This window comes from Schistosoma haematobium, chromosome 4 (assembly GCF_000699445.3).
Source record: "Schistosoma haematobium chromosome 4, whole genome shotgun sequence".
NCBI classification, from domain to species: Eukaryota; Metazoa; Platyhelminthes; class Trematoda; order Strigeidida; family Schistosomatidae; genus Schistosoma; species Schistosoma haematobium.
In genome coordinates, this window is record NC_067199.1 from 35,478,348 (window position 1) to 35,759,962 (window position 281,615).

The 281,615-nt window shown below is 34.1% G+C and overlaps 6 protein-coding genes across 13 annotated transcripts; 3 read left to right on the forward strand and 3 right to left on the reverse strand.

Annotated features, from left to right (window-relative positions):
• Positions 1-6,130: 6,130 nt before the first annotated feature.
• Positions 6,131-35,576, reverse strand: ABCB1_5 (Multidrug resistance protein 1; the record flags this gene model as incomplete). 4 transcript variants are annotated; one of them, XM_051216289.1, is made up of 20 exons in its annotated part: positions 35,401-35,576; positions 35,080-35,355; positions 33,191-33,623; positions 31,923-32,029; positions 30,789-30,902; positions 29,705-29,812; positions 28,838-28,963; positions 27,655-27,858; positions 27,225-27,557; positions 26,487-26,618; positions 25,859-25,936; positions 20,643-20,789; positions 19,156-19,263; positions 15,356-15,433; positions 15,019-15,246; positions 14,017-14,171; positions 12,215-12,355; positions 9,380-9,611; positions 8,243-8,581; positions 7,754-8,092 (listed from the first exon to the last, which is right to left on the reverse strand). In XM_051216289.1, the coding sequence occupies exons 1-20, from the start codon at positions 35,428-35,430 to the stop codon at positions 7,754-7,756; spliced, it is 3,708 nt and encodes a 1,235-aa protein (XP_051066866.1). In that variant the 5' UTR covers positions 35,431-35,576. The 4 variants fall into 4 exon arrangements, with proteins under 4 accessions (XP_051066864.1, XP_035590144.2, XP_051066865.1 ...); XM_035733936.2 differs by lacking the exon at positions 28,838-28,963 and having other exon boundaries at positions 7,678-8,092; XM_051216290.1 differs by having other exon boundaries at positions 7,678-8,092; positions 33,191-35,355.
• A 25,093-nt stretch (positions 35,577-60,669) lies between these two features.
• SCNN1G_3 (sodium channel, non-voltage-gated 1, gamma) lies at positions 60,670-154,774 on the forward strand. 3 transcript variants are annotated; one of them, XM_035733938.2, is made up of 5 exons: positions 60,670-61,269; positions 95,254-95,706; positions 143,539-143,865; positions 145,669-145,956; positions 149,207-154,774. In XM_035733938.2, exons 1-5 carry the CDS (start codon positions 60,733-60,735, stop codon positions 149,612-149,614), a joined length of 2,013 nt encoding a protein of 670 aa, XP_035590146.2. In that variant the 5' UTR covers positions 60,670-60,732; the 3' UTR covers positions 149,615-154,774. The 3 variants fall into 3 exon arrangements, with proteins under 3 accessions (XP_035590146.2, XP_051066867.1, XP_051066868.1); XM_051216292.1 differs by lacking the exons at positions 60,670-61,269; positions 95,254-95,706 and adding an exon at positions 115,013-115,256; XM_051216291.1 differs by lacking the exons at positions 60,670-61,269; positions 95,254-95,706 and having other exon boundaries at positions 143,317-143,865; positions 145,669-154,774.
• USP7 (Ubiquitin carboxyl-terminal hydrolase 7) lies at positions 143,981-181,168 on the reverse strand. The gene is made up of 12 exons (XM_012940436.3): positions 181,059-181,168; positions 174,580-174,786; positions 167,920-168,078; positions 166,183-166,209; positions 163,728-164,957; positions 160,949-161,194; positions 160,683-160,828; positions 158,142-158,547; positions 156,467-156,895; positions 154,853-155,234; positions 150,995-153,522; positions 143,981-144,632 (listed from the first exon to the last, which is right to left on the reverse strand). The coding sequence occupies exons 2-11, from the start codon at positions 174,742-174,744 to the stop codon at positions 152,477-152,479; spliced, it is 4,236 nt and encodes a 1,411-aa protein (XP_012795890.1). The 5' UTR covers positions 174,745-174,786; positions 181,059-181,168; the 3' UTR covers positions 143,981-144,632; positions 150,995-152,476.
• Positions 181,169-189,518: 8,350 nt separating this feature from the next.
• On the forward strand, positions 189,519-210,112 carry CARS1_1 (Cysteine--tRNA ligase, cytoplasmic). 3 transcript variants are annotated; one of them, XM_051216294.1, is made up of 13 exons: positions 189,528-189,653; positions 189,691-190,053; positions 190,093-190,191; positions 192,875-193,138; positions 193,976-194,064; positions 195,399-195,753; positions 196,511-196,744; positions 198,062-198,203; positions 200,865-201,263; positions 202,738-202,830; positions 205,212-205,573; positions 208,756-208,866; positions 209,581-210,112. In XM_051216294.1, exons 4-13 carry the CDS (start codon positions 193,004-193,006, stop codon positions 209,698-209,700), a joined length of 2,040 nt encoding a protein of 679 aa, XP_051066870.1. In that variant the 5' UTR covers positions 189,528-189,653; positions 189,691-190,053; positions 190,093-190,191; positions 192,875-193,003; the 3' UTR covers positions 209,701-210,112. The 3 variants fall into 3 exon arrangements, with proteins under 3 accessions (XP_051066869.1, XP_051066870.1, XP_051066871.1); XM_051216295.1 differs by having other exon boundaries at positions 189,691-189,797; positions 189,831-190,191; XM_051216293.1 differs by lacking the exons at positions 208,756-208,866; positions 209,581-210,112 and having other exon boundaries at positions 189,519-189,653; positions 196,511-201,263; positions 205,212-207,218.
• Positions 210,113-228,092: 17,980 nt separating this feature from the next.
• MS3_00007953 (uncharacterized protein) lies at positions 228,093-247,498 on the forward strand. The gene is made up of 4 exons (XM_051216296.1): positions 228,093-228,848; positions 241,496-242,045; positions 243,199-243,409; positions 246,728-247,498. Exons 1-4 carry the CDS (start codon positions 228,311-228,313, stop codon positions 246,824-246,826), a joined length of 1,398 nt encoding a protein of 465 aa, XP_051066872.1. The 5' UTR covers positions 228,093-228,310; the 3' UTR covers positions 246,827-247,498.
• Positions 247,499-265,720: 18,222 nt separating this feature from the next.
• MS3_00007954 (uncharacterized protein) lies at positions 265,721-267,272 on the reverse strand (the record flags this gene model as incomplete). The annotated part of the gene is made up of 2 exons (XM_012940433.2): positions 265,721-265,752; positions 266,333-267,272. 2 exons carry the CDS (start codon positions 267,270-267,272, stop codon positions 265,721-265,723), a joined length of 972 nt encoding a protein of 323 aa, XP_012795887.2.
• Positions 267,273-281,615: the final 14,343 nt, after the last annotated feature.

Below are 281,615 nucleotides of genomic sequence, written 5' to 3' on the forward strand. Positions count from 1 at the left end.
AACATGAAACTAGTCACCACTCGAGGATCAATCAATTGTTAATGAAAAACTTGCTGTCTGAATATTTTAGAATAGTTTGAAACTAAATGCTAAATGTTGTCAACATAGTGAGTAGTATTTTGTTAAAGATTGTCATTCTGTAAAACAGAATTTATTATAAATGTAGTATACAAGATTATATTCAAGCATTCTGCAGAAACGAAGTTAAAAACTACCACAGTATTAGAAAGTTCAAAGTCATTAATTTGCATAGACCAAGGACAGGACTGTTATATCCCGCTATTATTTTTGCTAATGCAAGAGTTGATGTTTATATTAAATAGAAATGTGTTACACATTATCTGTGAGGCTACAGGTAGGCATATCCTCTTATATAACAGTAATTTCATAGGAAGCATGATCGACCATTGATAAACCTAAGATCAACCTTATTTTACATAATTATAAAATGGTATAGTACATGGATATTTTTCTATTATTGAAGTAGTCTAAATTTATAAATTTATGAGAGATGTAAATACATCTTTGATAAATCATATGCCAAGAAAACCAAAACACTAGCCTCCTGGGTGCAGACTAAATAGAAAATGTTAACTTTCTAAATTTCCCTCTTGGTGAATCACTGTGTCATTGATTAATACGTACCTGTTAGAAATGAGCAAGCAGATGAAACCTCAAAAACTCTTCGACGATTTAGTATAATTTTTTAATGTGTATTTAATAAATTGTTAGTTTAAGATAGTTCTATACCATCCTAACCGTAATCCTTCATTTAGCTTATTCACTATTCAGATATCTTTTAAGGTTAATAAATACTGCTAATTAATTAGATATTTGTTACTCAGAAAAGTATTCCAAATGACAGTTATATACTGATTGATACATTTTCATTTCTGATGCGTTGTGATCTTGTATTTTATGCATATAATCAAGTGAGATTTTGAGCCTGAAATACATTGAAGAACTTTTTTCTTGTTCTGATGGTAGAGACTTACGTAGTCCAATCAGCGCTAGCATAGCTGAGATGTTTGGATCAGTGTTAATGATACAAGTTGAAAACATAACAATATTACAGTCTGTGTCTTCATGAGATGAATCCTAAATGTTATCGTTTTTCGCTGAATCGTCTCACAAATTTCGAAAGTGCATTCAAAAACGAATAGGTCTCATATGTTATTTGGAACTTTATTAGAGATAATTAAGTCCTTTTCTCTATATTCTTACGTGAAACATCTAACGTGATGAATATTTAGACAATACCTAAACAGCATTTCTACCCAACAAAAGCATTCCAAATGAGTAGTAAACTTGTGTAAGATTTAGTAGTCACATATTTAAACATCATTTCACATTATTTAGACACAGAAAGCACAGAAAACGATTCTTAAATATTTTCAGTAGCTGTTTATCGGCAAATTCGACGAACAATATTGGGTTTATGAATGATGAATTTAAAATATTTTGTACAGCAAGTTTAGGAATTCAGCAGATAAAACACTTAAGTCCTCAATTCTCATGATATGAACAGATTAACCTAATCACAAAATAATACTGTTTAAACCATAACTTACGATTATATGCGATTTCGTAAGAATTCTACAGATAACATTTCCAAAATCAATCTGTCACACTATATATCAAGTAGTCATGTTCTTATCTTTCAGTAAAGATTTCATATATTTATACCTTAGATCCTTCAAAACAGTTTCTGTTTGTTTGTTTGTTTCGCTTTACGGTTAACAACCTTGAAAATATCGCGTCAATTGTCGGGTTTTTTTTTCCGCGTTATAGTGACGATATTCGTTGGTTTTAAGGTTCGAAAATAATACCATGTTTGTCGATATACTGATAGTACCTTAATGAAAAAAATAGTTATGAAAATCAAAGCAAAACATAGCATTTTAACTGCACACAAAACTTCACCTTAATACCTTGAATGAAAAGCACATCTGTTAATGAATACCCTGGAAGGCTGTTTTTAAAAAAGCAGAAAAAATAATTCAGTAACAATAACCTATTTTTAAGACAAGGAAAGGAATATATCGTATGAAGAGCCAATCAGAGGTAGCCCAATGAGGTCAATCAACGGCAATCAAAGTAACCTAAAGGACAAATGCATTTCATTAGCTAAGAAACGGATCAATTTCTTAAGAATTAGAGTGGCATGAATGAGTGTTTCTACATTTTATTCGGTAGCCCAACATACTTTCTCGCTCAAGTAGTCAGTTTTTTGTGGGGGGGGGAGCTAACGTATAGCATGTCGTGCATCAGTATTAGATTTCGCATACCGCCTGTCACGACAACATGTATTGTTAAAAGTTTTAACACTCAATGGATATGAATAGTAAACTTTTAAACCAACTTACCAATTATTCAGAAGTTCACTTGATATCAACCAGTCAAAAAAATCTCTTACAAGTCTCATAAATATATCATTGTCATAAAATTCTTTGATAAAGGAATAAGTTAATTGACCATAAAATTAGTTGTCATCGAAATAATAAATGGATTAAATACGATGTTCCAGTCTATGATCGACTAAAAACGATTTTCTGATATTCTTTTAGAATTAAGCAGAAACTGTCGGAGATTTTCTACAAGATTGATTTTAAGTTAATTAAAATAATAAAATACTTCAATTAACTTATGAGAAAAGAATTTATCAGAATTAATGTCTGATAAAAGTTATCGGTAAAACTATACCTCGAGAAACCAATCAAAATCAATATATCCAGTGTTAAATATAGGTATGAATTTAAAACGTCATCATGGATCGTTGCTGGATATCCTGATTTTGGCCACACCTTGTATTTTGTAAAGGTTAAATGATTATTTTCTTGTGTAGTAATTTTTAATGGTCAGGATATTAGAGTTAGGAGTGTTAAATCTATGAGCTAAAGGTTAAGTTTGTTGTTAGGAGTTAAAGTTTAGTTGGGTCACGGTACTATGATTGTCCGCTTAATGTATCAAGATATAACTCTTAATCCACTGTTATCTTATCATGCTTTTTAAGTTTAGAACTCCATAAAATCTGGGTACTACTTCATTACTTCCTGACTTTTAAGATCGCTGAAAGCCATGAATATGGAATAAATTACTGAATCATTTAGCAAATTTTCATATCAATTCAAATAAACAAAGATAAATATTTCTTTAAAGTGAATGGAACATTTCGTAGAGTAATAAGAACTGATTAGCAGAATGTCATTTATTCTACAATGTTAGTGTGATCATTGTTTGAGCATGTATTGATGAGTATTTAGTAGATTGATACCGGAAGACACTTTTAGACAAAATAATTTGATAACGAAACATATATTTCATGAATACAATAAACCATAGAGATAAACAATGTACTTTCTGAATATATAATTTCTTCTATTCTAAAATGTAAACATTTTCAAGTTCTTTCTCAACCATACAAAATTCAATTTGTTTATCGTTTTTTTTCAAACAAATAACAGTATATTCTTTGTTCAATTATAGTTATTGAGGATGTTGAAATCACAAACCAATCTAAATTAGATAACCATTGAAAATTTGGAAGTGTTAGACCCTTGATAAGATAGTGATTTAGTATTTTTAGATAGTTTTATACTACAATAAAACAATTCATTAATGCATGATCAAGTTTTTCAGAATTATCTTATTAGATTAGTTCATAATCTCTATAAATAAGTTTTCAATTATTAAATGAAGATCAAAGTATAATTTCTATAGGTTATTCCATATATATTTTATACAAATTGACGAGTTAATAAGAACATATTGGTTGATTACAAGGCAAACATACATAATCATATACCAAACAATTTGTCCTGAATTTCATGTATACAGTAAACAAAACTATATTGTGAATGCATTATTTTTTTTCTAAATATTTTAATGAATACAAAATTAATTATAATAATCAGTGAAATAATGAAAAATCTAAGAAAAGAAAGAAAGAAAGAAAAAAAACACAACACAACTGTTTATGCAAATGATTCAATGTGAGTGACGTGAATCGGTATGGAAAAAAAAAGAAAATAAATAAATAACCATTATCCTTTCTTTTTTTTCTGTATTTTTAAATGAAATCAATCGTATACTATTTTGATTGATAAATTAAATAAAGATTATCCTTATTTTCAATGGATGATAATAACTTATCCAATGTAAAACGACCATAATAAACAAATATATATATACTTGTTTATATATATATATATATATATTTCATTATCATTGATAAACATCCTTTAGGGATAAACTTTTTTTCTGTTGAATATTCACAAATAAATAAATCTATTAACAACTAATTCATTGGTGTATTAACTCCTATTAATTTACTGTCATTAATTTATTCATATAACATTGAGTTAAATTGTGATTAACATGATTCAAGTAATATATTTTATAATGATGAATAGAAAAAAATGTTTGGAAAAGTGATTATAATAGTTTAAATACAATGAAACATATCAAATTTATATTGTCAATACAAAAGTGTATCATTTATGATAATAATAATAATAATAATAATAATAATAATAATAATAATGATAATAATGGGTTATATAATGTAATTAAATCAATAAGGAAACAAAAAGCCGAATCATAATAAATTAATAGAATTAAAAAAGCAAGTTAGTTAATAGTTATCATTTTCTAAATTGAAATTGTAATGAATATTGAAGTAAATTAAATAATAAATAAAAAGTATATACCGAGTTAATTAATTTGAATTTTTATTTTAACTAATAAGTTTATTTAAAATAGCCTTTCTCTTAGGTGCAGAGTTCGAATCCCGTGGGGAACAGGATTGTGGATGCGCACTGCTGAAAAATCCCATACTAGGATGAAACGGCCGTACAGTGCTTCCATGTTTTCTATGGTGGTCTAGCTTCAATTGACTCATGATTTCAATCAGTGAAATTTCTAAAGAAAAATCTCCACAAAACCCATTCTGATAATAATCAACTGCTTACTAATGACTGACTTCAGGAGATACTCCTGGAGTTCTAGTGAGAAGCCGTTACCATTGGAGTTGTGAGATATCAGCTCACTAAAGACAATGGTGTACGGTGGCGCAACTTCGTTATTTAATTATTATAAAAATATTTCATTAGTTTTTATTGTATATTGTATATATATATATACTTATTTATTTATTTATAAATGGAATTGTATTATATTAAATATGAATTGTTATTAAGTTCACTTGGTATTATTTGGCTTGTATCTTCCCATTGAGATTTAAGACTACAATTGATCAGTCTGTTATCGGCATATGTGCATACTGTGCGTATTACCTCCATATTGCCTTAATTCACAAACTTTTGTAAGCAATAATGGATAGTGGCTAGCAGTGGAATATAGGACGCGCGTTTCGTCCTATTTGGGACTCGTCAGCTGGATGTACCTGCATCTCAGACAGTTGATGTTCACTCTGGGACTCGAACTTAGTACCATGTGCTTCAAACGCCACCGCCTCATCCACTTAGCTACTGAGTCCTGATAGCCACTTGTTTGTACAATGGGGTGAATTTCAATTCGCTTGGTATTATTTGGCTTGTATCTTCCGATTGAGGTTTAAGACTGCGATTGATCAGTCTGTTATTGGCATATGTGCATACTGCGTGTATGCCTCGATATTGCCTTAATTCACAAGCTTTTGTAAGCAAGGATTCGCTCTGAGACTCGAGTCCTAGAGTGAGCATCAACTATGAGATGCAGGTACATCCAACTGACGAGTCCCAAATAGGACGAAACGCGCTTCAAACTGTATTCCACTGCTAGCCACTATCCATCATTGAATTGTTATTAGTTACAATGTATATATTCTTGTATTTTTATATTAACAAAACTCAATGTATAGTAATTATATTCGTTATGTATTTGTGATTGAACAGTTTAAATTTGATCTAATTATTTTATCAGTCAACTAGTTCATATCATTAAATTGAGCTATAGATACTAGAATAAATCATTCATGGTAACTTTCATTTATATATAAATATTCTAAATGAAATAGTGAGAAATGATCAAAATAAAATATGATTAGCAAATATTTTAAGTTTTATGATCTAAAAAGCTAAATTTCAATGAGAATTATAGGCTATTTTCCTAAATTTTTCTATTTAACTATGGAAAACAGTTGTTTATGAGTAAGTATTTATACTTTTGGGCGTCGGTATTTGTTGCTGATAAACAATTGTAGTAAGTCAACATAAATGAGATTGTGTGTTAGTAGAAATTGACTAAAAATTCTGTTCAGCTTTCTCTGTTTGTTTGAGGCTTTAAAATAATTATTTCATCAGCACACTAGTTTTACGATATACTCATTCAATTTACCCCATAACAGTAGCTGTACCCTATGGATTTCATTACATCTTGTAATTCTGTTGAGGTAAGACAAGTCGGTTCACGTTTTTAAAAGCAATAAAACACCTACATGGGAAAACTTACATTTACGTTGGACATTTAAGATACAATTCAAAAACAGGCCATCTTTAGAGACGATTTGTGATGTAAATTAACTTACCCATCATAAAAATAAAGTTAGGATGTAAAAGTTTATGGTTGGTAAGCAAGGTATACTTTACTTAGAAAAAACATTTGGGTCGCAAACATTTCCGCTTACACTTCTGATTTTATTTATGTCCCTATGTTGTGAATGTTATCAAAGCTATTACCTTCTCTTTGCCATCTGTAAAAAACAATGAGACACCACAACATAATTACCAAAGTCGGAAGCGTAGTTTCATTATGACAAGAAAGTCGAGTACTATCCTGACTATAAGCTAAGACGTCAAATGTTCAGTGAAATTTCACAGGTGTAGCATACAAACACCGACAAAAAACACTATGCATCAATATTTGAAAATAATTCACAATGAATTCCTCCTATTCATAACCTGAACAGAAGTCGACAGTGAGCGTGTCCCAACAGATGTGTAGTTCAGACTTATTTCTGACCTTATTTATTTCAGATAGTTTTGATAATCTCACTGAGGCTTTGGTCCCACTGACCAGCAAAACGTTACAAGCACTTAACTTCAACTCCAGAGATTCTATAAATATCTAATAGCTATAATCTATTTGTCATTGGTATGTTTAACATTAACTATGAAGTAAGGGTTGTAGAGAATGCATGGTACACAACTTGTATATTCAAAAGCACCTGTACAGTTTGATATACTGTGTTAAGACTAAACTGATAAATGTTTATTTTTTGTCATAAAATTGCTCCTGATAATTAAAAATATATGAGTTTAAATTGCAAAATGTCCTTTATTAGACAATTGTTGAAAACCTGGAAGTATTGAACAGCCATGCCGTTCTAATATTTGTCTATTATAAGTATATGCAAATATAAATAGTAAACAGAACTTAGATCTCGGAGACCGAATTGTTAATGAGCACTAATGAAGAGTCCCATATTAGGACAAAACGGCCATCCAGTTCTTCCGGATTTTCAAATAATGATCTGACAATGAAAGGTCTGTGATTCAAATTATAAAAATTCAAAACGTACTCAAAAGGATTGGAAAAACTGCTAAAATCTTGATTTTATTAAAATCATAATGTAAACAGCAGTTTCGGCTTAAAATTAAGAAATATATAAAAATAATCTAACACACGAAACTTAATTTACCCCATTCCCTACCAAGCATCAGTTTTAAAAGAAATAAATTATTTGAAATAATTTTATATCAAAATCAACAACACCAAAATGATGTGTAATGATGAATGAGTTTGATGAGATGATTTAATTCTCCATGTGGTGCAAAGCATAGAAAGCTCCTTTCTTAGCGAGCAGTGCTGCTGGAGGTCCTGACTCTATCTTTCGTTCATCCCGTAAAACTACTACCAAATCAGCATTGACGACTGTGGACAAGCGATGAGCAACAACTAATGATGTTCTCGACCCCATAGCAGCATCAAGGGCTTCTTGAACTATCCGCTCACTCTCATTGTCCAAAGCTGAAGTAGCTTCGTCCAACAGAAGTAGAGCAGGTTTACGAACTAAAGCTCGTGCAATGGCTATCCTCTGTTTCTGTCCTCCAGATAACTTTGATCCACGTTGTCCAACTTTGGTTTCATATTGCTTAAAAACAGTGAAAATTATAAGCAGTTATTTAATATATTTGAAAATATTCTTAACAATTTGAATAACATGAAGGCTGACAATACAATGAAAATATAAACCTGAAGCGTAATTTTTAGTGAGTTTAACAAACCGAATATTTTCACTCACTTCTGGAAGTGTTGTAATGAAATCATGGATGTTAGCTGCACGTGCTGCCTCAATAATCTCTTCCATCGTCACTTCTCGACTATTGTCTCCATACGCAATATTCTCTCTTATCGTGAGATCGAATAAAGTGGGTTCTTGTGAAACAAGACCAATCTGTTTTCTAACCCAACTAGGTGCAATATCCCTAATATTTATATCATCGAAAAACACACCACTATCGGGACCGTGATATGATGGATCGTAGAATCTCAATACTAACTGAAGTAGTGTTGATTTTCCACACCCAGAAGGACCAACTAATGCGACTGTTTGACCAGGCTCAATAGTGTGTGTAAAGTTCTGAAAAATGCAGAAAATTTTCAAAAACTCATTAGGTAAGTAAACGACAAGTATATTACAAATAGCTATTAGAAAACCGGATCATATAATCTTGAAAATCCAAAACTGGTTGTCTTAAGTATATACAGATCTAATCAATAATCTGATCAGTGCTTACAGTGAGACGCTTTTTAACGTAAACCCTTCGAATCATTTCGTTATTTATACCAATGTCTAATATTGACATTTGATATAATTATCCTCTCAAATACAGTGTTCTGTGGTGGTGGTGTTTTTCAAACTGTCAAAAATTACTATCTCTCTGAATGAAGCATATTGTTTAGTGCAAAGTGTAGTAATGTCAAATACAATAATAGTTGTATTTTATTACTGGAATTTTCATCACATACAATTCGAATCAGTGGTTCATTCGCTTAAGAAAGCTTTTAAAATTAATAATTAAACCTATTATGAATATTAATTCAGTCTTTATGCAGAGTAATTACGTTAACATATAAAGATTTCTATAATATTGCCTTTAAGTGATTTGCTACTTAACTCTATTGTAGTGTGAATAAATTAATTCGTTTGCATTCAGTATGGTTGTATTTGCAAGATATATCTTTTTAGTAGATTGAGATTTTCATTTAACAAAAACTACGAATTTATCTTATTCCTATCTCTTTTGTTTATATGATGATCTAGTTTGAACTAAACATGTTCAGAACCTCTGAACAGTGATTAGAACAAATTCAACTCGAACGAAAATAAATTTCTGTAACACTGTATTATTGTTCCTCACTTACTACATTAACTTACCTTAAGAACCCGTCTCTCAGTTTGAGAAAAATATTTGAAATCAACGTTCTTGAACGAAATTTTCCCTTTGAATTTTTCACGTGGTACACTCCCTATATTAGTTGAAATAAGAGGTTTCCTGTCTAGAATTTCAAGAATACATTTCGCAGCTGAACCTGCTGCTTTAGTACCCAAAACTAGTGTAGCTGTACGGCCAAGAGATTGAGCACTCAAATGGATAGTTACGAAAACCCTTTTAATTGAAATGTCATAATATAATATAATCAAAGTGATTGCATCGAGTTTCTGAGACAAATGCTTGATAAAATATTTATGGAATTTAACAAGGAAAACGTCTGAAAACTATGACACATTTTCACTGATATTTACCATAATTAGGTAATTGCCAAGTGATTGGAATATTCTAATCCGATTACGGTATTAAAATATACATTTTTAAAACACTACCCAGGATTTTGGGTGGTAAGGCAGTAGAACAGGAATTGTGTGCGATCATAAATAAAATACAAAACATTTCAGTTAGTTTTTTTTGTATACCACCCTAATGATTGTTTAGTGATGCTATTTATACTTCATCCTTGTATCGTAGTATAATTTCAACGTTTTTCTATGGTATTCTAAACCTGGAGAAATGAAAAGTTACCTTAAGGTTAATAAAATTCATGTCACATTTTCCAAAAATATCTTTAAATGAAGCTATGTATATTTGGTTATCCAACTTGATGTTTAGATTTAGTTCAGTGTAGTTTTCTGTAAACCACACATACTACATGAATGCTAGTGATATTATCGCAGTAGGTAGTGTACTGGTCAATAATTAAACATCATGATGAAAATTATTATGATTAAACCTCTTAATTGGAGCTTTTAGCATTCAAACTAAAAGCAACCTCTGATATACTCTTCTATATATTTACTCAGAATCATTACCAGTGACGGTTCTTTGATTTACACACACATGTGAAATTTAGGCCTGTTAATATCCGTCCAATATAATATTAGCATATTGTTTATAAATCTTATCATATGTATTAAACAGTTTATCATTTCATAGTAGACTATTTTAGTAATTATAACTCATTTTAATTTTTTCACAAAAGATGCATCCAAAAGATTTTGTTTCTAACATTTTTTTAAAGAGTAACTATTCGATAAAGTATTCATTTTGATTTCATAACAGAAAAACACTGTAGAAACCTAAAAAATTCCTGATCATATTTGGTTCTGGCTTTAAAATGTCACAATTCACATGCATGATATTTCATAGTGTGTGGTGTTTGGTTCTATGTAAAAACCATATGGGTTATTCTAGCTACAGACTGACTTATCCACTCTTTTGAAGTCATATTTGGACATTGTTAATTATTCGCTTATCAATCTTGACTATTGTCATACGAGCGCATATGTGTTAATTGCTCACCCTATTCATTATGTGTCTGTAACTTTTTGTCTGACTACAAATATCGAGTCACGCTTTATTAAAATAAGTTGGCCCACTCGGTATCTCCGCTCCGCTTTGCTTCAATTTCCCGCTTTCTAATCTGAATGTCCGCCTGGATAAACGAATGCTTGAAATGAATTCTTTCAACGCAAACCGTGTTTGGCTTCTTATTACCATCGTCAAACAAATCAGAATGAGATCAACAGACTACAAACAATGTTTAGAAGCTTGCAAATCGAAAATATCAGAACAACAAAGATTCATTAGAAGGACAAGTGTTCAAATGTGGGATTTCCCTTATCCATTAAAACTACTTCTATTCACTAGTGATTTATGATGTTCCTTTAACATTTGCATTACTTTGCAACCTTTCTGACATACTGAAAACTTAAAAATACGTTGTGATCTGATCTTTTTCTTTTGATTATCAGCAAATAACCACAAATATAATTCGGTAAATAGTATAGTCGGAAAGAAATATTTTCAGACGAATTTTCTTCGTCTCTTCAGTGGTATAATGGGGTCACTTTCGTTGCTTGAAAATTAATTAAACGAATCTTTAGCTGAGTAGTAGCTTAAACGCTGTTGAGTGATTCGTAGAAGTTGTAATACCTTGTCGATGAAGTTTCTAATACGTCTAATAATTTAAGTGGATTAGTACTCTGGTCTAGTCTACCAGATCTCAAACATTTTGAGGTAATAAAATAATATCGCAGACTTAAGTATGAGGATTCTGGTACACGTAGACAATTGAGAGAACTTGGTCTCTTTTAAAAATGAGTCTGCAATGAACCTAAATAAATCTGTTGTAATGCCTTTCAATTGGGCGTTAACTTATTCCTGGCTTCAGGATACCATTAGCGAAGTAGATTAACAACCAACAAACTGAAGTTAAGGAGTTCATGCCTCTTACTCAGTTATTTTTCTTTATTTTAAATGAATGTGAATCATGAAGTACACAGATATTAAAGGAATAACCCATAATCTTCTAACTCCTTTTCGCAAAGTGAATACTTGGCTAAAAAAAAGCGGACCAACGTTTGGAGTTAGAGTTGGTATTTAAGCATGTATACAAATTTCAGTGAATTAGTGAGCAAGTAGTCTCAGAAACTAGAATAAGGACCAATATTCATCAAGTGTTATGCATTAGGATAACTCATATCTCAAGTCTCATTTTTCATTCATTCAGTTGAATGAATAGCATACTTTCGTGATTTCGCTGAAACTCACAATGACAAGATAATTGATTTGATAACTGAATAGTGGGATACTTTGGGCTTCCTTCGTGCACTGCTGAATTATAGTGTAAAAATCAACAAAACATGAAATAATTACATTCAATACTCTAATATCCATAAAGGTAACTGATCTGAATTGAAGATGAAACAATTTACCTGAACACTGCTAAAACCGTTATTGCTTTTGTTGAAACCAAGTGTGCACCGAGTGAATACGCAGCAGCTACTGCGAACAATAATACACTTTCTGCAATAGCGTACATAATGGCATTTAAAAATATCGTTTTCAAGTTATTTCTTAGGAAAAAAACAGAAAAGAAGATTTATACATAAAATCTTCACTTGAGGTTATCAATCAGATTTCGGCAAGATGTAAATCCTTACAGATAAATTATGCTTTATTCCCGCCGAAGTAGTCCGAATTCATTTGAACTCAGTAGTTCAGTAGGAAATGAGTTTGAGTCAAGTACGAATTCTCGAAAATGTACACAAGTAAATACAACTACCTAGTCTCAAATAGAAATAAACACATGTCCCTTTATCCACTGATAGCTAATATCCACCTCTTCTATATGTTTATGTAAATTTTTGTTTACGATACTTAGTAATCAGTATAGAATAACTACTCTCACACTATGTATAAATATCCTCCACTTGAACATAATATGACTTCATTTTAAGTAAATAAGACACTATAACAAAGCAACAAAATCATTACAAAAGTGGTTGAATATTTGTTGAAAATCATAGTGAAATGTTTACATTTTTTGGAAACTTGTTTGAAAATAAGTTGTCCTGAGCAAAATAAATTATTATTGTTTTTTTCATTAAGTACTCAATCTTAGAATACATCATGAACTTCAGACAAACTGAAAGAATAATAACACTGAATCAAATGAATATTCACGGGTATAATTGTTATTTCACAGATTGAAATCATGAGTCAGTTGAAGCTAGACCACCATTGAAAACCTGGAAGCACTGGACGGCCGTTTCGTCCTAGTATGGGACTCCTCAGCAGTGCGCATCCACGGTCCCGCACCACGCGGGGCTGGAACCCAGGACCTACTGGCTTCGCGCGCGAGCACTTAACCACTAGACCACTGAGCCGGCATCCAACGGTGTTAATGTCTAACTTCAACCAATCCACGAAGTTGCGCCACCGTACACCATTGTCTTCAGTGAGTTCCTATCTCACAACAGACCTGGTTGAACTCCACTGGTAACGGCTTCTCACTAGAACTTCGGGAGTTTTTCCTGAAGTCAGTCACTAGTGAGCAGTTGATTATTATCAGAATGGGTTTTGTGGAGATTTTAGAAATTTCACAGATTGAAATCATGAGTCAGTATTGTTCATGGTAATAAAATTGGTGTATTTCAAAGCATCCACATGACATTTCGTACTCTAAAGAAACTTGCACAATAATGGATATCATTAATGCAAATAATTTCATCCAACAATGTACTCAGTAGGCTAGGACAGTTTTACATACCCTGTATAATGTTTGTTTTTATTTTCTTGTAATAAAATTGATGTAGTAAGGCATTTAAAAAAGGATTCTATCAAACTCAACTTAGAAACCCTTCAATCTACAAAATTGTAATGGGAAAACGACTGAAACTAGTTATTTTAGACTCGTAAAGTTATCAGTGTTAATCAGTTTGTCACGTCTTTGTTCCAGAAAATGAGTAACGTAGTAATTTTTAGAAAAATTAGAATGTTAATTTACTAGACAAAGTACAATGAATTGTAAGCGATTAGATAAATGTAAAATTACACATTGAAATTCACTGATCCGCACATTGATCGTACGCATGATTCGATGAATTCGGTTTTGCTAGAAAGGTGTAAGTTTGATAAGGAAAAGCTATATTTTCCTTCTTTCCGGATGCAAACGCCAACAATAAATTTTTTAATAATCCCAATATAAGTCACGAGTATTTTTTTCAAAACTCACTTCAGATTTTCAACTGCATGAGATTCAAAACGTTTAAAGAAGTAATCTTCTAATGTAAATGCAGTAACTGTGTAGCTTGAGCCAGTCACCTCTTGAGCGATTCTCATTGCTTCATTAGCATTCCGAATATTACTACTTCCTGAAAGTGTTCGCATCTGGATAAGATGGTGAAATAAATGAATTTGTATAATTATTTCAAACTTCCATCAAGTCATATCCATACTAAAAGGACAAGTGCTGACTAATTGTATATGACTTCAGCCATTTAGTTTGGTCAAGAGTTGTTAGGGTTGAATGCATTTTATGTGCCAAACAAAACGCAAATTTAGGTTGGTACTTGTATGCTCAATGGATGGAGCAAGGTATCCCAAACTCTCAACTTAAATGTTTTCTGTGATGTGGACATATACTCGGTTATCATTAAGAATGAGCATCATTGGTTGAATCTGTCACAAATATTGACGATTTGTTTTTCATATTACGCCTCTGAATATATGGTACGTATGATAACTGGCATGTATAAAGAACATTCTACAAATTATATTTAACTATCTATGATGATAAAACCAGGTGTTATATCATCGGTACATTCTCAGATGAACGTCTGTTTTAACAAAGATAATGAGTGATACAGAATCCACACTTTGTAGAACCGATCAACTTATAGGCCAATAATCAGTAAAGAATTCAGAACATGCGATGTCAATTTTTAGCATTCACCTCACTTACAACACATGAAATAATGCTTGTGTAAAATTGTAGATTCATGGAATATAAATTGATCCCACTTATTCAAAATGTGTTGCTTTAGTTCTAGAAGTTTTAATCAAACTATATAAATATATTTGTCGCTACTTAATCAAACATATAATTGTAACGAAGTTTAGTCAGCTTCTCTACCAACCATGAACTAATCTCAACATTCTAGTAAACATCAATGGAAACCTCCATTACACATATCTTTCAAAACCTTTAAAATACTTGTCAAATGAAACGAATTACCTGGAAAAATCCTCCAATGACAATAAATGGATAGAAGGCTAATATTAGGAGAGTCAGTTGCCAACTGTAGATAAACGAAACCACAAAAGACATAGCTATCAATGCTACAGCTTCTATGATGAAACCCAATTGTGAACCTGAAATCATTGTCACTTTCATAGCATCATTGGCCAGTTTTGCAGTTAATGCTCCTGCTTGGTTCTCCGGTTTATCAAACCATCCTATTTCCTAAATAAAATACGTTAGAGTAAGTGGAATCATTAATTTCTAACTATTTTATTTGAATAAATTAAAATATAAGTAATTGTGTGAAATGAGAAAATCACCTCTAACTTACTTGATTTAGCATGCTCTCAAAAACTTTTGATCGTAGGCGACTAACTAATATACCGCCTGATTTTCCAAAAAGTAAACTCTAAATAAATTCAAAAAAATATGTGCATTTAAAGTTAATTTTATTTACTTATTAAAAAAATGAGTTTATTAACAATCACTCCAACAATTAGTTAACTCTGATTTGGCTACTGTGAAGTATAAATTTGTTTCTAATTTCATACTATGACTAAAAACCATTATACCAATAAGATCAATTCAGTCAAGACAAATCTTGTTTTGGAATTTATATACAGGGTAACATGTCCAATTTCAAAGGAAATAAATTTCCTCAATGTAATAAAAAGCTGTGATGTTGACAGTCAACATTCTGGAAACATAATTGCTAGTGATCTGATCCAAAAGCTTTAACATAACTTTGGTGTAGATGCAAAGTACTATAAAAAGAAAGTTATCTTCAGTAACTTTAGTTCAATCTTGTAAAAATCCAAAACAGTTGTGCTGAATAACATCCAGCGTGAGAGGATACAATTATGGAATTACTTTAACAAATTTGAAGAAATGAACATGGTTCCTTTACTTTTCTGAAAATTATTTAGTCTTACATATATGAAACATTAATGAATATGGTAATGCTAAATAAGTAGATGAGAAGTATAAATATTAGTCGACCTGTCTATATACTCATCAGTTGGTTTAAATTCCACTTGAAAGAACGGGTAAGTTACATGAATTCAAAGGAATTTGTAACGCGATTTAACAAATTACTGTTACATTAAACTGAAATGCGAGGTACGTACAAGCTCAAGGGGAAAGGCAGTCAATTCAGATTTTACATAACTGTATTGTATTATAACATAATGCAGTTTTACAAAATTATACTTAGATTCCAAATCAGCTTAAAAAACATCTAATCAAACCAGAGGTAATCAAACCGAAAATATTGACGTTAGTAATCAGAAATATGTTAAGTCGCTAAACAAAACATTGATGCAAAATGGCTGTCCCCTTAAACTCGTAAACATATAGAAAGTTCATGGTACAGCCTTGGCAGAAAAAATACCTGTCTACATCACCTTACCACTTATAGATGATTCAAATAGCCTTTTATTGAAAAAAGGCTTAAACCAGTCATTAACAACACGTATTATGCAGAAAAAGTCATTATCAAGGAAACAACAAGGTTCATGCTTCATCAAAAACCTAAAAGGCAAGAAAACGATTGCGCTACATACACTGTGTTTACCAATTTAAATGTGTGGTCACACATACATAGGGAGGAGTAATCGTGATCTCAAGATTAGGGTGTGTGAGCATGTACCGAAATGGTTACAGAAACAAATAGAATCGAATGACCCAATAAGAGTAGAGAATAAAAATCCATCATCCTCTATTGCCAAACGCATAATTAGGAACAGGTTATAAGATTGATCTTAACTCGACTTTTGTGGTGTTGTACAAAAGTGTAAAAGGGCATATTGCTTACTTACTTACGCCTGTTACTCCCAATGGAGCATAGGCCGCCGACCAGCATCCTACAACCCACTCTGTCCTGGGCCTTTTTTTCTAGTCCCATCCAATTCTTGTTCATTTTTCCCATGACTGTCTTCATTTTTCGACGTAGTGTGTTCTTTGATCTTCGTCTTCTCCTCCTTTGACCTTCAGGATCCCATGTGAGAACTTGTCTTGTGACGCAGTTGGGTGCTTTCCTCAATGTGTGTCCTATCCACTTCCAGCGCTTCTTCCTGATTTCTTCCTCCGCTGGGATCTGGTTTGTTCTCTCCCACAGTACGTTGTTGCTGGTAGTGTCTGCCCAACGGATCTGAAGTATTTTGCGTAGACAACTGTTAATGAACACCTGTATTTTCTGGATGATGGTTTTCGTAGTTCTCCAGGTTTCCGCCCCATACAGTAGAACTGTCTTGACATTTGTATTGAAAATCCTGACCTTGGTGTCGGTTGACAGTTGCTTTGAGTTCCAGATGTTTTCCAGTTGTAAATATGCTGCTCTTGCTTTGCCGATCCGCGCCTTCACATCTGCATCAGATCCACCATGTTCATCAATGATGCTGCTCAGATATGTAACGGTTTTCACATCTTCCAATCTTCTCCATCAATTGTGATTGGATTGGTGCATGCTGTGTTGTATCGGAGAATCCTGGTTTTCCCTTTGTGTATATTGAGACCTACTGCTGTTGAGGCTGCTGCCACACTGTTCATCTTCTCCTGCATCTGTTGTTGCGTTTGCCAGATCATTTGCGAAGTCTAGATCGTCCATCTGCATCTTAGATGTCCATTGTATCTCGTGCTTCCCTTCAGATGTTGATGTCTTCATGATCCAGTCGATCACCAGGAGAAAGAGAAAGGGTGAGAGTAAGCAACTTTGCCTAACACCGGTCTTCACTTCGAACGACTTTGTCAACTGTCCTACATGCACGATTTTGCAGTGTAATCCATCATATGAGTTCTGTATGATATTGACTATCTTCTGAGGCACACCGTAGTGTCGAAGAAGCTTCCATAGTGTTGTTCTGTCCACGCTATCAAATGCCTTTTCGTAGTCAATGAAGTTGATGTAGAGTGATCAATTCCATTCCATTGATTGTTCCACAATGATCCGTAGAGTTGCGATTTGGTCTGTACACGACCTATCCTTACGGAATCCTGCCTGTTGGTCACGAAGTTGGGCGTCTACGCAGTCCTTCATCCTGTTTAACAATACCCTGTTGAACACTTCTCCTGGTATTGAGAGAAGAGTGATGCTGCTGTAGTTATCACACTTGCTGAGATCACCCTTCTTCGGTATTTTGATCAGGAGTCCTTCTTTCCAGTCTTTTGGTACTTGTTCCTCATCCCAAATCTTATTGAAAAGAATGTGGAGTATCCTTGCAGTTACCGCCTGGAGTCCCTTCGGGGGCTGCTGCCGGTCCCAAGCCCGGATAAAGGAGGAGGGTTGGGCATGGGGTTAGGGTCCCCATCCCGTAGAAAACTAACTCGCTAAAAAAACGCTAACCAGAAAGAATTATTCAAACCAAAAGGGCATATTACTAAGGTTTATTGAAGCCTTAGCCATACGAAAATTCAAACCCCCTCTGTGTATTCAAAAACAGTTTGCTCTCACCTTAAACCTACCCTCGTAATATTAGCTTATTATCCAGAGTGATGAGGTTTCAAATTGTTTTCACATAATTTGTTTAATATATCTTTGTCTCCTCTTAACCTCGATTTCTAGTCTAGTTGACCTTTTATTTTTATATATAAATGTTCTTAACAAGTATATATGTGATCAGATTGTTCGAAATGTATTGCGCTAATATATCACATAGTTCTGATAATCTTGAATATCGTTAAACGAACGGCGGTATTTGTATTTTTTTTCATCCCTTTTGAAAATTTTTTCGTCGTCTTCTTATTACACTATAGAAATGTATACTCCAATTGAACAATAGATTTTTAGTAATACGAATAATCAGTGTTTCATTATTTGAGTAAATAGACACCATTTCAAAATGATCTTGTCTATTGTGTATCAAAAAAGCAACATTATATTAAAGATGTCATCTTTGCAGAACTAACCATATAAAGGTAAGTGACCATTGAACTATTTATTACGAAAAAAAACATTATTTTAATTAGATTTCTACGACTGCTAAATTCAGAGAATAAATGGGACGAATGCGGACACAGACATTCAACATACAAAATAATATCTACGTCAATTTATGTTATTTAACATACATAAAAAAATGAATTGTTCGTAACACAATAAACTACGAATACAAAAACTTGAGTTTTTAATACTACCTGACTGACATTAGCTACAAAACGTAGAATTCCAATCACCACCATCATCCCACATACAACAGTGAGTCGACTAAACAGCAGATCTGGATTAGATCGCAAAGGAAAAATCTAAAATGGGTAATTTCACAAGTGTTACTGTTACACAATGCAACTAGTAGACAATTCTCCAGAAAAGCAATATTATATGTGTATGGCAAAAAGTGTACATTTTTCTTGGTAAATTTGTATTTGCTAGATTAATCGCAACTATTAATTACTCTGAAAATGACTTGTACTGCAACTGTGCTTCCATTCCATGAATATTGTCCGCTTCTTGTTACATAAGGTTTACATTAGATCACCTTCATCTACGCCCAGTAAGCAGTTATATCCAGATGCGTTACTCTTATGTCTTAATGAGTTACTACAGTCGAGGAACATCACATTTATCCGAAAACGTATATTTTATGACAATTCAATACGAGATTTCTGTTGATTTCTTTAGGTCGAGTCATATTTTCGAAAGATTTAACGAAGAATTTAGATCCAAATATTATTTTATTAATCACTGCATTTGTTTCTATAATAATGTGTCACCTACTACCGATTTCGTTAATTGCATTTCATGCAACCAAATTATAATCCTTTTTCAATAAGTACTTACCGATTCTCCTAGAAATCGTCCTGATTAGATTCTTCAGTTAAAAATCTACAAAGCTGAATGATTTTATTTGCATATTCATGAGGAAGAAAATTGGTTGAAATTGCATTTTCTGTCCCGTTAAAACGGAAACAACTGGTGGAATGTTAAAGAAAATCCGTTTGGAATAATAAGTTCATAAGACTCTCCAGCTCGATGCTTATCAACAGAAAGAATAATTAGTTTGTTATTATCAGCTTGCAATAAAGACGTTTTCACTCTTGACATTAGTGTTGAAGACCCTTCTCTTCTCAAACAAATACTAACTGGAAACGTGTCTTTACCGGCATTTGTCGGTATAAACATAGTTAAAATCTTTTAAAATTTATTTCGCCATTTTGAGCAATCCACTTCCAGTTTCCATGGCATTTTTAATTTATTCGTTTGCGTCAACCTTTAAATACGAATAACAAATTTGAACTTTCTGGTATTTTTTTTTGACTAATTATTGTGTCGAGAATGCACACATATATGCGACGTCACAGTATGAAACAAACAATATCAAATAAAGCTCATTGAACATTTAATCTCATTCAACAATTATGTTCATTGACTAATTCATACAACATCAGATTCATCCATTTCTACAACCTAATCAGTCCCTTAAGCCAGAAATGCGTATGTATATAAAATTAGATTATTATGAGATAAACGGTTTATGATGTCACTTTTATGAAATATCAATCACATATTCCATCATTACAACTAATAACAACCGAAATGAGTTAGAGCTGGAATAAAAATTTATTAATCATTTGGTTTTACCAGAACAAATAATAATCAAACGGTGAATTATAAGCGTACTTACACTATACATTTCAGTATACAGAATCGCAAAAGCTGGTTGAGTGGTCCCACTAATCACACAACAAATACATCCTAAAACTATCAGATGTAGTTCAGGTCTATTAAGTTTTAAAACCCTTAATGTCGGAGAAAGCTTGATATTTTTTCTCTGAAAAAAGAAAAGTTGAAGTGAATTATGCATTAGTTATGCTTCATGACGTACAACTCATTTGTTGACAAACTGGTTACCCAATAGCTCAGAGACAAAAAATAATTGATTAAGTATATTTGCCTCAGTGTGTTATACTGAAATCAATGAAAAATCATTACCCATAACCACATCGAAATTCTGTTAACTTAAATTTTAACATCGTAATTGATAGAAATCTTTAAAGATGGCTTATATTGTACGGGAACGGATACGAAGGGTAAAGTATAAAGTCTATTTTCCTTGAGGTATATGTGTTCTAACTCCAGCTGAAGCTCTTCTAAGGTTACCACAGATCTCAAGATTGTATATAAAAGAGTAAGGATAAGGGTTTTTAAATCCATTTCCCAGAAAAGAAACACACTAGGAAAATGGTCATCAAAGATAATAAGTGTCCATATTTAAACCTTGTTCTAGTAGTTCAAGGGTCTTCATATAGAAGGGTGATAACGCCTCACGGTGATAACCACGAATCCTTGAAAGCCACGAGGCCAATGTCTGTTCTGACAACTAGGGCAACAAATAATTTAGGGACGTGGAGTGTCCGAACAATGTACGAGAACTAGAAGATCAAATAGCTTTGCAAACGATAAGGTACATCGCGACTTTGATTAGGACAAGTGGAACTCATTGAACACATTCTGAACAGAAAAGACATATCTCATGAGAGATGTTGAATTCTAATCATCCAGAATAAAATGTATAACATATACAAAAATTGCGCTGATACCGTTTAGAGATTTACAAAAAGCGCTTATATTACGAAAAACCATGTTTTCACGATAACCAACACATTCTTCGAATAAAAGAAGGAAAGGACTACAACAAACATCATATAGTGTTATGTACCCAGAAACGATATTAGTAAAGATGACAAAGAACAGTCTTGTGAGATGTAGTACACTCTATAGAAATGCTCAGAAAAGTCCCTGACTATCCTGACAAGGATGATGACCGCTTGGGATGGACGAATCATAGAACAACATGGAGTGAGGAGTGGAAACGAGAATGGTAAGAGGATGTTAATTGTGTCTTTTTAACATGATCACGGGTTAAAAAATTCCTCCTCACAAATTCATACGCAAAGCTACATCAGTTTCCTTTGATCACACCAAGGAAAAATAGACCGATCACATCTGCACCAAAAAACATTCAGAAGGTTCGTTGAATATGTAAGAACAAATAAAAGATAAGGTATTACTTTAGATCACTTGATGGCAGCCAAGCTAATATCAAAGTAACAGAAGATCTGGCAGTTGAACAAACAGAACTATGAAATTTTAGCACAATGCTGTTTCAAACCGTTAGAGAGCTTAGCAAGTTTCAGTCAACTGTCAGCTAACAGCTCCAAGCCTTACAAGGTCTAGAAAAAGAAAGGAAAACGACTATGGAGAACAACTGGGAATTGATTAATGAATTACTTAAACATGTCACATGTTGAACTCTAAGAAGCTACATCATGAAAAATGAATTTCTATCGATAACCTAAGCAATAACCAACAACAGCAACCAACAACAGCAGAAGGAGAGCAGAGAAAGCCAAGGCATAGGCTGAATATACAGAAGCGAACAAACAAATGAAAAATAGTATGAAGGCTGACAAGAGGAAATATGCTAAAGGCCTGGAGACGACAGCAAGAAATACGAGCAAACCATATGATACAGCGAAGACCCTAGAAGGAAAACAGTAACCTGGAGTGACCGGTCAAAATCAAGAAAGACAAACCGATTACTGGGGTTCATGAGCAGTGGGACAGGTGAATAGAGTGCTATGAAGAACACTTGAATAGACCGGCTCCAGTGAGTCCCGGAGAAATCACAGTAGCATACACGGGCGTCTCTGAAAATGATATCACAATAACAACCGAAGAAAATAGCAAGAACATCATACAAATCAGGAGTGACAAAGTAGCAGGGGCAAACAGCATACCAACTAAGACACTAAATCAGGTATACAGGTGACTGCAAAGATGATCCATGTACTCTTCGGAAAGATTTGGGCGGAATAAGGCGTATCAGTAGACCGAAAAATGCAATATTTCATCAAAATGAAGAAATTAGATCCTAATAAATGTGAATAATACAGAAGGATCACACTGTTGTTAGTGCTCGGCAAAGTTCGCAACTAAGAGTTGCTGAAACGAACGAACGATTGAGTAGACCCTCATTCTCCATATCAACAAGTTATCTCTCATAAGGATAAATCATTAACCGACAGAATCATTACACTGTATACACTACTGAACAATCAAATGAATTGAACTCATCACCATATATCAACATACTAGATTACAATAATCATTAGACTGAATGGAGAGGAGAACCTTATGAAACCTTCTTTGACACTATGGAGTACCTTAAAAGATCGCCACCACCACACGCAACTCTTACGACGGATTGTAGTACAAAGTCATGCATAGGGCGTAGCTCAGGGGTACATTAAAAGTGAAGGCTGTTAGTTTATTGTCGCTTCCCTTTCCTCTGGTTATTGACTGGACTATGAAAACCTACAAATTCCGGGAAAGCGCGGGACGCAGTGGATACCGTGAACGTAGTTGAATGACTTGAACTTTGCAGGTGACTAAGCCTTTCTATGTCGCATAAAGCGTCAAATGTAGGCAAAAATAGTCAGTGCTACATTGGCTTCCACAACAGTAAAGTTCAGCATACACAATTGGAAAAGCAAGATCCTGAAGTACAACATAGTGAGCACTAAACAAATCACATTTGATAACAAAGTTCTGGGAGAGATTGAATTCTTCACGTACCTAAGCAGTATCATCAGTAGATAAGAAGAATCCGATTAAGATATCAAAGCGTAAACTGACAGTACAAGGGTAACATTCCTACAACTAAATATCCATAATTCAGAACAACTGTACCCCAGCACTAACGTCAAAAGTTTTATTATACATAGATGAAACCTGAAGAGATAAAATCATTACCAAATTGTAAAAATATATGCAAACAGCTTCAGACTCAAAATACTTCAGATCCATTGCAGAGCTTGTCTGCAATAACTTTTGTGGCAGACAACAAACCTATCACCTGCTGAAGAAAAAATTATGAAAAATCTCCTGGGTAAATAGAATACACTTGGGGGGAAACGATTGAACTGCACCAAAAAGCAAGCCTCACACTACAATATACAAGGGAACAGGAAACGAGGTAGAACAAAGAAAACATGACGCCAGGGATGAAGACAGGCACCAAGTTGATGAATAGAACGTGGTAATATCTGGAAAGAAGAGCATAGGGTAGAATTGGCTGGATACTTCTGGTCGCCTCATATGCCACTTGAGAGCAGTAGGCCTATGCGAATAGGTAATGTTTTCCCTTTACTGATTTTAGTAAAATTAGGATACTCTTTATTACCTTTCACTTCATGCAATGGGGATAAATTATAGCTGCTTGGAATTTGGGAATATATACAATACTTTGGTAAGTATATTTCCACAATTCGGATGTATCGTAGTCTTAAAATGACTGTGCGATTCCTACCTATGAAAGAAGTAGATATAATAATCAGGAGTATTCGAATTAATGTACTAAGAATTCCCGTAATAGTGCAATTCAAGTCAGGTAGAACTAGATTAGCACAAATGAACGTACTATATTTGGAATTCGTAATCAGCGCTCAATCAAGTACAAAGGAATCAACAATGAGTACAAATGCCACAATTGTCATTCAGAGAAGGATACATATAAGTTGACGTAGCAAGATTAAAGCTTGGGCAAACTAGCGTGGACTCAATTTATTTCAGTCAATTAGTTCCTTTGATGGTTTTTTCGCTACGTTCTCATCAGTGAATTATCAGCACTCGCATTTTCTAATCAGAATTACATAAAAGTTGGCATAATTATGCAAGTGAAATTCGTAAGAATTGAATATGTTCTGACTTCCTTCAAATCAAGAAAAGAACGATGCTCAAGTATATCGAGGTTTTATAGGTTCGTATACTTCTAACTAAAAAGTAGGTACTCCATGTCTATGAAAGATTTCGGAGAAAGTTTTACAGAATAATGAAATTATTCCTAAATTACTCAATCGTGCACATTTGTATTTTATTTAACGGCTAATTCCGATTCCAAACATATAATTCGTTCAGTTGTCTTCATGGAGTTCTATCAGCTTTAAATTGAACCTTTCTGGGAATTCTTAGTTAGCGCATCAGTTCGATTACTTCTAATCATCATACTTAACTGGCGATTCCCGTAACACATCTGCATGAATAAAATAATTTAAGTAATGGCAGAATTGTAATGAAACGACTATCGCCTGAAATAAAACGTGAACTGCAGATAGTTCAAAATACTAACTGAATAGCTAAACGTACATATCATTTAGTCATGCATCATTCTAATGGGCGTACTGAATATATTTCAGTATAGTTCCAAAACTTTCTTATTCTGATGTTCATGCGTAAAATGTCAAGACCTTGGAAACAATAATCATTCTTTTTACTGGTGTACAATTTAAGGGCCTGTAGAGGATAGTTTATGAAATCTTTCAGAACAGAAATCCCAAACCTCAGACAAAAGGAACAATAACAAAATTGCTTAAACAAAAAAAAAACTCGTTCGAATATAGACTTTTCATCTCTCTGAGGTATACTACGCTATTACAATAATATGAAAATAAGACGGGTCTGTGTGACCGAGTTTATAATGCCACAACATTGGATACTTGGACGATCCGTTACACACAAAACAGAGACTAGATCACATATCAGGTACAAAATTCACGACCAAGAACAGAAAACCAGAGTCACGATAGATAATACTTATTTCACACAGTTACAAGCCATCATTCTTAGTGTGTACCACATGGAAATCAATAAGTAGTAGAGAAATCACATAATTAATATCAGTGTGGGAACTCGTGGAGATTGCAATATTTAATAGTAAGTCGAGTGTCTGTTTGTCCACACTCAGTGACCAATCACATTTACTTCCAATACTACACATTGACATTACACTGAAACATCATAATAATTATCAATCTAAACTCGATTAAATATAAAACTTACTTGATTACGTAGAATCGAAATTGTTGAAATAAGGGAAAAATTCCCGTATGGAACATTTCCAGTGGTTTCAGATACACTCTACACAAATAAATGAAATAAATGACACGCACATGTGAAATCATTTGAACGTGTTATTCAAGAACACTGTGTTATTTTTGATTACTTATAACTATTATTCCACAGACCACTGTTATTCAGAGGTTTGCTCAATGTTTTACTACAGTGTTTGAAAATATTAGGTTGACATCATTTTCACCAAAGACTGACAAAAATTACACAATCATTAAACACACACGTTTGTAATATTATGTCAAATTGTGGATGTACGTGGTCAAACAGCCGCAGATCGAGGAGAAACAAACAGTATCCCATATTTCATAAGAATATTTGAATTTACAACTACACTTTGTAACAATCTATCACTTCCTGTTTAGTAAGCGGAATCTTTAAACTATACATAAGTTCAAGCAATTTGTGAGAAAATCAATCTTAAAGTATATTCGCTAATGATGTTTCAATGTAATTTCAATGAAAACGAGAAATCGGTTTGAATTATATGTGAATCCTGAGAAACATTTTATGGCAGAACAAGCATATTAAAATTAATTTTTAAAACAAAGTTACTTACATCCTCACCATTATCCATTTTACAAATATCGTTTAATTTCGTCAACAAGTCTTTTCCACTGACGATATATTTATTTCGAGATCCTTCATCCAATAATTCATTGTCATCGTTCTCAGCACTCTCCAATATTCTCTGAATGAAATATATTTGATGTTTAATTATTTGTGAAAGTGTCAAATACAATAATCTAGTCCTATGGTAAACTCTTAATTCAGTATGGTCAACTTACACAACCCACAACAAGTAATTACTCTCTTCGTAAATATTAACAAAGGTGGTATTTCTTAACCACAATTTTAAAGAACGTATTTACTTCAAACTTCTTTCAGTTGCAGATTGACAGTTGCGGAGTAACAATAATGGCACTAATATAAACCAGATCAAAGTTTTGCAAACGATACTGTTGTGTTTCAATTCAAAACTAATGCATAGTAGTTTTAGTTAATTTAATAGTTGATTATCTTTCTGTGCAACACAAACTTTGCGCCTACAAAAAAAACATATCAGCTTACAGATACCACTCTATTCCAAGTATAATTTAGCCATATTAGTTTAAAATGCAAACAATAAAGTGAAATTTTTAAAGTAAAATTTTAAAAAAGTGCCACTTCTTAGACAAACATATAAGACGTTTCGTTATTGGTATCCACCAGTTTATCATGATAATCTATCGTAAAATAATTCAAGCACACGCCAAAACGCTTTGAGCAACACTAGTCTGGGGAAATTTGAACGTACCTGATTACTAAGCATCGCAGCATAAAGACCGTTTTCAGCTACAAGTTCAGCGTGTGTCCCAGATTCGCGAACCACTCCCTTATCAAGCACGACTATCAAATTCGCATTACGAACTGTTGTAAGACGATGAGCAACAACTACCACAGTCCTCCCCTCAATCGCTCTATCCAAAGCCATTTGGACAAGACGTTCTGATTTTGCGTCAAGTGAGGACGTTGCTTCATCCAACAGCAGCAACTTCGGCTTTCTAATAAGAGCTCGAGCGATTGCTATACGTTGCTTCTGACCACCTGACATTCCGCCACCTCTTTCACCCACAAAAGTGTCGTATCCCTGAATTCATAAAATGATAACAGTTCAAATTTTAGTTGAGTAGATAATATTACTTCTGGTAAATGGCCTAAATTTCAACATTGTTGAGATGGCTTACATCTGGGAGTTGTTGAATGAAACCGTGAGCGTTGGCAAGCTTTGCAGCTTCTTCTATCTCATCTTGAGTTGCATCCAGCTTCCCTAACCTTATGTTATCACTGATAGTTCCTTCGAAAAGTACCGGTTCTTGCTGTACACAGCCTATCTGATTACGATAAGCTTTCAGGTCCAGATTCTTGATGTCCTCATCCTCGATTAATACCTAAAACATCAAATATAATACAACATGTTTAGATTAACGGTAATTAAATAACGAAACAAAATAAAATAATCTTGTCAGAAATTTTGCCCGGATTCAAAAGAGTGGTTTCACAGTAGTCGGAGCAGTGTATGGAAGAAATTACAAAGAAAATAATATTTGCAAAACTTCCAGTTGTTGAAATTAAAAATAGCTCTAGTATCTAGAACTCTAGACGTCAAGTTTGTCTCTTCCTTGATCAAATAGAACTTCACAAACGATTTTGTAACTTTTAACATCCATTATCTGTTTGTTTTTCTTTACTCCCTTTCGCATATATTTTCAAGTATCTGATTAGTTAAACAATTATTATTATTTAGTTTTGTTGACTTTAATCTTAAAACTTATTCTTTTACGTTTTGACCTACAACCAGTATTGAAACGCTGATTCATACTTCTATCGAAATCACTATTCTTATTATTACTAATATACCCATCAGCTAATCATTAATTCGTACTTTTGCCTATGTAGTCTACTTTATTGTTATAATTGACTCATAAACTCCGTTTGTCGGCTTATTGGTTTTCACATATACACAAAAGCACTGCTAAATACTGCAGCAAATCCTAATGACGATCTAACTGAAAACATGTGTGTTGTTCAATGAAAATGGCCAACTAATTCAACTATCGATGAGTAATTTATTACAGAATATGTATTTAGATCGCTTCAGGAATATATTCATGAAATTTCATTACCGTGGATAAGCATTTTTATTAGTGGAAACGCACTTATCACTTGGATAAGTCTTTCATCCTCTATTTACATGTATTAATGAGATGAATCATGTTTCAAGTTTATGGGACATTTCAGTTATAAAACTCATTGTTAGAGTGTGAAGTAACCACCCTTGTTTAGAAAGCACACATACTGCATAGACACATCTTCTAATGAAACCTGTAAAAACATATCAAAATGAAGCTACTTCAAAGTACTGCATACCTCGCCTTTCGTTGGGTCATAAAATCTTTGCAACATATGAACAACGGTACTTTTCCCTGAACCGCTCGGTCCAACCAATGCCACGGTTTGCCCACTTTTGATGCTTAAACTAAAATTCTTTAAAACCTACAAAGTAGAGTTAGTACACACGTATATAGCAGACGGTGCACTCAAATTGAGTAAAACTTAATTGCATTTAAAAGTAAAGGGATAAACGTTTTCTCATTGACATCTTATATGCTCTTATCGCCAACCAGTGTAAAACGATGAAAGGAAATATTTCTGGCGTTGTTCATTAAATAATACAGGAGATAATCTATGCTAATTTATGAGATGACACCTATAAATAAAACGCAGGAAAAGCTATTCACGAGACGATTGTTCCTGTCACTGGTTTACCGTCATGTTAATGTAACAATATAGGTATGCATAGACCGAGTGGTGATACTAACATCAGTTTAGTATGGAAACATAGATATCTTTTCACTTGTATCTTTATAAAATTTCCCAAAAATCATGTATAACCACTGGCTGAGAAAAAGCGATGACACACCAAAGCATATCAATAAACTTCAGATCTTATATTGACTTAGTGAGTGACGTGTTTTCAGCTGAAGAGTATCCAAGACAGTGTACAATTATATTATTTCAAAAAACATGTCCATACATCCAACTTGCGATTTACGCAAACATCTTATTGAAAAACTAATAGTGTAGTATATGTTTGATCACTTCCTGGGTGTTTTAAAACAGTACAGAATCTGGAAGAACATATTTTTCAATATCTCTCCATCCACGACAACTTACTTCAGTCACCTTTTAAAAGTTACTAAACTGGCACATTAGCAGAGATTCTGATTTACTCACTGCAATATCTGGTCGACTTGGGTATGCGAAAGAAACATTTCTGAATGTGACGTTCCCAGAAAAGTTCTGAATCAGCCTTCCGTGACAGTCTTTGTCAATTTCCGGGACCTGGAATAAAGTAGTGGGTATAAAGTAGTTAGCGGCTTCCTAACAAGCTACAACAAATCTGAATGATATGTCGGCAGTTTGCCCGGAAGCAAAAAAAATAAAAGTGATAAACAATTCAATCCTATTGCATGCTGCATGAAATTACAAACAAATTCATTAATTTAGAACAGTGTATCATTAAAGTTCAGGAAACAATTCACCTCAAATATGGATCAATATCTCAAAAGGCCTAGCAGAACTCCACAATCAATTATCCGGTAATCCGTACTTTAAATGCACTGGATATCAACATCAGTAACTGTTATCTAAAGACTTGTGTGAAGTAACAAATTACCGAACATTGTTCTATTCATAACACACATGTCTTCGTTATTTGTCCCTCTAACTTCCTTCTGTGATCTCATAAAATCTCACACCGTTTTTGTATTTGTGACACAGGACCGTAACTACATTTTCTACAAACCCTGTGTTTTGAACAATTACAAACGTTTAACATCACAAAATAGGTAGTTTCAAAACAGATGTAGATATCCTTAAAGTCTGAACGCCAGTCTTATCACAATTCCAAATACGGAGTTACTGTAGTGTTGGTTACTGTTTCCATTGTCAGACATCCAAAAGAAAATCCAATCACTTTCAGAGAACAAAGGTAATCACAATCGACGTGCATTTTATTTTCAACAATCAAAGTTTCTGTTTTGATCTACTAGTGCTGAAGAACGTTAATAATCAGTCGGCTATTTCCCATTTTATATTATTGTAAATGGGACATAATAGTAGCTTTCATCTCGAAGACCGTACTTTGTTACCGTCATTTATTTAAGCTTGAAATTGTAGAAGAGGAAATATTTCTTCAGTATTTCTCAAATGAATGGCCAGTGAGCATGTAAGGGAATATTTCTTATAAAGCTATCATAAAACAATTGATCAATGACATCTAAACAACTTTACAAGATAGGTTGTGGGATAAACTCACACGCTCGATAATACTGTAAATTTCAGTGGCTGACGCCTGTGCGTTCATAAAATATTGGAAACTTGGTAGAGCGTTACCCAGAAAAACACTTCCTAAAAGAACATTCACGAAAATCTGGAAAGGCATAACAATAATGAGTGAAAACTATAGAAGTTTCAATTTGACGTGTTACTAAGATATACAGGTGATGAATATACTGAACGGTCATTTTCAATTCTGAATCCTCACTCGTTTCTTCTTAAAACACATGCAGTTACCTCTTAAATACAAGCCTTAAACGATTCTCTCATCAGATTGTAATCGAATAATTGATTGGCCATACCTAAAATAATGGCCGTAAATTATAAACGTAAAAGGTGAAATGTAATCTTTCGTAAGATTTTTAGCTCTGTAATGTAAAAATACATTGCTCAAATATTTACTTTCTTCAGTGAAAAATTTTCATCCGGTAAAAATATAGAGCGTAGGAAGAACGTATTTTGGGATATGGATTCATTAAACAAAGAAACTTAGAGTACTGGTTAATTTTATACATTGGACATCACATGCATTTATCATAACGATTATTATGTAGGTAGCTTGATTTGACATTGACAAAGGAAATAATTAGTGCAGATGTTTACTGTTTTGTGAATTATAACAAACAACTACAATTATTTTACAATCAACAGGTTACGTTGAATTGCTAAACATATACTGCCAAACTCTTTGGCTGTTTTTTTTCCGGACTACCTGAGGAGATTCAAAGGTAACGAAATTAATTTGATCTTAAGAATAGAAAGAAATTGGACCATATGAATTGTTTTATTAAGGGACTCAGACTTCGTGATTGTTATGAAACAATATTTTCAAAATTAAGTCCACTTTAGAAATGACATATTTTCATCTCTAATGATAACTCATAAACTTTATGAAATGCAAACATTCCAGAGTAATGATCTTCCCATTCAATATATTGTATGGGGATCTAAAGATGTGTGAACAAAATGCCAAGCACATCGCTTCACTAATTACTGGAATCGGGATTTTGTTTTAAACAACTTATTCTTACAAAGCCTCCCTCTTAATCTTATCATAGTAGATTTCGAGATTTATGTCAAATCACTGTTTAGCATAAAAACTAAGATTACATACCGTCACAATAGCTCCAGCGTCATAATCTTCATTTACTATTAATTTAAAGCCATACCAAAATAGTAGAGCAGTAGAACAAAACACAGTCAGTCCAATTGTCCCATTAACTAAAAGTAGGAAAAATCACAAGTCGGTAATTCATAGTACAGTATTGAACTGCATAACATGTACACATTCGCTTCTCCTCTTTATTGCAAACCAATAAAATTAAAATTTCCTCCATCAAATGTGCACGATTGAGTAGTTTTGGAATAATTTCATTATTCTGTAAAGTTTTCTCCGAAATCTTTCATAGACATGGAGTACCTACTTTTTAGTTAGAAGTATACGAACCTATAAAACCTCGATATACTTGAGCATCGTTCTTTTCTTGATTTGAAGGAAGTCAGAACATATTCAATTCTTACGAATTTCACTTGCATAATTATGCCAACTTTTATGTAATTCTGATTAGAAAATGCGAGTGCTGATAATTCACTGATGAGAACGTAGCGAAAAAACCATCAAAGGAACTAATTGACTGAAATAAATTGAGTCCACGCTAGTTTGCCCAAGCTTTAATCTTGCTACGTCAACTTATATGTATCCTTCTCTGAATGACAATTGTGGCATTTGTACTCATTGTTGATTCCTTTGTACTTGATTGAGCGCTGATTACGAATTCCAAATATAGTACGTTCATTTGTGCTAATCTAGTTCTACCTGACTTGAATTGCACTATTACGGGAATTCTTAGTACATTAATTCGAATACAACCAATCGTCATACAATCCAACAAAATTCATCTGTTGATGACACTCTGGATTCACATGACAGATTAGTCAGGTTGTTCAGTGAAACGTTTGACTTTTGATATTGTTTCCGTACTGCAGTTAACAAACAGTAATGCTGATGGATACCACTGCATTATCAACAATCTAGTTATAAAGGATAGATGAAACCATGCATATTTTAGCCTGTAATCTCATCAAAATACTTTTACCTCATACTTGTATCATTTATCTAAATTATCGAATGCCTGACATTTGCTGTCTGTAATACATACAAACAAGTGCACATTATCCTTCAAAAAAACAGATTATAACTGAGGACAGTGAGAGCAGATACTGCATCCAAATATTGTCATATTTACGATTGAGATATGCAATCTAACTTTTAAAATAACCGTTTTTTTCTTAATTGAACATGTTAGCGGAACAGACTAACGATTGCAAATCTCAGACGACAACAAATCAAGTTCTGTGGTTATTACACATGCCGGTACTTACCTGCACCTGATGCCACTACTTTCTTCAGCCCAGCTTTTTCTGCCGTTCCCAGTTGCTCACGGTATCTTTTCAACTCCCTTTTCTCTCCACCGAACGCAACAACGGTGCGTATAGCTTCTAGGACTTCGCCGGCAACAGCACCAGCGCGTGCGTATGCAACTATTTCCTTACGGGTGAAGTATTTCATCAGAAACCCAAAGCACCCAAAAACTGCACCGATGATGGGCAGTATAGCGCAAGCAACCAAGGCAAGTTTCCACCCCACTGCGAAGTTAATTATAATACCTACTATGAATCCAGACAAGTTTTTAATGAAATCGGTCAATGTTGAACCCATCCCTAGTTGAATGTTGTCAATGTTATGAGATAGTTTGCTGATGAGTGATCCAGATGACTGTTCATCAAACCATGCAACGTCCTGGCGTAAAATGCTCTGAAAAATAACAGTTGGCAATGTTTTTCATTAAATCTAAACAGATTGGCATATTAAATAACCGAAAATTTACTTTTATGAGAAATAACCAGAAAATTTTATGCCTCATTTATTTAAAGCACAAATTTTTATTTCCAAACAAAGCAGAACTCACCTAGTTTGAGTTCCGACGTTAAAGCTTGTTCAGAAAAGTTTGCTATTATTTGCTAAATCACTAGTTTTTCTGTACGCCTCTACAATGTCATCGTGAATCGTTCAAAGAGCTTGAGGTTATATTAACTGGTTTGAATAAGCCTAGTTTTCTTACTGATATTTTCAAACCAAACACCTGACATAAGACTAAGCAATAAGATAAAATGTGTTCAAAATACATTTCAATTAACAGTAAGCTTCTCATTATTCAACCGTAACTACCGAATGAGAATTGGGAGAGATTCGTTAACAAAAACACTAGATCACCACGTCGCAAGATTTTCTATGACCTTAACTTGGCTACAATAAAAGTTTCAGCACTCTGTCCTCTTGACAGTCAATTTACTGAACACTAAATTTTGTCTAAACGATTATGAATTTCAGAACTATATGTAGTATTACTTAGTTATTCCTTGTACAATACCAACTCTGTATTCGAATGCGCTAGAAAACATTTGTTGTTATTACAGTTGCTCATTCAGTGTAGTTTAAAAAATAAAACCAACTTTCAAGAAGCAGTTAAATAAACATACTCTCTTAGATCTCATAGACATTAGCATGTAAAATGAATTCATTTTGAGTTGCATTTGGAATGCGAGACACTATTTTAGTTGGTTTTCATCCAGACTATCATTCTTGCTTATTAATACGTCATCTAATACTAACATGTTTTATATAAACAATGATTCCTGTAACATAATGCTCCAGAAAACGTAAATAAAAAACATAGTCGACTTACTGCTAGCACTGATGTAAATAACAAGATAGATTAAATATCTGTTACAAAAACAAACGTGTTGTGAAATATTTTTACGATAATAGACCATGTTCATTTATTAAGCATTCACTTTCATTCATTGTAAGTAGAACTTTCTTTCTTTCCAAGTAAACTATGTAGGTGAATTAAGACAGACATGTGGTTACACAAACCAATTATATATCTCGATATTTGCTCTCAGCAGTTTATTCCATTCTCAAATGTATTGAGTGAACTTGACAACGGTTGAAGCTAGTAGATGGATTTTAAACAAAGTTACAACTTGACTAACGGTAGAGTTTTCAATTATATACTAGCACATAGAAATCTCTGAGATAAAAACCCTTATGAATTCGCTTGAAAAAATAACCATTCGTTGATTTCAAAGTAAACGTCAACCTAGATACTAAGTATTTAGTTGATATCAGCTGACATGAACAATAAAGTTCGGTGAGAAAATTATTCCGAAATATTTATAATTTGAAAAGACTGGAAAATGTACATTACTCTGAAATACAGCGAACGAATTCGGTTAATTTGCCTGATTGTGAACAAATTGATCAAGAAATCTTGACCGAATGCTAATAATAACACTGTAACACCCACAAGAGCAAACCATTTAGAATATACATAGATGCTTTCTTTGAGAAAAATTTCCTCGGTGAAGTCATTGACTACACCCCTCAGTATAAGAGAATGAACGGGTAGTAAGGCTCCAACTATTGTAGCGAAAATAACTGCCATGAATAATGCGCAATACTCGCTTTTATCTGTATTTCTGAACTAAATTATTTTTTAATAAACTACATTTTAATATAGATGTTTTACCAGTGCCCATGGTTTACTTTTTTGATACATGTGAACTTTGTAGTTAATAATTTAGTCGCCGTTAGCAAAATACTTCTCCCTTGAGCACGATATTCAATAGTATCGATCGAATAGGTGTAGATGATCTGCTTCAAACTGCGCAATTAAACAAGCTTTGATATTACACAACATATTCGAAACACCGGATGTTTTGATACAAGAAGTAATCTGGCAGTATGAATTTTTTGGAAATATTGGTGGAATATATCCATGTTTTTAGTTATCTATTTAGTAAATACCACTTATATTTGGTTACATCTTAGGTAGTTAAGGCCAACAACAGAAGAAACAGAAGAGGTACAAAAAAAGTCACGGACAAAAACAGATACACTATTTCATCACCAATCAACTGAGTTATACGGAGGTGGCGTAGCTTACACCATTAAATCTGCGTGTCTCACTCGTCCCACACGGCCTCTCACTGACGCTTATGCGTCATTGAACGATGATTTGTCGACCTAAGCATGACTCTGCAACCTAACTGTAAGGCACAGCCTATTATTGCATCTGGCTTTTCTCAGCTATATTGGTGTTTGTCTCGACAGTGTTACCTCACCTCACTTCCTTACTAACCCTACCAGTGCTAAACACAATGAGCATACGGCCTAATTTCTGATGTATTAGCCTGAAGGCTTACTCTCTGGTGTCTGTGCCCAGGTCTCCATCTTAAAAAGTCTTCATCGTTATCGCGGTTATATTTAGCCTCAGATCCTTTAATATTCATGCTAACCCAGCTTAAGTCATTCATCTTCAACCGTCAGTGTAACTTAGGTTTTATACAACTGGCTCACTGCAATTATTCTATTTTCTCGACAAAGGATGAGGACGGAACCACGTGTGATCTGAAGCTGACCTCAGTTCTGGTCCTTTCAACAGGGTCCAACTGTAGCAATCTTCCATTACAGCTCGTAACTATGTATGTCTTAACTCACATGCCCTTAAGCTGTACTGATTTCGTATTTACAACTAAAGATGCCACAAGTACACCTTAACTAGCAACACCTTTTGTAATGGAAACATGCCAACCCAGTCAAATCAGAAGTCAGAAGCGAACAAACTCGAAGATTTATTTCATAGAATATCGATATATCGAAAAGTGACTAATCATAGCTGGCTTGAAGCACTAGCGGTTGTCGGAGAAATGAAACACTGAGCACTAACTCGTGGTCTGGCGCAGTAGCATGACTGTGCGCCACTGAAATTAATGCTTTCAGCATCAAATATCGAAAGCTTACAGAGGTATTTATTTTGGGGACTCATTTAACGCTACAAAATGTTATAGGTCATCACAAAATTCCCACTAGCACCTGTAAGTGATCAGTCTCCATATAATATTTGCTGTCTCAACGTACACTTACAGACTCAACCTAATTCTAACACGCGATCAAAGACAAATCGCCAGACCTAGACTTGAGACGATAACACAACTAATAAATGATAATCAAATTGTTAGTTAATAAGCGTGGCAAGATAAATTATTCTTTAACCACGTTACCTAGCAAGGTGACTGGAATAAGCGTGACCACAAATGGCACCAGCCGTTTGACACTTTCCAGTGCAAATTATTCAGGAACACAGTAAATGTTCTAATAAACTGTATAATAATATATATACACTAATGTAAAAGTGTGTCGTCTCATACTTTGCGCTTCCTTATGGGATACTGAATCATTCGAATTTATATTGTTAGGCAGCGGAGATATTCTATCTTAACCTTCGTGCTGGCGATCAATCGAACCATCTAAGAAACTAAACTTTCAGACATCCCTGATAAATCACCCATTTTAGTCTACACATCTGTTTCTGAAAATCCGTTTTCGCTGATGTGGACGTTGTAAACCGTTTCAAGTGGTTATTTATTTAGAATTCACTTGTTAGGAACGATTACTACACCCTGATCTGCGTATTTTTCCCAGGTCACCTACAATTATTTCACACATGTAGTTATATACTTTTTGAATCACCTATTTTCGAACTAATATTTTAGGTACTTTGTCTCCATGTCCTGACAGTCCATTTGTACTGTTTTCTCCTTTTGTACAATCTCTCATCACTTAGCAAAAGCAATTTATTCGATGTTAAAAATTCGAAGTATCTAGCACCATTCGTCACTTGATAGTGGCCTAATATGTAGAACCCCTTTGGACTTGCTTACAAACTTCTCATGTACCAAATACTGCCACCCGTGGCGCTCGACATTTGCTCTTCTATGCATATTTGTCTTTCACATAGATCTTCACAACAACTAACCTGGTAGATTTTCACCCTGCATCTGCATGTAACAACCGTTAATAATGATAGAAATAATAGAACATTCTAAAAGTCAACGCAGAATGCACATCAGTGTCTTTGATTTTCATCTTCAAGCTTATATAAAGACTACTGTATAAATGGAAAATATTTTTATATATACTAACCTAAATATGCGTCCAATAACACACCATCCTATGCTTTTTCACTAATTTAGAACCCTCTAAGTGATCAACCTTATTTGTAATCCTATAGAATTAATCGAAATTCCACTTTTAAAATAAGCTAAAATAAAATATGACATGGCCTCTGTCCAACATCGCACTAGTCATTGAGGCCTGACAATGACGCTAATTGTGCAGAAATTTTTCGGTCATGAGCTCAACGATTATGCCAGTACAATCAACCTTGAGTTCACAAGCCTGAGCAAATAATCACTTGAGCAACTAAATGGTACTCGTGATTCCGAACTAGGATATTCTAAAATCTATCATTCACCGAGCCAGCTTTACCTTGAGTCTTTAAAGCTTTCAAACATTTTGTATTTGTTCAATCACATCGATAAACCAGGTTTTTAAACTTATTTAAACTAGTCGGTTAGACGATTTAAGTGTTGTTGCACATTAAACAAGTCCACCCAAACTGCATTAATGAAAGTCAAAAATAATAATAGCATTTAGAATTTCACTAAAATGTAACACTATTTGATACAACTCGTCCAACTCTTTCGAGGTTGGGCAACAAATATCAAATAGATTTACGCTTACGAACCAAATGAGGCCAAAATAAATGTAGTTAGATAGCTGAATAGGAAAATTTTGTATATAATCGTAAATTTATCAAAGTATGATTCAGTACAATAGTTGTGTAGACAAAGATCATTACACGCTATCGACAGTCTGGTCTATTTGAGTCTCGAAAACAGGCTAAGACTTCTTCCTCACTTCCTTTGATAGAGTTCGATCATCAGATCTTGACTTCACCCGTTTCACTGACTTATGTATGTTGGAAACCACTTGACGCACTCAATCTAAAAGTCATTCATTCCTATTATCTTTTAGAGACGATGGTTGAGTCATGGCTCATTTTCAATAATTAGCCAGGAATCTTTGGGCTTGTTCATTAAGTGCAGACATTTGCTGTATGTACTAGAATCACTGTCTCTGTACTTCAAACATATGTGAACTGAGTCTGCCACGTTTTCCTCAGAAGGCTAATATCTTCATAGGCCCATGATAAGAAGACTATGGATGTCCAAAATTCGGTTCGCCCGCACTGAATGTACAAAGCACTGAAGTCTAATAATACGCCACAACAAAGAGTAGATAAAGGAGCCTCACGTTGATCTCACCATTTTAGTGTTTATTCTATTACAGAGATGAGCTTTAAACGTCCCCGACTGACTATTCTTGTCACGGATTGCCGTCTCTTCCTTTCATTCTAGACAGGATTTGCTTAAACGATATGGCTTCAAGGTTGGTTTAAGTGTCATAAAGTGAGAATACAGTTGTTGGAATGCGCCACCTAGTTGCTAAGTATTTTGACTTATCGGTCTTAAAGACAAAGAAATCAAACATTGTATTCCAGGATAAACTCAAACTACAAACTGTAGAAAGTATTTTAAGATTTATAGTCTTGAAACGGCAGCTTTATCATAAAGTAGAATCGATCTAAATACTTCTGAACATATCACCACACACCGCCAACAGATGACAGGTAATTGCAAAAGCATAAACTCATATCTACCACCTCTCGAACATTAGTGAACAACAGATAAAAAAGAACTAAATACAACTGGGGACGAACAGCATTTCGCGGCTACCTAACCTAACCTACTCTCCATACTCAAGGAAGTTGTTTCTAACTGCTGTAGTTTGTGTACTGACAATTCAAAATCGTCTACTAAATTAGAAACCCATATTTTAGAGGGTGACTCAGCTTGAGCGTAACGATTTAGCAAGCTATTAAAACTACTTGATATTTTCAACGCTCACTCGCCAGTAGAACATTTCTTCCAAAGCCTGTTCGAATTCTGTAACCTACGAAGTTTCGGTTGTATTTATAAACCTTCTAGACCCCGCCTAACTTCGTGGATTTTGAAACGATGACATCAATCTACAGAATATACTGACTTATCCGCTTTTTAAGATGAACCATCCTCTAATTGAGAAGCGTAAGTGCAACAAACTCAAGTTTTCTATTTCTCAGATGTATAGAAACTCAACCATTTAGAGGAATGGCATTTGCTAGATTTGCAATAAACAAGAGTGAGTAAATATAAGGATCTCTAGTGGCATTGAGCCCTAATGCGAAACAATGTAGGAAATAGACATTCAACATTTAACACGGTAAAAAACTCAACGAAAAAAAAGCGGGAACAACGAATTAAATTCATTGGAGTTGATCGAATGGCATGGCTCGGCCATGCAGGCGTGGTGCTTGCTGAATGTTATCTTATATCTTTTATTCATGTTAAATATATTGTTCTACCTCTAGCCTAAGCTTGTCCTACATCACGTATTGGCGATTGTTACGATACGATGAGTTGGTGTAGACGATGGTATGACTTCTACGTAAGATCTTATAGATTAGACAGTTATATCATGACAAGTCTACAATTTTAGGATTAGGTCTATTATTAGCGCAGTACTAATATCATAGTAGACTATAATTCTACAGACCTCTTAATTTTTGTTTCTTCACTACTTGATCAGGAAGTAATAATGCGCTGAATATTCCTGTTTCAAATAAATTGGAGTACGTTGTTCGGGCATAATAATTGGCCGATAATACTCGCCTTTTTTATTTTGACGTGCGGTGTCCGAAATGTGATGCTGGTTCGCGATGTGCTACGATCCCCCCAAATGACAACTCGAGAGAGAACACAAGAGTGAACGAGAAATTATGTTGAACTACCGAACGAAATGCGTTAACACATACATATACCACATACACATACCATACATATGTCACTACTGGAGAAATCGACCTATTGACCCTAATGAAATTCTCTGAACTTCAGGTTATTTTTGATTGCCATCGACTGACCTTTACACTAGATTACTTCTGATTGGCTCTCTATATCACTTTGCCCTCCTGAAAAACACGTCTTACGCCTTGGATTCAACTGAACAAGTTGAGGGGAATATTTTCTTCTTGATGATTTTCTTTGCGTCCAGCCACTTTTTCCGCCTCGATTTCGATTTTCCATACTGCACGTTTGAACTAGGAGCTTTTTTCTGAAATCAATCGTCTGTCACAGGTGGTGTTTGCATGTCACTCATCAAGAAAACTGATGTTCAATTCTATGCACCTTGGGTTCATAATCTCGTCTTCTATAAGGATACAGGATACTAAATAAAGTCCGAATCTTCCTTCCGGTCAGTGACTCGTCAGGGGGACAAGCTTATGTAAGGCTGAATTCAGTGTATTGCTGATAGTTTTCTCGATCATACCCTCTCTTTGTCATCATTTTGAAAATCGCGAAAAAAATTTCTTTCGCCATTTATGTATCCGTGATGCTTATACGAACTAGTTATTCTTTTGTATTTGATGAGGGCCTGATTTCGAATTTTTAGATACAAAATGTGGGACGGCCAAGGAGTCGGGCCATGGGTTCTTGAGTACTTTATATGTTGTCGAAGACTTTGGGTGCCATCATTTATAAGATATTAACAGCAATTTTTCTGTCACATGTCAATTTTCGCAATGTTTGTGCTTGTCACATAGCTTTTACTCCGATTTATTAGAAGTTTGAATTAGTTTCCGCTCACTACGTGAGTAAATGTTTAGTCAACCTAATGTGGTTATTTGTTACACGGCGAACTCATGCAAGTGAAATTTACCATTTATCAAGTTAAAGGTGGACGTCATCAGATTTTTAACCACAAATGAGCTCCACACACTTTTACATTTGACTCACCTCCCTAATTAGGGTGGTGATGAACGTGGATGTTGGTAGTTGTTTATAAAATGTAGGTTGAAGCAATTTTCGAACATTTTACAAGTTGCTAATATATAACCACAAACAGTTCTATCTATTATAAGTATAAATGTTTATTGACTGAACGGACATATCATTATGTAACGTAAATTATAAGGGTGAATCTGAAATTTTACTGTCCCGATCGTTAAATTTGACCGTACATTTGACAGTTCCGTAAATTTTCATTGAGATTCCCGATGCATTCTTTATACAATCTTTAGTAGAATGAATCCTTGACCGACAAAGTTCGCGCCAAGTTTTGCGTGAAATCAAAGTATCATCGGATGCATTGTCCGACTGCGAAAAGATGATCCGATCATGAACATTAATGGACAAGTACCTGCTAAAGCATTAAGGGATAGATTTTGACAATACATAAACACAATCGATCCTTTATAGCAATCGGTTATGGGATGAGGGTCTTCTGTGTTTGCAAAATCCATTCTTATAAACAGGTACTCCATAATTTGGACATTTATGTTTATTAAGTGGATAAAATCGGGAAAAATAGCATGCATCACAATTCCAAAAATTAGCGGAAGACCTTGTAGAGAGACGTGAATTAGAATCGTGGATATTATACATTCAATATAGGCGAGGAAAAGTCTACGTATCATGCTTTTCACCACTAATAATGCGATCTGAATTAGAAAGTTCTGAAGATGCCACAAGTAGTTGTAGTTTGACAACCTTTTAACCAGTAACACATCCTATAACTGGGTTGTGCTCACTCAGTAAAATCGAAAGTCAGAAGTGAGGAGGATCGAAGATATATTTGATATGTTAGCAGTATATCAAGAAGCGACTGATCTAAACTGGCTAGCGGTTGCAAGAGAAGTCTAGCTCGACGTCCCCACCAGTGGTCTGGTGCAGATGTGTGACCGAGCTCCTTCAGGTAGGTGAGTCCATTAAAACTAATGTGGTCAGCACCAAATGTCCAAGACGTACAGAGCTATTGACTTGGAGGATTTATTTAACACCACGGTTTCACTGAATTAAATGGATTAGGATTTGGAGGTTTGACAATTTTAGTATCATTCTTAAGATTAATAATATGACGACATTCATTTGTGAAGGCAGGTAGGTCTAGATGAGCGCCAAAGATCGTATTATATTTGGAATTCGTAATCAGCGCGCAATTATGTGCAAAGGTATCGTCAGTTGGTACAAATACCACGACCGCTACAGCTTAAATGAGGATTCCCATTCCCATAATCTGTTGTGCTTCGTCTCCTTAGATCCACCATACATCTGTCCGGCTGAGTATTAAGTGTTGTATCTGTATATTCCAGAATATACTCATTATTATTGGAATTAACAATAAAAATTGGAAAGTAATCACCTGGGTCCTTGTAACGTATTCGGTTGTTGTGACTGGTTTGCATATGGACCGTAGGTTTATCAACCATTCATAGCAAAGCTTTCTTAGACCGAAAGAATAACTCTTGGATGAATTTCTGTCTAAGCATTTTCAGAATGGCTTTTGTGGAGAAATTTTTAGAAATTTCATAGGTTGAAATCATGAGTCGATTTCATTGTTTCTTTTGCATACGGTCTGGCGATTCTGCACTGAAAGACTTCATCCACACTCCTCTCTGGGTCTTTGAATTGCGCGGCAGTAATAGAATCGATATTTGTTTTGAGTCAGTCAGCAACAATGTAGAATTTCGTACTTACGTACATCAACTCGAGTTATCATACCACATTAGCACAGAGATGCAGTGGTCGATTCAAATACCGTAGTGGTAGAGGTAGTGAGTGTAGGCAGTAATCGGAGAGATTAGGGTTCGAAGATGTTATTCAAGAAGTATGAACGAATTTGGAAAGAGAAAAAAGGAGACAAGGAGAATTCAGGAGATTAGAATTTGGTAGAACACAAAGAGTGGATGCACCTGAACCATTGGAAACGATTTCGAGCCATGTCATTCAAGGTCTCTAACCATCGGTTGCTATCGTCTCGCGGATCCCAACCACGTAGCCTACACCTACCAACATGACCCAGTCCACTTGTCAGTGAATTCATGCATTTGTGCCATGTTTTGGTCTGACCGCTCCTAGTTGTTTTCCAACCTACTCCAAAACTATAAAACATCGCACGTCGGGGCAGTCTGTGGTTGGGGATACGTAACATGTGTTCCGGCCACCTCAACTGATGAAGTATGAAAACTTCATCAATTGATTTGCCATCCTTACCTAGTACCCGTTTCCTAACAACTGCATTACTTACTCGATGGTCCCAGGATATACGAGCAACGTTTCGAAGACACTCATGATCGAATGCTAATAATGTGCGAATATCCTCTACCCTTATCGGCCATGTTTAACTGCCATAAAGTAGGACGGAACGAACTGCTGCGCAGTAAACCCATCCCTTGATTGGTAGACGGATATCTCAGGGGGAGAATTGCAGCTCGAACATGCTTGCATTGTTGCTTAGAGTGGTCAGGAGACTCTGCATTTTATCAGCGTCTTCACCAAACAAAACGATGTCATCAGCATATTCTAAGTCAACAAGTGAACCTCCCGGTAGAAGTTCAACCCTTAGAAATTTAGATGAGGAAAATGTTAACTCTAAAAGCATGTCAACGAAAAAGTTAAACGAGAATGGAGAGAGTGGATAGCCCTGACGAACACCAATTGAGGTAATCAACTGTGATGAAAGTTCGCCATAAACTCTCACTCTACCAGTTGTGTTCGAGTAGAGAGCCTTTACAAGGTTAATGTACTTCTTTGGTACTACTTTCAGTGACAAACACTTCCACAGAAACTCACGATCAACAGAGTCAAATACCACCTTAAGGTCGAGAAATACTACAAGTATGGGACGTCTGAATGTGTGTCTATTTTCTAGGACGCGACGTAGTGTGAATATCTGGTCTATACAACCAGGTCAAAAACTAGCCTTGTTATCTCTAGCCTGCTCTTCACGAGCGTTGGTTAGACGTTGGAGAATTATTGAAGTAAATATTTTAGACACTATATTAGCCAAACTGATTCCTCTGTGATTGTCACAAGAGGACTTTTGTCCTTTCTTATAGACTGGCACAATCCGTGATTGAAACCAGTTCTCAGATTCTAACTAAGACCTCAGTTAACCTAACTACTAATACTGGACCACCATCCTTAAAAATCTCAGGAGTAAACCTGTCGGGGCCTGCTGATCCCCTACGCTCCAGATTTCCCATAGCTTTTTCAACATCGTAAAGAGTTGGAGGACTTACATTAACTTGCAATTCAGGTAGACTGAAGATCTAGGGAAACCGAAGCGTTGTTGAAGGCAGTTGAAATGATCGCTAAAATGTTCTGCCCATTGATCCAATCTCCTGGATTGAGAATGAACAATATGTCCATCTTTTTCTAAGATAGTTTCGCTAACAGTTGGGCTTCTAATACCGGTTTCCCTAACAAGTCTGGACAGTTGTCTGCTGTTACCTATTTCAGCTGCCTTTTCCATCTTTCTTGCTTTCGCTACCCATCACTTATCGCCATCATTGCGTATGTTTCTTATCAGTCTGCGATTAAGCTGACTCCGCTCTTCATTATGTTCAGAGCCAGATGGGATGAGTTTTCAAGCATCTGTCGGTGCGGTAGATGCTTCTGAGATCCAGTGTTGCTCCTAAACTTTATGGTTTACCGTACTAGCAGATATCACTGCTGTTTTAAAGATATGACGTTTCTTGCTTGCACATCAGAATGAGAGGACTTTGGAGTCGTGCGTAATTTCACTCACTTCTGTTCCGTAGTTGACACGTTATCAAGCACTCCGTTAGAACTGTCGTCAGTGATCAGTAAGGAAAAGCTGTTCATGAAACATTCTTAAATTTTCTAGGCCCAGGATAGATGATCCACAATCAGTGATAAGGAATTCACAATTTAGGATTGAAAATTTATCGCCTCTAATCAACAAATTACAACATCCAGGAGTCATTCATACAATAAAAAGTTATCTATATCATTGTACCATTAATATTGTTGTGCTTGTAAGAATATGTACGTCTGAGCGTTGCATACCGCCTACACACATATTCACTCTGCTAGCTTTAATGTTAGTCACCTAATTGATTCGATGATTCACTCATTTCCCTATGTATATATACATGTACATTTTACTCCTGTTATTGACTCGCTCATTCGACTCGCTCGCTCACTCGCTTGCCCGCTTGCTTTTCGGCACTACTCTTTTATGCTTGCATAGCGTAATTGTAATTTTGGTTATCTGTGAGTGGCGTAATAATTAACTTAATCAATACTTCTTATTCGCCTTCTGATTAATACACCGTTGGGGCGTTATCTAGTGACGGTTATCAGAACGAACTGTAAACGAAGTTTAAGGATTCGTACGAAGTGAATATGTTCTGACTTCCTTCAAATCAAGAAAAGAACGATGCTCAAGTATATCGAGGTTTTATAGGTTCGTATACTTCTAACTAAAAAGTAGGTACTCCATGTCTATGAAAGATTTCGGAGAAAACTTTACAGAATAATGAAATTATTCCAAAACTACTCAATCGTGCACATTTGATGGAGGAAATTTTAATTTTATTGGTTTGCAATAAAGAGGAGAAGCGAATGTGTACATGTTATGCAGTTCAATACTGTACTATGAATTACCGACTTGTGATTTTTCCTACTTTTAGTTAATGGGACAATTGGACTGACTGTGTTTTGTTCTACTGCTCTACTATTTTGGTATGGCTTTAAATTAATAGTAAATGAAGATTATGACGCTGGAGCTATTGTGACGGTATGTAATCTTAGTTTTTATGCTAAACAGTGATTTGACATAAATCTCGAAATCTACTATGATAAGATTAAGAGGGAGGCTTTGTAAGAATAAGTTGTTTAAAACAAAATCCCGATTCCAGTAATTAGTGAAGCGATGTGCTTGGCATTTTGTTCACACATCTTTAGATCCCCATACAATATATTGAATGGGAAGATCATTACTCTGGAATGTTTGCACTTCATAAAGTTTATGAGTTATCATTATAAAAATGTTGTTGTATATTACCCCTGTCAATAATAATAATAATAATAATAATAATAATAATTTTTAACCGTTGAAGAAATAAACGGAATAATAATAATAGTAATAAACGGAATACACCCATTATGACATTAAAAAATTCCAAGGACCCTTCGACAGTAAAGGAACTTAATGAGTTTCTGCGTTATTCTGTCAAACTTACGGAAGTGAATGCGAAGATTACCTTTCTTAATGGTTGCGTTAAAATGCACAAATATCCTAAATACTACTGGAAAATTCTTCGAAGAAACCATATTTATCCAAACTCGAAATCTCTTAAACGCCATGCACAAAATGTTATTGACTCTATTCGTCCTCGCATTCCGTTATTGGAACTCAACATTTCACAAAGATCTCCTGTATTATATGAATTATCACCTAATGAACACAACTTTTCACCGATTATGTTACCACAGTTATCGACAAACGCACAAAAAACTTAATATCAGACCTCACTAAAAGTTTAGAAACTACAGAAACACAGCACAACTTGCCTAACAACCCTGAGAGATATGCGTTTAATCATTCTTCAATATCGTTGACAAATGTACAATTAGAAGCCTTATCTTTGGGGATAAAATTTTGCGACATAAATCAAAAAGTTAACAAAATCAACACACATGTTCAATTCGAAAGCTTAATCAAACAAACAAATGGTCTTAATCCAATCTCTGATCAAGAATTCCAACGTTTCAAATCTACTCTTCTTGACAGCCGCAACCAATATATTAGCACAAAAGTAACAGGCAAAAGTGTGCTAACAAAAGAACATAGAAATCAGACAAAACTACTTAGAAATAATAAAGACTTGATCATAACACGTCCAGATAAAGGTGCTGGTTTAGTGCTGCTGGATCGCGAGAGTTATGCTGAAAAAATGACAACGTTGTTATCAGATGACACCAAATTCTCAAAACCCATCAATGAGAAAAACATGACTGAAATTATAGAAAAGCAACTAATTGATGTCCTTAAGAGAATGAAAAATGAGCAGTTAATCAACGAACAGGTCTTTGAGCACATAAAACCAACAGCATTAATAATACCGCGATTATACGGTCTGCCAAAAATACACAAACCTGGCCTACCTCTTAGACCGATTCTCGATATGTCTGGATCCCCTTACCACCCTATAGCAAAGTGGTTGGCGAATCTCTTAGAACCCGTTAGAAAACTCATTTGTAAACATTCCGTACGGGATACTTTTGAATTTATCGAGCACATAAAAGAAGTGAATGTAAGTGACAAAATTATGCTACCTCTGGATGTGGAATCATTATTCACTAATGTTCCACTCACAGAGACCATTAATTTTATCTGTAAGTACATAAACAATACTGAGATGAACATTGGGATACCTGAGGTTTATTTGAAGGAATTATTACTACGTTGTACTTGCAATGCACAGTTTACATTCAACGATGTAATTCATAGACAGAAGGATGGTATAGCAATGGGATCCCCACTTGGTCCATTATTGGCAGATTGCTTCATGGCCAGTTTAGAAAACAACCAACTCAAAAGAATTATAGAAAACCTCCATTTGTATAAAAGGTATGTGGATGATATCTTTATCATTTGTGACAACAAATGCAACTTAAGTGATCTCCTAAAGACATTTAATAATTGTCACCCATCAATAAAATTCACACTTGAAGTTGAAAGCAAACAAAATATTCACTTCCTTGATGTAGATATGACAAGAAAACAAGATGGTACTTTAAAAAGATCTATTTACAGGAAACCGATGTGGAATGGCCAACTATCAAATTTCCACAGTTGGGTTCCCATCAGCCGAAAAAGAAACTTAATAACTCTCGCCACAAGAATACGAAGAATCTGTAGCCCCGAGGTCGTAGAGGAAGAATTGAGCCTTTTAAAAGAGATACTTATCAAAAACGGATATCCTTCTATATTCATTGATAAGAACATGAAGCCGAAAATGCCAAAATCACAAACAGTTACAGTAGAAAAGAAAATTTTATACATGAACATCGACTTCAAAGGTGATAGAGCCGCTTATGTCTTAAAGAGGAGAATTTCGGATTCTTTAAAAAGAACATTCTTTGCAGCAACATTGCGAATATTGTTCTCCAGCCGATCACTGTTCACCAATAATCTGAAAGATAAATTATCGCATCTGACCAACTTAATGTGCATCTACCAATTTACCTGCTCTTGTGGAGCTAGGTATATAGGTCGTTCGATGCGTACTTTATCCAAAAGAATTCAAGAACATTGTCCGGCGTGGCTAAGAAGAGGAGGCAACGGCTCAATAAGAAGTTCCATAATCGAACACCTTGTGAACACAGGTCACTCAATCGAGACAGACTCTGCGTTCAAAGTCATCTACAAGGTAAGTAGAAGCCTTCGTACGACAATTAGACTGCATCTTCTTCGCATTGCCGAAGCAATAGCCATACATTTTGAAAAACCAGAATTATGTGTACAAAAGAGACTGGTACAACCTCTTCTTTTACCATGGTCTTAATGTATTAAAAAAATTTTTCTCTTTCTTCATACTCTTGTTCTTTTACAGCCACCTGCTTCACCTTCCATCTTCCCTTCAAATCTTCTACCCCCAACCGGGTTTTTTTATTTCCACGATCATTCCGATTACATCTCATCTCTGCTTCAACATTTTATGTTATTTTATCATGCTGAGCCATCCTTACCCGATGAATACTTAAGCCATTAACTATCAAACTTTCCTTGTTTTAAAAATTTTTTTTCTAATACCTTTGTTTATTTAACCTCACTGTCACCATGTATAACAGAAGTTTATTATCAGTATTATTATCATCAGAATGGGTTTTGTGGAGATTTTAGAAATTTCACAGATTGAAATCATGAGTCAGTTGAAGCTAGACCACCACTGAAAACCTGGAAACACTGGACGGCCGTTTCGTCCTAGTATGGGACCCCTCAGCAGTGCGCATCCACGATCCCGCACCACGCGGGGCTCGAACCCAGGACCTACTGGCTTCGCGCGCGAGCACTTAACCACTAGACCACTGAGCCGGCATCGAACGGTGTTAATGTTTAACTCCAACCAATCCACGAAATTGCGTTTTAACGTTTTAATCAATCAAATCAAATCAAATCTACACTGTGTTAATCCAATCATATTTGGATGGTGATTTTAGTAAATAGGGTAACATGAATCGGTACCATGGGAATCATGTGCAAAGTTCACGATGTGTTAATGAATGACTGAAACGAATTGTCTGTATGTATAAGATTGAATTATTAATGAATGATATTCGGTGTTAATATGTTTTATATGAAGGAAAAAATAAAAGTGCAAATTGCAAAAAACTTTTTTTTCCAAATCATTGAAGTGCAAGTATAATGAGAAACATCAAATACATAAATGTATTGACTCATGATTTCAACCTGTGAAGTTTCTAAAATCTCCACAAAACCTATACTCATAAATGTATTGTTGAAAATAACTCACATTAGATTCCAGTCAAAATAACGATACATGTGAAATAAACAGGTTGAATAAAGAAAAGGTCCAATTACTTGTTAATAAATATTCGCCAGGTAGATGCTATTTGAATATGATCCTTTCGGTTCAGGTTGTTCTTGTTCGCCGATATATACAGCGGTTCTGTTGTTAATCTTTCGTTATGAAAGTAATGTTATATTTATTGAGAAAGAGGATAGTGAATTATATCAGACACAATATTTTCAAAAGCTCAAAGCTATTATAGAATAAACAGAAAACAATGATATGTCTGTGAGGTTTTGGACATGAATTTTTCTTTATAAAGATTATGATAGACAACTTCTCTTCGGAAATAATCACCAAGTTACATAATTTGTCAAAAAACTTGAAATTCAAAGTTAAGTTACATACTTACTTACTTACTTACTTACTTACTTACTTACTTACTTACTTGCATACTTACTTACTGACTTACTTACGCCTGTTACTCCTAATGGAGCATAGACCGCCGACCAACATTCTCCAACCCACTCTGTCCTGAGCCTTCTTTTATAGTCAAATTCAATTCTTCTTCTTTTTTCTCATGTCTATCTCCATTTCTCGGAGTAATGTGTTCTTTGGTCTTCGTCTTCTCCTCCTTTGACCTTCAGGATTCCATGTGAGGGCTTGTCTTGTAACGCAGTTGGGTGCTTTCCTCAATGTGTGTCCTATCCACTTCCAGCGCTTCTTCCTGATTTCTTCCTCCGCTGGGATCTGGTTTGTTCTCTCCCACAGTACGTTGTTGCTAATAGTGTCCGGCCAATGGATCTGAAGTATTTTGCGTAGACAATTGTTAATAAACACCTGTATTTTCTGGATGATGGCTTTCGTAGTTCTCCAGGTTTCCGCCCCATACAGTAGAACTGTCTTGACATGTGTATTGAAAATTCTGACCTTGGTGTTGGTTGACAGTTGCTTTGAGTTCCAGATGTTCCTCAGTTGTAAATATGCTGCTCTTGCTTTGCCGATCCGCGCCTTCACATCTGCATCAGATCCACCCTGTCCGTCAATGATGCTGCCCAAATACGTAAAGGTTTTTACATCTTCCAAATCTTCTCCATCAATTGTGATTGGATTGGTGCATTCTGTGTTGTATCGGAGAATCCTGGTTTTCCCTTTGTGTATATCGAGACCTACTGCTGTTGAGGCTGCTGCCACACTGTTCATCTTCTCCTGCATCTGTTGTTGCGTTTGGGATAGAAGGGCTAGATCGTCTGCGAAGTCTAGATCATCCAACTGCATCCTAGATGTCCATTGTATCCCGCGCTTCCCTTCAGACGTTGACGTCTTCATGATCCAGTCGATCACCAGGAGAAAGAGAAAGGGTGAGAGTAAGCAACCTTGCCTAACACCGGTCTTCACTTCGAACGACTTTGTCAACTGTCCTACATGCACAATTTTGCAGTGTAATCCATCATATGAGTTCTGTATGATATTGACTATCTTCTGAGGCACACCGTAGTGTCGAAGAAGCTTCCATAGTGTTGTTCTGTCCACGCTATCAAATGCCTTTTCGTAGTCAATGAAGTTGATGTAGAGTGATCAATTCCATTCCATTGATTGTTCCACAATGATCCGTAGAGTTGCGATTTGGTCTGTACACGACCTATCCTTACGGAATCCTGCCTGTTGGTCACGAAGTTGGGCGTCTACGCAGTCCTTCATCCTGTTTAACAATACCCTGTTGAACACTTCTCCTGGTATTGAGAGAAGAGTGATGCTGCTGTAGTTATCACACTTGCTGAGATCACCCTTCTTCGGTATTTTGATCAGGAGTCCTTCTTTCCAGTCTTTTGGTACTTGTTCCTCATCCCAAATCTTATTGAAAAGAATGTGGAGTATCCTTGCAGTTGCCGGTACGTCTGCTTTTAGTGGCTCTGCTGGAATGTTGTCCGGTCCTGCTGCTTTGCCACTCTTGATTTGTCTGATGGCCATGCTGATTTCTTCAATTGTTGGTGGGCTAACATTGCCCACCAACAAGTAATCTTTGCTTCGAGTATGATATGAAATTTATTACTATAAAGGCAAGATGAACATATGGGGTTAATAATCTGCTTGGCAGTGATATAATTCTAAGACAAAAAAGGCTGAAACTAATGTAATCAGATGTTGTTAAAACATGATGAAATTTTTTAAACTTGATGGATTCGATTAAATTAATGAAGTAATATTGTGAAGTGAGCTACTTTTATCCACATAAGTAGTATATAACAATAGTCAAGAATAGAATGTATTTCAGTAGAAGATCTAAAAAGGAAAGAACGGGAACGGAACGCAAGTTACATGAAACTGCAGAAACAATGAAGGCTGAGACGATTGACTGGTAGTTGCAAAAGGAATAGTCAAGTTTGAGACAATTGATTGATATTTTGCAAATTAAGTATTTACTGCATGGTTCTCAGATTTTAGTGAGATGTTCTGTACATTATGTTTATTCCTTGTTCATATATCCTCACGGAACTTATTCTTTAACAAACTTTTCATGTTTATATGCGTACATAAATACATGAAAAGTTTGTTAAAGAATAAGTTCCGTGAGGATATATGAACAAGGAATAAACATGATGATGTAATATAAATATTACAACAATAAGTTACGTAATGTGAAAATCAAAGTTACAATTTGGAACCGCTGAATTCAGAGTAATCATACACAGCATAGCACAAGTACTTTGTACCCAGACGGCATACATTTATTTAAAGCTCGTCACATTGAGATCCATATGTTTTTTATTAAGTTAATTTCAGTCTCAAGCTTTCAGCCACGTCCATTAACTTACAACTTCGTAACTTTGGATAGTGAACATTAAGCAAACAAATAAAACTTCTGGCAGACTATTTACTATTTATTTTGACAATCTTTAATTGAAACAAGAAATACTTATTATGTGTCCGATGTTTATATCTATGTTACACTGTTAATTGATTAAATTGAATTAGAAACTGTTATAACTTGTGTGTTTGTGCCCCTATTAATGTATAACGTAATGATACCGCCAATAAGAGAACAGTGTTTTATCGACCGGACAACTGACGCATAAACCTGTACGAGCAGTCTAGAGTCTTTATCGGTCCTTCTTCCTGCCTAGACCTGCCTGTTAAGTCCAGAACATCAATCTCAGCCTCAACGATATGAATCATGTATTTCAAACATACTGGGTTAATCTACAAACCAAACAGACGACGTCGTACCATAAAATAGGATACAACATTTGTACAAGATTTAGTCAGAAGTAGCTGTGGATGTGGGAGATAGTAATTGGTAGACTGGGCATAACTCAAGAATGGTAAATCGTATAGTGATAGTTCATAGGTCGAAATAAAGCATATAATAAGAGGCACATGAATATGCGTAGTTTAACTATTAAACAATTATACAATAAAAATATATGTATAGTATTAGTCAGGAAATAGATCCCAACAGCTATCATTCATTATTCTCATCGGGATATAACAGGAACCCATTGAACTATTGAGTCTTGACAGTAAAATTAAACGGCAGTGAGATCTCAATCCCTAAATAGTTCTAAATAAGTTCTAAAGGCTTTAATATTACCATTATCTCTTCTGGTATATGTGCATTTAAGGCAAACTGCTTAGGTGTTCCCATAGAGTGCAAGGATTATTAATCACTGTAATGCCTTTGACAAGTCCTAACTAAGATGAAATGAGCTTCCTGGGTATCACTACTAGTCAGAATCCAGCTCTGCTTAAATAATAATATTTAAAATCCAGTGAAAACTGCAGATTTCTTTAAATTCCAAATATCACTTACACAATTTTCTTATTACATCATTAACACGGTGGCTACCAACCATAAAACCGATCTTTCTTCTTATTTACAATGTTGAAAATTGTTTTATTAATCGATTCTAACTAAGATTTTTAATCGTTGTTAAAAGCTAAAACCATAATCCTATCTTAAGATTGCTTCAATGTAATAAAGAAAATTGAGAATATTAGAATGAATTGAAACTTCTAAATTACATACTTACTTACTGACTTACTGTTATAACGTGAAAAATAAATGCTGCTGATTAAGGGTAGCGAATTATTGATCGGACCAAAGACGCGCAAACACGTAGAACGACCTAGGGTTCTAATTGGTCTCGCTTCCCTGTCTAGCCCAGTCAGTTGAGTCCAGAACACAAGTCACAGCCTCGGAGATATGAATCATTTATATTTCAAACATACTTTGTTTATATACCAGTCAAGCAGTCCACAACGTACCATAAAATAGAAGATAACATTGTACAATAATGGCCAACAGGAAAATAACACGTTAAATAAATATTGACCAATAAGATTATACCATTTCATGTCCAAGAATAGCATTAGGCTTGACAGGATAATTTTTGGGATATTTCCCTGAATATCCCAACACTTACTTACGCCTGTTACTCCCAACGGAGTATAGGCCGCCGACCATCATTCTACAACCCACTCCGCCCTGTGCCTTCCTTTCCAGTTCTATACAATGTTTGTTCATTTTTCTCATGTCTATCTTCATTTCCCGGCGTACTGTTGTTGTGGATGCGGAGGAATAGGCCAATAATTATCATGTTAAGTCCAATGGTGTCCTTGGACTTTAGATGGACATTTCCTGTTGGTCGATACCTGTTCACTTGTTGAGTATTGTACAAAATGTTGTTTTCTATTTTTATGGTACGATGTGGTATGCTTGGTTAGTATATAAATAGAGTATGTTTGAAATATAAATGATTCATATCTCCGAGGCTGTGACTTGTGTTCTGGACTCAACTGACTGGGCTAGACAGGGAAGCGAGACCAATCGAGACTCTAGGCCGTCCGTACGTGTTACGTGTCATTTGATCGATCGATAAATACGCTGCTCTCTAATCTCTTCAGTCAAGGACACAACAATTAGCACAGGGTAAAAATCGACCGCAACTTAAAGCCATAACAACTGTGTTCTTTGGTCTTCGTCTTCTCCTCCTTTGACCTTCAGGATTCCATGTGAGGGCTTGTCTTGTAACGCAGTTGGGTGCTTTCCTCAATGTGTGTCCTATCCACTTCCAGCGCTTCTTCCTGATTTCTTCCTCCGCTGGGATCTGGTTTGTTCTCTCCCACAGTACGTTGTTGCTAATAGTGTCCGGCCAATGGATCTGAAGTATTTTGCGTAGACAATTGTTAATAAACACCTGTATTTTCTGGATGATGGCTTTCGTAGTTCTCCAGGTTTCCGCCCCATACAGTAGAACTGTCTTGACATGTGTATTGAAAATTCTGACCTTGGTGTTGGTTGACAGTTGCTTTGAGTTCCAGATGTTCTTCAGTTGTAAATTAGCTGCTCTTGCTAAACTTCTAAATTAATCACAATTAATGACGGAATTATATAACAAAAAATTTGGTTTTATATTTTCAGTAGTACGAAAATTCTAACTCCGCCTGTAGCTCTTCTAGAGTTACTGCCGGTCCCAAGCCCGGGTAAAGGAGGAGGGTTGGGCATGGGGTTAGCGTCCCCATCCCGTAGAAAACTAACTCGCTCAAAAAAACGCTTACCAGAAAAAATAATTCAAACCATTTTAACTCTGCCCTGAGAGTTAGAAGGTCTTCATTTAGAAGAATTATGACGCTTCATGGTGAAAGCCGAATTCCTTCGGAAGCCACGAGGCCGATGCCCCTTCTAACAACCAGAGCAAAAATTTTTATAGGTACATGGAACGTTAGAACAATGTGGGAAACCGGGAAGACCAGCCAAATAGCAACGGAAATGAGGGGATACAACTTGGCAGTACTGGGAATCAGCGAAACCCACTGGACCCAAGCTGGACAGAAAAGGCTAGCTACGGGAGAGATGCTGCTATACTCCGGTCACGAAGAGGAAAATGCTCCACACACACAGGGAGTTGCTCTAATGCTGTCCAAAGTAGCACGAAATGCACTTGTAGGATGGGAATCCCACGGATCCAGAATCATCAAAGCATCATTCAAAACAAAGAAGGAGGGGATCTTAATGAATATTATCCAATGTTATGCACCCACCAATGATAGCAACGACGACATTAAAGATCAATTCTACGAGCGGCTGCAGTCAATCATAGAGAAATGCTCAAGAAAGGACCTCACCATTCTGATGGGAGATCTAAATGCCAAGGTCGGAATAGACAACACTGGATATGAAGATATTATGGGACGACATGGACTGGGAGAGAGGAACGAAAATGGAGAAAGATTTGCAAATTTGTGTGCATTCAACAAATTAGTCATAGGAGGCACAATATTTCCACACAAACGTATACACAAGGCTACATGGATCTCACCGGACCACACTACAGAGAACCAGATAGACCATATTTGCATCAAAAAAATTCCGAAGGACAATGGAAGATGTGAGAACCAGGAGAGGAGCTGACGTAGCTTCAGATCACCACCTAGTTGTAGCCAATTTAAAACTGAAGCTAAAAAAGAACTGGACAAGTGGACAAACAGCAATACAAAGGTTCAATACAGCCTTCCTTCGAGATACTGACAAACTCAATGAATTCAAGATAGCTCTCAACAACAGATTCCAAGCCTTTCAAGATCTACTGAAGGAAGAAGAAACTACCATGGAGGACAACTGGAAAGGCATCAAAGAAACATTGACTTCAACGTGTCAAGAGGTTCTGGGCCTAAAGAAACACCATCATAAGGAATGGATCTCTATAGAAACACTGGACAAGATCAAAGAAAGGAAGAACAAGAAGACAGCAATTAACAACAGCCGAACACGAGCAGAGAAAGTCCAAGCACAAGCTGAATACATAGAAGCAAACAAGCAAGTGAAGAGGAGCATTAGAGCCGACAGGAAGAAATACGTGGAAGAATTAGCAACGACGGCAGAAAAAGCTGCTAGAGAAGGAAATATGAAACAGCTCTACGATACAACGAAGAAACTATCAGGGAAATACAGTAAACCAGAGAGGCCGGTCAAAGACAAAGAAGGCAAGCCAATCACTGAAATTCAACAACAGCGAAACAGATGGGTAGAATACTTCGAGGAACTCCTGAATAGGCCGGCTCCAATGAATCCACCGAACATCGAAGCAGCACACACAGATCTTCCTATAGATGTCAACCCACCAACGACGGAAGAAATTAGAATGGCCGTCAGACAAATCAAGAACGGGAAAGCAGCAGGACCCGACAACATACCAGCTGAAGCACTGAAATCAGACGTCGAAGTAACCACAAGCATGCTTTACCCTCTATTCAAAAAGATTTGGGAGGAGGAACAAGTGCCAATGGACTGGAAAGAAGGACACCTCATCAAGATTCCAAAGAAAGGAGATCTGAGCAAATGTGAAAACTACAGAGGCATTACACTACTGTCAATACCACGGAAAGTCTTCAACAGGGTGTTGCTGAACCGGATGAAGGATGCAGTAGATGCCCAACTTCGAGATCAACAAGCTGGATTCCGAAAGGATCGGTCGTGCACAGACCAAATTGCAACACTACGGATCATCGTCGAACAATCAGTTGAGTGGAACTCGTCACTATACATCAACTTCATTGATTATGAAAAGGCATTCGACAGTGTAGATAGGAGGACATTATGGAAACTTCTTCGACACTACGGAGTTCCTGAGAAGATTGTCAATATTATCCGGAACTCATACGACGGACTACAGTGCAAAGTAGTGCATGGAGGACAGCTGACAGATGCATTCCAAGTAAGGACCGGAGTCAGACAAGGCTGTTTACTCTCTCCCCTCCTCTTTCTTCTGGTGGTCGACTGGATTATGAAGACCTCGACATCTGAAGGAAAACACGGAATACAATGGACAGCTCAGAACCAATTAGACGATCTGGACTTCGCAGATGACCTAGCCCTCCTATCACGTACACGTGAACAGATTCAGATAAAGACAGCCAATGTAGCAGCAGTCTCTGCATCAGTAGGCCTCAGCATACACAAAGGGAAAACCAAGGTCCTCAAATTCAAAGCGGAGAACAGCAATCCAATCACCCTTGATGGCGAAACTCTGGAAGATGTAGAATCCTTCACATATCTGGGAAGCATCGTCGATAGACATGGAGGTTCAGATGCAGACGTAAAGGCGAGGATTGGCAAAGCAAGGGCCGCATTCCTACAATTGAAGAACATATGGAACTCAAAACAACTTTCAACCAATATCAAAGTGAGAATCTTCAATACGAACGTCAAGGCAATTCTACTGTATGGAGCTGAAACTTGGAGAACTACAACAACCACAATCAAGAAAGTACAAGTATTTATAAATAGCTGTCTACGCAAGATACTCAACATCCATTGGCCGGATACCATCAGCAATAGCCTTCTGTGGGAGAGAACAAACCAACTTCCAGCTGAAGAAGAAATTAGGAAAAGACGATGGAAATGGATAGGACATACATTACGCAAATCGTCAAACTGCATCACGAGGCAAGCTCTAACTTGGAATCCTGAAGGGAAGCGAAAAAGAGGAAGGCCAAAGAACACATTACGTCGGATAATAGAAGCAGATATGAAAAGGATGAATTACAACTGGACGGAGCTAGAAAGGATTGCCCAGGACAGGGTTGGATGGAGAATGCTGGTGAGCGACCTATGCTCCTTCACGAGGAGTAACAGGTGTAAGTAAGTAAGTAAGTAAGTACGAAAATTCTATCATTTTTTAAAAAGAACAATTCATATTGAATTCGATTTCAATAATGGTATTATATTTTTTATATGATTTTCACAGGTACATAGTCTAAGAATTAATCCGTAAAATGGTTTGGAATTCTCATGTGTCAAAATGATTGAAGAATGAATTTGTTTATACGAATTAGCCCCCCAATGCCTTGGTACGGCCGATAGTGGGGAGAGTCGACTCTCCCTCTCGAAATGCTTTCACATGGTCACGTGCATACAACCACTGCCAGGAAGTCCTACTCACTACATTCTTGCCGGATTACTGTTGTTTACGAAATTGAGAGGACGAAAACCGAATGTCCGGCGCTCTAACCGGGTTGATAGACACGGAGAGTCCACCTAGGGGAGTTGGAAAACCCTGATTCTAAACCAAGGGTGTACATGGGTTCTCGTATCCTGAAGGGTCAAATGGCGTATGAACCAATCGTTGATCATCGGCTGACATGGGACTGCATCTCCTTATGTTGTTCTACTGCTTTGTGGATCAGACCTTTAGGTCGAAGGCTCAGGGTGTGGCCGCCTAAGAAAACCACCTGCTTCGATTTAGGCACTTAGACAGTATCCTAGCCGTCACACAAATCGAATGATTTATTTGGTGCATATCTATTCGGTGCCTTCTTGTACCAATGTTTATGTGTTTAAATAAGTAAAACAAATTATACATGTTTAGAAGTTTATCTATTTTAAATCCTATAGAAAGTATAAAATCTAAAATTACTGATTTTCGTAGAAAGAAATAATTTAAATTACACTCTATATTAAAAGGTATTAAGAATTTCTTCTCAAAACTTAAGGTTAAACTATATATTATTTCATTAGATTAATTAAACGTCAATAGTAATGTTCAGTCATGTAAGGAACTAATGAATGTTTTAGTAAGATACATTTGTCATTCTTGATTGACTATTTAATGATTAATAAATAATTCTCTAATAAGTTTCATTTATTTTGATGACAATATGCCCTTAATAATATTATGCTTTATTCATTTAGTTAGAAATTTTGTTCTCATTGCCAATTCACTGGAGAATCAGATTCATTTCTTTATCCAGTGAACTTTAATGACAAAATTAATCCAGAGTTTATTTTTCATTTCATGAGCTATTGAACAGTATTAATTCATTGGTGAGACTATAATTTATGAACAACTTTCGAACAACGCTAGACTGACCTTCACAGTGTCCACCTAATAACCAGTACCAAATGAAGGTTATAAACCAGTATGAGTGAGGGATTACAATTATGATTTACAGTTGACGGTTAAATTTAGCAATTCCATTTAGGGTTTTCATCATGAACTGACATCATCTACAATGCTGAAACTGTATTTATCCTAATGGATGATTGAATTTCGCACCAACATTTGAGACCTGTTATTGTTATACCTGATTGGTTCATTCATAAATTATATTCTCACCATTCGTTCAACATTTAACTGAAACTTCTAAAGTTATTCACTTTTCTAAATTATGCCTTAACGCTAACATAGGTCAATTTATATTATAAAAAAAAGATTGTTACTATAACCTATATCTCTTGTAAATGGTTTATGAGTAATCTTTAGAAACAACTGATTAAAAGAATAAAAATTTTAATATTTCTTTCCGGTGCAAAATATTTTTTATACTGTATATTAGGTATAGAGATAAAGTTTATGTTTAATCTTTTTTTTCTGTAAATGACCATTTTATCAATAATTCTGTATTATGATTGGTTCATTCTTGGAAATCCTAGCAACTAAAAATGGACCAATCCTATTGTAGGTATATTCTCAAATAAAATTTAATTACTAGGCAAACATTTCACTTGTTGTTCTTATATTCATTAATTTAAACTTTTCATATTCATATAATGTAAATACATTTTGTTTTAATATCATGACTAAAAAATCGAAAAAATTAACTTCTAAAGATGAATCTCAATTGAGAAAAGATTTAAAAAAAGAATTTCTTCATTTTTGTCAAACTACTACTATACGTGGAGTAACAAGAGTTGTGACCGCTAGAAATAAAACATTGCAAATTTTATGGATTGCATCAGTGATTTTATTTTTTGGTGGTTTATTTGTTTGTATGTTTATATTAACACGTCAATATTTGGAGTATAATGTAATTCATCCACCACAAGTATTACGTGATACACCATCACCATTTCCATCATTAACATTATGTAATCTAAGACCATTATCTTCTGAAGCTAATTCTATATTGAATAAATATAATTTAAAATCACCTAGACAATTTGCTATAGATGTGAATAATTTTGCAGCTAAAGCTTATTATTTCAGTAATGATATACATTCATATCAACAAGTTACTAGCGCTGTATCAATGGGTGGATATTTAGAAAGTTTACCTCAAATTGTTGTACCAAAACTTGGACATAATTTAAGTCATACAGTAATTCATTGTATGGTAAGTTATACTAGTAATATTTCTTTAACTAAAGGATCCTGTTTTTTTTTAATATATCTGCCAAAATCAGTATCATATTAGACACTTACCTGTAAGATATTTATACTGTCTGAGGAAACTATAAGTGAGGATGTTTCAAATGTAACCTCCATATTAATATCGAAAAGAGCATAGTTGTTTATTATCGGCTGATATTTATTTGGATCATCTTATGAAAGGTCGTTGAATTCATTAAAGTCTTACTAAACTACAATTATTTTCTATTAATAACATTAAAAAGCAATTCATTGACCTGCAAGATGATTGATATATTATTAAAGTTTATTTCGAAATACTCTTGTGATAAGTTTCGAGAATGTCATCATTGTTATTTTAAAGTATCATCTTCTTCATAAAAGTACAATGTCTTTTTGGATATTTAAAGTTATAACCCTCAGTATTAACGTCAAACACTTCACAATTGAGTCAATTAGGTCTTTTGGATTCGCTTGTCTGTCAAGATCAAGTGTATTGAAAAGTTAATAAATAATAATCGTTTTTTTTTCAATAGTTGAGATCATGAGTCAATTTAATTTAGACCACCATGGAAAACCTGGAAGCACTGGACAGCCGTTTCGTTCTATTGTGGGACTCTTCAGCGGTGCACATCCACGATCGTTTTCTTGTTATCAATTAAATATTATCATCCTTATTTTAATGTCTAATTTATTATCTCATCAATATTTTATTAAGCTTAGGCACTGTTCTTATGTGCACGGAAATTTGACCGTTAAAACCCCCAAGTATTATTTAAGTACAACATAGTTACGAGGAGATTATGAATAAAGCAGGAAGTATGTAATGAAAATTCCAGTTTTACAGATAAAATATTTAAAAATTCAGTGTTAATTAGAGATTTTTATACATCAATTAAATAGTTTCATTGTGTAGAAGGTTAATAGCAATTGTTGAATTTGTAGTTTGACACCAAAGATTGACTTCAATTGGATATTCACTGGAAACCAGGAATCATTATATGGCTTTCTTAATCATTGATAAAGTCGTGAATATGTACGCTGTTGAGAAATCCTATACTACAACATAACGGCTGTTCAGTATTTCCTGGTTTTCCCTGGTTGTCTCAGACAAACTAGTCTATGGTGTGAAATCAGAAAAACAACTTCAGTTTGATTTTTATATGAACTGTGTAAAAAGTGAAGTAATTCTTAATTCATTTCATATTGTTTGTTTAAATATTCCCATTGATATTTAGGACTGCAATTGATCAGTCTCTAACTAGCACATATGCACTCTTTGAGGACTGCTTCAATATTGTATTAATTAAGTAACAAGCATTATAAGCAAGAATGATGGATAGTGACTAGCAGATGAATTCAGGACGCGCGGTTCAGCCTATTTTGGACTCATCAAAGTTGATGTTCACTCTGGAATGCAGATACATCCAGCCGATGAGTATCAGACAGGACGGAACGCTCATCCTGCTTTGCACTGCTAGCCATCATTCATCTTATAAAGTAATTCTGTTTATCTTTCAACAGTTTTATTACATTCTTATTAAATGAACAAATATGTTGAATACGGTAAAGGATTCTGGGATCAGTTATCTCTTCAACACTGTTTTATCAATAAATGTCATCTTTTTTTACTTTTAAATTAATACGCTTTGATTAATGAGGAGACAGAAGATAAAAAACTGAAATAATAATGTTAACCTTTTATCTATCTACTCCATTAATCATAGCAATACTTCACATAAACATATGTAAACCTATTTTTTCTCTTAAATTTAAAAGTTTACTAATGATGGATAAATATTTTATTTATGATTTTCATCACTCAACACCAATCATTATTTTGGCATAAACAAATATAAGCAAAGATGGATAGTGGCTAGTAGTGGAATCCAGGATGCGTGTTTCGTTCTATTTGGGACTCATCAGTTGGATGTATCAGCATCTCAAAGCTGATTTTCACTCCAGAACTAGAACCCAGTACCATTCGCTTTAAACGCCATCACGTTATCCACTTAAATACTGAGTCTTAATAGCCACTTGCTTGTGCAATAGAGTGGTTTTAAATTCACTTGGTATTGTTTCGTTGAATATATAATATTCAGAAACTTCCCATTTTATTTAATTTCTTTCTTACAATTCTTTACATGTTAGGTTTTCAGTAAAATTAGGAAGTATACATAGTAATCAAGCAAAACATCTATGAAACATTTTTAAGGGCTTGTCTTTTTAAAAAGATGTTTTTTCCCATTTTCCTTCTATTCACTTCAATCATACAATTGACTAAACTTAGGTAAACAAAGGAAATACAACCAACTGATACCTTAGTAACATATACTTTGTGTTGTTGAGACTTTATCTCTTGCTGGAAATGTTTTTTTTTAATTACAAAGTATGACGTATAGCATCTAATAAAATCGAGTAAAAAGAATAAAAAGACATATCATATAAATTTATTTTGATGTATTTGAAATGTTACCAACTTAGATGTTTACATAGTTTTACATCACTAAATGGAAAGTCATCAGCCGTCCGTATCTACGACTAGATCAAGCACCGAATTCAGGACAGCCAGAGGTTAACCTTCAAACTACTGAGCTAGCATTGAGTGGTCTACATTTTTTTAACTTTAGTCAATTTGTAACGATGAGATACTATTATCCAATGCCTATAATAATATTTGTCGCACGCATAACAATCATTATGATTTGTTCTCAAATTAAAGGGCAATCAAAAAAGCTGAATAGAAGATTGTTGATGTAATTGTTTTTATTAAACTACATTCATGAGAGTAATAATCTTAATAATAATAATTTATATTCTGAAAATAATAATTGCAGAATTCACTCCAGTTTACAGGCATGATCAATTTGATATAAATAGTAACATTAGATGTGCAGAACAAACATGTGATAGAAGAAAGTTTCAAGTATACTAGTTCAGTAATTGTTTAAGTAGTACATGTATTACAGCAATCCACTGCATCAGCCGGGAATTTTTAATATATCCTAAATGGATAGCCTGGTGATTTATGAACGGTGTAATTAAGGTCATTTCGTGTGCCAGATCGAATTAATGATAATTATCTACAACTAGAGAAATTAAAACGAAAACAGAGAGCACGGAACAACAAAGCAGTAATTACCAAAATATATGAATCAGGTCTACCTAAATGCGTGTGTCATGTGAAAGTAATATACTGTTGATGTTAGATATTACTCAAATTATTTAAAGTTGCTAGGAGCGGTGTTCACATAAAGTGATAGCAAGTAGGTGGTTTTACTTAGGGAATGTACTAATAAAAATGGCTTAACATTTAAAGATCCTATAATACTACTTATGGAATGAGATACACTTACAGGTGCTAGACCATCCAATGCATTTTCAGAGGAGCAGTATGCATCGATACGGATAGATTGTGGTAGGTTATTCCAGAGTCTAGAAAATTTACAGGTGAAGTAATTCATATAAAGAGATGATTTAGAATGAGTTTGTTTCACTAGTGTCAAGGAATTACGGATGTCATAATGAGAAGTTTTGCATATTGAATCGCGTGATCGGATGTAAAGGATAGTTTATGAAATAGTTTGAAGAGAAAGATAAGATTTAGTTTCAGTCTCCTCTTCCATAAAGGGTCTAGCCCAAGTTTATTACATCTAGAATTATAAGTTAAGGTACAATCAGCTCCAAGAATACGAAGTGTAAATCACCTCTGTACTGATTCCAGCCTTAATTTATCCTTTATGCGCGCACTGCTAAGAATAAACGCGCAATATTCTAGAAGAGGTCGAACACAAACTTTGTACATTAGAATACGTGACTCATTGTTATAAAGGTTTCGAGTTATGTAAACTACTAGACGTTGAGACTTAGAGGTCTGTTTTAATATCTGTTCTGTAAACGACAAGTCTTGGGAGTATCTAAGTCCTAAGTCTACTACTGTATGTAACCTAGATATCACTTCTCCATTTATGGTAAGGTCTAGGTTGAGTGATGTATCGCTGAAGCATATCTATCCACATCTAGCCGTATTAAGCTCCATTTGCCATTTTAAGCACCACTGTGCTACCTTGTTAAGCTCCATGCTGATGCAATTTTGCATATTTTCCAGCTCATGTGGAGAAAATGAATATACTACTTTAGGATCATCTGTATATAGAAGGGGCTTACCCACACAGAAACTTTCACAAATATCATTGACAAACACTAAAAAGAGCCAAGGGCCTAAGACACTACCTTGTATTACACCACTTCTAACAGGGACAGCGTTAGACAATGAAGAGTTAATTTTAACTATTTGATATCGACTGCTGAGAAAGGAATCAGTATGATTACAATTAATATCCATGATAATAAACAATCACTAAGGTGACAAAACGATAATTATTCAATATTCAGTTCATAATACTTGCAACAAGATGGAACTTCCGAATATGAATGTTATATCGATGAGACTATAATTTATGGACGACATTTGAGCAACGCTAGACTGACCTTCACAGTGTCCACCTAATAACTAGTACCAAATGAGGATTATAAACCAGTGTGAGTGATTACAATTATGATTCACAGTTGACGGTTAAAGTTAAGAATTCCATTTAGGGTTTTCATCATGAACTGACATCATCTACAATGCTGAAACTGTATTTATCCTAATGGATGATTGAATTTCACACCAAAATTCGAGACGTGTTATTGTTATACCTGATTGGTTCATTCATAAATTATAGTCTCGACCTTATATCTAATATTAATGAAAAATTTTTGTATCCCATATATACTAAACAAATTAGACCACTTTAATTTAATAAAACTATAACTAAATATTAGAAAATATAATACAGTCAAATTAATAAGAGGTCTTTATTTAGTGGTAGACTGCCAGTGTTTATACTGGCTGGTTTATTAGTTTCATTGGTTTTCATCAAAAACAGAATAACCTAAATAAGATTTACTATAAACATTGACATAAACGTGAAAAGATATTGTGGATGTAAACTTTATAGCAGCTCATGTACATTTGAGTTTGTTCACATTTAATTTGGTTAAACCCTGTTGTTAGCCTATTCAATGAATAGAGCCATTCGTACAATAACAATTTATCTATACCATTGTACCATTATTATTGTTAAACCTGTATGAATATGTACGCTTAAGCATTGTTTACCGTCTACTCACATATTCATTTTGCTAACTTTAGTGTTAGTTACTTGACTTATTCGATAACTCATTCATTTCCCTATGTTTATATACATGTACACACTAATCCTGTTCATCCGACTCGCCTGCTCTCTCGCTTGCTTGATCTTCGGCACTAACTTTCATGCTTGTTTTGTATACCTGTAGTTTTGGTGACATGGGTGTAGTGCCATAATAAACGTAATCAACGCTTTATATTCATCTTCTGATTTATACACCGTTAAGAGAGTTATCTAGCAACGGTTATCAGGAAGAATACTGTACAAAGCTTAAGGATAATATCCAAATATCAATCACAACAATCTTCTTGAATCTTTACATATAAAACAAAATTATTTCATTCATAGATTTGTAAAATTCATAATGGGAATTAGAAAAAAAAACTGGCTGATATAATAAAACTAATTAATTAACCTCAGTGGTCTGGTGGTTGAGCGCTCGCGCGCGAGACTGATAGATCCAGGGTTCAAATCCCGCGAACAGGATCGTGGATGCGCAGTGCTGAGGAGTCCCACAACAGGACAAAACGGCCGTCTGTTGCTTCCAGGTTTTCCATAATGGTCTAGCTTCAATCGACTCACGATCTCAACTATTAAAGCAGCTAGAAAAATTTGTCAATTATATCATCAATAAGTGAATATTTCATTTGCGTTATTGTAATTTTAATAGACTTAACTTGTGATTGATGATTTTTTTTTGTAATTCTACAACACAAATAATTTTATTGTGTTTAATTATTTGATTTAAGTGATTTAATTATGAATTTTACATTTTAACATTGAATATTATAATAAATAAACAAAGATGGATAGTGGCTAGCAGTGGAATCTAGAATGTGCGATTCGTGCCATTTGAGAAGATAAAAGTAAACAACACCAAGTGAATTTAAAACGTCAACCCATTCCACAAACGGGTGGTTATTAAAACTCAGTACTTAAATCGATAACGTGATGGCGTTTAAAGCGAACGGTACTGGGTTCGAGTTCTGGAGTGAAAATCAACTCTGAGATGCAGATACATCTAACTAATGAGTCTCAAATAGAACGAAACACACTTCCTGGATTCCACTACTAGCCACTATTCATCTTTCCTAATAAAGCTTGTGAATTAAGGCAATATCGAGGCAGTCCGCACAGGGTGCATATATGCCAAGTAGAGACTGATCAATTCTAGTCCTAAATAACAATTGGTAGATACAAGTAAATAACACTAAGTGAACTATAATGAATGCCTACTTTTATATGAAATAAGATTTGTTCATATTGTAGAAAATGATAATGAAAACTTTATAAATAAATTAGTCAGATTATAAAGTAGAACACAACAAGAATCATTTCACTTAGATACAAATTTTCTCCACTATTTCAAAAGCATAACTTACAATAAAAATATAATAATGATAAACTTGTATTTCAATGAATAGAAATTTGTATTTCTGATGTTCTGTGACTTGGCGTAAGCCAATTACTCACGGTAAGGAGATAATAAGATCGATGAAACGTCAGAAATTAAAATTTCTACGAATTGTGATATCCCTATCATATAATTATTTTATTATTAATACTCTATTAATGGTCAAATCATATGAACTTGTGAAGGGAAACTCTGATACTTATACCTATTAACTAACAATTACTTACAACTCTCTGTTCATGCAAAATTTAAATAATTTCTTGTTCCAAAACTGTTTAATATCTATCGTCAGTTGATTACATTTATTTAACAACAATATAGATATATGATTATAGTATGTTCAGTTAAAATGAAGCATATCATAAGGATTAAATAGAAATACTATAACTAGAATGGGTGCTTATAGAGATTCTAATGATTTTAATGGTTGGATTCATGAGTCGATGTAAGCTAGACCACCATTGAAAATCTGGAAGTACTGGTGTAAGACTCCACAGCAGTGTTCACTCACGATCTCGCATGCGGGATTCGAACCCAGGACATTGCGGCCCGTGTGAGAATACTTAACCTTTAGACCACTGAGTCAGCATCCAACGGTGTTAATGTCTATAAATAGCGAGTGTACGATCAATATTTCCTAAAAATATACAGATAAATTAATTCACCAAGTCATCATCAAATACCTAGTATATTCCTCTTTTCCCACCTTTTCCCAATAGTAACCTACAGACTGTTAATACTGGAAATTATGTGGAGAAACATATCAACAAGTGGAGATAGACATATCAACCGACTCTTTAATTAACATATGATATAAATAAAATATTTTAAAAATTAATTACAATTCTACATTACCTGAATTAGTTGAATAAAATGTGTTGTATTAGACTGGCAGTGAATCACTCGTTATGGCCTTAAAATGCCTATTGTAAACTAAGGACATTAATCATAAATGATCAATTGCTTGCTAAATTCGATGAAATTGATAAAACATTTATACTAATCAGTGTAGTGAAGACTCTATACAGTTTGAATGGTTAATTGATGAAAACTTTAGAGTTTATATAGCACTTTTATTACTTATCTAATATAGTTTGTTCTCATTACTTTTTACGTCAAACCTCCTATTAAAACAATCAGATTGAATAAGATATTTTTGATTATTCATAAAATCATTTTTGTTATTCGTAAAGACTTGTGTTTTCTGTTTGGTACTATTCAGGATTGAATCTAATGAATATCTTCTGATATGTGAACTGATAGATCATATGTTCATTCAGAATGGTACTCAGGAACATTCAATGAGTAGGTTTTCAATCAGGGGATCAATAAAACATTTATAATTCAGACGTGCTAGGGGTAAATATGAACATGAACACTTTTCCTACTGTATAAAATATTAGTAGTTCATTTCTAATGAAACCTAGATTATACTTCAATATAACTTAAAATTTCCAAGTCATTTCGTTGTTTTTGCTATTAACTTGAAATAGAGTATAACAGACATATGAATCACAGAAAGTTTGTTTTGATGATGATTTTTCACTGATTCATACTGTGGTGTGTGATACTTATATTGGCATAAGTAGTAGATGATGTTAGTCGTGAACAGAATGTCTGATAGTAGAGAGACAAGAGGATCGAACAGTAAAGAATGGAAACAGAATGCGATTTGTATGAAACCGCAAGAACAATGAAATCTGAGTCATTATGAGACAATTGATGAACATTTTGCAAATTACGTATTTATTATTTGATTGTTAGATTTTATTAACAAGTCGTGTAATTTTGTGTCAAATACATTCCATTGTCCCCACTGGTGTTCTTGTTCACTATATTACTATTTAATCACATAGCTTTCATTTTTATTAATAATTAGGATCAAAGTGATTATGAAACCTTTACAGTTGAATCACCAACCTCAGAGAGCACAACATTATCAAAGACATTTACCTTTTCAGTTGTTTCTCATCTACATTCCATTAGTCTATTTCTATTAAATTATTATAAATTAGAAAGTAATTGGATAAGGCATTCTACAATTTATCAGTACTGTCAAAACTAAGAAGTTGTATCTTTCTTTATTTTACAACGTTTTTTGTTGTTGTAAAGAAACCAATTTCTTATCTCTTATAATAAATACAACAGTGAACATTTTGTTTTAAATATAGTTACACAAATCTAACAGAACAAAACTTGTTCAATATTATAAAACAAGTTTTAATCAGATTTGCCTTTTATAATATTAAAACAGAAATGCATCAAAAGTAAACAATAACTATTCTATGATCCAATATTTTAAATCAACACTTTATTATTATTACCACTATTGGTAGTAGTAATAGTAGTAATAGTAGTAGGGGGGGAGGAGGTGGAGTGGTAGTAGTAGTAGTAGTAGTATGGAGAAGAGGAGGGGGAGGAGTAGTAGTAGTAGCAGGAGGGAGAGGAGGGGGAGTAGTAGTAGAAGCAGGAGAGGGAGGAGGGGGGTAGTAGTAGTATTACAAATAATCTATTGGTCAGTTTGTCTGTATTCTTCTTGATGAATTCACGCAAGTTGACAATTCATTAAGTTTTCAAAGAAAATTCTAAGTCACAAATAATTTACTACAAGATTTTTTGTTCCAATTTCGAAAAATTTGATTAATTGTTTAAAAACGTGTTATCAGGTCAAATGATACAATTTTTTTCATAGTTTAGTTGAATTAATGATAGAAACAAGGTTAATTCAACTGATCTAATTATTAATCAATTTTAAAGATTGACTATATATTACCCATTCTAACATAGATTATACATGAACAAAATAAAAGGAATGATTTATGATATAGTTTATATAAATCAGATTCGATTTCCAGAATATTTTGAGATGGTGGAGAAGATTTGTAGCTCAGGTGGATGATTTTCATGGAGTTTTGTTCTCTGAGCTGGATGGTTTGATCGTTGAGCTTTCATCGTTCTTCTGAACGACATCATCAGTCCAAACTTCAGATAGATGTTTCTGCTGATGATGTCGTTCAGAAGAACGATGAAAGCTCAACGATCAAACCATCCAGCTCAGAGAACAAAACTCCATGAAAATCATCCACCTGAGCTACAAATCTTCTCCACCATCTCAAAATATTCTGGAAATCGAATCTGATTTATATAAACTATATCATAAATCATTCCTTAAATTGCTATGAAGGAACGTAGCATAATATTTTGAACAAATCAAGAACAAAAATGATGATAAACAAACAAAACATCACAACTGGCGATTGTGTACATTTGAAATGATCAAGATCACCTATATGAGCTTATTTGAAAGACTGACCTAGAAAACATAGCTATATGGTAATGCCAGAATTATAAGGAATTTAAATTTTTAAAATATATTGTAAAAAAATGTAAAAAGAGTTCAAGGAGTACCGAAATAATCGATGAGTAGAACAATTAGAAGTCACTAATCAAACTTAATTGTGATCTTTGAAGCAAATAATATGTGAACTTAAGAGATCCCAATTATCATCACAGTGATAAGTCGATAATTATATCTTTTTGAATATATTGGTGAGACTTTTAGAAATTTCGGCATTATTTATTATTTTAACAATCATAAAGTCGTAGAAAATATGATTGTAATTTCAATGACTTTTTTACTTTTGAGTCACAAGGTTGTTATAACATTTTAAGATGTGTGCACAATCACCGACCTTTGTGTTTTTACAGTGTAAATAGTAAGGCAATTGTAGGCAATGTTAAAGAGATTTAATCGATTGATAATTTGAGGTACTGGTTTGTTCAATGTAAGTTAATGAGTAGACCAGTTAGATAGGAACACTTCTACATGAAATATATATCTTCTGACCCATCAAACAGATGAAATCATTATCCAGAATGCTGAGTTACATAAATCAGGTTTTGTTTCTAATTGTATCACAATCGACACTCTCGGTTCGTATTGTCACTTGGTTAATGATATTGATTTCTACGATCATTCATAGATTTTTAAATAACTTTATAAACTTTTCGATAACTGATTAAATTTCTTAATTTTTATACATTTTCAGACAGAAAATGTCATATTGAAGTGATAAATTGTTTAACATTGTAAATTACAATTATTATTTCAAATGTAAATGGTTAACAGTTTTCACTTATGCAAACGATACGATTAAAATATTGATCATCTGAAAAGATTTCATAAAATATAATCAATTTATATTGTTCTTCTTTAATTATTACCTTAAACTTACCGACTTACTTACTTACGTCTGTTACTCTTCGTAAAAAAATAAAGTCCTTCTACCACCACTCTCCATTCAAACCCTGTCCTATTATTTATTTATTATTTATTTGAACAAATAAATATTGATACAAGGGGGCAGCAGATATATATGCGCCACACAAAACAATGAGAATGGGAAGAGAATAAAAAGGAAGGTAAGAAGCGTAAAAAAAAGAACAATAACGACCACAGCTTAGTGTATGGTGATGTAATAAGAATAATGAGGGAAACGAAAAGGTACAATCGAAAGAATTCTTTCAGTTAAGGAAGGTACAACCACTTTTTATGAAGAAAGTATAAGGTTACAGCAGGATCGCCACTTGCTTCTATTTTGAGCCATATCTGATAACGTCTCTAGCCACTGTGTTCAACCATCTCTCGGACCCCAGCCAGGGAGTCGTGAAGGACGAACATAAGCCAGCCCTTTGCAATCTTCTTTCATACCACGACACCATGTCATACACTGTCCAACTCTCCACGTTTTCCAGCCAGTCCCAGAGTCGACAAATAATGCACGACGTGGAATTCTCTGGGACGACAATCGTAGAATATGGCCAAGCCACCGAAGTCGGTGTTTCAAGATGATGACACCAATTGAATTATCGTCTCTTCGCCCGAACACACGATGCCGAACCTCTGCATTACTAACATGGTGTTGCCACTGGATGTCAGTAATCCTTCAGAGACAACGATGATCAAACACAGAGTCGTCTAACATCCTCAACTCGGATAGGCCAGGTTTCACAAGCATAGAGCAAAACTGCTCCCACCCACGCGTTGTAGATCTGACCTTTTATAGCCAGACTAACATCACGAATGCGCCAAAGATGGCCCAGATTGGCATAAGCCGCTCTGGCTTTCACTATACATGCATTGATCTCATCACTCACACCAACACCAGCACTTATGCAGCTACCTAGATACATGAACTTCTCAACTACTTCTATCTGCTTACCATCCAGGGTGAGTACATGATTAGAATCCTGCCAGTCTTGTAGAAGTACTTTGCACTTCAAAGTTGCAAAGCATATACCATACCTACGGACATTGACTGTCAACTGATTAAACGCGGATTGTATGACTTGGGCATTATCGCACAATAAAACAATATCATCCTCATACTCTGTCCTAAACAATTCTTTCCAGTTCTTTCCAATTGTTATTCTTTTTTTTTCATATCTACTTCCAATTCCTAACATAATGTATTCTTCAAACTTTATTACCTTAAACAATATTATAAATCATGTTTGTTTATATTTCAATAGCATATGTAAACAATTACTGATTGTTTCATTATAGAATTTATTAAGTTTCAATTAATAATTATTGATATGATATTTGTTTTCATGAAAACTAAGTGAAGTTTGTTTTATTTTGTTTCTCTATTTAATTCTCTTTTTATGATCTTGTAAAGATCTCATTTCGATGTTAAGATCAAATTTCATAAAATCATAATAAATATTTCATTCAATTAAATAACTAATGAAAAGTGATTGAATCAATTATATAAATAAGCATAATTTCTTTTTATTTTCTTATTATTTATTTTGTATGTAAAATATAAATAGATTAATTTTGAACTTGGATAAATTTGATAGAGTATAGTTTAATAGTTGAATTCATGAATCAATTAAAGCTAGATCATTATGAAAAAAACTGGAAGCACTGGACGGATGTTTCATCCTATTGTGGGACTCTTCAGCAGTGCTCATCCACGATCCCATCCTGCGAGATTCAAACCCAGTACTTATTAGTTTCGTGCACGGATCGTGGATGAGTAATGCTGAGAAAATCTCCTTTATTTAAAAGCACCGGGTATATATATGTAAGTTTAATACGATCCTCAATTAGTGAATCATTTATTGGTGCATTTTGATTAAGTTTTCACTAATTTTCTGAAGGAAAATATCAGATTTATCATTGTACAGTAGTCTTTAATTAACGTTAAATTGTTATTTTTATTTCTTTATTTATTATTTATTATTGTTAGCTTTATTCAATATCATATTTTTGGTACAGTATAGAATTCTTAGCACAAATGATTTCAACAGGTTTCCTCTTCTGATTTCTTGATCTATCTTGACGATAAATATTGAATGGCCACCAGTTAGTTGTTAGCGATCCAGGAATTGACATCTGAATAATATATATTCTTTTCGATGCATGTAGCTAGCATCCATGTTGTTTCTGATTGGGCTCTTTTGTAACTTGTATAGAGAAATGTCGTAAACTTTTCACAAACTCACCTGAATAGGTTATGAGGATTATAGGCATAATGATGTGTTAAAACAAACAAGCAAAAAGATAACTTGTTGAAATATCCAAATGACAGGAACAAGTAGACCAAATATCCGATTGAATATTCAGCTGAATAATCATTTTATAACTATGTTGAAATCACATGAAATGTTTTCATTTAATTCCATAATTTGTTAAAATTTTATTAGAACCTTAGAATCAAGAATCAAATAATCTAATTGAAGTACTTATCATAGAGAACAATCATTTCTTTTTAATTAGATTTCCTTATGTTGGAGATGTTAGACCCCCAAAACTCACTTGGTAAATATTTTATTTTTGTAATTTTATTTAAAAATTTGAATTTCTTGTTTACGAGCCAGAAGCGATCATTTTCACCTTCATGTTGTATTTCCCACTTGGGAGGATCTTATATGCTATTGGTTCGTTGTATCTTTAAGTATGCTATTTTGTAGCACTTCCCAAGGACAATTTTATGCTATATATACACGTTTGATTAGTGCCTGTCGTGGTTGCTCGTGCTTCTGGCTGCTTGAGGAATATATTTCCATTTTCTGAACTTAGACTTTTCTTTCTAATTAGGACGCATCGGAATAGCTAGCTTATTGGTCATTGTTCCACAAAGTCTTCGTTCCGCTTTTAGATTAGGTAAACTCGTAATCGCTTCAAACATAACACCTTATCATTATAAAAGAAGCTGTAATCATTTATTTTGTTGAAAAGTTAACGAATGTACTGCCTTTAAGAATGAACAGAACAAACTTAAATGAAAATACTTTGTTTGTTGCATGAAATACATTTAACAGTGATTAAACTACGTTCTAATAGACTGGATTTAATGATAGACTAAGATTTTTCAAATCTATCTAATTTCTCAATATTCCATTTAATAATGCTAATCCAGTACACGATAACAAATATTCTGATATTTAAATTTATGAACTGTGTTGTACATGGTAAAGAACTGATATTGACCTTTTTCATAGGTATCACCTCAGTCACTTCAAGGCAATGGTTTTCTAAAAATTATACTACACTCAGAATAGTAGTTCCGTAATACCTTAAATTTTGAGATTATTATAGAAACTCTACTGAAAATTTCATAGATCACATCGTTGATTTCAAAAAAATTGTCTAACTAGAATGAACCATAGTTGAAAGTGTCCGAAACACACGTAATTATGTATAAGAGGTGCAGCCAAAGTAAGGATATAAAGATAATCTTTAAATGACCAGTCTCATCTATTTTCTTATTACTTCCTATGACGTCAATATATATGATGATGCGTGTGAAGAAGCTTAATTGAATCCTTGGAAGCACGTTTCAATTTTGTTTTTTTTCAACTTTACATACGATATACTCTATGTAGGGATCTTCTCATTAAGTTGACAAACATTACTATTTCAGTGGTTGAGATCCCACCCCGCGAGATTTAAATAATCAGTAATCAGGCATAAAATTTGATTTATTTACAAAGAAAATCCATTGCAAACAGGTAATTAACAATCGTAATGATTTATGTTTTATTTAGTCTTATGAAATAGAATGTTTTTGATTGAAATCATGAGTCAATTGAAGCTAGACCACCATAGAAAACGTGGAAGCACTGGACAGCCGTTTCGTCCTACTGTGGGACTCCTCAGCAGTGCGTATCCACGATCCCGCACCCCGCGAGATTCGAACTCAGGACCTATCAGTCTCGCGCCATAGGCTTAACCAACTAGACCACTGTATCGGCATCCAACGGTGTTAATGTCTAACCAATCCACGAAATTGCGCGACCATCTTCCATTGTACTGAGGTAGACACCTGTTTCTACCCGACACGGATTGGCTCCACTGATCACGGCTTCTCACCAGAACTCCGAGGATTTTCTCACAAAGCTAGTCACTAGTGAGCACATGGTAATTATCAGTTTAGGGGTTGCGGAGATTGTTAAGTTTTTGATTGAAATCATGAGTCAATTGAAGCTAGAATGTATCCGTGAATTACTTGATATACTAAAGAAAATTGAAATGTAATTCCTTAAACTAAATATTTAAAAGCCAACATCATTCCAAGTTACTCGTTTAGTCAATATTTTACTCTTTGAAACACTTAATATAATATGAATACATTGTTAAACGAAAGAACATTTCTTCTATTACGATTGTGCTGAGGAGTCCCACAATAGGATGAAACGGCCATCCAGTGCTTCCAGGTTTTCCATGGCGATTTCGCTTCAATTGACTCATGATCTCAACTATTGAAATGACTACAATCTCCGCAAAACCCCTTCTGATCCTATATTAGTTTATCACATATTTACATTCTATTTTAATCAAAAATCCTAAGGGCTTTTACTTGTTTTTTTTCTAAAGATGAACAAAGTTATGCAAATGTGATCTCATTTCTATTGACGACATCAACAGGTTTTCAAATATGTAGAATGAAATACTCAAAATTGTTAGAATTCTACATAAAGCTTTTTTGATCTTTCCAAAATAGACAATGATAAATATCATTTTGACAACATGTGATCACAAGACATAATTGAGTTGTATACTCAAGTATTACCTGTATTAACTGAAAGGTCTATAGTGTGTCATATCAAATTCATCAATTTTTAATAGTTGAATTCATGAGTCAATTGAAGCTAGACCACTATAGAAAATCTGGAAGCACTGAACAATCGTTTCGTCCTACTGTGGGACTCCTCAGCAGTGCGCATCTACGATCCCGCCTCGCGAGATTCAAAGCCAGTACCTATCAGTCTCGCGCGAGAATGCTTAACCTTTAGACCACTGAGCTGGCATCCAATTTTCGTGGTATTGTCATCTTAAAAACAATAGAAGGGATCAGGAAAAAAGCTGGAAAATCTTGTCTTAATAATAATAATATCCATCTCTCTTCTTTCCTAATTAATCCTGATAAATAATTCACTAATTTGTCCTCTGTTGTATTGTCTGTTCATGAAAAGGAGACACTTTCTCTGGGTTTTAATTTTTCTGTTCATATAACACAAATCTATGGATTGACAATCAATGCCCAATTCGAAAACCTCTATGATCAATTGAATACTTTAGCTCCTTCATCCTTAGTTACATAAAATTTGATTTAAAGCTAAACTAGTGGATGTAGTGCACCAGTTCCATTCTACTGAACCAAGCAGGGAAGCATATTAACTTATGAGTACTTCAAATGATTAAAAGAATTGCGAAATAATGCCAATATTATTATAGTTAAACCTGATAAAGGATTTGGTGTTGTTATTATGAATAAACCCAACTATGAAAATAAAATGGAATCCATTCTCGGTGATAAAAACAAATGTATGGCTGGGTTTGATTCCGATGGGTTACGTAAATTAGAAAAGAAAGTAAACTCGAATCTAATGAAATTGTTAAACATGAATGCTATTTATTATAAATTGTCAGTTGAATGCTACTTATTATATCTGATCGTCGCTGATTGTTATGTCGTAAACGCTTATCACTTATACTTGGAACGAGGGACCTCTGCAATTCCCACGAGGCGAAAGTAAGAACACAAAGACTGGTATAAATGATGATTTATTAACTCCAAAACACGACGACGACTCTAGTAGAAAATACACTCATTTGTATATTGATTGTACACCCATTTTCATTATTAATTAGGATGAAATCACATATATGAAAAATACTTAGAGTTATAACAAATCACATACTAAGCATAGTTCATGTCAATGGAATACAAGAATATCGTATATTATACAGAATAAAATATCATGCGAGACAATAAAACAAATACTACATTGAATCAGAAAGGAAGTAATGTTGGACAAAGCTCATAATTATTAAATCAATCGAATTTCGACTTCTTTCCATTATATCACTATTAACAAGAATGAGTTTAATATATTAAAACTTATAGATTCAGTGTATCCTATTTTATATGGATTACCAAAAATTCATAAGCCTAATACCCTGTTACTTCTAATTCTATCAATATGTCGCTCACTTACATACAACCTTACAAAATAACTGACAAAAGTATTAAACCCTATCCGAAATTACTTTTGTAAGTATTCCCTGACTGATTAATTTGGATTAATTAAGCACTTAATGGATATGAATATAAAAACAACGACAATGTACTTCTTTTATGTGAACACTTTATTTACAAATGTACCTCTTAGGGAAATCATTGCTATTTTATGTAATTATATCTCATTGAATGACCTTCAATTACCGTTTCTTGTTAAAACTCTTAGAGATGTATTACTATTCTTTACTGACCATATAAAATTCACTTTTGAAGGTGAGCACTTTCGACAAATCGATGGCGTAGCTATCGGTGGCCCTTTAGAACCGTTAGTGGTTGTTGTGTTTATGGGATATGTTGAAAATCTAATTGAAGACACAATTCAAAAGATGTTTCTGTATAAACGGTACGCTGATGAAATCACAATCACAGAGGATAAACGTGAAGATGTGAACCACTTGCTAAAAGAACTCAACACAAGTTAAAACAATATTTCTCTTACATGCGAAGAAAAGGATAACCAACTTCCTTTTCCAGACATATTGATTAGTAGGAGAGATAATGGTTTCATCAAACGTTCTGTATATAGAAATCCAAGATCGACAGGGTAATATCTTAATTTCCATAATCACTGCCTAATTTATTACAAACCTGGATTAATAGTGTTTATTCAATAGAATCAATCGTATTTGTACTAGCGATACTACTGAAGTAGAGAAAAAGCTCTTGACTGATACGTTAATGAATAATGATGATTCATTGAAGTTCAAAAACCGCTGAAATGAAGTTATTTTGTTTTGTTACTCAATGATAGTATTTAAGATTCAATCAATGTAAACTTGTTCATTTCCAATTTATAATATGAATTGATTCAAATTTAATAATATTTTGTCTACCGTAACATAAATCTAATAATTTTGAATTTATAACTGGAGTTATCTAATACGTTTTTGTTTTCAATCATATTTCCGTCTTAGTTGACTGACGTATGAATTCATCTTCTACATATTAAAGTGTAACTTTTTAATGATAAAATTCATATAGACATTTAAGCAGATATCGACAGATACAGAAATGTATTTCATTATTATATTTAATATAAAACATTTCGTTAAATTATACTACTCAAAATTGGCCAAATCGAAACATGATATCAGTGCTTGAAGTCATTAACTTCTAGTCTTATTCATGTTGGTAGATTCAGACTACTTGGTTGGGGTCCGCATGACTATCGTAACCGATGGTTGGAGACTCTGGGTGACATGGCTCAGAATCGATCACAATGGCATAGGTGTGTACACTCTTTGTCTTCCTTTAAACTATGAGATTAAAATCGCTTCAGATCTTTCTTTCTACCAACTAATTCTTTCTTCTTGTACTACGTCCTCATATGCAATCTTTTTTTATATATTACCACCATTGACTTAACTACTATGAATCCGGTGTTTATCTTGCTGTGCTAATGAAGTATGGCAACTTGCATCGATGCACATATGTGCCCGTTCCTACGTTGTAGCTGACTGACTGACTCTACGTTATAGATAAGCTGCATAAAACACTTGACATTTCCTTTTGTTGTTAATAACTAAAGTAGAAAAAGCGACAAATTAATTTGAAAAACTTAGTAATACATTCAAAATGGTCTTCATCATAATATCATATCATTTGAGAACTCTTGAGAATCTCTGTATATGCTTTATTTTATTCTTCTCAACAATAAAATACTCAAAACCTTAAAAGAGTTTGAACAAATAAAAATCAGCCAAAATGATTGGAAGTGGAAACACAAAGTATTAGATACTAAATCAGTAGCCTAAAGATAACTCACCTGTCCAGATGCCTTAAAAAATTGAGTTATAATTCCTTTAATGAATTCCTTTCACGAAACAAACAGCCGTTCAAGTTACTAAATTATGTGAACACCGTTCCAACTGAATAATCTTAATAAACCTTCAATCCATTAAATATTAACAGACGGAAAATTTATTACTTTATCACTTATTTTCAAAAAACATCTTCTAACACCTTAAATAATCAGTTATTACATTCCAATTAGATTTCTCAGTAAATGTTTTTAGCGGGGGGAACATTAATAAGAAGACGTTTACTATTCATCATATTTTCGAACTAACAACGAACCTTCAATGAACAATATGTAGATATTAATAATATTCATGTCCATAGCTACAATAATGTACAACCATGGCTGTTAATTTCATATAACTATCTCAGCTTTAAAGAGGAAGAATGTATTTGTAAAATCTCAGCGAAAGAATTTGAAATCAATTCAATGTTTCACCTGACAATCTAGTCCAAGCTTTTTCAAAGAAAAACATATATCTCAGGTTCATATTATTTTTATAATTATATCTTCTTCTTCACTTGGAAAAGAACCTGGAAATCACTTTTTCATGACTATGTTATTATATATTATTTCAAGATGACACTACTGATCAAACTCATTATAACAACTAGTATAGGGGTTGTGGAGATTATTAAGTTTTTGATTGAGATCATGAACCGATTGATGTTAGACCACCTTTGGAAACCTGAAAGCACTGGACGGCCGTTCTGTCCCATTGTGGGACTCCTCAGCAGTGCGCATCCACGATAACAGGCTATCTAATATTTTAAAATTTCTTAATGTTCACAAGTAGGTAATTATGTGACTAATAAACTGGTAATTAAATAAACAAGAATGATATCTCTATATAAATAGTATTCTACCTATAAGTGATATGCTTCCTTCATTCAGTTGATTCGGTTAAAAAATAATCAGATCACTATCAATGCTGGGTTAAACTAATCGATTTAAGGGTATCACTTTGTTAATACAATGAATTTAACAGTATCTAATATTGTTTTCAATTTCATAAATTAGAAAAGGATAATTCTTTATTAATATTATCTCTAACTGTTATTGATAGCTATCTATTCAATTCGAAAGAATTTTATATTTTTGCGTGAGACCTTTTTTTATCAGTAGTCTATAAGACCAATTAGAAATACATTCATGAATAATGAAATGCTTGTTATGGTTACAGTTCAGAATGAAAATATCACGCCAACAAAAAACAAACATACATACATATATCTTCAGAAGGGGTTTTGTGGAGATTTTAGAAAGTTCACTGGTTGAAGCTAGAAAACCATGGAAAACCTGGAAGCACTGTACGGCCGTTTCATCCTAGTATGGGATTTTTCAGCAGTGCGCATCACGACCTCGCCCCCTGCGAGATTCGAACTCTAGACCTACTGGTTTCACGCGCGAGCATTTAACTCATATGTAAAAAAACCTACCGACTCATATGAAATAGGTGAAGAGAAGAAAGAAAGAAAAAAAAGAGAAAAAAGAATAATTGATTAATCTAATTTACCTTGATCAAATATCTATATGTGTAATTATTTCATTCATAGGTATCTAGGCCATGTTCCATGATCAATGTTTTAAATGTTTCAATTAAAGAAAATTTAAATAAATGTCCTGCAAATAAATAAATAAATAAAACCTTTCTCTCGCTCTCTCTAAATATCGTGCTGTGAATAAGGACATGATAAACTTTATAAAATAAAATCTGATGGGAATAAGCCTTTATTTTATACTTTAAAAATTCATGTTTTATTCAATGTAATTAGATTATTAAAAATTTGTTGTTAACTTTTTTTTAAAAGAAAACTTGTGTCAACTTTACAGTTTAACAAACTAAACAGTATTTTTAATAGTTGAGTTCATAAGTCAGTTGAAACTAGACCATTATGGAAAACTTCAAAGTACTGGACGGATGTTTTGTCCTATTGTGAGACTTCTTAACAGTGCGCATCCGTGATCTCACCTCACAGGATTCGAACCTAAGGCTTATGAGTCTCGTTCAGCGAATGTTTAACCTCTAAACCACTGAGCCAATCGGTATACAATGGTGTTTATGTCTAACTTCAACTAATCCACGAAATTGAAAGACACATTCACCATTTTGATCAGTGAGTTACTATAATATCCACAAAAACCCATTTCTCATATACTGTATTTTAGAACTGTTTAGTCAAGAATGAAGATTAATTATGACATGTAGTATTAATGCAAATATGATAATTACAAATGATAAGTATTCTGAAGTAAATCTTAGTAACTTTATTGAGTAAAATATAATTAATTGATTATGTTTAGTATTAGAATTCAGAAAGTGTTTCGCCCTATTTCTTACTTATCATTCCAATGTTGATAGATATATTGAAACCCAAATCTAGTGCCGTACATTTCAAACATACAATGTGTTACAAACTATGGCATTGGGTCCAGAAATATTTTACTTTAAATTATTGCATAGACGATATTTTATAGAATTAAGGGTTTACTACTTGATGCCAAAAGTTTAAAAAAGAAAACTGTTGAAACTCTTGCAAGAAATAATGCAATTTAAAAATATTTTCGGCGAGACTACACTTTATGGACGACCTCTGAACGAATCTTGAGTGTCATTTGTTGTAACCGCTCATTGATCACATTTTCTCTAAAATCCGCCGTGAACCGATCGTACGTGAGCATCAGGTACTGAAATTGACGCCATGACCTTGAAATCCCTCAAATGCTTATGACTGACTTATCCATGAATTATAGTTCCATCATATTTTCATTAAATTATAGAAGATAATTACAAAGCCTAAATGATTAAATGTATGTATACAGTTATAGGATTTACGTTGGCTGATCAACCTTCTATAAAACTCAATAAATATGAAATATATCAAGATATCATGAGATGTAAAAATATGGATATACTCTAACCTTCACATATTTCATTAACAGTTAGTAACGCCTAACTGTATTCTTTCCTAATTTCAATAAATTATATGTTACATAATATTAGCGTCGTTCATGGAACATAATGAAAGAATTACAATGATTAGTTAAAGAATAGAATTAAAGCACTTGAAATTCTTATTTCAACTCATGATTAGGTAAACAGTAAACAATTTTAAGCAATTTATTGTCTTATTATAACTGTAATAATATAGAAACAATATAAGTTGATGTATAACTGAAAATAGATCCTTGCTAAATCCCATTGAGAATATCCACGCGTATATAGCCTCTGCCAGGAAAGTCCTACTCATTGCCTTCTCGTGGCGGTGGTGTTGTTTACAAAATTGAGAGGACGAAAAGCGAATGTCCGGCGCTTTAACCGGGTTGATGGAGACGGAGAGTTTACCTAGGGGAGTTGGAAAACCCTGACTTTAGATCAATGATGCACATAGGCTCCTGTACCCTGAGGGAACAAATGGCGTATGAACCAATTATTGGTCGCCGGCTACCATGGGACTGCATCTCCTGACATTGCTCCGAGTGTGTTTCCCTAAGAAAACCACCTGATTCGGTTTGGGCACCCAGGTAGTACCACAGCCCTCACACATATTAAATGAGATTTGTGTGGCGCATATGTATTTGGTGCCTCCTTGTACCAATGTCTATGTGTTAAAATAAATAAAATAATAAATAATAAATAAATTTATACACAGTCATAAATTCTGAAATATTTATCTTTGGGCGTAGAAGATGTAAATAACCCCCCAAAAATAAGTAACTTCACAAGCATTTGACAATAATGCTGACTTTATAACTTTAACAAAAACTACTAACTGAAGGGATCTAAGAATAGTATTGATATCAAGACAAAGCTTACAAGGAACTATTCTCTTCTATCTATCTCTATCTCCGTTTAAATACATTGTTAATTCAAAATCTAATCTTGTTTTGTCTGTTCACTGGTTATCGTTATGAAAAATTTTGATAATAGCATCCTCGGATTTTGTCGTATCTATGACATGTTTAAATCGATACATTTCCACCTATGATTTAATTTTACAAGGTCATTAAAAGATATAAATGTCTGTATTTTAATTTCTAATGATGTTGCAAATGTATATTGTTGAGGATTTTTAAACCACAATATAACATTTGAGATATCCTTCATGGTTTTCAAACAATTTTTAATTAGTTTTACAATATAACGAAAAGTACCTTTAAAAAACTGTGTAATCTTTGCAAATAACTTAACTTAAAACTCACTTGGTGTTGTTTTATTTGTATCTTCCCATTGTTATTTAGGACTGCAATTTGTCACTCTCATGTTGGGTTTGAGTCCCGGAGTGAATATCAACTCCCAGATGCAGGTGCGTTCGGCTGACGAGTCCAAACTAGGTTGAAACGCGTGTTCTGGATTCCACTGCTAGTTACTATCCATCTTTGCTTAAAAAGCTTGTGACTTAAGGCCATACAGAGGCAATCCGAACAGGATGCACATATGCCAACATGAGACTGATCAATCGCAGTCCTAAATAACAATGGGAAGATACAAGTAAAACAACACGAAGTGAATTTAAACTTCACCCCATTACACAAGCACGTGGCTACTAGAGCTCAATAGCTAAGTAGATAACGTGATGACTTTCGGAGCGAACGGTACTGGGTTGGAGTCTCGGCGTGAACATCAACTCTCAGATGCAGATACATACAGTTGACGAGTTCAAAACAGGACGAAACGCGCGTCTTTGTTTATAAACCTAAAACTGTTTCAACACTCATTTACATCCCAAATATTCTCATTTATAAAGGAAATAAGATCAAAAATAAGATAATTTGAGATGATAGAGAATAAGAGTAGACGTTTTACTTTAAAAAAAGGCAAGAATTTGTTTTCATGAAAATCCGATTGAAAATTACTAAATCAAGTTTGCAATCATAGCGAACTAATTATCGACATGTAAACATGATGTTTGAATGTGTTTTTTCTGGCATACTGTGTTTAAATCAACGAAACCGAATAATCATTAATTGGTTCATGGATTTCATTATTCATCTTGAATTATTATTATTATTATTATTATTATTATTATTATTTAAGAACGTCTTTGGCATAGTGTTTTTTGATTGAATATTTTGTGAATAAAATGTAGCTTCGAAACTTCCTACTACTTATATATTCAATTAGTAATTATCTACGGGTTTGACATTATCTAAAGTTCTATTTGTTGAGTAAATTCTGAGTCAAGACATAGGTTATAAAACTTTTGTGAATCTAGTAGCTCGCTATTGGTAATTCTATGTATGACAATTTGTAGGTCTTTCTAGAGAATAATCTGAAAGTACTAGTCTATTGTTTGTTTTTTCATAATGTTTTCATGAAAGGGTGGTGGTTTTTCATCCTAATACTCACTTAAGTTTAGAAATCATTTCAAGAAATATAATAACCCTAAGAAAGTCAAATCGTTAACAGCTCAAGTTCAATTTTTCATTGAAAGATAACTATCAAACGACTTTACTAAATAACTTTCGAAATACATTCAATTTAATATTTGTAACAATTTAGGTCCACGCTAAAACACCTTGCTGACAAGTGTCAAGTAGCACAAAACCTACGTTCAAGGTTTCCTGTTGATTACCTCCAACCATCATCTTATCTCAACACAGTGCATGCAATGTCGAGTCACCTAGACTGATAGCCACATTGCAACTTGGTCGATAGGATTCGATCTGCATTCAGAAGGACCTGACATACATGACATTAATCACCACCCAATGATCAATCCATTATAACTGGCATAAAAGCTATTAAGCAAAGGCATATTACAAACGCCCTAAAAAACTACTTCTTTTTAGAATATCATTCATTCCTACAATTATCTTTAAGAGTTTTGAATTTATTTCTGATTTAATGCATTATTCTAAATTTTATTCTCAACTAAATCATTAGTTGAGAAAAGATTCAACAATGAGAAACAAACTTCCGGTTGACACTACACTAAAGTTTGAGTCAGTAAGATACTAGATTTAGGTTTCTATATATGTGAACTTTAAAACTGAGACTCTACAAGAATACAATTGGAGAGAATATAAATAAACTTAAATGGATAGTTTGATTCTCACTGCAAATCATAATCTAAACCTTATTATCTAGTTAATTTCAATATTCATCGAAAATCTCTTCCTTTTTCTTTTGTTATTAAATACTATATCTACTTTAATATATTCAATTCATGAATTAAAAACATTGAAACAAACCTATGCTTTCATTTATTATTTCCTTAGAATTCTTCAATTGAAATTCATTTCATATTAGATTGAAAATGAATAGTTAGTAGCTTTACCTCATTACTTTAATAGAGTCGAATGATATGACCTAATACTTCAAGGACAAAATTGTCTATATGATTTAAATATCAAGTGAAATAAATGTTAATATACATATGAATAATAATAGTTATACAGGGATAAGCAAGGGAAATAAAGAAGATGGAATTGTTCTACATATTCAATAGGACATTGAGATAATTCAAATTTGTTTTTTGTTTTTTTTAATGCTGGGGTGGGGGTAGGGGAGTCTGGATGAAATATTTATGCAATTTGGTTCAGGACAATGTATTATGGAAGTATGTAAAAATGTTGAACATAGGAAATGAATACCCTATTACAATAATGTTTACATAGTGATTTGAACATTACACCTAATTTTTTACTCTAGTCAGTCGACTGTATCCTTTGTGTATGATAGATAATGACCAAACATATAAAAACTCGATGGTTATATAAATGAATACATAAGCGTATATACATATGAGGCTGGTTACAAAGAACATTCATAAAATTACACAATAGTGTATATAACCCAATATGAAAAGTTGGTAAATCAAAATCAAAACATGTGTTCATTCGATTGATGTTTAAAAGTAATCATTTTGCCAGGAAGGATAATCAAATACTCAAAGCAGTTATACTTGGAAAAAATGTATACAAAATATAATGTTCTTTGGTAGCGAACACATTTCCTGTTCGATTGATTATTAAACACATTTCATAAGTGATGTAAGGTGTGATTGGTGATATTCAGTAAGAAATGCTGAACTTCGTCATCAGTTCTTACCTATAATATTTATGGAACTAATAATTTCAGTGGTGGTTGGAGGTAGTCAACAGGAAACCTTGGATTTAGGTTTAGTGCTACTTGACACTCGCCAGCAAGGTGTACCTGTAATCTTGAGAGAACTGATGCTCCCTGACGGATTCGATCCCTTGTCACACAGCATTCGATTTGCGCTAAGAAGGACTTGACACATACATGACATTGATCACCACTCAGTGATCAATCAACTGCAACTAATAATTTCTTATCACCTATTTTCACAGTTTCAGACATAACCACTAAGCTAGTTTAACGGTGATATATTGTTGACATTAGATATATTTAATATATTTAACAAATAAAACCGATGACTGCAAAAAAATGATTCTAGACGTTATTAACAACTAACATATGCGATTTCATTTACAAATGACATAAAAAAAAACATTAAGATAGTTATTTTGCCGTACTGTATACTTACAAAACATTTGCTATCGACAGTAAGTGAAAAAAAACCAACCGCGCACTTCCCAAACACAATAACCGGTCTAAATTATCGCATACATAGAGCCTTTTTTTATAATCTTGATTATAAACTGCTCAACTACATAGAATAGATAATGTACAACTAAAAACAATTTATAACACAATTATAACTTAGCGTTTATTAACGATACCGTTTCCAAGGAGAAACGAAACAACTCTTTTGTATTTACGTATTACTATTGACAAAATCATTCAATCATAAATATTATTTGCTTCTTTCTTAGAAATGATTATTAACTTAAGAATGTGTGAAGGTTTGTTTATTCATTGATCTTTGATATTTAGCACGACTATTACATACCATATTTATGATCTTATCACGATGATTTATTCATATGTTATGTTTCTCTGTGGGATTCGTAATCGATTGGTGGGTATAGGTAAGAGTGGGTGATTAACCCGATCTCCACCACCCGGGTTACCGCTCAAATTAGTTCATGAGTCATTCGTCTCATTATCCAGGTGGCATGATGCGGACGTGTGAGTCGGATTTTGCCTCCCTGGTGTTTCTGCCCACATATAATGTTTATTACAAGGGCAAACTATGTGTTAACATAAATCATGGCAATACTATAATGAAGATCAGTTTTGATCCTTGTACATTAAACATGTGATTACCCTTTGAGTATAATAATCATTATTATCAACTATTACAAACAGTTAACAATTTTGCCCAAATTTCCTTTTAACGATATACATATTATTTCTCATGTTGCCATACCTAACGTATTCAGTTCTATTTTTACTTCATTTAAGAACATTTATCCCAATTTACATACACAGACAGGAGTATAACAGGATAGTCAGACAGAATTTATGTCCTTTTTTTCTGAAGTTCAAATTTTTAATCAAAACTCGCATGGGGCAATTAGACAGAATTCATTATTCGAAATAAAATGCAAATTCTCACATTCAATCAAAGCACAATTTACAAAACCAATTAACAAATTACTACAGGCGACAAAATATTTTTTTATTAACATTTTCAAAAAGCAAGTTCATCAATCAACTATTTCAGAAAATTTTTTTAATCAGACCCTAAAATATCTCATCAATGTAGGGGTGGGGAATCATAAACTTCGTGCAATAATTGTCAACAAGGGCGGCCTGCTTGAGCATCTGGGCTACCTGTTCCTGCCATCCAGATATTTCAACAAGTTATCTATTTTTGTTTGTTTTAATATATCAATATGTTTATTAATCGCATGATGTATTCTGCTGCGTTTCTGAAAAGTGTACAACCTTTCGTTGTCAAAGTTACAAAAAGCTCAATAAGAGCCAATGTTGTTGCTGGAAATATACAGCGAAAAGAATGCACATTATTCAGATGTTCATTTACTGAACTGCTAACATCTAACTGTCGATCACTCAATATTTATCGCCAGGACCGACCAAGAAGAGAGAAACGGAAACTTGTTGAAATACTTTACGCTGAGAATTCTATATTGTACCAAAAATATAATATTGAATAAAGCTGATGATAATAATAATAATAACTAGATTTGTATTCTTTTACTTTCATATTTAGTTGCCGTAATATTTCACTTACATAAATAACATTATAATCATTACATTTAATTTCATAAGTACAATTTTGTTGTTTCTTCTTTAGTATTAGATGTTTGTTTCTTATCAGTTTTGATCTTAGAATATTGTTTGTTCGAATGAATACTCTTATATTTTGAAGATTTAAGATCCTTCTGATCTTTTCTGAAATTCTCTTATAATATGGGATCACCATCGTGCTAACCTATTCTTTTTGTTGATGTCTTTTTTTATCATTTTGTTTTTCTTTCTTAATTATTCTTTTCGTAAAATCCCTAAGATAATTATTCATCACCAGAGTGGATGTAAATAAATTTATTTCAGTTTCTTTATCACTTGCTTCAGTGACGAGTCTTTGAACTCTGGTTATCAAATTCTTAGCCACTGTCATTTTGCTGAAATGGGCATCTGCTGACTTGTAATCTAGATGTTTCCCTGAATATGTTGGCTTTCAGAATATATTAATTTCTAAATAATCATTACATTTCCTGTCAACTAAACAGTTCAGAAAAGGTCATTTGTTTTCAGCGGATTCCATCTCCTCAGTGAATTTGATTTTGTCAGATATGCTATTGATTTTTTTAAACAATTCGTTTAATTTATCTCATTTTCTGATGACAAAAGTGTCATCTAAGTACCTCAACCAGGTTTTTGGTGGAAGGAAGCACTTTGAAATCGCACTTCTTTCAAGTGAATGCATGAATAAGTTAGCAACAATTTGAGAAACCGATGATCCCATAACCATACCTTCTGTTTATTCTGTACAAATCGCAAAAATTGGAAAACGTCGAACTCAAACGTAGATCAAGAGCTTTGGTAATGTCTCGGGGACCTAATGGACGTCGTTGTTTTAGTACACTGTCAGAATCTAAGAGATTATGCACAATATCTAAAACCTTCCAAATAGGAATATCAGTGAACATAGAGTAAACATGAAAACTTGGCATTAATTCATCTTCTTCTATGCAGATAGTAGTGATAAAATCTTTGAATTCACTGGAATTTTTTTATTCTGTGTTTGATTTCACTTTCATATGTTTTAAAAATTTTGGCTAGATATCTAAAAAGATTGTACATTGATGACTTTGTGTAATAAACCACAGGTCTTAGTTAGACATCTTTTTTATGTATTTTTAGTAGTCCATAAAATCTACAAAGCTTGGAAAAGATCGCCAAATGAAACGTTAGATTTACTCTATATTCATTCGCCGAGATTTCGCAACTAAATTCTTCTTCCTTAATGTCTCACATCAACTCGATGTCCAAATACTGCGAAAGTATTCGATTAAATTTAGACGACATCTTCCATCAGCTGTCCTTTATATACTTTATGATTCTTCCGATTCTGTTGTTATTCCAATTCTTCTCTTTTTCTCTTCCTATTCTCTTCAGTTCAATCTTCTACCGACAGGCATTCTACTTCTGTTTAGTGCTATCTACTACTTCTATCTGTCCTCATAAACAGCATACATCACAACAAGATATGAAGAATAAAATAAATTCATCAGTCTATGTTACAGTTACTTATCAACTTGTATACAACCAAAAATTACAATTCTTATTCAATGTTTAACATATATTCAGTTTGTAAAGTTGAGATAAATGTTCGAAATTTAATCCAAATCATAAGAAGAAGAAGAAGAATAGAGATATAAAATGTAGTTAAGATCAATTTTGTTTCGCGTGTTGAATGTTATTTATTTTTTATAGAAGATGAATGAAAGTGAGATACTTTTTTGGTAGCCATAGAATATTTGAATAAGGAAGTAAACATACAGTCTAATATATAATATGTATAACTGTATTTTATGCTCCTCTTAAATTATTCATATCAAACGGCATATATGATTGATTATGTGGAAAAGTGAATTTGAAGAAGAAATGATTTCTCTTTCTCCATCTTTCTGTAAGCAGTACAATTAATTTTCCGTAGTTTTAAACAGTTGAGATCATGAGTCAATTGAAGCTAAACCACCATGAAAAACCTGGAAGCACTGGACGGTTGCTTCGTCCTAGTATGGGACTCCTCAGAAGTGCGCATCCACGGCTTCGCCACACGGGATTCGAACCCAGGACCTATCAGTCTCACATCAGGCGCTTAACCAACTAGACCACTGAACCGGCATACAACGGTGTTAATGTCTAACGTCAACTAATCCACGAAATTGAGCGACACATCCACCATTGTCATCAGTGAGTTTCTGTAGTTTTATTGGAAATAATAGAATACCAATCATGTGTTAATTTATTTTATTTACTTTGTCTCGATTATGGATTGGGTGTGCTGTTTGTCTTTCCTTATTCTTTTATTATGTCAAAGAATTCATTTTTCAGATATGATTCGAACGAAACTTCTTAAAGCGATTCTTGAATACATTCGAAAAGATTAGAGATAAATTTCACCATAAACTGACTGTAGTTTAACAAACCTCTAAAATACTGAACTGATGATGTTGTACCAAAACATTGGATATGTGATATCATAAGACAGAGAGAACTAAATATTCTTAAGCTTAATCTCATTTTGTTGTTTTAATTATGATAAATCTTATTTAAGCACGATTCAACTATCCATTGCTTCTTAACATTCAGATGGTATCCAGCTAATGACTAATCATAATAAATACTAATCCTGAAATTACTTTAAAAAGGTTGTACTTCATATGACTACATACCTTTGCCTTATTTTAATATTTACCAAGTATGTAAATAATAGTAAGCAGGATACATATGTCAAACAAATCTGTATGTATCATTTCCGGCAGGATATTACTTTTTTCATTGATAGGAAAAATGATTTATCAATTTTGACCAATAGGTGATAGTATGACCTTGAGCAATGACAATGATAAATTGATCACTGGGAAACATTTGGCAGAATTCATTGTATAAATGCTTATTATTTTTTTGCATACATCAGAATTATACTTGCCTCACACTTTTAGTAATATCTTTGTGGAGTATTTTTCATTTAGGAGTTTCACTTTTAACCTAACAAGATAAATAGTTGTATCCGATAGCAATTTTACTAATCTGAATAACTAAAATTAGCTTCTCAATGTCAAATATACTATGATAATGATGTTATGATTTAAAGTAATCAATTTCTATGAAAAAATATTTCTTTTTAGTTAGTGTATGACATATATCCGAGAAAACTAGAAAGCACTGGATGATAGTTTCGTTCTAGTATGGGACTCCTCAAAAGTATGCATCCATGATCCTGCATGTGGGACTCAAACCCGGAACCTTCGGCATCGCGCGCGAACGCTTAACCTTTAGACCACTGAGCTGACTCATGAATTGAACTATCAAAAAAAATTTACTACAATCTCCACAAACTTCATTCTGAAAATATCAGAGTCACTTTGTTTTCTGTGAACAATCTCATAAGTAGTATATTCAAATAGTATTTTCTAGAAATCATCTATTTTTGTAATTTCTTTAGAATGAATAATTTAAAATGTATAACACAATTTTAGTATTTTCAATTTTCCATTGACTAGGAATACACAAGATTTTTCTAATAAGTTAACTACTATACAATCAATATTTTTTGTTGTTGTATCCCAATGAATAGAAAAATTGTGTTGCTGACGTTTTGTAACTTAATGTAAGCCAAAATGGCCGAAATAAAATTAACCTAAATTTAAAATTGTGTTAATCTTATTTCAGTTATTGATTTTCTCTGAAGAAATGGCCTACATTAGGTTACGAAACGTCAGCAACACAATTTTTTCTACTCATTAGGATATAACAACAAAAAATATATTTAAAACAAAAGATGCATAGTGGCTAGCAGTGGAACTAGAGACGCGCGTTTTGTTCTATTTGGAACTCAACAGCTGGATGTACCTGCATCTCTGAGTTGGTGTTCATTTCGGGACTCGAACTCAGCACAATTAGCTTCAAACGCTATCGCGTTATCCACTTCGCTAGTGATTACTGATAGCCAAGTAGGACGAAACGCGTTTCCTGCATTCCACTACTAGCCACTATCCATTTTTGCTTATAATGCTTGTGAATTAAGGCAATATCAAGGCAATACGCACAGTATGCACATATACCAATAAGAGACTGATCATTTGCAGTTCTGAACATCAATGGGAAGATTCAAGTAAACAATATCAAGTGAATTTAAAAAATATATTTATTATCAACTTCTGACCAATGCTCAATTTATTTGAAACTATCAAGTCTAACCTTTGCGTTGATATCTACATATTATACAATCAATTTTAACTAACATTCTAAAGCAAGAGATTAAGTAAATCAACCTATTTCTAGAAGATAGGTTATTATCTAGTTTAACCATTTTAAGTATAATATACTATGGATTCAAATAGTAGATCAGACACAATAAATAACGATCGAATTGAAATTGCTACTTGTTTAAATAGTTGAATGTGAGGTCTCAACTAGCATAATACTCACTTTGTAACCCGTAATTTTACCCATCAGTTATGGAAAGTTTTCTATGTTTTTCAGTCATCATACAAATATTTATGTGTAAAACTATATGAAATAATGATTCAATTAAGATGTTATGGTTTAACAATACATAAAATCAGTGGTCTGGGGGTTAAGCGTTCGCAAGCGAGACCGATACGTACTGAGTTCGAAACTCGCAAGCTGGGATCGTAGATGAGCACTGTTGAGGAGTCCCACAATAGGATGCAACAGCCGTCTAGAGCTTCCAGATTTTCCATGGTGGTCTAGCTTCAAATGACTCATGATCTCAACTATTGAAATTAATATTTAATCGTCATAGTTTACATACCAGACAGATAGATAAACAACCATCGAAGACCAAGAAACATTACAGTTATTTTATCCTAGTATAGGAATTCTCAGCAGAGGATATCGATGACCTCACCAGTATTTGAAGACACCAAAATCTAGGTTATGTACACGAAGGCTTAACTTTCAGGCTTCCAAGTTGATATCCAGTGATATAGCGTAATCTAAACTTGAAACGCTCGTTTGATGACCTGAAATTCCCAGTTTCAACATCTGGTGAGATCATCGATGAATGGTGTTTAAAAATACCACATAATATGATGGAAAGAAAAGTCCATTTTTGATTGATTTACTCACTTTGAATCAAAACGGAAGTAATCTTGAACAAAACTCAATGTAATAACTACTCAATGTAATATTTGTTTTATTGTCTCGTATGATATTTTATTCTGTATAATATACAATATCCTCGTATTCCATTGACATGAACTGTGCTCTGTATGTGATTTGTTATAACTCTAAGTATTTTTCATATATGTGATTACATTCTAATTAATAATAAAAATGGGTGTACAATCAATATACAAATGAGTGTATTTTCTACTAGAGTCGTCGTCGTGTTTTGGAGTTAATAAATCATCACTTATACCAGTCTTTGTGTTCTTACTTTCGCCTCGTGGGAATTGCAGAGGTCCCTCGTTCCAAGTATAAGTGATAAGCGTTTACGACATAACAATCAGCGACGACCAGTTACAAAAAGTAGCATTAAAAGAGCCAAGACAATAGGCATTCAAATGACAAATAATAACACTACACTAGTGCAAAACAGACATCTACAGCCTCATGAATTGTAACTATTGTCGGACTAGTATCAATTGTGATCCCAATTTATGAAAATTCGATAATCTCCATAATCCTTAATAGTAAAATTGTTTAATCCACGTATCTTTGAATACATAGTTATCTATATTGATAATAATTATTCATAGACTATTTTAATAACAGAACTTGAGATACTAGAAAGAATTACATGTCTTGTATTCCTTAACTGATCATTTAATTTGTTTTGTTAATTTCTTTTCTATTTGTTTAATTATACAATAGGTGATTCATGCCGAAGGTAGTAAACGTGTTATGAATGAATGTATACAAGTTGGAAGATGGCGTCGTTTTGTTCATGCACAATATTTAAATTGTTATACATATGATATACATGAAATCTATCGTAATCATGTACGTACCATTGAATTATTTGTTTATTTAGATGAATCAATGAATATTACTTCATGTTCTGACTGTTTTAGTTCAGAAATTAAATCACAATTAAGTGGAGCTGTAGTTACTGTACATAATGCAGAAACGTATCCAGATATAAATCAAGAAGGAATAAATATTCAACCGGGTAGTTTAACTGAGATAAAAGTTAAAACTATCAAGCATACACAAAAAACACCGCCGTATGGACGTTGTTCACCTGATACTCCAACGAAAATTCATCTTTACGGTTCAGAAGTATATGCATACTCAGAACATGCATGTCGAATGAGTACTATACAAGTAAGTCGGTAATTTAAACAATTTACTGTCAACTTTTTCTGTAAAAATATAATCTATAGACGACCTTTGAGCGACGCTAAAGAGATCTTGAGAATGTCCATCTACATACTACGGCTAAATGACGGTTATAAACTAGTGTGAGGAATCAGGATTAATATTTACAATTGATGGTTAGGGTTAGGAACCAGATATTGGTTTTTCATCACGAACTGATATCGGGTAAAATGCCAAAACTCCATTTAAAACCAAATGGATGAGTGAATTTCGCGCCAAAATTCAAGACCTGTTATCATAAATCCAATTGGTTTGTTCATGAACTATAGTCTCGCCACTTTTTCATGGAAGACTAGATTTGCTATAATATGCTGTTTATTTATTACGTCTAGAAAAATGTAACACAGAATATAAACAGTAATCTAGTTTTATATTTGTTCCAAGATTTCAAGTGACTCTCAGAAAAAGTAATTAAAGTTAAGCGTTTGTGCGTGAAATCAAAGTTATCGGGTTCGAATCCCGTGTGTGGGATCGTGGTGCGCACTGATAAGGAATCCTGTGCTAGGATAGGTTTCCAATGATGGTCTAACATCTATCAAAACTAAGCAATCTCCACAACCTTGTATTGATAATTAAGAAAATATTTTGATAGATCATTATCAGATTATGCGTTTAACTCGAATAGCTTTTCAGTTTAGTTGATAATTATCTGTTAAGATGATGAAGTTTTAATTTTAGCTTGATAATCATTTTTTTAGTTTAGCGAAGAAAAAAACAGTTGAATCTTTGTGATACAATACGTAATTCAGTTAGATGATACAGGTAAATGACTTTCATCTAGACTAGTTCAACTTAGTTATATATCAAAAATGCGAACAATATTATAGCGAATGTCTAATTGATGAAGTGTTGTCAGGTTAAATTAATATGGATTTGATTCAACAATAATGTATCATCAGTGTGAAGTTGTAGAGATTGCAAAGTTTTTGATTGAGATCATGAACTGATGAATGTTAGACCACCATTGAAAACCTGAAAGCACTGGAATTACAAAAATGTTATGTTGATGAATTCAAATAAGCATGAAGCTTAAATTGTACATTTCCTAGAAATTTTCAGTATTTTAACATACTACAGAATCGTATAAAGTAATAACTATGATGTCCAAAATGCTGTTAACTAAGAATCCATTCAAATTCAGCTTTCTTCCAAGTCAAATTAAGTAATTATCAGAAGGGGTTTTGTGAAGATTTTGGAAATTTCACAGATTGAAATCATGGGGCAATTGAAGCTAGACCACCATGGAAAATATGGAAGCACTGGATGGCCGTTTCGTCCTAGTATGGGACTCCTCAGCAGTGTGTATCCACGATCCCGTTCCCCGCGAGATTCGAACCCAGGACCTATCAGTCTCGCGCCAAGCGCTTAACCAACTAAGCCGCTGAGCCGGCATCCCATAATAGGACGAAACGGCCGTCCAGTGCTTCCAGGTTTTCCATGGTGGTCTAGCTTCAATTGCCCCATGATTTCAACCAGTGAAATTAATTAATTGTCAAAATTCTTTATATTAATGAAGATCATAAAACGAATTTCACTGATTATTGACATTCCGACATATTCAATTTTTAAACCTAAGCGGTCAGAATACATCATCATCATCATTTTATATAACACAGTTTGTGATATGTCATCCTTATACATTTGCATACAATGCATTGGATACTTAAGGTGAACATAATTATAAAAAAACAGGAAAGGTTGTAAAATATGGGTTTTTGTTAGTAACCTACAAACTAATGATTTTCAAACTTAATTATTATACCTAATAATCTGTTTTATTAAATCCCTAAAGGTTAATTAAGGTTCAAATCATTAGAACAATGTAAAATTTTGAGTTCAAAAAACTGTGAAACTTTAATCAACCACCCTGAATATTCTTATGTTTCTATGTACGATTCAATTCTATAATGACTTAGGATTATCCAAAGTTTCCGGCAAATCCAAATTTAAACCAATTTTTTATATTGATTTTAAAAGATACCAACATGTCCCTTAGATTCTATGTTTAGTCTAGTTTCTGAATATTCTCTCTAGATGGTACAGTTAATTTAAATATTTTAATACAAAATTACAGAACATCTTAGTAAAATCTGAGAATTATACAGTAAATATTTCATTTGCAAAATATCAATCAATTGTCTCACTCTTCATTGTTCTTTCGTTTTCACGCCAATCATTCTCTATTCTCGATCTCTTTTCTTTGATTTTCTTAACCTTGTGTTGCCAAACATTTCACTTTCAAGTTATGAGACATACTACTTATATCTGTCGACATCAGTAGCACACTACATATACGGAATGATAGACTATGATTTCTAGGTATAAATAAAATAGTTAAGATAAACTGAATTATATTTAATATCAGAAGGCGCTTTGTGGATATTACAGTAATTTCAATGGTTGAGATCATGAGTCAGTTGAGGCTAGACCACCACGGAAAACTTGGAAGCACTAGATGGCCGTTTCATCCTAGTATGGGAATTCTCAACAGTGCGCATCCACGACCCCGCCTCACGGGCTTCGAACCCAGGACCTATATTTAAATATCCACTGCTATAATTTAATCTGATTTTGGTGCTGTCTGTATTCAACTACTATTTACATCATTTTTGATAAATATGCATTACAACATGACATTAAGCATACACATTGAAACCATATAAGATTATTCTATCTACTTATCATATAGTTTGGTGTTATTTGTTTTTGTCTCAGAAATGAGAATTAGACAATGTAGAAAAAAATAATAAATAGGATGAAACCTGAGAACTTTCAGGGAGTGTTTTAAAAATAGAAAAATGAGAGATAGCAAAAGTGAACTGATACACATGGGAAGGATTTTGAAGAGAATAAGCTTAGTATTTTCTAAATTCGTTTGTTATAGTTTCCCATCTTAAGGAATGGTCATTTGAGAGGACATTTTAAGAAAGTTCCAAAACTGAAATCAAATCGTCTATGTCTGGAGTCCCGTTACTCGCACCGAGTAATGAATTACTGGAATTCTCTGCCAGAACATGTAATATCAGCACCTTCTTTTGATGTATTCAAAACACGTTTGGACACCCATAGTGTTGTAAACTGCAAGGATTAACATGGGTTGATAGGCCTTCTATCCTTACTACTGAAGACTGAATTCATTCACCTGTAAATGAACTTTCATACAGTATTGTTGGTATTTAGTGTTAATAACATTTCTAGTGTGATATATGAAGCCAATAAAAAAATAAAATGAGTAACAACAAAGAGAAGATTGAATGCTAAAGTAAAAATTCATGAATACCTCATAGCATAACATTTTTGTTCACTGACCTGTATGCTGTTACAATGATACTTCATTAAGATAATAATCTATATTTGTTAGTCATCTAATGTGGCTAAGAACTTGGAATTTTCCTCTTCATGACTTGTCTACTGAATTAAAAATGACAGCTTAAATAGGAAACGGATGATATTGCTAGATGTTGCTTCCTTGTTCACCAATGTACGATTATCTGAGGCTAATGACGTTTTTCGCCAACAACTACTTAAAAAATAAACCAATATCGGGATTCCCGAGGTTACTTCTTAAATGTAAAATGAATGTTCATTCTGTCTTTGATAACACATACAGACAAATTGATGGAATAGCTATGGGTTAATCTCTAGGTCCTATCCTTGCTAACCTCTCAAAGAGGTTATTGATAAGCTTGACTTCTGTTGTCGTTACACTGATGACACTTTCATTATCGTCGATCAGAACGTTGGGAAATACAAACTTTTAAAGTTATTTAACAATGAACATTCAGCAATCAAATTTACATGTGAAGAGAAACTTGATATTAGACTACATTTTTGACGTTTTGTTAGACAGAAAAGAAAGTGTATCAGTAGAAGTGTGTATATGAAAACTTCTTCTGCAAGCCAGTACACATATTTCTTGCGCTTTGTACCCATTCGTTATAAGAGAAGCCTATTTAGATGTCTTGCAAACTAGAGCTAGGAATATATGCTCGGTCGATATTATAGAAAAGGGACTAGAACTTATACATAATATGTTGATCAAGATGGGTTATCTACAAGGTTTCTTGAAGAAACATTTGCATGTAATAAACAAGAAAGTAGAGACATCAACAACTGGTAAGAAACCTCTTTTCCTGAAGCTGCCATTCAACGGAGATATAGCTGATCATGTGCTACGGCATAGACTGATTAGAGTAGTTAAGAGAACTTTCAATGCAGCTAACCTCTGTCTATCGTACTCAATCCGATCTATGACAAGGACAAGTTATCAGGTCCTACCACGTCTATGTGTATTTACAATTTTAGCTGCTTCTGTGGAGAAAGCTATATTGAGCGCACTACCAGACAACTGAGTCACTGAGTTGGTGAACACTTCCCTTCGTGATTAGGATAGGGTGCCACCCAAACAACACTCATCTCTATTCTATCACATTTGGTCGCTAGTGTTCATGTAGTAGATAGAAATAAGTTAGTTAAATTGAATAATCGTTTTCCTACTAGTTTTCCTTATAGGATACGATCTCATCTCTTACACATAGTAGAAGCTATAGGAATTCGAGCTAACAATCCCAGTCTATGTGTTCATAAGATATTTATAACACCTTTATCTCTCCTTTGGTATTAATAAATGATTTCATTTATTACTATTTTTCATACTTTTTCTTCGTTTATTTCCCATTACAAAACATTGATTCAAGCCTTTATTATTCTTATCACGATTAGTAAACTTATCGTCACACTATCCATTTGTACTGTTTACTTATTATGTTTATTTATGTAATCTATTCCACTGTTATCAATGAATCATGCCTTGTATAGTTTAATAATTTAATATATGCATATAAATATTACTGTATATTAGAGTAAAGCTTAATATGGATCTAATCGACAATCATATTGTTTATTTGTGTTATCCTAAATGATCACTTATTATAAATCCAAATTAATTAAATGGGAAAAGTAGAACATCTGATCACTAATTGTAAATTAAATTATATAAATAATTAACCATGAAATATGAACCGAGAACAGAATTACGTAGAAGAGTATAAACGTGGAAACATCTTGGACAAGGTGAGAGATGAAAGTGTCCATGGTCATTTATGAATAATATATAACTAATGATGAAAAACACAATCATTTAACGCACTTGTTTGCCTTATTCATGATTTTGTAATGATGTATATATATGTTCACTGAATGTTCACTATCTACATCACGTTTTAAGACAACATTATTATCCAGTAAGTAATAAAACTTGTTACTTACTGTTATTTCACACTATGAAGTATATTGTTTATTGAACAACCGGTACTATTCAAATTATATTAATGTAACGAATATAAAAGAAGAGGAATTACATCTGAAAACATATGTTCTCCTTTCTCATACATTTTTTGATGAATAATGATAAGAAGAAAAATGATTATATAATACGATTGTTGAATGAAGTAGTTATTTGTTTAATTTATATAGTTGTTTCATCAGAATGATTTGTAAATTCACTGGGTGTTGTTTTGCTTGTATTTCCCCATTGTTATTTAGGACTGCAATTGATCAGTCTTTTTGTTGGCAAATATGTATCCTGTGAGGATTGCCTCGATATTGTCTTGAGTCACAAGCTTTTTAAGCAAAGATGAATAATGGTTAGCAGTGCAATCTAGGATGCGCGTTTAGTCCTATTTAGGACTCGTCAACTGGATGTACCTGCATCTGAGAGTTGATGTTCACTCCATGAATCGAACCCAGTAACATTTGCTTGGCTACTGAGTCCTGAAGCAAATGGTACTGGGTTCGAGTCCCGAAGTGAACATGAACTCTGGGATGCAGGTACATCCAGGTGACGAGCCCCAAATAGGACGAAACGCGCGTCCTGCATTCCACTGCTAACTATTATCCATCTTTGCTTCGAATGATTTGTAGTTGATTGAGTAAATCAACATCAAGAAGTTTTTGTAACACCATATAGCTTTAGCATAAGATTCATTTAAAAATCAAGAAGGATTGAATTGTGAAAGTGTAGTAGAGGGACAAGTTGATTAGAATAGAAGTTAATTTAAAAGTGATTCAGCTTTATCTAATATAATGTAAAATAAACAATGGAAATACATTTGTATAGTGCTTGGGATATTTAAATCTTAATGATACGTTTCTTTTGTCATTGTAAAGTAAAAAACATAGTAGCAAATGTATCAAATATTTTATTTTTTCTACTTAGATTTTATGTATTAATCTAATGTCTAAACTTCAACAATCTTAAAACTCTTATAAATCTTTTTACGTCCTTATGAGGGTTCTAGTAGCCGGATGTTTTACATTCATATAGACAAATTTATGAGTCACTGGTATAAATTTTGTGTACCGTTTGTAATTATAGTGTTTTACTACATAAACTATTCATGTAAATCAGCTGCATTCAAACTGACTAGCAGTAGGCTGAAATTCATTGAGCTTATTTTAAGCTTGCCACTGTATTCTACTCTAGATTGAATGAAAATTACTTTTTTCCTTCAGTGTCATTTTAAAACAATTGTTAGTTTTTGGTATAGACTTTAGCAGAGCTTAGTGAATGTTATTGATTTCAATAACTGAACTAAGTGCGACATATATAAAAAACCACGAAACACTGAACTCATGCTTAGCCCTAGCGAAGGATTCCTCAGAACAATGCATCCACGACATCGCTATCGAAAATCACAAACCCAGGACATTTAGTCCCATGTAAGAAAGCTTAACCTCAAGACCACTAAGCTGATCTGTGCCTAAATTTAATCAGTTAACGATATTGTGTGATAATCTTCCATTATCTTTGGTGGTTTTTTGCTTTACATCCTACATAGTTTAAAAGCGAAAGGAATGAAAGCCTTTTACATTGGTTTAAATCAATGATCTTATGAGTTTAAAGTACTATTTAAGTATATAACGTGAATATCACCTGCAAATTTGCCACTTATGTACTTTATACTTATGATGATAAGAAGTGATTCACTTTATAATAGATAATAAACCTATTAAAACTAGTTATATTGAAGCTCACAACAATTTGATACCAATACTACTGTAGCGAACAGAACACGGGTGGGGACAACCAATTGCATTTAGCACAAAATTACAGAGTTACTCGGTGAAATAGAAAAACCATATAGCAATTCGTTAATTTACAAAATATCAGTCCATCATATCAACCTGGACTGTTCCTGTTGCAAACATCAATCCATTGTCTCAAATTTCATTGTTCATGCGTTTTCTTACAAATTGCACTGTGTTTCCGCTCGTCCTTTCTTGATCTTCTTCCATCTTCTGCTTCCAGACATTACGTTTTTAACTCGCGTCATACATTACTTACATCAATATAAGTAGCACGCACCACACTTCTACTATTACTATTACTACTGCTACTACTACTACTACTACTACTACTACTACTACTACTACTACTAATAATAATAATAATAATAATAATAATAATAGTAATAGTAATAATAATGGAATTCTTTACAACTAGTCTGAGGTTTCAAATAGCTAATAATAAGAAGCATTATTTGGGATTTTTTAAAAATCGTTTTTGACAAAATACGTTTTCAGAAGAGAAAAGAAAAACAGAAATATTTCTCATTTGTGAAATTTTCATCATAATAATTTAAAGAATACTTACAATCATTAGTTAATTAATTAAAAATTAAGAATAATATCTGCTAATTGAATAAAATAATAATTAGTTAAGAAGGTGTACAAATACAATTCCATCAGAAGCTTTAGATAACACTATTCAGAATGATACAGATATCATCAATCATAATGAATGATTATCATGTAGTTTGACTAATTACTTACTTACTTACGTCTGTTACTCCTAATGGAGCATAGACCGCCGACCAACATTCTCCAACCCACTCTGTCCTGAGCCTTCTTTTCTAGTCCCATCCAATTCTTGTTCATTTTTCTCATGTCCATCTCCATTTCTCGGAGTAATGTGTTCTTTGGTCTTCGTCTTCTCCTCCTTTGACCTTCAGGACTCCATGTGAGAACTTGTCTTGTGAGGCAGTTGAATGCTTTCCTCAATATGTGTCATATTCACTTCCAGCGCTTCTTCCTGATTTCTTCCTCCGCTCGAATCTGGTTTGTTCTCTCCCACAGTAAGTTGTTGCTAATGGTGTCGGGCCAACGGATCCCAAGTATTTTGTGTAGACAACTGTTAATGAACACCTGTATTTTCTGAATGATGGTTTTCGTAGTTCTCCAGGTTTCCGCCACATACAGTAGAACTGTCTTGACATTTGTATTGAAAATGTTGACCATGGTGTTGGTTGACAGTTGTTTTGAGTTCCAGATGTCCTTCAGTTGTAAATATACTGCTCTCGCTTTACCGATCCGCGCTTTCACATCTGCATTAGATCCACCGTGTTCATCAATGATGCTGCTCAGATATGTCAAGGTTTTTACATCTTCGAAATCTTCTCCGTCAATTGTGATTGGATTGGTGCATGCTGTTGTTGACTAATTAAAGGAATTTAAAAATATGATCCATTTCATTTTATTTCTAATAGTCTAAGAGTAACATATTCATTACGAGACTTAAAAATGTTGAGTTCAAATTCTAGTTAAGTTGTAAATGAATAAAGATACTAAAATTACACACCTATTCAATGTTTTCTTGCTTTTAATGGTTGTTTGAGTAATATCAGCTCGTGGTATAAACTACTGAAAAAAAGATATAAATTGTTAAGTAGTTAACTAATTAATTAAAAGTTTATGAGCAAGAAAAAACTTAGGAAAACTATCAATACAACTAACTAAATAAATGTTCGTGGATTAGTTGAAGTTAGACAATAATATAATTGGATGTCGGCAGGCCCAATAGTCTAGAAGTGAAGCGCTCTTGCGCAAGACTGATAGATTCTGATTTAGAATCTCGCGAGGCGGGATTGTGTATGAACACTGGTGAGGAGTCCTACAGTAGGACGAAACGGTCATCCGGTGCTTCCAGATTTTCCATGATGATCTTACTTCAATTTGAAGTACAAAAGTTAATTTAAAATAACTCTCATATCTAAATTATTACATTGAAATAATTCACAAATACAAAGATCTAACTTACATTTATACATGGTAATTCCTTTATTATACATGAATAATCAAAAATATTTCTAGTCTGTTCTCTTAGTTTTATTACAATTTCTATATTTTATATGGTTTTTTTATTTTTTTTAAAAAGATTTAGAACCACTGAACAATAGAAGTAATACAATTAACATTGAATTGGATCCCATGTGACTAGTTCATACAAATCAATACTTTATAAGTGAACAAGAAGAGATAATATTAGTATTTCAAGTTTACTTTGATATTGTTAAGAAATGTAGATTAAGTTATGCATCACAATGTATTCAGAATTTTACAAAATAAAGTAATCATTAGAAACAGGTGAAAATTGTATAGAGGTTGAGTGTCCGCTCGTGGGACTGAAGGCTCTGGGTTCAAATCCCGAGAGAGGAATCGTGGATGTGCAGTGCTGAGGAGTCCCACAATAAGATGAAACGGCTGTCCAATGCTTCCAGTTTTTCATTGGTGATCTAACATCAATCAGTTCATGATCTCAATCAAAAACTTAATAATATCCACAACCCTATATTGACAAATTGCATAAATTATAATAATACTGAGGTTTGAATAATCACAATAACAATTATTATAAATTTAACAGGATATAATAATTTTGATTTAGGTTAACTCTAAAGCTCTTTTCATATCTTCTTAAGCTAGAATCTCGTTAATCAATATTGTTCCTTTTGTTTGTACTGTTCATTATAAAGTTTTTAGCAGTATTGATCTGGATTAATATTTCTAAAGTCAAAAATAGTGAAAATTCTATTTGTATGAGAAGGGGTTTTGTGGAGATTGTAGTAATTTCACTAGTTGAGATCATGAGTTAGTTGAAGCTAGACCATCATGGGAAACCTGGAAATATTGAACGGCCGTTTCATCCTATCGTGGGACTCCTCAGCAATGTGTGTCCATAATCTAGCCTCGCGAGATTCGAAGCCAGTACCTATCGGTCTCGTGCGCGAACGCTTAACCTCTAGACCACTGACTTTGTGAATTGTTAAACTATTTCATATTCAACTATGGATTATTTTATTTAGGATTGTTTATAAGTAACGATAGACAATTCTTTGTTAGAATAACACAGGTTAAAAGTCTTTAGTACAAGTGCACTAAACAATTTAATTAATTGGATATCATATTAGATGTTCGTTATATTTTGTTTCTAAATATAACCAGTAGATTTAGTGAAATATCAATTTATATTATGAAAATGATTTAAGTGAGTTCATTTTTGTATTGATTGTTTGAATCTTCCTATCGATGTTTAGGATTATAATTGATCAGTTTTTTATTGGCATACGTACATCCTATGAGAATTGCCTCGATATTGCAAAGATGGATTATGGCTATCAGTGCAATCCAGGACGCGCATTTCCTTCTATTTGGGTCATGTAAGATAGATATACCTGAATCCCAGAGTTGATGTTCGATCCGAGACTCGAACTCAGTAACACTCGCTTTAGACTCTATAACGCTATTCACTTGGCTACTGAGTCCAGATAGCCACCAGCAATATTGAGGTAATCTGCACAGCATAAACATATGCCTATAAGAAACTGATCAATTGCAGTTCGAAACATCAATGGGAAATTTCAAACAAACAATACAAAAGCGAATTAAAACTTCATCCTATTGCACAAGCTAATGGCTATCTGAACTTAGTAGCTAAGCGGGTAACGTCATGACGTTTAAAGCGAAAGGTGCCTGGTTCAAGTTCCGGATTGAACACAAACTCTACGATGCAGGTACATCCACCAGACAAGACCCAAATAGAACGAAATGAGCATCCTGAATTCCACTTCTAACCACCATCTATCTTTGCTTATTAACTTGAATAGTTACATCAATCAATCTAAAAACAGAATAGGCAAATTAGAAGCATAATCGTTAAGGCTATTGAATTCAGTCTCATGTAGACCAGTTTTTACAGTGAAACTGTATGAATAGTTTTTAATCTGAAGAATAGTACTTATAAAGATAGTTCATTAGATCAATAATATGTATATACATTGGTTGAAGCTACACTAAATTCTTAATAATACCAATCTTTTCAACTTGTTATATACTGGAATTCAAATTCATTATCATTCAGTAGATTATATTCTACTTCATACAATATAATTATCATATATATCGATGTTTTGTTATAAGAAGTAGACAAATGAACCATTTGAATTCAATACAATGAATTACATGTCACACGTCTTTACTTATTTGTAATAATTACTGAATAAAATGAATATCACCATGGTGATAACTATTACTACTATAATGATAAGAAAACAATTTACCACTGTAGTTTCAAATAAAGATGTAAAAACCTTTGAAAAGAATTTATAGTATCACATTTACTAAATTATTTGATAAACTCTATAGACAGATTTCAAATCAATAAAATGGTATATTAAATGTTTAGTTAAAGTTAAACATTAATACCATTGAATACTGGCAGGCTCACTGGTCTAGAAATTAAGCGTTCACTTGTGAAACCAATAGGTACTAGGTTCGAATCTCGCGAGGCAGGATTATGAATGCTCACTGATGAGGAGTCCCGTACTGCGACGAAAAGGTCGTCTAATGCTTTCAGGTTTTTCATGATAGTCTAGCTTCACAATTAACTCATGAATTCAACTATTAAAAAATAATAATTAATAAATATTTATTTCACTGGTTGAAATCATGAGTCAATTGAAGATAGACTACCATGGAAAACCCGGAAGCACTGAACGGCCGTTTCTTCCTAGTACGGGACTCCTCAGAAGTACGCATCCACGAGCCCGCACCCCGTGAGATTCGACCCCAGGACCTATCAGTCTCGCGCCAGTCGTTTAAATGTTTAGTTGAAGCTAAAGATTAACATCATTGAATACTGGCAAGCTCAATGGTCTAGAAGTTAAACGTACGCTTGCGAAACCAATAGGTACTAGATTCGAATCTCGTGAGGTAGGATCATGGATGTGCACTGCTGAGGAATCATATACTAGGACGAAAAGGTCGTCTAGTGCTTCCAGGCTTTTCATGATAGTCTAACTCATGAATTCAACTATTAAAAAATAATAATTAATAAATATTTATTTTTCAATATCTTTTATAATAAATTTGACCTTAATTTCAAAATCATCAAATCACTTATTACGGTACATGAATAGATCGTTTAGATATATTTCTATTTAATTTTTTCTATCTCTAATGTGCCTATATCATTCGTTTCAATTTTCAATAGTTCGAAAGAATTTTTCAATGAGAATATAATTTATGGATGATCTTTGAAGAGATGCTCAAGTGACTTTGAGAATGTTCACCTATTAACTAGAATTGAATGAGTGTTGTGAAGAATTAAAATTATGATTTACAGTGGATGATTAAGGTTAAGAATTAGATTTAGAGTTTTCATTACAAACTAAAATCAGATATAATGCTGAAACTCTATTTAACCAAATGAATGAGTGAATATATCTCTCAAATTTAAGACTCGTCTATCAATTATTGTCTTGCCAATTTATCATATATTTTAAAGCTGATTGTTTTATCCTTTTTGTAACTTATCATTATTATTGTGAATAAACCAGTACATTTCAGTTCAATAATAAAATATTTATGTGAATGATTGAACTGAATAGTTCAGTTAGCTGATCATTTATACTACATGTATTGAAATATTCGATGGAGTATAATAGTAAATGGAGTGAAACAACATTTTGAATGATATCCAGCCTGAAACTATTCAGTGACAAAGGCCATCACAATAGTCAATGCTTTCTTAATATGGACGTTCTAGCTTTAATTTTATATAAATTGTAGAATACTGTAAATCTTTTATTATAAATTAAATAGTCATTCACTAATCGCTAGTCATTACATGTCAGTTTTCCCGACCGTTGTTGCTACCTTGACATGGTGGTCGGGCTTGTCCATAGTGATAAACCAATTGAGCTATATTGACTGGAACAATCATTCCTCAAGGTCCTACCGTGTCAGACAAGTCGATTAAAGAACAGTAAGACTAAGAGCAGCAAACCCAAGGTCCGAAGATGAAGTCGTTCTGCTGACTGTACAGAGGTGTGACGGCAGTAAGGTGTTTCCTTCCGACAACCATCATGACAGTGTTGCTACATTCTCACAAGGAGGGGTGGGGTTAGAAAAGATCGACCCTAAAAATGCACATCTCGCCTTATCCCACGGATATCCATCTTCGGCGGTAAGGTCTCAACAAGTACGGAGCTAACACCAAAACTACTTACAAAAAGGGTGTGTGTGACCGACCTCAAGTAGTTGTCCCTTGGGCACTCCGAGCACGCTCTCAGGTCACTAAAACCACCTCTAACTCAATTTCCTTTTCAGGAACCTGCAGAAGAACACTTCCACGATGTGACCGTCCTCATACCTCTAACAGCACTCAAGACATGTCGGTTTATAATCAGAATATTTGTAAAATATTTAAAATAGTAGTTATGTAAGAATTAAGAGAACAGTGTTGAGAATAAGTAAAATACAAAGTTCAAAAGACAAAAAACAAAAATGGAAGAAGAAGAAAAAGAAGAAGAAGTGAGAAAACAGTTTATCAATGTTGCGCTACAAAAGCACCTATACTAATGGCCAAGGTAGCGAAAGTGTTTGTACAAACTTCTTTTAGATGTAAAGGTTAGATTTGTGAACATGGATTGTAATGGCTTCAGTAATGTGAAGTTTGCTCCTGAACCATGTGGTAACTTTGATGAAGTATGGTAGATAATCTTAAAAGCTTTATTCAGTTCAATTTGATGACCTGTGTCAAATAAGTGAGCGAGAATAGAACTCTTAATTACTCTTACCTATCCTTTGTTCAACTACGATAGTTGGTGCTCTGTTATACGATGACAAACTTTCCGAATTGTACGCCCTATATAACTGGCTCCACAGGAGCAGCTGAGTCGATAAATACACATGGATTTGGAGAATTCAGGCAATCTGTCTTTATTGGCCGTTTTTATTGTGGGGCGGTTGTAGAAGGTAGCATTCAATCGGGCTGCATTAAATGTTTTTCTTAGTCTCTGAGTCACAATTTCGTCAGTAGTATCATTTCGGAATTGTAATTTTAAGAACAATACTTTCTTCTGGACGGTAGGTAACTTCGTTTTTCTTTTCATCGCCTTCATGTGTTTGTCGATGAGTTTCATCAAATTTGTCACATGGTTTACGAGTACGTCTTTGGCACATTGCTTAAGTCATTGCAATCCATGTTCACAAATCTAACCTTTACATCTAAAAGAGGTTTGTACAACCACTTTCTCTACCTTGGCCATTGGTATAAGGGCGTTTGTATCTCTTAATTGATGAATATTCATTGAGCCTGATTCATACTCTTCTAGCAAACTTTTGCTTAACAAATAGATTCATTTCACAAAGATGAGCCACTTGTAGTAATTCGTTTTGTGTGTATGGTGATCGAATAAGTTAGGTTTTTCTTTCAAAAAAGGATTCATACAATATACGGTTAGTCAATGAAAGCGGTTTGCTACATTTTAGGTATAGTTCATTTGTAGTTGCACTCTCAGCACTCAAAATAGTAGAGTATTTCATATGCTCTAAATTAGCATTTTTTTTATATAGTATAAGATTTTAGACTAATGTTCAACAACTTTAGCGTTAAGATAGGTCTTTTTAAAACTCAGAGTAGAAGAACGTTTGTCAGTGCATATACCTGTATAAGCTATTTCCGGGAAAACCAAGCAAAGGTAAACACATTTAATTATGGCAGTGTTTCAAAATGCAAGTTTATCACTAAACTGTATTCTATTCACTACATCTCATTGTCTATAAGTGAACTTTAAGGAAAACACTATACAGACATTCCATCCTGGTATGAGACTCATCAGTAATGGGCATTTAAAACATCGATGGGGTTCGAACCCAGAACGTTGGAGTTTCACAATCAACTCCAAACTTTTAGACCACGTTTTTATAGAATAGATGGAATGTGACCAGCAGAGGAATAAAGTGAATCCGCTTTGTCCTATTTGGGACCACTACTAAGTCACGATTCATCTATTCTACACAAAATTGTGATATAACGAATATATCAGATCACTTTACAGAAGATCAACAAATGTCGATTAAGATTAATGAAGATTCAATCAAGAATATCAACAACGAAATTCTAAATAATTTCGCTTGTATTTCATTTAGAAAATATTTATCACTGGTTTAGCAAATTTCTTATAAATTATCTGTCATTATGTATTATCATTTATTAAATAATTTAGGATAATGTACTTGTACTGTACTGTTTGCAAGGGCAGATGGAAATAAATGCTAAGTATAATAATCAAATCATTAGTCTATCTAAGCTAAACTATCAATGAAAATCTAGAAACACTAGACGGCTGTTTCTTCCTAGTATGGAACTCCTCAGCGGTGCGCATCCGCGATCCTAAACCCGAGACTCAGAACCCAGGACCTTCAGTCCCACACATGAACGCTTAACTTCTAGACCACCAAGCTGATATCCAACGATGTTAATGTCTACCTTAAATCGATCTATGATATTGAGCGACCCTTCATTCATTATCTGAAGCGAATAACTGTCCTCACCTGACATTGGCCAAGGTATCGCACTAGAACTCCAGGAAAACCGACTTGAAGCTAGTAACTAGTGAGCACGCATTTATTATCAGAACGGGAAACATAAAATTTAACAGCGATTATATACGAATAGGTTTAATGAAAATGAGTATTTTTATTATGGATATATATTTCAATAATATGAAACCTGAACAATGGATAGTGGATAGCAGTGGAATCTAGGACGCACGTTTCGTTCTATTTAAGACTCGTCAACTGGATATGCCCACATCTCAGAGTTGATGTTCAATTCAGGACTCGAACCCAATGGATTGTTAACATGTTACTTCACATTTATTCAATTTATGTTGTTCTCAGTTTATGACAACGTGAAATATGCTTACAAACTCAAAGAGGCTATTTATTATTATTATCCAAACATTATTTGTATATTAATTAAAATCAGTCGAATATAATAATAGTTTATTCATTCAAAATATATTTTATTGCATATTTAATCAATCTGTAAAGAAGAAAATAACATTTTTATTTCTGCATATAAACCAACTTTGTTGAGTTAATCAACAACGTTAATCCAACGTTTATCATTATGACGGCAGATAATTAGACAATGAATTATTGATAAAACTATTAATTCTATTGACTTTTATGTTAATGCTTAATTTATTAGTATGGACTTGTTTGAAAGAGGAAAACTTTGGTCAGCTACTCTTACTTTGTTATGAGTTATTCATGAATAAAATGTATGATTATCAACATTATCATTACTTTTGAGTAATATAGTTTCATTGATATCTATTCATTATTTATCAATTTGGTGTGTCCAGATTTAGATATTAAACTCATTATTCAGTTCAATTTCATTAGATCACGTAGATTAGAATCGGTTCTATTGTAATGAACGAGAAAACAAGTGGGGACAACCAAATATGTTTGAATACAGTATTACAGAACATCTTTGTAATATCTGAGAATTATACGGTACATATTTCGATTGCAAAATGTCAATCAGTTGTCTCACTATTCATTGTTCTTTCATTTCCACACTAATCATTCTCTGTTCTCGTTCTCTTTCCTTCTGCAACCGGACATTTTATTTTCAAATGATGAGACGTACTACATATATCTGTCGACATCAGTAGCACACACCACACCATGTTAATGTAAACTGATAAAATTCATTAATCAACCTCACTCTGTGGTATGTTACTTATGTCTGTTGACATAAGTAGTATGTAACACTAATCAAAAGTGTAGTGCCTATCAAAAGAAGGTTGAGTAGATTGAACAGAAGAAAATAGAAATAGGAATAAAGGAATTAAGAACTGAAAGAATCATGAAGGATGTAAAGTACAGTTGATGGAAGATTTGTAAATAAAGTATTTAATATATGGTTGTCATATTTTACCAAAGAACTATGTAATTTTGAACTAATAAATAAATTAGTTGTCCCCACCTTAGTTCTCATTCACTGCAACTCTATGAGTTGAGAAATGTCTTACGGTCTAGCTAAATGATTATCTAGCTAAATAATTTATCATTCGATAATAACAACTATTGCCTCTGTAAGGGACTATAATTTAATAGTACAAATATATATTCCATTATTATGAAAAGGATTTGTCTACATTGTTGATTTTTATCGTCGACTTCAGGAACTGACCTTTGTTGAACAACTGATTTCCAGGGTTAAGTCCTGAAATTCTATTAGGAAACCGTAAACAAATGGGCTTAACCATGTAAAGTGTCAAGCAGTTACTCACCAATGATGCTAGAAGACAAAGGAGTATGTTAAATTGATCAAAATTAAATACGTAAACCATCTGATACAAACTCAATGGTCTGGATTTTGAGCATTCACTATGAAACCTGAAAGTTTTAGATTTGATTTTCACAAGGCGTTTACTGTTGACGAACAACATACTAGATAGAAGCAGTAATCCATTACTTTCTAGTTCTTAATAGTTATCTGATTAAGGCTAGTCCACTATATTAACAATAAAAATATTTCACCATTTAATAAACACGATCATTTTGTAGACAAATAAATGAATTAAATTAAATTACAAATGCAACAGGCGTATATAAATAATGTGAAGAAATAGTTATAGTTTGTAATTGTTCAATGAAAAAATGATTGAACGAACATTTTAGTTTGTAATCAGAGAGGGATTTTATGGATATTATAGTACTTTATTAGTTGAATTCATGAGTCAACTGAAGCTAGACCACCATGGAAAACCTGGAAACACTGGACGACCGTTTCATCCCAGTGGATGAGCATTGCTCAGGAGTCCCATACTACGACAAAACAGCCATCCAGTGCTCCCGGGTTTTCCGTGTTAGCCTAGCTTCAATTGACTTATGAATTCAACTAACAAGCACCGCCAGCTCTATTTATAAATTTACGTGTACCTGCTAAAGCATCTACATTGGCCGAAAAGAAAGGAAGGCATATCTTAGATTTTTCGAACATGTTCCAAAACGTCTCAGACCAAGGGGAAGAAAGACTCTAAACAGTGCAATCACCAAACATCTTCCTGACACAAGACATCATGTAGATAACTTGCAATTCTTTAAGGTGATTAGTAAGGTGTCAAACTCCAGTCTTCGAAAGTTTGCTGAAACCGTTGCCATCAGGCATCAAAAGCCTGACTTATGTGTTCGAAAGGAGACGGTGATAAATACTCTTTCGTTGCATCTTAAAACTTTTTTTCTTTTTCTTTAAACTCTTTCTCGTATTTATTACATCAATGAGGTTTATTTCAACTACCTTCCAGATTATTAATCTTATTTTATCAACTGAGCTTTACTCATTTTATTCCTATCAACGTCTACTTATTATATCATCACTTGTTCTTAGTCGTTTAAATTGTTGTTACAATCAGTGTCATAGAATGTTCTTTCATATAAGGTATATATTTACAATATTCAGTCTAACTTCAATCAATCCACGAAGTTGCGCCACCACATACCATTGTCTTCAGTGAGCTGATATCTCACAACAGACCTGGTTGTACTCCACTGGTAACGGCTTTCCACTAGAACTCCAGGAGTATCTCTTGAAGTCAGTCACTAGTGAGCGGATGATCATTATCAGAAGGGGTTTGTGGAGATTTGTAGAAATTTCACTGATTGAAATCATGAGTCAATTGAAGCTAGACCACAATGGAAAACCCATACTAGGACGAAACGATCGTCCAGTGCTTCCAGGTTTTCAGTGGTGATCTAGCTTCAACTGACTCATGATTTCAATCTGTGAAAATTCCTAAAATCTCCACAAACCCCTTCTGATAATATTCAGTCTATTAAATTTATTTACACCCTTGCCATACTATACTGATGTGTTTTCAATATAACTTGTAGTGTCAGTGATTATTTTAAGCCCATAATATATCTTATTCTAGTTTTTGGACAAACCAATTTATTCATTCTACTTGAGTCATATGTTGACCTTGTTAATTATTCGCTTATCACTGTTTTTATATGAGTGTATATGTGTGTACACTTCATATCCCATTACTCATCACATGTCTGTAGTTTATTTTGTCTGCCTATAAATATTGAGTAACGCCTGGCTAAAAATGAAGTTGGCTTACCAGCCATCTCCCTTGCGTCTCATTTTTGCTGTGTTCTATCGCATTCACTTTACACACAAAATATATGTATTCAAAGGCCATTCTCGTTAATTAACTTATCTAAATTCTGTTATTGACTAACGTGATTTAAGTCGATGATTGTATACAAGGATAGGTGATAACAAACATTTGTACGACCTAAATGGAGTCAGATCATCGGGTCACTAAAAACATCCAACCGAACACTTTCATGTAAGTCATTTAAACCCATTATGTAATTATGATTTATAAATATCACAGATTGTAAGCAGTTGACGAGAACCAAACGAAATAAAAGTGAATTCATTCTATTCTCTTAGAATCTTTGTTCTTGCTCTTTTCAAAATTAAAAAAAGGGAACTATGTGTATGATATTAAATTTTATAGTTGATATTGAAAAATAAATCAATCAATAAATGAGGCTTTTTTACTGGTTCCCCCCCAAAGTCTTTCTTTATTATGCAGCTACCTGCAATAGCCAATTTTGAATCTCATGAGGAATGTTTTTTTTTCTCTCAGAAAATAGTAAAATTAATTCTCCTTGGTTTTCTTTCCCCGAAAAAAAATTTCTTATGGATTGTTTATTTTTTTTTATTTTTCTAATTATTTAAGTCGAAAATTAAAATGTGTTCTAGACAAATAAAACCTCGTTTTCTTATTGAATACGTTTGTTACTTCACTCGTTCAAATTCATGTAACTTAACATTCTTATCTTAGTCAGTCAGTCAGTTAGTTAGTTACAACGTAGAACTAGGAACATACATGCATCGGTTCAAGTTGTCATACCTCATTAGCACAACAAAACGAACACTGGATACATTTTCTATAGAGTTTTTCTCTTCATTTATATACATTGACTTTAAAAAACAAAACAACACTGTTCATCTTTTAATTATTAATTAAACGGAAAGATTTTATAAACATTGTTCTTTTTTTGTCTACAATTGATTTACATGGTGAAGTTTGATTTTATTTAGATAAAATGACTAAACATGGAGATCTACAAAAAAATATATTTTGTCCTAGTTTGAGACATTTCAACTATAAACATTCAATAATCCTTTAGGGATCAAATAATATGATCTTCTAATAATTGTCTAACTATTGTCAATTTGTGAGGTAGACTAAACTACAAATTTAATAAGGACATATGAGAAGCCGTGATCAGTGGAGCTAATCCGTGTCGGGTAGAAGCAGGTGTCTACCTCAGTACAATGAAAGGTGGTCGCACAAATTCGTGGATTGGTTGAGGTTAGACATTAACACCATTAGATGCCGGCCCAGTGGTCCAGTAGGTTAGGCGTTGGCGCGCGAGACTAAAGGCCCTGGGTTCGAATCCCTCGAGCAGGATCGTGGATGCGCGCTGCTGGGGGAGTCTCACAACAGGACGAAACGGCCGTCCAGTGCTTCCAGGTTTTCAATGGTGGTCTAACATCAATCGGTCCATGATCTCAATCAAAAACGTATATATATATTTTTAATTTTTAAATATAATGGATGTATTTATTTGGTTTTATTACACCGGAAATATACTTAATGTACTTAATGAATTACCTTTAACTGATTTTTTTTATCAATAATGTAAGTAAATATGTATCTTGTCTATGTAGTCTTAATAAAGCTATTTTGTCATCTGTTATTTAGAAAAGATGGATAACAACTAGCAGTGGAATTCAGGATTCATGTTTCATCTTATTTAAATCTCATAAGCCGAATGCACTGACATCCTAGTACTAATGTTAAAATTAAGTCTCATACTCGGTACTCCTGATATTAGTATAAGTGCTAACACTTCAATCCAAAAACATCCAACTAACATGTCTCTAACAGGATGAGACATACATCCTGAATTCCATTGTTAGTTACAATTCATCTATTGTAACTAAAAAATTGGTTGTTAATGTAATTTCCTCCATCAACGGTAAGATATTCAGATAGAGAAGAAAAACCGTCGAAAACATGAAAAAAGAAAACATTCATGTAAATCAAATATGCTATTAAAACATTCTTGGAAAAAAACGACTTCTATCATATTACTCACCCTACCCATTTACTTCCATCAACTTCTGACACCCGCCCATATATTTTCTATGCATCCAAGTATTGTAAACTGGAAAAAAATTCTCAGAAATCAATCTAATTGTTCATGATTTCCTTTTGATCTTTACATTAAGTAAGATTAAAGACAAAATAAATATCAAAAGGGATTTTTGTGAATATCATAGTAATTTCAATGGGTGAGATCATAAGTCAATTGAAGCTAGATCATCATGCGAAATATGGAAGCACTAAAAGGCCGTTTCGTCCTATTGTGGGACACCTCAACAGTGTGCATCCACAATCGCGCCTAGCGAGATCCAAAACCAGGATCTATCAGTCTCGCGCGCGAACACTTAACCTGTAGATCACTGAGCCGGACGGCATCCATCGGTTTCAATGTGTAACTTCAACTAATCCACGAAATTGAACAACACGTCCACCATTGTCTTCAGTGAGTTACTAACACACAACTGACCCGGTTGAACTCCACTGGTCACTGCTTCCCACTAGAACTTCAGGAAATATCTCTTGAAGCCAGTTACTATTGAGGGTGTGTTAATTAATATCAGAAGGGGTTTTTTGTGAATATTATAGTAATTTTAATAGTTGAGATCATAAGTGAATTGAAGCTAGACCATTATAGAAAACCTGATGACCATTGATCAGTGGAGTTCAACCGGGTCTGTTGTGAGATAGTAACACACTGAAGACAATATTGAACGTGTTAGTCAATTTCGGGGATTTGTTTCAGTTAGACATCAACACAGTTGGATGCGAACCGCTCAGTGGTTTGGAGGTTAAGAGTTCGCGTAAGAGATTGATAGGTCTTAGTTTCAAATCTCACGAGGTACAATCATGGATGTACACTACTGAACAGTCTCACAATAGGACGAAACGGCCTTTTAGTGCTTCCAGGTTTTTTATGGTGGTCTAGCTTCAATTCACTTATGATCTCAACCATTGAAATTACTATAATGTCCACAAAATTCATCTGATATTTATATTGTATTGTCAAAAGTCTTTGATGTATGTAGGTATGAGGTTTCAGAAACAGACAGAAAGTTTGCTGGAGTTTGATTGATATCTTGAAAACTAGAGTATATATTACTCTGGTGATTAGTATCAAATGAATGATAATATAAAGACCTGAAAATAAAATGAATGACTGATGAAAAAACTGGGGAGACTATTACTTACTTACTTACTTACTTACTTACTTACCTACTGACTTACTGACTTACTTACGCCTGTTACTCCTAATGGAGCGTAGGCCGCCGACCAACATTCTCCAACCCACTCTGTCCTGAGCCTTCTTTTCTGGTCCCATCCAATTCTTGTTCATTTTTCTCATGTCCATCTCCATTTCTCGGAGCAATGTGTTCTTTGGTCTTCGTCTTCTCCTCCTTTGACCTTCAGGATTCCATGTGAGAACTTGTCTTGTGAGGCAGTTGAATGCTTTCCTCAATATGTGTCATATTCACTTCCAGCGCTTCTTCCTGATTTCTTCCTCCGCTCGAATCTGGTTTGTTCTCTCCCACAGTAAGTTGTTACTGATAGTGTCTGCCCAACGGATTTGAAGCATTTTGCGTAGACAACTGTTAGTAAACACCTGTATTTTCTGAATGATGGTTTTCGTAGTTCTCCAGGTTTCTGTCCCATACAGTAGAACTGTCTTGACATGTGTATTGAAAATCCTGACCATGGTGTTGGTTGACAGTTGTTTTGAGTTCCAGATGTTCTCCAGTTGTAAATATACTGCTCTTGTTTTACCGATCCGCGCTTTCACATCTGCATCAGATCCACCATGTTCATCAATGATGCTGCTCAGATATGTCAAGGTTTTTACATCTTCGAAATCTTCTCCGTCAATTGTGATTGGATTGGTGCATGCTGTGTTGTGTCGGAGAATCTTTCTTTTCCCTTTGTGTATACTGAGACCTACTGCAGCTGATGCTGCTGCTACACTGGTCGTTTTCTCTTGCATTTGTTGTTGCGTTTGGCATAGAAGGGTCTAGATCGTCCAACTGCATCCTAGATGTCCACTGTATCCAATGCTTCCCACTCAGATATTGACGTTTTCATGATCCAGTCGATCATCAGGAGAAAGAGAAGACTATATTCAGAAAGAAACATAGATAAGGCTGCACTCAAATTACTTACAGTTCTTGTCCTGCTAGTTACAAACACTGTTTGATCAAAACCGTATTTTTAATAGAATTAAAAGTTGTGTTGAACTGACAAAATACAGGATTCGATGAAATACTTTGAAAAGTGCTTTATAAAAATTGGACGTCCAAATAAATGTATAGAGAAGTACGAAGAAGTGATTATGGAATATTCCAAATAAATAACTGTAAACCAGAAAACCCGTTGTCATCCGTCTTGGATTGAAAGATGAGTAGATTTGAGATATGACTGATTAAATGTTGAAAGGAGTGAAAAAGAAGTGAATCTGAAGACCGAACAACTATTAGCTTATACAGTTATAGACAATTAAACGTATTCTGTACTGATACTTTTTAAGGAAACAAAAGGCCAAGTTTGTTTTCATTATACAGTATAGACCATAGTTCATTGGACTATCATGTCTCTAAATTGTAACTACTGTTTAATAAACAAGGCTATTTGAAAAAAAATGTCGATTATCAGTTGTGTTTTCAAATTCCACTTTTCATACATGTTGTAAAATATAACAGAGGTCACCGTCGAATAGACAGTGCAGACGAAAACAAAATGATTGAATTTGGTTATAGTAACCCTCTTACAATCAATTTCGGTCATGGTTAAATTTTGTTAAGCTCTTTTATTAACCCACTTAACAGATGTTATTCGAGCAGTAACAATTCGTATATTTATTTGTACTATTCTGATCACTATCATATCTGTATAAACGTGTAAGCTTGGTCGATTGAAAACCTACGCACATACCTCTCTGGCTTAAATGCTGATGGCTTAAATATCACTGGATGGTTCATTCACTTTACCATGTATGTGTGCAATCGAATCCTTTTATTAACCTTTACATTTCCTATCTGCACCTAGATTCGATTTGACTATAAATTCTTACTGTATTAGCTCACACATACATTCGCCTCTCTGCTTCAAATTCGCTCGATCTGCTTATAACATTGTTGTCTGTGCTATCCGCTAATAAACTGTAGTCGCCGATTCTTATTGCCTTCTAATTTCAAACACCGTTGAGATTTCTATAATGACGGTTATCAAGGTGATTGATTAGTGAAGCTAAGCCACTACATGATCTTTTCTAGTACACTGATAGTACAGATCTTATTTACGATGTAAGATATAACAGATTGGAGTTTTATTACAATAATGGATAAAAAATATGATTATTGACTCTAGAATCTATTATCTTACTGAATTTCGGAAAACAAAATTTGACTTACGACTAGAAAGAATATATTTTTAGGAAAAAAGTCACTCGTTATATTCACTTTCAAGTAACTAAGATTTATAATGAAAGAACAATGACTAAATGTTTTCATGATGATTGCTTCAAAAACAAAACAGATTGTCCAATAACTTTGTTCCAACCACACAGAAGCGTCTGTCGAATATCTGAAGTAGGAAAATTCGTATCTTACTGACCTTAGATTTATATTGATCTAAAATTCAATAACCTATGGTGTAGAATGATGATTTCTACTTCATTTGCCCTTCATTACCTGCTTGCTCCTATCAGAAAGTTATTAGATTCCTTTACTGAATTAACTCATATCATTTTTGATATTCTTAACTTTAGTAATGATCTTCCCAAAGAATCCTGTTCCGTTTAATGTGTTTCCTGAGTTGCTTTTTATAAATCAAAACTATCCAGAGGGATTTCGAGCATTGATTTTCATATTCCTTACATTTCCTTCCCGTCCTAGTATTCGTCAATCAGCCCAGAACTTACAAATGTACACTCTCTGTTTGGGTCGGAATGTTCAAGGTTTGGCATCACAGGGATGTTTTAACTGATTCTTCTTCTTTATTTCTTTCGTTATTTGCCCTCTTTGACTTCATTGTGTTGAGTACAGTTTCAATTTTTTATCTAAAGACGATTTCTATTGAAGATACTTGGTTCGCTATAACATAAACTCTACACTTTAAAATGATACAGTAAATTATCTTGTACTCAAAGTACTGGCACTAATGTTATTTGGAAGTTTAACTAAATTTAAGGCTAAATTAGGTATCCAGTAGTATAACTTAGTCAGTTGAACTATGGTCTGATATCTTTGTATAAAATGTGTATTGTAGTCAGGGATACTCATATACGAATAATATGAGATAAAAAAATATATACAACGTCATTTCATTATAATAATAAAGAAACTCACTTACCAAGTATGCATTTATCTTTTGGAAGTGTCATGCTCTCTGAGTCCGAAAAGAATAAGCTGTCAGTAAGTGGTATAGAAATTTTAATGGTTCATTTCTCTTTTAAGTACATATTTATGTTGTTATCTAGAAGGACAATGAAGAATTAACTAAAACATTCATTTTCAACAACATCATCCCGAGGCACAAATATTTCCCATCACATGTTTATTTACTCAACCTTGAGCCACACACAATTGTTGTATGTAGGCTAATGATACACTCTAGCTAGAAGTAAATTTAGATCTATACTTTAATGACTGAATGATGGGTGCTTTAACCACTAATGTACAATTCCACAACATAATCTTTTAGTATAGCAACATAAAAATAAATAACATGATAGTTAAATTACAAACATTGAGATTATGTGTAACACGTTCTGATTCACTATGTGTATCGTTCTTAACGTAATAATCACATTTGGGTTTTTTTATCACCATTTTCTTCCCCACTTGTATAGTAAGTAATATAACAACGAAAATTACCCACAATAAAAACAGTATTATATCATATAAATCCAAAAATGTATCACCGATAAATTTTCTTTTCTTCAACTGGTATTAAGTAGCCTTTCTAATTGAATATACCATTCGAACTAGATAAACACACAAGACATGAAAAAATAAAAGGAAACACTAATAGTGTACAGTAGGGTTTTGTTTATTTATTTGCAGAGTGTTGTTATACAAACTGCTTTCAGAACAAGTTAGTATACTTTGTCGTATATAACCCCTATATATATTCTTATGATATTTAGTTATTCATATGATAGGCATGACCTTCATTAACCTAGAATATGAGTGATATGTAAAATTGATTTTCTCTAAACCCCTATGACAACTGCTATACTGTAAATTTAACAATGGGAACTGTAATCATTCATTTGGAATATGATAATTCAGCCATCTAATTAAACGTCTTAATAAACTTTATTCAATTTATAACAGTTGGAAATATTACAGAAATCAATGTCTGCTGATAATTGAAAGCTTATCTATAATTAATAAACTCGAAGTGAACTTATCACAGCTTTTAATTATGAACATTGCCTTTATTTACATAGAAATCACTCATAAAGTATATAATGTAACAACATCTGTATGCTTTTTTATGAGCAAAGATGGATGGTTACTAGTAGTAGAATCCAGAACGCGGGTTTCACCTAATTTGAGACTCATCAGCTGGATGTAACTGCGTCTCAGAGTTGATGTTCACTCCGAAACTCGAACTCGGAACCGTTCGCTTCAAATCTGGGATGCAGGTACATCCAGTTGACGAGTTCCAAATAGGACGAAACGCGCGTCCTATATTCCACCGCTAACCACCATCTATCTTTGCTTATAAAAGAGCTTGTGACTTAAGGCAATATCAAGGCAATCCGCACAGTATGCACATATACCAACAAGAGACTGATCAATTGCAGTCCTAAATATCAATGGAAATATTCAAGTAAACAATACCAAGTGAATTTAAATAACTGTGTGTGTACCTATTGTAATATTTAGTAAACTGTATCCTAAAAAGAAACAGATCAACATTAACAACAAAAATATTCACATTTTTACAAACACAGGATAAGCTTTATACATACATTAAACAAACTGCTAACTATCTGAACTTAGTAACTCAGCGAATAATTTGTTGTATGTTTGAGAAGAAAAAAGTAATTGAGTTCAAAGCCGGTTGTGTAAACCAATACTGGGACCTAAATACATCAAAATGATAAATTTCAAATAAGATCATCTAAGTATTTTGAATTCCGATGTCAACATTATACTATATTTAGAATACATGTTAATAATGTATGAAAAAAGATATAAATAGATTCTAGGGATTGAATGTACATTTATGACAATTTTCACTAAGAATAAGTGAATATTTTCATTTATTTCTTTTAAAAAAAACATGATAGAGTTCTTTGAATTTAAACATAATATTAATAATAATGGTAATACATTATATGTGAAAATTATATTTGAAATAATCTCAGCGATTGAAATTTAAAATAATTCCAATGTTTCGTCCATCACACTTGTCTGGACTTCTTCAGTGTAATAATTAAAATCAAAATCATCAAAGAAGCATATATACATAGCGTCTTGACAATCAAATCAAATCTATACTGGCGCGAGACTGGTAGGTCCTGGGCTCGAACCCCGCGGGGTGCGCGACCGTGGATGCGCACTGTTGAGGAGTCACATACTAGGATGAAACAGCCGTCCAGTGCTTCCAGGTTTTCCATGGTGGTCTAGCTTCAAATGACTCGTGATTTCAACCAGTAAAAATCTATACTATGTTAAAACGCTATATACTTCTTTGATGACTACAGTGGTCTTGAGTGCTGTTAGAGGTATGAGGGCGGCTATCACTTTACGGTTGCCCACATCGTGGAAGGGTTCCTCTGGAGGTACCTGAAAAGGAATTTGAGTTAAAGGTGGTATTAGTGACCTGAAAGCGTGACCGGAGTGCCCAAGGGACAACTACTTGAGGTCGGTCACACATAACCTTTTTATGAGTAATTTTTGTGTTAGCTTCGTACTTGTTGAGACCTTACCGCCGAAGACGGATATCCGTGGGATAAGGCGAGATGTGCATTTTTAGGATCGACCTTTTTTAACCCCACCCTTCCTTGTTGGAGGGCAGCACCGCTGTCATGATAGTTGTCAGAAGAAAAAATCTTACTGCCGTCACATCTCTGTACAGTCAGCAGTACGACTTCATCTTCGGACCTTGGGTTTGCTGCTTTTAGTCTTACTGTTCTTCAATCGACTTGTCTGACACGGTAGGACCTTGAGGAACGATTGTTCCAGTCAATATAGCTCAATTGGTTTATCACTATGGGCAAGCCCGACCACCACGTTAAGGTAGCAACAACGAACGGGAATAATGGCAAATCAGTTGATGAGGTGGTGAATCCTCATCGACTGAAATGGTTGGGCCACGTGTTATGTATGTCTGAACACCGATTACCACGACGTGCAATGCTAACCGATGATGGAGATGGTTGGAAGAAAGTTATGGGCGGCCAAACCAAAACGTGGCATCAGTCATTGAAGTCACTAACGTCTAGTCTGAGCCATGTTGGTAGATTTAGACTACTTGGTTGGGGTCCGCATAACTATCGTAACCAATGGTTAGAGACTGTGTGAATTGGCTCAGAACCGATCACAATGGCGTAGGTGTATACACTCTCTGCCGTCGCTTAAACCTTGAGATTACTTACTTTCTATGAGCTAATTCCTTCTCCCCGTATCATATCCTTAAATACAATCGTTTTTTATATATTACTACCAATGAATAAACTACTTCTATGCATTCGGTGTTCATTTTGTTGTGCTAATGAGGTGTGGCAACTTGAACCGATGCATGTATATGCCTGTGCTCACGTTGTAGCTGACTGACTGACTGATATTTCTTTGATGATTTTGATTTTAATTATTACCCTGAAGAAGTTCAGACAAGTGTGATGGACAAAACATTGGAATTTATTTTAAACCTAAACCGCTGAAATTATTTCAAATACAATTTCCACATAATAATGTCTTCTCTATACTCGCCGTCCAATTTTTGTCGAACTATTTATTCTGATCTTGACTTATATTCGAATAATGGTAATAATAATAATAATAATAATAATAATAATAATAATAATAATAACAATAATCCGCAACAGTATAGTAAATTTTGTATACAATTAACACGCAAGGTAATATTGTCAATTATTTCGAATATATGTCATTATTATTTGAAATATAAACCTCTAGTCTATGCGTGTTTATAATACTTAATTTCTTTTTCTTCATTTATAACTAAACCTATTTAACAGACATATTCATATTTATCACATTCATTTTATTTTATAAATATATTCAGTGCACACTTTAATGATTACCTATCATAATGTATTGTCATGTATAAATTGGCAGATAAGATGAAACAATGTTAAGGGTAGTTTTTTTTCTTAAATTTAGAAAGAGGAATACCTTCTCAAAGTATGTTTTCCATGAAATATCAATATATGCTGACATTTTTTACTTAGAGTAGTGATATTTTTAATAATACGCTTGTACTATTATCCCTGTCATAATAATAGTAATAATAATAATAATAGCACATATGCCAACATGAGACTGATCAATTGCAGTCCTAAATAACAATGGGAAGATACAAGTAAAACAACATCAAGTGGATTTAAAATTCATTCCATTGCACAAGCAGGTGGCAATCAGGATTCAGTAGCTAAGTGGATAACGTGATGACGTTCGAAGCGAACGGTACTGGGTTCAAGTCCCGGAGTGAACATCAATTCTGAGATCCAGGTATATCCAGCTGATGAGTCCTAAATAGGACAAAACGCGCGTCAAACTGGATTCCGCTGCTAGCCACCATCCATCTTTGCTTAAAATAGTTTCAATAGTAGTAATCATTGCTTTATTCACTAACATCACTAGCATGGTAACACATTGTGATATAACGGAGAAGAAACACAATTACAACAAAACTATATGAAGTTAAAATGAAACCCAATAATGAAAATTACAGTTAATTATATATGTATCATTCATCAACTAAGTTAATTGAAAACACGCTCAAAAGTACTGAATATAAAATTTGTAACCAATAGCGACTAATACACAATAGTGAATTTCTGTATTCATCTCTTCAATGAATTGATAGAAAGATACTACAGAGAAAAATAAATTCAGTATATATATATATATATATATATATATATATATATATATATATATATATAATTGTGTGACAGTAATCAATTGAATTTAAGTCTTATCAATGGGTTTTTCCGTGTGATAATTTCTCTATTGCAAAGTGCACTGTCTGATGTTGATAGAATGGGGGTTTGTGTAGATTGTACTGATTTTAATAATCGAATTACTGAGTCAATCTAAGCTGGATAATTATCGAAAACCTAGAAGTATTAAATGACCATTTCATCCTAGTATGAGACTCCTTATTAGTATACATTCACAATCCTCCATGCGATATTCGAGGCCAAAACACTCGGTTTCGCTTGAATTTGATGGAAGCTTATGCTTATACTAGGTCAACATATAATAATTGTTAAATTAAAATAATTTGTAAATAGTATAAATCTATTGAAATATTTTCTACATTGAAAAAACCGGGTCAATTGTGAGATAGTTACTGACTGAAGGCAATGGTGGATGTGTCACTCAATTTCGTGGATTAGTTGAAGTTAGAAATTAACTCCGTTGGATGACGGCCCAGTGGTCTAGCGGTTAAATGCTCGCGCGCGAGACTAGTAGGTCCTGGGTTCAAGTCACGCGAGGCGGGGGCGTGGATGCGCAATAATGAGGAGTCCCACAGAAGGACAAAACGGCCTTTTAGTGCTTCTATGTTTTCCATGGTGGTCTAGCTTCAATTGACTCATGATCTCAACAACTGAAAGACAAAATAGTAGAGTCAAAAAGCTAGTTTTAATTAAAATCCAACCTGAAAATTCATTAGATTCAATGATAAGAGAAAGAACATAATGATCTACTATTTAGATAAGAAAAGGACTTTTTAATAAAGTTTCGCATTATGATAATTAAAACAACATATATACGCGAACAATTGTTTTCAATTAGATCGTCATCAAGCTTTATTTATTTACTTTTGTTATTCATTAACCTTATTTTCACATTCAGTGCTGAGGAGTCCCACAATAGGACGAAACGGCCGTCCAGTGCTTCTAGGTTGACATTCAGTATTTGTTTGTAATTTTCCGTCTCTTTCCGTTTGTGTTCTTCACTATCTAATTATTTACTCACTTCTTATTACGTAATGATTATAATGTTTTGTGTTGACTATTCCAAGTCTATTTACCCACATTTGACCTTCTATTTCCAATGTTTAACTATTGATAAGACTTTTGTTATCGTATTTTATTATTCATACTACTATCAATACACCTGTCTTCCTACTATCAACTTGTAATTTTACTTATTATGTGTAGTGACCCATTCTATTTCATTGGGAGTATTGACCCATATTGCCTTGATTGGTTTAATATTTTCGTATAAATATTCATGTATATTAGAGTAAAGCCTGATGAAGATCTAATTGAAAACAATATTGTTCGGTTACATGTATTATTCTAATTTTAATAAAGTAACATTATTAACATATTCAATTAGCCTTTATGATAGGATAAATGAAAGTGTATAGAGAATTTTTAAAAGTAAGTGATTCTCCTTTCATGTTGGAATATGATGTTTTGTTTTTTTTATAAAAAGGAAAAAGATGAAAGAATTCAAATCTGTCTTGTATAATCACACCTTTTATATCTTATTATATATGAAAATTATATTTGAAATAATCTCAGCGATTGAAATATAAATAATTCCAACGTTTCGTCCAGCTAAATTGTCCGGACTTCTTCAGAGTAATAATCAGAATCAAAATTATCATCACTCTATTTTTTAATATCAATTTGATTATGTTTATAAGTTGGTTTATATTCTGTGATCATTTTTGTGATCTCATATTATGATCATATTTTTTTAAAGCATAACCATTAAGATTTGATTGAGATCATGAACCGATTGATGTTAGACCACCATTGAAAACCTGGAAGCACTGGACGGCCGTTTCGTCCTAGTATGGGACTCCTCAACGGTGCGCATCCACGATCCTGCTCGAGGGATTCGAACTCATGGCCTTCAGTCTTGCGCGCGAACGCTTAACCAACTGAACCACTGAGCCGGTATCCAGTGGTGTTAATGTCTAACCTCAACCAATCCACGAAGTTGCGCAACCACCTTTCATTGTACTTGGGTAGACACCTCTTTCTACCCGATACGGATTAGCTCCGACTCAGTGGTCCAGTAGGTTAAGTGCTCGCGCGCGAGACTAGTAGGTCCTATGTTCAAGTCCCGTGAGGCGGGGTCGTGGATGCTCATTGTTGAGGAGTCCCACGATAGGACAAAACGGCCGTCCAGTGCTTCCAGGTTTTCAATGGTGGTCTAACATCAATCAGTTCATGATTTCAATCAAAACTTAACAATCTCGGCCGTACCAGGGCAATAAAGCGTTATACTATTATATGTGAATGTATCATTTGGTGTCTATGATCATAAAAATTATTAGCTAGTAATTGTCGTAATTTAAATATTGTTTTTTTTTGTGTGGAAATTGTTGACTTTTATATGTTGGTCAGGCAATTACTGAAAACTAAGAGTCAGTGAACAGAGTTTTCGTCCTAGTATGAGAATTTTTAAAAGCACAAATCCACAATTCCATCATAAATCCAATACAGAGCATACAATTCTCGTGGTGAGCGAATATCTTTTAGACTAGTGAATCGGTCTACAGTTCTAATTTCGATTAAATTATAATATTCCCTAAAAACAACATGTACTACTAATAATTATGTGCTCACCGATATCTAAATTCGAGACTTAATTCCTGGAGTCCTAGTAAGAAGACTTAATCAGTACAGCTCAACTATGTCGGGAGGTGAAACAATATCAAACAATCAGTACTTAATGAAGGTTATACAATATTGCAAGTTCGTTGAAGTTAAAAATGTAAATCATTGGATATCGATAAGGCCATTACACAAAACCTGGATGTTCTGGATTTAATCTCTGGTATTGTTTAAACGTTTTATAATTAGGCAAAACAACTGTTTACCATTTCCTGGTTTTCAGTGATTGTCCAACCTAAATCATTTTGTGATATAAAGAATATCACAATTTTGCCTCCAAAAAAATGGATTAATCTTATACATAGTAATTGAATATACATTTCAGAAATGAATTAGATCAGATTTTTGCACAGTTAGCTGAATATATCGAAAAGTTATGTTTGATTAATAGAATTACAATAGTGAAATAAACAATTTGACATAATCTTCATACAAATCAAATTCATCTCTCCTAATATGATAGAACCAATTTATTGAAAACTGAATAAAAGATACAAATTAGAAATGAGTTACAGGATTATTAAATTGACCATAATCTGTTTACAAATTAAATTTATTATCATAATTTCTTAGTTACAATATACAAGACACCCATTGACTAGAAGAAAAACTCGAATATCCCGATGTAAATAATAAATAATAAGTTCCCATTTCAATAGAAACTATGATGCTAATTCATCTAGCTGATACGATGTAACTTGAACAAAGAGCAAATCCTAAATCTCACTAATAAAAAAAAGATTTTATTATGATAATCAAATATTTGAACGGCTTTTTGGGGGGTATTATAGTAATTTCAATAGTTGAGATCATAAGTCAACTAAAACTAGACCATCATGGGAAACATGGAAGCACTAGAAGGCCGTTTCGTCCTATTGTGGGACACCTCAACAGTGTGCATCCACGATCCCACCTCGCGAGATCCAAAACCAGGATCTATCAGTCTCGCGCGCAAACGCTTAACCTGTAGATTACTGAGCCGTTCGGCATCCAATGTTCTTAATGTCTAACTTCAACTAATCCACAAAATTCAGCAACACGTCTATCAGTGTCTTCAGTGAGTTACTAACACACAACTGACCCGGTTGAACTCCACTGGTCACTGCTTCTCACTAGAACTCCAGGAAATATATCTTGAATCCAGTTACTATTGAGGTTGTGTTGATTAATATCAGAAGGGGTTTTTTCTGGATGTTATAGTAATTTTAATAGTTGAGAACATAAGTGAATTGAAGCTAGACTACCATGGAAAACCTGGAAGCACTAGACGGCCGTCTAAAATATTATCAGTCTGAAGAAATAATAGTAACTCGGAATGCCTAGATTCTGTAGAGAATTCATGTGCACTGGGAACATAATCAATAATTAATCGAATTCACAATCGCATCGTGAATTAATATGACAGATTGAATTTATCTAACCTTTGGATGTATAATTGTAACTTTATTAATTATTTTGTAAGCGTTCATGCATAATTTACCTTTATATTTGATCTGAGCACACTTTTTATATATACATGCTTGTCTATCTTCATTCTTTCTACATTATCATTGTCCATTTAAATTACGTAAGCTGAGACACGAAATAAAAGATTCAATGCAAGTCATTATCATATGCTTGAATAGTTGTCTACTATTGTAATTCTAATACTATTGACAAACGAGTCAGTAAAAAAGCATTGTACTTATATAAAGAACAAATCGACTAAATTCTATAGATTTTATGATGACTATTTCATTGTCCCAGATTCCCATCTAATTTAGAACAGTACAAATACTAGATAGAGTTTAACAAGAAGTATAGAATATAATGATAATCACCACAGATGAGTTATAATATGATCATATAATCATTTGATTTTAAAGTTAGTTAGTGAGTTATAAATATTTTGATGTCGCTTACATCAACAACTGTAATATAATAAATATGATCTACCAGCAAATGAAATAACCTTCATTTATATTCTTAGTTTTATGAACTGAAAAAAAGAGATCAAATTAATTGTTGTTGTTGTTTGTATCAATCATTCAAATGTATTATCTTTCCCATAATGTTGAAATAGAAAGTATAATCCATGGCCTTAAAATTAACTTCAGTAACCTCTACTCTCACATGTGTCCACATTTTATCACTGTTAACCAATGTAATCAAATCAACCGAAAAAAAGATAGATTTAAAAGTGTATCGAAAAAGAGTGGATCATTTGATTATTACAACCAGTCATTTTGTCTATGTGTTTAAATTCTTTAATACGACTGAGCTTCCATAGTATGTTGAAAACAATGTCATCCCAGAGTTGAAGTTTAATTCGGGACTCAAACCTAGTACTGTTCTCTTCAAACCACAAGTGGATAATGCGAGAGCTTTTGACAAATAATTTCGGCTCTTATTACTGTAGAATACTTTAACAGTTGTGAGTAGAGCATGGACGATAAAAATATGCATCAATAAGGATAAAACTGTTTGATTCAACTGACGTTTGAATCCGATAGAACGCACTTAATATGATTCAAATGATGTCCTATAACAAATTTTTTTCAGTTCACGTAATAAATACCAAACGGGCTAAATAAAACGGTGGTTTGAAGGTAGGAAGCAATTGCGATCGGGAAAATAACCTCAGTATCATGGTGATTCAAACAGATATTCCTGCTCGTAATACACTGAGCAGCTCCGCCTGAAGTCCCTCCGGGGGCTACTGCCAGTCCCAAGCCCGGATAAAGGAGGAGGGTTGGGCATAGGGTTAGCATCCCCATCCCGTAGAAAAATAAACTCTCTAAAAAAACGCTAACCAGAAAAAATTATTCAAGCCTTTTAAACTCTGCCCTGGGAGTCAGAAGGTCTTCATTTAGAAGAACTATGACGCCTCATGATGAAAGCCGAATTCCTTCGGAAGTTACGAGGCCGATGCCCCTTCTGACAACCAGAGCGACCATTTATTTAGGTACATGGAATGTTCGTACAATGTGGGACACCGGGAGAGTCTTCAAAATTGCTGCAGAAATGAGAAGATACAACCTAGAGGTACTTAGGATCAGTGAAACACATTGGACACAAGTTGGACAACAACAACTAGCTTCAGGAGAGCTTCTGTTGTACTCTGGCCATGATGAAGTAAATGCCCCAGATACAAAAGGAGTTGCATTGATGCTGTCCAAACAAGCACAAAAGGCACTTCTAGGATGGGAATCTCATGGACCAAGGATCATCAAAGCCTCCTTCAAAACAAAGAGAGAGTGCATTTCAATGAACATCATCCACTGCTTTACGCCTACCAACGATTACAATGAAGACGCTAAAGATCAATTCTACAATAGGCTGCAGTCAATAGTCGAGAAGTGCCCAACAAAGGACCTGACCATTCTGATGAGAGATTTCAATGCCAAGGTTGGAACGGACAACACTGGATATGAAGACATCATGGGACGACACGGACTGGGAGAAAGGAACGAAAATGGTGAGAGATTTGCAAACCTATGTGCCTTCAATAAACTGGTCATAGGCGACACCATATTCCCATATAAACGCATACACAAAACCACATGGACTTCACCGGATCACACTACACAAAATCAAATCGACCATATCTGCATCAACAAAACGTTCAGGAGGACGATGGAAGACGTAAGAACCAAGAGAGGAGCTGATACAGCATCAGACCATCACTTGCTGGTCGCCAAGATGAAATTGAAACTCAAGAAGCACTGGACAGTGGGGCGGACAATATCACAAAAGTTCAATACGGCCTTTCTTCAGGATACTGACAAACTCAACAAATTCAAGATAGACCTCAGCAACAAGTTCCAAGCCTTTCATGATCTACTCAATGGAGAAGAAACTACTATGGAGAGCGACTGGAAGGGGATCAAAGGGGCAATCACTTCAACATGTCATGAGGTCCTGGGTCAGAAGAAGCACCACCACAATGAATGGATCACCGTTGATACACTGGATAAGATTCAAGAAAGGAGGAACAAGAAAGCAGCAATCAATACCAGTCGAACAAGAGCAGAAAAAGCCAAGGCACAAGCTGAATACACAGAAGTAAACAAACAAGTGAAGAGGAGCATCAGAACCGACAAACGTAAATATGTGGAAGATTTAGCAACGACGGCGGAAAAGGCTGCAAGAGAAGGAAACATGAGACAACTGTATGACAACAAAGAAACTCTCTGGAAATCGCCGCAAACCTGAATGACCAGTGGAAAGAAAGGAAGGCGAGGTGATCACCAACATTGAAGAGCAACAAAACAGGTGGGTAGAACACTTCAAAGAACTCTTGAATCGACCAGTTCCACTGAACCCACCCAACATCGAAGCAGCACCCACGGACCTCCCAATCAATGTTAGCCCACCAACAATTGAAGAAATCAGCATGACCATCAGACAAATCAAGAGTGGCAAAGCAACAGGACCAGACAACATTCCAGCAGAGGCACTAAAAGCAGACGTAGCGGCAACTACAAGGATACTCTACACTCTCTTCAATAAGATTTGGGATGAGGAACAAGTACCAAAAGACTGGAAAGAAGGACTCCTGATCAAAATACCGAAGAAAGGCGATCTCAGCAAGTGTGATAACTACAGGGGCATCACTCTCCTCTCAATACCAGGAAAAGTCTTCAACAGGGTATTGTTAAACAGGATGAAGGACTGCATAGACACCCAACTTCGTGACCAACATGCAGGATTCCGTAAGGATAGATCGTGTACAGACCAAATCGCAACTCTACGGAAGCTTCTTCGACACTACGGCGTGCCTCAGAAAATAGTCAATATCATACATAATTCATATGATGGATTACACTGCAAAATCGTGCATGGAGGACAGTTGACAAATTCGTTCGAAATAAAGACCGGTGTCAGGCAAGGTTGTTTACTCTCACCCTTTCTCTTCCTCCTGGTGATCGACTGGATCATGAAGACGTCAACATCTGAAGGGAAACACGGGATACAATGGACATCTAGGATGCAGTTGGACGATCTAGATTTCGTAGATGATCTGGCCCTTCTATGCCAAACGCAACAACAAATGCAGGAGAAGACGACCAGTGTAGCAGCAGCATCAGCAGCAGTAGGTCTCAATATACACAAAGGGAAAAGAAAGATTCTCCGATACAACACAGCATGCACCAATCCAATCACAATTGACGGAGAAGATTTCGAAGATGTAAAAACCTTGACATATCTGAGCAGCATCATTGATGAACATGGTGGATCTGATGCAGATGTGAAAGCGCGGATCGGTAAAACAAGAGCAGTATATTTACAACTGGAGAACATCTGGAACTCAAAACAACTGTCAACCAACACCATGGTCAGGATTTTCAATACACATGTCAAGACAGTTCTACTGTATGGGGCGGAAACCTGGAGAACTACGAAAACCATCATTCAGAAAATACAGGTGTTTACTAACAGTTGTCTACACAAAATACTTCAGATCCGTCGGCCGGACCCTACCAGCAACAACGTACTGTGGGAGAGAACAAACCAGATTCGAGCGGAGGAAGAAATCAGGAAGAAGCGCTGGAAGTGAATATGACACATATTGAGGAAAGCATTCAACTGCCTCACAAGACAAGTTCTCACATGGAGTCCTGAAGGTCAAAGGAGGAGAAGACGAAGACCAAAGAACACATTACTCCGAGAAATGGAGATGGACATGAGAAAAATGAACAAGAATTTGATGGGACCAGAAAAGAAGGCTCAGGACAGAGTGGGTTGGAGAATGTTGGTCGGCGGCCTATGCTCCATTAGGAGTAACAGGCGTAAATAAGTAAGTAAGTAATACACTGAGCGATAGGAACCAAAAAGCCGCTATAGTTACCATGGCGAACCTGAATTAAAATCGCTAATGCATAGATTCCCCCACAGTTTTAATAGTCACTAAGTGAGTCTGCACCAAGAACGTTGAAAACAATCGATGTCATCTAGAAAACTATCTACAACCATGTAAAGGTTGCTAAGATAGTTTATAGTTATATGAGTGAATTTCTTCGTCTCATTCAAGACATAAATACCAGAAGCCAGTCTGGAAAAATCTATCAATGATGTTATAACAATACATATTTTGTGGTTGACTTAGCTTTACATAGGAAATTATTCATCTATATCACCTATTTTTGATTTACTGAAATTACTACAGACTTTACCACGGTCATTTTTATCCGTTGCTCAGGTTCTTCCTCATAGTTAAACCAACCCAGTTGTGACCAGGGGAGTTCAGCCATATCTGGTGAGAGAGAGATAGAGAGCGTTATCAACAGTAGGCGGAGGAAGATAGTCGCTAAATATTGTGAATTAATCAGTTAGATATTATTACCATTCAATGAGGACCCATTAGTATAGAGATTAAGTGCTCGCGTGCAAGACCGCAGGTCTTGGATTCGATTCCATCTAGTGAGGTCTTGATTGTACACTTCGGAGGATTAACTAGAATCACTTTGGGATGTATGGTCTATGGCAATAAGATATCCACAAATCAGACAGATAAATCAAAAGTTACTTATCCGTCTTTAAGTAGTATGATTTGTATGTCAAAACAAAACTCCCATTATTGATATTTAATGTAAATTGCCATATGACATGTCATATGGTCCGTTGTACATTAAATCCGTATATAAAATTCTCAAATTCCCGTACGATAAACCTTATGAATCAGTGTTTATGTCATATGAATGTAGAATACAATTTAACTAATTTGCCAAATACCCTCAATTGACAGAACAAAACTACGTTAAAATGAAAATATACTGAAAACCATAGACCACTTAGTCCAAATCACGTTAGAAGTACTGGCTCTCAATCTCACAGACAGTCAAACTAAAGATGTTTCAATCAAATGACTAGTCCAATATCATTCAACTATTTAGAAAGAACCAAATGGGTTTTAATTTTTAATTTGTAACGCAAAACAACTATGATAAAATTGTATCAAACGTAAGTCTGTTGTATTAGTGGGAAATGTCCACTACTGAGGAGCTCACAGCTACTTAATGAAAGTCTTTTATATTATTATTTGTACCTTTACAGATTTTTTAATAAAGCATATCATATTGAGTGCATAAAGAGAAAATGACAGAAAATGTGATGAAATCACTTCTATACGAAAATTCGTTAAAGTTTGAACAAACAGTTTGATAAAAACTAGGCTTCAAGTATAGAGGAAACGTGATATGTAAAAGTTATGTTAAGATGGTGGTTGGAGTTAGTTAACAGGAAACTCTGGACCCGGGTCCCGTGCTACTTAGCACTCTTCAGCAAGATGTACGCGCAGTCTTGAGGGAACTAATGCCTTCTGACAGACTCGGTCCCGTGTCACCCAGCTTCACAGTCAGAAACTTTACCACTGAGCTATCCGAGCCACGACTGACTTGGTCGATAGCATTCGATCTGCACTAGGAGGGACTTCACACACATGGCATTGATCACCACCCAGTGATCAATCAATTGTGAAATGTTATGTTTAAAGTGATCTCACTAATTGAAATCAAAACAATTCCGATGTTTCTCCTTGATTTTCTTCAAAGATGTAGTCAAATTTCAAATGACCAAAGATTGATAAAGTCTAAACGACATCTATGGTAAACATTTGTCCAACCATATCAAAACGTTGATTTATTGTGTAGTAAACAAATGAAACATTCAATTTAGAGAAGTTCGGACCAGTTTTTCAAGAGAAACGTTGAAATTCCTTTAAATTTCAATCGTTAAGATTACTTCATACAATACATTCAAGAATGCAACTCTTATATTAATCAACTTCTTTACTGTATAACACTGATTCTGCGAAATAACTCAATAATGAATTAAACTAATCGAATGATCTATACAATAAGACCTTATATACTAAGAGATGAAAATGAATTCAAACAAAAAAATTTATCTTATATCTCTAACCACTTACAAAAATAGTTGGATGTGAAGATGTTTCTGAAAAAGTAGTACGTTGTTTTTTTTAAAAAAATCTAATCCAATAACGAAAGTAACCCATATTATTATTGAGGAAGAAGAAAAAGAATCAAGACAATTCAGTAAAGAAAATTTTCTTTTCAACAATATCATTTATTCAAGCTGGACAATCGTGTTGATTGTTAATCTATAATATAAAATAGTCTATTCTTAAAAAAAACTAATCTTCGGAACAACTATTGACATAGAGAGTTTTATTCAAAAACATATAAGTGACCGACAATATCTAGACGATATGAACCCGATGTAAATATGCAAATAGACTAATCGATTAGAGTATTACATAACTTATAAAAGGAAACTACAAATCATCAAAAACAAAATTAAATTTATACCCGTTAAAACAGTTAGTGATACTATGAATTTAGTAGCACAGTAGGTAACGCATTGGACATTTGAAGTAAAATAATACTGGAATTGAGTTTCCAAGTGAAACTCAATCTAGAGATCTTGATACACCAAGTTGACGAGTTCCAAATAGGATGAGATAAGCTCTTGGGATTTCATTTCTAGTTATTTTCCAACTTTAATTAAAAGATTGTTACAGATTTTTCGAAAGAAATCTAGTTCGAAGGAAAAATATGACGGTTGGGATTTCAGATTCATTTAACTGAACAATCATTAAAAAATCAAACTGTAATAGTTTTTGTTGGGGAGATCCAGAAAAACTTCACGAAAAAAAGTCAACAAATGCTTTGATAACGCTGAGAAGCATTTTATCCAGTCAGCGTTCAGTAGAAGTTTTTCCAGAAAAATCTGCAAACTGAAAAGTCATATCCCAGGTTTCTGATTGGATGATTATTTATACTGCTATTATGTTTAGTAGCATTCCGGAATTTTCCGGCTTATCAGTTTTGTTTACCTTTGAAGTGACATATAAATGTTCATGGTCTTCAAATACATTTTCTGAATTATTTTTCAGCATATACATTACTAAAAAGATAGTGGATTCAACATTAATAGATAGATCAAATGAATTATGAACAATGGTATTTCAGAAATGAAAAACTCAAAAGAACAGAAAATGCCCGATTAAAAATCACCATATTTATATGGTCCTGGCGAAAACTTAAGCAACTAATAAGAATAGAAACCAATTATACAATATATATTACTTCATAATTAGGATATTAATGATAAGTCTTGCAAATTTAATGCTATATTCGTTTCCTAAGCTATCCAGTAACCCCCAAGCTAGAACTATACAGCGACCTGAACAACGAGAGAGAAGACGCAAAGTATGCGAGAAGTACTTTACTCCAAGGTCCATTTTAATACAGAAAAGATGGGGTTTTTATAACATTTTAAATATCCTTGGGTTGCTCGAAGATTCTGGAATGCTACTAAACATAATAGCAGTATAGCAATCAGCCAATCAGAACCTCTACATGTGACGTTTCACTTTCTTGATATTTTTGGCTAAAACTTCAAGTGAACGCTGATTGGATGAAACGCTTCTTAGTGTTTCCTGATCCTTGCTTGTCTTTTGCAACAAATTTTCTGGATCACACCAACAATTAAGATCATAATTTAAAATTGTATTGCAACGTTAAGGTCATAATATTGTTAGTAATATAAGTGATGTTATAGAAATCTCTTACATTATATATTTGTATATTCAATAAATATTAGAGGACGAAACGGCTATCCAGTGCTCCCAGGTTTTCCATGATGGTCTAGCTTCAATTCACTCATGATCCTTACTATTAAAAAAGTATTGCTTCATTTTATTTCCTATAACTTTTGCATAAATTAAGAATTTACTTTGTTATTACCTTAAACACTTTTAGCTCATCCAAACAATAATTAAACCATTAAAAATTGAACAAATTAAATAAATTCATTTGGGCGAGACTCTAATTTATGGACGACCCTTGAACAAATATTAAGTGACCTTGAGAACTATTAGCCAATCAGCAAACAGTCAGTATAGGGTAAAATATGTTATATGAAACCAAGAAAATAAAGTTGATACATTTCTTATACGTGGTTCAAAAACTTGTCAAGGTTAGAAAGAGGTTCAGAGGTTCTGAAATCATAATGCATGCAGTAGAGGAAATCATCCATATGGCTACAGAATAGTCAGCCTCTGGAGTCATAATAAAGTCTCAAAAACTCTTTCAATCTCGACCACATAGCTTCAATATTGTTTATGTGCACTCCGGTTGTTGAGTGCACAAAGTGCTACTTGTGGATAACGACAAGATGCACATAACCAAGCCTATGTAGGAGTCTCTAGGCTCTCCAAACATCCGTATATATTGTAGTGCCTGGCTGCAGCCAGTGTTACTGGTGGTTTTATTATCCAGTTCGCAATAATTGTCGTAATTTGCCTTAGTTAGGAATTATATATGGGGTTTTCATCACGAACTGACATCAGCTATAATGCCAGAAATTTATTTAGCCAAATGGATGAAAGTCTTTTGCGTTAAAATCCGAGATCTATTATCTTATACCTGATTAATTCGTCCATAAATTATAGCCTCGCCGTTTTATTTGTTATAGCCGCTCCATTATCACGTTTTGTACAAAATTCTCTGTGAACAGATCGTACTTTAGCATTAAGCACTGAAGTTGGCGCCGTAACCTTGAAAACTCTAAAACGCCTTTGATTGGCTCGTCCATAAACTAGAGCCTCGCCATTCATTTGTTTTTCTTACATAATTTGTAATTACATTTAAACAACTTTAAATGGTACAATATTTGAAAGAAGAAAAAAAAACACAATAAATAATATTACGTAATATTTGTGAATATGTTGAAAGCATAATTAAATCTACAATTGTACTCTATAATTAGTTAGATAAGCAAAAAATAAACTGAACAGGAGAAGAATAATGAAAATTTTGAATCAAAAGTATTATATGCTCAAATTATTATATGTGAAAATAATTCCAATGTTTCGTCCAGAAAACTTGTCTGGACTTTCTCAGGATATGTTCAAATGTTTGTCGAAGAAAAAGCTTAATTAATTATGAAATAAGAAGAAACGTTCGTAAGACAATAATTGATAGATGACTGTTGAGCAATGCTATGGTGATGTTGGGAGTGCTCACATAAATACTAGGACCAAATGAAGGTTATATACCAGTATGAGGAATTAGAATTATGATTTACAGTTGATGGTTAAGGTTAGGAATAAGATGTAAGGTTTTCATCACGAACGGACGTCAGATATAATGCCAAAATAGTGTTTTGCCAAATGAATGAGTGAATTTCGCGCCAAAATCCAAGATCTATTATCGTATTCCTGATTGGTTCGTTCATAAATTATAGTCTTGCCAAATTAATTTAATTAAAAACTAGAATGCTTGTATTCGTAAAATTAATTTATATTTACTAACCAATTTAAAAGGTTAATCATATAGCCTATATTTTGTGTCAGGTATCAGTTGTACAGCTTAGAAATTATATTTTAATTCACTGAAAATAGTCCAGTAGTGTATGACAACCCATTTAATAGTCAAACTTCAATAGATTGATAGATATTTAAGAAAGCTAATGAAAGCTAATATCTCCTTGTTTCATAATCTTTATACATTAATTTTCATGCATGTATTTATTTATTTCTCTTGATGAGAAGAATATTCTTCGTTCTCCTAGTGAAGTGCGGTGTCCGAAATATGGTAGTGATACATTGTATGCTATTCGCTAACCGCCCCTCCCCAACTGACTACTAGAGTGAGAACACAAGAGTGAGCGAGAAAGTGTATTGAACTACCAAATGAAATGCACAAATACTCATTCATATATATACTTCTCTATCCTTAGGAAATTAACCCCGATAAAATGCACTTGAACTTTGGGTCAATTCTGATTGCCATCGATTAACATTTTCCTAATTCTGACTGGGTTTCCGTATTAGTTTTTACTATAGAAAATATCAGAAGAGGTTTTTGTGAATATTAAAGTAATTTCTATAGTTGAGATTATGAGTCAATCGAAGCTAGACCACCTGGAAACACTGAACGGCCGTTTCGTCCTAGTATGGGACTTCTCAGAAGTGCTCACCCACGAACCCGACCTGCAAGTATGTTAGAATAAAGCAAAGGATAGTCAACCCAAGGCGCCCCATCAGTTTCAGTATTCATTGACGTTTAGACTGGGCTACATCTGCAGGTACGGACTATCTAGTTGAAGTTCGCACGAATATCGTAATCAATGGTCAGAGAAATTGGGCGATATATCTAGTAGTCTATCACGCAGATCTGTTCATTCTGTTTTAAAATACTTATACTTTTTATTCTGTCTTCTCAAATCATATTGTATAAACTTAATCTTATAAATGACTGTTGATGCCAATTACAACTTCTACAACTCTGATATTTATCTCGACAATTTTAATTAGCTAAGTTGATGTGATATAAATACCGGAACCAATGCAAATCTATCTTAGGTTCAATGTTCCTTATAACTGAAGAACTGTATAACTTATTATTACTGTTATAAATTAGGAATTTTATGAAAGCATGAATGAATAAAATGCCGATCAATGCGTGATACGATATAGACTCATGATAACTACACACGACACTAAATTATTGATAAATGTAAAGATAAAAAAGACACGATAAGAATTGGAAGAACACAGTTTTCTTTTCAACAGTAATATAAACATAAATATGATTATACATCGATTAAAAAATATGACTTTTGAAGGTTATAACCACTGCAATTAAATCAAAACCTGACTACAAGGTTGAAACCTTGACAGACATTCCAATACATCACAATAACCTAATAATACATTGTTTCTGATATTATAATCCTTCTTTTTTCCGGAAATCATAACAAATAAATTAGAGTGTATAATATTCGAAACTAATAAAACACTACATTTTTGCCAAGGAGAACTGTTCATTACTTCTATCATTAAAATTTAGCCATACGACTAAAACAAATAATCATGAATAATAAAAAACATTTCAATAATTAAATTCACTTGGTGTTGTTTGTTTGTATCTTCTCATTGTTGTTTAGGACTGTAAATGATCAGCTTATGACTTAAGACAATATCTAGACAATCCGCACAGGATGCACGTATGCCAATAAGAGACTGATCAACTCCAGTCCTAAACAACAATGGGAAGACACAAGCAAACAACACCAAGTGAATTTAAAATGTCACCCCATTGTATAAGCGACTGGCTATGAGGACTTATTAGCTAAATAACTAACATCATGGCGTCTAAAGCGAACGGGACCTGGTTCGAGTTCCGGAGTAAACATCAACTCTGCGATACAGGTACATCCGGCTGATAAGTCCCAAATCGGACGAAACGCGCGTCCTGGATTCCATTTCTAGCCACTATCTGTCATTTCAATAATTATCTAAATTTATTTAATGTTTTAAAACTTAAGATTTATTTGTTTGTTATTTATTCTGATAGTAATCTCTATGTTTTCATTGGTAATAAATCTGAATTTACTTATAAATCTGCTCACAAACACTGGTGCTATTTATAAGTTACATTATTTTAGACGATATTCAATATCACTGAAAACTACATGTTGAGAAGTGAATAGATGCTTGCAAAAGCAACCTATTTTGAGACATATTAAACACTGCTCTTAATTATCTACTAATTTCAGTTATCCAGTATATCTACAGCTTCATATGTAAGTTGTTAAAGACTACAGTGTTTTGTAAAACCACATCTTAAATAATTTCAGGTTACTCACATTCGTATCACAAAATTAATACAAGTATCCGTAATGCATAACACGAGTCACTGTATCCAAGATGAAACTTTGTCAATAACCTATGTGATCTATATCATTCAAACAAGTGAGTAACGTGTACTCAACACATCCAACTACACATCTTTCACACGTGAGAGATATTAATCGAAAGAAGTATTGTAAGGATAAATATAGAAATGCAAACTGATCATGTTTATCTTTTTTCGATATTTCTTATTTAGGTCTAAATAAATTTGTTTTAATTGGTATTATTTTCACTTATTGTAAGGATATAATTCTTATTTCCCTTAAGCTGGAAGTCAACCACGATAATTTTCAGTACATCAAAACCCTTGGAATGGTTTTCAGCTAAAGTAATCAACAATCAAGAATAATTAAAGGACATCTTCCAGATTATGTAACAAACTACATAAAAAATGCTTAGTGATAAATGCATTCTTATAAAAACCAAATTCATAACTGAATTAACCACTATAAGGTTCGGTGATTACAGAATTTCAATAGCTTTTAAATCACGAACTAATCTTAGCTAGACCACCATTGAAAGCCATGAAGCATTGGGCAGCTATTTCGTCCTAGCACGGGACTCCTCAGTAATGCGTGTCTACGGCCCCACCCCAGGGACTCAAAACCAGGACCACATTCGGTAAGACAATTATCAATCTAAGACAACGGACGATCACGAATTGATCACCGTCAGATGCCAGCTCAATGTTAGAGAGGTTAAGCACTCGTGCGATCCCCGCGTGCAAAGTTATGGATGAGCACTGCTGAGAAGTTCCATACTAGGACGAAAGAGCTGTTCAATGCATCATGGATTTCACTAGTAGTTTAGCTAAGATCAGTTCGTCCTTTAGACACCACGGTTAAATCATAGTCAATGTAAAATTCCAAGATACCTCATTTCTTTCATTTTCAAAATTACTTTGATTATTTCAGGCTAAAATCAATTCACTATGTGGATGTAATGCTATAGAATTCCCATACATAAATGAAAGCCTACCATTTTGTCTTGAAATGAGTTCATTTGTTAAAATAGGAAATTGTGATATTCAACATCCAATCGTACGAAATTACACTATTAATAATTCTCCTACTACTTCTAATCAAAATCATACTCTATTGAAAGCTGACAAATTATTTTCGGTTAATCAAAATCAAGAAACAAAAACACATGAAATCCCATTTAATTTTGAATGTTTATCTGAATTAGAAGCTGTGAAAAATCGTGTACTATGTAAATCAGAGGTTACTAAACACTATCAGGTAAGTATTAACTTTAGATTTCGTTTCGAATATTTTTCATACAATAACGGTAAATGTGATGATTATTAAGGTATCCATTTAGACATATAATATAATACAGGAGTATTTATATTATCTTCGAGTGATAGAATATTCACCTAAATATCTAAGGAATTTTATATTTGCATTTTTGTGAGGCTGATATTCAGGACAGTTAGCTAATAAGCCAAAGATAAACACTGTAAGTGTTAAACAATTTAAAGATCATATAAACTCAACAACTCAGTAAATAATGAGATGACAGATACCAGGATCGAGTGTCAATGTGAACATCAACAATGAGATCCAGGTAGATCCGACTGATCAATAACAAAGAAAACCAAACGCCAGTTCTGAATAACGTAACCAACGATGATCTTAATATAATTAATCTGGGTAAATAGTTCCGATTTAACACTCAGATAAGTATAATTAACTACACGATCAATTTGAGAATAACCCTAAAGAAATATTTTTTATGCAAGTCTGTGAAAATCACATATTACTTTTATGCATACTTTCAGCTAACATTTTTAATATGTATACGTATATGATATAAAAACTAGATATATACCATTCTAATAAACAAATTTTATTTATTTATTTATTTGAACACATAAATATTGTTACAAGAGGACACCAAATATATATGCGCCACACCATATTTGTGTGCGTCGGCTGTGATACTGCCCGGGTGCCCAGACCGAAGAAGGTGATTTTCTTAGGAGGCCACACTCCGAGCCTTTGACCTAAAAATCTGATCCACAAGGCAGTGGAGCATCGTGAGAAGATGCAACCTCATGGTAGTCGGTGACCAACGACTGGTTCATATGCCATTTGCTCCTTCGGGATCTTGGAGCCCATGTGCACAATTGGTTTGGGATCCGGTTAAAGCGTCGGACATTCGCTTTCCGTCCTCTCATTTTCGTAGACAACACCCCCGCCACAAGAAGGCAGTGAGTAGGACTTCCTTGGCAGAGGCCGTATACTTGTGGCCGTGTGAGAGCATTTCGAGGGGGAGGGCCCACCCCACTGTCGGTCATATCAGGGCATTTGGGGGCCTAATAAACAAAACAAACTTCTAATTATCATTTTACTAGTACTAACTACCTAAAAAATACCCAAATATTTCCTCATAATAAATCCATAGTAAGAAATTGTATAAACATATCAACTACAGTATTTTGTAATTGAAACTATACGCTTAAAACTAAATTAGTATGTGTGCATGGAGTATATTTGGTAACGCATAAATGTAAGGACGGAAAACTACAACATGGATGTGGAAAAAATACAAATGGCAGTTAAAATGTAAGTGTTCGGAGTTGTCATGATTATACAATTCATAGCTAAAGACAGTTTGAATACACAAGAAGTATTGAATTTCTTGGCTGGATTAATGCTACATTAAGTTTTCATTCATTATAACTATCAAAAAATCTTTAAGTATTTCCATAATTACTAAGGAATTAGAAGCAGTTATCATTATGTGTGAACAGTTTTAAATTCATTTAATTACATGATTACTTGTAAATTGGTCAAAACATTTTATCATATCTAATAACATATTGGTACATTACATTAAAGTAATTAGCTCAAAAAGGGATATGAATAGTTGTTAACTGGGTATTATGTACCTCATTACACTCATAGAACAGAAAACTTATGGGATTAAAAGTTAGAATATACGAAATTAATGAGTATTGTGAGACTAAAACTTCGAATAGCTTGAATATATTTTTAGTAGCACAGAAAAGTAACATGTTCATAATTATATCTTTACAGGGTGATGTGGTACTATCTTGCACACTTCCATGTGCTTTCTTCGCTTATGAAACAGACAGATCAACATCGACTTGGCCAACGAAATCATGGCAGTTAAGTTGGCTATCAACAAGAGCTGGAAAAAAGGTGGCCAACAGACCCGATTTAGTCGGATATCGGTTGGCGAAAGAAAGGTTAGATGCATCTGAGGGTGAAAAAGAAGCACAAGAGTTCTTAGCAAAAAGCAACGTTTTAGAAAGGAATTTACTAGCAATCATGCTTATCCGACCAAATTTTAACGTCCATAAGGTAAGCTGTCAGCTTATCACTTATAATTCTTAACATTACAGTAGACTGAACAACTAATGAAGCAATTTTTATTACAGTTCATGTGATCTGGGTATGACAAAGAATACTCATTTACCAAGTACAGATTCACGCACTCGGCTTCAATCCACACTTCAAGTGTGTAGATTAGAGATATTATTTAATTGTCGAAGCTAAAGTGGAGTAGAGTTCAAACTGGCGACTCAGTGGTTAAGAACAGAACACTTCTAACCAGATCCATTACTTAGGCGAAAGATTGACGTTACGGTCATGTTACCACAGGGAAGTTTTACAATATTATATCACTGAATTCCGACTGAACCCTTTTATCACGAATCAGAATCAATATATTTTAGTCTATTTTAACTGTCAAAAATTATGAAGCAGTGGATTGTAATGGTGTTTCCGATGATGATATTAAGAAACTGATAGTAAACAAAGGATTCATGACTACATAACTACTAATTTTAAAGTATTCGATTGTACAAGGATAGTTTTCATTAAAAAGGAATCTGAATTGTTAAGATCTAAAATGTAATTCAGTGATTAACATACATTCGAATACCTGAGATGGAATACGCCCAGCTGAATTTGTTAAAAGTTATCTATTAGCAGAAATAAGATACATTTATTAATGCAATCTGAGACCAATCTCCAAAAACGTCGCACGTGGACGTGACTTTGGCTAACTAGTTTGATCTCAAGACATCCAAGGCATTTAGCTACGAGTATGTCTCTGATGAAAACTAGATTCGTTAAAAGAACGTGTCAGAAAATCTAACATGCTACAATAATTAATGCAAGAATAACTCAGAAATAGTAAACAGAAGTACCAAGACCGAACAGTTAATTGCGGATCTCGGCTGAAACGATTTATTCGAGCATAACGAATCGGTCATAAATTTGCAGGGGCAAACATTACTTACTTACTAACACCTGTCAACCCTCGTGGAGAAGCACAAGCCATCCGTCAGCATTCTTCATCCAACTTTGTACTGGAGAATCCTTTCCAGTTGCTATACATCTTATTCATGTCTGCTTCCAATTCTCGACGCAGTGTGTTATTTGGACTTCCATTTTTACGTTTCCCTTCAGCATTAACAGTTAGAGCTTGAGCAGTTTGATTATTTCCTCAATGTGCGTCCTATATAAACTTTCAACATTTTTCTCCTAATTTTCTCTTGCACCTTTACTTTTTGAAGATAGTTGTAGTAGTTCTCCACGTTTTAGCTCCGTACATTAGAACTGTCTTGACGTTCGTATTGAAGATTCTCACTTTCATGTTGCTTGACAGTTGTTTTGAGTTTCGTATGTTCTTCAATCATAGGAATGAGGCCCTTGCTTTGCCGATCTGTGCCTTCACATTTGCATCAGATCATCCTCGTCCAACGACGACGATGACCAGGTACGTGAGTTTCCACATCTTACAGAGTTTCTCCATTAATTGTGATTGTGTTGGTGTTCTCAATGTTGTATTTGAGGATCTTGCTTTTTCCCTTGTGTATGCTGAGGCCTACTGATGTAGAGGCTGCTGCCAAACTAGTTGTCTCCACCTGCATTTGTTGATGCGTATGGGATAGAAGGTCCAGATCATGTGTGAAGTTCGAACCGTTTAGCTGCATCAAACCTGTCCATTGTATTTCGCGCTTTCCCTCACATATTGAGGTCTTCACAATCCAGTCAGCCACCAGAAGAAAGAGAAAAGGGAGAGTAATCCGACTTGTCTCACTCTGGTCCTCACCTTGAATGCATCTGTCAGCTGTCCTCCATGCACGACTTTGCAGCGTAGTCCGTCCTATGAATTCTGGATGTTGACGATTTTATTAGGTACTCCATAATGTTCTCCTATCCTCACTGTCAAACGATTACTCGTAGTCAAGGAAGTCGATGTATAATGAAAAAATTCCACCCAACTAAATGTTCAACGATGATCCTTAGTGTCGCGATTTAGTCTGTGCACGACCGATCCCTATGGAATCAAGCTCCTTAATACCCGAATTGGGCGTCTACTGTTTCTTTCATCCGATTCAGCAACGCTCTGTTGAAAACGTTTCCTGGTAACGACAGTAGTGTGACGCCCCTGTAGTTCTCAAATTTGCCCTGATAACGTTTCTTTGATATCATGTTGAAGTGTCCTTCTTTCCAGTACGTCCTCACTTCTTCATACTCCTAAATCTTCCTGAATAGTGTGAAGCACGATTGCAGTTACTTGTATGTCTGACTTCGGTGCTTCGGCTAGAATATTATCAGGTCCTGCTGATTTCCCACTCTTGATTTCTTCGGTCGTTGGTGGAGTGACATGTATAGCAAGGTCCGTAGGTGGTGCTTCGATATCTGATGGATGCAGTGGATCTGGTCTATCTGAGAGTTCCTCAAAGTGTTCTAAGCATGTTCCTCTGTTCTTGAATCTGTGACTGGCTTGTCCATGACGGGTCGATCTGGTTTACTATATTTTCCTGCCAGTTTCTTTGTTGTCATATAGTTGTTTCATGTTCCCTAGACTTGCAACTTTTTCCGCTGTCGTTGCTGAAGCCATGTCAGTCATTTGTTTAGTTTATTTTCCTCAAATGTATGAGGATGACCCTAGGAGATTGAAGTACCTCGAAACAGAGCTAGTTATAAACCATTCTAGGAAAAACTGAAATTAATATATTTCACCGAATATGTCGATTCACATCGAAAGCACGTCACTCATACTCTACCCTAACTATTACTTACGCCTGTTACTCCTCGTGAAGTAGCATAAGCCGCTCACCAGTATTCTCCATCCAACCCTGTCCTGGGCAATCCTTTCTAGCTCCGTCCAGTTGTAATTCATCCTTTTCATATCTGCTTCTATTATCCGACGCAATGTGTTCTTTGGCCTTCCTCTTTTTCGCTTCCCTTCAGGATTCCAAGTTAGGGCTTGCCTCGTGATGCAGTTTGACGATTTGCGTAATGTATGTCCTATCCATTTCCATCGTCTTTTCCTAATTTCTTCTTCAGCTGGAAGTTGGTTTGTTCTCTCCCACAGAAGGCTAGTGCTGATGGTATCCGGCCAGTGGATGTTGAGTATCTTGCGTAGGCAGCGATTAATAAATACTTGTACTTTCTTGATTGTGGTTGTTGTAGTTACCCTAACTATTACTAGCTACTTAAATGACAAATCTTTGAGCAAGCACGCTATTAAATGACAGCAGGATAAACTAAATACTAGTAAACATTTTAACGATATATAATATTCTATTTCCAGGTAGATGAAAAAGAAGTTCTCTCTCTCACAAGTCTCTTATCTCAGTCTGGTGGTTTATTCTCTATTTGGATTGGACTTAACATGATGTCAGTTATAGAGGTGGTAGAACTGATTTTTCATCTTATTACAAAATGTAGACAATTTTCAAAGCGAAAACGACTTCGCCGAACTCAAAAAAAGCAGACTACATGCGACACACTGAAACCACTAACCAATGCAAATAGTGAGACAGAAATGGTACAGGATCAGATAACAAACCGAGGAATCGGAAAACAAACTGAGAAGTATAGAAAAGACGACATGACCATAAACAATGGTCCAATACAAATACACACCAGAAAACGGTCTCCAAGCGCCCCCAATCAGATGGTATCTGGAAATATATCATTATATTTACCACAAATTTGACACTCACAACTGTTCACGATCAATCTAAACCTGTGTTGATTTTTTTAAAATTCTAATATAACATTTCATCCAGTTTGAAAATGCTTGTAGTTGTATATATTATTCGTCTAACCTAAACAGCGAAAGAATTATCAGCGTTAAGGTTAAAAGACACGTTTCTAAGATTGCGACAAGAATCATTTTGTATGGACATAAGCAGTCAAGGGGGAAAAGCGGAAGCCAAAGTATCCGGTAATGTGCACTTTCAGAGACTAATAACCAAGTCAGAACATGTTAAACAAGTAACGATAATTTTAATAGCTGGATTCATGGATCGATCTAAGTTAGACTGTCCAGTGCTTCCAGGTTTTCAATGGTGGTCCAGCTTAGATAGACTCATGAATTCAACTATTAGAATTACAATAATCTCCACAAATCCCCCTTTCTGAAAACAACAATAGGTAATTATTGAAGAAATTTTTAAATATTATTACGTGAAACTATATTTATTTTATTTTATTTTAACACATAGACATTGGTACAAGGAGGCACCAAATACATATGCGCCACACAAATCTCATTCGATATGTGTGAGGGCTGTGATACTGCCCGGACCGAAGCAGGTGAAACTATATGCACATGCATGTATATCCTTAGACTAATAAGACCAATGTGTGACTTGTGTACCAGCCCTATGGTGTTACATAATATACCACCAAAGCAAATGGAGACCGACCATAGTAAATAATGGATTACATTGTAAGCCAAAACCGATAGTGGTTTCTTAATGTTTGGTAATAGCTTCACTGATACCAAAATTGAATTCTACAAACCAACTATTAGTATTTTCATGAACAAACATTACATTTAGTCAGTTCATATCAACTTTCTACAGCACTAACAATCACTCTAGGTATTGGTAAATGATTAGTTTAGTTAGCTTCAATATCTGTGAAACATGATTTACAATATCGGACAATGAATAAGATTTAGAAAGCTATATAAATCCGCAACAGATTTATAAACTGTCTACCCACAAATCGATTTTAAAGTATTTGAATCCCTTGGTTGATAATTTGACACAAAATTAGCATGCTTTGGTCGGTTTCCCATGCGGATTGGCCCTATATAACCACCATGTGGGTAATGCGATGGCTTTTGAAGCGAACGTCACTGAATTCGAGTACCGAAGTGAATATCAACTCTGGAATACAAGTACAACCACCCGACGAGACCAAAATAGTTTTATTATTTATTTATTTGAACACATAAATATTGTTACAAGAGGACACCAAATATATATGCGCCACACCATATTTGTGTGCGTCGGCTGTGATACTGCCCGGGTGCCCAGACTGAAGAAGGTGATTTTCTTAGGAGGCCACACTCCGAGCCTTTGACCTAAAAATCTGATCCACAAGGCAGTGGAGCATCGTGAGAAGATGCAACCTCATGGTAGTCGGTGACCAACGACTGGTTCATATGCCATTTGCTCCTTCGGGATCTTGGAGCCCATGTGCACAATTGGTTTGGGATCCGGTTAAAGCGTCGGACATTCGCTTTCCGTCCTCTCATTTTCGTAGACAACACCCCCGCCACAAGAAGGCAGTGAGTAGGATTTCCCTGGCAGTGGCTGTATACTTGTGGCCGTGTGAGGGCATTTCGAGGGGGAGGGTCCACCCCACTCTCGACCATACCAGTGCATTTGGGGGCGAGACTGAAGGTCCTGGGTTCGAATCCCACGAGGCGGGATCGTGGATGTGCATTGCCAAGGAGGACCGAAATAGGACCAGACGCGAGCCCTGGATTCTGTCGCCAGTCACATTCTATCTATTCCGAGTTTAATGATATAAAATACTAGAGGCTCAACTAATAACAGCTCAATCAACAATTATGATTTCTGTAAAACATTATTAGATCATTTTGCCTATGCTCTACGACCTTCCGACCACTTATCGTGAAATAAAAGCTGTCATAAAAATAACGATTAATTCAACACTTAAATGATATCAATTAAAATTCCAACTTTTTTAGGATGCTGTTTTCAACCAAAGCGAACCAACGTCACGTATTGTAGTCAAACAATTTTACTTTACTAGAAAGATTAGATACTGAAGTCAAATAGCTTTTAGTATTAATAAAACGATACACTTAGGATTTTTATGCTACACATCTGTACACAAACCAGATGTACCAACAATAAAACAAACTATTGCCTATTAGTACATGTAGATAAGTGGGAGAAATTAGGGGATAATAAGTCAGAGCTATGAACTGACTGACCGAGAAACACTTAACGTATATAGCTCAAAAACTAACTGAATGGTATGAAAATGATTAGTACAAATAAAGCAAACACGTACAGATAAATAATATCAGATTTTCTGTGCAGATAAATTTTATTCAATACAATTGATCTAAAATGCTTCGAAGTAATTCATAAATTTGGTTGAGAGTAAGACAACAACACTTTACGGCATAACTAGTGTTGCAGACGGTGGACAAGCTCAACTTAATTCAAAATAGGTACGAAGAATCTTGAGCATTTGAGAGCATCACATTTGTCTCATATGCACAATACAAACAGCAAAGCTAAGAAATTACATGAATATTGTCACAGTGAAAGTGACAAACACAAGCACTGCAGAGTACTAGATAATTATTCAAAGTACTGACAAGGTGAAAAAGATAATCCATCGAACCTATGAATATGTTAACGAAGCTTTTGAAAGTCATTCACAACTGGTAATATGAAAAGCTGGTTAAAAGTCACTGGTTTTACAGTTAGCCTGCAGATAACTGAAGGAAAGAATATCTTCAAAACTAAGTCGCGCGAGAAACGAAGTGAAGATATATTTCGCACAAATCAATGAATGAATTTTTTTAATTATGAATCTTGATAGGTTTTTCATTTGGAGCATAACGAGGACGTTTAGATGGCTTATGATCAATTCCCAACCATGGGCGACTTTCAGGAAGACAATAGTGAGTAAATCTTTTTATCTGCACTGTGGGATCTCCTTCATTCGGGATGTAAGCGCCCTCAGTTGGATAAATTACAGCGAATCGCCAACGGTCAAACTCCTTTTCAGGTACTTCTAGTCGTTTACGTATACGCTCGCGCACTGCAGTGTAATTTTCTCCATCTCGAATGCGTACAGTAAACGGCACCCCGAAAGTCTCTGTGAAAGCTTTGTCAAAATGAGAAACGTACACTACAGTCTCGTCAGGTTTCAAGTTTATTTCGTCAAGAGGAATTTCTTCAATCCGAAGACTATGAATAGGAGACGACCCTGCATATGTTTGGGGAAACACAGCAGATTCAGGTATGAGTGAAAGTTTTTGTGTTGGAGGATACTCTTGTATAATTCGATTACGAGAGATTTTGAGTAAACGCAGTTGGCCAGAACCACCAGGAGGCAAGACTAAATGACGAGAAGCTTCTTTTAAAAGATCAAAAACTAAACCATTCTGGGGTACTGAAAGAATTAATTCTGCCTTTTCCGATAATTTTTGCCCAACATAAATCACACGAACTTGACGCATTGTTTCAAGTTCATCAATTCGAATAGCCAGATGTGCGTAGTACACACGACGAGGTGGGGAAGAAGTAACAGGACCCAAAGGAGAACGGCTAACAGTCACAGCACCACAAAAACGATTAAGCGGTATTGGGAAGCGATCTGGAGTGGGAGTATTTCCACCAGTTCCTGACAATGTATTTCCGCTGTTAACTAAACCTGGCCCGATACCACCAACATCAGAAGCCCATGAAGTATTCGTGTGCGCAACAGTAAACGGAAGGAAAAATTCCTGCAATGTACCAGAATATGAAGAGCTGATTGCAGGACCGGGAGGTTCTCGCATCAAACCCTGAGCGGCTGCTGCTGCCACAAGTGAATTTAAGTAGGGTGACGACGTTGGGAAACCTGAAACAAACAGGAAAAAAAATATATTACGTTACTCATTGTAATCTCTGAAGTACTTGTGTAACGTTAACTATATTATTCTAACTGTTTTAGTAACTAAAACAGTCCAAGACAGCATTTCGAATGAGTTTGTCTGTACGACTTACACACATACATAAGCTGATACATGAACTAATTTTATGCATACACAGTGAAATACGAGGAGCTAACAATACGAAACTTTTTCTGAAGGAAAATCCATATTCTATAAAGCGAAAATTGAGTTCAGTTCTCTTACTATAGTACAGTTAGGTGAGATATAATGTACACGGACGGTTGGAGAAAAATTATTGAGCGATAAAACTTCATTTGCTCAGGTGAAAACTTTTTTATATTTAACAAAATTTAATAATACATTGTATGTAATTCCAATTCATTTCAAATATCAACAAGACAACATGAGGATGAGGATCAAAACCACTGTGTCCGCTTTTCTCCCTAAATTGAGAACCACAAATCGGCAACAGTAAATTAATGACCTAGTACCATGTGTAGTTGACAACACAGAAAGGCTAGTGCATGAAATCTCGAAAACCTTGGTTTTAAAAACCGACTAGTCTGGATAAAGCATCTTAGAAACCAATTTGGTATTTGTCTAAAGAGCAAACAATCCCGTAAATATAAGCTTGAAAACTGGGCAATCTTCCCATAAATTACAGTATAAGTTGTGAGAGCCAAGTGTGCAGTGTGTATCAAAAGTTATCATTTGTGATATCCAAGATAATGTTGGTGAATTGATTTTTTGCCCACATAATTCGCTCATTCACTAGGTACTTTACTTAAATATGAGACACATTCTAGGGGTAAAGGCTAATGATATCACATGGTTTTACAAACCGAAGTAGGTATAGTGGGGTACTAATATGGTAATTAGCAGCTGAAAGCCGGACGTCCTAACCACTAAGAAACCATTGCATACTAATAATCAAAACTATGAATTTTATGGAACAATACACAATATATCAATTGGAAACAACGTAGGGCCAGGTACAAATCCATGTTTTCCACAGTTTGAATAAGTAAACGTGTCATGTTGAAAACTACCAGGCTTCAGAAGTCAATATAATATACATTGTGACTTCAAGCAAATAATCATTATTCCATTTCGAAGACAGCAACTCGAAGTAAAGAAAAGTGGAACGAATAGGGTGAAACAAGAGCAACAATGAGAAATATCTGTGGTAGAAACGTGTTGTATTTACAGAAAATGATGTGTAAATTCGGAATAAACCATAGAGACACATTAAAAAATAAGAATGATTATATTGTACTGTAGTTTCTTCTAACTTACCAGATGATTTGGCTGTTAACAAATGAGGATGAATTGGTGATCCACGAGTTCCTGTAACTCCTAAAGCCCCACTCTCTACAGAACAAACGTTGTTATTGCCACAAGTGTTCTCTGTAGTTTCTGAACTGATAGGCGGAGATGCAAGTTCACTTCCAGTGACACCAGTCCCAGTGGAGACAGGTGAAACATAAATTGGTGCATTAACAGCATCCGTCGTATTGCCAAATCCTTGTTGTGAACGGAAAAATTGAAGACGGTTACTTTGCGTTGATAGGTAAGCTGCAGCAACATTGGCGAATTCCCAATACGTAAGATCGGCTGACACCTGAATGAGAATCCCAGCGTCCTGAGGTCTAAGCTTATCCACCAATAATATTTCGAACTACAAGAAAAAGGGATACTCACAGTTTTACCCCTAAGTAATAATAGTCATTACGTTTATATGAACTTATTTGATAATCGTTGCAGAATGTTAGGAAAATGAAGAGTACTTCGCCGAAGGATTGTCTTGGATTACTAGTTTAGGCGTTACAGTTACGAACTAATAAGTAATGCTATAATTCCCTGTGTATAGATTGAGCAACACTTCGAATTAAACTTGATAGGGTTTGTGGAAGATAAGTCAAATTTGAAGATAGTCATTGTCACGGACTGTCATCAGCTGCGAAACCACTGGACAGTAAAAAGTGCTGAGAACTTGCAACGCTCCAGTCGAGGGCTTCTGGAGAGGCTGTTGATGAGCAATACTGAGATCTAGAGTAAAACGAAACATCCGTTCCTGCTTGCTACTTTCCTCCAGTCCGTTCAAAAAAAAAGTGCTTTAAAGACTTCAATTCAACCAGCTAGAATTGTACAATGATAATTTTAAGTGAGTTTCCAATTAAAACGATGGAAACTAGCACATTTCATGATGATATATATGAATGCATAAGGATTCGCATACAAAATTAATTTAAACTCGACATTAAAATAATTAAGAACTAGAGAATCGATTTCTTAAGAATTTCATTACAGAACACAGAATTTACAATCGTACAGGGATTAGGAATAACTGCGAATCTAAATGCCTCAGAAGTATGTACTTAACCCTGAAACATCTTTTTTAAATACACTATTCTACTACAACCTATTTTGATGAATAATAAATTATTTCAAATCAACACACAAAAAACATATAGAAACATCTAATAAACATCACCTAAAAGATTTTACGTTACATTCATGGTAGGTTTCCCTATTATATGTAACACAAACAGGTAAATTTCAAGACTGACTTCGAATATATACATTCAATGAAACAATAGTCATGATCATAATGGTTGATGTAGAACAATAAACGTCTTACTGGAGATGTTAGATTAACGGCTAAAACCTGAGTTTGAGTCTTTCAAAAATTCTTGAAATCAGTGACGATTCGCATGTTGAAGGAAATGTTACAATTTTAAATCATGCACTACGAACTAATTAACCAAGCAGATTGCTATTTTAATTCTAGACAACTTGCACAAAATACATGACCATCGAAATGTGATAAGATGATTACTTATTGGTAAATTACTTATAACTAAAATATTTTTTTGTAAAAATCTTAAACATCAAACCTATTAAGCACACCTGACGTATATAACTGCTGAAGTAATCGAAAATCGTCAGTTTTTCTGCAGATGAGATTGTTTGCGTTTGTAAATCCGCCGTAATCGGTTGACCCATCAGATTCATACAAGATCGAGATTTATTGCCAGCTACTGCTGGGAAAGTAGCCATTTTATGCAAAGTAATGGAATCAATATTCGATAACGAGACAACAGAAGACTCCGAAATATCTCTGCAAACATCTGCGTTACCACTAACATTATCGTCCACGATATTTGAAGGGATGACTATACCATTCATACCAATAACCTGGCTGTTGTCAGTAAGAGGACTTTCGACAGACGACAAAACATGCGCATCATCTACCAAACTGCTCAACGCTTCTTTCCCCATCTCAGTGGTTTCCATCAATCCAAATGGTAGTGGGGTTGAACAATTCATTGATTTAACCTACAAAAAAGATAATTAAAAAGTTTCTGAAAAATAATATGTCCATCCCACTGAGTGTAATGAATTCAAAAAATCTATGTAACCTTGTTTCATTATCGATACAAATACAGTTACTCCGGTAAATTATAAAATACTACTTTTGAGTCACGAATTCCCAGGGTCAACGAATAAATGAAAAACACTGCACTCAGTTGATACGGTGACGTACACAGAAAATGCATGAAAAAGACGTCTTTGTTAGACTTTACAGACTGAAAGTACATTTTGAAGTTGGATAAGTAGTTTTATGTCTGACTTATAGAAACAATGCAAATATGTGTTTTTTTTTAGATTCAATGTGTATATTCTGTATATTTAGGATGTGTGATTCACAAAAATTTATCGTCAGTACTTGGCCATAATAAGTAGTTTTAAGAGTCAGTCAGTCAGCTACAACGTAGGACCAGGCACATATGTGCATCGGTCCACGTTGCCATACCGCATCAGCACAACAAGATGAACACCGGATTCATAGCAGTGGTTAGGTCAAAGGTGGTAATAAATAAGAGGAAGATTGACTGACTGATTATCAATTAATCAATCAATTGACACAGCGCTACATCCGACAAATGGTTTGTAATTTCATTCTGGTGTGAGAGCCACGGTATTATTTGATTAATCAGTACTTTATTTAGTACATTGTGGCCTTATTGGTAACTAACAGTTGAGTTTCGTAATACGTCATGTAATCTCAGTTGTGACAATTTATTAATGTTTATCATCAATACCGTGAGATGATGTAATTGAAACTCATTAGCTACTCACAAGTTAGTGAACTAAATCTAATTGAAAATACTACCTAGAAGCCTAAACCAAATCAGGAAATAAGGTTGAATCTGGTGTTAAATGCATTAAAAAAAAGCTGAGTAAGATTATATTGTAACACAGAGATCTTGGTTAACGTTGTTCATACAAAGCACACATTTTAAATCTAGTTTCTTGATTCTTTCTAAACTAATCCAAGACTGTGGATATACAACTTTAAACAGATTACCGTTCCAAATGTTCATAAAAGTTTGGATATTCAGCGGAACTACGAACAATAGATTTGCAACAAAGTACACCAAGACCACATGAGCTAGCTACTGGGGAATAAAACTAGGTTTCGTTATTTATTTCTCCATACATTTGAACAGAATCGGAAAACTATACAATGAGTACTGACATGTATGTATACTCAAAAGGTTGAACAATAAAGTTAACTAACTTGAAAGTACAAAATCTGTCCTTGGATATCGCGTTTATACATTTTAGATATTGGGATATCAAATTGTGTAATTTCAGATATCAAAGATTTCGCATCGTCTTGGAAAAACATTAATTTACAATTAGAAGGTAATCCAACCCGTTCGCGAGCTATTGGTTCAATAACCCTCAACGATTCTTCTCTGCGAATTTCCACATGGCCACAAAATGTTGACGTCCAAGTGAATGGATCGAAATATTTGAGGAAAAACAAGTGTCGATCTATCACAGTTTGTTCTTTATCCACACGAGGAATAAATGAATTAGTCGAAGTATCGGACTGAACAAAAAATATGAGAGCATCTTTCATAGCGCATAATGGTTGATTATCACAAAGTTCAATTAGATGAGTAGGCATGTTCTTACGTCTAATGGTGAAAAAATAGAAGTAAACTACATAATTTTTGACGAATATGGAAACGTGTAAAAATGTTTTTTTTAATTTGCTTTAGCGTTTCCGTTTATAAATATCAACGACGTTATTGAACTTTGCTTGCGGATATACGTGAGTAAGTGAATAATCCTATTAAAAACTAAGTATTTGCACTAAATTTGAAAAACAGAAATGCGATTTTGAAAAAAACAACGGAAGAAACCCATTGACTCATTAAAAAGGATGAAGATTTTTCAGCGAATAAAATTTTCTTTTGGACAAAATTATTTTCTGAAGCTGTATAATAGTATTTATAGGTAGTTTTTACATGCAGTAGTGCACAGTAAAATACAGGAGTTTTACAAAATTATCAAAGATAACCAAACCTATTCAAGTATCGGATGTGAAAATCAATGAAAATGGTGTCGTATAATATAATCAAGAATATCAAAAGATTTTAGGTATAGAATAAAACAAGTATTTCATCATTTAGCAAAGTAGTTACGTCCTGAGCCCTGTCAAATATCACATGACTAAATCGCCAATTAGAAACACAGACTTATATAACGCTGACACTGTACCAAACCAATGGCGTGTTAACCAGTACGAGTAGTCTAGAATCAACTCAGAGTCCTTATAAGTTTTTCTCGCGTAGCCTTGTCCGTTAGAGTCCAGAACACAATTTCAATTTCCACTATATGAATCATATATTTCAGACATACTTGGTTTATACACAAGCAAACCAGACCTCATCACACCACATAATAGCAAATAACAACTATACAGCATTAGGCAAAAAGTGGTTGTGTGTGGTACTGTAATTAATAAATGGGGAATAGCTTAGGAATACAAAATCGTATATTAGCCAATAGATCAAATGAAAACATATAGTATATATATATATATATATATATATATATATATATATATATATATAGTTACTTAGTAGTTATATAATAGGAATACATATATAACAGTCAACAAATAGTTCGCAGAAGTGACACAATTTCATCTTCCTCGAACAAAACAAAAGTAATCAAAATTACCAAGAACTAAAATTTGTAAAAGTTTTGGAAGTAATAAGTAGTAATTTGTAGAATAAAAACAGAAGATAACTATCTATATTGTAAATGATAAGAGGAAGATAATAATAATAGCACTTACGATTTGTAAAACTTGGAGGGGTGCTAAGAATACGGAATAATAAGGGATTGAACATGACTCGTTTAAACAGAGAGGTCAAGTTTGAAGTGGTCGATTGCTATAGTCTTAAATAGGCACAAATTTCTTATCCAAACCTATTATGAGCCAGTTCTCTTCACCAGGTAGATGATTTTTGAACGACGATTTTAGTGATGGGATGTGACCAGAATTGACCTAGTGTTTTAAAATTGAACAATTCGTTGATTTGCATATGCCTTTTGATAGCCATCCAAGGTAGAGTTGGATATTCATTTAAAAATTGCACGCTTTATACGCCTGGTGTAACCTGCTCCACAGAAGCAAGTAAATTCTACTTTTGCAAGAGATAAATGAATGATACCTTTATCAACTGTGACGAAGATAGTGACCTTAATACAAGAGTTCAATAATTGCCATCACTGGATTACGTTCATAACATAATCAAAGTTGAATTCGGAAATCCACTTTTTTAATATTCTGTTAAAACAAGGATTAGATGGAAATCCATCGTATACAAGAATAAAGTTTAGTACTGTCAACTTGACGTTCTGGTTTTAGATTACTACCAAACAACCTAGACAACAAACCATTTTTCAAAAGTATTTTCCGAATTATATTCAACTCATTGTTAAATGTGTTTTCAGTGCACATTTGTCTGACACTTGAGAACAAAGAATTGGACTAAATTTACCTTCCTCAGTGGCATCAAACTCTGGAAATTTGTATACTACTCGTCCTAGGTTGGCTCTTCGCATGTCGACCGTTGTAGAGATCCACCCTATAATTTTGAATTCGATAAATGTGTAACACTCCTCTATTTTAGTATGCAACACTACATGTAGAAATTACCTATAAATACAATTATACAGCTTCAGAAAATGATATCACTGGGAATGATATTTACCTCGCTGAAAATGCAGTTTGTTTAGTAACACAAAAGGGACCTACCGAGGTTGAAACCGCCACAAACGTATTCCTTCAGGCTGATAATGCAACACACTTGCTACATCTTCTAGTAATTTCGGACGAACAGTTTGTTTTTGAACGCGTAACATCCGGCTGGGCAATAACTCTTGACTACACAAATCTGGACCCTAAAATTTAAAACAATACTATGGATTAAATTTATAGGAAGTGATAAAAACAAATGAAAGATTGAGACAGTGAAGTACATTTGAAATTAGGCAATATAAAACCAAATTTAGCTGACGTACTTGCCAACCATAGAAGTCCTCTTCAAGTATTAACTGAATAGCGACATACAAATGAACTTTTTCTTTTTGTTTTCTTTTAGCCTCATCCATTTTTTGTTCATCCATGAATCGCTCGCGTAATGTCTCAGGAATATCTATCTCAGAAACAGGGCATAAAACATCATCTTTCGCGGAATCTGCGATATACACAAGCATATAAGCGTTTGTGCAAAGACGCATATCAGGATCATCACTACCTCCGAAATTCTGTAATAAAATAAGTATAATTATAATAAATCAAAAGTGTGAGTGTAAAAAATATATATTATTCTATAAAAACACATGTAGTTCAAACGTAACAGAGAGATAATAATTATATCAATAATTGAACAATTTATATAAATGAAACGTTCATGTACCCTTTAAAATAATGCACTATGAACACAAGGAATGCAAACATGAAATAATTAACAAAATGTCATCTTTAGAACTTATTTGTTTCAAGAATTATCAATAAATGAGAAGACTACCGCATTCTGTTCAGTGATGTAATCATGATTTAATACCAAAATATTTTAATAAAGCTAACGTAACTCAGTTAGGATGTTAATTGAGCCCCCAAAACTAAACAGTGAGAAGCATGATATGTGAAAACACAATCACAGGATAATACTATGCTAATAGATGCAAAAACAGTAAACCACGTTGTTGGACAACTAGAAAAAGTCTACCCTAGTCTTAAGGCAAGTTCAAAAATTCCAACTCAATTATTTATTTGGCAAAATTATCCAATGCTGTCAATCAGCTACAACGTAGGACCAGGCACATATATGCATCGGTCCAAGTTGCCATACTACATTAGCACATCAAGATGAACACTGGATTCATAGAAGTAGTTAATTCAATTATGGTGATATATAAAAGAAAGATTGCATATAAGGATATACTGCAGGAAGAAAGAATAGGTACGTAGAAAGATATGAAGCGATTTTAATCTCATAGTTTAAGGGAAGACAAAAAGTGTATACACCTACCCCATTGTGATCGATTCTGAGCCATGTCACTGAACAACTGAACAATACTCCACTTAAATAACATTCTCGACCGTTGTTGCTACCTTGACGTGGTGGTCGACCTTGCCTATCGTGATGAAGCGACCGAGCTGTACTGGCCGGGACAATCGTTCCTCAAGGTCCTACCATGCCAGACAAGTCGATTGAAGAACAGTAAGACTAAAAGCGGCAAACTCAAGGTCCGAAGATGAAGTCGTACTGCTGACTGTACAGAGATGTGACGTCATTAAGGTGTTTCCTTCCGACAACCATCATGACAATGATGCTACATTCTCACAAAGAAGGGTGAGGTTGGAAAAGGAGTTGCATCGACCACATATTCACCATTCGTCAGGTTCTAGAACACAGGTATACTTATCGGTGTCCGACAATGGTCTTTCTTAACTTAAAAGCACCATTTGAATGTGTAGACCGCGAGATTCTGTGGCAGTGTCTGTCATTGAAAGACGTACCTCAGAAGTAAATAAACCTTGTGAAGGCTCTTCACTCGAACACTACTAGTCGAGTCAGAGCTTATGGCGAACTGTCATCTGCTTTTGCAACCTCAAATGGTGTCCGTCAAAGCTGTCCAGTTTCTCAATTTTTGTTTAACTTCATCATAGACCTACTGCTGTAAATAACGCTCTCGTCGACTGAATTTTCGGGCATTGATTTCTTACCAGGAGGTCCACTTATCGACTTAGAATAAGCAGATGACATATTCGTGTTTGGTGAAGATGCTGATAAAATGCCAAGTCTTTTGGTAACATTGATCGACAATGCCAGAATGTTTGGGATGTGTTTCTACTTTCCCCCCCCCTAAATGTAAGTTGTTGTTTCGGGACTGGCCTGCGTCTATATATGGGTGAAGCTACTTTCAAAATGAGTACTTGGACACGCAATCTTCATTGACACCAGTATCTAAAATCAGCACACTAGATCTGACCATTGATTTGTAGACCGGCAGTAGATGTTACACCTTGCCGCAGAAATACATTTTGTGTAACTCTTGAAACCAACCACATTAACTTACTGTGATAAAAGAACAGCCCAAACTAACATTGATCACTTTGAGTGAATCAGCTATCACAAATGATTAGAACACTCAACGTTATAGATTAAGACTAATTCAGATATTACTATATATCACAAAGTGTAAAATATTTACTTTGTTACTGAGTAATATAACATCAAAATCAAATTATCCAGGTTGCTAATGAGCACTGTAAATCGAGACCAGAAAAAGAATACTAGTACTAAAATTTTAAAAGCTGCATGAATGCAACAACATGAGTGCACGCATATAAGCTTTATGTGAATCTTACATAATTGTCCAGATACAAGACAAACAAACAGTGTTAAACATACACTTGAAACATATATCCACAGTAAACTAAGAGTAAGGTTTTGGAATTAGTTAGCCGAGACGAATACTTTGTATGAAGTACTGTTTTGAAGTCAGACAATGATTTAAATTACTTTCACTACCAACAGTAGTAGCATTGAAAAGAGAAAACTTGAATATCATCAAATGAGCAAAAAAATGAATACATGTTCAACTAAAATCTACTGCATTTCCCAAAGGAAAATGATTGAATTAAAATTCGGGATCATATCATCTATATTTATATGGGTTTTTTTAACAAACAAGTTGTTTTTAAACCTAGTAGCAATGGTTACAAACAGCAAACTAAAACTAAACCGCCATGAGAGTTAATGTCAGATGAATAAAACGTTAAAAAACTTACCATATCGATAGCATCACGGGGTGAGCAACGTGAAACAACATCATCGTCAAACTGATACCATATACCATTTAGCGCTGGATTTATATATACAACATAATGACCACCATGATTATCACCAGAGTGCACAAGTACAGCGTGAAGTTTGTAAGTAGATGGTTTTGGTTCAGCCAAAAACTGATCCAACTTAAGAATAGGTGGAAATTCAAACCGATCATTTAGTTTGATATTTGTATCAGCAACGAAGTCATACTGAAAACGCATTAGTTGCAGGTACAATACCGGCGGAAATCGTGTAAATATAACACCTTTTTCAGCTTCTTGGAGCCCATAAGCACCAGCATCATATTTATTATCTTGAGAGAGGGTTTCTTTCGCAATGTATTCATTGAAAGCGTCATAAACAGAACGATTTCCGTTAACCTTAAGTTGGATATCATAGAAATTTTCTTCTCTCTTAGAAGAATAAGGAACGTTGATACAATTTATATAAGAAAGCATTTTCCCACAAAATAGTCCGGGTATAACATCCTCAACTGAAGTACCTTTCATTTTGTTTTCCAAGTTGTCTAGTAAAACCCGACATAATTCCTGAGCATCATGTTGCATAAATGAGTCTAAAGTGGCCCAACCAAAACTGCGAGTCAACTTTTTAGTGCCTACAGCACGACTACTGAACTGCAATTCATAAAATACTCGCTGCAGAGCCAGAGGTACACTTGTTTGGGCATCATCACTTTCCGTTGGCATTAAAAATACTGCACGTCGTAATTTATTTGTGCAATACAATGCTTGAAGTAGAGAATTCAGATAGCAAGTAGCGCCCTGATTTTTCAGTCCAACAAATCCAGTGTGGCGTTTGGAATCCCAATCAGCACCATGAGGAGCATCAGCTTTAATATGAGCTCGGATAATAATTGTATCTTTCGGATCTGTTGGAGATAAGAAACCTCTCTCTGGATTAAGCAACTCGTCATAACTAATAAATTGTTGGAAACCCCAATCGTTTTCCTTGTGTGTGAAAGTATGCTGAATTTTCATTTCTTTATTCTTGCAATTCGATCTCTGAGCAACTAACTGAATAGTTGCTTTGGCAGTACAACTCCAGGTTAGTGATTCGCTTTCTGCATTACACTGTACAAAAACACCAATTGTCGACTGAGCGTCCGGTGGATGAAAAATTACAAGTATTTTCCACGGGAGACAACGAATCATTCCTGATCCTCGAACCACCTTTAAAATGGGATTAAAATTATTGATGTAACATACAGACATCTTGCAGTTACTAAAATTCATTTGAACTACAAGAAAAATGCTTCATTTTTTGATATTCATTATGGTACTACTACTGTTCCTAAAAAAGACCTACGCAAGAATGACAGAAGTAAATATTTACAAAATTTCGTTTTGTAAGACTGAGAAATTCCACTTCGATATTCATTTACTATAAACAGTATTCATGGACTGTCATCTTTTTATAATAATCAAAGAAAATACTACAGGTGAAAAACGACGAGTTATAAGATATACCTTTTAACATAATGAAAATGCTTTGCTTCTATTGATCTGTACCACTTTAAACTCCAATTGGACTATTGTTTAGTCTTAAGATTCCCGAGCATGTATCATTTCAACTTGATAGTGTACGCTCACTGACCGAAAATCACTCTTAACTTCATATGAAGAACTTGTTAATTAGGTAGTCTAATACCAGTCTTCATTGATTATCAATATTAATATAAGCGCGCTATAAAAATACAATCGTGTCTTTCGAACGGATAGGTCCACTATGTAAGTGGGTGCATTTTAGGTAATATCGTATGACATACTCAGCTGTGAAAACACCAGAAAAAATTTATTCATTCGAATATAGCACATCGGTAAAGATCATCATTTCTGTACAATGGCTAATACAACTTTGACCTCTCAGAAGTATAAGTGAAAATAAAAATTAGGCTTACAAGTCAAAATGATACGATAACTAGATAAACTAGGGGAATTAAACATCGTGTTATGTATACTTATAGACAATGTCAAATATTACTGGCACCCTTGGTAGGTACATGCAACCCGGTTGGGGTTCGCTCATTTATCATAACCAACGGTCAGAGACTCGGGAAAACATGGCTCAGAATCGGTTAAAAGGGTACAGATGCATTCAATCTGTCTCTTCATAGATCGTAAGTTTTAAAATTACTTTATACATATTGTTCTGTGAACTCATTCTTTTTTATCTTCAGTGTCTAATTTTTCCTATTACTGCTGATACTATTACTACTTTTAATTTAGCATATACCTAGATAGTTACATCTTGCATTGATAAAGCAGTTTGGCAACCTGAACCGATAGAAAGATGTGCTAGGTTACGAGTAGCGGGCAACTGACTTTTTATATTGTTCAAAAATAATCACAAATTAATGAGAAAAGCCAAAACATATTGAATATAGAAAACACTTACGCGAACATCTGCACGTGCGGCACTTTGCTGAAAACGTTTGAAAAAAAGGAAATTTATTCATCAAGAAAGAAAATATAAATAATACCTAGAATAACTGTTTCAAACCAAAGAGCAGACAGTAGCACTTAGTATTATGGATGAATACTGCATAATGCATTCGCAACGATTCAGGAGAACCCTATTTATATGTGAAGGTTGAACTAGTGAAACCGTATTTAGAAACATCTACAAGCCTCAATGGTTGACAAACGACCAATTTGTACGTCGTTTTTTATGATACAGTAAGCGTGGGCAAACAAGAAAGTGGTTAGTTAGTTTCTTCTAACAGAAAATAGCACTTTTGTATTTTCACCTCTAGTTCTCGTTTTTATAACAAATAATTCTAGTTATCAAGACTTTTTGCAACTATTTTAATCTGACAGAGAAAACCTTCATCAATCTCTAAGTAAAATGCGAAAAGCTAACTTCGTACACAGGAAATTCCGTAATGGTTAATCAATTATTACGATAAATAGAAGCTGAACCTAACTATCAAAACATACACACCGTACCGATAAAGTATAATAGTATGGGACTCCTGAAAGTGAGCATCTGCGACCACACACAGGAATCGAACACAGGACTTCCAGTCCCGGGTCGAACGACTAACATCAAGACTAATATACCCCTATCCAGCAGTATTGGTGCTTAACTTCAAGCAATTCACAACCCTATACTGAAAACTATCATGCACCGACTAATGAATAGCTTCGCAAGGAAAATGCAGACATCGTAAAAGTGGGTTTTACCCTAGAAAACATCTGTAGCTGTCCATCGTTTCATGAAAAAAGTCAATGTAGACAGACTACCTAAAAAATGTATGGGATGGTTGAAGTAGTCGGTCGTGAAAGAATGTTTGAAACGCTTAAGGTATATTTTGGCTTATAAACCGAAGTTAAGATGACATCACAGATCATTTACACCTTTTAACAGTAAACTTATCTATGGTTTCAGTTCGCATTAAACTTATTTTAGCCAGTGGGTTTCCAAGAATTCTATTCGATACCAACGTAAATACAATAAAAACGGGATAGTCTATCAACATCATTGCTATGTTTGAAGAGATCACGAGTTCACCTAATCTGCGAACGGAACGAAGACCCAGTGACACAATAGCCAATAAGCTAACTCTTCCGATGCGACCCAGCCCCCCTAACTAGAGAGAGAAGTCCAGACTCAGAAGAGGGAAATGTATTCCACAAGCAGCCAGAAGCACGAACAACAACAATAAGCACAACTCAAGCGTATTTATACAGCATAAAAACGTCTTTGGGAAACGTTACAAAAAACATATTAAAAGAGACCACAAACCAATAACATTTAAGTTCTACCCAAGTGGGAAATATGATACGAAGGTGAAAATTGGTGCTTTTAGTGAGAAAACAAGAAATTCAAATTTTTAAAATAGCATTATAAAAATGAGGCATTTACCAAGTGAGTTTCTGGGAATCTAACATCCCCAACAATCTTTCAACGCCTTCAACTTACCAAGTAGTACTAATTGTAACTATTATTTAAACAGATACCACTTGGACGTTTAAGTAGTCTAGGGTCCTTTGTGTACATAGTAACTTTCAGTGATGAGTTTGTAAAAGTGTACTACGCAAAAAACATATGAAACCTATATAATCTGTCAAACACGGGATCAGGGTACAAACGTAATGAACAAAAGATTCAGTCAAAATGAAATAAACATACTTTCTGATGTAAAATGTTTTCGAAGACACCTTCGATAACTCCTGAAGCTCTTGCTTCGTCATTTTCGTCAAAGGCATCAACCGAAGCATCTGTTTGTTCACAAGTTGTCCCGCAACATCCTTTGACAGTAGCATTATAAAACCAAGGGTGTTGTTCATCCTATACATGAGAATCAAAATTATAAGGAGGTTAGAAACAATAGGTTTCCTTCACAACATTGAGTTAGGTATCAGATAAGAATGGGATAATCTGTAAGGAGTTTCTATGATTAGATTGAAAAATATGTAACTACCTTAATAGTATTATATATATACTTAATATGCAAAATATGGTACAACTGGACACCAAAGATAGAATGTAACATACGAAAAACAGAAAAAGCATTGCAAAGGTGATAATGAGATAAAGGGAGAACAATTTAAGAGTAGAAATAAGTGAACACGAACAGTCAACAACATAACCGAAAAAAAGTACTTCCAGTTAAGGAAATTACTTTTAGTTCTAAGAATGTATAGAAAAACTAAAGCAGGATCCTCAGTAGCATATATTTTGAGCCATGTTTGATAACGTACCAAATGCCCTGATACGGTCGAGGGTGGGGAATCACCTTTTCCTCTCGAGATACTCTCACATGATCACGCGTAAACAGCTAATTCCAGGGAAGTGTTGTTTACGAAATTCAGAGGACGCAAGGCGAATGTCCGGCGCTTCAACTGGATTGATGGACACGGAGGGTCCACCTGGGGAAGTTTTATTTATTTTATTTATATTAACACCTAAATTATAGTACAAAGGGGCACCGAATATATATGCGCCACACAAAACAATGAGAATGAGAAGAGAAGGAAGGTAAGGAGTGTAAAAGAAAAAAAAAGAACAATAACGAACAGATTGGTGTAAGGTAATGTAATAATAATAATAATAATAATAATAATAATAATAATAATAATAATAATAATAATAATAATAATAATAATGGGGGAAACGGAAAGGTATAATCAGAAGAATTCTTTCAGTTTAGGAAGATACAACCACTTTTTATGAAGAAAGTAAAAGGTTACAGAAGGATCGCCACCGGCTTCTATTCTGAGCCATATCTGATAACGTCTCTAGCCACTGTGTTCAACCATCTCTCGGACCCCAGCCAGAGAGTCGTGAAGGACCAACAGAAGCCAGTCCTTTGCAGCTTTCTTTTATGCCACGACACCATGTCATGCACTGACCACCTCTCCGCCTTTTCCAACCAGTTCCAGCGTCGGCAAATAATGCACGACGTGGAATTCTCTGGGACGACATTCGGATAACATGTCCAAGCCACTGAAGTCGGTGTTTCAAGATGGCGACACCAATTGAATTATCATCTCTGTACCCGAACACACGATGCCGAACCTCTGCATTACTGACATGATGTTGCCACTGGATGTCAGCAATCCTTCGGAGACAGCGATGATCAAACACAGAGAGTCGTCTAACGTCCTCAACTCAGAGAGGCCAGGTTTCACAAGCATAGAGCAAAACTGCTCTCACCGATGCGTTGTAGATCCGACCTTTTACAGCCAGACTAACATCACGAAGGCGCCAAAGGTGGCCCAGATTGGCATAAGCCACTCTGGCTTTCAGTATACGTGCATGCAGCTACCTAGATACACGAACTTCTCGACCACTTCTATCTGCTTTCCATCCAGAGTGAGTACAGGATTGGAATCCTGCCAGTCTTGTAGAAGTACTTTGCACTTCGAAGGTGCAAAGCACATACCATACCTACGGACACTGATTGCCAACTGATTAAGTGTGAATTGCATGCCTTGGGCATTATCGCACAGTAAGACAATATCATCCGCATACTCAAGGTCGAAAAGTCTTTCTCCAGGCAACAGATCCACACCGCCATTAATTACTTTCGTCAGAGCTGTTTCCAGAACGTCATCGATGGCAAAATTGAAGAGGAATGGTGAGATTGGGCAACCCTGTCTAATCCCACTGCTCAAATGGAACAATGGAGAGAGGTGGTTGTATGCTCTCACTCTACCCGAGGTGTTTGTATATAGGGCCTTTAAGATGTTAATAAACTTCTCAGGCACACCCTTCTTCAATAGACAATTCCAGAGAACAGTCCTATCCAACGAATCGAAGGCAGCCCTGATGTCAAGAAACACTGCGATTGTTGGCCTTTGATAAGTATGGCGGTGTTCTAACATTTGGCGGAGGGTGAAGACATGATCAATACATCCTCGACCAGAACGAAAACCAGCCTGTTCCTCGCGAGTCAATCTTTCTCGGGTTCTGAACAACCTACGAAATATGATGAAAGTCAATAGCTTGGATGCAATCGGAAGTAGACTTATCCCCCGATAGTTGTTACAGGAACGACGAGAACCCTTTTTTAAGATAGGGACAACTATCGACTCATTCCATGACGTTGGTACACTCTATAGCTCCCAGACCTTTGTAAACAACACAGTCAGTTCCTTAGCCAGAAAGTCACCACCATCTTTAAAAAGGTAAGTCATCTGGGCCCGGTGATTTGTAGTGCTTCAAGAGTTGGAGTTCCTTGCAGACTTCCGCCTCATTCGGTGGATCAGTCGTCACCGGCCATGGAGGGCAGGACAGTCTGACCGATGTTGTCGGAGCAGCAGGCCAGTTGAACTGCCCTTCAAAATTCTTCCCATCGTCCAAGACGTCGATGGATGTTAGTGATTGGCATCCATTCATCCTCGCAGATTGTTTCACTCACACCAGACTTCTTGCTGTCAGTAGCTCGGATGAGTTGGAAGAGCTTCTGGTAGTTACCAGATGCAGCTGCTGCTTCCAGCTCATTAGCACGCTACGACCACCAGGCTTCTCGGTCCTTATGCAAGCTTTGCCCGATTTCATTACGCAACAGCCTTCGTTTGTGGTCAAACTCACGGTCACCCGGAGTAGACCGATGGGTTTCGATGAGTTGTAAGGAACCAGAAGAAACCCAGTGTTTATAAGCGGGACATTTCGCGGATCCGCAAGCGGCTTTACTCGCCATTTTCGTGGCGTCATGAAGTTGCAACCAATGCTCATCTATACTTTTCGGTGGAATGGTAGCTAGCCTAGAAACTAGCTCGGTTCGATACTTGCAACAGAAGTTGTAACCAACTTGCTGACATCAATCCTTTGGTGGCGGTCACTTCGTTGGCCACTGAAAAGTAAGGTAAGATTGGCGCAGACCAGGGTACGATCAGAGTCCAGATAGGTACTCCAAAAAGAGCGGCAGTCTTGTACACAACCACGCCAGCAGTAGCTGATCGCGATGTGATTAATCTGTGCACAGTTGCAGTAGACAGTCTCCGTTATCTGTCCTGCGACCAACAAGTCCCCATCGGCCACCTAAACGACTCTCTTCTGTGCCTAGACGCCCGACCTGCGCATTCAAGTCTCCGGCTAGTACTACAATATCTGTCGAATGCACTTTCTGGAGAACAGTTAACTGGTGGTAGAATTCATCCTTGATTGCATCCGGGCTGCCATCTGTCGGGGCATAGACGGAGATGACGAAAAGACATCGTTTCTCACGCCGATTTCGTCTCACTTCGATGGAGCCTTCTAATCTAACAGCACATAACCGACTGTTGATGAGGATCCAATAGATTAGTGCTGCCTCAGCTCTAGCGCTTAGTGCGACACCTTCGCCATCAAGACCAGACGAAGATGCCACAGGGTCCCCGGATAAACGCACGTAAAACAAGTTTTTTGAAGTGACAGATGGAGAGCGAATTTGTAGTACTTCACCAGAGTCTTCAATACGGGTTTCGGATAGACAACAAACGTCGATATTAAGGCTTTCCAAACACAGCAAGCCCTATCTGTTGTCCGACCTGCATAAGTGTGCGAACGTTGAAGACAGCCAGTTTGAATGGTGCACGTGGTTTCAGAAAAACTGCTTCAATATTCATATTTGGTGGTAGCATACTATTTTCAATCAGGCAGTGACTCGAGATCGTTTAGATAGAACCGAGTTTTCACCATAGGCGAGCTGCTGTATAAGTCGAAAAATAAGGACACACAAAGTGGGAATAAAAGAGAGTGAATAAGTGACATGGTAAATAATAGTAATAATAATAATAATAATAATAATAATAATAATAATAATAATGACGTGAATTGTTTGACTGTTAATCGAAGCGTGAATAGAATTTTCAGTAAATATCGTCATTTTCATTTCATTTGTATGTGGGCTGTGATACTGCTCGGGTGCTCAGACCGAAGGTGGTTTTCTTAGGGGGCCACACCCAGAGCCCTTGACCTAGAGGTCTGACTCACAAGGCAGTTGAGCATCGTGAGGAGATGCAGCCCCATGGTAGTCGGTGACAACGATTGGTTTATACGCCATTTGTTCCTTCAGGATACTGGAGCCCATGTGCACCATTGGTTTGGGATCCGGTTAAAGCGTCGGACATTCGCTTTTCGTCCTCGTATTTTCGTAGACAACACCCCCGCCACGAGAAGGCAGTGATTAGGAATTCCCTGGCAGAGGCTGTATACGCGTGGCTACGTGAGAGCATTTCGAAATAGCAAAAACAATCTTGTAAACTATTCCAGAACGAATAGAGCAATCCAAAGCCGATTTGATGACCAACAGTGATAATTGTTTATGAGTCTCAAACTAAGACAAGATACCTCTTTATCACATGACGGTTCTCCAGATGTCAACTTATCACGAAAACACCTTTAGAAGTATACAAAATCATCAAAAACAAAAATAAGTTATATGTAATGTAACATGGAAGTAGCTCAGTGACCAAATGCAATAGTCGTCAAGTCAAAGTCCCACAATAATTATGGGCTAGCTAGCAACTAGTTTTGAAAACGGAATTTATGAGGTTCTGGTGATAAACTATGAAATGGAGTCGGATAATCTGACAATATAACGGGTTAACGCTGAACGGAAGATGGACTGAAACAAGATGGGAACAAACTGATATCGATTCTGCAGCTCAATAGTATTGTACTTACTGTAACATGGAGAACCTGAGCTCGATTTCGTACAGGCCTGTGAGTACACCGCTGAATACCAAGTTAGAGAATGAACGTTCAGACAGGTAGTCCAGAACCAGAGGCAGTTTTCTACCGAGCCTCTCCAATGAGGACTGATCGCAATATGATCTATTTGAGTTCGATGGTTTGGTTCAGGAGGTCGCCATGTTTGATGATGTCTCTCCTTATGCTTAAAGTTAGTGCTTGCTAAAAATAAATGATCGTTTGAGCACACTTGCAACAGACGATCACCATTATCTGTTTGCCGATTCGAGATACTAAAATACCCACCTAAATGTCTTTTTGTCTGGTTTAAGCTACCTACTTAGGCATTAAAGTCACCTGCTACGTGTACTCTGTCTGAACGTTTAGCTTACTGAAGAAGTTCAGAAAACTTTCTGTAAAAATTATCGTTAATTTCATCCGGGTTGCAGTCAGTGGGAGCGTAGGCAGAAGAGACAAAAAGGCAACGACGTGTGTCCTTATCCTTCCGAGTTCTTACGGAGCCGTTTAGTTGAACTGTACATAGACGACTGTTAACAGGGATTCACTCAAACAGTGCTTGTTTCGCCCTCGTACTTAGTGCTATACTTACACCTGCCAGTCCACGCGAACTAGCCATCGGGTCGCCAGAAACACGGGTGTGTCTCATCGGCTCTCCGTTTTGCCGAGGTGAGGTCAAGTGAATGACCACACCAGCATCTTGTATGCGTGTTTCGGAGACAGCATACATCAGTGGTACGAGATTCTAATCTCAGCCAAGGATGCCTGCTGGCCGATTTGACATAGGGTGCGTACGTTGAAGGCTCCAATGTGTAGTTTGGAGTGAGGTTTCAGTAGACCTGGGACAGTGTTTTGCGCACTAGAATCGTTGGCTATGGTGACACTTGAGAAGGAGGTCAAAAGAGGAAGTTTAGTGTTGAAAGTCGATGTAGGAGGAATGATAGGAATTGAAGAGGGAGGTTGAGTATGAATACGATGGTTCTGAGTGCTGTTAGAGGTATGAGGGCGGCTATCACTTTCCGGTTGCCCACATCGTGGAAGGGTTCCTCTGGCGGCACCTGAAAAGGAAATTGAGTTAGGGGTGGTTTTAGTGACCTGAAAGCGTGACCGGAGTGCCCAAGGGACAACTACTTGAGGTCGGTCACACACACCCTTTTTGTGAGTAGTTTTGGTGTTAGCTCCGTACTTGTTGAGACCTTACAGCCGGAGACGGATATCCGTGGGATAAGGCGAGGTGTGCATTTTTAGGGTCGACCTTTTCTAACTCCACCCCTCCTTGTGAGAATGTAGCATCACTGTCATGATGGTTGTCGGAAGGAAACACCTTACTGCCGTCACATCTCTGTACAATCAGCAGTGCGACTTCATCTTCGGACCTTGGGTTTGCTGCTCTTAGTCTTACTGTTCTTCAATCGACTTGTCTGGCACGGTAGGACCTTGAGGAACGATTGTTCCAGTCAGTATAGCTCGATTGGTTCATTACTATGGGCAAGCCCGACCACCACGTTAGGGTAGCAACAACGGTCGGTATAAACAAAGAAATAAAACTTAAAATCAGTGTATGTATAACTATTAAATAAACTGTAATGTTACGAATTAATTAGTGACAGTATGGAAGCATATGATTTCTAAAGTTAATTTGTGATCATTTACCTGACTTGCATCTGAGGATGGATCGTGTTCTGAAGTATCACTCAAGGGTTGTTCGACTTCCATAGCTTCTTCATATTCCAGTGCATGAAGGCCCGCATTACGGTTAATAGCATTTGGGTTTGTCTGTGGAGTATTAGGACTCAATTTCCCTTGTTTGTGAGACATTCAAGTGGTCCTTGAAAAGCACCAACAGTTAACTGAAATAATCTGAAAATGAAAGTAACATCAGTCTCTAAATATTTAATATTCAGTATAAACCAGACTTGATACTTTTAAAACACTAATAAATTAACATGGATCACTACTAAACCAATAATTCAGCGACAGACATCTCGAAAAATTTACCAAAATATGGGGAATCGAGAGACAATGACAGTAATACGAGATTTAGTGGGATATAAAATCAATACTGTGATCCAGCCACACCAATGTCTTCGCACATTTAAACACAAAACTTGATATACGGTTATGCAAGGTGCTCGCTGACAGGCAGTCTATGGTTTTGATTGTGCTACAGAGTGAATGCGCAACGAGATTTTGTCTGTCGTTAGATTAACAGTCTTAATGTATGTGCTCAGATAGAATGACCAATGACTTCAAACTAATTCCCAAGACTGGTAATTAAATGAAAGTTCGCGTTTAGAAAACTACTCCAGGTGCTCTCAGATGACCAGGCTAAAAACTAGGGAGAAAAGAACTTTGAACTAAGGTCTTAACTGACGTCTGACTGAAGTCTCTGGATGATAAAAAATCGATTAAGATATATATATATATATATATATATATATATATATATATATATATATATATATTCATTTACTTTCATATTTAGAAATATTTCCATACATTCTTTTTGTTGAATTTCTCTCGTTTTAAAACCCACGACTCCCGTTGGGGGCTCATTTGCTTTATTCTGGGGAGAGGTAGACCACTAATACGCTGTACAAGATACCATTTTATATCTGAACCCAACCAAAATCTCATGATCTGATAACCTGATGCATGGGCGAGAATGATAATGACTGGTTGTTTGTTTAGTCAGGCTTGTAGATAGTCTGACAAGTGTTGGATGAATTATATATTCTCCTATCCTGATTATTATTATTATTATTATTATTATTATTATTATTATTAATTGTTGACGGATTGTTGTTGGTTTTTGGTGTGGAAATATATTTACGTTCTAGTCAGGCTAATCACGTTCTTGATCTGAGTGGTGTTCAAGTCCTGTAGAATAGACACTGAGAGGGAATCTAGTGTATATATTCGCCTAAGGCAAATTAACGTCCTATTCATGTAGACGTGGGAAACTAAGTGTTATAACAATGGCGATTTCGTAACAGTAAAATGGATTAACTGAAATCTTTATTGCAAGAGCAAAATGCTTTTATCGAATTATTGGTCAAGAATATGTCAGTATCCCCAAGAAACCAGGTATCTAATTCTACTGTGACTTCGGACTCTATTGCCTATTCAATAAATGAATTTAGATTTGAATAGAAAGTGGGATTACTTTTGAAGCGTGGTTTAAGCGCCATGAGGATTTGTTTATTAATGATTGTAAAGAGTGGGACGAAGGTTCGAAACTAAGATTATTACTACGGAAGCTTGGAGTTTTTAAACATGAAAAGTTTCGTCATTTTATTCTCCCAAAAAACCAACCGACATAACCTTCAGAGAAACAGTAGGATTCCTGATACGTATATTTGGTGAACGACCATCAACTTTTCTCCAACTTGTAAAAAGTTCACATGACGATTATGTGACGTGCGCAAGCATCGTAAACTGTGAACGTGAGCGATTTCGGTTACAGGAAATGTCCTCATAACAGTTTAAATGTCTTATATTTTGTCTGTGGATTACAATCTGCATTAGATGCAGACATTAGAACATGGATTCTAGCGAGGATCGAATAAGAACCCAATATCAGTCTGAAGTCAGTATCTGAAGAATGTCAAAGAATAGTGAATTTGAAGCATGATACAAATTTCGTAGAAAAGAACAGTGGATACGTGGAAGTCAACGCTTTGCAAAATTCTTTTAATGGAAATAAGGATTTGTACTTCCAGCGAATCCCAAGTCGAATGAAACCCAAAACGTTTTGTTGGTGATGCGGTGAGTGTCATTCTGCTAATGTTCGCTATTTTTAAAGTGTTTTCGACGTGGTAAATATGGTCATGCTCAATTATGTTGTAAAGTAGACCAAAGATGGCCGACCATCAGCATAAGTTCCGTAAAGAAAATAAGACACGGAAGTCAAAAGAGATAGCACATAATTGGAATGTTGTTCTGGCCACAAAAATTGCTCAATTCTCACTTAAAAGGAAGTACGCAACTGTCATTTTTAATAGCAAACCGGTTGAGCTGCAAGTAGGTACGGGGTCTGACATAAGATAAATTTATAGAGACATGGATAAAGCTTGTCCAACCTCAATTTCAACCTACATATTATAGTGCTAAGAGTGCTACAGAAACTAACATTACTCTTCTTAAAGAAATACAGCTACCTCTCACACACTGGGTAACAAGACTACGATCGAAAAATGTTATATTTCTGGGAACTGTCATACCAACATATTAGGTATTGATTGGATAGATAAAGTTGGTTTGTGGATTCTACCGTTGAATACACCGAAAGTAAAAGCCCAGCCATGGCCAGAAACGAGCAAGCCTTGGGTCCGAATACGCATAAATTATGCTGGACTAATAAGCGGACAATATTTTTGGTGGTGGTAGATTCATACTCTAAATGGCCTGAAATATATGCTGTACGAAGACCATCTACATCTGAAACACTTACATCTTAGACAACTATTTGGTAGGTTTGGAACACCTAATGCTTTGGTTTCAGATAACGGAACGCAATATACGTCGTCAGAGTGCGGAGCTCTGCAAACAAAATGGAATATATATATGAGAACCCCACCGTATCACCCTCAGTCAAATGAGCAAGCAGAAAAATTTGTTGATATTCTTAAGCGAGCTCTCTTAAAGATAAGAGAAGAAACTCTGCAACAGTTTTTAATCTCTTATGGAATTACACCTAGTCCAATCTGTTAAGACAGAAAATCACCAGCCCAGATATTTGGCTGACCAATTAGGACGTGTTTGATGTTTTGAACCCGAAAGACAGAACGAGTGGACTACAGAAAAATAAGAAATGGAATTTCCCTAAGATTCGAGAAGATAAAGCAGGTGACTTAGTTTATGCACGTGATTTCCATCCAGGAAAGCCAAAATGGATATTTGGGTACATAAAAAAAGAAGTAGGAAGATATTGTATGAAGTGAGATTTGGGAATACACTAATTATTAGACATATAAATCAAGTGAGAGATAGAAAAAATGTTAGTGAGTCATTTAAAGCCTAACCTTTGCCAATGGAAGTATTATGCGATACATTTAATATCCCACCATCCTCACAAGTTGGAATTAGTCGAAATCAGAAGCTAACCGGTCACCGAGAGAATGAAAAAGACGAGACTTTTTCAAATAGACCCTATGGTGAAGTCATACGAACAAACTTCGTGTGGGAGGCGATGTGTGGGCGAGAATGATAATGACTGGTTGTTTGTTTAGTCAGGCTTGTAGATAGTCTGACAAGTGTTGGATGAATTATATATTCTCCTATCCTGATTATTATTATTATTATTATTATTATTATTATTATTAATTGTTGACGGATTGTTGTTGGTTTTTGGTGTGGAAATATATTTACGTTCTAGTCAGGCTAATCACGTTCTTGATCTGAGTGGTGTTCAAGTTCTGTAGAATAGGCACTGAGAGGGAATCTAGTGTATATATTCGCCTAAGGCAAATTAACGTCCTATTCGTGTAGACATGGAAAACTGAGCGTTATAGCATAATCATTGAAGTCGCTGGTTAATAGTAGATCACTAAAAACTAATACCATTGAAATACGGTGCATTACTAATTGGTTTTGCAATGTACGATCTAGGCAAACACTACCGGGATTTCCGATGCAACTACAAAGGGGCAAATAAGTATCTATAGTTGGTATATGATCACATTTTAAATCCCTCACGTGGGTGCGAAGATTGAGAGGTAACTTTGAGTGCAACACATACACAAGCCTTTTAGAGGCATATTGAGTGACATCTAGGAATAAGTTGGATTTGAAACATAATGAATGGTTTTTATGTCAAAGATTGGTGTCGTCACCAATAAGTATACAGCACTACCCGAACTTAATATTTCTTGTTAGTTTATCAACTTCAGCGGGGATCTTTTTTTCAGCTATGCCGTATTTTTTTAAGTTTGCTTTCGTCGAGTCACTTTATTGAGAACACATCGTAGATTCACTTACAAAAACACTATAAAATGACTTATTAAATGCGGTTTTCTGGCCACTGAGTATTAGTGCAAACATGTTTAGGATGCTATTCTCTCCTCAAGTGCAAATTTTTGCCTCAGAACTGGCCTGCGTTGGCGCACAAATTAATGAGAATGAAGTAACTGGGTGTACCAACTTTATCACTTGGGAGTCTTATCAGTCATTATGAGATGTTGTCTGATGAAATTTCGACATAAATTTGAAAATCTCAACTGGTTTTTCCTAATCGAGTCACTTGTGACGTGTGTAAGATATCCCTGAACCAACTGAAGGACGGGCTTACTGCTCAGTACTTTACGTCGTTCTACTTCATGATCGTGGAACATGGCTATTAAAAATAAAGGATATTTCTAGGTGACTAGTATTCGACAATGTGTATTTGAAGCGCTGTTCGTCTACTTTGGGACCACTGAGTAAATGGTGCCTAAGTTAGAGATAGTGTACTAGGTAACCTATCAGCCTATCAGCTGATGAAGAAGTAAATCAACTGAGGTGGTTGGGAAATATGTTACGTTTGCCCAACCACTTACTGCATACCCCGACGGACGGTGTCTTGTGTAGTAGGTTGGGAAAAAGCTATGGGACCATACTAGCATTTTGCATAGTTAACTACGACTAGTGTTGCTACTATCGTCACCATAAGATGATCTACATCTAGGATACGATAACCAGAAACTTAATAATTTACTTATGGTTTATCGAGATTTTATATTCTCAAATTCACCCGAACAGCCGGCATTAATATTGGTAGTTTCAGAGCGTGGAATTTCAAAGTAAAAATGTCACAATGGTAGCTATGAGGTGCGCCACTTGTCTTAATGTGTTACAACCACAGGTTTCATCATCATTTAAGGCTAATAATCATTTAGCCTTTTGTTTTAACTAGAGGATTTTTCAAATACTAAGCCAATCAAAAATTATGGTAAGAAACCAACTTACGAAACCTAACAGTGGGACTATATGCTAGCAGCTAAATAATTTGGAACTTAAGCAAGAGCCCGAAGAGCTTTAGTGCAGGCGTCTCAGAGGTAAAACCAAGCCGCACTATGACCAGAGGTCGAGTATAGAAGTCTATACTCTTCAAATGAAAGTCTACCAACTCAAGTGATGAGAATTTGGTATTAGGAATCATCGGCGAGACCACAATTTACGGACGAATTAGTTAGATATAAGGTAACAGGTCTTGGATTTAGTTGCTAAATTCATTCATCCATTTGGCTAAATAGCATTTTGGTAATATCGCTGTCAGTTTATGATGAAAACCCTAAATCTGATTTCTAACTTAAGCCACCAACTGTAACTTCTAATCCTAATTCCACGCACCGGTTTATAACCCGCACTTAGTCCTAGTTACTAGGTGGACACAATGTCAAATGTCCTCCATGAATTAGTCCCGCCGAATCATCTTATTGAAGTAGTGGAAAAGTTTGAACATTAACTGCTATTAGTAAACTTTTTATGTCTTACATTTATATTCAGATTCTACCTCAATCTCGCCGTTATTGGGACGCTTTCCTGACTTGTCGGCACTCTATGTAATTGAATAACGATACGCAACGATCACTATACCACGCCCGTAATATTGAATCCCCGTTTTGTTATGGTGGAAGATATAGGTTAAGCACTTTTTGGGGCTTTGTAACATAACAACAATCCGGTAACTGAATGGGAAAACCCATAATCGGATAAGTCAACACTATGCATGAAGATCAGATTAAGAACGTCAATACCGAGACATTGTAGATCATTCTGCAAGAAACAGGAGTCTGGTACATATATCCACCACAGGAATGTCATAAATGGTCGTTGAAATAATTCAGAATATCTCATACGCTTACTAAAAATTTAAGTGGTGTTATCTATGTTGGTATTTTAAGAGTAAAATAATGAGGCGTTTCCATCGGTATAAATACAAAGTCTTCAATCGGAAAGCACGATATTTTAAAAGCTATGGGTGAATCCGTGCGCAAAACACCAAGGTGTATCAGTTTTATATCCATTTACAATCAAGCTGTAACTAAAGCCTTAGCTAATAATATGTCTGAAGAATGTGTGAAGCAAAACCAAAACCTCATCCGGACATAATACGAGACCATTCGAACGTATATGGCAAAAAGTAAACGAACCTTATTCTACAAATTATCAAGAAACAACGGGATTTCCACGAAGCCCAAGATTATTAGACCACGCGCCTAACGCTGCAGCATCGCCTAACTTAACAAAATTGGGGCGGTCCAATATGATATCTCACTGTCAAATAATTTTATTTATTATTTATGAGCAATATTAATTTAATTTAATGAATGCTGCATCCAAATAGACTACTCTCTGAGTGACCAGCAGTAAATTGACTTTAATTTTAAGTGATCATGTGTGTTAGAAACATATGGGCAAAGAACTCTATAGTGGTGAATAAATCCTTAACATATATAGTTCTGTAGGTCTTCGACATTGATGCCAACGTTGATAGCTCTACTGGACACATATTAACTAAGGACACAACTCTATGAATCCCCACCAGGTCACCGTTTGGTACACCATGCAAAGCATCCGTCGCAGCACCAAATAGCTTGATGCATACATTTCTCGGCATGTATATCATCTTCCAAATCTATCCTAAAACGCCTTCATTCCTGATTACTGACTCTACCGTCTTAAGGACATTTGATTATAACGCTGATACAAAAACTTTCAACCAATCTGAAGCAATGAAAAATTACTTGGATTATAATGAATGTCATTTTCAATATTTAATGAATTTAGTAAGGCTGTAATTTATGGATGATCTTTGAGCTATGTTAGAGTGACCTTCACAGTGTCTGCCCACTTACTAGGGTTAGATGAATGCTATAAACTGGTAGAAGCAATTAGAAAAAAGACTTAATGTTAGACGTTAGAGTTAGGAATTACAGTTAGAACTTTTATCACGAAATGACATCAGCTATAATGCCGACATGCGATTTAACTGTATGGGTGAATGAATTTTCTGTCCAAGTCCACGACGCGCTATCCTTAGTCCACCTGAGTCATCTATAATTTATATCCCGCCGTCATCATTTTTGATTGGCTCGGCGATGGAATAAGTTGTCTTACGAGATTATACAGACTACATTACATGAATGGATGATAAGTATTTCCAACTTGTTGATAATGGATCCATAATATCGATTCACAATTCCGTCAACTTTTATCATGTCGAGTGAATATGCCGTTGACATACAAGCGAATAGGTAAACGGGCCTTTTTGATGAGAAAATGGCCGTAAAAGTGATAATCATTATTTTTGGTGGCGGGTGTGTCACCTAAATAAAAAAATTTCTTGAGTGAATGAGATAAATTTGTTTAAGATAGAGTCAGTACCCAGGTCATCATAAGACGATATTTTGCCTGCTTGCATTCTACATAACCGTTGGCGACCTTCAAGTGAATTTACTCTGCTTCTCACATACTCAAATCACTTAAACAACAGGTCAGATTAACCAGTTCAGTGGTAAGGAAGCAATAATAAACTAAGATGTTGGCAATCAAGCTTGAATGTTATTTCGGACGACACTGAAAGATGCAGTAAATACGTTACGAATACAGTGATAAAGTGATTAAAACTGAACAAAATAGTGAGTAAAATAAATAACTGCGATATCCTCTGGGACCAAAACAGACATAGAACACATGAAACAAAATTATCGTTGATAACACTTGGAAGGATTTTCACATACATTCATATAAACATACAGAACCAACCATATAAAAATTTTCAAAGACAATCCAGGCAAGCTTTGCCAGTTCTCTAGATGATACATTATGTTTGCAGTACTTTATAACATGCAATATTTTATTCTCATTTAGACCAATCACATATATATTATCACAAAAACATCACACCTAAGATCTCTCTTGAAATAAGGTATATACAATCGTTGTCAAGGAAAATAGTATATTGGACCATTTCGCGTGTTTGATAGTGCTTAAATTCCGTTTCCTGAAGCCGGCAGCACCATACTGTTACCTCGTTCGTGATTGTATGGTGTGGGGTTCGCAGTTTGCAGTCGGAATCCAGAGTTAGCGAGAGTATCCAATGAAGTACAACGCATTTCGTTCCTATTATTGTTGTTTAGACTGTCGCAGTCGACATCGTGTCAGTGTTGTTATACCAGTGATTAAACTTGTTTTAACTGTTCAACAAGAAATCCCTGTGTCATTGTTCGTTCACCAGTTCTGGTTTGACAACTATGATAGTTTGTTACGCTGCATTTCACTCTCTATGGTTATGTCGGCATTACTACCGCGACAATTGTTTCATATGACCACATATTACTATGAAAAAGTGTTCCGTTTTTGGGGCGAATCATTCTAGATTACAAAATAATCCCAAACTTATAAGTTGTTCCCATTATCATTTTTATATAATTATGAATGTCATGCATCAAGTCAACGAATACAACTGCACCATGATTCGTAACATGATCAAGTAACTCACACATTGTTTAAATCAACATTTTTAATTGACGACATCTCTGAATCAGCAAACGTGGTCGTATTCCGAACCATCAAAAGTACTCGGCATGTAAAAAACGCTACCTAATTTTAGATGGCTAGTGCCTATTCAAAACTATAAGTAGCTATTCATAACGGTTTCTCAACATTGCCATAAAGCACGGTTACGACTTAACAATTAGGTAATGTGGTTGATATAAGCGATGGAGCTAAGAACATAGTCGATAAACTTACTGATAATAATTACCACATAAATTGTTGTTGTCCTCATTAATATTTATTTGAACTGATGGTTTCGGGTTATTCACTTATCAGTTGATGCCTTAGTGATTATCATAAACCTCATCATTTTGATTAGAAGTTCAACGACAGCCATCTGTATAAATCACAGATGCAAGCAATCGAGTAAATCTCCTATAAGTTAAGGGCATCACTGTCATATTTATACAAACACTGACAAAAATTTCATAATATTAAGATACAAAGATAATGAACGTTATACTTCTCAAGCTCTAACCTACGCTCTCCCTGAAAGCACTCACTTTATCAACTTATGAGCATCTAGCTAACTGAGAGTATCATACAATCTATCATTTTTAATGACAGTATCTAAAGCGTTTTGACTTCAAAACCCGATTTCAGACTGATTCATTTATGGCTTTTGTTTAACTTAAAGATGCCACAGGTGTTCGGAGTTTGACAACGTCTATACATATTGCATCTTTGTAATATATACGGCGGCCTACCCGAATATCTGGGCTACCTGTTTCTGCCATCTAATTATCTCAACAAGTTATCTATTTTTTCATTAGTTTTAACGTATCATTATGTCCATTAATTGCATAACCTATTCAGGCGCTTTTATGAAAAGCCTACGACCTTTCGCTCCACAAGTTACAAAAAAGTACTATAAAAGACATCGTGGTGGTTTGGAATATGAGTTAAAGAGAATAAACATTAATCGTATGTCCATTCCCGAGCTACCAACTTCTAACTCCCGATCATTAATCAATAAAGTGGACTATCTGCAAATATGTATCGTAATTGTGGTGTTGTCGTGGCATTGGACCATAACCACACAATCTTAAAGCTGAACACAAGACTACTCAGAAAATAGATATTCAATATTTAACGTGGAGAAATACCCAACGATGGAGAAGGCGGGAAAAGCTAATTGAAGGAGTTGTAGTTGATCGAATGGCATGGCTCGGCCATGAAGGTGTGGTCCCTGTTATCTTATATCTTTTAACCATACTAAATATATTGTCCTATCTCTAGCCTAACCTTGTTCTACATCATGTATTTAATTCGTCGAAAACATGGAGTGCCGACGTTCCTTCATCGACGTAGCTTGCTGCGTTGCGCTCGTCGTCGGCGGGCTCACCATTCTAGCGGCCCGAGGATCTGACTCCATTTAGATCGTATAAATGTTTGCTATCGCCTATTCTCGGATATCATCGTCGACTTGAATCGCGTTAGTCAATAACGGAATTAAATAATTCGAATAACGAGAATTGACTTGTGAATACATATATTTTGTGTGCGAAGCGAATGAAGCATAGCAAAGCAAAATGTCACGCGTGGAAGATGGCTGGGAAGCCAATTCCATTTTAGTCACGCGTTACTCAATATTTATAGTCAGACAAAATAAAGCTACAGACATGTGATTAATGGGATAAGAAGGGCACACAGATATACGCTCATATAAAAGCAGTCTAGATTGATAAACGAATAAATAACAAGGTCAATGTATGGCTCAAGTAAAATGAATAGAATGGGATGTCCAAAAGCTAGAATAAGGTATATGGGCTTGGCATAATAACTGACACTACATGTATTGGTAATTGATACGATACACTGAGTTGGTGTAGTCGATGGTGTGACTTCCACGATTAGGTCTATTATTAGAGCAGTACTAATATCATAGTAGACCATAATTCTACAGTGTCATCACAATTCAAAAATCTTGGTTAAATGATTTACGGGACAACTGCCCAGTATCACTACGTGATTTCAAAATTTATCGTCGGGATCGATCAAACAATAGAAAGAGGCGTGGCGGCGGTGTAGCTACGTTTTTAAACGTAAACTGGTGTCGATATTCGTTTGCGTGTTTAAGGTTTTCAAATGACTTTATCTACCGTCTAACTCTATGATGTCGTCCAAAACATCTGAATAAATACAAATATGTTTATGTTACCAATATCTACGTGACTCCAGACTGCACATCATCTGCGCTATCTGTTTTCGCTGATGAATTCACTGAGTTCGTTTTTACTGCCTTCAGTGATTCACTTTCAGTTGTATGTGTTGATTTCAATTCATATGACTGTAGCTTCCTTATGTCACTAGGTCACCAAAATGTAGTAGATCTTCTTACCCGTTTGAATGTTCATTTAGACTTCGTTTCCATTAATGATGCGGGTATATATGTGACTCGTAAACGTGCTACATTGTCTAGCTCGGGTCACTGTATAATTTGTGTTCTACCTGAAGTACATGGAAAGCATGTGACGCGTACACTCTTACATCAAACCAAGAAAGCCAAATATAAGAATTACTTGGAAGGAAATATCCAAAATCAGAAAAAACATGTTTCATACGACTAACTGGGAATCATTGACAGATGACTCACTGTAAATCACTTCTGATGTTATCATTTGTTACCTTAAATTCTGTTTTGATATTTGTTGTCCCACTGAAACCATTTTTGTAAGTATTGATCGACTTACATCTTCACAACTAAAACGAATACGGAGGGCGAAAGAATGTACAAGGAGAAAAACTCAAATAAAGTTAGTAAGCTAAATGGACTGATAAACCTAGAGATTAGACGTCTCAACTCTATGTTTACTCAAAAACTCTTGTCTTGCAAAAACTCTCCAAGCATGTGGAAACTCTTTAAAGAACTTACAGGTGACAGACAGTTTAGAAGCGATAACCAGCTGAATGTTTGTGACTTAAATAAGTCTTTTGTACGTCAGTCATCTGATGTGATGCTCCCTCTATCCACGGGTTTAAATAATAGCTGTGTTCCTACTTTCACTGAGACTGATGTCCGAAGATGTCTCCAATCAATTAATTCATCCCGATGTTTAGGACCTGATGGTATCCCAAACCTTTTTAAAAAATGTGCTGACGTTCTATGTTATCCATTCACGACTATCTTTAAGAGATCCTTCTCATCTAATCTCATACCGAAAATATGGAGAAAGATTAAGATAATCCCTGTACCCAAGAAAGTACCTGGGTGGTAATGTGAAATTTAAACCTATTGCAATAACTTCACCCTTCCTCAAAACAATGGAAAAAACTAATAATACTTCCACTTCAGCCTGCGATAAAAGAGCATATTGATCCGTATCAGTTTGCTTACAGATGCTAAAGAGGCACTTTAGATGCTGTTGCTGTTCTGAATCGCAATATAGTATTTAACTTAGAAAGGGATAAGAAGTATGTTAGATGCGCTTTTCTGGACTATACTTCAGCTTTCGATTCTATACCAAGACAACGTTTACTTAACAAGTTAGAGTCAACACTGACAGCTGGATAACCAACTGGCTATGTTCCTACCTCTCTGGAAGGGGACAGTACACTGTGTTTGGAGTAAAGTGTTCAGAGTCTCTACTGTCTCATGAAGGCGTACAACAAGGAGCTGTTCTTTCATCTCTCCTTTTCTCTTTTTTCCTGCATGATCTGCCATCTTCCACAGAAAACACTTGTAAAATATGCGTACGATCTCACTGTATGTATGCCTATCTCTTCCTCTTTACATTCCATAGAAAAGAATGAGTTTTTGTCTCGTATGGATTGTTAGTTTGTTGGTAATGATCTCATAATTAATCCGTCTAAATGTTAAGCTGTTAACTTTAGCATGAGACATGAACAGCATCTAAACACCATTTTGAGATCCCATAATGCTTGTGCCATTGGAGACTCTTTGGTAAACACAGTGTCGAAGGTCAATTATCTTGATGTTACCTTTTCCTCTGATCTCTCTTGGTCTTCCCACGTTTTATTGTTGCATGCTCTTGGGATTACTCGTCACTTACTCTTACAATTTGTCAATTCTTGCATATTACCAATTATTCTTTACTGTTCTCCATTATTCTTTCCCGGGCTTTTGAGAAAAGACTTTGCTGTATTGCGGAGAGTGCTGAAGGCAGTTGGCAAGATGTGTGGTGAATCTTTCGAGGTCATAATTAATATGGTTGTGGATAGACATCTAAAGTCATGCAAACTCCTGGCAGGCGTTATTTTATCAGATACTAACCATGCCCTTCACTCTTATCTTTCTCCTTGTATATCTTCTGGTAGAACGAGACGTAATTACGTCAAAATCCATGCACGCAAGCAAAAGTATAAAAGTTCTATAATACCTTACCTAGCAAATATATTCTGTGACGAACAGGTTGTTAGAGTTGACCTAATCAATAACCCGGGTAGCTAATGTTGAAGTTGAGTAAACACCTGATAGCCGAACAAAGCATAGAAAAATCGTACTTCTCCGAAATGGTGTTCGGTGGCTTGCTAGCTTCACTTCCGGACATATTGTCGTCTCATTATCTTACCTTGGATTTTCCTACTAGCTCTGATTACTATGTAAAGGGTTCGCGCAACAAATCATATGAGGTAACTTGTGAACAAAAGATAAATGCTACCGAGATAAAACGAAACATAACATTCATGGACTATCTCTGAATATTAGTTGAGCAGTGGTCAACGTTAATAGTACTAGTAAGAAGGTTGAACAGTCTACGAGTTAGTAATTCTCTCTCAAACTGTGGAAAACGAACTGACATGTTTTTGTTCAACAAACTGATAGAACCAATATTCCCATAGAAGTCAGTTCTAGGAAGAAGATGATGTAACACTTAAAGTTGGGTGGTTAAGAGTTGACCGAAAACAGAGTAACGACAAAACATTACAGCTTATGTATTTATTTACTTCTTTATGTTGGGTAGGTATCACAGTTGTTATTAGCCTATATTCGATACCAAATACTGCGTTTTTTAAAGATAACCTCGTGCTCCGGGTGTTCTGTTTTACGATTCAAATAAAGACACACTGCAACCACTAGTATGGTTTCTTCAAAATATAAAACAAGGGGTTACTACCAACAATAGAATTTTACATTCAGTATCACGGAATATTTCAGTTTGGAGGGGATAAAGTGTAGGTGGCCTGTAATAGTCCTGATAATGGTGAACTCTCAGTTGGTCTTTATTTGGAAAGCGTCACCGTATGGAGCTTCATCACGCGTTGAGGTAATGAATTTCATTCGCTGATAATAAGATGGGAAAGACATGTGATTTGTTCTGAGCTTGAGAAAAATTTCGGAGTTTTCTCTCTGTCTTGAAGAACTCATTGCTGGCCAGAGGTAACATACGGGTGACAGATATGGAAGGGTGGAGTCCTGAAATATAACTGGGCGCTAACCGAATAATCCAGCAGGCAGATCAGTGAGTGTTGAACAGTTTACTGATCCTTGACCAGGTTAAGGACAACCAATGAGCGTCAATAAATTGCACGATATAGACAGGCGCATGGTTCTACCTTATACCCCTCTTAACTGATGATACAAATATATGTTGTCAACTGAGAGTGTTTGTTCTACGCAGTCCTCTGAATATCACTAGAAAGTAATCCAGATTGAGTGCAAACCGCGATACGTGACTCTGATGTGTGCTGGAAGGTCACACCATTTCCGTCCGACCCGAGCGGACGGCGATCATCTTGATAGATTAACTACATAAATTATCTACAAATGCGATCAGCTCCTTAGCATCTTTAATGAGTACGGTTAGCCTGTGGAGGCCAGTTGATGAGGCAGGGACATTTTTAAAGAATTTATACAAACAAATGACTCGGGTGATTTAAGTGGTTGTAGCGACCGAACAACCAATATTCGGATGGAACAACACAGTGAGCAACCACAGAAGTATGTGGTTCTTGAACCTTTGATTACTCATCTGAAATTGCACTTAAAACTCACAGGGCCTTGCCAAGAACGGAATAACTCTGACTACTCACATTTCGTCCACAACATACAATACTAAAATCTAAATGTGAAACTCAACACGAATATTGGACTTGGAGTCGGACGTGGGAAATTCTTTGGTTGGGCTACCAACGCCCTTGGTTCATGCTTTGTCATTTAGGTCGTGGTCGCTTTTTTAATACACCGAATTTACGGCCCTACCAACCTCTCTTGCTCTCTTACTATAGTTTGTTCAGACAAGGTTTATGTAAGTCTCCCTTTAGGAAAAATGGAAAAACGGACCCAACCCAAATGGTTCACTCCAGTTCAAAATGCTCAGGACGGACAGTTACCTAATCTATACCTTTATAACAGCTTAACGTCACGAAAGGTAAAGCTTGACTTTTTATTCCGTACTCCCCAGGACCTGTTTATCCCGCAAGATGGAAGGCATGTTAAGTGGTACACCTGCGGTCCCACCGTGTATGATGTATCACACCTGGGCCATGCAAGGTTCTGATTCCGATTCATATTTACTAATGCTCTGAAGGACCTACGTTGCGTTTGACGTTATTCGTCGTGTGTTGGTTGATTATTTTAATTTTAAGGTCACTTACGTCTTAAATATTACTGATATCGATGACAAGGTACAAAACATTCTAACCAACACCTATATGCCTCTGCAGATTATTAAGCGTGCTCGACAAAATCACTTGATCAGTGAATATCAGCTCAAAGATCCCGATCTAGCCACAGTTGTCGGTGATATTGCCAAAGGAATTCAGGTATAGTTTTACCATATTCCACATTTTTCGTAAAGATCAGTGTGTTTGCCGAATGCCTCTTAACTTTTTGTTAAGTTTACGCTAATGAAAACTTAACCACTATATTTGATATTGCCATTAATATATAAACTTGGTTTAGTATAAACATAATTTAGTCAGAATCCCATGGTATTCGAGACAAGCCGTCTAGTTGGTCAATGTAAACCAAGTTCTTATTATTATTCGAAGCCACACTGACTTAAGAAGAGTTGCATATATTGCATAGCAAAGCCATATACGAACAATGGGAGTTATCGAAGTTAAAGTCCTTACCAGTTCAACCTTCGGTAAGACTAGAATTTATGGTCGACCTTAGAGCAACGCTCGAGTGACCTTGAGTGTCCACATAATAACTAGGACCAAATGAGGGCTATAAACCAGTGTGAGGAGCTAGTATTACGATATACAGTTGATGGTTAAGGTTAGGAATTAGATTTAATCAGTACATGATTAATCTTTACGAAATCCGGCTTGTTAATCTCAGAGTTGAGCACCTACCTAGTTTTTCGTTCGGTTCATCAACACTGGCACTGACAGTAGTGTGATGCTTCAAACTTGTTAACTTCTTCTCTCTTTGATATGTTGGTGAGTTATCCCTCTACTCGGTCGATTCTTATCCTTCTCAAATGTGTCTTAACAGAACACAGAGCATCTTCGCAGCTGCCTCTATATATGACGTTAGTGCTTCAGCTGTTATTCTGTCTGGTCCAATGATGCCGGTTTCTTCTGTCGGTGATGAGGTTTCTTATTTTTGATTCCTGATCTCTGTAACCACTAATACTGGCACAACCTCTTATACTCTGGAGTTTTTCTTGATACCTTCACCATACTGGGCTAACGGGATGCTGTTTCTCGAAAGAATGTGCGCATTTGTCAGGTTGTACGTTGCATATGACTGACTGGTCGGCTTTCCTGGTGTAGTTGATAGATTTCCTACATATTCTCACTTGTTATCTCTGATGCTCTTCACTCGTTTGTTTGCTTCTGCATATTCAGCCTGCTCCTTGGCTTCCTCTGCTCTTGTTCAGTTGTTTTTAACTACCATCTTGTTTTTCCTTTCTTGAATCCTACCCAGGTAATCAATAGAGATTCCCTCGATGTTGGTACTTCTTGAGGCTGAGAACCTGGTGTTTTGAGGTTGCTGTTGTTTTGATTTTTTCCAGTTCCTCATCGTTATCTAGAAGAGATACTTTATATATTTCTATGCTGTTTGTACAGTGCTTGTTTAGCTTCAGTTTTCTCTTGGCTACCACCACGTGGTGATCTAACTCTGTGTCAACTCCTCCCATTGTTCTTACATTTTGCGTGAACCTTCTGAATGTTTTATTGATGCAGATGTGATCGATCTGATTTTTCGAAGTGTAGTTCAATGAAAGCTTTTTAGGTTTGTGTATGGGTTTGTGGAGAAAACGGTCGTATCTATGACCATGTTGTTGAAAGTTTATAGACCCATCGATTTTTCGTCACTCTTGTTCCTTCCTCGTAGTCCATGTGGTCCTATGATGCGTTGATTTTCGATATTGTCGATCCTGACGTTAGCGTTTGTGTCTCTGATCAGAATGATCAAGTGTTTTCATGGTCATTTGTCTACGATGAATCCCAGAGTCTAATGAAACTGATTTTCATGATATACGGTGGGATGAATGGTGGGCGCGTAGTTGTGAACGACATTTGTTGTAATAGTTTTCTTCTTTGTTTTTAAGGATTCTTTGATGATTCTGGATCCATGAGTTCGCCATCGTGTAGGGGGTTCTTGTACTTCTTTATAGAGTATCGCTACAAGTCACTGTGTCTGTGTAGCATCGTCATTTGTGGGTAATTTTTTCAAGACGTGTTTGACCAAATATCAAATATCAGCAATCTACATATCTCATACACCCAAATATCACTTATTGTTATACCTAGGTTGGCTTTGTGTATACCAATGTCATCAATTATTACTTCACGCCGAGTTTTGTAGCGATCGCTGCTAAGCAGTATCGCAGACTTAATGATAGGCAGATGTCCATTAGAATAAATTATAAAGATTTCGAAACCTAGAATCAAACCTCAAAGCACTCCACAATATTCTCGTTTCCACAAGGGTAATTTGGAATTTATTCTTATTTTCTGTGGACGGCCAACCAGAAAGCTTTTGACCCACTTTAGAAAGGACCTGGAAAATCGGAAGAACACCATTATACTGTACCTTATCAAATGCTCTATTGATGTTCACTGAGAGTGTCTACTGATCTTCTATTGCCGCAAGACTTTGTGTATCTCTCCCTTGGTAATAGCGATTTTATTGTGATGGATAAACGTTTGTTAACCGTACTCCTAATCATTTGTTTTAACGCTATGTTTGATGGAATATCAGGAACCCATACGTTGGATACCTCTTTTCACTAACCAAACTTGTGCACTTTGTATCCGGCTTTTGATGAGGATTTTCGTAAACTTACTTACGGTTCATTGAAATTTCTGGGGTGTAAATGTGTAATATTAGAAACTATAATTTAAACTAATTTCTCTATTGTTGTAGATATTTTATTTTGTTAACTTGTTAGTGTAAATATACCTAAGACTGGTTTCATGTGTCTTACCTTCTTGTGTTTGTTTTTTGCAATACTTATATTTTTCGTATTCTGTTCCATTTCGTTTTCAGAAAATTAAGTCCAAAATTCAGTTTGAGACGGATTTGGATAAAAAAGCATACCTAAACAGTGAAGTAGATCGTCTGATATCTCTCCTATCCACTGTGCCACTTGATGAAGAGGATCCAATTAACTACTTGATGCTGAACGCTCGTGATGCTATTGCTGATACCTTGGACGCAGCCTATGGCGCTTCCATCAGTGACCACCAAATTTTCGAGGTGTTAGCTAGACATTTTGAAAAGGAATATCTCGTTGACATGGAGTCTTTAAACGTATGTTTATATATGGTTTAATATTATCCACGCTCACCCTGTTTTTTCCATCTTTCGTTCTTATTATTTAGAGGAACATTTGTACTACTTACATTCCACAAATGTTAATAGGACACTAATTGTACTGTCTTAAGTGGAGTAGATATTCTTCAAACATCAGGAATCACTATATATATTGTTACCTATAATGTATCAGCTACTCATGTAACTAAAACTGTTCAACGATCTCTTGTTTTATACCACTAGTTAGTCCGTTTTGTTCTCTGATCTCTTGTCTTTTGTTGGCATCAGAAAATTTATCGGTTTCAGATCTAGTTCATTGTTTTCCTTCGATTTTGTCCACAAAACTAAACATTCGCTTCCTTTGCTTTGTGCTGTTTTTGCATATTGTCGCTTTTAATTTTCTAATATTCAGTCTTATTTACTGTTATTCATTATAAGCGTAAATTATCATACCCCTGTAGATAATTATTTCTTGTAGTTACGAAATATGTATATGTGGATATGCTAGATTGCTGTTTAGTCTGAGGGTGAAAAACTTCCTAGATAAATTGCGGTCAATGTTCAGTCGTGTTTTATTTGATTAAATGATACTGCAACACTTATGAAAAACCATCTGTTTTCTCTAGAACTCAGTTCTAACCTTTTTTTGTGACAGACTATATTAAAGACCACGAATCATTGTCGGTTTTCAGTTTGTAAACACATATATACTAATGCGGTTTATTCATTTTCAGTGATGTTCATATTTATTTCTCTTCATCATGTACCTATTATTATTATTATTGTTCACCGAAAAATTCCAAAAACTCTCTCTCTAAATCCTTTTTCTTGCAGATCATTCCTCCATCAGTACTTGTTCGGGTTACGGAGTATATAGATGCAATAATAAAATATGTGAAACAAATTATAGATAATGGCTTTGCGTAAGTGTTTTTGTAGGAAGCGAAGTTTTATTAACCAGTCTTTTTCTATAGTTCGTCTAAAAAACACTGAATAGTTTTTTAGGCGTTTTATTCTTGATTTTGTAGTCTCTGTAAAAAAGGTTTTTATTATTACTGTGTGTACATGGAATATTTAACTTTTCCATAGGAGTTTTTCACTTTTATTTAGATTAAATAAAAATATATCTTTCAAGTTATCTTCATAAATTCACTGCTGTGAAATAGCTATATATTATGTTATTTATTAAAAAAAAGATGAACTACTTTCAAATAATCCGAATATCCAACTATAAATTTATGTGGTGAAACTATAATTGATGAACGGCCTTTGAGTATTACTGAAGTAACCTTCAGAAGATTCACCTATTCACTAGGGTCAAAAGTAGGTTTTAAACTACTGTAAACAATTAGTATTGGAATTTGAAGTTAGACACTAGGGTTAGGAATTAGAGTTGATTTTTCACCATGAACTGACTTCAGCTGTAATGTTAAAGTACTATTTATCCATATGGATGACTGAATTTCGCGCCGAAATCCAAGATTTATTCTTAATCTGATTGGTTCATTCGTAAACTATAGTCTCACCATTCGTGTTCATAGAAACTTCCAGCAATCGAAATCAATCTGGTCAGAGTCTATTCAGGGAAATAATCTAAATTATCAAATATAAATCGAATCAAAGACAATTCCGCATTCATCTATAAATCTAAATACTCGGGATCGATTATGTGTGATGGGTTGGATTGCAAAAATTTATTGTTAAATGATTGAGGAATGATATCATATTGGTCTCTTGTCTGTTTTGTACTTCGGGCACTATAGCCATCGATAACATGTTGCTTATTTATGTTGTTTGAATGTGCTTTCAACTACTGTTAACTACTAATATATCAACGTATACTTTGACAAAGTCTGTTCATCTCTATCTGCATTTAATATTATGATAATTGGGATGACTAGTATAATTCTGTTTATATAATATACATAACACTACGTACCACAATTTAAACATAACGCATATCAAGTGACTCAGATTTATACAACCGAATAAGATCAACGTTTGAACTGTAATGGTTGGAGAAACAGTCCAGTGCAAAGATTTTTTAAATTTCAAATAGTTCAGTATATAAATTCGGATCAGATTGGCGACGAAAGCGTTGGTAAAACTATTTTATTTTAATCGCTGAAAAATTTTCATATATAATCTCATATTTCATTGTTGGTCAGTTGTTAGATTTTTTAAGACTATTTGTTTATAATACTGTCGAATGTGTCTATAAATCAGATTAATGTGCTTTTTTTCTTGTTCTTGTCAGATATGTTGCTCCATCTGGATCGGTGTATTTTGATACAAATCGATTTGCAAGTTCTCCTATGCATTTTTATGCTAAGCTTGTGCCAACTGCATATGGGGATACTAATCAACTGGAATCTGGAGAAGGTGAACTGTGTATAACAGGAGAGAAAAAGTCACTGAATGATTTCGCTCTATGGAAAGCATCCAAACCCGGAGAACCTTTTTGGTCTAGTCCTTGGGGTAAAGGCAGACCTGGATGGCACATAGAATGTTCAGTTATGGCTAGCGATATTCTTGGGGATACTCTTGATATACATAGTGGTGGGGTCGATCTGAAATTCCCACACCATGATAATGAACTGGCACAGTCTGAAGTAAATCTCAGATGCACTTGCAATATTATCAACTTGTTAGTGTGACTAGTTATAGTAGGGTTTATAATATTACAGAAAAAAGTGTGTCACAATAAGGGATCAAGAAATACTCCAATCACAGCTAGATGACATCACAGTCTGAGTGGGAACACAACTAAGATATAGTCTGTTCAGTTAGAGATCTTGAGATCTCATTGAACATGAGAAATATGATAATAAACCACGGTAGGAAAGCCACTGACTTCTATTATGAATAGTATCGGAAGTCTGAGGCAACCGAGTTGCACGATGTTTAATACTTCGTGACTCAGGAGGTCACGACAGGCTTACATATTCTAATCCAACACAACTATCCTTAATTCTAAGAAACGATGTCATAAACTGAACATCTGTCCCCTCTTTTTACCTCGTGACAGCGTAGATGATTAATAAATCACTGAGATGATTGAAAATGGACTTACCTATATGGTTGTTTCTCTCTGTATGATGCTCGTTACTAATTATCTAATGATTAATGTTTATCATGTTTTCTTCTGATGCCTCTCTACAGCATTTGTTTTGATGTGCTTGTGACGTCATGCTTAAGTTTTATGTTACTAAGTTATATCTACTTTCAAATTGAGTGCTCATTAAATGATCTGAGAGGAACAATATACTTTTTTTTATCATGTCTTATGAACTATAATACAGACGCTATAATTGTTCATATATCATCCAATCTAGTTTTCCTAATTTTCTAAATTTTTTTCTACTTTAGGCCTACTTTGGACATTCCCACTGGGTTAACTATTTCCTTCATTCTGGTCATTTAACTATATCCGGTTGTAAAATGTCAAAATCTTTAAAAAATTTCATAACTATTCGTGATGCTCTTAAAACTCATTCATCTCGACAAATTCGTTTGATATTTCTTTTACATTCCTGGCGTGATACTATGGATTATAGTGTTGATACATTAGCAGAAGCTGTTGGTTTCGAGAAACAGTTAGTTGTAAGTAGGTTTTATTTTTCAAGTTGAATGATTTTCTGTTATAACTGTGACTGCGTGACTGCAGATTAGAGCGAAGCGTATTATCGATCGGACCAAAGACGCGTAAAACACGCAAGGACGACCTAGAGTCCCGATTGGTCCTGCTTCCCTGTCTAGCCCAGCCAGTTGAGTCCAGAACGCAAGTCTCAGCCTCTGAGATACGAATCATTATATTTCAAACATACTGAGTTTATATACCAATCAAACCAACCACAACGTACCAATAAAATATGAAACAACATTGTACAAGAATTAGCCAGATGTGGCTATAAATGAGGGAGGTAGCGATTAACAAACGGAATAATTCATGAATGGTAAATCGTATAATAATAGTTCATAGGTCAAAATAAAGCTCATAATAAGAGGGACATGAATATGAACAGTTTAGTTATATAACGATTATACGATAAAAATGTGCTCATAATATTGGTCCATAAATTGATCCCAAAAATTACCATTCATTTACTCTTATCGGGATACAACATTTTCTTTTCTTTGAATAAATAACTTGTAAAATTCAAAACTGGTTTATTGAGATATTTTGTACTTTAATTTTTATTTCTATGGTTGTTTTATGTAAATTCACTGTTAGCCACCATCCATCATCTCTGCTTATAATGCTTGTGACTTAAGGCAATATTGAAACAATCCGTACAGTATTCACTTATGCCAACATGAAAGTTATCAATTACAGTCCTAAATATCAATTGGAATATTCAAACAAACAATACAAAAATGAATTTTTGCAAATAATTGTTTAGTTTTATGGAGAATACAAACAAAGATACTAGAAATATTCATTCGACCGATGTATATCTTGTATGGTATTGGCTTAGTTTACACAAATTGTTTTATGTCATTTCGAGCACCATGTATGATAGTTTATACTTGATGATAATTTCATTTGTACCTATTCACTAGTCGTTTTATATGTATATAATTAAATGAAACACATGTACTGGACAAATATTAGTGTACTTGGCTTTGAACAGCATTCGAACTGTGTGGACTACTCATTTGTAGTTTGTTTCAAACCCCGAGGATTTCTGGCCTAAAGTCAAGCGTCCTAATCATCGGGTCACCTATCCACTTTGTCGTTGTTTAAATTACCGTTATGACTGGTCCCAACCCTAACACAACGGGCATCAGACCTGGTGAGATTCAATTTTACGGATTTTTCATTTTACTGTTTCCTGTTGTAAGTTGAAACGTTTTAGATTTGTTAATTACTTCGTAGTGTTATTCTATAGACTCATTTGTAGCTGTTATTTGTTTTAGGATTTTTTGTACACCTGTTCAAATATTCAGTTTCTGGCGAAGCAATCTTTGTCGAATAAACACGATTTGGAAGAAACTGAGAACGGTGACTTTCAACAGACTCTTGTGGATATACAACACAAAGTATATGATGCATTATGTGGTAATTGGAAATATAAATTGTGTTCATAGATCTTTATTTATTATAAACGCTATAAGCAAATTTTACCTGTCGCGGTAATTGTGTTCTCCTACTTAGATGTTGGACATTTATTTTGTATTGGCAGTCATAGAAACTTAAAATAAAGAATTATTCTTTGAGTTTGATTTCCAAGCTAGATAAGAAAAGTCATATGTAGCAGATTAAATCAAGGTAATAAAGTGGTGGCACAGCGGTTAAGCTGTTTAATTCTCATCCACTAAGTCATGTATTCGTACCCCGTTCCACTTGCTTCGGTTAGGGCAACTGAATAGTATCATTACCCTCTACATTTAGAGTGTGGCTCATAATCAAGTACGCAATATGTACCTGGTAAATGAGTTGCCAGATAGTTAATAAACTGTTTCATATTTAACTATGTCACCTATAAGTAACATTTTTCATCTTTTCTCCACGTTGGTGATGAAAATATTTCATGAAGAGGAGAGGCTATGCTTATTATAATTTGTATATTTTTTATTATCTCAAGTCAAGTGATTAATAACTTAGTAATGAACTTTCCCTCTTCATTAAAATTCTTGTAAATTTGTAATTCCTGAGTCATAATAAACCACAAAGGTATTGATATGATGTTATGGAAAAATCTTTTCACAAATACACGCTACAAATACAAATGCACTTCAGGTAGTTGTTATGAATTAACTTGATTCCGTCAACATTCTCTAGTTTATTGGATATATGTAGATTATACTCACTTTCGAAGTACAGTGATTTCGTAATACTGCCGAAAGCTATCTTCAACTCTTCGAGCATGTTACATCTGGGAGGAAGGGTGTTCTAAACATTTTTGTGCTTTGTCTAGTTGTACAGTGCTTGTTTAGCTTCAGTTTTCTCTTGGCTACCACCACGTGGTGATCTAACTCTGTGTCAACTCCTCCCATTGTTCTTACATTTTGCGTGAACCTTCTGAATGTTTTATTGATGCAGATGTGATCGATCTGATTTTTCGAAGTGTAGTTCAATGAAAGCTTTTTAGGTTTGTGTATGGGTTTGTGGAGAAAACGGTCGTATCTATGACCATGTTGTTGAAAGTTTATAGACCCATCGATTTTTCGTCACTCTTGTTCCTTCCTCGTAGTCCATGTGGTCCTATGATGCGTTGATTTTCGATATTGTCGATCCTGACGTTAGCGTTTGTGTCTCTGATCAGAATGATCAAGTGTTTTCATGGTCATTTGTCTACGATGAATCCCAGAGTCTAATGAAACTGATTTTCATGATATACGGTGGGATGAATGGTGGGCGCGTAGTTGTGAACGACATTTGTTGTAATAGTTTTCTTCTTTGTTTTTAAGGATTCTTTGATGATTCTGGATCCATGAGTTCGCCATCGTGTAGGGGGTTCTTGTACTTCTTTATAGAGTATCGCTACAAGTCACTGTGTCTGTGTAGCATCGTCATTTGTGGGTAATTTTTTCAAGACGTGTTTGACCAAATATCACTTATTGTTATACCTAGGTTGGCTTTGTGTATACCAATGTCGTCTTCTTTTTTTCGAAGGATTCTTCGATGATTCTGGATCCATGAGTTCGCCATCGTGTAGGGGATTCTTGTACTTCTTTGTAGAGCAACGTTGCAATTCGTTGTGTGTGTATAGGAGCATTTTCTTTTTCATCATTAGAATACAATAATCGCTCTTCTGAATTTCGTCTCCTCTTTGCAGATTGTTTCCAATGTGTTTCATCTGTTCCAAGCAACGTTTAGGTTATGTCTTCGCATTTCTGTCGCTGTTTGAGTGATCCTTCCGGTCTCACATTGTCCAGACATCCCATGCATCTACATTAATTGTTACTGTGGTTGTCGAGTTTGGCACCGACCTCGTGATGTGCGATGAATCTTGGCCGTCATCATGAGGTGCCTTAATTCATATATGAAGGCTCTCCAATGCTCAGGGGAGAGTTTAAATAGCTTTTTCTGTCTAATGCTTTTTAGTTGGGCGCTCATTTGCGGGATGGGGCTACTAACCATACTCCTAATCTTCTTCCTCCACCCAGGCTTAGGATTGAGTGTTACATATCCGCGATCTAGTTAATTAGGAAGTACGGTTTCTCATGGATTCTGTTTGTAATTTTCCACATAATTTTAGCTATAATCTATCCCTACCACTAGAGTTATAAAAATTAACCTTATGATACGATGCCCAAAAATTAAGCCTTACAGTCAAGCCTTAATGGATTGAAAAATGAATAACCTACAAGCTAATTTCGTTCAATCGTCTAAGACATTTGATCATATCTATTTTGTGTTTATATTTTGCACGTAACCATGTTGTTTTGTTACGTAACGAAAACTTATCCGTCCAACTATTGGGCTTTGGTTTCGAAACTCTCGGGAACCTGAGACAATAATACGGCCTCGTGAGTAGCCAATACTTGCTTACGTTATATCATTGCGTTCATCTATCGATTAGCATTCAAACGATCGGATATTTCGTCTAATCAAATCATCACGGCAAACCTCTATAACAACCCAATTATTTCAAGGGGAATTCTTTAGAATCGTATAATTGTATCTGAATCATAAATGCTCGTTTCAGCTTGAAGTATTATTAAGATGTATACCAACTTTGTAAAATACAGTTGTTCTTAATCCTTTTTTTGCTAGATTCTTGTGATACTCGATCAGTTCTGGATTGTATTAAAGTTTTAATGTCTGAAGCTGACTCAAGAATATTCAGTCGTATTGAACATAACAAGTGTATTTCCAAACTGGCTGATGATGCTTTCGCTACAGGTCGTTTTATTCTTCAATTGCTGCGTATTTTTGGAGTTGCTGACCACACTGCTGTTGCTGCTGGTTCTCCGGTACCATCTGGAGCTATCATAGCCGGTGGTAAAGTTCCAGAACATCATGAAAGTATTCCTTTAAGAGAAGCTGATGAAAGTGCATTTGGTTTTCGTAGTTGGCTTTCTCTCGATACGCTAACTGAAGAACGTCTTATATCCAGTGTACATAAATCGTTGGAAGCTTGTTCCATTTTTATTCAAGCTATTATTCATGAAGGTTAGTTTTATTACTTTATATTATAACGAAGAAATGATTAACCATTTGTTGCGAGATTATACGATACGAGATAATACTACCCGTACGAATCAGTTAGATTTGACCACTAGATTATATTACGCTAACAACTGCGAACTTGGTTATAGAGACAGAATGGTTTATTCATTTGAAATGCAGTCAACCACGGTTTAATCTAAATAGGAATCTCGAGTGAGAGTTGATATACGATCATCACTTCTATCCTGCTTCGGTTTGGGCACCCGGGCAGTATCACAGCCCTCACATATCAAATGAGATCTGTGTGGCGCATATGTATTTGGTGCCTCCTTGTACCAATATCTATGTGTTAAAATAAATAAACATCACTTCCATTATTAATTACTGTGGTAGATGTCTATCTTGGCTAAATAACCAATTACTTCTCATATCACTTTAATATAAAACATTCAAGTTTTTTCAGCTGGTCAGTAATATAAGGATTATATATTCATCCCAAACTACTGTTCTTGACTAAAAATCTACAATTCGTTTCCTAACCTAACTCAGTTTTCATCACTTTGGCTGGATATAATATTGCTGTGAGTTGGATAGAATACTCTACATAGTGTTGAACATACATTTTCCATGATGCTCCTCATTGGTTTAATCATATTATTTCCAACCAGCAGTTTAACAGTCTTAATCATACTTCATCTAATAAAGTTTATTCGATTGAACAGCATTGTTAGTCCCTAGTTTGTGCAATTAATTTGATGTTAATCATCATTTGGTTGATGAATTTGATTATTTTTTTTAGATAGGGGTACCTGAAATCTTGAGAAAATGAATATTCCTCGTATGATTAAACTTATCACCCAGTTTCACAATCTGAGACTACCCGTGAGCTACTTAGGCACTGAAAGTCTTCTAACCGACTAAAAATAAACTGAGACTAATGACATAGAAAAAGACAGTCTGTCTTTACAAACTAGTTATTTGGTATGTTCTTAGTATGTGAGGCCCTTGTTGGCTGTTTTAGCCTATTCATTATCTAAATGGTTACTCCTTGACAAAACCACGCTTCATGTTTCAGCTGAAGTTATATATTTTCGAGATAATGGAAATTTTTAGCACAGGACAAGGACACAACGTCTCTGGCATATATATATCTTCGGATGTCTATTGCTGTTGGGGTCGCCACATCAGAACTTGTTGTCACCTATTCGCCTCAACTATGGGACGCAGTTATGCCATGTAATTGACGCTTGTTCTCGTTGGTTATTCTATTCTGTAAACTGGAATTCAATTACTGAGGACTGCGATTATGTATATTACCCTCTAATGTATAAAAGAGTTGTTTACTCTCGATCGTTGGTATTCATAGTTAAGAATGAAAAAGTCTCTTTTATTGATTCAATGTTTTAAAAGGTGGTTAATTAAATAACGCTAGAAAGGTGATTTTTCGTGAAGCAAATATTTTATATGAATTTCCCAGGTGACAAATTTGAGGAGATTGTGAATACTTTCGCCTATAAAGTGCAGAAACAGTATGGAATTGATTTATTCAATGTGCAATCAGATGAAAGGCGTAAGTTTTCAGTTATATGTTCTGGTATTCTGAGTTTATTGTTACGTATGATTATATTGATGCTGTTTTTTATAAGACTTGGGAATTATATCTTTTGGCTTATAGTTAATTAATTAACCATAGTAATATTTATTATTGTGGAGTGTGGTGAAGGTACATCCGGCTGGTCGGATGATAGTTTGAAACGCGCGTCCTGGATTCTATTGCTAGCCACCATCCATCTCTGCGTAAAAAGTGCTTGTGGCTTAATGACACACAGGATGCAAATATACCAAGAAGAGATTGATCCACTGGTTATAATAATCACCTGTACCCCAATTAGGTAGTCTTCACTTACATACATGGTTCATTCCGACAGTCAGTATCCTCATAGACTGATGCCATGTATTGGTTTGGACGCCTCTAGCTTCCAATTTACTCTTTTACCTGTCTATCGTCGCGCGTTGAGGTAGTCGGTGAATGGGTATACGTAATACATATCTTTACCTTTTCAGTGCCAAGTAGCACGAAACCCGGGTCCAGGGTTTCCTGTTGACTACCTCCAACCACCATCTAATCTCAATACATAGTGCCTGCAGTGTCGAGTCACCTAGGCTGGTGGCCACATTGCAACATGATCGATAGCATTCGATCTGCACTAATAAGGACTAGACAAGCATGACATTGATCACCACCCAGTGACCAATCAATTGTGATTACCATTTCAGTCGATAAAGCTTCACTACTTTATCAATCGATTTGCCATCCTTACCTAGTGCTCTGTGTATAGCTTGAGGATTGCTAACTTCATGTTCCTAAAAGGCACTAACGCTAGTTTGAATACACCTGTAATAGCATATCAGTTACAAGTGTTTAAGACCCCCTAATCAGTGTAAATATTTTCTGTTTGTACATTATTATTGTTTAATCTACGTCATCATCGACGCATTCATCACATATGTCGATACCGCAAAATTAGTAATATCAAAGCTAAATTGGTAGATAGTTGAAATATATCACTGTATCAATTTATTAGTTTTCATTAAATAATGAGCTTATAATTACCAAATGTTTCTTTCACTGATACATTTTAATAGTGAAAAACTGTATCCATAGCTGTCTTCGAAGCATTGCTCGTATATCCTGAGACCACCGAGTAAGTAATGCAGTTGTTAGGAAACGAGTACTATGCAAGGATGACAAGTCAATTGGTGAAGTAGTGAAACTTCATCAGTTGAGATGGCTGGGGCATGTATTACGTATGTACAACCACCGACTGCTCCGGTGTGAGATGTTTTCTGGTGTAGTACGTCGTAAGAAAGCTAAGGGCGGTCAGACTAAAACATGGCACAAGTCCATGAAGTCACTGACAAGTGGACTGAGCCATGTCGGTAGATGTAGACTACCTGGTTGGGGACCGTGAGATGATAGCAACCGATGGTTAGAGACCTTGAATAACATGACTCAAAATCGTTTGTGTTCTCCCAAATTCTAATCTTCTAGATTCTTCATGTCCTTTTTTTCTCTTTCCGAATTCATTTAAGTGAATTATACTCATTGAATAATATCTTCAAACCTTAATCTTTCCGATTACTGCTTGTACTTTTACTCCTTTTGTCACTAGGATTTGATCGACAATTGTATCTCTGTGCTAACGTGATATACCAACTTAAACTGATATACTTACGTACGGAGTTCTACGTTGTTGCTGACTGACTGACTGACTGTATCCATTATAATTCTTGCAATACTTTAACAATCATGTACAAATTTCATAACAATCTGTTCCAACTAAGTAAAACTAATCTGTCTAGTTCCGTGTTATAAATAAAGAACTCTTATTTAAGATTAGAAGTTGATTGTATATCAGTTTATTGTATTGGTCAGTGTTGTTAGTTAATAGCAACAACGACATTCAGTATTCATTCTTTATTAAATTAATCTGTATATGTATGTTTCGTAGGATTTATTATGTTATCTCAATTTATATTTACCAGTAATGTTCAAAACGTTAGTCACTTTTAGTAATGAAATATTGTTATTGAATTAGAATTGAATAATTTGTAATGAAGAATGTTTATTATTTATGAAATTAGTTGCTAATCAATTTAATAGTATACGTAATTACAAACTGACTGATTGTTAACTCGTTATGAGGCTAAATTATTGACATAAACTCTCGATTGGTTTTAAGTTTTTTTAAAAAACAAGACAATTACCCAGTTGAATAGGTATCTCATCTAACAAAGTAACCTGTTTATCTATCTATCTATCTATCTACCTATCTATCTATCTATCTATCTATATATATATATATATATATATATATATATATATATATATATATATATATATATTCTGAATAGATCGTTATTGCTGTGTTACTCTTTTCTCCTTAATAGAATCTTTGGAATGCATTTTGAAAACTACCGATCAAGCTAGTCTTTCTGAATCGACGTGTATACCACATGGATTAGAAATTAATGTTTGGCCAGTTGTTCTTAATTTTCTTCATACACTTTTTTCTATAAGAAATACAGTAAGAAAGGTTCTATCCTCAGGCTCCATAACTGATTCTTCATGCAAGAAACGGTTATACGAAGCATGTGATCGTTTTCGTGATGTTGATCTTGTCAATGCTGGAATTCGGCTTCAGGATCGAGCTACAACAATTGATCTTAGTCGTGGTTTAGATATTTCACCTTTTATTGGATTGGTTGATAAGAAATTTTTGATAAGCGAGCATTCAGAAAGTAAAGCAAAGGTAATTATGAAAAGTCACGTACTATTACTGTTTATTTAAGCTTGCTAGTTTTGTTTACTTAAAAATTTCAGATTCTTCTCATACGTTCGTTCATACATTGTTCAGTTCAACTGTTTTAATTCATTAGTTGATAAACGTACCAAGTGTGAGATATGTTTAGATTAGATATACACTTTCATGTAGAAGGTGAATTAATCAGTATGTTTTTAGTGTTGCATCAACTGAATATGTACTATACTAAACTATTTAATGCTTGAGTTGATATTAGTTGTTGATTGACATACTTACTTACTTACCTACTTACACCTGTTACCCCTCGTGAAGGAGCATAGGCCTCTCACCAACATTCTCCATCCAACTCTGTCCTAGGAAATCCTTTCAAGTTGCTATTCATCCTATTCATGTCTGTTTCCAATTCTCAACACAGTGCGTTCTTTTGCCTTCCGCTTCCCTTTTCCCTTCTGGATTCCAAGTTAGCGCTTGCTTCGTGATGAAGTTTAGTGAATTCCTCAATGCGTACTGTTCACTTCCAAAGTCTTTTACTAATTTCCTCTTCAACTGGAAACCGGTTTGTTCTTTCCTACAGTAGGCTGTTGCTGATGGTATACAGCCAACGGACATTCAGTATCTTCTATAAACAATTATTTATAAATACTTTTACCTTTTTGATGATGGTTGTGGTATTTCTCCAAGTTTCAGCTCCGTACAGTAGAACTGTCTTAACGTTCGTATTGAATGTTATGATTCCGATGTTGGCTGACAGTTGTTTTGAGTTCCATATGTTCTTCAATTGTAGGAATGTTGTCCGTGTTTTACCAATCCTCTCCCTCATGTCTGCATCAGACCCTCCACGTTCATCAATGATGCTTCGCATGTACCTGAAAGATTCCACCTCTTCCAGAGTTTTTCCATCAAGTGAGATTGGATCGTTCTCTGTGTTGTAGTTGAAGGTGTCGTTTTTTCCCTTGTATATGTTGAGGCCTACTGATGCAGAGGCTGCTGCTACACTATTTGCCTTCCACTGGATTTGTTCGTGTGTATGGGATAGAAGGGCAGTTCATTTGTGAATTCGGGATCGTCTAGCTGCTTCAAAGCTGTCAATTGCATCTCGTACTTCCCCTCAGATATGGAGGTCTTCATAATCCAGTTAACTGTCAGGAGATAGAGAAAGGGGGAGAGTAAGAAGCCTTGTATGACTCCGATCCTTACTTGGAATGCGTCTGTCGGCTGTCCGTTGATTGATATAGAATCGAAATAATTGAAAAATATGGTTAGATGAATTAAGTTGCCATTGTACCAGAGTTATGTTTTCCCTATTATTTCATCTTCTCTCTCCCACGATCAACGATAGGTCATTTATCCGATTACTCTGTAAATTATTCGTTCCCCTCCTTTGATAATGTAACACAGGCTTTCCGGTCTCGTCCTCTGAGTTAACTTATCAATATTATTATTATTTAACGGATTTATCCAAAAACAAAAGAACCCTGTTTCACTTTCTCGTACTCTTTTGTCTTCTAGAATGTATTAGTACCCACTGAATTTATTTAAATTATTCATTGTATTTTAAGATGAATTAAATCTCTGCCAATTTATGTTTAACTGAGAATCATTGATATGTAATTTACATTCTAGTAATTAATTTAACAGTATCCTAGATCATTAAAAAAAGTCTTTTATAATGTTACTTACTTTTTACGCTTTTTAATCTTCTCACATTCTATTGTTTTGTTTATATACGTTTCCAGATTGATATTACATCTACTTATATCTCTTATATGGGTTTTATTTTAGCATAATTTTTTGTCATTTCATCGATTTTTATTCGTTAAAAGACCATATTATTTAGGTTTCAATATTCATTTCATAGTTTTTAATTAGGCATAGGATAATTTATATGTTTTCTGTTTGTCCCATTAATTTTTGCAATGTACTGTACTACTGCATTATGTAAACAAATGACGGTTTATATGCTTTATATAGATTTCATAAATCCTACTATTAAACTACCATTAAGCTTTTTCTTTGTAATTTAAATCTTTGCACTTACACATTAAAAATATTCCATGGACAAACAATCCGTATATTCCTCCTAATAATCTTTGCTTTTCCATTATCAGCTCCTTGGGTTTTATTCACCGATGGACCAAATATAAAGATTAGTTGTATCTTATCATTATCTTTTGAACAGATAATAAACGCTCCGTTCTCCCGCTTCGGTATTTCGTACTTTAGATCAAGCACACTTGAAGTATTGTGATTATTGTATTATAGGATTATAAAGCATTAGGAAAATCTAAGAAAAATTCACCTACATTCACACCATAAAATTTACTTACCGCAATACATGTAACTTAATAAAGGAACAAATACATTTCTTTATTTTAACACATAGATATTGTTACAAGGAGGCACCAAATACATATGCGCCACACAAATCTCATTCGATATGTGTGAGGGCTGTGCTACTGCCTGGGTGCCCAAACTGAACCAGGTGGTTTTCTTAGGGAGCCACTCCCCGAGCCTTCGACCTGAAGGTCTGATCCATAAGACAGTGGAGCATCGTAACTTAACTGAAAGATTTCTTCTGATTGTACCTTTCCGTTCCCCCATTATGACTATGATTATTACTACACTCCCTTACACCAATCTCTTTTTTTTAAAAAAAAAGTTTTTACGTTCCTCTTTTTTTTCTTAAATTCTCATTGTTTTGTGTGGCGCATATATATTTGGCGCACTCCTGTACCAATATATATGTGTTCAAATAAATAAATAAATAGATTCAGTCCCATGGAAGCCGGTGACCAACAATTGGTTCATACGCCATTTGTTCCCGCAGGATACTGGAGTCCATGTGCACCATTGATTTGGAATCCGGTTAAAGCGCCAGACATTCGCTTTTCGTCCTCTCATTTTCGTAGACAACACCCCCGCCACGAGAAGGCAGTGATTAGGACTTCCCTGGCAGAGGCTATATACGCGTGGCCATGTGGGAGCATTTCGAGAGGGAGAGCGGACTCTCCCCACTCTCGGCCGTACCAGGGCATTTGGGGGCTAATAAAAGAACAGTATCCTTCACTAACTTAGGGCACAGTTTGTTCGATTTTATTGTCATAAAACTGACCAGTTTCAGTGACTAACTATCAGTAAATTGCTCTCTGTTTTATATTTTCTTCGTTTAGCGTGTTGAAACAAAAGTTATAAAAGAAAGTGTTAAGCAAGAGACTGGACGTATACCACCTTCGGAGCTTTTCCTATCTGAAGTTGATAAATATTCAAAATTTGATTCTAAGGTAAATACGGTTATTTGCCTATCTGTGATTAAACTTGTTCAGAATAATACTAACTAGACTGAGAATTGTTACTCATGTGAACAAGTGCATTTCTGTATAAAACCATCCGATCCCTACTTTAATACTAAACTTTACGCTCATTTTGTATCTGTATGTGCTTGTACAAATTCGTTAGGCTTCATAACAATTTGTTTTTTTGCTCAATCCAATCAGTTTTGCACACATATACTACTCTAATGTGTATCCACCAATTAAATTATTCCTTTGAGTTTCATATGAGTTTGTGAAGATTGTTAAATGTTACTGAGATTATAAACCGATCTGGGTTAAACAATCATTTTAAATCAGTAAGCTCTGAACAACTGTTTCGTCTTTGTATGGGGTTCTTCAGGAATGGAAATGTACGATCTCGTCACTGCGAATCGAACCCAGGAATTAGATTTATGATTTTTGTCACGAAATAACATCAGGTATAATGCCAATATGGTATTTAACTAAGTGAGTAAATGAACTTCGCGCTAAAATCCATGACCTACCATCTTAAAACTGATTGATTCGTCCATAAATTATAGTCTCGCTAAAATACTTATCAGTTACACTATCTTCATGCTTTTTTTCTTCAATATCATAAGTTTCCTAAGCTTAATTTTTTATTTATGAAAAAAATTCAGTTTACATGATCTGTTTTATTCACTTGAATTTTAATGAATATAGGGTATGCCTACACATGATGCATCAGGAAATGAATTATCTAAAAGTGCTTTGAAAAAATTACAGAAATTATATATTGCACAAGAGAAACGTCATGCAGCATTTTTAAAAAGTAAAGAATAATGTAACCGTTTAAAACAAGTAAAACTTAGTCACTTATTGTATTAGCCGTGTTTGGTGTGTTGATCCCCTTCCCCCTCAAAATTATTTTTTTCAGATCTTCACTTCATTCTTCAAAAATATATTGTTCCATCTTCATTGAATGTGTATATTCAATTGTGGATGATGTTTGTTTTCGATATATTTGAGGATTTCAATGTAGTTTTCATTTTGATTTTTTTTATCTTTGAGACGGATATTTTGTATGTTTTTTTTTAGGTAACAGTTTTTAAAAATAAAACCAATTTAGGGGATTGTGTTTACACTTTATGTATCTACATTTACTATTTATGATATACAATCAAGATGCTATTCGTTGGTATATATTGGTGCTTTGATATATTATTAGTTCCCACATAAATATCATTGTTGAAAGTATAAAATGTGTTTTGTTTTCTTCATTTAATATTAATAATGGTTATATATGTATATTTGTGTAAGGAAATGACAAGCGTATTAAGACAAAGTAATTAAGAAGAAAACATTTGATGATGTTGAATTGATTATTTCAATCTGAAAGCAAGTGAATGAAAACAAAATACCAATTCAATCATTATTTACAGTATATCAATCTTATTCCCTTTAAAATACTATCTATTAGTGGTAATATATTTGTCCGACCTATCTGTGCTTCCATTTTTCTAAAAAGTCTTAGACATCCTCAGAAATTAGACTGAATATTGTACTCATGGTGACTCTTCCAACCAAACTTAGTCGGTGAATTTGGTAGACCCTTCTTGAAAAGAAGTGTACATTGAAGCATAGCACGACTATTATTTCCCGCTGACCATTGGTATACCACATAACGGTGATTGATTATGCCTTTTCGTATTGGAAGCATCTTCTTACATCCATTGTATGGGGAATTCTGTACTTTGTATGTTTCGTTTTGTACGTTATGTTGTGTTTCGAGTATTAGTGTTCATTTGGTTTGTCATTTGGATATTTTAAATGTCTTGTGTGTGTTAGGTAGCATAATCGGAAGTGTTGCTTTAGTCATCCTGCAGTCTTATACGTTTTGTTGCGATCAGCTAGCGGAGATTTGTGTTGTTCCGTTTATATGGTGATTGTGGTATTTAATTTGTGATCGTTTCTGAAATGTCTATTTATCTCCTAGACTGTAGCAAATAGTCGATGACGATATTTATTTATACACTTGTGTATGAGTTGTCTTTGCCTGATTGGTTTAGGTTTGTGTTCTTCATTTTTGTCTATTTTGAATTTACTGGGGTTCTTCATCCAGCATGTTTGTAGTTTGCCTCGCACTTCTTTTATGTCGAGACTAAGTTGTTTCGGTCAGTTTATTGTGTTTGGGTCACTTATTCGGCTTAAGACCTCATCATTAGGTTATTTGGTTTTCCGATCCGATTGAATATCCGGATGATTATTGAGCAACTAAATTTGGTAAAGTTACCTGAGCATATAATTCTATCTAAAGACATGCGGCTAAAAAAAGCCAAATGTTGCATCATCTGAAAAAAGTTTCTTCGTTTGCTAGGAACAGTCGAAAACAGTGACGAAAATGACAATACGGCGAATTTTTCGGTAATCCCAATACTAACCTATCGGTTTGAGTTCGTAGCACTAAGAAAAAAGAACTGGATCAGACTAGAAGCAGTCCTAAACACACCAAGACGTATGATCTTGGGTCTAAACGACCGACAAAAAGACGACAGATCAACTGCACAATAAAATAACATTACCAAATGTAGATACGATTGTGCTGCAGAACAACTTTAACCTGTGGTATGCTGCACACAGAAAACCAAATAACCTAATGATGAGGTCTTAAGCCGAATAAGTGACCCAAACACAATAAACTGACCGAAACAACTTAGTCTCGACATAAAAGAAGTGCGAGGCAAACTACAAACATGCTGGATGAAGAACCCCAGTAAATTCAAAATAGACAAAAATGAAGAACACAAACCTAAACCAATCAGGCAAAGACAACTCATACACAAGTGTATAAATAAATATCGTCATCGACTATTTGCTACAGTCTAGGAGATAAATAGACATTTCAGAAACGATCACAAATTAAATACCACAATCACCATATAAACGGAACAACACAAATCTTTAGTTCTTTGCTCAAAACAGAAGATTGAATTTCGTTGACAACCGATAAACCTATCAACTCAGTTCATTTGCTCACTGGACAGATCTATCCTTATCAAAATGACAAACAGGCTTTCATAAATATAACTTTAAATTTTTTTCCCTGGATAGGAGAATACATTCATTTTAACAGTTTTGCACCCCTCCCACCAAATGATTGATTCGTAGTTAAATGCCTCTATCTTAAGATGCAACTTGTTAGTTCTATCGCTTCATTAATTGATAGTCTACGGAAACCAAAGGATACTTCGAATCAAAAAGTTTACCGTGCAATTTATTAATGAGGTCCACACGTGATTTAATCGAAATTATGTAACTAGATATCAACAACAGAAGTGGATTCTTAATGGATGTACATTCCTAGTTATCTGTATGAGGTTGGCTGAAAAGATGTTATTAAATCTATTGCTATGTAAGCTCAACAGTACTGGCAGCCAAATCAACAGTAATTTCAAACAATGGCTTGATCAGTAAGTTCATGTAAATTAAGCGTAATCCTTGGAGCTATTTACTAAGTCTATAGTTTACGACTAGGTTTGAAAATTATCAATAATCAACTTTATAAACCTTACATTTCGACATGCCGTTTTCTTACTAGTCAGTTATAATCAGCTTAGAGGCTATCATGAATATGGATTCGGCCAAGTGACTATATCACATTAGGGCGACGAGATAAAATTGAAAAAAATTAATAGTAAGGAAAGCGAAATAATATGGAGGCAATCATTGTGAGAAAGGCAAAGCGTTGAGAATATTGTTCGAAAAAAACACTTAAGAGTCATGTGTGAAAGAATATTGCAGCTCGAGGTCTAAAGTAAGACAAAATGTGAATGCACCCACGGCGTCATAATCGACTATAAGCCATATCACGCGACGTCTCCAACCGCCGACTCTTGCTATCTCACTGGCGCCAACCAGGTGGTCTGTACCTATCAGTAAATCTCAGACCAGTAACTTTATAGAGTGATGCCGCGTTTCGGTTTGATTGTGTAATAGTTTATAAAAGTTGGGAATAATTCATTAAAAAGTACAAGTTTTTCAGTTCTCTATTTGATGGAAGCCATAAAAAACGACTATGTAATAAACCAATAGATTTTTTCACATTAGATATATTTGATTATTTCGATTGAAAACGTAACCATACTTCTAGATACTGTCTCTATAGTTACATTTTTTTCGGCTCCATACTTATCTGATTATTTCAGTTAGTATACGCTTTCCCATAGTATAGACCTTACATCTAATCTTATGACCATCATTATTACATTATGGCCATTTTTGTAGTAATTACTACCAGTGTTTTTTTAAAAGTAGAATTGTTCTATTTTCTACTGTGGTTTTCATTCTTTTGACTACATCTAGTCTATTGGTTATCGTAACCTAGTCTTTTCAAATTAATGGGGATGAAATATATAAAACGTTCTTCATTGGCATGACGTAATACTAAGATCTAACTGACAACTGCCCTACAATCAGTGCTAATCTCGTAAATAGTTTCATCCTTTAAGTTTATACTCATTAAATCTTGTACTTTGTGGTACCATGTATATTCTTTTCATATTGAATTTTTCTGTGTTTATGTTTAGAATGCAATTTGTTACTAAACATTTGATGACTTTAATTCTTGGTAATTAATTTGTCTCTCAACAGAACAATTGCATATCCTTCTTAATTGGTATATATGCATCCCGTACGGATTGCCTTGAAATAGGTATTATGAAACAAGTTTATATATAATAGATAGAATGTGGCTAGTGGTGAAATCCATGATGGGCGTTCCTCCCTATTTGTTGTTTGTCAACCCAATATGCCTACATCCCGGAGTTGATGTCGAATTCGGGATTCAAACCCAGTTGTTTTTGCCGCAAACGCTAACGCGTTATTCACTTAGCTACCGAGTCGATATAGTTACTCACTTGAGCGACGGGCATGGGTTTTAATTTGATTTGTAATCAACAACGAGATAATCAGAACCATTACAAATTAAATAAGAATTCATACCCGTTGCACAAGTGAGGGCTACGTCGACTCAGTGGTTAGTTAGATGACTCGTCGGCATTTGATATTTAAGACATTGGGTTCGAACCTCGGGATCGAAGTCAATCCTGGGATCTAAGTACTTTTAGCTGGTGAGTCAAAAACAGGACGAAATTAATACCCCGAATTCCATTACTAACCTCATTTCATCTAATTTATATAAATGATAGATTCCAAAAAAATGACATCAACAAACCCGGAATTCCATGGAAAGATTTCCTTTGAAACTATAAACCCTAAATGTTTAATTCCAAAATGAAGAAAAAATAATACAGTGAATTAATTATGACAACTTGATAAATGATGTTTCACTTAGTAACATAAGGTGCACAATACAACAAAAGTTCTGCATTTCAACAGAATTTTCGTAAATAATGAAGGTGTCAAACGATCAATAAAGTAACTGTCCATCATAGTATTCAAAAAACAATCTAATCGCAATAGATATGTTTCGTCTTATTAATTGGATTTTGAATTATTAAGTAGTGATTCAGTAAAATTCTATCTGGAAAATTATAAGTGAAACGATCAAGGGAATACGGAAAGTAATTAAGGTAATGAATATGAGCACGAACTATTTCAAACACCGAAGTTTTAGGAATGAAAATAAAAGGTCAAGAGCTCAAGGTAAGTGTGGATTCGAAGTCTAATAGCTCATATCATCCCTCCATTTCGCGTCTGTTTGGAATGTAGCACGATAACCCTATCCAATCCCTTCGGATATGGTTCCAATCTTTGGAGGAATCATGGGCGCTCGCTGCTGGGGAGTTTTAAAATAGAACGAAAAAGCTGATTAGTATTTTCTGGTCTTCAATGATATTCTAGATGATGTCAGCCCTTGACAAATACTATCCTAATAGACTTGGTTTTAAAAAGTAAGTATTAAGGCATGTTAATATAACTCATTGGATAACTTGTTCTGATAACTTTAGCAAAATGTACCAAAGCTAACAAAAGTAAACAAAAGGTTATAATCAACAAAATAAACATCAAAAATGCGTCAAATTACGAAGTGAAGAAGATTCCATAAAGTCTTGTAAATCACAAAATTACATCAAAGTTATAGTCTTATGTATTTTGCAGACAGTACAAAGTAATAAAGGAAACTAAATATCAACACTATCTGAAGACCAAACATACTGAAATAAATAATGTCGCTAAACTAATGTGCCGAGTTAAGCACATTGCTATAATAATTAATGGTTATATTTAAAACATTTCTAAGAAGTAAACATAATGATATGGTTTGATTATTTTGAGGTTGGTTAGCATATTTGATAAATTTTTTTAACACAATGTGCTAAGTATTTCACCACTAATCAATAAAACATTCTGTTTTTATATTCAGTTGTCGTGGAAATCATTATTTTAATGTGAGTTAGTACGGTAAAGAATGCACATTTCAAATAAATAATTAATATGAACTATTAGAATTTTCAACACTGAAATTTTATTGAATAATACATAGTTACTAAAAAAGGATTAATATCAGAAATGGTTTTTGTAGATATTATAGTAATTTCAATAGTTGAGATTATGAGTCAATTGTAGATAGACCATCATGGAAAACCTGGAAGCACTGGATGGGCGTTTCGTTCTGAAGTGCTAGTGAGAAGCAGTGACCAATGGAGTTCAACCGGGTCAGTTGTGAGATAGTAACTCACTGATGACAATGGTGAATGTGTCGATCAATTTCATGGATTAGTTGAAGTTAAACATTAACACCGCTGGATGTCGACCGGCTCAGTGGTCTAGTTGGTTAAGCGCCTGGTGCGAGACTGATAGGTCCTGGGTCCAAATCCCGCTTGGCGGGATCGTACATGCTCACTGCTGAGGAGTCCCACAATAGGACGAAACGGCCGTCCAGTACATCCATTTTTTCCATGGTGGTCTAGCTTCAATTGACTCATGATCTTAACTATTGCAAAAAAGATTAGTCAACTGTTTTCATTTCATTTTACTTTTGTTCTCATTTCTCAACATGATGAATATTTTTGACATTAATTCACATGTTTATCTCATTTTTTTACTATATTACTTAATTCTTATCATCAATTCATACATTTTATAGTCGTTAGTAGTATATTTCTTCTAATTAGTAGTTACATCATTTTTTTCTCGTATTCATTTTAACCAATAATTATTCTGAATTTTAAATTCAAAGCAACCTATCTTAACAGTGATTTTTTAATTCCAGGAATCTTGTGCAAACCCTTCATTACCTTTAAAATTATCACACAATTTATCTTCACTCAATCATTACATCACCCATCCTTAATGTTTCCTTGATTCTAACACCAAATAACCTCTGACCTGTTATTGCATATATATATATATATATTATTGATAACCATTGTCATTCCAATTATTTACATTGACTTATATCCATTGTTTCACACTATATCTTACGTCAATGTAAGTTTTAACACAGATTTGTTTGTAAGCAGCTGACAAGAAACCATGAAATATAATGAATTCATATTACTCTGCATCCATGTTCGTTCTGGCCTTGTTTAGACTATAATTCTTTTATCAGAATGGGTTTTGTGGAGATTTTTAGAAATTTCACAGGTTGAAATCATGAGTCAATTGGAGTTAGACCACCATGGAAAACCTGGAAGCACTGGACGGCCGTTTCGTCCTAGTATATGACTCCTTAGCAGTGCGCACCCACGATCCCACACCTCGCGGGATTCGAACACAGGACCTACTGGTTTCGCGCGCGAGCACTCAACCATTAGACCACTAAGTCGGCATCCAATGGTGTTAATGTCTAGCTTCAACCAATCCACGAATATAATTCTTTTGTAATACTCATTACAAACGGACTTTATTAATAATAATAATAATAATCTCAAATCCAATATTTCGTAATGTTAAATGATAAGTAGACTTTATTGACTAAACCCAGTCTAGATATATAAATATATATGCCCCTTAGAAATTCAAGTCACATTTCCAACCAATGAAGTGTGGCTTGTTCCTTAGAAAATAAAAGCTAGTTCTTAGCAATATAGGATAAGATTATCGTTTAACTGATCTACAGTATTGACTTTCATATTTTTTTTATTGTATGAGAATGTTACATATTTTAAACATTCCTTGATCATTCAATCTCGATGTTGATTTTCATATCAACTAGATGGCTTGATTGCATGATCATTCCTTTATTAAAAATTATTTTACCTTTTAATTAGTAGATAAGATATTATCCTCTTCTTTATATGACTTCATTTTCAAAGTACAAATACTTCAATGTGTTCTAGAATAAAATTGGATATTTTACAAAGAGATCTGCCATTGTCAGAGCTTTAAGGTTAGATGTTAAGTTTAGTACGTGAATTAATAGGAATACAGGAATCATTTAGTATACCTATTGTACTTGATAGGATATTTCAGTGATTAAGTTTATTAATTCAATCAATATACTGACAAGGTATAAATAGTGTCTATTTAATAAATAACAAGTTTCATCAAAAGAATAAACTCTAAATTGAACAATATATTCGATCATCTCGACGAGTCTTAGAATATCGCCAGATGCGTTAAGAGCCCTATGTTCAGTAGGTAGTATTGAAGGACAGTCCATTAGTTTCCATGCCTTTACATATATGAGTATAATATCGGATGCTGTATCAAACTGTAGGCGACTTGGAACGTTAGTTAGGAATAGATTAACATATCTTCTTTTATCAATTAAATTGCATGCATTTGTTGAATATATACTAAAAATATACTTCCTGTAACTCTGGGAAAACTTCATTCATGATTTGGAATTTAAATAATATCGTTTTCGATAGAAAGGCTCTTTATGTCCAAATTCATAAAATACCTTGCATTGGTGATTTTATTAACGACAAGTCTTTGCAAAATGCCATTCACCTCAAAACCAGCATTTCGTAGGTTTCTTTAATTTAACTGGGTAGTGGTTTTAGCATTATTTCATGGAATGAGTATTACAATTTTCCGGGATTTTTCATTTAGTTTCTACAATTGAAGTGTCATGCTTTGAAATTAGCGAGCGTTATCACTATGCAGTGATCATTTGTAACACCATTTCATCATCTTGTTCAATATAGGATAATAATCGAATTTGAACATTGGTATGTGTGGAAGATTGTAATCCAGAAACAAATAATAAGCATTAAAGTTGATCATTTGATAATGCATTTAATTTAAAACGTTCAGCTTATAAATTAATCCTGCTTGCGTACGTCAGATAATCTTCATCAGTGTCCTTTTTTAACTGGAGGCATTTATAAAGAATATGAAGTAACAATGCTTGTTCACAAAATTTATTGTTCAAAATACTGACAGTTTCACCAAAGCTTAACTCCCTTGGGTGTTTTGGTAGGATAAAATTTTTATACTTAAATTATTTTTGTGGGTCAAGTTTCTGCTTCATAAATCTTACATTCTTTGCTTCCTCGATATCTTTATATTCGTTTCGAAAACGATTTTCGATTCTAGCGAACTATGATTCAAACGTATAACGGTTTTTCTTCATCAAAAATATTCTGGGACTGAATCATGTAGTGGTTCTATTCCTTTATATTCTGGGGCTCATTTGAACTGAATTGAAAATTTCGATTTAAGTGATGTTAGGTATCTGTTCGTGAGAAGCTAAAAATTGACTCTACAGTTTCTGAAGAAATAAATTTATTTGCTCTATATTAGTTGACATATTGATTTTCTCTGTCTGCGTGATTCAGGGCAATAATAAAAAAACTGAGTGACCAATTAGCAAACAATGTCATGCAAGGACATCAACGACAACTCTGTACGTTGATTGGTCAAATAGTTACATTGATTCTTTCCCAATTACTAGATGACGTTATTTTTTCTGTGAAGGTTGAGGTCGTAGTTTTTTCACACCGTCGCCAAATTATTACATCCTATCGATTTAATTCCAACCATTCTATAAATTTATTTTATACTTGATTAGATTCTGAGCATTAATTAATGAGAAGTTATTCATTTTACGATGACAATTTAATTCGCTCGTTTAGTCTTGGAATGTGGTTTGAAGTGATCTACTGGTGATCTTGTACTTAGATGTGTGTTGATCAGAGCTTTTCAACAGGTCAATCTGTTGTGACTAAACCCGGCTAATTATCATGTGATTTATTCGTCAGTCGAAATACAATCTTAACACTGTGCTAAACCAATGACTTCCGACCTGTATGAGTAGCCTGGAGTAATTATTGGTCCTTTGTCCTCTTAGCCCTTTCAGTTCAGTCCAGAACACCAATACCTGCTTTCACTATGTGAATCATTTAGTTCAGACATATTTGCTTTATATGCAAACCAAACAGACCACATCACCCCATAAAATAGGAAATAACATTTATACACGATCAACCCAAGAAGTGATCAAGAACGTAGGAAACGGTACTTAATAAACTGGGTATAACTTAAGAATAGCAAATCGTATCATATAGTATATAGGTCAAAATAAAGCTTATAGTAAGAGGAATATAGATAATGTAACGATAATGCCAATTTACAGACATGACCAATTTGATATAAATAGTAATATTAGATGTAGAGAACAAACATGTGATAGAAGAAAGTTTCAAGTATACTAGTTCAGTAATTGTTTAGGTAGTGCATGTATTACAGCGATTCACTGCATCAGCCGGGAACTTTTAATTTTTCTTAAATGGACAGCCTGTTGATTTATGATCGGTGTAATTAAGGTCATTTCGTGTGCCAGATCGAATTATTGATAATTATCTACAACTAGAGAAAGTAAAGCAAAAACAGAGAGCACGGAACAACAAAGCAATAATTACCAAAATATGTCATCAGGTCTACCATAATGCATGTGTCATGTGACACAGTGATATACAGTTAATGCTAGATATTATTCAAATTAGTTAAAGTTGCTAGGGTCAGTGTTAACGTAAAGTGGTTTTACTTAATGAATTCACTAATAAAAATGGCTAAACATTTAAAGTTCCTATAATCTCACTTGTGGAATAAGATACACTTACACGTGCTAGAAAATTTAATATGTTTTCAGAGGAGCAGTATGCATCAGTGTAGAGAACAAAGAATGGGAGTGATCTTATCGTACGGATAGATTGTGGTAGGTTATTCCAGAAAATTTACAGGTAAAGTAATTCATATAGAGAGATGATTTAAAATGAGTTTGTTTCACTAGTGACAAGGAGTTACGGATGTATTAGTGAGAAGTTTCTGCATATTGAATCACGTAATTGGATGTAAACGATAGTTTATTAAGTATTTTGAAGAAAAAGATAAGATTTTAATCGCTGAAAAATTCCCATAATAGTTCTCAGAAGTTACCTATAATCTTATCTTCACTAGGATATAACCCAGTCCTTAACTACATTTAACTTAATGGATACGTTTCTGAATGTGGGATTCTGTAATGACAGTTAAAATATCTCGGTAGACTTTAGTTATTATGTTAAGCTCATATACCTTCTTCTAGCTTTCGGACAGGCCAATCTGTTCATCCTAGTTGAGGCATATTTTGACCTTGTCAATTATTCGCTTACTAACTTTGACTGTTCTTGTATGAGAGTATGTGTATGTACATTTCTTATCCTATTCATTACATGTCTTTAGCTTACTTTTGTGTGACTATAAATATTGATCAACTCTTGACTTACATATCATCTTCACTGAGCGTCATTTCGCTTCTCTCTTTTGTCTTCGCTTCTCCGATATTTTGTCTGGATCAAAGATTGTATCAAATATACACATTCAAAATCCACTCCCGTATTTGACTTATTTAATTCCGTTATTCACTATCGCGATCTAAGTCATTAATTATATACGAGGATAGGCGACATATATATTTCGAGAGCAATCATTCAATAACGAACATTCATACGATCTAATTGAAGTCAGATCCCAGGCCACTAAATTGGAGAGCCCATCGACAAACATGATCCAGTCTAAATGACGATAAAATCAGGGGCCTCATAAAACATACTTACGCCTGTTACTCCTCGTGAAGGAGCATAGACCGCTCACCAGCATTCTCCATCCAACCCTGTCCTGGGCAATCCTTCCCAGCTCCTTCTAGTTCCTATTCATCCTTTTCATATCTGCTTCTATTTCCCGAAGTAATGTGTTCTTTGGCCTTCCACTTTTCCGTTTCCCTTCAGGATTCCAAGTTAGGGTTTGCCTCGTGATGCAGTTTGATGATTTGCGTGATGTATGTCCTATCCATTTCCATCGTCTTTTCCTAATTTCCTCTTCAGCTGGAAGCTGGTTTGTTCTCTCCCAGAGAAGGTTGCTGCTGATGGTATCCGGCGAATGGATGTTGAGTATCTTGCGTAGACAACTATTTATAAATACTTGTACCTTCTTGATGATGGTTGTAGTAGTTTTCCAAGTTTCAGCTCCGTACAGTAGAACTGCCTTGACGTTCATACTGAAGATTCTCACTTTGACATTGGTGGAAAGCTGTTTTGAGTTCCATATGTTCTTCAATCGTAGGAATGCGACCCTTGCTTTGCCAATCCTTACCTTTACGTCTGCATCTGGACCTCCTTGTTCATCGATGATACTTTCCAGATATGTGAAGGATTCTACATCTTCCAGGGTTTCGCCATCAAGAGTGATTGGATTGCTGTTCTCTGTTTTGAATTTGACCTCATAAAACATTCTCTTAAAATTCCCAACCAATACATGGGTTAATTTCAAACTCTCTCATAGATTTCCCTTAGTTATTAAACATCATCAATAACAAATTATTCATTGTTAGTTAAGTTGTTCTTTCTTTTATTATTTCGGTTACATTTTTCTAAAATTCTATTTTCAAATTCAATATGACATTCAATAGTCAAATAAAATTTATCTTCATATCCTATTGGTTAATAATGAAAACTAATGATGAATACAAGTAAAAATACATTTACCATTTTTGTCATTAATTGTCCTCATTTAAATTTGAACACTTATAAAATGTATAATTAAACCTACCGCTATATGATCAATCTCATTCCGTATATTCAATTTTTGGATTATCACAAGAAGAAAGATATTTCAAATGTTTAGCCATAATCATGGTTTTTTTCTCTTTTTCTTTTTCTTTTTTTTCTTGTTGGTAAATTAGTTTCTTTATAGGCCACCTAAACAGGGGGAAAAGCATTTAGGAATTGCGTCATACAAGTTTTTTGAAGCATAATTACAAAAGGTATAATTTATCTAAAAGCTCTGCCATTCATTGTTTTTAAAACTAAAGTATTTTTTTGTTGAAAAATGGTATTATTCGTGTGCGTGTGTGTGTGTGTGTTTCTTTCCTTCTTTCTCTCTTTCTCATCAAATTATTGTAATTTCCAACTGACAAGTGTTATTCTTTCAACAATACTATATCATATCATTGCGGTAGACCACTTAACACCGCTTCTAATTTGTGGTAGGTCTAATATTGTACCCCCACCCCCCAAAAATACAAAGTTTTTAACCGAGTAAATTTTTCTCTAAATATTATAGATAGTACAATATAAGGATTAAAATTTTTGATTGTTCATATTAATACCTGCCATATTTTTATCTAAAGTGAAGAATTAGGATAAAGTTAGGGTTGGGTTAAAAGAATATGAAACTATTTTAGGGCTCCTGTCAACCTTTTAAAAATCTAACCAACCTACCACATAGATGTTAAGTGCTGGCGATTAAGATTATGTTCTTTTTATTCCTATATGAATAAACCAAAAGATTGTAGAAGAGTAAGAAAATATTTTAAGAATAGTAGATAGTTTTCACCTTTGATAAGTAAACTCAGTGGAGTGAATATATACATATATAGATATATATATATAGGAAAACGTAGTTTCGGTTTGATAAAATCTGGAAATTATTATTGTAAAAATTGGCACTTGATTTATGGCGCCAATTCATACTTAGGCATCAATTACATTTTCATGAATACTTCATATGATTATCTTTAATATTATTAAGATTATCATAGTAAGACCACACATATATCATAGATTAATATAATCATCATTATATATATATCTAAATCTATCCGATCTAATCATTCATACCAGTAACTTAGATACAGGTCAATTGTGCATTTTAGACTTATGAGTATTGTAACTTGGTAATTTTGTTTTTCATGGGTAAAGTAAAATAGAAATCAATGTTGAACGAGGTGAATGCGAATCATCATAGTATAAGAAGCTTAATAAGCGATTATCGTAAAGAGTGGGACTTCAAAATATAATCTATATCTGTTAGGCACCTTATTTATTTACTTATTTATTGTAGACAATCTTTAAGAGTAAATAGTTATTTTTGAGTTTGAAATACATTTCAAAATCATATGTTTACACAAACCTGTCATGCAAAACAGTAGTGAAGTTTTGATGGCTATTATACGGGATTTTGGGTGAGACTATAATTTATGGACGAGCATTGAGCAATGATGGAGAGTGCTGGTGGGTGGCCTATTCTCTTCCACGATGGGTAATAGGCGTAAGTAAATAAGTAAGTTTGAGCGACGCCAAAGTGACCTTGAGGATATCCACCTACTAACTAGGATTAAATGAAGGTTGTAAACCAGTATGAGTAATATGAATTATGATTTACAGTTGACGGTTACGGTTAGGAATTAGATTTAGCGTTTTTATCACGAACTGATATCAACTAAAATGTCAAAACGTTATTCAGCCAACTGGATGAATAAATTTCGCGCCAAAATCCAGAACCGGTTATCTTATATTTGATTAATTCGTCCATAAATTATAGTCTCGTCGAGTTTTGTCCAATGAAATATCATATGACTATTTTGAATAGATTGTCTCTAGTTAAAATGATAATTTTGATTGACTCCTTATCTTTTAAATATCATATCAGGTGACATTTACAACTTTGATAATTTTTGTTTTATTATGAAAATCATCAATCTCTTTAATTAGGCCTATTTTGTTTTAAATTGTAAGAAACACTTTATGCTGTTTGGTAATGTTACACCGCTTTACAAACTAAATCCATAGATTGTTTACTGTTGTAGTTTGAGATTATTGTAAAGGAAGAATAAGATTCAAATCGATAAATGAAACGATGTCGGTCAAGTGATGGCTGCTAAACAGACTGACTTATTGAATTAAGCCCCCGAACGGTTTGAGGTTTTAGAATGAGACTATTTCACTAATGACAAAGAGTTACGGATGCTGTAACTGGAATTTCTGTGTGCTGAGTCGCTTCATAGAATGTATAAGATTGCCTAAGTAATTTGATGAAAGAGATTAGATTCAGTTTGGGCATCTTCTTCCATTAAGGGTCTAGTCCAAGTTTATTAAGTCTGGACTTATAATTCGGAGTGTAAATCTTTAGTGAACGGATTTCGAACCTTAATTTATCATTTATAAGTCCAGTATAATGAATACCGTTGAACTGTAGTTTCGGTTCTGCCAGATGAATAAATTGAGAATGGATTGGAACACACAGATAATGTTATTATTGTACTTTAAATGTTTACAGTAATATTCTCACTGCATTTTCCATTTATTGTATAATGAGTACTGAACTAAGTTTTTGATATGTATTTGATCTTATTTCGTTTATCCCAAGATATTTTGTTTGTTATTGATTGTATGTACTTTCACTAACTTTTTAGTTTTATAGGTTAATGATGGAATAAAATGTAATTCTCAATGACTGAACGATTAAAATCGTATAGGCGTAAGTGTATAGGCGTTATAGTGTGAAAATTTCATAATGACACCGTTACATTACTTATAAGTACTTGTTTAAAGAATGACATTTTGGTAAAAATGGTTCGTAACATAAATTTATTAACAGAGATCTATATTCGAACCCAGGACCTATCAGTCTCGCGCGCGAACACTTAACCTTTAGACCACTGAGCCGATTGGCATCCAACAGTGTTAATGTCTAACTTCGACCAATCGTGGATGCGCACTGCTAAGGAGTCCCATACTAGGATGAAACGGCTGTGCAGTGCTTCCAGGTTTTCCATGGTGGTCTAGCTTGAATTCACTCATGAATTCAATTGTTAAATTACTACATTCTCCACAAAACCCCTCTCTGATTAGAATTCTATATATTTATTGCATAGAATAAAAAAATCCGTCATCAGCTAATCGAAACAAATCATCAACTATTACGTAATTTGCAAATAGAAATAATGAGTACTCTTTTCAAAATAATTTATACGAATATTCGTCAATATTAGAACGAATAGTTTGGTAAAAATTAGGCACCGAGTATAAAGAAGCCATTATATATGAAAATTATGTTTGAAATAATCTCAGCGATTGACATTTAACCAATTCCAACGTTTCATCCAGCAAACTTGTCTGAACTTCTTGATTCCGTCTATTAGTCTGAAGAAGTCCAGACAAGTTTGCTGGATGGAACGTTGGAATTGGTTAAATGTCAATCGCTGAAATTATTTCAAATATAATTTTCACATATAATATTTTTACAAAATAATCTAGAATTATCAAGGTCATCACCTTGATTATGAGTAATTTCTTTAGTCCCATAACAATAACTTTCAAAGTTAACCAAAAACTCTAGTTTAAAATATTTTTAGCATCTAAAATATGAATGATGGCTAACAGTGGAACCTAGGACGTGCGATTTGTTCTATTTAGGACTCGTCAGTTGGATGAATTTCCCTCTCAAAATTAATGTTCACTCTGGAACTAAAACTCATTACCGTTCACTTAAAACTCCATCACATTATGCACTTAGCTACTGAATTCTAATGGTCACTAGCTTATGTGATAAGAAACTGATCAATGACAGTCCTAAACATCAATGGGAAGATTCAAACTAACAATACAAAATGAAAGAAGCCAGAAAGTTTGTAAATTTCACAAATACATTTACAACATGATTAAACATCAGTTCATTGTTATATTTAAGAGAGTCAACTGATACGCTTAACTACAATAACAATACCTTCACTGATTAATAGAAATGTTGTTACTATAAGGAATTCTCAACATTATTTATGCAATATTACGAGAAATTTCTCTTTAACCTACATTCATATTGTGACTATTCAAAAATTATACTTTTCGGCTTATCTTCAATGAAGAAAGTTTGTAGTCAGTTTCTGTTCTTTGACTACATCTTTACCACTCATCAGATATTAAATAGATATAATCCGATAAATTTTTCTTTCACTTTTTCAAAGGTTAAACAAGAAGGAAAATATCTCAACAAGTGCAGTGTTTCGTTATGAGATTTTCAATATTTAGCATTATGATAGATTTTAAGCCTTCGATAGTACCGCGTAAGTACACATAAACAGGTATCATAATTGTTCGCTTTAGATAAATCTTAAACAAGAAGGTTTACTGTATAATAACACAGGTAAAACAATAGGTGACCAAAACGTTTGAGCAGGCTTCCGTGAGTTCACTTAACCTTGTGAGTATAATATTTATGTTCGAAACATTTGTAGAAAAATCACTATTATAATTGTTCATAATGAATATACCGTTATTAGGTATATTTCTGAATAAATCTATTCTATTTTCATCGAGCTTATGAACCAATCAATATTAGACCACCACTGAAATCTTGGAAGCACTGGACAACCATTCTGTTCTAGTATAGTACTCCTCAACAGTGCGCATCTACGATCCCGTACATAGATTCGAACTCAAAACCTTTGGTCCCGCACGCGAACACTTAACCTCTAGACCACTAAGCTGGGATCTAATTGTGTTAATGCCTAACTTCTATTTTTGTCATTTTATAAGATTACATGTAATTATACTATTTTACCATTCTACATTAAAATTCGATTTGCTATATTGTTATCTTATTGTTTACTATATACATATAAAACCACTATCCATGTACATTATATAAGTTAGTAAGGCTTCAATTGACTCATGATTTCAACCTGTAAAATTTCTACAAATCTCCACAAAACCCATTCTGATAATAATCAACTGCTCACTAGTGACTGACTTCAGGAGATATTCCTGGAGTTCTAGTGAGAAGCCGTTACCAGTGGAGTTCAACCAGGTCTGTTGTGAGATATCAGCTCACTAAAGACAATTGTGTACGGTGGCGCAACTTCGTGAATTGGTTGAAGTTAGACACTAACACCGTTGGATGCCGACTCAGTGCTCTAGTGGTTAGGTGCTCGCGCGCGAAACCAGCAGGTCCTGGGTTCGAATCCCGCGGGGTGCGGGATCTTGGATGCGCACTGCTGAGGTGTCCCATACTAGGACGAGACGGCCGTCCAGTGCTTCCAGGTTTTCCATGGTGGTCTAGCTTCAATAGACTCATGATTTCAACCTCTGAAATAAATTTTCTATTTATAAAATTATTTCATTATTTACTATAGCCCCCCCCCACTTAGTTAATTTATGTATTATCCAAAAGGATTACAATGAATTGTCAATCCTAATAAAGATTGTAAACAAGTCAGTGATAATATCTTTCAATGGTACGTCCAGAACATAAAAAGAAATAAAAACAAACAAAACAATTATCACTTAGATCAAACTTATGAAATAAATTAACTTATGTATAGTTTGTGTGTGTATGTGTATCCGTGTGTTAGTATCAACGTTATTTTCCTAACAAAGATTACATTAAATAATAATAATAATCAACAAAGTTCAAGTTGCATTAAATGTTTATCTATTCAACTGAATGTTTTGCGTTTTTGCTTTTATTAATGGTGTGAAATACCCTCAGTATTTTATGCTTTTCTCAATAAATTTCTGGGTTTTTTTCCTTTTTACCACACACACTGTTAGTTACTGGGTACTTTTGTAAATTTATATCTATACATAATGAATAAGGTGAAAACACAATTTACAAATGAAAAAAAAACAATTTATTAATAACCGAATTACGGTAGTTACTAGAACTTGTCCAGTTTTAATCATTCTCTCTCCCTTAACTCTATCCCTCTATTTATAAATACATGCATATACATAACTATACGCTTTAGAACATCAACTGTAGGCAAACACATACACAAATGTAACACATGTATATATATATATATATACATCGACATGTTCAATGAATACATGTTTACTTTTTTGTATGCCAGCAATAGTAATGCTTAGATCTACACCAGAAAATATATATATATATATATATATATATATATATATATATTCGAATGCATCATAATGAAGCATGATAATGGACAAAAAGCAAATAGAAGATACTTATACAAAAATCTATACAGAAAAAGAAAAAACCATACAAAATCCATTGTTATGAATGATATGAGTGTAACATTTGATTCAGATAAATTAAAACAAAAGAAAAACAACTAACCTCATTCACTTCATTCATTGAAATGAATAAATAACATTGGTAACTTGATATATTGTCAATGGGTTTCCTTTGTTGTTGTTAGTTTCTTTATTCTATTGACAAGATATAAACAATTTATAATATTCAATTACTAAACATTATGATTCATTATCATCATCTAATATATATATATCAAAATAGTCAATCTAACAGGTATTCATTATGTAATTATTATCTTATATGGTATTTTATATTATCTTATATATTTGCAATTCCATTCCATAGAATGCATTCAGAGATTACAGTCAGTTTACCGGATACTTATATGTCACATATAAATACAAATAATAATTATTATTTAAAAGATTATCATATCATTAATTTTAAACATTTGAATAAACAAAATACAAATTTATCATTGAATAATCAAATTAAGAATATAATGGATAATTCTAATTTAACTAGAATAAAAGAGCATAAACAATATCATAGACAACAATTATATCAACCGACAGAAGCTTTACACTTTCATTCAGGTTCATATTTAATTAACAATCCTTTACATGTTAGTTCACAGAATCAATATTTAACTGAATTGGAACAATATTATCCAAATGTTTGGTTTCAACAAAGAAAATATTTGACAACATCTAAATATCGTTCCGATTTATGGACTACATTACATGTCGAAAATTGTTGTAAGTTTCGATATTATTTATAGGACTATATCTATCTATCTATCTATCTATCTATCTATCTATCTATCTATCTATCTATCTATCTATCTATCTATCTATCTATCTATCTATCTATCTATCTATCTATCTATCTATCTATCTATCTATCTATCTATCTATCTATCTATCTATCTATCTATCTATCTATCTATCTATCTATCTATCTATCTATCTATCTATCTATCTATCTATCTATCTATCTATCTATCTATCTATCTACATTCCATTTTTAGCATTTTTGGTACTCAAGCATAATATTCATGGTAAATCTAAGTTTATTGATACGTTTTATTATGTTCATTAGTTTCAGTTACGTATTTAGGAAGAAATTTGAATGTGAGGGTCGAAGAATACAAATTTTGCTTGAAGCACATTCATAAATCCTCAGATAATAGAAAAATAGCTCTAAAGCAAATGAACAATAGCATTACACACAATAGAATCGGGTCATGCAATTGATTTAAATAACACAAAATTCCTTCAAAAAAGTTTTAATTCTTACAAAGAATGATTATCAGCCGAAACCCTACACATGGACAAATCCATACAGTATTAATAGGAGAAATGGAATACAATTAGCTGCCCCATGACAGATATTAAATAATGAGTAAACCTGAACTCCTTATTTTATTTAATCTATCACTTACTACTTGAATAAAAACAAATACATTCAACTTTTCTAATCAGTTGTCTTATCTGAATATGATGAACAGTTAACGGGAATAATAAGAATAACACAATCATTCATTCATTTTTATTTTAATAGTTGAATCTACAAATAGATCTGAGCTAGACCGCCATCGAAAACCTGGAAAGACTGTAGGGCCATTCTGATAATAATTAGTTACTCACTAATGACCAGCTTCAAGTTGAATTTCCTAGAGTTATGGTGAGAAGTCATCCAATCCGTGTTGGGTAGAGACAGGTATCTACCTCAGACAATGGATGGACGGTTGCGTAGCCATTAATGGATCGATGGAAGTTAGATATTATCACCAATGGTTTCCGGCTCAGTGGTCTAGAGGTTGAGCGTTCTTGCGTGAAACCGAAGGTCTTTAGTTCGAGTCCCTAGTGTGGGTTCATGGATGTGCGCCCCTGAGGAGTCTCATACCAAGGCGAAAAGGCCATACAGTGCTTTCAGGTTTTCAATGGCGGTTTAGCTTAAAATCGACTAACGGGTCAACTATTAAAATTACTACAATCTCTACAAATCCCTATTCCGACATTTTTATTTTGCTTTTATTTATGTTTATTTTACGCATGCTGTGACATATTTGATTCATTCATTAAAAATTCACCGATCAGAAGTGATGATCAGTGAATGAAACGCTGGATTTACTTTGAATTTATTCTCTGCTATTTTACAAATACACTTTTCCCCCTTAATGTCTTACATCAACTCTGTGCCAAATACTGTCAAATTGTTCGAACAAATTTAGACGGAAGTTCTTATATAATAATTTTATTGCTGGGAACGAGCGTGTTTGGAGTAGTTTCCAAAATGTGTTTTAAACTGTTTGATTTAAGTACATTATTTTTAGTAATACCTTTTGCAACAATGTCTGTATTGAACGTTTTTACTAACTAACTAGTATAGCAACATTGGTAGTAAAGCGTTATCCGTAGAAGTTTATTGTAACATAGAATATCTCATCTCAAATCTGATTGAAAAATAAGCGAATGAGAACGTTATGATCGCTTTTAATTAGGCTTAACATCAGTTGAGACACAGTTTAAATGCAGAATTCGATGGATAGCTATTTTGTCTATACTTGGAATTCCTCAACTGTCTTCGTTTAACCTCTTCCACCAACTGTACGTAGCATTACAGTAGGCTTCTTAAGTTTTGATTGTCATGTTGAAACGTGCTTGCTTTACATTCTCAACACCAATCAATTCATGATAAAGAGCAAAAGTCACAGTGTGTCATCAGTGATACCCATCTCATTCTCGACCAAACAGAATGCCTCAGTTCTTGATTTCTTACTGGAACCTCAGAAAATCGTTTCAGTCCAAGTCATTAGCAAGCATACCATCATAATATGATTGAAAGGTTTTGTCCACATTAATTTAAATTTGTAAGTATATATTTTTGAACAGTCCCGAACTACGACGAAACAGCCCCACAGTGCTTTTTATAGGGTGGTACTCTTACATATATCCTTCAGTAATGAAAATTACCCTATGGATTGAAACTAACTTTTGCAATACACTGAACCATAAATTGTAAACCATGTTTTAAAAAATATCATTTTTGATTGACTGATTGTTTAAAATATCCCCCTTACAATGTTCATTTCAGTTTCAAAAGAATTAAACTTGTTCGAAGTAAATTTATATCAGTAAATTACGTTACAGATACAAATGTTTCTTCAACACCGCTGGTTTATTTTCTCGGGGCCTTACAATAAAATTAATTAACAATCGTTGAAACCTTTAAGGAGTCCTAAAAGTTGAATAAATATTGTTTAATTGAAACTAGTTACTGGTAGCCCTATCAAAATTTCCCCCATCTTTTGCATTATAGTATGTGATTATATAGTTTACTTAGTAACAAAACAGCTAAAAAACAGTACAAAATTTGTAGATTTAAATTACGGTTTTTGTTTGACTTGAAAAGCTATTGATTAGTTGAGCATTTAGGATAAGTTTACGTTTTGTAGTTATACAATCATCTCCTTGGAGTTATGAAATTCTATTGATGATCTTTAACTGATAAAATACAATTTTGTTAAAGACGAGGCAGTTATCATTAGCACCATTAGCTAATAACTAGTGTGTCATAGTGAGATTGAAGATGAAAGTTGAAATCACAGAAATTCGACCTGACGATATCAGGATATCATATCCCACGAGCGACCTGAAAGTTCCACGTTCACTGCTTGGTGAGGTCATGGATGTTCACTCCTGAGAAAGCCTGACTTATGATCAGATATATATCTGATTATCTATTATATTCAATTATTATCTAGATGATGTCGTTCAGTAATAAAAATGTTAAAAAGTATTGTTATGTATATATCAATTTATTCTATATGATGATTGAAGTAATGAAAATCTCATTTCAAAATGTAATTGATAAAACAAACATCGGTAATGGAAATACAATCATGGAATCCAATCATAAAACAGATAGATTGCATTAATTATACAAGTATATCAGTAATATATTCATTTTAGTCAATTAAATACTGATTATTCTAGTTATACATGATCAAGGGTGAAAAGTGTAAACTATAAACAGGATTAAATTCACTTGATATTGTTTGGCTTGTATCTTCCCATTGATGTTTAAGACTGCAATTGACCAGTCTCTTATTGGCATATGTGCATACTATGCGTATTGCCTCGATATAGTCTTATATAGCATTATATACAAAGATGGATAGTAGTTAGCAGCGGAATCCAGGACTCACGTTTCGTCCTGTTCGGGACTCGTCAGCTGGATGTACCTGCAATATAAATAGGATTATTACTTGTTTATAATCCCTAAAGTACTTTTTATAGCAAATTTTCAAAATTTTTTACCGAATTATAAAGAAATATAATATATAAGCTGACGAGTCCCAAACAGGACGAAACGCGCGTCCTGGATTCCAGTGCTAGCCGCTATCCATCTTTGCTTATAATGCCTGTAAATTAAGGCAACATCGAGGCATACGCACAGTATGCACATATACCAATAAGAGACTGATCAATTTCAGTCCTAAAACATCAATGGAAAGATTCAAGTAAAACAATACCAAGTGAATTAAATACAATATAGTTGTAGATATTCCAATGAGTAGAAAAATTAGACTTTCTGACGTTTCACAACTCAGCACTTCTTCAAAGAATAGACCATCAATCAGAAGTGGCTTACACTCAGTTCCTCTACTCATTAGGATAACTAAAAATATATTATTTTTATTTATAACAATCTACCCAATGTTCAATTTATTCGGAATTATCAAGTTATACCTTGGCAATGATACCTACCAACTTTCTATTGAATTACTTTAATCATTCCTTACTTGAATATTATGATAAATAACCTTTTCAAGAGGATAATTAAAGTGACATGTTAGAGAAATATAGAAATATTACCTAGTAACACTGTATTAACTGATTATATCTTAACTAGTTTAAATTATTCAACATGTGGTTCTTTTATTAATCAGATTAAGTTTAATGCCTACTGTTCTACCAAGTGGATGGAATAATAATAATAATAATCAAAGTAATTTGTCGTAATCATATTTAATTGATTACATTATGTTTAAGTATAGGAATATGTATATTTTTATTACTTTTCACTACTATTCCTCCATTATTTTTTCTCCTTTTTTTATTCTGATGGCGGTATTGATAGGAATGCAACAACGTCTAATTCACCAACTTTCTTACCCTTTTTCTAAATAGGCTGTCTGCATATAATCACGTTTTACATGTATGAATTACCTACCGCATAATATAGAAAAAATCATATTAACCAGTAAGATGCATTACAAACACTCTGTGTAAACATTTAGTTTTACAGCCTTTTTCTTTTCTATATATATATATATATATATATATATATATATATATATATATATATATATATATTCCCAGTGAATTACCGATTTTACATGCCTTAAAGTTGTTTCCTCTTCATCTTTCATTATATCTATCTTTTCCATATATATATAAAACTCTCTCTTTCTCTCATTCATATGCATACCTACAGGGAAGTATATATATATATATATCAAATGTAAAATCTCCCCAATTCACTCATTCACTAAGTCGTTTAATTTTATTCATTATCTACATAACTAAAAGTCGAAATTATTAATAAAAATAATTATAGTTATTTTATTGAAAAATATTCTTATATTGTTTTCTTAATCTTTTTTCTTCTCTCTCTCTCTCTCTCCGGACAAATCGAAAGCACAAAAAACGTGTAGCTGAATGAAACGTTACAAGAAAGAAATTGTTATTCACTTTACTATACATTGTTATAGTATTTATAATAATAATACTAGGCGGGTAGGTAAGTAGGTAGGCAGGTAGGTAGATTAGTACATTCAACCAACGCAGAAATTACAGACATAAAATGATCACTAAAATTATAATTAAAAAGAAAAACACCCCAACTATTATAGACATTTTTATATTTTGATTAGTAACTAATAGATTATGATTAAAAATTATAAGAATGTTTGAAATAGTTTTAGTCTAAGAATCTATCAATTTTCGGCATTGTACTTGAATTTTTTCCATGGGACTATATTTCTATGATGTTAATATGTTTGTTTTGTAGAAAAAAATTTTTTTCTTTTTGAAAACCCATTAATCCTAAATTTTCTTTTTCCAATCGATGACGTCAAGCAAATTTTTTTTTTCGTACTTTTTTTTTGGGGGGGGAGGGGAAATTAATTTTAATCAAGATTATATTTTTATATAATGAGTAAATACTTTCAAATGTAAACATGTTTATAATTAAGATTATGAACTGATTGATGTTAGACTATCACTATAATAGGATGAAATAAACTGTCCAATGTTTTCAGGTATTCAATGGTGGTCTAACATTAATTAGTTTATGATCTTAATAAAAAATTTAATATAATTCACAATTTCATAGTGATAAACATGTTTAGTTGAATATTATGTATCATGAAGGCTTGAATACATTTGGTAATCGTGAATGTTGATTAATAAGTAATAAATAGTTGGGTGAAATGTGATTTTTTTGTTGGGTTTCTTCAAGTCAAATTTGTTTTCTATCACTATATGGATAATCTCTAAGTAGTGTGGTAATGTATATATATATATATATATATATATATATATATATATATATATATTTATTTATTTATTTATTGATAGAAGGGGTTTTTATGGATATTATAGTAATTTCAACAATTGAGATTATGAGCCGATTGCTTCCAGTTCTTCCGGGTTTTCCATGGTGGTCTAGCTTCAATTGACTCATGATCTCAACTACTGATATATTTATTATTTATTATTATTAATGGCTTTATTAAATATTATATTTTTGATACAATATAGAATACTCAGCACAAAGTATTTCAACAAATTTCCATTTCTGACTTCTTGGTCGATCCTGACGATAAATATTAAGTGATCGTCAGTTAGCAGTCCAAGAATCGACATCTGAATAATATACGTTTTTTTCACTGCATATTGCCAACAATCACGATGTCTCTTATTGGGCTTTTTTTGTAACTTGTACAGCAAAAGGTTGTAAAACTTGAATCGAAAGGTAATTTGCGAGTGTTTGATTGATTTTAACAATAATTTAGGAATTAGCAATATCAGTAAAGTATTGTTTTTCGTCACATGCAAGTCATTTCATATTATCTGTTTACTAGAACATTACACAAAACGGTAGTTTGTCATTTAATAAAAAAATATTATTATGAACTTTGGCATGGTAATCAAACTCAAGTTAGAAGGTAACTATTATTGGTAACTTACATGATACTACTGATAGACTAATCGACTAATTTAAAGTAGTTTATATACTTTTGTTTGTTAGCTTACATAAAAGACTGATGTTATATAAACATTCAATAAAACCCTAGGAAGCAATGGACAGTTATTTTGTATAGAATTCTTCGGAAATACACCTTCACAAACTCTCATGCGGTCGAATCAATGACATTCAGACCTATGGGTTGACATTTAGTGATTAACATTTTTAATTTTATTAAACTATTATATGCTTAGTATTCATAGATATTAGTGATATTTGCCCTAGAACCGAAAGGATTGAACTCCACAAGTCACAACTTCCCACTATAACTTCGGAAATAACCTGTCAAAGTTAGCCACTGGTAAGGAAATGATGATTGCCATTATAAGGTATTGCGAAAGTTGTTTTCTTTTTTTTTCGTTCATCTAAACTAATGATAATAGTCAAAGTAATAGATAAATTATAAAAGTAGGATTGTTTTAATTCTACACAAATAAATCTGTCTCAGATTTCCTAAAAACGACTGTACTTAATCTTTGTCACTAAATGTCAAATTATTTTAACTTAGTAAACTGCTATTTAACCTGATGACGACAATTATGAAGGAATTTGATGTTTAGTTTTTATCTGAAGTATCTGTTTATCTTATTTTTCAATGGTTTCTATCGTAAAGTTATATCATTTTTATCTTATTGTTTAGAGAAAGAACTCATATCATTATTATCAGAAGGGGTTTTGTGGAGATTGTAGTAATTTCAATAGTTGAGATTATGAGTTAGTTGAAGCTACACTACCATGGAAAATCTAGATGCGCACTACGGAGGAGTCCCACAATAGGACGAAACGGTTATATAATTATGCTGTAAATATTTCAATATAAGGGGACTAGATAGGTTTATTGAATGATGACAGTAGTAATTTACAACTTTCTAGATACTGTAAATGGTAATATGACAATGTTTTTGCAGAATATATACGCTAGTAATTCGGATCTGACCGGACTGTTCCAATAATGAAAATTGCATCATTTTATACTTAATGTGGTAATTTTGAACTATGGTAGCGTCGAAATAAAAAAAGCCCAACTTGATTTTTTAACTCATTTCATTCATAAAGATCAGATTTCATTCAAAATGTAATCAGGAAATAAGTAGACTACACAACAACTAAATTTAAGGTAATAAAATAACGGTAGAACTTCTAGAGAGTTTGTCTCATCTTTAGCTACCGTACTATTTAGAAAGACTTGTGATTAAACAAGAAAATTCATATAAGTCCATGTAATTAAAATTTTTCAGTTAATGATATAAGCTAATACAGACTGGTTTGCAATAATAAAATCAATGCGAACTCCAGTTCGAACTATTTATTTGAACAGAGATTAGTTTTAAAACGCCGAAAATAGCTGAGAATAGATACAGTAATCATTCTTACTATCTCTGATCACTGTCTTACTCATGTAGTTACCTGTAATTTCCTAATTGAACTAAATTTGGATGTTTAAGATTGTACCTAGTATGGTACAAAGTTCTTAATGATATCTAATTTTCTGCTAAATCTTCTCCTTAGTTTTAACTCATTCAGGTGTGATTATGAAACGTTTACGACCTTTCGCTGTACATGTTACAAAAAATGTAGAACCAGAGACATCGTAGTAGTTAACAATGTGCACTGAGATGTCGATTGCTGAACTGCTAACATTTAACTGACAACGATTCAATATTTATCATCAGGAGCAATCAAGAAATAAGAAGAGACCTAAGGTCCTGGTTTCGAATCTCGTGTGTGAGATTGTGAATATGGACTGATGAATAGTCCTAGACTAAGACAAAACAGTCTTCCAATGCTTCCAGGTTTTCAATGGTGATCTATCTTAAAATTGACTCACGGTATCATCTATTAAAATTCTATATTGCGCCAAAAAATAATATTAGTAATGATAAAACAAGTAAGCGTTAAACAGTTTCTTAGTCCCGATATGGAATTCTTCATGAATACTATATATTTAACTTGGTTTAAGTAATTGCAGTTTTATTCAAAGATACATAAACAAATTTAAAAGGGATAGCTCATTTTAATTTAGTTTTTATTAGACACGTTTTCTTCTACTTTTTTTAATGAAATCAACATGAAGAATCACACAGAACCTTCTGAAATCAGTTTCCATTAATTATAGCTTACTTAGATTTAAATCCGATCGTGTCAAATCTTTTCAATACATTAATCTAGATCATTAGAGAATGAATAAGAATAATTGTCATTCAGATTTTTTTATTGATAATATTCACTAATCAGTTTTGTAGCAATTTAATGTAAGAAGTTTCATGATTGTCTGTACATTAGATGAGATAAATTCGGTGAGACTATAATTTATAGATGACCTTTGAGCGACGCTAAAAAGTCCTTGAGAATGTTGACGTATATACTACGGCTAAATCAGGATTTTAAACCAATGTGAGGAATTCGAATTATGATTTACATTTGATGGTTAAGGCTAGAAATTAGATTTAGGATTTTCATCACGAACTGATATCAGCTATAATGCTAAAACTTTATTTAGCCAAATAGATGAATTAATTTTGCGCCAAAATTTGAAACCTGTTATCGTAAATCTGATTGGTCCGTTCATAAATTATGGTCTCTCCATAAATGCTATTGAAACTTACCTGATGGTGATGAATATATTTATTATGTTCTAAAAACTTTAGACAAAACTTATCAAGATGTATTATCGAGCACAGTGATTCTCGATAGTTTAGAAAACTGAATAACTTATGACTATATAGAGTATAACAATAGGTTAACCAAGTAGAATTCTAAGTTTTAATCATTGAATCAAAGCTAATCAAAAGACTATTAGGCTTTAATGGTTGTCTTCATTCATAACACTTCAACAATTTAGTTATTCATTCCTACTCTCGTTACTATATTTCAGCTGAAGTTATTTCATTGTTAAAGGCTTATTTTGAAATGAACAGTGATCTTTATAAGTGAGTAGATAATTCTATGTGGATTGTTTACAATGTAACTAATATGAAAATAAAAATAAAAAACTTTTTTTTATCTACACAATATTAAATTACCCAAAAGGTTATCAGATTTTCTTTAGACAATCAATTGTGAATAAAAAGTGTTTAGCTTGTTTCCAATTGAGTAACAGGTAAATTGAACACATAAATTTTTAAAAGTCTCTTCTTATTAAAATTATGATTTAATCGATGTGAAATAATCATTGAAAATCAATGTATGATCCTAATATTAGTAGTCCTTAATAGTGTTCATCTATAAACCTTTAACCGGGAATAGTACTCAAGATCATTGGTTTCGTGTATGAAACATTATCTTATTTTTACTTGGTATTGTTTGGCTTGTATGTTCCCATTGAGGTTTAAGACTGCAATTGATCAATCTGTTATTGGCATATGTGCATACTGTGCGTATGCCTCGATATTGCCTTAATTCACAAGTTTTTTTTGTAAGCAGGTTATTATCAAGATTCAGTAGCTGAGTGGATAACGTGGTGGCGTTTGAAGCGAATGGTACTGGGTTCGAGTCCCAGAGTGAACATCAACTTTGAGGTGCAGGTACATCCAGCTGACGAGTCCCAAATAGGATGAGACGCGCTTCAAACTGGATTCTGCTGCCAGCCATTATCTTATTTGCTTGAAATATTTTTATTTTGTTTCTGTAAATTATTAGTAAGACTTGTACAATTGGATCATTCTACTTTTATTCAACTACATCAAGGAGCCTCATACATGCAGCTTGGTTTAAGAAAACAAATTATGAATTATATAAATCTAATCTAAATAGAAGTTAACCGTAAAACTGTAAATAGTATTTTCAATAAATTTCGAAGACCTACATGATATTATACTCTACAATAGGAGATTCACACCAAATACAAATGATGATATTTATTTATTTATTTATTTGTCTATTCATTAGTGTTTATGTTGTTTTTCTTACTTTTCAACTTGTACATTAATTTACATCATGTGAGGTAAAGGATATTGATAACAATAATGGAAATGAAAATAATAATAATAAGAAGAAGAGGAATACGAAGAAGAAATTAGGAAAGTCATTCACTATTTAGCACAGCTTGCAAATGCTTTTCTACTTATTACTAACCTACGCAACTATCAACCTCCTCCTCTCCCCCACCACCATCCTCCTTCTCCTCCTCTTCCTTCCTTGTACACCTTTTACATATAAATGTATTATATTACAAATATTTAATTAGTTTTTTTTGTATATTTCACTACGTTGGAGGTCTCACACGATTTGTTGGTGGTCAACTTTAAATGATACCTATATAAGCCATTTATATTTTGGTCAATTAACTTATTTCATATTCGGTTGACATTTTTAAGATAGATTTACTACAAATGTTTGTATACGTATATACATAGGTTGACCTAGTTCTCGTGTGATGGGTACCAACTAACTAGATTAGTAGATAAGATTTTAAACAAGGAAAAATAGGTTAAAATTTCTTTTCGCCTAAAAATACGAAGAATGTATCGTTTTATTGGTAAAGAAACTGAATCTAAGCAATTAGATCACGATTCAGGACCCTTTATTTCGTATAGTTTGACTCGATAAAGTAAAAACGAATCATTTATCTTTACATTAATTAGGATATATTTTTCATGAATCTTTGTTATTTGAAAAAGATGACTCTTTGAATAGTTGCTATCAGTGGAATTCAGGATGGGCGTTTTGTCGTATGTGGGACTCATCACGTGAATGTACCTGTATCTTAGAATTGACGTTCACTCCGGAACTCGAGCCCATTACCGTTCGCTGGAAACCCCATCACATTATCCACTTAGTTACTGAGTCTAGGTAGACACTAGCTTACTCAATCGGCTTGAGTCTCGGAATGGAAATCAACTCTGAGATACAGGTACATCCAACTGACGATTCCCAAATAGGACGAATCGCACGTCCTCTATTCCTTTGCACGCTACCATCCATCACTGCTTATAATATTTGTGACTTAAGGCGATATCGCGGAAATTCTCACAGGATGCATATATGCCAATTAGAGACTGATCAATTGAAGTCCTAAACATCATTAGTAAGTGTCAAACAATCAACATGAAAATGAATTAATCAATGAATAGTTGTCAACTCCTTTGATAACAGAAATAAACATTACTAGTAAGAATGTGCATCAGTATAGGGTTGTGGAAATTATTACGTTTTAGATTGAGATCATGAACCGATTGATGTTAGACCACCATTGAAAACCTATAAAACACTGGACGGCCGTTTCGTTCTATTGTGGGACTCCTCATCAGTGCTCATCCATGATCCTGCTTGCGGGATTCATGTTTAACCCGACAAATGCGTTACTTAAATTTTTAAATAATGTAAGAATATATTACACAGTATTATTATTAATTAAATGGCATAAAAAGATAGGGTTAGATTTATTCAGAAGTTGTTACATGTTATTATATTCACAAAATTTAAAGTCATTCCATATTGAAATGTTATGCTAGAGTCAAATGATAGGTCATAATATAATGGACTACTTTTACTCATCTGTTATAAACGTTTTAGGAATGGTTTCATATTATGCTCCTTGATCAGAGATGCGAAATATTTTACAGCAAAGTAGTGAGAACATGAAAAATGTACACAGAATAGCCATTGACATTATTACTTACCATAAACGTGATACAATCTACTCAAGATGACCTAATCAGATGTAAAAAGAAATGAAAGTTTGTAGACCAGTGATTTACAAAGCATATTTCACAAACTAACATCAGCAACATAATGGCTAACTCACTAGTGTTTGAAGCGAAACGTATTGGGTTTGAATCCCGGATTAAACCAAAATTCTGGAATACATGTGTATCCAGTTAACAAACCCTAGATAGAATGAAATTAATGTTTTAAATTTCACTGTTAGCCACTAAGAATATGTAATTTGTTCAAATAAATTATTTTGAGATAATCAAGGTTTGATGTAGAATATTCTTACGGGTTTGAATTTCTATGATCAGTATAATGGGAAATAGAAGTTATTCTTTATATCTGTCATTAGACCCGCAATTGTTTATCTATCTGCAAGGCGTTTTGTAAAATTATCGACATCAGTAATTTATCATTTAACTTGGTATTATAGATGAAGTCAAACCAGCTCCGGACTTGTTATCTCAAGAAGAAATTCATTGGTATGAAAGAAATTTACTCAATTATAATAATAAAAAACGTTTTTCAAGACAAACTAAAAGAAAATATAAAAGTTATTATAAGAAGTTACCTGGTTTAAAAAGTCAATGGCTTCGAAGTAAAAGAAATTGGATCAAATCTCCTAAAAAGTTTACATGGTTAACAAGAAAGCAGAATAAAAATTACTCTTTATTGAGATCAAAACGCTCGGTTCATGAAAATGAGATCATTGCAAATGAAAAATTGAAAATATCTAGCAACACAGTTGTAACCAACCAGAATGTTGGAAATAAATCTGCATTAAATCATCATTCTACAAATAATGTTGTTGCTGTAATCACTGTGCACAAAATTGCTATTCGTCCATCTGTATTAATTTTAAAACAAGGGAATGTTCAAGCACGTATACAGTATGTTATGCAATTACATAAAGAATTAACTGAACAATATCGGCTTATTTTAGAAGTACGTATAAATCCGGAATTTCCTCCGTTATACATTGGGTAAGTAATTTATGTGTATTTACAATCAAAGAGTATATTTTTTTAGGAGATGGTCTTTATCACTGGTCGACATAATTTAGGCAATTAGTGAAGGAAAAACTCTGGACAACTATATTATTCTACTTTGGAACACTTGAATAGTGTACACTGACAAATCTTCCAGAGATTGTATTCATGACCTAGTTTGATGACAGGAGCGCTGCATCTAAATCAGTAGATCAGAATACAATGATTCATGTTTCTGATTTCTATCAATTGATGTTAAAGAGTAAAAGTGATTAGCCAGGTTACGCTATCATTCTAAGGACCAAAAGTATCAGGTTCAACTTTTTGTGGGTTCATTGATGTTTTTTACTATGGATTTCAACAATGGGAAAATAGCTATCAGGTGATCACTACTTTCAAGTGCCACCTCAGTTGATTTCATAAACTACTGTTAGTGTAAATTAATTTCTAAAAATCCTTCAAAAGGGTACAGTTTCGCACTAAAAAATCTAAGATCTTCAAAATACTAAACATAAAACCATTAAATTTGCATTTAAATGCTTAAAAGACACATTTTAATGTCAACAATACATGGTTTCGTTGGTATTATCAATATTAATTTCACCTGGTATTGTTTACTCGAATCTGACGAGTCCCAAACAGGACGAAATGCGCGTCCTGGATTCCATTGCTAGCCACTATTCATCTTTGCTTATTATCATCATTGTCTAAGTGATGGGTTGCATTTCGTAATTAACACAACGACGTAATTGACAGGATTTTTAATATCAACTCAAACATAAATACGAAGCTCGCAAATATATCTAGTTTTAATGGTTGAATTAATGGGTTCAAGTCCCTTGTGTGGAATCGCGAATGCGCAGTGCTGAGGAGTCCCATACTAGGATAAAACAACTGTCCAGTGCTTCCAGGTCTTCAATAGTGTTCTAACTTAAATCGACTCATTAATTCAACCATTGAAATCACTACAATCTCCACAAACCCCCATTCGGATAATAGTCTATTTCAAACAATATACTCATTAATTTAGTCTCTTTTTAAGCTTGTGTATCAACTTTACTTCTTTAAAGATTATTTTATTTTACACTTACATTTTACTATATTTATATCAGTTGATGTTTCCCCTCTATCTAATTTTTTTAAAAAGAGTGATCCAGAATGTATGTGATTACTGGCCAGCAAATGTTCCACAATCAAAATGTTCACTGAAAAGACCTAGATTTTATCAGAAAAACACAATGTGCTTTTGTAATATGCCACCGGGTATTTATAGACAACGTGTGAAATTGAATCTTAACAATATTCTAGATGAACTTGAATTACCGCGATTTTTAGTTAATTTCTTATTTTCTGATAAGGTGAGTATATTGTGGGTATTTTTACTGATTCTTTCGTTGATGCTGTACACTCTAAGTTAGATGGTTTATTTGCTAAACATTTTATTTTCGTTATGGACAACACCAAAGGTGCTTATTTCTTGTTAAAATTACATATGAGTTAATAGACTGGATCTATCTGGATGTGTTTATTGATTGGAGTTGATTTGAATGTTGTGCTCCTAGATATTTTCTGACCTTCTCAGTTTTTCTAATTCGGAATTTCGACTTTTCGTTAATCGACTGTAGCAGGAATACAAGAAAAATTGAAGACAACAGAGTTTATAAAGACTTTTGATCACAAACAAGTCTGTCAGAAAAAAATGCTGTTCACTTGTGAAATAACTAATTACTTACTTCAGCAGGTAATAGGCTTTGAACATATTATCCTGAAGTAAATTAGAATCTCCTTAAAAGATTTGTTTAGCTCAGAGAACTTAACACCATCGAAATTTCGACAGTCTGTTATGAATTATAAACCTTCAATAACAAATAATTTCAGCAAACGTATCTCAGGTTTTATTAGAAAGCTAGTTGGATGACCTGTTATGACAGTAACATAATCATAAAATATCATATGTTCAATGGTTATACTGCCCATTAAGTTTTTAATTGAAACTTCTCCTGTCCCAGAGTCAGATCACTTCAATGGAGATTGAATCACAATACTTAAAGATGAGGCACATATCTCAACGACTGTCTGAATAATCTAGGACCGAATAGAACCATCGTTAAAGATGTTAATTGGTTCTTATTACTGTTTGTCAGATAATGTCCTTCAATTAACGATCTTAGAATTAAAATAAAAAATTACCGCTTGATTCAATCAACTTCGACTACTAATAAGTAACCATAATAACATAATACAGTGAAACATAACGATTAAGTGATAACGGACCTCCTATTACTCACTTTCTTTGAGAAATAATACTTACCATCATTTCACGCATTGCGAGTTACGACAGCTCACGTAGAAAATGTAACAGTACTTGCATATATTCACATCTTTATTGTTGGACCAGATAACCGTTCAAATATATGATCAGAGTTATTATTAGTTGATTTCTGAGCAGTGAACAATGTTATGTTTGTTTTTAGTCCCTGAGTGCTAACCCAAAACCTATCGAAGAAGTTCTAGTTATACAAGAAATCAGTTGCTATTTAGATAGCTCAGTGGTGACTTTCAAACAGTAGAATTAGATTATATGGGTTTGAACCCTATGAGGAAGATTGTGGATACGTTTCGGTAGTAAGTGCTTAGGCCTATGGCTTCCTGGTGACCGTCTTCAACCACTTAATATCTCCATAATATGAAAGTGTAGCTTATCGCAATTTTAGATCTAAAATTCACCCGCTATACATCATTTATCATTAAAAATTAATGATCAGAAAATGATTCAGTTACAAATGTAACTATATCAAATGCAAAAGAATGGTAAATAAAATATACTTCCGAGATGGAACTCTCATCACATTTCTAATAGCATTAGAAATAGACTAAATTCACTTGATATTGTTTACTTGAATCGTTATTTAAGACTGCAATTGATCAGTCTCTTATTGGTGTATGTGCATCCTGTGTGGAATGTCTCAATATTGCCTTAATTTATAAGCTCTATAAGCAAAGATCTGACGAGTTCCAAATAAAACGAAACGCGTGTCTTGGATTCCACTGCTAGCCACTATATATCTTTGCTTAGATAGAGACTATTTCACCGATGTATCACAGATTGTTTCAAAATTAGTAAATATTACGCTAAAGTGTATAAAATCTTAGAAGTTAGATACAACAAAAAATGAAGATATTTAACATACGGTATACATTTTGATGTGAATAGAGGAATAAAGAAGCAACGACAAACAACGGGAACTATTTTTCTGCATATTATCTAACTTAATTCAAAGCCTATAAAGTACCAACATTTATTTCTGTGCCTTGTCTATTCTATGAATTATAAGCTTTTGTTTAATGTTCAAATTACGATCATATTCCTCTCTATTTCAAAATAACCGTAATATAAACATGACCTCCGTATTTCATTATTCTACTCTAATGTCTTAGTTTGGATATAGTTGTGTTTTTTCATTCCTTGTACATCGTGATCTTGTTGGCACTATATTTGCTCATGTTCATTTTTGAGCTAAAGGTCAATCAAGAATAATAATTCCAGCTGAAATTGTCTTCTTTCTTTTTGTTTGTCAACCTAACATATCACAGTTCAGAGGTAGGATAGATTTCTTCCCTATGACCCCAAAGCCGTTTTAGACATACATTGAACTTGCGCGTTGAAGATTTTAAGGTTGGATTAAGTAACTTATTTCTACAAGGCCTTAAACTAGATAAAGACAATTCGTATCTCTGTATATTAAGTACAGATTAGTGGGCAGAGAGGTCATGAACGTAACTAATTTTAATGACACAGGGAAATAAAGATTGAATTATATTGTTCAGTTTAGAGAATGTCACAATGAGAATTCGGAAAGAATATTTTGGATGAACATCAAACGTTTACCGTAAGTGGTCATTGAGTAAAAACCAATTCCTTAAGTGGACAGTCATAGTGAATTATTTCTGATGTTACATGGTTGATGGGGGTTTGTATAAAGTTGTGGATATAAGTCTCATACATGTTGATTCTCTTCAACGAGACACATCCGATATCTTGAAGGAGACTGATACTCAAGACACTTGTAGATCCAAATTTATATTGCGTATTATAACAGTCAGATATATTAACATTGAGATGTTTGGACCAGAATTCTCTGAATGGTATCTCTATCAGAAGTTCTTCGATCATTATGGTCAAATGTTTTGTCATTAATTACATGTTAGGTGATAGATAGGTCGTCTTAGAGGGTTTTTTTAATGAAAATATATTTACTTATGTCCTTTCTGTCATAATGTTTTTATCAAACATGCCATTTATTGGGTTTGAAAATGAAGATATTCAAGTTAAAATCACGACTAAATTTAAGTGAGACCACCACTGAAACCTGGAAACACAGAACAGCTGTTTCATCCCATTATGAGGCTCCTCAGTAGTGCGTATCCACGATCTTGCACGAGGGATTCAAATATCTGTTTATACTAGTTATCTAACCTATCATATTAAGAAAACGCCTATCCTAACAAATGAATTTTTCAGTATCTATAATAGTATTTTGTACTTTAAGACAAAGGTTTTCACTTTACAATTTGATCATCATCATCAGCATCACCATCAACATATTTTTCAATCATCTAACCAACGTGTTTTTGTTTTTTTCGTTTTTCTTGTTGTTGTAAATTTTCCCTCACAGAAACTCGATGTTCATATTACAATCAAACTAGAAATGGAAAATAAAGATCTTGTAGGTTGTATGAAAGTGAAATTACCATTACAATTTATATCTGCATAAAGAATCAAATGCCTCATACTAATTTCTTTCTTTCTTCTTCTTTTTCTTTTTTCTTCCTTTATTTTGCATTATTTTTCATAAATGTACTATTCAATTGTACAAAAAGGAAAAACTCATGTTCACTTCATAAACTCATTTTAAGTTTACTATTTAATTGTTTGCTTTATTATAAAGTAATTTCTCAGGTTTATTTCTTCTTTTCTTCTTCTTTTTTCTCTTTTGTTTTTTTATAAAAAAAACAACAAAAAATAACAACTTACATGGCAACATGATATATATCTATTACACTTTATGAATGAACAAGTTATCTAAGGTTTGTTTGTTCATGTTAAATTCCTTTTTCTTTGAAAAAAAACAAGAAAAAAGAAAAAGAAAAGAGAGAAGTTGTAACATAGAGACATGTTACTATTTCATATATAATGAATTCATTGAATTTATTCTCAAAGATATGTAAAAATATTTTTTATAAAGTAACTTTTGTTTCAAATAAAGAAATCATCATAGCAACAAGAACGACAACAACAAAAAGAAAAAAAATTTTTAATTTTTAATACAACAGGCTTTAGTATCATATCATGTGTTTCTTGGGTGAAATGATTTAATGATATATGTTTAATTTTTTTATTTTATTTTCTATTCTGGATAATACCATTAATGATTACTTTGTGTAGAAATGAGCTGTTCAATTGATTTATAAGCTTTAGATTAGACTGTTCATACTGAAGGTTTTCTATGAATGATTGTTTTGCTAGATTTATTGATTCGCCAGTTGACTTTTTCTTGTAATAGTTTGATTGATAGGATTCCTATCAGTGAATCTATTGATGTTAGACTTGCTAGGTTTGAAGCTATCATGAGTTCACTTAATCGGCGAACGAGAACAAAGACTCGGTGACTAAAGATCAGTAAGCTAACTATTGATGCGTCCCAGCCTCGCTAACTAGAAGGAGAAGTTCAAGCTTGGAATGGGAAGTATATTCTGCAAAACAGCCAGAAACGAGCGATAACAACAAACACAATTCAAAACGTATATATACAGTGTAAAAACCGTCCTTGGGGAGAGTTACTGAATAGCATACTAAACGATGCAACGGACCAATAGCATTTAAGATATTTCCCAGTGGGAAATACGACATGAAGGTGACAAGAGCGCCTTCGGCGCGAAAACAAAGAAATTCAAATTTTCTAAACAAAATTACAAGATTAGGTCCTTTCCTAAGTGGGTTCTGGGGATATAACGTTTCCAACAAGACTAGAATGTCAGATTTCAAGAAGTTCTCTAGCATTGTAACGTTTTTTTGAAAAAAATCAAATTCTAACTCGTAGCCAATTGCCTGCACTGATTTTAGAGATAATAATTCATACCGTTTTAAAAAAGTTTATGTATAGAATTAAGGGGAGTCCACCTTGTCAGATAAAAATTTAAGTATTCTAAAAGCGGGATCCAGGACATACGTTCCATCCTGCCTAGTACTCTTCAACTGGCCGCTCCCGTGACCCAGAGCTGACATTCACTCCGGGACTCGAATCTAGTATTGTTCGCCTAGACAACCAATATAAATGAATCTCGTTTTATGTCTGACTAAGAGGTTTGAAGAGACTCATTTCATTTTTGAAAATAAAATTTTCCTCATCAACTAACATCAGCTGGGAAGACTTTAAAGACTAAACTAGTTCGTTTTATTTTGACACTATAAAGTCCACCCACAACTATGACACAAACTAAGCTTAAGATAAACAGATCTCGAAGTGAATGGGTTGGAATCTCAATATGGCTTTTTCCATTTAATGAACAGTTCACTCCTCATGTAAATAAAATTAAACATATGATGGTCACCTTAAAATAGGTGATTTTTACAACGGTCATTAAATTATCCAGATCTTTCTCTCTCTCCCTGATTGATATTAATTTTGATGCTTTCAGTACGAACAGGGTAGATACATATGAATCCTTTATGCAGTTTTTTGAGCTGGAATGTCTCTTTAAACATCTTGTTAAGTATACAATTCATATCTATGAAAAATGTTTAAAACTGAAGAATATTACCCCTAGTTATTAGTGAAGTCGAAATGTTAGACTTTTTCTGAACTCTACGAAGTCCTTGTTAATTTGCGAAGGTAGTAGGATGGTTCTTTTTATATAGACAAGTAAGAAGAACCAAAAAACATTTAGACCTAAACATTTTAGGAAATTCCACCGGAAATTTAGTAATAATCAGCGAAATAGGATGAAATTCAAATGACATACCAGTTACAATGAACTGTAAGTAATGTAAAGCGTAATTCAAAGACTTAAAACCAGATGTTTAGCAGTTGTCTGTGTGTGGTACTTAGTCTTTCCCTGAAATATATGTATTTAAACAGTTGAGTGAATGAATCGCAACTAGATATTCTGTGGAATTTGAGGAAAACTTAACTTATCTATTTGATATCCTTGATTATTAAGCAATCTACTGGTTATCTTTATATTATCAGATTTTTGTTGTCAGTAAACGTTCTCTGGATTTAAAAGTTATTTTAAGATGTCATTATGGGGTTGTGGAGATTATTAAGTTTTGGTTAAGATCATGACCCCCCCAAACTTAATAATCTCCACAACCCCATACCGATAATTATCATGCGCTCACTAGTGACTGGCTTCGTGAGAGAATTCTCGGAGTTCTAGTGAGAAGCCGTGACCAGTAGAGCTAACCCGTGTCGGGTAGAGACAGGTATCTACCTCAGTACGATGGTATATGGTCGCGCAATTTCGTGGATTGGTTGGAGTTAGACATAGACACCGTAGGATTTCGGCCCAGTGGTCTAGAGATTAGGCGTTCGTGTGCGAGACCGAAGGCCCTTGGTTCGAATCCTGCGAACGTGATCGTGGATGCACACTTCTGAGGAGTCCCACGATAGGGTGAAACGGCCGTCCAGTGCTTCCAATTTTTCAATGGTGGTCTAACATCAATCGCTTCATGACCTCAATCGAAAACTTATTTTAAGATGCTTTCCTGCTCACCTTAAGATCTTTGCTTGAGTTTTTTAGTCATTAACTTGTGGAACTACAAATGTATATAAGTCCCCTTAGAATAGATTCATTAGTTTGATTAAAAGATCGTTTCTATATCTTTACAATTGTATTCTCTTTGTATACACTTAAATGCCACAAATTTAGGCTAGTTTATGCTGAACTCTTCCAATAGTTTTATAAAGATCTTTAATTTAAAAATCCATAAAACAGTAGCGATTGTGATTTTATCATTTATTTCGATATAAATCGTTCTCTATCTCTTTTAAAATATAAATCTTTCTCTTAGAATCCTTGTTTCCTAAATAATCCATGATACAGTTTTTGTAATGATTCTTAGATTTCATCCATATTTCGTAGAATCTCTTGTGTATTCTAGATTTCTCTATAGTTGATATAGAGTTCCTATACTCACCACTAGCAGACAGTCTGTGAAATACTCTGAATTCTGAGAGAGCTGACTGATAGATAATTATAGCCTTCAATCCATCCCGCGTCGCGAGCTGCGAACCCAAGACCTATCAATCTCGCGCGCGACCATCTCAATTGACTCATGAATTCAACTATTTAAAAAAATTACTATAATATCCACAAAACCCCTATCTGATTATTGTTGTGTTGAATATCAGAAATTCACTTTAAACATTCATTTTGTTTATGAAGTTCTGAAATTACACTACCTAAATACACCTGGCTGATAATTACCGACTATAATAAAACCTAAGGGAAGTGTTTGCTGTTATTCATATCCCCTAAAATCAACCAACTGAATATAAGACTTTGAAGTGAACTGATATGATATTGATAACCAGTTGTTCTGAACCACTTTAATCGAATAAAAGTATGTCGGCTATTCCGAGTACTTTAAGTTTCCACGAAGCGTAGGAATATTGAAAGACATGATCAATGTATGAAGGTGCTTGCTTGATTCATTATGATTTGTCATAAAAAGATATAGTCCAGTTATATTTCGAAAAAAATTGTTTGGATAGCTTCAGTTTATTCGAATTATTGAGCATATCGAAAGGATACGTTTTGAGTATGTAGTACAATCAAAAAGACGGACTTTGATAAAACTTTGAACCCATTGCTTAAAAAATATTTATACCCATCACCATTTATCACTGCCTGATGAACTTATAATAACTTTTGCTCTGAACTCATTATGTTCAAAACTTCAGCTAACCTAGCGTCCCAAGTCTCACTATTCAAATCATACCTTTCAACACTCATAATATCACTGAACTTGTAATTCCATTTGCAAGATCCTTCCAAATAAAATTAGAAAGAGGTATTATAAATTGGGGTCTGCTCAGCGTAAGAAGTGCTAGCTGTACAATCAATGAGCATATTTTCTGACCAAATTTACTTGCAAAAGCAGACTGCAACAACATAATAATAGTGACTAAATAAAATGAAAATATTTGCATTCCGTTTATGAATATGACGTCGAAGAGTTTAGGAAAAAGTACTTTTGACCTATTTTTGAGTTAAAAGTGGAGTACTTTTGTATAGTTAGACAGAATACCTTTTATTATCAGAATGGGTTTTGTGGAGATTTTTTAGAAATTTCTCTTGAAATCATGAGTCAATTGAAGCTAGACCAACATGGAAAACCTGGAAGCATTAGACGGCCGTTTCGTACTAGTATTGGAATCCTTAGCAGTGCTCATCCACGATCCCGCACCCCGCGGGATACTTTTTTACTAAAATGATAATCTTCCCATTATTGAAATATTTTTGAATGAATGAACAATGTGAGTGGCCATCTACTAATTTTATTTAATGTGATAAACTACTTATAAAACACTTTGATAGTATATTAAAAAATTATAAATTTTCATGCGAAACATGAATCACCTTAAATTTTTTAAACCGTGTGTTTATTAAATGGTTAAGAAACATAATAATTTATGATAGAAGTTAATATGGGCTTTGGACTTTTTGAGCAAACGGATACTTATTAGATCAAATTATGGCTTCGCTATTCAATTTAGCTTAAAGGAAATGAGTTGTGTAAGTATATCGTCTAATTTTAAATACACAAAGGGGGTTTAAATTTTCGTATGGTTAAGGCGACCCAATCGTTTTCTTGTCTTTTAGGTTTTCGATGAAGCATGAACCTTATTCTTTCCTTGATAATGACCTTTGCTGCACAATATGCCTTGTTAATGACTGATATAAGCCTTTGTTTCAATAAAAGACCTCTAAATAGTGAGGTGATGTAGACAGACTTTTTTACTGCCAAGTCAGTAGTAGGTCTCATGAACTTTCTATCTATTTATGAATTTGAGAAGATAGCGATTTTCCAAAAAAGTTTTTAAACAGTCTAACATTATCGTCGATAGCGTCATTTGTAAGAATATGATCAAGTCTGTTAAAAAAGCACCTTACCAAACCCCGTTTGTACTGCACAGGGCAATAAGTATAATAACTAAGTTATTGGCCTGTTCATGTTGGATTTATAAAAATGAGTCATTTGATTGAGCCATCTTCTCGTCTACTTAGAAGCATAGCTAGGAAGAGAAGCTGGTCGTTCCTCTCCTCTTCACATGAGAGACTGATGTTCTCACCTTAAATCTACCTTGGTGATATTAGCTTATTATCCAGAGTGATGAAGGTTCAAATTGTTTTCACATTATTTTTTTTATTATCCTTGTCTCCTTCTTACCCTTCATTTCTATTCTTATTGGCCTTCCATTTTTTATATATAAATTTTCTTAACAAGTATATGTGTGGTCAGATTGTTCGAAATGTATTGCGCTATTATATCATTACATAGTTTCCATAATCTTCGTCTTCTTATTACATTATGGAAATTTATCAAACGTGACTAAGTACTTTAAAATTGCCATAATTATCTTCTGCTTCGTTTAGTACCTATCAAGTAAGTGAGAAATTTGAGGATACAGGAATGAATGAACTAAAATTACAAAGGAAACTGATAAAATACACGGATTCTATTTGTCACAGAATATAACTAAAAATAAAAAGAACTGAAAGTATAACTATTTCCGTTGAATATGAATGTTCAGACAGTCTAAGTATCAGTTATGATTTAAAATCGTTACTTCTAAAGTGTCTTAAATAAATATGACATAGAATTTTTTTCATATAATCAATCAATTCATCAGAAGTGATAAAATTATGTTCTCTGAGCTGGATGGTTTAGTCATGGAGCTTTCGTCGTTATTCCGAAGGACATCATCAGTACATTTGATTTAGTAATTAACAAAATGAATTTAAAAATCTTATTTTGAATAATTTGTCAGTGAATCAAATAACTACGTTTATCTTAATATATTCAACCCACTATTAAAAGAGTGTAGTTAATCTGTTAATCGATATGAATTATGCTCAGGTGATTAATGAGATGGCGGAGAAAATTTGTAGCTCAGTTGAATGATTTTGATGGAGTTTTGTTCTCTGAGCTGGATGGTTTGGTCGTGAAGTTTCTATCGAATAACAATGAGAGCTCCACGACCAAACTATCCAGCTCAAAGAACAAAACTCCTACATAAGTGATTAATACCCACAAAAGAACAAAATTGAATTATTGACGAAAAGCCTCTAAATAAATAAATATCAGAAGGGGTTTTTGTGGATATCATAGTAATTTCAATGGTTGAGATCATGAGTCAATCGAAGCTAGACCACAGTGGAAAACCTAGTGGTCTAGCTTCAATTGACTCATGATCTCAACCACTGAAATAAATATCAAAAGTTAGAATAACTGGTTAGCAAAGAATTACTGTTTTTTAGTGATAAACCTGAAAGAAAATATTTAGCCATGTTGATTTCTGTACTGAATATTGTGTACTAATAGGTCGTTGAAAATATAACAGGAGAAAGGTTACAAATTATGTAGGTCAACTATTAGCTAGTAAAATTAAGATTTGACAATCAGGTACGATTATTTCCTGTCACATCAAACAAAAATTTATTCATATATAGATTGTGCTTGTTACAGATTGATCTCAATCAGGATACCATGGAACAAGAAAAGAGCACTGAACAGCACTGGAAAAATAAGTATAAACAGAAACGGGGAAGAAGAATACCATATATGGACATAAAAAGAATGGTAAATTTGTTTACAACAACCTTATTAATTAGTTTAAAAACAATATCTGGGATAAATTCACTTAGTATTGTTTGGCTTGTATCTTCCCATTGAGGTTTAAGACTGCAATTGATCAGTCTGTCATTGGCACATGTGCATATCTTGGGTATGTAAAATAATATTCAGGCTCCGATTTCAATAAATACCCTTTTATTTACAACTTCATTATTTCGTTGTGATCATAATTCATTAAATCATGATTGTTTTTTTAAAATTAATTGTAGATATAATGATGAACAGTTGAAAACAATACTACGAACATATTCATCAAACAATAAAGTGTATAAATTCACGTGGGGTTGTTTACTTGTATCTTCCTATTATTGTTTAGGACAACAATTGATCAGTCTCTTATTGGCATATATGCATCCTGTGCATATTGTCTCGATATTGCCTTAATTTACAAGCATTATAAGCACACATTGAGGAAAGCACCCAACTGCGTCACAAGACAAGCCCTCACATGGAATCCTGAAGGCCAAAGGAAAAGAGGAAGACCAAAGAACACATTACGCCGAAAAATAGAAATAGACATGAGAAAAATGAACAAGAATTAGATGGAACTAGAAAAGAAGGTCCAGGACAGAGTGGGTTGGAGAATGCTGGTCGGCGGCCTATGCTCCATTGGGAGTAACAGGCGTAAGTAAGTAAGTAAGTATAAGCAAAGATGGATAGTAGTTAGCAGTGGAATCTAGGACGCTAGTTTCCTTCTATTTGGAACTCATCATTTCGATGTACCTGCACCCCAGAGTTGAGTTTTACTCCATGACTCCAACCCAGTACCATTTGTTGCAAACGCCATCTCGTTATCCATTTAAGTGGATGCATGTACATCCAGCTGATGAGTCGCAAATAGGACGAATCGCGTGTCCTGGATTCCACTGCTAGCCAACATCCAACTTTGCTTATAATAAATGTACATAGCTCTATCTGCTTAACTTTGAAGAATTTATAACATCGTACGACAATCTTATAGCTTGAAGTTCATTAATGATACAATATATCAGTCATGAATGTCATTATTATAGTTTCCTTTAAAAAAACTGGATCGTCTTTCCACAGCCTTACAGAAAAATAAGTGTGTACAGTAGAGACCATAGCAGTTTAGTTTAAAATCATGTGAAGTTGACTATTCAAGAAATAAATTTTCATAGGTTAAATCGTAAACTCATCTTAGCTAGATCACCTTTGAAAACCAAAAAAGGTCTGGACATCTGTTTCTTCCTGGTACGAGATTCTTCAGCAGCGGCTTTCGACAGCGGTGTAACTAAGATAAAAGTTCATGACCAAAACTACGAAAATATAAGAAAATAAAACAAATGATGATAAGACAAACAACTGTCACAATTGATTGCGTGTCTAGTCCTTATTAGTGCAGATCGAATGCTATCGACCATGTTGCAAAGTGGCCACCAGTCTAGGTGACTTGACACCGCGTGCACTATGTTGAGATTAGATGGTGGTTGGAGGTAGTCGACAGGAAACCCTGGACCCGGGTTTCGTGTTACTTGGCACTCATCAGCAAGGTGTACCTGTAATCTTGAGGGAACTGGTGCCCCCTGACGGATTCGATCCAGTGTCACCCAGCTTCACTGTCAGAGACGTTACTACTGAGCTGTCCGGGCCGCAACCGACCTCCTGTAGGACTGAGATGTAATCACAACTGATTGATCACTGGGTGTTTGGATCGAATCCGTCAGGGAGCATCAGTTCCCTCAAGATTACAGGTAGGCCTTGCTGATGAGTGCCAAGTAGCACGAAACCCAGGTCCAGGGTTTCCTGTCGACTACCTCCAACTGCCATCTAACAAACAACTGTTTTCGGTTGATTTATTTTCTAAAAAATGTTTTGATAAATTCTTAATATACTGTTTACAATCATGAAAAGTGTTTTTTGTATTTGTATTGATGGTATTTATATAAGGTTACGTAATTCAGTCAATGCGATAGTGTGTATGCATGTGTATTGATCACAGAAAATGAAAACAGTATGAAAATTTTGTTAAGAAAAAAAACGAATGGAAAGAATAGAGACTAAAACATTTTAATGATAATCCATTTTATATGGTAAGATGATTTGTATTTTATGTGAATCGTAGAATAGTCGGAAAAAGAACATTATGATAATTTCAATAGTTGAGATCATGAGCTAAACCATCATCAAAAACCTGGAAGCACTGGACGACTAGTTCGTCTCATTGTGAGACTCTTCAACAGTGAGCATCCTCGACCCTGCCTCGCGAGATTCGAACCCAGGACCTATCAGTCTTGGGGTGCTAAATGGTGAGAACCAGTCTACTGGGTATAATAGACCTTAACTTCGCCTTAGTTGGCACTTGTCAGTGAGGTTTATCTGTAATCTTGAAGGAGATAATGTTCCCTGGAGGATTCGAGCCTAATTAAAGTAGATTCACTGTTTAACTTGTGACCTCTGAGCTATTTGTCCCACAACTGAATTTCTTTTGGAGTAAGATATTTCAATCGACCAATGTCATGTTTGTTAAGTCTTTTATTGCTGGTTGAATTCTGTTGATCAAGTTGCAATGTTTCAATGGAGTACATTCATTGTCGAGTAACTTAGACTACTGGCCACACTACAGTGTCATTCATGGAATTTAACCGAAAGTGAAAGACCTAGACAAAAGTGATGCTAACTAATACTCAGGCATCAATCAATCATTATTTGAAGTATATGGGGTCTGAATAAAAACTTATAATGGTTGTCATGTCTAACAAATGATCAACCTTATTCTAAGCTAAAATAATCGAAGTGATTAGATGTATATTATATTCAGAAAAATTGGTTTATTTTCTAAGTTGGTTATGATGATCATTTTGTTACACAAAGAAGATAAAAGCCAATTACGAAGGATTATATGGAACCCAAAGGCTCGACATATAATAATGAAATATTCACCACTAATTGTATGAGATAGAATGATAATGTTCAGAAACTTAATGGTTCCTTTTTTGAATACTGATGGTTGATTTTTAAGTAGACATAGAACAAAATACTCTTAGTAATTGTTCTTATTTTAACTCAATCTCCTAACGATATAGTCATTATTGATCATTAATTATCATCAGAAGGGGTTTGTGGAGATTTTTAGAAATTTTCACAGATTGAAATCATGAGTCAGTTGAAGCTAGACCACCATTGAAAACCTGGAAGCACTGGACGGCCGTTTCGTCCTAGTATGGGACTCCTCAGCAGTTTGAGAAAGTAGAGATGATCAATCAGTAATCAAAAGAGAAGCAGTAAAATATCATTGATTGTATCTCATATGAATCTTATCATAAAATAACAGCGGTTTTTTACTGGTTAACTTTTTTTCTATTATCTCCCTACATACCATGTTAAAATAAATCTAGTGAGAACTCCACCTTTCATATTTTCTCTTCGGTTCCTATACAATCATCTGATTAAATATCCATGATTGTGTAGCCAAACAAGTAACTACTTTTTGCTCAACTCAGAGAAAGAATCAAATCATGAGTGACTTTACTTATCCATTCCAAGAAATTTTTATCACAGACTGGTACTTATTAAAAACCCATAATCATTATAATTCAGTTTTTGTCTTAGCTGTAGACTTCAATATACCATGGTCAAACACGAATGCCAATGTAGGATTTTTATGTCTAGAGATAGTTCTATAACATCTTAGATAATGACACATGAGACAGTAGTCTACATGGTCAAAAATTTAGTTTATTCGTAATATGGTGCCATCAATTCAAACTCATATCTCATATTACATAATACAACTCTTCATTTAACCCAGATCAAAGGAATGAATCAAAATTATGTTAATATTCTTTCATACTATTAAGTCGAATAACTGGATAAACATCATGATAATTAAATCAATCTTTCTGATTTGTAAAGGTTAAACTATATGATAGTGCTGACCCAATCAGAATCAAGATAACTTTCACTAGGATATTCTGGAAATTCAAATGACAATGTTCGATAGTCGTGAAGAACTGTAAAGAATACCATCATATCATCTACCTTTCAAAAATTTTGTGTATAAACATCGTGAATGCTAGTAGGAATAATTTGTAAGATAAATTATGACTAGTGGACGAATAGTGAGACATATTGACCTCTTTAATGATTGGATGTCTGTTGAATAAATTAATCTTCAGTAGGATAGTATGAACAATACACAGTCCTTTGATAACCCTATAAACCACATGAAATCACCATGAACATCTGCATTTCAGTACTTTTAAGGGAGTTTTTTACTTTGAGGCTTTATGTCTTGATTGTTAAAAAGACAGCTGATAGCTCCCAAGTTCGTCCTTTTTTAGTGTTGCTTAATTTTGGCAGCATATGGTAAAGTTCCAGTCTTCTTACTTCTTCATTAAAAATAATAAAAGCATCGCCAATAGTTAGTTGATGTTTCATGAAATCGACTAGCTTTTTCAATATTAACAGGAATATTTCAACCTAACATAACTCCACCAATTTCTCAGTAAAAATCATTCGTAAAACCAGGTTAAAAATTTATTGTCTAACTTAGGGATATTTAAAAGGTGATACGGTTACTACGAGGAAAACTATACAGTGAATCTTAAATTCACTTGACTTTGTTTATTTGTATCTTCCCATCATTATTGAGGACTGCTGATGATCAGTCTCTTACTGACATATATATATCCTGTGCGGGCTGCATCGATTCACAAGCTTTATAAGCAACGATGCAGGTAGATCCAGCTGACGAGTCACAAATAGAAAGGAACGCGCGTCCTGGATTCCACTGTTAGCCCCTATCAATCTTTACCTATAGAGCTTATACAGTGAATCTCTGTCACAAATATAGTTGTGCAAATCAATATACATTGAACTTTAAATACATTTCATACTGATGAGACACGAGGTGATTGCAACTTGAAAAGACAAATATATATATCAAGCTTTATTCTGGCAAACAGAATGATATCATATGATAAGCTTATTGGATAGTTTTATTTCCCAATGGTTCATCGATTTTAGGTCACTAGCTTAGTATTAATCTGATTTTCATGTACAAAATAATTCTTTAACACTTAAGAGTGTTTGCGATTGACGAGAAAACGTCAAAAGAAACAAGATTTAATGGTATGAATTGCTGTGAAACATCAACTACACATTAGCATACTGTACAAATGTATTTACACTGATATAAATAACTTGAAGAGATCGGCAAAAATTATTTGTAATTTATATTATAATGTAAATTAGTGCAGAATTTCATTACCCAATATTAACTTATTTGAGAGTTTGTGGTGTCAATATTTAATCGAAAGTCAGTAGGCTGATTTAATTTATAGGTCCTGGGTTATAATCTCGCTAGTGGGAGGGTCATCGATGAACACTGCTAAGGAGTCCCACAATGGGACGAAACGGCCGTCCAGTGCTTCCAGATTTCCTATGGTAGTCTAGCTTCAATTGACTCATGATCTCAACTATTGAAATCAATACAATCTCCACAAAACCTCTTCCGATATTGTTTATTTGTCAATAATTCCTGCTCTGTTGTAAGGATTATGTACAAGTTGTCAGTATAGGGTTGTGAAGATTGTTAAATTGTAATTGACACCATAAGCCGATCATTATTAGACCACCAGTAAAGACCTAGAATCACTAAACGACCGTTTCATCCTAGTATGTGACTTACCGGAAGTCTGTATCTACGATCCTGCACACGGGACTCAAACCTAGAACCTTCAGTCTTACACATGAACACTTAATCTCTAGATTATTGAGGTAGAATTTCACAGTGTTAATTCCTTGCCTCAACCAATCCACAATATTGCATAATCATCTCCCAATATCTTCCATGGATAACTGTCTCCTATCCAACACAGATAAGCTTCACTAATTACAGGTTCTCATTAATGAACACATGGTATAAGTTATTGATATGAACTATGAAAATCTAAAACACTTTAGTTGATTATATCAATTAGCTTTAAGATAGATTTTAATTAATAATTTTAAAAGTAAATTTATTCACAATATTCAATTGGTATTGTTTGGCTTGTATCTTCCCATCGATGTTTTAGGACTGAAATTGATCAGTCTGTTATTGGCGTATGTACATACTGTGCGTATGCCTCGATATTGCCTTAATTCACAAGCTTTTTGTAAGCGAGTGGCTATCAAGACTCAGTAGCTGAGTGGATAACGTGGTAGCGTTTGAAGCGAATGGTACTGGGTTCGAGTCCCAGAGCGAACATCAACTCTGAGAAGTAGGTACATCCAGTTGACGAGTCCCAAATAGGACGAAACATGCGTCCTGAATTCCACTGCTAGCCACTACCCATCATTGCTTACAAAAATATTCACAATATTGTTTTATTTAAAATATATGACGTCATTCAAATAATTGACGTCATGATTTTATATTGAATTTTAAATATTTTCCAATTAACCAAACACTTATATGTGGAAATTATATTTGAAATAATCTCAGCGACTGAAATTTAAAATAATTCCAACGTTTCGTCCAACTAACTTGTCTGAACTTCTTCAGGGTAAATAATCAAAATAAATGTCTACAGGAAATCAAAACATTCTGAGAGATACTTAGATTTTGATTCAGCCCATGTACAGGGCATGAAAATTAATGTTGTAAGAAATTTAATGAACAGAAGTACTAAGCTTGTTACAGATAAGAAAGACCAACGAACCAACGAACAACTACCCAAAAGAGTTTTTAAAGAAGATTATTAAAACTGAAAGCAAAACTAAACTAGAGTGTATACGAAAAGTTTGGAAGTATACCATAGTCATACCATACCGTAGTGAAACATCAGAAGAAATCAAGCGGATATCAAACAAACATGATATAAGAGTGTATTTTGGGGCGAGTAACACATTAAGATCGACGTTGGTGAAAGTTAAGGACAGGTTACCAAAGGAAGAACAATAGAATATTGTGTATGAGATCAACTGCCATGATTGTAATGCAGCCTATGTTGGAGAAACATCCAGACAATTGAATGTAAGATTAAAGGAACACAAACGATGTTTGAAAAATGTTACCAAATCCTCGGTTGATTTGAAGAAACTTGAGAATAATTCTGCGATAGCGTTACATCATTAGAAACAGGACACAAGATTAATTTTGAAAGGACCAAAATACTTCAGAAAGGTTTTAACACCCATAAAGAAAGATTGACAGCAGAAGCGCTGTATATATGGGCGAACAAGAACAGCCTGAACCGAAAAAATGGTATTCAACTGGCGACTACCTGGCAAATTTTGTTATGACAAGCAATTTGAACCCTATCTTTATTCAGCCTGTTTATTTCACATGCATCGTTATTTTTGACTGATTTCAATGAGTTTTTTAGCAATACAATTTAGGTATTTGTTTGACATTTACATCGATGATTCATTAACAATTTTATCAACCTGGAAATTGCACTTTTATTTATTTATTTGTATCAGAAGGGGTTTTGTGGAGATTGTAGTAATTTCAACAGTTGAGATCATGAGTCAATTGAAGTCCCACAATAGGACGATACGGCCGTCCGATACTTCCAGGTTTTCCATGGTAATCTAGTTTCAATTGACTCATGATCTCAACTATTGAAATTACTATAATATACACAAAAACCTCTTCTGACATACGGAATACACACAGAAATACAGATATATTGTTTTACTACTGATGAAAGTATATCATCTTATCCAAATGTTCGAAATGTTTAATAATTAATTCTATTATTTTTATAAAGATTCTTAACTTGTAAATCTGATCTAAACTCTTTAAACAGTTAAACATTCCGTTAGCTTTGAGCTTTTTGTTATAGAGTGTATGATTATTGTTTCACAGTTAGTCATCTTGATCGTTGTGCAATTCAAAGGAATTATGTACTGTCCAGTACAATCAAAGTACTTATCCAGGTTCATTTATATCCATTTGTTCTCCTTATACATTCAGTAAACTAATGAGCGTTTCTATTTTAATGTATGTGAAGTCAATTACTGTGTATTCTTTGTGAAATCATCTGAGAATCTTCCCCTTGCCTTTGTTAGATTTGAATGTCTGTTTTCGTTTTTTCAACATGTCCTCTGAGTGAAGTGAAACACTCATAAATAACAACACAAAACTGAAATATTTAATCGCTTCTGCTTGATTTTTTGAACTATAGGTCATTACCTTTACAAAAATCGCTGAGTTCTACATGAAGAATATACAACGTTTGTAGTTCTTATAGTTGAGCATAAAGCTTTATCAAGCTAAAATTTCACCACTTTCTTCAGGGTTATAAAATCTAATGAGAACATTACATTTTAATGATATACATTTAACATTTGTCCTTATTAATGGCAAACATTTTCTAAGTACTTCTCTGGTAGGTTTAAACATACTATCAATATTTGTATTATAAAGATTTTGCAGTTGGTTTTAAGGCAATAATTACATTACACTTGGTACTTTTCAAAAGAAAGAATTTTGAAGTTGATTGGTATAGCAGAGTTTATTTATTTATTCAAACATATAAACATTGGAACAAGGAGGCTACAAATAGATATGCGCCATATAAATCATTCGATTTGTGTGAGGGCTGAGATAGTGCACGAGTATCCAGACCGAATTAGGTTGTTTTCTGAGGGGGCCACACCCGAAGCCATCGACCTAAAGGTCAAATCCACAAGGCAGTGGAGCAACATAAGATAATGCAGTCACATGGTAGCCGGTGACCAACAATAGGTTCATACTTCATTCGTTTTCTTAGGATCCTGGAGCCCATGAACACCATTGGTTTTAAATCAGGATATTCCAACTCCCCTATGTGAATCCTCCATATCCACCAACCCGGTTAAAACACCGGACATTCACTTTTCGTCCTCTCAACTTCATAAACAAAAGTAATGTCACGAGAATGTAGTGAGTAGAACTTCCCTGTCAGTAGCTGTATGGACATGGCCATGTGAGAGCATTTCTAGAGGGAGAGTTGACTTTCCCCACCTTCGGTCATAACAGGGCATTGGGGGGGAGAGGAGCATATAGTAAAGGCAAATCATCCCTAATAAATTTTATCCCATATTATAAATAGAATTTTACAGGTGCCAAAGCTCAGTATAACTTTGAATTTGTAAATAACCTTATGAATGTAAGAGATACTTACATGTTCATTACAAAACGATAAACTAATCTTTTGAGTAAGAAAACTTTTAACACTTCCAAGTTTATCATAATATTCATTGAGTTTTGTTCTTTGTTGTTCCTTAGAAAATTAATTTAATTCAATCAATAGATGTTACTTATCAAACTTTTATCAACACCCTATGAAACTATGAAAAATTTCTAATGTAACAGACAAACCGTTTTTAGTTTTTTTTTGCTTTTCTCTAAATGGCATTCATTTCCCGTATCAATAATTTACCGTTAAATACTTTTTTTAATGATTTGTAAGTCAGTCGGGCGGGGTAATGTTTTTGTTTAAGTCAGACGTTGAAATCTAGGACACTTGTTTCCCCCCCCCATTTATTTAACACTCATTGGTTCAGTGCAATGAAATCACCAAGTTGATATTTACTCTGTGACTCAAAATCAATACAGTTTACTTTAAATATTATTGTGTTATCAAGTTAGGTTATTGAGTCATGACAACGATTATCTTATTTGAATCTAGCGATTGGTCGATTGTAGCCTTAAACGTCATTGGGAAGATCCAAACAACTAATACACAACATTATGTTATGTATTTAATAAATGAAAGATCGGTTTTTATGATAACTGATTTTAGACTTGTAGTGTATCATTACATTTAGACCGTAAAATCTTAGAAAAAGTAGTGAGAATATGATTGAGTGTTGACTTTGAATAACTTTATTTCAATTGAAATATTATTATCAGAAGGGGTTTTGTGGAGATTTTTAGAAATTTCACTGACTGAAATCATGAGTCAATTGAAGCTAGACCGCCATGGAAAACCTGAAAGCACTGGACGGCCGTTTCGTCCTAGTATGGGACTCCTGAGCAGTGCTCATCGGTATGTATTAAAGCAAGAGATACGCCTGGAGTTTTAGTGAGAAGCCGTTACCAGTGGAGTTCAACCGAGCCTGTTGTGAGATACTAGCTCACTGAAGACAATGGTGTACGGTGGCGCAACTTCGTGGATTGGTTGAAGTTAGACATTAACGCCGTTGAATGCCGGCCGGCTTAGTTGTCTAGTTGGTTAAGCGCCTGGCGCGAGACCGGTAGGTCCTGTGTTCGAGTCTCGCGGGGTGCGGGATTGTGGGTGCGCACTGCTGAGGAGTCCCATACTAGGACGAAACGGCCGTCCAGTGCTTCCAGGTTTTTCATGATGGTCTAGCTTCAATTGAATCATGATTTTAATCAGTGAAATATTAATATATTTTTTCCATCATTTTCTTTATACTGAAATGGATTATAAAAGTAATCAAACGTTATGGTTATATCAAATAAAAAGATTTAAATTGTTTATATATAAAAATGTTTATTCTACTAAGTAGAAATCTAAAAGTGTTCAGTTATACCTGGACTATTTGATAGTATTTGATGAAGTACTGTTTCGTATACATAGTTGATTATTCTATGTAAATGAAGTATAATATTATGTTAAGCGATTCATTAATTTGTGACAGTCATATTAGATTTCAGTGATCTGGGATATTAGCAAAGTAGAACTAAACATCCTTTATCAACTATTGACATTCATAAGTACTAATCTGTATCGTAGTTAAAGTTCTTCTTATATGCCTTATATCACTGTTACAATACAAAATTTGTAATGTGTGAGTGAAACTATTCACTAATAATATTTACTATTATCCACCATTGTTTTCAGTGAGTTACTGTCTCACAATAGACACGGTTGAACTCCACTGGGCACTGTTTCTCACTAGAACTCCAGGAAATAACTCTTGAAGCCAGTCACTAGTGAGCATATATTGATTAATATCAGAAGGTTAAACGTTTGTGCGCGAAACCGATAGGTCTCGAATCTCGCAATGTGGGATCGTGGATGCTCACTACCGAGGAGTCCCACAATAGGGCGAAACGGACACCCAGTGCTTCTAGATTTTCCATAGTGGTCTGGCTTCAATTGGCTCATGATCTCAACTATTAAAACTACTAAAATATCCACAAAACCCCTTCTGATTTACTATTGTATTAAAATGCAGGTTAGTCATTCTGTGAGATTTACTGACAACAGTGGAAATACGCAAGATAGTACTCAAAGTATATCTTGCTTCAGCTATGATTTTCTGGAGTCAATGTTATGAATTATGCAAAGTATAATAACATATATCATGATACTACCTGTAACAAATACAGTTATTCATCGCTCTCAGGTTTTCAATGGTTATCTGGCCAAAAGTTATTGATGTAAGCAAACATCAAACATAATGCCTTTTGTAAAAATATTTATATGCTTTCGGTTATGTAGCCACGAGGATTAAGCTCATGTATCACTCATTTGCTTTATTCCTGAACAGACATCCGGAGTTATATTAAGTGAAGCACTCCTTCTTTATACTATTGTACGAATTATTCATTTAACTCCTATTCGTGAATAGACAATGTAGACCATGAAATTATTTTTCTCCAAAATTTTTATTTTTATTGACGATAATGAGCCCAAATTCAGGTATGTTGTATGCAAAATAAACAAGAAATACATCATGTGGTACTAATACTATTATAAATCGTTTTCTCAAATGTTCTGAGGATGTCAATTACTTAGTCTTCTTCTTAACATACTCTCATATTACTTCACCCAACTAGATATTACTCACTATCTTTAGGTGGTGAGAATACCTCTAAAAAAGGTAGTGCACAAAGATGGATATATGGAACATAAACTAATTGAACTGTACTTCTTGTCATTACTTTGACATCTTGTTGATTAAATCTTAATTTAAAAGCTCTAGGAGTGATTCTTCAAGAAAATCACATGTACTAGTCTGAATATTTGCCCAGTATCCCAACACACATTGATAATACCAATAATAATAATAATAATAATAACAATAATAGTATTATTATTATGAGTAATAAATGAACAATAATACACAGAAGAATAATACATAAAATAATAATACAATAAAATATCATGGGAATAACTTTCATCGATAGCATACAAAAAAGCACTGACTTAGATGTCATTAAAATAAATTGTAACTATGCTATCTGAATTGGTATTCCCTGAAACATTGATCATAAATAGATAGATAGATAGATAGATAGATAGATAGATAGATAGATAGATAGATAGATAGATAGATAGATAGATAGATAGATAGATAGATAGATAGATAGATAGATAGATAGATAGATAGATAGATAGATAGATAGATAGATAGATAGATAGTAATCAAACTGATGTAATAAAATCCTCACCTGTTGTATCAGTAAATAATTTTATTAATTCACTAGATGTTAAATTATTTATTCCATTATTCATTTCAGGATGAATTAATGTTATATCAGTTCGTTGTTGTTGCTGTGGTTGTTGTGTCAAATCACAACTCATATATTCACATGATTCTATTGGATAATGATATATAAATTGATTGACTTCATTATATTTATGATCATTTAATTGTGATGGATTCATTGAACATTTATAAACAATTTGACTTAAATAATTTGAATGGATATCTAATTCATTCGATGATTTCATTTCATTTTGAATGGTATCTAATTCAAAATAAATTGGATTCATACTATTAGATGAATGAATATTCGATGTTAAGTAAGGAATAGATCTAATTTCATTCATATCATTACCATTATTATTATTATTATTAATAGTAGTAGTAGTAATAGTATTAGTAGTAATAATATTATCAAGTCTCTTCAATGGTGAATATTTTATAAATTTCATTTCATTCGATTGTGGACATAATTCTGAATATCTTTGATGAATTCCTTCATTTCTATTCTTTCTTATATTGATTGTATTATTTTCATTATATAATAATGAATTATGTAATGGTAAATGAGAATAACTTACAGTAGATAGATTCATATCATTATTTAATTGATGATTATAATTATATTTTAATTTTTTTTGTTTTAATAATTGATCATTATTATTATTTAAATTATAATCACTATATAATTGTTTAAATAAATCAATTTTTAAATTCAATTGTAATTTATGACGAAGATATAAATCAATAATAATACAACATAATAATAAACTAATAATAGGTAATGTAAAAAAATTAAAAAAATAATTAATTGCATAATTATAATAATATAATTGTAATGAATTACGTAATAAATATTGATCGGTTTGATTGATATTAATAATTAAATAATCTAATTTATTCATAATCGATATATTGATTTGTATTGATATCGATATAAAACAACATATGATAATAATGATAATATTGATTGGGCAATTAAAAAAATTTTTTATTTTTATATTTTTATATTGATTTTTTATGATTGATTCTAATGGAATTAAATAAAATTTTATTGTCATAATTATCAATAAACCAATTAATATATTTAAAGTACCATTGAATAAATTAAAAAAATTATTTAATTTTAATTTTTCAATTAAATAATTATTAATGAACCAATTATTGATTTGTATACATTTAATTATATTACTAATAATAATTAAACTACCAAATATAATTAATATCGATGAAAATAATAAAATTAATTGATTTAATTGTTTGCAAAAATTTAAATCCTTTTTGATATTGACAATTGAATGATTTTGTTTTGATTGATTATTATTATTATTATTTAAATTATTTTTATGATGGCAACAATTTAAACCACTCGATAAACATAAAATATGAATATTAATTATAAATAATAAAAATAATAAAAATAATTGATTCATTTGTTGTATTTTTTGCATTGTTATATCTATAAACCATTGAGTTGAGTTAGAATTGATTAATATATAGTAATTATTTTCTGTATAATTTGTCATCATAAATATTTTATAACTTCTTAAACTTATTGTGATCATCATCATAATACAACTAAATATACTACTTATTATAATAAGTAAACTAGAAAATTCAAAATATTTATGTATCATTATAATTTGTTCATTAGGATATAAGTAATGATAAGGAAATGGAATGTTGAAAAACGGGATTTTAATGTTTTCTTTTTTAAATTATTATCATTGTTATTACTATTATTATTATTATTATTATTAGTAGTAGTAGTAGTAGTATTATGTGTTAATAATAAACTATGTAATTGTGTAGTAAAATATAAACTAGCTGAAATAAAATTTAAAATACCGCCAAATATTTCTGTACAATATGTAATCAATGTATGTTCATATTTAAAATGATTAATAATTAAAAACTGTTTATGAATCAATTGATTTTCATTAATATTGATTTTATTGATTAATTGTTGTTCATTATTGATTTCATGATTATTGATAATATGTATTGAATTTGTAGATATTACATAATAAGTATCTAATAAATTCAATATAGATATAGATAAATATAATAATGATAATAAAATATTTTTCAATATTATATGATTTGTATAATTGAATTGATGCATAGTTGATATCATTGATATATTGAAGAATATATATAGTTATAGATTCTTAATGGATTACAACAGTATTAGTGTTATCTGTGATATTATACAATCAATTATTATTGTTACGTAATCATAGAAATATGTAACCTGTTTATAATATTACATTGAATCGTAATGGAATTGTTAGTATTCACGTTAGCATTTAGAAAAAAAAGGGAAAGGTATTTGACTCGAGTTACCATCAGTCTACATATAATACTAACTGTGTTTACATATATATATAGGAGAGATTATGTATCTTTGAATGTGTGTATGAATGTGTTGTATAGGTTAGTGATAGGCAGACAGGTTCATAGGAGAATAGTTATTTGAAAAATTAATTCAACAAATTTTTTCGATCCCTTTTTATTCAAATCAAAGGAATGTTTTTGTTGTATGAATATGAATTATGAAATAAGTATATTCATATGAATTGAAATATTGTAATACAAATCTATGGTGTAATTGTAAGAAGAAGAAGAAGAAGAAGAATCTTATTCAAATAGATGATTCGTTGTATTCTTGTTTATTATTAATTTATGTCTTCATTTAAAATAGGTCAAGATGACTTGTGTATAAGTGAATTAATCAGATTAGTTTAATGTATACCATCAACCTTTTCGAATGTGTTTTCATATTACTTCTTACACATAGTGTAAGCTATAGGAAATTTGTAATATTTTTGTCTATTCTTTGGTCAGATATGAATGAATAACTAATTTTACAGATTCTTTACACCCCTTGTTTGTTTGTTTCTATCCACATCATTCGTATAGCTTCTTTACCAATTCTATAGTTAAATTGATCATTCATATACATATTTTATCATACAATCTACCATTTTAGGAAATCCATTTTTTTAGGTGTCGACTTATTTCCGATGTTGTTCAGATTTTAATACTCTTAGATTCACTGACATACATGTCAGCTCATTATCGATTGGTACATTTACTTATTACAATTACATATACAATCCATTTTTATTGTTTCAGTTGAATCATAAATTGAGTTGACTGGTTTATTCTTCTACATATACACATACAAATAATACTGAGTATTAGGGTAAGGCTTGATAAAGATCTAATTAAAAGCAACATTGTAGTCTGCTATATTATTTTAAGATTGAAATTTTACAGAATTGGACTCAATGTGTACAGTGTGTACAGTCATATAAACAACCACAGAATCTTTAAAAATATTTCAAATACCAGGTTACAAAACTTATATAAGGGTTTATCAAAAAAACCAAATCAATTATAAATATTCCAAACTAAGAATACCTAATAAAATTGAATGTTTCAATAACTAGAATCGTGCTCCGATTAAGCACTTCTTCCTGACAGTTTCATAGAGTTTTATCTTTTCGACGTCATATATGCCAATGTGTCGGTAGGTAGCGAGGGAAACCATAATTTTTTTTCTATTTTGACTAAAGAATTTATAAAGTTCACTTTAGTCAAATATTGTCCTAAAAATTATAAACAGAAGTTTAGTCAACTCAAAGACAATTTGCATTTCGCTAATGCCATACTTTGAGTTAATAAGGATGACAATATAATTACAGATTCACTATCAAACTCTTGAATTCATGATCTGATAATTCAAACACATTAAATATGGTCAGGGTCCTGTAAAGCAAAACAATAGAGAATTAGGAACTGAAACAGCATATTCTAATGGGTTTCAACTGATATTGTAGCCTAACTAAGTAATTTCCATTCATCTTAAATACAAGATTTGTTGTTTGCGTGAAGGGAAATTTTGTGGATTGATTCTATTTTTAGATTGTATACTTCAGAGGTTGACCTTATTAGTGATACGATCGAAGACCAGAGAACACTTGACAGCTGTGTGGCTCTACTATAGAACTCCTTATCTGTGTGTACTCTGAACTCACCAGGAATTGGACTCACAATCTTCAGCTTTCGCTGTTCTAATGGTTAGGTGCGAAACAATGAATTTAATGGTCCCAGGTTAGTTTGTGCGTTCAAACTGATGACGAGTACTACGAAGGGGTAAAACAACAGTCTGATACTCCTTTCTCTGCATTGGTACCATAATCCCATTCAATCTATAGCAAGCGGCCATGATTTATCTTGAAAACCATAGACATATCTTATTGATCAACAGTATTAATCAATAATCTTTTCAAACGAATTGTCTATACTCGCTAAATGTTATTTCAGAACGTCTTCTCTACTGAATTAAATTTCAAATTAAGCTTATATCCATCTGAAAGTATGGTGAAAACAAAAATTGAAGAATTCTTTTCTCATCGACAAATACCAATCCAACGTGTCATTTCATAATTAATTTTCAAAACTGACATGATAATATTCACTTCGTATTATTTGGCTTGTATCTTCCCATTGAGGCTTAAGACTGCAACTGATCAGTCTATTATGGCGTTTGAAGCGAATGGTACTGGGTTCGAGTCCCAGAGTGAACACCAACTCTGAGATGCAGGTACACCTAGCTGACGAGTTCTAAATAGGACGAAACGCGCGTCCTGAATTCCACTGCTAGCCACTATCCATCACTGCTTACAAAAATGACATGATAGTATTTGTTTGGATTATATTCTATTGATTTATATTTTGGGTTCTTAATTAATGTGTATAAACTTAATTACAAAAACAATCACATTTTACATAGCACAACGTTCTTTAATCTATCTGTCAAATAATAGAAACGTAATATAATAAATATAGAAGAATGTGGCAAAATTACGTAAATTTCGCAAGATAATACTAGCTTATTGGTATTGGTTGTCTGAATCGAGGAAATCAACATAAGATATACATATGCCTGAAATAGACTGATCAATTGCAGTCCAAAACTTCAATTGGAAAATACAAACAACCAATACAAATGAATTAAACTTCATTCCACTGTACAAACCAGTGAATATTTGGATTTAATAACTAAGTGAATAACATGAAATGAAAGACACTAGGTTCGAGTCCTAAAATGGATGGAACGCATGTATATTGAGCAAATGAGTTCGAAAAAGGACTAAACGATCATCACAAATGTCACTGCTGGCCGTTATCTATTTCTTCAGATAATACCAATATTTTAAATGTCAACACATATTTCATATATATAAATGAATATATACTTCTTCACAATTGATTGATCACTGGGTGGCGATCAATGTCATGCGTGTCTAGTCCTTATTAGTGCAGATCGAATGCTATCGATCATGTTGCAATGTGGCCGCCAGCGAGCACCAGTCCCCTCAAGGTTACAGGTACACCTTGCTGACGAGTGCCAAGTAGCACGAAACCCGGGTCCAGGGTTTCCTGTCGACTATCTCCAACCAACATCTAATCTCAATATATACTTCTTCCTTATCTATTAAATGTTAACTAGTTCAAAATCATTAAAATGCTAGTTTATTTAGAAACAATGCTCTTAATCATTATCATGTTTGTTTTAGTAATCAACCTCATTTGGTTACTTTAATGAAAATACTGAAATCTAATCAGCTAAAATGACAATTTCTTAGAACTTCATATCTCCATTACATTCATAGCATTGATTTTCTCAGTTCGTTATGTTTAAACATGTCTAACTACTTTTGATTGCTTTCGATATTAAAATTTAAACTCACTCCTGTAAATGTATGTTCACACACAACGTTTCTATATTTATGTCCACGTTCGCGCACGAGACCGATGTGTCCTGAGTTTGAATCCCGCGAGTGGGATCATGGATATGAACTGCTGAGGAGTCCTATACTAGGAGGAAACGGCAGTCCAGTGCTTCCAAGTTTTCCATGTTGGTTTAGCTTTAATTGATTTATGAACTCAACTATAACATTATTAAAGTGTCATGAAAAAACTTTTGATATCATGAATTGAATTAATAAATTGTAAATACAGAACTATAGAATTATCTCAAGAAATATGTTTTATTGTTCCATTCTATCTGATATCTATTTGAGATAATGTTATCATTCAAGGGACTAGATACCTGTTTAAAATGAGAACCACTTGAATTTATTGGATTATAGTGCTTAGTTTTAATTGTCTAAATCCTTTCATTGTGTTATCTAATGTTTAAGACAAGAAAAAAAAGAGCTACTGCTTTATATTCTGAAGACACCGAGCTTTCAATCGACAGGATATAAGTACAAAACGGAACCATCACGAGCTTCACTCCCAATAGTCAAATAAAATATATTAGTTTTACCATAATTTCGTTCAGTTTGTCCTTTTTAAGTAACTCTCTCAATTAGACCTGTCATTTTAATTGTATTCAGTATCTTGTGGCCTACTAACGTAACTTGGCTATTTCACGGTTCTGTTAATTATATTCATGTAAACCTATCTAAGTTACCTGAGTTGTTTAATTTTCCATCTTTATATTGTATCTACCTGTCATTGCTTACATGATTGTTCATAGTTGAATGTTTGAAATAAATGCACCTATTATGTGGGACTAGTTACAGTAAACTTTGAATCCCTTTAAAAGTAAATCTATTCAGATATCATGATTTTTTCACTTCTGATAGGATTGCATGTTCATCGATTGAAGTAACCAGGTTGTCATAAAGTCATTTAGGAGATTTTTTAACTAATAGATAGATCTAAATTGTTGTCCTTACTGCTCCATCAAAACAATATCATACTCAACATAAATTAAACATCATACATGTGATACTGAAAATATTCCAAAATGCTTGACCGTTTAACTTGACCATATTTTAAAGTTATATTTAAAGACATTTGAATAAACAACCTATTTAGATGAATACATTCTTTCAGAAATAACAGATTTCATTAATGTAAATAAAAATCATTCAAACTGGGTTATTTGTGTAACTTCAGTGAATATTTGATCATTAGTATGAGATGGTGATTAGAGGTAGTTGATAGGTAACCCTGAACTTAGGGTTCGCGTTTGTTAGGACCCGAGTTATACTCAGTAGATTAATTATTGCTTGATATGATGAGAAGAAAAGTCAATTTTCGATTGAATTACTCATTATGAGTTTTATTCAGTATTAAACCCGTTTTGATTTAACATAAGGATCATTCAGTGTAGTATCTGATTGTTTTTCCAGTATGATATTTTCTTCTGTATAATATACGATATTCTTGCATTCACTTGACACGAACTATGCTCAGTAAGTGATTTGTTATAACTGAGTATGTGATCGAATCCTAATTATTAATCAAAATGGGTGTACAATCAATATATAAACCAGTGTATTTTAGACTATATTCGATTCGTCGTTGTCATAGTGTTTGGGCTAATAAATCTTCACTTATATCAGTCTTGTGTTCTTACTTTCGCATCGTGGGAATTGCCGAGGTCCCTCGTTCCGAGTATAAGTGATCAGCGTTTTTCCGGCACAACAATTGCGACGATCAAACATAACAATATTAATTAGCATTCGTCAAAATAATATGCTATTACTCTCAACAGAACCGACGCTTCCTGACCGATCAATCGATTGTTCTTAAAAATAGTTTCTTCAGAACAGTTTTACAGTAATTTGGCCACTGCATGTCTAAACATCGTTAAAAATTCATTCATGTTTGTATAATGCAAAACCAATTAAAATCATATCACTAAAACCTTCTTGTTTGACATTGTCATTCAAATTACATTAGGGAAATAATCACTGCCCAAATTGTATGTTACAAATAAAGTTACATAATAACTGTCTTAAACAGTTGTTGAATCATGTTAATATGTTGAATATAGTTTGATACATGAATGAAATGACTTTAATGTATTACTTGAGAAGTTTTATGCATATGTTTATGTGGGGTGTTTTTTCATTTAAAAGACAGGGGAAAAATTCTCTGGAAAACATTTTATTCCATATAATGGCATCAATTTAAATTTGTAAACATTCCACATAATCACTTTATAAATACAGATGAGTTACTTAGTAACGATTATTTAGTGAAACATACATATACCAAAGTGATACTAATCAAGTAACAACAATTACATACTTCTGTTAACGTTATGACAATGTAATGTATACTGATTGGTGTCCTTTGAATGTGAATCAGTTCTGAAATGGTATTTTTGAATGATACCAATAAATTACCACATTACATAAAATGACATTTTCATATAATATCAGAAGGGGTTTTTGCGTATATGATAGTAGTTCCAATAGGTTAGATTATGAGTCAATTGAAACTAGACCAATATGGAAAACCTGCAAGCGCTAGACGTTCGTTTCATCCTAGTATGTGATTCCTCAGCAGTGTACATCCACAATCTGACCTTGCGAGATTCCAACTCACGACCTATCAGTCTCGCGCGCGAGCGCTTGACCACTAGACCACTGAACCGGCCGACATTCAACGGTGTTAATGTCTAACTTCAACTTATCCATGGAATGGTGCTACACATTCAAATCTCGCGAGGCGAGGTCGTGGATGGGCATTGCTGAGGAGTCCTACAATAGAACGAAACGGTCGTCCAGTTCTTTCGGGTTTTCCATGGTACTCTAGCTTCAAATGACTGGTGATCTGAACTATTGAAAGTTTCATATAAAACAGAACACTACACCACATGATTTAACACAAATGAAAGTTTCACTAAATTGAAACGTTAAACGGAACTATCGCATTTTAAATGTGAAAAATAACGCCGCATTAAAATTATCTTTTGATGATGCTAAATTCTCTACAGGTGTTGTACTAAGGTTGGTTCATTTTGGGGATGATATCATGGAATGATCTTAGTTAAATAATTATTAAAAACTACGAGGCTGTTTGTTCCTAGTATGAAACTGCTCAGCAATGCATATCCATAATTTAATTGGAAAGCTTTAATTTTCTCTTTTGACATTTAACCATTAAACACCTGAGCCAGGATCTAATGATTTGAAAGGTTCATAAAGGGATTCATTAAACAAATGGCTTCCAACGTAAGTACAAATTACTGTAATCTCTACAAAACCCCTTTTCTGATAATATGAATTATTTCATTGAATTATATAATTCTTTAAATGTTCATTTGTCTTTCTTCATTCTCCTATAAGATTTGATTTGAAAATATACGAAGATCATAATTCTACAATATTAATATTTGTATTATGTATATATTCACCAAAAGTTTGTTATTTGGCATTAACCTACTTAATCTATTCTATCTATACGTTAACAATACAAAGAAACAATTGGTTGCTAAGATTGTTAACATTTAAACTTCAGTTCAAATGTTATTATCATTGTCTAACAAACAGAATATTCAAAGAAATAATGTATTCATTATAGAAACATTGTAATCTAAATTTACTTATGTACACAAAATCTATTCATTTGAGGTTAATTCAAGTTATGAAATGACAATAAATACAATAAAAATCGAAACATTCTAAGCAAAGATGAAATCTAGGACGTGCGTTTCATTCTATTCCACTGCTAGCCACTATCCATCTTTGTTTAAAAATGCTTGTGACTTAAGGCTATATCGAGGCAATTCGCATAGGATGCACATATGCTAAGATGAGACTGAACAATCGCAGTCCTAAATAACAATAGGAAGATACAAGTAAAACAACATCAAGTGAATTGAAAAAAAAAATCGAAACAGTTCATAGTTTTACGGAATGAAAGTAGATAGAGTGTAGCTGTTATTATCTAATTACATTCAAACAGGTAAATGATGTTTTAATCTATGAATGAATTTCATATCAGTTTGTTTGAACAATTTCTTTGATCTATTTGCTTATTGTGATATTTCCCTTTATGAATTATTATTATTATTATTATTATTATTATTATAGTTGTATGCATTCCGTCTTGAACTAAACTTTAAATATATAACCTTATCTTTAAACTATAATGTATAAAAGGTTGTACATAGCAACTAACCATCACTCTACCATTTAACTTTTAGAATCTTCAACATTGATTTTACTTTAGATATTTGTCGGTTATATAACTAAAGGAAAATAACAAATGGGATATGTTAATTTAGATCTGAGTATAGAACTTGCTAGAGTAAATAGTTTATCCTATTTTAATTTATTACTTATGCATATTAAGGTAGTAGCATATAATTATAACAGATAAAATAATCAAAACTGTCTTATACAATCTAAAGATGTATATAACAATTTGTGATAGGTATTTTGAAGTCAACTGGCTGTCAAATTTAAATAATCAACGCCCAAGACCACCCCTACACACTCATAAATCTGCTGATTTACTAACAATTAAGATGTTTAATGGTTGGATTCATGAGTCAATTAAAGCTAGATCACCATGGATAACCTGGAAGTTTTTATTGATTCATGAATCTAACTATTAAATTACTATAATATTCACAAAATTCCATTTCCTGATAATAACTTGGATGTTTAACATTTTACTGGACTAGTTATCATCAATGGATCTGATGCAGATGTGAAAGCGTGGATCGGCAAAACAACAGCACCATATCTACAACTGAAAAATATATGGAATTCAAAACAATTGTCAACCAACACCAATATCAGCATTTTCAATTCAAATGTCAAAACAGCTCTACTGTTTAGGATGGATACTTGCAGAACTACGAAAACAATCATCCAGAACATACCACTATTTATTAACAACTGTCTACGCAAAATACTTCAGATCCGTTGGCCAGACACCACACTATCAGCAACAATCTATTGTGGGAGAGAACAAACCAGATTCGAGTGGAGTAGGAGGAAATCAGTAAGAAGCACTGGAAGTGGATAGGACACACATTGAGGAAAGCACTGAACTGCGTCACAATACAAGCCCTCACATGGAATCGTCGAGGTCGAAGGAGGAGAAGACAAAGACCGAAGAACGCATTGCGTTGAGAAATGGAAACAGAAATGAGAATAATGGAAAACGATTGGATAGAACTGGGAAGGTTGTTGCTGATAGTGTTTGGCCAATGGATCCGAAGTATTTTGCGTAGACAGCAGTTAATAAATAGTGGTATGTTCTGGATGATGGTTTTCATAGTTCTGAAAGTTTACACCCCAATCACTAGAACTGTTTTGAAATTTGTATTGAAAATGCTGACCTTGGTGTTGATTGAGTTTTTACTATTATTTCCTGGAAATTATGTAATATGTTTTACAGTTTATTCTTATCCCTTCAGTATTCCCTATTCGTAAGTTTTTATTTACATGACATTTATATTAAGTTTATGTTAATCAAATGTAAAATATATTTCTATTTGTACTATTCATTTGCATTTTCACTAGTACATTCATATTGTTTATTTGTGTTCAAATGAAATAAACAAATGACTGTTTCTGCTTTTCACTTGTTCTTATCATTGACAATTGTCTTAAAGGAATTTTATACAGTCGTGGCCCGGATAGCTCAGTGGTAACGTCTTTGATTGTGAAGCCGGGTGACGCTGGATTGAATCCGTCAGGGAGCATCAGTTCCCTCAACATTACAGGTACACCTTGCTGACGAGTGCCATATAGCACGAAACCCGGGTCCAGGGTTTCCAGTCGACTACTTCCAACCACCATCTAATCACATTGTTTGATGTGCTAATCGATGTAACATAAATGTACCTTCCAAAATCATAGGATTTTTGTATTTAACACCCAATGGATGATTATAATTATGTATCCAGTTCATTTGACATAATGCTAAATCTATTATATAATTATTAATAAAAAGTCGTGAAATGTAAATTTGGTATGTGCTACTGATGTCGACAGATATAAGTAGTGTGTATCATCAATCAAAAGTGTAAGGCCTGGAGGTAGAAGGTTAAGAAGATCGAAGAGAAGAGAATAAGAATAAAGAATGATTCGTGCGGAAACGAAGGAACAATAAAGTCTGAGACAATTGATTGACATTTTGCAAATGAAGTATTTATTGTATGGTCTTCAGATTTTACAAAATTGTTCTGTTTTGTATTCAAATATATTTGGTTGATTCCCACTTGTGTTCTCGTTCACTACATAAGAATCGAATATCACATTTTGAGAACATGTTTTTTGCAATGAAAGAACTCTTTAGGTTTATGTTACTCTTTTACAACTACATTTAATAAGTGCCTTATATATCGAACGTACTTCAGTTTGATAATATTTCAAAATTCCGGAATGCTTGTATTGTACGTATTGATCAATGTTCACATCAATTCGAGCTTCAATTGGAATTCTTAGAAGGCTTCCGACGTTTTCATTTGAAGTTTTGTGACATTTAACAGTACTATAATACATATATATAGTTACTTAATAGATTATCAGTGAAGATTCTCATTACAAAGTAATTGTATAACTTTTGGTTATAAGTTAAAGCATTTTGTTAGATACACAATGTGTAGAATCCAAACTAAAGTTTGAACTGAAGAATAATTGTCTAGGTAGTTTACTTACTCACTTACTTACTTACTTACTTGTTTAATTATTTAATTAATTACTTCCGCCTGTTACTCCCAATAGAGCATAGACCACCGACCAGTATTCTACAACCCACTCTGTCCTCGGCCTTCCTTCCCAGTTCCATCCAATTGTTTTCCATTATTCTCATTTCTGTTTCCATTTCTCAACGCAATGCGTTCTTCGGTCTTTGTCTTCTCCTCCTTCGACCTCGACGATTCCATGTGAGGGCTTGTATTGTGACGCAGTTCAGTGCTTTCCTCAATGTGTGTCCTATCCACTTCCAGTGCTTCTTACTGATTTCCTCCTACTCCACTCGAATCTGGTTTGTTCTCTCCCACAATAGATTGTTGCTGATAGTGTGGTGTCTGGCCAACGGATCTGAAGTATTTTGCGTAGACAGTTGTTAATAAATAGTGGTATGTTCTGGATGATTGTTTTCGTAGTTCTGCAAGTATCCATCCTAAACAGTAGAGCTGTTTTGACATTTGAATTGAAAATGCTGATATTGGTGTTGGTTGACAATTGTTTTGAATTCCATATATTTTTCAGTTGTAGATATGGTGCTGTTGTTTTGCCGATCCACGCTTTCACATCTGCATCAGATCCACCATGTTCATCAATGATGCTGCCCAGATATGTAAAGGTTTTTACATCTTTCAAAGCTTCTCCGTCAAGTGTGATTCGATTGATGCATGCTGTGTTGTATCAGAGAATGTTGCTTTTCCCTTTGTTTTTGTTGAAACTTACTGCTACTGAGGCTGCTGCTACACTGTTCGTCTTCTCCTGGATTTGTTGTTGAGTGTGCGATAGAAGAGCCAGATCATCTGCGAAGTCCAGATCATCTAGGTAGTTTAGATACGCGCTATTGCCCAGTTGAAACCAAAACAAGGTGATTGAGTAAATGACGGTTCCGGATTTCATTGTAAATAGAAATGTACATTATTACCTAAACAAACATTACCACCCAGTTATTCAACCAATAATTGTTCAATTAATCAAATCTGAATTACAATAAATAAACAAGTTGATAAAGAATGTAAGAAAATTACTAATCACAGCAAATAAATGTTAATCTATTCTTTCTGGATAGATCACGTACAGATTTTTTCGAAAGATAATATTTTGTTACTTTATAACACAGTGTTTCCGATTGTGGAGGAGTGCTTCAATTCACAATCAAAAATGCACAATTCTAGTCAATGCATGCAACACAATCAAAGGAGGAACAAATCAATATGGCTGCCGCCAAGACTAAGTATCAACTAAAACAACATAAATACAGTTCAGGAAGAAACAGGAAAACTCAACGAAGGCGTGAATAAAAATAAAAAACTATAATAAAATACAAATATTGCCATCTCAAGTGGAATCAAAAGGACTAACAAAATGTACAACTGAAGGAATCAATAGGAACAAATTACAAATGTATACATGGAGGGATTTTCACACAAAAACCTTCAAAATGGGTGTTACACAAAGCTCCTAGTATAAAGTGCAAATAATTACTTATTCTTCCATACGTAATTTCTTTTGTAAAAATTAAACATGACACTTGTTAAGTAAAATACTTTAATTAGTCTTTTTATTTCTTTTTTTGTTACGTAATTTATGTGGATGTACTCACAAGTGGCTGGCTTCAAGAGGTATTTCCTGGAGTTCTAAATAGATGTAGTGGATGCGCACTGCTGAGGAGTCCTATACTAGGACAAAACGGCCGTCCAGTCCAGTAAATAATCATGATAACATAATAATAAGGATTGTAATATTATAATACCGTGTAAATTGAAGCACTACAGAGTTGTGTAACTTTCACAGGATATGGATGAATGAAGATGGATAATAAGAAAACTAAACAAAGCTAATGTTGAAATGTGACTAAAGTAGACAAAGTAAAATAAATGTATTGCTTTCCTCGTTAATTAAACAAGAAAAAAGTTAAGATAATTATGTAACTAGATACCAGAAATGATTTTGAAGTGTAATATTAAAGAGATATAAACAATAACTACTGAAAGGGAAATTGAGCTGAAATTTGTTCTGGTATACATATTAAGGGTAAACACTGGTTATAGCTTCAATACACAAGAGTAAACAACATAATAGATACCAATAAAGGCAACGAGACAAGCAAGCTTGATGTTCATCCATTCAATGAAATAGGCTGAAGTAGGGCCCGGCCAAGGCTTAAGTGAAAAAGTTGTCCTAGCAATTGCCCCAAATAGATTATTACTATGTCAGATTTTAAATGGATTCTAGATTCCAGTTTTAGGGATCATTCTTTAGAAAAAGATTTCCAGATTTTTTGTTTTAAACATCTATCCTATTTCTACCAAAGAAGCTGTCTTTTAGGGGAAGCAGTTGAGTTTTATTCAACCAGTTGTTTATTACTAACATGATACACTTGACAACGCGAAACTTAAATAAGGTTAAATTTATTTTGTATTGTTTGTTCAAACTTTCCCATTCCAGTCCTAGATTGAACATCAACTCTGGGATGCAAGTACATTCAGCTGACTAGTCTCAAATGGGACGAAACGCACTTCCTGGATTCCACTGCTAGCTACCATTCATCTTTGCTTGTAAATAGGATTTGTCTTTAACGTTTTAGCACTCAATCGTCAAAGTTCGTTGAATAACCATTCCATGTGTGCTTTTTTTCCCTTAGGAATTTTACACCAAATAATTTGATTCGAAAATAGGTGTTACATTCTTAAGTGAAAAATAATTGGTAAACAAAACTACTTATTG

Coding starts and splice junctions, on each gene's coding strand:
- SCNN1G_3 (XM_035733938.2), top strand. CDS start 60,733: ATGACTAAAAAATCGAAAAAATTAACTTCTAAAGATGAATCTCAATTG. Junction 95,707..143,538: donor GTCGAATGAGTACTATACAA/GTAAGTCGGTAA, acceptor TGATTATTTCAG/GCTAAAATCAATTCACTATG. Junction 145,957..149,206: donor CAAATTTTAACGTCCATAAG/GTAAGCTGTCAG, acceptor TTCTATTTCCAG/GTAGATGAAAAAGAAGTTCT.
- MS3_00007953 (XM_051216296.1), top strand. CDS start 228,311: ATGATTCATTATCATCATCTAATATATATATATCAAAATAGTCAATCT. Junction 228,849..241,495: donor ATTACATGTCGAAAATTGTT/GTAAGTTTCGAT, acceptor TTGGTATTATAG/ATGAAGTCAAACCAGCTCCG. Junction 243,410..246,727: donor ATTTCTTATTTTCTGATAAG/GTGAGTATATTG, acceptor TTTCCCTCACAG/AAACTCGATGTTCATATTAC.
- USP7 (XM_012940436.3), bottom strand. CDS start 174,744: ATGTCTCACAAACAAGGGAAATTGAGTCCTAATACTCCACAGACAAAC. Junction 168,079..174,579: donor CATCCTCAGATGCAAGTCAG/GTAAATGATCAC, acceptor TCTCATGTATAG/GATGAACAACACCCTTGGTT. Junction 164,958..166,182: donor CCGCACGTGCAGATGTTCGC/GTAAGTGTTTTC, acceptor CCCATTTTAAAG/GTGGTTCGAGGATCAGGAAT.
- CARS1_1 (XM_051216295.1), top strand. CDS start 190,081: ATGCCTCTGCAGATTATTAAGCGTGCTCGACAAAATCACTTGATCAGT. Junction 194,065..195,398: donor ATTATAGATAATGGCTTTGC/GTAAGTGTTTTT, acceptor TGTTCTTGTCAG/ATATGTTGCTCCATCTGGAT. Junction 201,264..202,737: donor TCAAGCTATTATTCATGAAG/GTTAGTTTTATT, acceptor TGAATTTCCCAG/GTGACAAATTTGAGGAGATT.